Below are 262,500 nucleotides of genomic sequence, written 5' to 3' on the forward strand. Positions count from 1 at the left end.
TGGTATATGAAGAAATGAATGTTAACATATTCCCATCAGATCACATTTTATTGTTTTCTAAGCTGACACAAACTGCATGACATTATAATATTATGCTTTTTTTGCCAGAAAAAGAAATCACGCTTTGACTTGCCACATAAAATCCCTTCTGAGCCAAGGTCGTGCGGTTTATGTCCTGTTTCAATCAAGTATTACTGGAAGCCCTTCCATCTTACATTGCACTCCAATGTAATGAGAGGCCCTAGCCTGGGATTTCCGAGGGGAAAATCATATTTCGGGGAGCGTGGATTCATGCGTTAGCCTATCCGATCATTCAGAATCCAGTCACCTCCAAGATGCTATTTAGAGCGCTGCTGTTGAGAGTGTCACATATTCATTAGGCCACCCTTATCAGGGCCACAGCCAGACTTTACCTCCACAGACACACATTAGTCTGACTTACAGAGCGTCGCTCAGCTGGGCTGAATAAATTGCTTTCTACTATCTGATGTGGACAATTTGTTTTGTAATTTTTTTATTTATTTTTTAAGCAAAGCCACATTTTCCTATTCCTCTTCTTTCTCCCTCACCCTCAAGTCTTATTAGTTGAGGAATTGAAGAAGAGGGACTTTCAGAAGAGCAGTTCTCAATTTGCTTTACAGAAGCAAAGGCCATTGAGTGCTATGGTGAAAATAAAAGCTAAAAAAAAGTTTTAACTAGGAAAAAAACTACTTTAAATAATATGAAATGCCTGCAGTGAAATCTGTATTAGATGTAATCTGTAACAGAACAACTAAGCATGTCATTTCACTTACACATGTTTTGTCTTATTGTAGGGTACGTTTACATGACAATGATGACATTTATTATGTTTTTCTAGTTCTTCTCGTCCAGACGACAACATTGTCAAAACGATCCCCGTTCACACGTCACTTGGCGGTCACTTTTTTAAAGAAACACTATGCACCTACTGAACATGTAATACACATGGGCAAGACGTCACAGTTTTCAGAAATTTGCGTTTTTGTAGTTTACACAGAGACGATAATGGTATCGTTTTCGAAAACTTGCACTTTCAAAAGTTTGCGTTTTCAGGCCCTCAAAACGCTGCTGCCATGTAAATGAACGGCCTTTTTTTGTTAAAAACGATGTTGTGTAAACGGCTTTGTAATCAGCATTCAGGTGTTTTGTTCCATTTTATGTTTATTACATTATTTTGTTTTTTTACAGTAAATTTCTTAAAATTATTTTTTTTAATAGTGAGGGATTGAGGTAGGATCCTGTTTTATTCACAATAGCAAATTTACATTAGCCTGGCAAGCCAGACCTACATCAAGATGTTAGGTGTGGCAACTCCCCATAGACACGGCTCAATCCGAGGGGCGGGATAAACGGCTGTCTTTCAAATTCCCTCTGCACGCAATAGGACAGCGCTTCAACCAACCAGAGCGTTTTCCCAACAGCGGAGCTAGTTGATAGATTCAACTTTTGCCATATCTGGCCGGCAAAACTACGAACACATCTTCCTTTTTTTAAGAATGACTTAAGTGCCGTTCTTTACTCTTTTCTCAAAGAAAAACTTAACTCCAAGTCCTCCAGAGTCGCGGCCAAAGCCGATTCGAAAGACTGTTCTTCAGCAGCCGCCATTCTTTGTTTTCAAGTAGCAGGAACCGTCGCAACTCTGTCGTCATTATGTTAAGCCCGCCCCGCCTACTCTATACACGACGTGATTGGCCTGACCCAATTTAGGTTTTTGCAGCTCAAAAGTCAATGGAGAGTTGCTAGACTACCCTGGCTGCAAAATACATTTTGCTATCGCTAGGGTGCGTCTAGATTTCTAGGCTAAATTTACATGCTAAATTCTGACATTTAATGGCATGTGACCTTTCATGTGACCTATTTATAATGAGCAATCAAAAGCTTTTTCCACAAACTGATTACAAATAAATATTCAATGATTTTTTTATTCGAAAGAGTCAATGAGATCACATCTAAAAGGTTACAGCACTGCTGATTTTCTGATCAAAATTCTTAATTTTTGTTAATGATTACACAATCAGACAATCAGATTTTTCCTACTCTTAGACTCAAGCAGAGAAAATCGGCTCTGACTAGAGTTCATCTAACTTTATGAGACACCGTTAAGCTCCTGACTTTCCGACTAAAGATTTTAATTTCCATCCAGATTTGGCCTGAGATTTGCTTTAAATGATGAGTCTCAGATCATTACTGCCACTAAGAGCTGAAGGATGGGCAGCTATTAGGATTCAGCCGAGTCATCGTTTCAGGTTAGACATCAATACTGACTGATGAACAGACTAAATCAGCACTGACACCTCAATTGTAAAACAAAGCATTTCGTATTTTAACAGTTTGTACTATGCTCAGCAAAAAAAATTCTAGAAAAAGGGTAAATCAGAAGTAAGGACCAAAACAAACGTGTTTTTTTTAGTGTGAGGCTGAGGCAGGAAGAAGCTTCCAGAGTCTGGACACATTTCATCAGGTAATTTCATCAAGATAATCTGCTTCCTTGGTTTCATGAGATTCGAAATACAAAACAGGGCATTAGAGACATATGCACATGCTCAAAACACGGTCATGCACTTTGTTTATTGTCCTGAACCTCACTTGCACACAACCATAAGACACATAGACGCCTCATATTATAACAACGCTACCACAGACATATGCATATAAAATATCCACAGGCTTCTTACTATTCCTAATGCCTTCACCATTAGATTTATGGCCCTGAAAGACTGCAATAAAAGCATTGTAGGTCCTTACGCAGAGGAAGTGATGCATCTTTTATAAGATCTGCAGGAGAGAGATTAGGACATAATGGAAGATGAGAAGGATGAACAAGAAACGGGACAAGATGCTCTATAACCTTTTAAATTCAATATAATTCCGTATAAGGATAAGACTTCAGTTGCTGAAAGTGCATTTACCTGCCGTGATCACTGGACTTTTACACAGATGGGAAAAGAAAGCATATATACAGAGTGAATGACCATACATTGTGAAAAGGCCAAACTGTGACTGTAGGATTCACTTTATGTAGGGTATACCAGGGAGTAACACAATTTTGTTCATACTCTATAATTTCAATTTTAGAATATATATATATATATATATATATAAATATATATGAGATTCCAATTTCCCATGTTCTCAGATCTAAAGCCCTTAAGGACGATGACTATAATGATAAAGATAGTTTTAAATATCATTCTATATGTAAAAGAATAGCAGCATCCACACCACAACTATAAGAATAACAACACAGAGGAACGATATCTTTGGAATCGCTTTCACATTTTTAAAGCTGATAAATGATTAAAAAATGTTACAGCCAATCAGAATCCATCCTGCTTTAAAGAGGTCGAGCATTTAGAGCAGCAGGCGACAAACTGCAGCGTGTGCTTATAATAAGCAGAACAATATTGTGCGTTGGTGTGGACGATAATATAGTTATCGTCATTGATCATTCTTGGTGTAATCGGCAGAATGTGATTTCACCAAGTGCAACATGTTCCTAGATCAACATCTTTGTTGATCCTGGAACAACATTCCAATCAACCAATCAGATTTGAGGGACAATTTTACAATTTATGTCAAGTTAAGGCTTACACCCAGGGTTAGGTGCTTCTCCATCAGTGTTACTCACCTATCATTTCCCTCTGATTTTAGGGATAACTTATGGGTAGGGTTAGGTTTGAGGGTAGGGATATAGTTAGGATAAAATTTTCGGACAGGAAAATTTAGTATCAACAAAATATGTTGACTCAGGAACGCATCTAACTCACCAAAATCAGGACTTCCATGGAATTGGGCCTTTAATCAGCAAAATCAATCATTCTTATATATATATATATTTCCACATTAATCAACATTGTGACCTTTCAGTCCAAGCATTTGCAGTCTTTGTATGGCCACGTACAAATCACTTGAGTGAAAATGATTTCTATGTGTAGCTTCTTCTTTTCTTGCCAATTTCAGAAGCTTTTATTCCACTCCGTTGCAGTTGTCAGTCAGGTAGGTTTACTGAGGCCTGTCCCTGCTGATATCTGTACCTGTCGGTGTAAGGATGTGCGTGGGCTTCTTCGGTGAGCCATTAGCCAATGGAGCGGAAAAGCAGGACGAGGGCGACAGTGACCGCTTACGCAGAGCGTGCATGATGGACTGCTCTGCCTCTCGACTTACTCTCTCATGGTTCGATGGAAAAAGTAATCGGATCATGAAGTTTGATCGCAATTCTGGTTGCGCCTGTAGTTCTGATATTGAGCCTCACCCGTTCTGTCTCCTCTCGGCCCCTTGTGGGTCTCAACTTTCTCCTCTGAAAGCTTCACTCGGTGAAGTCATGCATCTTCCATCCCCACCTCTTTACCACAGTGCCTCAATGCCCCCATGCATAATTCAATGAAGTTTTCTCAGGTAAAGGGCAAGTTCACCTTGGTACAGTGAGGTGTTGGCTGGATGAGGCTCTTCGGGGAAAGAACATCTAGTCTGAGATCAAACGTTACTGAGCCTGTCACTCTGCAGACACAAACAGGAGTGGTTTCACATCAGAGCAAGCAAAAAGCATTGCAGATTCCCGAGGGGGTTGCTTAAAAGGTAAAGCAAAAAGCAATGAAAGTGGATAACAACATGGACATCACATAAGCGCTGTGAGTCAACAGGGCACTTTGCTAATGGGAAACATTCTATTTTCGCTCCAAAACGCTCAGGAAGTAGAAAAACAAAATCTTCAGTTTGCAAGGATGGACATCAAGAAATAGACACCCACTCTTTTGGCTCTTTCAATTTCTTTAATTTGCAGCAAATTGTTTCATTTGTTGGGGAATTACCGATGGCATGTGGGAAACTGAGTGGACAGACTCATTAATTGCTGACTGTGAATGAAGCGATTGATTTGCATTAATCTGTTGGGAGTGAAATTTAATGGAGCTCTGTTCTTTCATTTGGGAAATGGCAAACACGACAGTTTAACTAATGGGAAATATAATCTGTTGTTTGATCATATCAGCCTTTTTCCATTGTTCTTCGTCCTGCATCATGCACTTAATAGCCAAAATATCCTTTTCAGTTTTTATATACAAATAATGGATCCAGGTTGCTGTAACCGCATAAGCTGTTTGGGATGAGATACATGCATTATATCTCCTATTACACCTAAAACTTTTATGGACAATCCATTCTACTTTACTACAGTGCTGCAATATTGCAGACTGTGAAATTTTTGTGACAAGGTGTCTAGAAAAGTGTCGTTCATGGCAAACGTTCAAATATGTACATCTAGCATATTTATAGAAAAACAATTCACAATCAGCACAATGGAACGCAATAAAGAACATGTTCTGTGTGAACCGCCCTCTTGACGACTAATTAATACACAACGGCAAAAAGGTTCAAGCGTTTATGCATGAAACTTCTACCAATTTGTGTTTTCTATGGTGATTCTGAGCCAATTAAAAATTTGGGCTAAAATGGAAGTCCACACGTAATCCAAATGTATGACTTGCTTTCAGATCAACAAACCATCAACGCAGGAATACCACTTCAAGAGTTCAGTCATTGAATCACAAGTGTTTAATTAACAAAGGCTTTATGGGCCATGTGCCTCCTTCAGCATGTCAGTAGTGGAGAACGGTGAGGTCCATTTTCAGAGTTCATATGCAAATTTTCCATTTTAGTTGCCTCATACAAAGAACTTCATATCCAACCTGATCTACTGAGAAAACATATTTTATGAATTCTTACGATGTGATTTATTAGCATGATTTATTACCTTAAAGAGGATGTTTCAAGTGTTATTTTATTTGGCAACATTGCCAAAGCAATAGGAAAAGGCAATAATCAAGGGAATAAAAGTTTTTTACAAGGATACAGGTCCACGGGTCACAGAACGCCATGTGCTAAAACCATGATGCTGCTAGGACATCACAGACTTGTCAACAGCAATCCGGCTGCTGTCACTGTCCAATAAAACCTCCATGAGGCTGACGAACGAGCGTGTCAGTGCAGCAAATTAAAGTGCTCTGACCTCATAGGAAGAATCCTTACCTAAAAATACCACTGGACTGTAATTCAGAGGGATGGGTGAGGTATGTGTGTTATTGCTAAAGCAGACTGCGTATGGGACATTCATCATCGTCACATTTGATGAGCTCCAGTGCTTGGGCTGCATTTGATGGATGGGAGCATGTAATGCCAGCAGGGCGGTAACAGGAAGTAAGCTTAGGTGTGTCACTTTGAGCTGAGATTATATTACTGTCAGCTTTAAAATTACTAATTAATCACAGCCTCTGTTTTTTAAAAAGAAAAGCTCCAAATCATGCAGTAACCTAAATATATAAACAGTGTTGGGGAACTTTACTTTAAAAATGAATGCATTACAATATTGCGTTACTCCCTGAAAGGTAACTAATTGTGTTACTTAGTTACTTTTTATGGAAAGTAATCTGTTACATTACTTTTTCTCACCTGGGCTGGGCTTGTAAAGGGTTGGACTTTATTTTACACTTGCATAGGCTACTTACAGTGTACTTACCTAAGAAAGTAGTGGGCAATACAAGGTAACTACATGGGTTAAGGTTAGGTTTAGGGGTAAGTTCAGGGTTAGTACCTAGTTATTACTCAGTTATTATCATTACTATTATAAGCACATAGTATGTACATGCGAAACAGGACTGTAAAATAAAGTGCTACCAAAATAAGTTCTATTTCTGGCAAATGTAAAGGCACTTTCACACCAAAAGTGAAATGAATAACTTGTTTGAAAAAAATAACTCAGATATTTAAATTATGTTTAAAAGTAATGCTTTAGTTACTTAAAATAGTTACTTGAAAAAAGTAATCTGATTACATAACTCACGTTACTTGTAATGCGTTACCCCAACACTGTATATAAAATGAACATTTCAAAAAAGTCTGGACGTCAAATAACCCATATTCTTGGAGATTTAAAAATGCGAACCACAAACTCACTGTGCACTAATATACCTGACAGACTCATAACTGAGTCTAATGTCTGATTGATGCATGACTAGGAGGCTTTATGAAAACTCACTGCAAACCCTTCATCACTGTCAGGTCACGTTCTCTCTCCAGTCCCAGATATTTTTGTGCAAGGAAAATTGTAACTCTCGATTTATGTACAATTCATAATATGATGCGAAATGTACTCCATGTGGCCATATAGGCAAGTGCAGGGCCTTAATTAAAAACTATGCTTCTTTCCAAAATAATGTAATTAAGATATAAACATTTTAATTAAGTATCATTTCATTTAATTTACAAGAAACTTTTTTATCCATTTATTTATTTATTCATTAAGCATTTATGGCTCCTTCAAAAGTTATTTTTATTTTTTTAAATAATTTAAAATATTTATTAAAAGTAATAATTTATTCAGTTTCTTCATTTGGTAATGTACAGATGTGATTGACACTGACCTCCTTTAGGTGTGTTGTTTGTTTCTGTACGTTAAGATACCTCATATATAGGACGTAAATACCGCAGTGCATGAATATGGTAATTATTCAGTCCCATGGTAGGCCTATTCCATAGCAGCTCAATATTGCCATCTGATACGTCACTGTGCTTGGCACCAGCACAGTACCTTTTTTACAGGGCAAGTTTTCCTTAATCCATTTTTTCCAAAAGTTTTTGATAGTACGCTGAAGGAGTCTTTGTATTAAGGTAACAAGATTAAATTATAACGGTGAGATACACAGATCCTATCCATGCAGAAATATCATCTCTCATTCTAAATTTAAAACATCCCCAGGGCTTAAAACCACAATCAAAGTAAATCCAATCCCTCACAAACCCACCTGAGGCTCCATTGTGGGACCTGTGACTGCGCTCAGAGACAGAGAGGCTGAAAGGTTTGGGGTTTTTTAATGAGATGATAGGTACTAGTAAGAACTGGCAGGACCGACTGCTGCAGACACACACCTGTGCCCCGCACGGCTGGTCTCATCAGTTTCTATTGACCCAGTTTAATTGGCTCCAGTGGACAAGCAGGAGTTAGTGTGAGAGAGGGACTTCTGCGTGTATTGATCATGCAACTTCAAAATTCTCACACTAGCTTACAGCCCAATGGGTTTTAAGAAGGTCATGTGTAATGTCAGTGTCATGGGTTAATTTATTCAGACAACAACAACAACAACAACAGTGGCGAAGGATATATAGGGTATTAACTCCAGTAACAGCTGGTTTCATTAAACATCTGTTCATAAAAATTCTCACAACTCTGCAACTCAAATATTTTGAAGTTTTTGATTCATTCCATCTACTCAAATCCTCAAGTCCAAAAAGTATGAACATGGTTCAAAAATATGGCTTTGGGAATATTCAATTAAAATTTATGAGATTGAAACAAATTAGATTTATTGATGATAAATGTACATGGTTACTGCAATTAAAACACATTCAGTTCATAAATACTATAAAAGAAATGACCTGTTTCAGTTATGTATGACTGACAAATATGCATCACATCAAGTTTATTCGTTTGTTAAAACGGCGTAATCCAAACAAATGGAAATTTTGTGTAATGCAAATACATAAATCTTACATTTGTTCCCAAATATTTTTTTTAAAGGTCAGTGTCATTTTACTATTTATTTATTTATTGTTATAGTAGTTATTAGAATTAGCTGGCAAAAAGAGAACGAGACAGAGCTTATAATAATAGAGAATCAACATTGGCATGGCTTTTCGGAGATGGCAAGAACTGAGATGTTGTAAAAGCCACGATGAAATGGCGTTTTTATTGCTCAACAGGTGATTAAGGTATTTTATTGAGCAAATAAATTGTCATATGGTGCTCTACACTGTAAAGCATTATCTAATGTGTAGGGTCAAATTCATCCGCAGAGTCACGCAGAGCCAAAGCACAACCAAAACAATGTTCTTCCACAAAATACTAGAGGGTCAAAAGTTACATAGTGCACCTTCAACAATAACAACAGTGGTGTTTTTTAGCCATGTAGGGTCTTTTGAACATAGATTGAAAAATCCGGAAATGTTTGGGGATGTCTGGTCGTTCTATCAGTTGAACAACAGTTCATAACAACACATCCCTTGACAAATGAACAGTATTTGTTTAAAACATTGTTAATGTTTAAACATTGTTCATTGCATAATTTTTTAATTATTAATTTTTATAGTTTTTTATTATAACATTTTAATCTACACTTCATCATAGTTTTGTGAGTATGCATAGTTGCTAAAATACAAATATCCAATGCATTTCCACATTTCTTATTAACACTCAGTTAATTCTTTCTTTTACTGATAGATCAGTCTCCTTAGAAACTGTCAAAAATTGCCAGTGCCGACTATATTTCAAGTCGTCACGGCGGGGTATTGGGTAAAGTTTTCAATTAGCAATAATCGCGCCTCGGATAAACCTCATAGGCTACGATACTGCCGCTGCGCAAGGATAACTGGTCACAGGAGACATGTGAGTAGTTGTGCATCTGAGCCTCTGTTATCATGAATGGTAAAACCAGCAAAACTCACTGAACATTATCAAACTGGACAACACTACACACAAACTGTTAAGAAACAGCGGTATTAAAAGTGAAATATCAAGTTGTGCATTTTATAACAAAGTTTTGTTTAATTAAAAGGCAAAAACAAGAGGCATCCCAGATGCATGATGGGATACGATGGGGCAAAGACAAAGGAGGGGGGTCTATTGTTGTGTGGTTGAGGTCGGGGGTGGGTAACAAATTGTTGCCAAACAAGACTCACCTTCACTCCTTCTTTCTTCAGCATTTATTGCTCAACAGGTGATTAAGGCATTTTATTGAGTGCATATGGTGCTCTACACTGTAAAGCATTATCTAATGTGTAGGGTCAAATTCATCCGCAGAGTCACGCAGAGCCAAAGCACAACCAAAACAATGTTCTTCCACAAAATGCTAGAGGGTCAAAAGTTACATGCACCTTCAACCTTTTTTTTAGCTATGTAGGGTCTTTTGAACATAGATTGAAAAATCCGGAAATGTTTGGGGACGTCTGGTCGTTCTATCAGTTGAACAACAGTTCATAATGACACATCCCTTGACAAATGAACAATATTTGTTTAAAAACATTGATTCATTCTGTAACTAACTAAGCAAAGCTACACCAGTACATCCATTTCCTATAATCGGTTTCCCATTTTAGCCTTTGAAACCAACAGAACTGTCTGTAAGATTAACTCAAACAAGATCTAAGTGATAATGCGTTACTTTATCACAGAACCCAAGTTATGAATTAACATTTAATTTCCAGGGAAATATCTTATCTTCCCACTCTTTTTGGTTATATAAGTTGAGATAAGTTGACTTAGGGTGGCTAAACAGTATTATGCTGGCATTGCACTGAGGACAGAACGACAAGCGCACAATGATAATGTGCCAGAGGATGACGAGAGAGAGTTAATTGGGTTCGCCCTCTCTCTTAGGGTGCATAGATTAAGAGGAATCATAAATTAACAGACCCACTGAGTCTTAATTGTGGCTGGTGAGTGGAAATCTCACCCTCATTATGGCCTCTGTGCCTTTACCCTGGTGATCATCATTCAGGCTTCACACAGAGACGGCTAAAGGTCATGTATTTCTGCCAAACAATAAAGAAATTCATGAGGGCGAAGAAAATACCTATGCTTTAGTATGCAAAACTTGATGACAAATTGCTGTATTATTTATATCTGATCACTCTACTTTCCATTAATCAGTTAATGAAGGTGACTTGTGACTTTGGAACAGCATTTTCATATGCAAATATAATATTTAACTATCATCTGTTTAGTAGACATAAGAGTCACATATTAATGGACATATTCTTTTAAATTTTAGTAGCTCATCATAATGTTTAGTTGAATTTAAATGAGGTGTGTAACTGAGTAATTTGTTTGTACAAGGCTGCCCTCTGGTGTATATTTTAGAGCATGAAGTAGCTCCCAATATATACGATTTCAGCCTATGCTTATTTTTACATTAAGCATGCGCATAGAGCTAATGATAATCGATGTAAGGCAGAATGTTACTGTTTATTTTTATAAAGCAACATAAAAATGACAAGGAGGGAGGGATCACAGTTTTTATTGAATATACCAACATATACCAAGTATAATTTATAATAGAATATACCAACAAATGCCTTAAATTAACAAATGACAATTAGTTTTTCTCAATTGCTAAAACACAATTTCTGAAACCTTGCTCCATTTTCTGAAAACATTAAATACAAAACCTCTGACTCCTCTTGCAAAATGAAACTTTAGCCTCAAATCAGTTTTACCTGTTCAAAATCAAACACTGCTCTCAAATCATAAACAAAGTGATCAAAATGATACACACTATCAAGCAGTCAATACACAATACACCAAAAAATAGAAAACACATTGTTCAAAACATATTCTCGAAAGATATCTACGAACTGCTATTGTTTGTACTTAGCCATGTGACACCTTACTGTACCATCAAAAAGTTCATTTGTGACATACTGTATGACTGCACTTGATAAAAGGGAAAAAAAAGAAAAAAAGAAAGAAAAGAAAACAGTTCTCAGGGAGAAGTAAATTTTTTATCTCAAAACAAATTTCATATTTTTCCGTCATTGTCTTTTGATGAACGAAAACATGTTCTATCATAGTAGCTCAAAATTGATCAGAAATTACTACTCTGCTTTGCTCTTTTATTTTTTGTTCTTCCTCCTCCTTGTACCCCTATTTTTACAGTACTGTACCCTGCATCTCACAAACTTGTCCTTTGTCTCTGTGATACTGTAATTCTTGTTCTTTGTTGATATGAACCTGCAACCAGTCAAAATCTATTGAGCAGTCAGTACTGTTAACAAATGGAAAGCACAATGTTCAGGCCATACAATTTGTTCATTGTACAGTATACAGCCTACAATGCACTGTACTACAGTATACAATACTAAAAGGGACAAAACTCAAAGGAGTAAACGTGATCAATGTGCTGCTTCTTGTCTTTGGGCTGGGTCAGGCCAGGCCAGAGCACTTCGTCGACATCACAAGCAATATTGTCCCTCCTCCTTTCTTGCCCTCCTCCCCCTCTTCCTCTTTCTTGCCCTCCTCATCCTCATCGCCCACCTCGCATATGCACTTGTCCTCGTCCTCTCACATTGTTTCTTCTATCCATTCTCAGACTTTTTCCTTCCCACCTTCAACAACCTGTTTTCTCTCTGAACTGGCTTATATTGGTTGTGTCACATCTTTTGAAACAGGTTAAATCAATTTTGAGTGGTTGTGTTCAATCAATGACGTGTGTTCTCCGTTTGTATTTGATTGTTGCCATTTGTGTTTACCAGTATGGATGACATTATGAGTGCATTAGACAGTATGACAGTATGGTGCATTAGAGTGCAGAATGTGTTTTGAGAATGAGAATGTGTTTAGAGTTTTGCTGAAAAGTCTAAGTGAGATCTGCAAATTGTGTTTTACCATGTGAAATGGTTTAAGGTATTGACAACAGACTGCACAGTTAGCTAAATGAGTTCAGGCAACTGAGAACTTTGTTCAGCCAATGGGTTTTAGTGTTTTAGCAATTGAGAAAAACTGTAAAACTTAAAATTGAACGTAATCATGCCAGAACTACAAATACTGCATAAAAATAAACAGAAATTATAAGCAGCCTTGATTAAAACAGTTACATTTTAAGATTCAGAAAAACATTTGTAGTGATTTAGTTGAGAAAAATATAGCTGCTCATGCATGAATTACATGATTAAATGATTTCACAAACTTTTTTCTTCACCACCCCCACCGTCACAGCATTATTCTAAACATTCAATTTAAAATAAAGGACATTCTTAAAATACACTTGTACTTCATAGTCAAATTTTAATAATTAATCAGTGTTTCAGAATATTGCTATCTGAACAACTCTATGGCAAAACGTCACCTAGAATGTGTCTCTACCAATTCTGTCCTGCTCCATCTGAGACTTGGCCTTTTTTTTCAGCAGTAGGATGTGTTCGGCGAACTCTCGCACGGTCCCGCGACCCGCCGCGCAGTGGCAGGAGTATTTCGCAGCATTGAGCGCCACCACTGGGGCATCCAGAGGTACTGCACTCAGCCCTGCCAGGTTCAGGCACTTTACATCCGGCTCATCGTTCCCTGATACAAAGATGTTGGGACACAGATTTTGAGAAATATATTAATTTTCAGGGATATGTTGAAAGGGGCTATATGTAAGAATTTATCTATTAATAGCTATTGGTATTGCTGATGTGTGAACAGCTTGTAACGAAACTTAAAAAATTAGACCTTCCCTGACTTCCCAGGTTGTCTATGAAAGACTGATTTTTATGTGAAGGATGTTTTTGCCGGGAAAAAATATGCAGCACATATTTACATATTCATCTAAACGTCGCTCTCAGCAGCGTTGGATGTTCGTTAATAGTATATCGCTGCAAAGGTTTTTCCAACTTTTCACTTCTTACAGAGGAACGAAAAAGAACTTTGTCGTGAGTATATAGGGGCCTTGAATCATGTTCAGTCTCTTGTATGTTACTTATGTGTGCACGAGTGCGAGCATGAGCAATAAGTTGCTGGCTGCAGTTCTCTTAACGGCCACCGGTGTCGTTAATAACAAGAGTTTCTGAATTCTACATATAGCCCCTTTAAGTCATTCTAATCAACATTATCATAGTATTATGACATTATTACAAGATAAAAGGCTGAGAAAAGTAATAGCTTTCAGTATTCATAGTTAATATGAAGGTACAATCTTTTGATTCTGTATTACGCACACTGATTTTTCCAAGACACCAAGTTGTTACTGATTATGGGATTTAGCTGATGTAACTGGAAGAAACAGCTCTTGACTCACCCAAGTATGCCACCTCTTTCCACTCCAGCCCATCCTTCTCCATGAGTTTCTCCACCTCTTTCAGTTTGTCATCTACGTCCAGTAGGATAGGGCAGCCCATCCTCTGGGAGATTTTGTCAGCTAAGGTTTTTGTTATAGGGTTTTGTTCTATCAAAATAACCTAAAGGAGATGGGGGGGGGGAACACACACATAAACATTATTTATAAAACATAAATAATTGACAAATTAAATGGTTAATAATTGAATAATAACTGAGATTTAATAATAATTGAGATATACATGTATTCATTTCCTTTATTTAATATAACACTTTAATCTTCGTCACTGTTTTTTTGTACATGTACAGTATTGTGTATTGCAGCTAAAATAGAATCAGTGCATTAAATTGTGCATGTCTTTTTTATTTTTCAATTCACTTCAAATTATTGTTTTTTATTCATTTTTATTTATTATAGCATTTTAATCTTTCCTTCCTTAGTTTTTATTTTAATGTACCTGTACTGTTCCTAAAACAGAAACACTAATTATTTTTCAAATAATATATCAACCATTTAATAATTTTTCAATTATTAATTTTAAGTTTTTTATTATAACATTTTAATCTACCCTTCTTCATAGTTCTGTGAGTATGTATAGTTGCTAAAATACAAATACCCAATGCATTTCCACATTTCTTATTAACACTCAGTTAATTCTTTCTTTTACTAATAGATCAGTCTCCGTAGAAACTGTCAAAAATTGCCAGTGCCGACTATATTTCAAGTCGTCACGGCGGGGTATTGGGTAAAGTTTTCAATTAGCAATAATCGCGCCTCGGATAAACCTCATAGGCTACGATACTGCCGCTGCGCAAGGATAACTGGTCACAGGAGACATGTGAGTACTTGTGCATCTGAGCCTCTGTTATCATGAATGGTAAGACCAGCAAAACTCACTAAACATCATCAAACTGGACAACACTACACACAAACTGTTAAGAAACAGCGGTATTAAAAGTGAAATATCAAGTTGTGCATTTTATAACAAAGTTTTGTTTAATTAAAAGGCAAAAACAAGAGGCATCCCAGATGCATGATGGGATACGATGGGGCAAAGACAAAGGAGGGGGTCTACCCTTCTTCATAGTTTTGTGAGTATGTATAGTTGCTAAAATATAAATACCCAATGCATTTCCACATTTCTTAGTAAAGGGATACTCGACTTTTTGGGGAAATAGGCTCATTTTACAACTCCCCCAGAGTTAAACAGTTGAGTTTTACTGTTTTCGAATCCATTCAGCCGATCTCCGGGTCTGGCGGTACCACTTTTAGCATAGCTTAGCATAGATCATTGAATCGGACAGTACCATTAGCATCTCTCTCAAAAAAATGACCAAAGAGTTTCGATATTTTTCCTATTTAAAACTTGACTCTTCTGTAGTTACATCGTGAACTAAGACCGACGGAAAATGTAAAGTTGTGATTTTCTAGGCTTTTATGGCTAGGAACTATACTCTCATTCCTGCGTAATAATCAAGAAACTTTTCTGCTGTACCATGGGTGCAGCAGGCGTAATGATATGACGCAGCGCCTGAAAATAGGTCTAATAGGTTAGACAAACTTAGTCCCGGTCACGTTGGAAGTTACCGAGCTGGGGACTATTTTCAGGCGCTGCGTCATATCATTACGCCTGCTGCACCCATGGTACGGCAGCAAAGTTTCTTGATTATTACGCAGGAATGAGAGTATAGTTCCTAGCCATATCAGCCTAGAAAATCGCAACTTTTCATTTTCCGTCAGTCTTAGTACACGATGTAACTACAGAAGAGTCAAGTTTTAAATAGGAAAAATATCGAAACTCTTTGGTCATTTTTTTGAGAGAGATGCTAATGGTACTGTCCGATTCAATGATCTATGCTAAGCTATGCTAAAAGTGGTACCGCCAGACCCGGAGATCAGCTGAATGGATTCGAAAACGGTAAGACTCAACTGTTTAACTCTGGGGGAGTTGTAAAATGAACCTATTTGCAAAAAAATGGCGTATCCCTTTAACACTCAGAAAATTCTTTCTTTTACTAATAGATCAGTCTCCGTAGAAACTGTCAAAAATTGCCAGTGCCGACTATATTTCAAGTCGTCACGGCGGGGTATTGGGTAAAGTTTTCAATTAGCAATAATCGCGCCTCGGATAAACCTCATAGGCTACGATACTGCCGCTGCGCAAGGATAACTGCTCATTGGAGACATCTGAGTACTTGTGCATCTGAGCCTCTGTTATCATGAATGGTAAGACCAGCAAAACTCACTAAACATTATCAAACTGGACAACACTACACACAAACTGTTAAGAAACAGCGGTATTAAAAGTGAAATATCAAGTTGTGCATTTTATAACAAAGTTTTGTTTAATTAAAAGGCAAAAACAAGAGGCATCCCAGATGCATGATGGGATACGATGGGGCAAAGACAAAGGAGGGGATCTATTGTTGTGTGGGGGTTGGTTGAGGTCGGGGGTGGGTAACAAATTGTTGCCAAACAAGACTCACCTTCACTCCTTCTTTCTTCAGCATGTCGATGCCGGCCTGGTCTCTAATGTTGATGGACACCATCTCCTCTGCATTCGCTGAGATGTAGATCTGGCCGTCTGTCAAACATCCTGACACGTTACACACCAGGAGCTTCACAACTTCAGGTTTGTCCTTACCGAAGTAACCGAACCTTTGTCACACATACACACCCACACACAGTTTGCTTAAGTTCAGACTTTGCACTCTGTGCATTGTGGTTGTTTGCTAACATTAAGTTCCTTGGGAACTTGAAACACAAGCCTATTATTGGCAAGGCTTCACATTAGAGAGACAGCTACACATTACATGTTCAATGAATTACTTAATATAGTAATAATATGTAATTTATAGGCAGCTGCAGGCTATAAAGCATTGTTTTTTTTTTTGTTTCTTTACCTCAGCACTCTCTGTTCAGCTACGGGCCAGTCAATGTCAACATCAATATCCACACTGTACTCTGGGCGCATCTCAAAGTATCTCATTTTTCCACCCTGTGAAATGTAACACAACAAAATCACAACCTGATTGATTAAGGATACGGATAATATGCTTTCCTGCCTATGGATTTTTATGTCAAGCTTTTTTGCCCACATATTATGTTATTGATTTTAAAACCCCAAATTTTACCTGAAGAAGCTCTTTTGCTATGAGTTCTTTGGTTGCGAAGTAAAAGGAGCCATTTTCACACAGCTCTCCGTCCCAGTCCTGACGGCGAGGCCTGCAAGCTGGGTTCAGGTTCAGCGGTTTAGTACAGAGGTCCACTGAAAAGAAAGAATTGGTGGTCTTTAATTTAAATATGTGGTTAGAGTCCCCAACATGCAATAAATTCAACCTTAACTACAAGTACACTACCGTTCAAAAGTTGTAGGGTTTTAGTTAATGTTTTAGTCTCTTATGGTTTAAGTCTCTTATGTCAATAAATGTAGCGTATATTCAATTAAAATACAGTAAAACATTAATATTGTGAAATGTATTTGCAATTTAAAAGAACTGTTTTCTATTTATATACATTTTAAAATGTAATTCCTGTGATGGCAAACCTGAATTTCCAGCATCATTACTCCAGTCAGTGTCACATGATCCTCCAGGAGTATGATGATTTGCTGCTCAAGAAACATTTTATTATAATCAATGTTGAACATTTGCTTTCAGGATTATTTGATGAATAGAAAGAACAGCATTAATTTGAAATAGTAATCTTTTGTAACATTATACATGTCTTTTGATCAATGTCTTGAATCCTTGCTGAATAATAGTACATTATATCTGTGAACATTCACAGATTGCACTTCAACAAACCTCCTTTACTGATCTCTTCCCATCGAAAATGGTGTCGCCGGACCACAGAGAAGACAGAATCACAGCCTTGTTTGATCATGAGCTCCAGAGCCTCTTTGAGATGGTAAGGGTGCAGACATGGAGATGTGGCCTGGATGTTACAGATGACATCCACCTCTGTGCAAGAACATTCAATTTCACTTAACCACTCTCCCATTTATAGCCATTTAGTGGATTTTTTTTTAGATCCACCATTTACTTTTTACACACTCCAGAAAATCAGAGGTTAAAGGAGAATATTTCTCTAAGGTCGAACTGTGAGAATGTTCCCCATATCTCTATATTTTGGAAAACAGGCTGAATCTTTTGAAGCTTGCAACCTTGAGGAACAGTCTCGATACAGGCCTGGGAATAAATATATTGAATAAGACTCGTAACATGGTAAATATCACAAACAGGCGTTTTTATTAGAAACATTCTTCTGTATCAGCCGCAGAGTCTGTTTTTCTGGTTTCATTCACAATGCAAATAAAGACATGGTGGGTGAAACAGTCCTGGTAACGTACGCAACGAGAAGTATGATCAAAATTTAAACTGGTTTTCGTGGCGATTTTCCTGTTTCTATCTGTGTTGTTGGACGAGTGGACAAACTTGTTCTACAAGCTCTAATTACACACCTTATGCAAAACTAAGCCATGCAATGGGATTTGACTGCAACAAAGCCTGATTTCTAACCTGGGTATTTACTGCTGAACTCCTTAATGGTGTCCAGTGAGCTCGAAGAGTCTTTGGACACCTCTGGACTCCTCCTGTGCACTTTAGCACCCCAGGCCTTGGCCACTTTCTCAATTTCGACATGATCAGTGGACACCCAAACACTGCAAAAGTATGCATAGGACACAATATAGTACCACTGTCATACAGTACAGCCAATCACTGAGGGACGTGACACTCAATAACCTCACCTGTGAAAGACACCAGAGTCCCGCGCTGCTCTGATCACCCATCCGATCAGAGGAACGCCTGCCAACATCTTGATGTTCTTCAGAGGGATGCCTTTGCTTCCTCCACGGGCGAGAATAAGAGCAGCGATGTGTCTTGAATCGTCCTTGACTTCATCTTGAATCGAGTTGAATTTTCTTAGTTTGGCGCTGGAACTGTTCCCATGACTGTCTTCTTCGTGCCACGTTCGCTTACCGTTGTCCCTTTGTGTGGCCATTTGTGTTGAAAATCACTTAATATTTCCCAGTTGTACAGACAATCAAGCAGATAAAACCCTCACTTTAGTCCAAACAGGAGCTGCAGGGCGTTTGCTCCATTCCAATGCAATTATCTTCTCAAATAAACCATATAGCTAAAAGGCTGCTGTTGACGTTTTGGCAAATACCAAATGTCGTCAGTGATATTACCGTAATGAAAATGAAAAACGAGCACTTAATATATTAACTATTCGTTTATTGAAATATGTAATTGTGTGATCATTACATTATACAGTCCTGAACCGAGTAACTTGGAATAGCGAATAAACATTAAACAATTAACATGCCTTCATTGAAAAGGTTTTGATTCGGATAATATAAATTGCGCGAAATTACGATTATTTACGGTACTTTCGTTTACAACAAGGAAATGGTGTTCTAAAGCAAACATTTTTATTTCATTAGTTTATTAGCAATTTCTTGTTTTTCATTAAAAATAAAAAAATCAGTTTGTTTGGTCAAGTACTGGTCAAGTAGTTTAAGAAATGAAATCTATCTTTTACGCAATCCAGTGTTAAATTTGATTTATTTCACACAATTATTAAACACCTCAAAAAAATAACTGTCACTTGCTGTTAAAATAGTCAAGTAGCGATAATTATTTTGTAAAATTAATTTTAAATAATTTTAAACTAATTCGAAACCACAACAATACCGTAAATTAAAATGATAGTTCATCCAAAAATGAAGATGTTGTCATCATTTACTCTCTCTAATGTTGTTCCAAACCTGTATGCGTTTCTTTCTTCTGTTGAACACAAAATATAAAAAAGAAAAGAAAAGAAAAAAGTTGGTAATCAAGCAGTTTGATGGCACCTATTGACTTCCATAATAGGAAAATAATACTATGGAATTCATGGCTACCGTCAACTGTCTGGTTATCAACAATTTAAAATAATATTTTCTTTTGCGTTTAAAGGGATAGTTCACTTTAAAATTATGTCATCATATACTCACCCTCATGTTGTTTCAAACCTGTATGAATTTCTTTCTTCTGCTGAACAGAAAGGAAGATGTTTAGAAGAATGTCAGTAACCAGGCAGTTTTTGGGTCTCATTGACTTCCATAGTAGGAAAAAATATATACTATGGAAGTCAATAGGACCAGAAACTGTCTGGTTACTGATATTCTTCTAAATATTTTCTGTTCAGCAGAAGAAAGAAATTCATAAAGGATTGAAACAACATGAGGGTACGTATATGATGACAGAATTTTCATTTTAAAGTGAACTATCCCTTTAACAGAAGGAATCTCATATAGAAGTCAAGTTGAATAAAAGACAAGCTCGCTTATGGAAGAACTTTTTTTTCAGTTATTTGATTCTTTTGTTAACTAGTATTATCAGTCTCCGTAGAGACCGTCAAAAATTGCCAGTGCCGACTATATTTCAAGTCGTCACGGCGGGGTATTGGGTAAAGTTTTCAATTAGCAATAATCGCGCCTCGGATAAACCTCATAGGCTACGATACTGCCACTGCGCAAAGCTGACGTACTAATGGCCAGAGAGGGCAAGTCATCGAACAACACAGGAGTTTCATCAACGGTAAGTGTGTTTACTGTTCCCTATCGCGCGAACAGGGTCGCAGTGGACTGGGATATGTAATCGAAACGCTGCAGCAAAAGTTAGTCGTGAAAAATATGTGTTTTCATGTACGTTTTAAACAAAACTATAGACTATTGGTTACTCTCGCGCAGTGCATGCTGGGATATACAGCAGTTTTTAAGCATACGCGGAATAAAGTGCCTCGAATTCTTTACGAACATATTTTTTGACATACATGCACACACGTGCATAAAAGTCATTTTTCTCTGCAGTCAGTGGCAGTGCAATGCAGTTATCCCTCGTTTCTTTATCACATCTACAATGTGCAAACTATCCTTATTGCCAAAACTGCAAGTGACCACCAGAGGGCGGTATTTACTCTCTTAAAATAATTATTCCTCATTGACTACATTAAGTTGGCAAAGCTGTTTATAATTGAGCAAATGTTATAAACAATAGTTAAGCGAATTTAACATCTTATTCGCCGGTAAAGTGGGACAAATTATCTTATTATAAACAAATGATATTATAAAGTGGGAGTTGTTGCAGCTGATGATCCATTAGCTTGCAATTGGAGTTTCATTGGAAATTATTTATTTCAAATGTTGGATACAATATAAAACCTGGTTGTATGTATCTTAATATCGTGTGATTATTCTAACAATATTATACTGAACGGACGTAATAACTCGTATAAGCAATTCAGAGCGTTAACTTTTGGTCCATTTATCATCCTCACTAAACATTCGACTTAGCCAGTTCTTAATTATACACAACACAAACATCAAGCAAATGAACATCAGCAGTCGTATGATGTTTACCTGCCTTACTCTTAGATAATCGACGTTTGAGATGCTCTTGCTAAACGCAGTGAGGAAGTTTGAGGAAAGTCGTCTACCGTTTACGTCTGTAATTCCACAGCAGGCCGCCACACATGCAGTTTCACCAGTTCACCACCAGAGGTCGCCACATGCAGTTTCACCAGTTCACCACCAGAGGTCGCCACATGCAGTTTCACCAGTTCACCACCAGAGGTCGCCACATGCAGTTTCACCAGTTCACCACCAGAGGTCGCCACATGCAGTTTTACCAGTTCACCACCAGAGGTCGCCACACATGCAGTTTTATCAGTACACCACCAGAGGTCGCCACACATGCAGTTTTATCAGTACACCACCAGAGGTCGCCACACATGCAGTTTTATCAGTTCACCGCCAGAGGCCGCCACGAACACTTTAAAGCAGTGATCTCAAACTCAATTCCTGGAGGGCCACAGCTCTGCACAGTTTAGCTCCAACTCACACCTGCAAGGAAGTTTCTAGTAATCCTGAAGACCTTGATTAGCTGGATCAGGTGTGTTTGATTAGGGTTGGAGCAAAACTGTGCAGAGCTGTGGCCCTCCAGGAATTGAGTTTGAGATCACTGCTTTAAAGTTTCACCAGCAGGAATCAGCATCACAATCATTCTGCCATGCAAGTTTCACATGCAACTAATAGTGCAACTATATTCTGACATGCAACTATAGTCAGTTGGTCACAGTTTCAGTTACTGTACATGTTCACTGTTTTGCTCTTGATTATTTTCTTGTATCATTTCAGCTTTATTGATAAACTTAAATTCATGCATTAGGTTACATTCGAACTAATTGAAATAAAAATCCCAGAGAGGAAACCAGACGCTTTATTGAGCACATACCATTTATTACAGAACAAATGAAAAACTGTCAAGTTTAATTAAGTGCGAACCATATTGTCATTGTCCATAGTAGCCTACAATGCTGTGATCATTAGCCTACTTAATATAATTTGTGGAGCTCTTTAAAATTACACATTATTTGAAGATCAACAATTATAGAAAACCATCCATTATAATGTCATAAATGCCTCACGTTGCTCAATCATATATGATAAAGATAAAGAAACAGAAGAGAACATAGAAAAGAGCATGACAAGGACTTAAAGAAAGACAGATGAAAAGCGCTAACAAGGCCATTTGTCATGTGACAGCTAGATTTGGTCCACCCTCGGGGGTGAGGAACTGCACTTTGGGCACGGCGAGTGCCGAATTGTTGCGGCGCATGGAGTTGCCCTTGCGCATGGAGTTGTTCCGCCGCATGGAGTTCCTCTTGCGCAAGGAGTTCTGGTGCGAGAGCTCGCTCTTCTGGAGCGTCTGGATCAGGATGGAGGGCTTCTCGTCCAGCTCGCGGGCGCTGCACTGTGGCGTGGCCACTTTGACCGTGTTCCCGAACTTCGAGTAGTCCACCGAGTACACGCCCTCTTCCTCGGTCACTATAGGCAAGAAGCGGTGGCCCCACTGGATCTCCTCGGACACGTACGAGGTGCGAGCCTGAGTGGTGATGCCCGTGGTTTCCACAACACCTTCCAGGATTACGATGACCTCCAGGTCGCTGCACTGAAGCTCCATCGCTGAGAGATCGTACAGGGGACTGTCCTTATCGATGACGTGACAGATGATCAGAGGCGCTAACAGGAAGATGCTGTTGCTGGCCACCACGCTCTCGGTCTGGACGTCGATCTGGTGGATGGGTATGATCTCGCCCTCCGGCGTGGTGGTCTTCCGGACCACCTGGAGGCGCACGGCGGCATTGATGATCATGCTTTTGCGCAGGTCTCCCACCCGGATCATGAAGCACAGGCGGTTGTTGCGCACGGCGATGACGGCGTGCCGGCTGAAGATGAGGGTCTCGGCGCGCCGGTGGGACTGGGCCGTCTTCATGAAGATGCAGCCCAGCATGACGGCGTTTATTATCAGGCCGATGATGTTCTGTAATATGAGCATGGTGATGGCTGCCGTACACTGCTCCGTTATCATACGCCCCCCGAAACCTATCGTCACCTGCACCTCGATGGAGAAGAGGAAGGCAGAGGTGAAAGAGCTGGAAAAGATGAAGAGGAGTCACAGTTTTAGGCTCCTAAAATGATTGAAATTAGTTTCTATCTACATAGAACAAAACAACCTAGTCATTTTTTTCTCTATAATAACAATATCAGCACTTCTTTAATGACTTCTATATAATATAACACACATCAATTGTCAATTCAAAATTTTAATTATTATTTTTGAATGTGTTTTTTTTATAACTACATAATTTGAAAAAGGAAATAATAAAGAATGACTAGGTCTGTCTAAACTTTGCATAGATTTAATAAACAGATGTATCTCAGTTTGACATTTTTCAACTTGATTTTTAAAATAAATATTTATAATTTGAAATAATACCTGAAATAATCAAAAATATTTATTTACACTATTTAAAATAAATATTTATTTTAGATTATTTCAGTCATTATAAGGTTTGAATTATAAATTAATATTTATTCATAAAAAAATAATCTATAATAATATAATTATTTTATAAGTATTATTTTATTTGTATAAATTGTATAAATGTAATAATATTTATATGCAAGAATGAAGCATGATTTCTTCTAATACTTTATTCTTATATAATTACTATTTAAAAATGTATAAATGTAATAACATTTATGCAAGAATGAAGAACGATTTCTTATATAATTCTTTATTCTTTTCATATTTCCTTTTCAACAAGATCTGCTTTATGCTGTACCTTTAAACTTACTGCATTTACTAGAATTAACTTACAATACTGATTCCAGTCATTAATTTGCCATTATAAATCTGATAGAGTTTTGATACATAGACATGTTTGGAAAGTCTGAACATCATTATAGTCTCCATCTGCACAAACCTCAAATCAGACTCTTCTGATGTCTGTTACTTAACATAATTTTGCCATTGACCAAAATGACTTGAGCACACTTACTTGACATTAGTGACACATTGTTCTACGACAGTTGTGCTGTTTGTGTTCAGATCCCCGTGCGCAAACGCCACCAGCCACCAACCCATGGCGAACAGCAGCCAGCTGCACAGGAACGTCATGGTGAAAATAACCAGTGTGAAACGCCATTTGAGATCCACCAGAGTAGTGAAGACGTCCTGCAGGAATCTGCCCTGCTCGCGGATGTTCTTTTGGGCCAGGTTACACGCGCCGCTCTTGGCGATGAAGCGCGCTTTGTTCACCCGGTCCCTGAACACGGGTTTGCGGGGAATCCGAGACACGAGCGCCGGTAGCGCGAAATCCTCAGGAATGATGCTTTTACGCGGCAACATTATTTGGGCATGTCAGTGCAGACGCTCAGGAATAATGCCTCTCCAACGACTGTCAAACGCGCAGTTCCAGTTTAATAACCATCCTGCCCTCTAACTCTACTGAAGTAGCACAAACTAAAGCAAAGACCGTTTTTACATCTGTCAGATCTTAATCTGTGTTCTTGTGTGAGTTCATACAATAAACACTACATAAAGAGCAGAACACACATCATGTACCGCTAAAAGTCTTCAAAAAAAGTATCTTTATGATGATTGTGCAGCGCTCTTTACGCACATGGGCGGTACATGACTGTCCTGCTGCCTCTGAGAAACATTCACCCTGGAGAGGAGAGTCTTTTAAACCTTCTTTAAAAGATTGCATTATTTATGTCCGCCCTTATTTTATAGACTGGAAAAAAGAATATACTAAATTATACAAATCGAAGTCAAATGGAGTTCATACAGTATAACATAAAAAATAGGATAGGCCTATATGCCAGTCACAAAATAATTGCAGGTCAGGACATTTAAAAAATTTGTACAATTTGAATGTGTGTATCTACATAGTTCTGCAATGTGATGTAATGATATTGTAAGAATGCAAGGGGTTTCAAACTGGGGTCCGGAGACTCCTAGAGGGCCGCAAGAGGGCGCTAGAGAGTAAATATATTTGACTTCATAAAAAAAATATATATTTTACCTTAAACTTTTTTTTTTCTTTTAGGGTTAACTATTCGACGAAAATCATCAGATTAATCTTGAATGTTTTACACTGAAAGCCTTAGTAGAAAGCCCTTTTAACAGTAAGAAATAATAAAAATAATAATAAACAAATGCACATTGTTTGCAAAAATAATGATAATCTTTTCTTCTATGAGACGTGCATCTTTTTAAGAATAGTTTGAATCTGTCTATTTTCTATGGAGTATCCGAATAAGTTGGCAGAACTCAAAACATTTAAGGCAATCAATTGCCTCAAATTTTTTAAGTTCTGAAATTCAAAGTTTAAGTAAGCAGAACTAGCAGATTTTTATTTTGTACTTAAACATTTCAAGTTAAGAACAATTAAAATGTATGAGTACATTAATTCATACAATTAACTTAAAACTTTCATGTAATCTCAATGTGAACACTTTTATTAGTATAAACTGGGAAATAGACATCCCAGCTGTTTCAGTTAAACTTAAGTTTGTCTAAATTAAAATAAATCATTTCATAAAACTCAAAACAATGAAACAGTTCAGTTTACTTAAAATATATCAGTTCTGTGAACTTGAAAGAAAAAGAAAGTGCTAAATACTCATAAAAGTTAATTTGACCGAACTAATTTGTTTAATTTAAGTTTGTCCCACTCAAACCAATTAATTATTTTGAGTGTTAGGGTTTACAGAGGCTGCTCGCTGTAATATTCTCTGTAAAACGTATTTGTAGTGATATTTATTGTGAAAAGCGCTACATAAATCTGAATTAAAAATATTTCTCTTCAGGTTTAAACATCTAACATTATCCTATAAAATCCTATAAGAAAAGGATAAAAGATACACTGACAACTTAATACAAAGTAATCCAGTTTTCTTTGGCTTCAGTGCGTTTTCACAATTTAAAAGGCAGTTATTTAAATGTTATATTTAGCCTTAATATGTTTCTCACACATTATAAATGGGTTTCTGTATATAAGATATGCCTATATAATAGGAATGGGGCAAGATATCATATTTAGAAGGTTCAATGAAATAGCAAAAATGTGAACAGAAGGGGCGCTGTGTAGCAAACGATTTTCTCCACAAGGGACTGAAAGGTACAATATCTTCATATGTGTGAGGGATCTCATTAGTTTAATAATAAATCAATTTAATTATTTTAATGTTTTCAGTATGACCATCTATTGCTTGTTTGTAGAATTGAGCACCATAAATGTTAACTATTTTTGTAGGCCTATATGTCCCTTTTTTAAATTTTTTTGCTGAACAGTTTTCTGTTTAGTAATTGTTTTACATTTTGCTTAAAAGTATGCAATGACACTCAATAGAGATAAGTAAACACACAAAGCAAATTTTATTTTCATTTCATGTGTAAAAAAAAGAAGTTAGGCACACATTATAATGCAGTTAAATGCTTATGGTACAAAAGCCATTTTAATTACATATGTACATTTAAAACAGTCCATCATGACTAGCATGCAAGTACCTGAAATTAGCAGTAATTGCAATAAACTTAGAGTGTATTTGATATAAAAGACTGAAATGTGTTGCTGTTGGCTCGCAGTGAAATTTGACGTGGTGTTTACACATCACCGGAGTGTGTAAAGTGTGTCAGCTGCTGTTTTACGCACATGGTTGGATTCACAAGTTACTGGAATATCACTGCTGAAGTGTGACATCACAGCTCACTGCAAATATTCATCAAATCACTGGCAATGACAGTTAGTGTCCAATGAATGGAAAGATTTCCCACAGTGGTTACAGCAAAACACAGCAATGCATCATTTTACTGCTGGGACAAAGAGTCACTTGCAGGTCATTGTTTAGATCATCTTTGGCTGTGACTTCCAGAAAGTAGAGCGTTCAAATAAAGAAAGCTGAAGGTTAAAATGTAAAAGTGATGTGAGGGTAGAGACTGGCACTCCATTAAAGGGAGATGAGGGAAACAAACGACGGTGTGTGTGTACAATATATCGCTTGGCTGTACAGAGACTGCAGACTCATTTTGACACCCTCATAATAAAACGTTAGTAGAGAAAAATCACATGGTTGGAAATTATACTTTAACTTGTAGTGCACTTGAAAAAGTGTAGGCCTATCTTAGAAATTACAATGTACCTTTTATAGTGTGTGTTTTTAAACTGGGTTATAGGGTGAGCCTCATGAGAAAAATGGCCAAATCATAATTTCACCTCAATATATATTGCATAAAGTAAACTAAAAATTACATTTTAATTTTAAAATCATAAAAATCATATTTCAAATAAAAGTTATAATTTAAAATTGATTTAATTTAATTTAATTTAATTTAATTTAATTTAATTTAATTTAATTTAATTTAATTTAATTTAATTTAATTTAATTTAATTTAATTTAATTTAATTTAATTTAATTTAATTTAAAAGTGAAAAATGACCTGCGCATTTCTTGATATTTTTCGTGAAATTCACCCTATTTGTCTTTTTGTTGAGGAGCAAATGTTTAAAATGTTAAAACCCCTGAAAATAAGCTTTTGGTTAAGTAATTTGCATAAGAGGAATACAGTAGAAAATATAAAACATGATCAGTTTTGTATATAGGGTGTGAATAACACATTAGGGTTGATCTGGTGGACATTGCAGGACTCCCCAGAAAGTGAGGGCTCGCGATTCTCTCAAGAGTGCTTTTGGGGAGCCAGCAATATTTGTCCTCCCTCCCTTAAATCTGTATCAGCAATGCACTTCAGACAGACAGACAAGAGCGTCAGGCCTCACAGGACAGACATGCTCTGTACAGTGTTTGTACTAGTCAAAACACAGTAGATAAATACTTGTTGCTTAAACATTTCAGAGTACACATATCATTACTTAGAAAAAGACCGGTAAGGTAACAAAATGCTAAAAAAAGAGTCCAATATACTGTGATAGGGGTTCATATAAAAAGATAAAAGTTCAGAGTCCGTGTGAAGTTGAGTCCTTTCCGATGCCGGCGCGGCTGCGCCAATGCATTGGCAAAAAAATGGCTGCTATTTGTTAATAAGGCCAAAAGTGGTATAAACTGATGTGGTGATGGAGATGAGTGGCTCTACATGTCGGCTTTGACAAAGGATGCAAACAAGCTGTCCTCTTGTTCCATGAGAATCTCTGGTTTTCCGTACTCCATGATGCTTCCCCTTTTCATCACAATGACTAGATCAGCCGTCAGGATAGTGTGGACACGATGCTGTGGAAAACAGGCACACTCAAGCAGATGTGTGCAAATGCATTTTGATTAAAACAACACCTAAGCTGTTGAAATTACGTTTAACTTATCGCTTTTTCTGCTCAAGTCACTGCAGGTTTTCTGTAATCAGAGTAAAACATCAATCTAAAAAAACATCCTAACTTAATTTTTTGTTTGTTTTATTTACAGACCCTGCTGTTAAAAAGCCAGAGTGTTTTCTTAGGAGACCTATTTCATTGATATCTCTCAGGTAAGAGCATTTTATGTCATATTCCCAAAAAACAGGCTTACATCTTTATTGTGGCTATTTATACTTTTAAAAATTATTTTTCATACCACAAGACTGTGTAAGTGAACAGCAAAAAAGCTAAAAGGTTAATAACAATTGTGAAAAATAAATGGCGACCAAATATATTAAACCTAATATATTATTTAAAAAAATAATATACACAAGTTACACATTGTAACTTAAAATTAACCTTCATGTTAAAAAAATGCTAGTCTGTCACATCTGTTTTATCACATCATATTTTCATGTCTTTTATTTTGAAATTCATCATAGTTGTGTTTCTTGTCATGTGATTCCCTGTTCCCTCATGTGCTTCCTTTACCTCATGTGTCTTGTTCTCATTGGTTTATGGTCTTGTCATGTGGTAGTTGTGTCTTTCCATTGGTTCATTGTCTTGATTGCTTTCAGGTGTGTCTTGTTAGTCATTAGTCTATGTAGACCTTATGCCATCTTTAGAATTGTGTCTTTGAATTTCCGTTTTTGGGGTAACTCTGTATAATTCTATGGCATCGCTGTCGAAGAGTAATTGGCTGGTGAAGAGGATTTACTAGTAGAGTTAACTAAAGTCATGAGCATTGTAATGTTTGAAGTAGATGTCATAACAAATGTCAGTAGACTGGGAAGATTTTAAAACTTTAAAACTTAGCAGTTTATTCATAAATCCTTAAGATTTGACCTTCATGTTGTGGAAAATTGCTGTAACATTAAGTACCCAGCACTAGCATTGCTACGTCTACTTTAGGCTTGACGTTCCAGAAAGCTAGACAACAGAATATGGAAACAAGACACATGAGGTAAAGGGAACCAATCAGAACAAGACACATGAAGCAAAGGAAGCACATGAATATAATACATTTCAAAATAAAAGTCATGAAAGTTTGAACATTGTTGTGATGTGACAGTCATCCTGCTTTAGAATAGGGTTAGTGGCTGAGCTAAAATGTTCTAATAGGGCGCACACATAGGAAGCTCTTGGTTACCAACCAATGAACCAGTGCGTAGGTGCCAAGGGGGCGGAGCCTAATCACGGTTACTTGTGCGTCCGGACTAAGATGCTGAAGAGGCTGTCCTCCTGCGCCAAGAGGTTAGGAGCGCTGTCGCACTCTACCAGAATCCCAGAGGAAAACACCAGCACCTGCTCTGCCTCCAAGATGGAGGAAACCAGGTGCTGTGTCAGAGGAAGAGAGATGGGTGGACAAAGAAGGAGAAGAAAGAGAGGGAAAAGGGGATGAGGGTGAGGAGAAGAAAATATGAGGAAAGCGTAGCAAAAACAGCAGCAGAGAGAGATCATGCATTTATTCAAAGCTCAATGTCGTTCTGTGGCACTTTAAAAACACTTTTTGCATTTTTTTTTTACTGGATGCGTTTTAAGTTGTTGTTAACACAGAGGCAGAAATACTTTTTTGTGTATCTGTGGCTCTGAATGACAGTTTAAAGTACAAACGTCAGACTACAGTGGCTCCAGGCTTATACTTATGATGCAACATGTTAATAGCAAGAGATTGATAGTAAACTGATGGTCAGCTGTTAGAAGTAGAAGTCGAGAACAGAGAAAGGAGTTAAGATGTCAAAGCCTGGCAAGCATTAACAGTCCTTACCCCGTTAAAGGTGTATTTCTGTATTGTTTTGAATATTTCTGTGCCTGTATTTTCATACAGACCAGCAAAAAAAACAACAACAACAACAGGTTGATATAGGGTAACTTACCGCTATGGTGACAACTGTCCGATCAGCAAATGCAGTCATCACCACTTTCTGAAGAATATTTTCCTGTTGAATTTGCCACAAAATAATTTTTAGTACCAAAAATTTGTTTTTTTTAACGATATTCATGGATTCAAAATGTCTTCGAGTCAAGATGAAATCCAAATTGACCTTATTTACTTTGATACAATCCAATCAACTCACAATATTGTTTTCCTTAATTAATATGTTTCACTCTATAATACATCACATTATGGAAGTACTTGTGTTGAGATTAAAAAAAAAAAATATATAAATCCAAGTTAAACAAAACTCTATGGGGCGGTTTCCCGGATAGAGATTGAGCCTAGTCCTAAACTAAAATGGCCCTTTAAACCAGATTAACAGAAATCAGCTTTCTCTGTCATGGCTTTAAATAGTCCTAGATTTAGTTTATTCCAGAGTTTAATAAGATGATTTCCTGGAGGAAGACTAGAGCTACTCCAGGACTAAATTGAGGCTTAAATTAAACCTACCAGGAGGCAGGTTTAACTTCAGATTAACTTTGTGTTTCAAAGAAGACACATGCATTACTTGGACACACGCACGCACGCACATATTAATATGTAATTTAAACATTTAATTTTGTTTTAAACCCATTGTATCGGGTTTCTAGTTCAAATGTGATTGGTTCATGTTAAACTAACTCGAAATGGACGCTCTTTGACTTCTCTTGATGTTTTCATTTTAGTCTAGTAACTTGGGCTTGCATTCCAGCCCACTTTTAGTAAAATTTTTTTGATTGCAGTCTTTTTCTGATGCCATTGTTTCCCTTGGATTTGCTTCACAGTTCCATGCAATTTTAATCTTTTCTTGGTTCATTCCATGTTTTATGGGCAAGCTCTGTCATGCTAATTCAGATTAACCCAGTTGGTTTTAATTTAATCTGGTTTATTTTAGTTCAGGACTCCATAGTCCAGGTATAACTACTGTAATCTGTACTTAATCTGTGTTACAGAAAGCCATTTTTTAAGACACAATTAACTATTCTAGATTAAGGCCTACTACTGGCTTAATTTAAACCCTGTCTGGGAAACCGCCCCTATAAAATGTAATGGATGTACAGTATTTTTTAATGGAAGCCAATTTTTTACCACCTAAGAAAAAAATCATGCCATAATTACGTGGTAAAAAGTCAAAATTGACATAAAAATTATTAAGTACTTACTAATTATGATAGAAATTCAAAATTTCTCATAATTATGATCATCTCTAAACCATTTCATAACATGACATTTTATCTCTTAAAAGAAAAAAGACAAACATTTTTTGTCATGACTTAATGACCAGGATTAGGCCAAGATTAGTTCACTTAGGACATTTAAGTATACGATTTTATAAACATGCCTTAGAAAAGAACATTACTGGTGTGCATCTTGAGACAAAACAATAGCACTGACATATCTTAAAATATGTCAGTGCAAGTTGTTTCATTTAAAACGCCTCAAACATGCATTTTAGTCTGGGACTAGGCTTAACCCTTGTCTGTGAAACCAGGGGGAAATCTTATAATTATGATGTATAGTATATAATATAATAGTATAATAGAATTATGATTTATTAAAGCATGATTTTTTTCTTGTGTGGCAGAAACAGGCTTCCATGGATGTGGTTGTACCGTGGCCATGTCTATAGAAGCTGTTGCCTCGTCCATAATTAGGATGCTGCTTTTGCGAACAAAGGCCCGGGCAAGACAGAAAAGCTGTCTCTGTCCCACGCTGAAGTTCTCCCCTCCTTCTGTTACCACAGCATCTGGGAGAAGACATAGACAGAGCATGATGCTTTACAGCTGTTTAGATTTACAAAATATCACTTTTCACTGAATAAAACTAAATGAAAAGGTCAGAATACTCCAGCTTTTCAATTTAACTAATTTCCAGTCAGCGTCAAAATGACGAGGTGACTGACATTATGATGTCAACCAATCCTGATAAGCATTGAACAGTTGGAAAGTATCATTCTTACCCAATCCTCCTGGGAGTGCTTTCACCATATTCTTTAACTGGGCGATTTCAAGCGCTTCCCAAAGCCTGTCATCAGTGCAAGTGCACTCTGGGTCAAGATTTAACCTAAAAATGCACATACGCACACATTCACATTTAGTTCACTCAAAATGAAAAGTATCATCAAATATTCATCCTCAGTAGCGGCCTTCGCTATGATTCACCCATTTCACTTGAAACGGGCCTGGGCCATGCAACAGAAGGGGCCTCCACTTGCGCTTGAAAAAACCCCCCAGCTCCCCCGTCATCACGCAGCAAACAACAGGGGCATCAATTATCGGGGGCTTAGGGCAAAAATGCCACCAAAATTAATAACAATGCTTCCAAAAACCAATATATGGTGCAAAATGTCTCCGTATAAATTCTCGTTTTTATCATTTTTAAGCAATATCACACAAGCAAAAAAGTGCTGTGTATTTGCAGCAAATATTGCAGCATTTTTGCAAATTTTATACCACAATTCAATAAACAACATGTTGAAAGGCTATTAGGAGACTTACTGTACATTTTAGTCTGTTTTTCCTCTATTTTGCCAATGAAAATAGTTCCAAACAGTAGAGCCATTGCGTGTCTCTGAGTAGCAGTTTTAGTTTCGTTACTAAATGAACTCGCGTTTTTGAATCGTTCTAATGAATGATAACTCACTCACTTCTGCTGTCCATGAACGAATCGGCCGTTTTGAACTAATCTTCTGACTGAATGATTCAATGACTAACTGGTTAAGACAACGATTTGCCACCACCCCCTGGCGGGTTTAGTTGAGGGACTGAGGGACGAAGATTGAATGCTGTTTTTGTTTTCGCTCGTGAATGTAACAATATTTCTGGTTAAAGATAGAATGCGTTTATAAAAGAGTGAAATATGAGATAACATTGTAAATATAACAGAGATAAGGTAATTGCAGTGGCATATTTGCACACAGTCGCAATTGCAATGGTTATCAAGTGACTTGTCACCAATCATCACTGACTTGTTGACACATGCTGTCTGAATGTACATTACTATTCAGTTTTGGGATCAGTAAGATAAAAAAAAGAAGACATTTGTAGTTTTATTAAGCAAGCAAGCCAAGGATGCATTAAACTGATCAAAAGTGACAGTAAATACATTTATAATGTTTTTTGTTTTTTTTAAATTAATAAATAGTATAGAAATCTAATACATTCTGTTCTTTTGAAATTTCTATACATCAATGAGCCCTGGAAAATAATGTATTATGGTTTTCACAAAAATATTAAGCATCACAACTGTTTTGAACATTGATAATAATCAGAAATGTTTCCTGAGTACCAAATTAGCAGATTTCTGAAGGATCATGTGACTGGAGTAATGATGCTGAAAATTTAGCTTTGCCATCACAAATTACATTTTAAGAATGTTTAAAATAGAAAACAGTTACTTTAAATTGTAATAATATTTCACAATATTACTGATGTTTACTGTAATTTTCGGGTCAAATAAATGCAGCATTGGTGAGTATAAGAGACTGAGCACAAGTTTTGAACAGTAGTGTACATGAACATGAATGAGATTGGAGAGCTTTTTAGGCACTCAACAACCCCAGTCACCATTCACTTTCATTGTATGTAAAAACGCAGCTTGGACATTCTTCAAAATATCTCTTTTCTTGTTCCACGTAAGAAAGATGTGGGATTGGAGCATCATCAGGTTGACTACAATGTGACAGAATACATTTTTTTGGATGAACTATCCCTTTAAATCAAGAACAAACTCAAGGGACATTGTGTTAATGCTCCCAAATGACCATAAGAGGCAATACTAATGAACCCATGTTCACATCCGTTTTAACACACTGGGAAATGGCTTCCAACCACAGCTTCTTCCTTTATGGCCTGTCTGTGTTTTCCAAAATTAAAATCAAGAAAAGATTTGCTGTACCAATAACTCGTACGCTCTGTCTCCTGGGTCCAATGATCCATTAGGCCTGCTTCATATAAACATTGTCATGACAACAGCTTGCCCAAAACCATTCCCAGATGACTTGTGATGGTGGTTCAGTTTTATTTTCTTTCTTATCCCATGGCGGCCTTTTTAAACAAACCCCATATGCTCACTGTCTTCAGAAACAAACATGACACTTAGTATCCGTGAGAAGTTCAAACAAGCTTGGAGCTGAGGACTCACTGGTTGAATATCCAGTGAAAGAAATACTTAACAGTGTTTGAAAAGAAACAAAATACTAAATGTATAAGAATGCATAGCTTATTGTGAAAACAGCATTATGATGCAATGCCAATAAAGTGGAATGCCCCCTATGTCACATTCCAGGGTTCCCTGTGTTTTGTAAATGATTTGTGTTTATACAGAACTTCTGATTAAAAATGTCAGGCAGGAAGTGAGTGTTTATTGTCCCTGGTCTTGTCTGTTTGGGTCAGTTTGGCCTCAGTGAGTGTGTGAGGTGCATGCGTTACGCAGATACTAACGTATCTGTGTGTCTGTTTGTATGTTTGAGCGAGCATGTTTGCGTGTGTTTACCGGATGGAGCCGCTAAACAGCACTGGATCCTGTAGGATGATTGACAGACGGGATCTCAGGGTTTGTAGTGGAAGCTTGCAGATGTCAATGCCATCAATAACAATCTTTCCTAATGCAAAAAAAAAAAAGATGATATACACAGGTTTTGAATTAGCTTATTTATTTATTATTTATTATAATTTTAGTTTAGGTTTTAGTCATTTTTGTTACATGCTCGTATTTTTAAACTAACTTTCATTTATTTTTATTGCAGTTTTAATTTGAGTCATTTTTAGTTTATATTGTTTTATTTTATTGCAGCCTTATTTTAATTAACAGAAATGATTTCTAATAGTTTTAGTTAACCATAACCACACTGGTTTATATGAATTGAGATATATTGAACATTTGCAAAATAAATTTGTTAATTAAAATTGTAAAAAGAACTAGCGATCAGTTACAGCACATAAACTTTCAATTAAATATCAATATTAAGTGTTAGTCTATGTTATGCTTCAACAACCTAGATATTTAACACATCTAGCTTTATAAGATATAGCTATATTTAGCTCCTCACAAAATCTCAAACTAATCACTAACATTTTTTTCCTCTCCACCTAATAAAGGATTGTTATTTATTAGTTTTGGGTGTTCATGTCAGTTTACAGTAACTTGACTTTAATACATAGTGGTCTGTGAATATCCGAACAAGCCAAAAGACCAAACAAGCTATTAAGATTTTCATTTTAGCTTTATATGGACACGGTGAAGAGAGGGTCTGTGCTCTTCTGATTTATAACATCTCATTCAGCCGTGCTAATGTGCACAAAGCTGCAAGAACTGTTTGATTTGGTTAAAGATTTATTTTGGCCAAGAGAAATATGAAGTTAATGCTGTACGCTGGATAATATGATAAAACTCTTGGAGAAAATAACTGTGACTGTTATATCTTGTGTTTTTTCTTTATAATAAAAACAATACCCTAAAACTGATTCAATTTCTTACAAATAAAACTAACTTTTTTCATAGAAGTTTTAGTCCTTTATCATTTTTTAATGTAAAGGGAAAAACAATATTTTGCATATACAAATGCATTAGTGAAAATTGTACCAAATATACATAGCATGATTATATAAAGTATTTTTTAAACATTCTGTTTCATATTTTACTACAGATAAAGCAATCATCCAGGTTAGAAAAAAATATATCTGTCAATAAGACTCAACAGATCTCTATGGATAATGTCTAAATATGACATCACGGCTGCTTGTCAAAGTGACAGTAACCATATGGTAACAGAACAAACAACAAGGGCAAAGAAAGAAATGTTTCTCTCAGGACATTTTAAAATAGCTTTATCATAAAAGTACATGGCTTTTCTTTCATATTTTCCTAACTCCTTTTTTATTCTCTCTATTATTCTTTTTTAGTCTCCTCAGCAGCGAGCTGGACATACTGAGCGCTGTAATTCTCAGTGAACCATAATATTGTATTAAATGGAGACTTGGAAGAAGACCTACCTTCGAAAACATCCACCATGTTGAAGAAGGCCAGAGACAGCGAAGACTTTCCACTGCCCGTTCTGCCACAGATGCCCACCTGCGACAGTAAGAACAACATGTGAGAGCTTTACACAACTTGACATTTTCAGATTGCTTTTGTATAAACACATTCAGGGCTGCTTCTCTCCTAAATTACACAAACTAGTGAGGACAGTTACAGGTCCCATGTCACAATTAGAAGCCATATGTGCTGTCATACTCGTATATTGTGAGCCAGGGCAGCTCTAAAAATCAAGTTAGACTAATAAAGATAAAAGATGAGGAGGGAATGCTGAAAGATTCTGAATTCTGATGAGCTGAAAGATTTTGCTTCACCGTATAGTCGGTATTCAGGCAGAAAATAACTGTGGTTTGACAGCGCAATGAGAAAATTAACGCCACTGTGACACAACCACAACTGAGTGGTACAGTATGTGCTGCAACAGGTCGATCGGTATCAGGACCGCCGAATGCTCTTTGACAGCTTCGGTTGGAGGAATAATTTCACTGTGACTTATTGGACCATTTTAATGATACTTTGAGGTTAACGGACTGCTTGAGATCAATAATATTATTTATTTATTGCTGGGTTATTTTAGTATTATTTATATTCAATTTTAGTATTTTGAATTAGCTTTTAATTTTAGTTTAAGATGTAGTCAGTTTGTTCTGTGCTTTTGTCTTTTTTATTTATTCGTTTTTATATTACTATTTAGCTTTAATTTATTCATTTTTACATTTTAGTAATTTTAGTAGTATTTTTTAATAGCTTTTTAATAGCTTTAGTTTTAACAATAACAACACTGAATTATTGCTTGTTTCACCATCCTTGCCTATTCATTAAAGATGAATGACAAGATTAATAAAAATTAAAGAAACAATTGCACAAAGTAATAAAGAGTTGTAAGTTGGTGTGTACCTTCTGCCCAGGGTTGATATGGGCATTGACGTGTTTGAGGACAGGTTTTAACAAGCAGTCGTAACGGACACACAGATCATGGATCTTTATTTCGCCATGCTGTGGCCAGTCTTCCGGTACCTGTGAGACATCTGAAATCACATAAAAACCAGAAGGAGAATGATTGTGAGGTGGCCAACAAATTAAAGTGAATGAAAGGATTGGATCTGGATTTAGGTTACCACATATACTCAATACTGACACCAGTCTCCTCATGCTATAACCATTAGAAGATAAAATATAGAAAAACTGACATATCTGACTGGTCATGTGATCTTGACATGGTGGCCATCATAAACGATCCCCCTTTATTGACCCCAACATTATGTAAACTAAAATAGCTTCTCTGGGCCACCCAATGTGTCTAGAGGCATAACTTTATGTTCAAAAGTACTGGGCTATTTATGTCTTTTGGAGTAAAACCTTTTGAAGTGGGAAAAAAACCCTTTATTGTGTTAGCGCATGTTTTTGGATAGAATTCGGTTTACAGAAAGGTTAGTTACAGAATGTTCTTTCCTGCCCAGTCAGTGGATTAAGTGCCGCCACACATGACTTTATCTGAGGAGAGTGAAAGTAGACATAACACTGATACATCAATGGCAACAAAAAAAACAGAACACTGCAAGTGAGCACTTTAACAAGCTGCAATTAAACGCAGCTATATATGGTGTCCAAATGTCAAAGTTTTGTCACGTGATGACTACTATCCAACTCAGTTTTCCATTATTTCACTGACAAGGAGATGGAGAATGAGCTATTGCTTGCGGCTAACAGCGGCGCTAACAGGCTATTGCTAAAACTCATTTTTCTCAGGTCTTTCCTGCTTCGAGTGTTTTGATGTACTAAACATCCTTTCATGATGCTCTCAGTGGTTTGTGTCAGGTCGCTCTGTCCTAATACACTAATGTGAGGAAATGCACATGTAGCAGCGATCTGGACGCCAGGAAGCCGGAAATATGTGCTTTGATCTAGTAGGTCTTCATTTAGAGACTAAATAAAACTCTGGATTATCCTAAAAAGTATTTCTAGTACAAAACTACTAAATGAGTCAGAAAAGGATTAATTACCCATGGATCCCTCATAGTTTTCAGATTCTGTGCTCAGGAAGCTGTTGACCTTCTTTACTGCAGCCATCTGGACCTCCAGGTCTGCCAGATTCCTCACCACCCAGTTCAGGTAGTTTGTCACCTTAACAAAAAGCACGTTGAGGACATTAACAGTGTTTTTTTTTTTTTGTAATCACTGAGATAAACCTGATGACCACTGTTGCATGCTAGAAATTCAGTAAAGCTGTGTTTAAACTCACAGTGAGGGCATAGGTTAGACCCAGTCCAACCAGACCAGACTGAGATGAGGTCCAGATAGCTGCTACTGATGCAGTGAGGACAATCACAGCACCCAGATAATCCTGAGAGGAAAATACAAATTACAAATGGCATTATATAGGTTTTTAAGATACCACAGATTTACTAGTTGATAGCAATATACTGTTAATTAGGGCTGTCAAGCGATTTACATTTTTTATCTAAATAATTACACGATGTGGCAATTAATTCATCTAATTAATGGAAATTACCCCCAAAAGATCATTCAAAGTCATCATTGTGTTAAATGAGAAAATCATCAAATAGACATTAAAATAAGTAGCTTAAAAAAAAAAAATCTTATTCAACAAGAGTACTTCCAACCCGATCTCATGAGTGAACGTAACTGTTTTATAAGATGGTGATCTCGCGTGGAATTCATATGATAGAATTCGTAGCAAAAAAAAAAAAAAAAAAAAAAAGTATGCACGAAGCTCCGCCCCAAAACCTAACCCTCAGTGGGCGTAAGCAGATTGTACGAAAACCTAAGAATGGGATCATATGAATTCATTCGAATTATCTTGCCAGAATGTAAAATAGTTACGAATTGTCTTGATATTGTTAATATTTCTACATCACGTAAACACTGCTTAAAGTTTTTTCAAGTTATAATTATTTAAGTAAAGTCTTTTTGTGTTGTTGTTTTTGTGTTCCGTTTTGTAATTTACTTTCATTTAAGACATGTTGAATGTGATTTAATTCATATAATTAAAATTAATAAATTGACAAGATGGTGCAATATGACTGGTAATGTTTTATTATCAACTTGCTACTTTTGACATTCCTAATATTTCTATCTTCAGATCCACCACCTCTGAAATCTAAAAACTCAAGGCGATCATCAACATGTGGCACTTTACTTACAGTTCTGACCTCCAGCCACCGGTTGGCAGCAGAGAGAAACAGGTAGGCTGTGTTGTTGGTGTCAGTTAGCTCCAACATCCGCTGCTTAAAGCGAGCCTCATGCCTGGAAACAGAGACCTTTTACTATGTGAGTCAAAACCATTTGACCGACTACAGCTAAACAGCAACACAGCTGTGAAGGATGAGAGTGTTCAGTTCATTCATGTAAACACTCTGGAGACTTAACAGAGGAGATAAAAGCTTAATATTTTAATGTTTCTTTTCGGATTACTTTAAGTCAAGAATGGTTGAATGTTCACCATGTGTTTATAAGAAATGTCCTGGAGCCACTGAGACTGCATCAATTCTGCACGGCTGATATTGCACAAAAATGGTTTTGTATCATAAAGACACGTTTAATTCTATTGTCACTCATATGCAACTGCTTAGTTCTGCATACAGTCAGGGGAACAGAGAAAAAGAGAAAATGTGGGTTATTCAAACAGCCATGTGCTTTCAGAAAAGTCTAGATTCACTGACCTGAATGCTCGGATGGTGGTGAGGCCTTCTGCAGTCTCAGAGAAATGACAGAGAAGAGGCAGTTGAGTGGAGTCATCGAGATCTTGCAGATCTCTGAAGGAGAAAAAGAAAAAACAGCAGACAGAGAGATAGAGAGAGAGAGTCAATAGAGCTTAGTTGGGTTTTGGAAGTAAAAAATGTCTTTCAAAATCTTTCAATTCTTTGCAAAACTGATTTTAGCGATTACTGTATAAACATTGCAAGACAGAACTATCATGAGCTCCAAGTTTGCTAAACAATGGTATATGCTTTTGTAATACTGGGATTTCAACTTTTTAGATTTTTTAATAGTCAAATTTCAGGTGAAGTGTTACACTACAGACAATGTTGTTTTGTAACATTGGCTAAAGGTAGTAGTTACATGACATGCAGTGTTCTCTTCATGCAGTGCATATGTTAAAACACTTTAGTTGCATCATTTACAATGCTTCATGGGATTCATTTTAGCATTTTATTTATTATGTTTCCTTTAAATCTAATGTTATGTTGTGACTTGTCTTGGAGCTAGTTGGTTAAGTTCAATACCAATTTTTGTTAAAGTAGCATTGTAGAAACTGGGAAACAGCATTTCATACTTTGCACAGGACTGCATAGGGAGAGTATTGGTATTGTTGGTATATTTGTATTTAAAACAGTTTCTAATTTACTGGTGTTTTTAAGGGGGTTTCCATTGTGGTGAAGAGGATGTGCTTGCGTTGAGGGGACAGGCTAACAAGAACGCAAGTTGCTTTAAAGATGTGTAGCGAAAGATGTTTTTTCCATCTTGTGATGAACATCGGAGTGTAAAAAGGAACAATTTGGAGTTGGAGTTTCGATTGTAAGAAAAGGGCAGGGTTTAAATTAACTAAAGGATTGGAGAAGTCCATCATTCGTCACCAGAGATAAGTCTGTCATTTTTGCCAGACCAAGTTATGACATTTTGATTAATGAACTTTATGCAATCAAGTTATTTTGATATGTCTAAGTTGAGTTGGATTTACTCAATTCGAATATAATAAAGTTTATTCTATACAAAGTAGAGATAACATGTTTCCAACCTTTGGAACCACTGTCCATGACTAAATCAAAAGTATTCTTTTGAGTTCATTTATTGTTCAGTGAACTACTTACTTGGAAGCAACCCGAAAGTACTTCTGGATGAAGTAGAAGGCTACAGCGAGGGGCACCAGTGCGATGAGGAAAGCAGGGGTGACGAAAGCAATGACCCCAATTGCAGAGAGACAGAGTAGAGTGGACCGAGTGAGAGACTCTAGTGTCGGGGGAATGTGCTGTTGAGATAGAACGAAAAAGTCACACATTAGCACACATATGCTATATTCCTCATCTCATTAATACAATAATGTTGACTACAGTAGCACGGAGGTCACAAGTTTGTGTGGAAACCCACGGCTCCTCTCAATAGGCTTAAAAGGAAAAAGACGTACTTGACACTTCAAACAGATCTCTTTCTGTCCGTCTTTCTCTCACCTGATCGATGATGTTGGTGTCCGCTGAGAAACGGTTCAGGATTTGTCCAAGCGGGGTGACATCAAAGAATCTAACAATGATGTAAAAGAACAATTTATAATGACATTCCTGGTTGAGTCGATATCAGATATTGTGTTCCCCTCAAATAACAGTAGGATTCATAATATTGAGTTAGTACCTGATGGGAGCATGAATGATCTTGTTGAGGAGGTCATGATGGAGGTTTGTAGCTGCAGCTACTCCAAGAAACTCTACAGTTAAGGAAGTGATAAGGCAGAGTGCTATCGCAGCCCCGCACAGGATAATAAACACTGGCACGTAGGAACGATGCTGTAAAACATGCAAAGAACTCAACTTTAGTATAACTACAAAGTAGTATATAAAAGACAACATTTCAAAGAGGAAACAGCAGTTGTGCGTCACCTCTGCGATCTGTGTGGCATCATAGTTCTTTGTGTAATTGGTTGCGTTGACAAAAGAATCTGCACGAATTTGGTTACGCGAGTTTGGGGACGTCCAATCTGCTAACCAATAGTCAATGGCCACCATAACTGAGTGCTTGGCCAACTTGGACGACACCATCAGGAAGACCATGAGGAAGCCACCTGATGAAAGGTAACGGCAGCACATCTTCCATGGGATCTTAGAACGGCGGCTGGTGGTGGTGGACATGTTGTCGTCTTCATCCTCCTCCACCTCCTCCTCTATGGAATGGAAAAAGAAGGTGTCCAAGACATGTTTTTCCAAAAGAAAAAAGGTTGTGCTGAAATGTTGACAAACATTTACCTTCATCCTCATCATCTATCTGGTTCTTCGCCTCTCTGGAATAGAACGCTCTCCTCAGGGTCTTCCTCTCCAAAGTGGTCTGACTCTCCAGTTCGGGATCCTAAAACAATGCAACAGAAATGCAACTTTTTCAAAACCTTCTTCAAAACTGGTGTCTGTTCAGTATTCATATTTACAGAACCTTTTGCCCAGATTTTTGCCCCAATTTGCAGTTTGAACAAGTCAATGGTAGTGGCTGAAAGTCCTAGCCAATATTGCAGATTTTGGCAGTTGGAGTTGACATTTCACAGTAAACCGTGTCATGTATGACGGGCACAAACTCTAATCTAGTCAAAGGATATCAAGCATGTTTAAAATTTTGAACCAATTTTAGAACGCATAATGTTTTAATTCGTCATGCATCTTCTAGCAACGAGGTGCATGTTTGTTGTTTTGAGAATGACTCAAATGTTTGTTAGCATGTGATTCTCAGTTGCCAAATGATGCCCAGTTTTTCTCTGTAACCATTCACAAAGTCAGCAAGTTTATGATGCCTAATGTTTTAAAAACCAGTACAGATTAAAAAAATCGTGCAGTGTATTCCAGCCTTTAGTTTTTTTGTCTTTTGAGAAATATATCCGTTGTCATGTCATTTTTCTCATACTTTTTATCAACAGTATGCTGTTTAAAATTGTTTAATTGTCATCATAATATGTATTTTTTATTGCTATTTTATTGACACTGACAAAAAACCAACACATATTCATTAAGAATTTCATTGATGAAATTTATCCCAGACTCTGTTGCTATTATTCTACTGGTAGCAAAGCTGGGATTTAAAAGTGAAGGACCTTTTCAAGCTCTTGGTCATGTCTGTTCATCAGGGTCTTCCAGTGCTCGTAGAGTTCAACATCATGAGTCTGGATATCCTTTAATGTCCCCTCTCTCAGCACTGAACCGTCCTTCATGGCTATTATCTACCACACAGAGAACAGAGTTTTAAAGCCATTTGTTTTTGGTTATTGTCTTTACTCTGACAGAATGTAATTCATCTTTAATTAATCAAGACATCCCCCTTTTTCAGAGTATCGTGAAGAACCAGCCTCAAAATATTCAAGATCATCAGTCAGCAAAGTAGTTACCCAGTCAGCATGGATGAGGTACTGCAGCTTATGAGTGACCAAGACCAATGTCCGTTTGTCGTCCTGAAGGAACTTGAGTATCCCCTCCTGCATCAGATGATCACTGAGGTGGATGTCCAGAGCAGAGAACGGGTCATCCTATAGGTAAGCAAACCCAAAACTAGGTCAACTCAACTTCAATTCAATATGAGACTCCAGAAACAGATCTAGACATTTAGGAACCCTTATTTAATATAGGAAACCCGGGTTAATTCAGCTTTGCTTGATGTTTGTTTCAACTTGAGAGAACATTAAACTCTTAAAAATAAAAGTTCCAAAAGGGAATTTTCACAGCGATGTTATATATATATCCCCAAAGAACCTAAAGAGCTTTTTTTTCCATTATGAAGAACCTTTCCATAGTTCCATGGATGTTAAAGGTTCTTTATGGAACCATGGAGGCCAATAAAGAATCGTTTTTTAAGAGCGTAAACACAAAATTGGCATCTCTGAAAATTATCAGTAGAGCCATTCAAAAGTAGAGTAACTATTTCAATAGTAATTAAATGCGCTTTATATTTGCTTAAATCACTTCCCGATTGCCCCAAAATGACACTAAAATCAACCTCATTGACTTTCTAGGATGTGAGACATAACGTCATTCCAAGGAATGGTAATTGGAATGAGATGAATTCATGATCCTGTCCAGAAGGGTGTGTAGTTATGTACAGTTATCCAATAACAGCCCTTACACATAACTGTGTTTTCTGCTATTGTTGCCACAACGTACCCTGTGTTATCATGTGTCAGTTAAGAAATTTCTTCTGGGAGTACCTCTGAAATTGAATTAAAAGCTGCGGTCATTCACAACATCTTAGACGTGTGGCATATCACTTGTGGAGGGTGGAGGTTAGATACTATCGGGAAGTTATCTGTATTGGAAAAGTTGGTTCCTACCAAGAAAACTATGTTGGTGTTCTGGTACAGAGCTCTGGCCACACAGATCCGTTGCCTCTGACCACCACTGAGATTAATACCCTGTAGGATTACAACACACAAACACAAATTAAACACTTCTGATTCTGATGACATAGTGTAACATCATGGTAGTCTCAATAACAAGTTTTTATTTGATTAGTATCACAGCAGCTGAGGTCAGAGAGCTGGTCTCAAGCCCAGACACAGTTAGCTGTCCTTTCTTACCCGCTCTCCGATTTCAGTCTGGTCTCCAAAAGGAAGGAGGTCGATATCTGGTTGAAGCGAGCAGGCATCAATCACCGCTTTGTATCTGTCCGAAAGATTTAGAGTTTAAAAATATAAGAATGTTTCCTCAAAAACCAAAGGGTAGGAATCTTGAACATGAGATCTCGAGGGAGTGAAAATGAACAATGTCATGACCCGGAGTTTCCACAGAGAGCTTTATTATAGTTGAGGTCTAGCCCTGAACGCTGTAAAAAAATAAAATAAATCAACCCACTTAACTTGAAAACGTCAGTGTAAGTGCTGACTGATTTAAAATCAAAGTGCTGTTAAGCTGTCAAGCCACAATGGCAAGTTCACAACATTATTTCCGATCATTTTGACTTTAAAGTCAACGTTAATCTCCATTCACAACCACTTATATTTCCGTGACATATTTCAAGTGAAAAGGGATATTCAATAAGAAACTAATTTTATCTATCAAGGATGGTTTGGATGGTGAAAAGTGGGCATTCTTTGTCAGAATGCTTAACCATTTATGTATTGTTACAGCATGATTGCTGAAAGGTTAAGGGAATGTTAGAAGGATGTTGTGGGTTCTGCTGACACACAAAAACAACAAAACCTAATATCCCATACGGCCTAAGTGACATAATTTCAAATTATTATTTTGATTAAAGACATGATGCCTTTTTTTCAGGAAAAATTTGCACCAATGAATTGTTCACAATGCAGAAAAATGCTTTAAGGAAGAAAATAAGGTCAATTTTGAGATTATGTTGACTTTATGATAAAGACATTCAAGTTAAAACTTATAAGTTTCTACAGTAAAGCTTTGAAGTACTAGGCTTCCCTTGTATGTTTCTGATTGAAAAAGGATATTCGATGAGAAAAAAGAAAAGAAAAATAGGACTTGATTTGATCCATTGGAGGTTAATTGGATGGTGAAAAGGAGGCATGCTGTATCAGAATGCTAAAACAGTTATGTAATGTTAGAGCATGGTTGCAGAATGGTTAAGGGAACATAAGAGGAATGTTGTGTCGTGCAAAAACAAATGTTCTAGTGATGCAAACAATGAAACTAATATCCCACATGGCCTAAGTGATGTCATTTCAAAGGAAAAGCAAGCTATTATTTTGATTAAAGAATTTATGACAATTTGGGGTGAAATTTTGAGCCAAAATATGCACCAATGAATCATTCACAATAAGACCATGCATTGAGGAAGTAAACAGTGTCAATTTCGATTTTATGTTGACTTTAATTAGAATGTAAAAAACTGAGTTCTGATTAAATAGAGATGACAGAAATTATTGTAACAAGTTAAATAGATAACAAAGAAGTTGTTCAAACATAATGGCATTTTCTACAGTGACATTTCGAGATCTTTTGAGCTCACCTCTGTTTATTGAAAGGACTTCCAAACGTGATGTTTTCCTCTACGGTGGCGTTCAACAGCCATGACTTCTGCGTTGCGTAGGCCACGGAGTACCTGTTTTTACTGAGCCATGACAGGTCGAGAAAGAGAGGAAGAAGGAAAGAATTGATAAGCAGGAAATGTGGAAAAACACCCATCACAGCAAACACTAATGTTTCTGCTATGAAATGAAGGAAAAAACCTGGTTAATGATGAGATTAAAGCTTAAATGCAGGGAGACCTTCACTGTGAAAGCTGATGCGTGTTTTACAACATATTCTCCTGTCCTTTCTTATTCAGAGACTGCAGTTTTAATCGCTACAAAACCAAAAAGTAAACCACATGATCTCGAGATCAGCCTCTTGTTTGACAAAACAGATATGTTGTTCTTTCCATTGGAGGGGTCCAGCTTTAACTTATCCAAATATTGTCCGAAATCAATATCTGTACGAGAAACCCCCAGTGTGTCCAAGAGAGGTGAAGACTCCCGGCATTTTTAAACACTTTGCACTGCACATCTCACAAACAACATCACCCATTTTATCGAAGCCAGAGAAATGTAAAGGAAGGGATTTGTAAATTAATGCATGGGGGGGAGGTGGGGATGAGGGCACATCTGCTGAAAGAGTTCACAAACGGGTGTACCTCCGATCTTCTTGAGACAGCTCTGTATCGTGCCCGCTGCAAGTCGACATTATAGAACATCAGCACTGCTAGTTAGCAGTTGGCAAACCAAGAATCTTTAGACTAGGCCATTTGAATTTGACAAATTTTGGCCATTTTTATGTTTTGGTTTATAGAGGTCACTGTGTGGCTGTGTGGCATATAAGCATGTGAAGACCTCTGGTGAAATACCTTATGTTCCCATCGAAGAGTATCTCACAATCAGGCATCCTGATTTAGCGCACCATTGGGAAAGAGGACACAGAGAAACAAACACACACACACACGTGACCAGCGTTAGTTGTGCATCAGGACACATGCCGTTCTGTAAGAACACTGACAGACTCTCCTCATGAGGTGGATAGCGAAGAGTGATATTTTGAACTATAACTGGTCTCCACAAACTTTTAGTTTTAGTAATATATTAGTATTATATTTTAAATGGAGAGCAATGTCATTGTCATTAGAGAACCTGAAACTGGAAAACTCATTCATAGTACTGTTAGCAAAGACAGCAGTGCCTGACATACTGAGACTGAATTCACAACTTGTATCAAAACACAGTTTAATTCAATATTGCAAATTGTCTTAAAGTGCTCTTATTATACTTTTTCAGTTATTAACTTTTATGTAATGTGCTATATAGCTGTTCGTGAATGTAAAAGATCTGCAAAGTTAAAAGAAAGAACTGATTCTGAATTTCCTGAAACGAGTCGTCAGTAACTCCAGTCTTCCTACACGAACCTACGTAGGTTTGTAACAAATTTGCATAATGCCTGCAAATAGTCTTCATTGGCTGCCTACTTTGACCAGCCCTCAAACACTGTAGTTGTAGCTGAGGCCTGGAAGAGTTTGATTTGTGCTGTCGAGAAAATGCTGTTTTCTGCACTGCGAAATCAAAACCGCTTTCCATGCACTTCCAAAGGATGAGGAATATGGCTCGAATTGATACAGTAAAACCAACTCCATCATTACTGTTCGTATAACTGTGTATACAAATCTCTGGAAGCCTCAGAGCTGAAATTCAGATACGGTAATGGCCGTTCTAAGCGACAGACTGTTCAATCTGACCAATCAGAGCAGAGTATCTCTCTGAAAGGAGGGGTTTAGGGAGACTGGATCCTTTGAACCATACGAAAAGAGGTGATGCTGATGTAAATTATGAGAAAATTAGTGTTGTGTCTTTTTAATTATTATTTTTTTACCTTGGATACATATAAACCTATTGCAGAAGACCTCCAAAAACAAAATTAGGAACCTTTAAAATAGCATAATAGGGGCACTTTAACAAATTAGTTTTCCTCCATATTATTGTGAACTGAATGCAAATATAAACTATACAATTACAGTGGCCCCGAAAAAGAATTTTGTAATTGTCCATACAATAAAAATCACTGGGGTTCAAAACATGGGCCCCATTAATTTTCATTGTATGGACATTTTTCAAAATATCTTCTTTTGTGTTCCACAGAAGGAATTTAAAAATGTTTGGATTGGAATGACATGAGGGTGAGTAAATGCTGACCGAATTCTCATTATTATAGAGAATTGTCATAATTATTTTACTGTAAGCCACTCTTAAAATGTATGAATGCCATTGCATTAGATAAGAAGATACAAGGACTACAAACTTAGGAATTTAAACAACTAAGATTTCCTCTGGTATTTCTGCTGTAATTATGACAACGCCTATTGTTTTCAAAATTTGTATTAACAGAAACCAATAGTGCTGATATATTAAATTAAATTTATTAACCACAATTCATATTGTGACTGCCAAGATTCTGATTCTGTATTTCCTTCAATAAAAACAATAGTTATCGAGAGGGGAAAAAATAATCTGATTTCAGTTTGCATCCTGCTTTTTAGCATTTAAATTAAGTTGAGAACCACTGCACTAGTACCACCTATTTTATCCACTAAAAATAATATTTAGCATCATTTACCATCAATATTTGGACCATCTGGTTAAAACTTTGGTTAGTTATGAGAAAATGTTTTCAGATGCAAAAGCATTTAGATGGTTTAGCATTTAGTTTTTTAAAAGCATTTTAAAATGTGACTTGCGTTAATATAATTTCGGAGCCACTGTAAATGTATATAAATATTTAGCATGTGGATCTGCTTGGCTTTGCTTACAAATGCTAATCAGAGACCATCCCCAGGATGGAGATGGAGATATTCACAGAAACAAAAGCATTTCCCTTGTGCGCTGATAACGCAGAGGACAGAATGACACGTGTGAGAAAAAGACAGAAGAAAGATAGAAAAAATACACAGAGCAATGCATAGAGTAAGACACACATACACTAACACACAAGAGTAAGACGGTCCTCACACACATCTGTGTATGTACACCATGGTACATGCATCATAATAATAGCGGATGCGATTCACAGTGGGATATTTTTGTGCATGTGTGTTTGTACAGATGAAGACTTTGATTAGCATCTGATGAGTCTGGCATGCAGATGTACTCCCCTGTTTTCTGCTACGTAAACACAAACTTTCAACTGCTTTAGGGGGTCACAACAGGCAGGAATTTGGCCCCTTTGAGTTGTAATGCCAGTCCATAATGTTCATAAACACTTGTATAATACATGATAGCATTTGCAACAATTATGCAACTTTTTTAATTCTCACTTGCTCCAGAAGACTTTTCCACTGATCGTCTGCATCTCCCCCAGCATAGCCAATAGCAGGGAGGATTTCCCACAACCCACCTGGCCTACAATCATGGTCAGCTGACCTGAAGAGGGAAACGAGATGAAGGTTAATCGCAGTTTTATATGAACAGGTTTTGCCCTTACGGACAGGTTTTATTGATGTTCACTCTCAATGGTAGATGCCCATCTGTTTGGGCAGATGGGCATCTAGTTAGTGCTCAGCTCAATATAATGAGGCTATCAAACCACTAAACCTGAGCCAAGACATTACGTACTGAAAATTAGTATTCTCAATATTTTTGATTTATTTTTAGTTGGTGTATAGGGCTACCTTTTAAACAAAAACCTGCCAATATTAATGAGCCATTTTGGATCATTTTGGTTTATATTTCACATTTTTATCACATTGTGATCTTCATTAATAGATCTAGTTTCTGGTAGATAAATAAGCAAATGAATAAACTATGTTAAACTTTAAGTGAAAAATAAATAAATAAATAAGCATTTTGAAGCTTTTGATATCTATGGTATATATTTATGACATTGATATATTATTTGTTAAATAAATAAATAAATAACACAATTGAGATATTTAAGAGTATTTATTTATATATTTATTATATTTATAGGTTATTTATTATAAATAAATAAATAAATAAGCACTCTTGATATCTATGCTATTTATTTATGATATTTATATATTTTTTGTTTAATAAATGCATGCATAAATAAACGACAAGCACTTTAGATATTTAAGATTATTTAGTTATGTATTTATTATATTTACAGGTGATTTATTATAAATAAATAACAAGCGCTCTAGATATCTAAGAGTATTTAAATGTATTTATTTATTATATATATATATATATGATTCGTTATAATAACATAACATAACATAATATATCATAAAACATAATAAAAAAGCATTGATTGTAAATTAGCAGTAAATTAGTAGTAAATAGTGTGTACCTGTAGGGATTCGGATGTTGATATCCGACAACGTCGACAAGTTGCTTCCCCATGTGAAGAAACCATCATTCACCTGAATGAGACATGTGACAATAACAAATATAAACAGAGACCAAGGGGGTTAGCATGATGGAAAGAAACCAGCACAAAGCAGAACTCATGTGATATGATCTTTTCATTTCTGCGCGTACAAGCTACTTCTGCCTGAAGACATTTACATCTTCTGGATGTTTTCTGAATTCTATTTTCCAAATGTTTATTTATAATAACGATAACACTCCCATCCATCAGAGCAGCACAGTAGACCAGAACAGCATACTGGGAAATGGGAGAACGCTGAACAATCAAAAACATCTGTGAGAACAAGAGAGTGAGAGAGAGAAAGGGTAAAATGGGAGTAATGGTTGAGAATGACTGAAGTGAAGGAGTGTAAATGTCAGAGTAGATTAGGCCATATTCATAACAAAGTGAGTGGATGTGACAGTAGGTCACTGTGGGAGAATCCATGAGGATATGTGTATATGTGTGTTTACTAGACTCGTTAGATAAGAACCAGCGACATTAAAAAAATAAAAAATACTGGAACCAAACGATTCCATTACTTATTCATCCCAAAATCGGAACCGTTTAACACTTTTACAAAGCCCTCATTCTTACCTCATAAATATATGCATCAGAACTACTTTAAACTTAGAAGTCGTCATGGCATTCGCCGTCAGCCATGTATAAGAATCATCAATTAACTTTCAAATGTGATTTTATGTTATTTTATTTTTTAAGTGTAGTTGCTAAGTTTAGGGTTATAAGAACTCTTTCCAGTCATTGTCCATTAATTGTTCTTCAAAATTACAAAAAGAATCATTAAGTCCAATCAGAATCACAACCAGAATCATAAAATTTACGATTCCCACCGCTAGTCCAGAGGGATGGTGAAGGAAGTGGACCCTCCGGGGACCGAGAGACAGAGACGAAACCAAAAAAAATAAACACTTAAATTAATGTTCTTCTGATTTTTAGTCCTAGTTTTTCTTCTCGTGAGAATCCCAAACTGCACTCAGAGGGAAGCTGAACCCAAACCACCATGTCTGAGAAACTGTCACAAACCCCATATGGGGGGTTTTAAACCAGCTGAGAAAGGAAAGAAAATGCTCAGGAAAAAAACCCTGTGTGTATGTTAAAAAAAAAAGGGGTTTAAACACTTCCTCTAGCAGAGTAGGAGTAAAACAACCTATTGGCTGTGACTTAAAGGTTACTGGCATCTGGATGAGAACATGCAGACCCTGAGCTCTCTTAATGAACTTTCGCACGTGCTCTACGAGCGAGAAGTGCCTGAGAATCAGTGCTGATGGGGTCTTTGGCGAGGAGAGTGACGTCTGACCTGTACAGCGACATCTTCGGTCTCCGTGGGCCGCAGCTGCCTGCGCATGGGCTGCTCGTAGTTATCCATACGATAACGCCCCTTCCTGTTGACCGCCTTTGTCTATACCATGATAAAGAGAAAAACAGAGATTAAGGGAAAACTTAAGGAAAAACATTCACAAATATTTTTCATCTAAATTCCTTTTAGGAGTTTGCTAAATAGCTCATGGTCACTAGGAACTCATTCTGTATCATTTTGCATGCTGTATCATTTTGGATCAGAAAAAATAATTCTATTATAAAATTCAAACAATGAATGTCTTTTCAGAGCTCTTTAATGTGACAGATCGCCAGAAATGTATAGTACTATAATAAAACATATCACTAAAATTAAAAATATAACATTAAGTATGTGCACTATAATATAATGAATTATATAAATTATTGTCTCTTTTTGTAATATTCAATATATTCTCAACCTATTATTTATGTCTCATTTAATGTATATGTTTATATATGTTTGTAATATGTTTATATGTTAATATAATGTATATATTTAATTATATGATTGTAAAGCGATTTGGGTGTACAGTAGTACATATGAAAGCGCTTTCTAAATGCCTCATTCATTCATTCATTCATTCATTCAATGTATATTTAAATAAATGTCCTAATTCTGTATAAAAAAAAACAAATAAAAAAAAAAAAAACAGAATTGTTTGGAATCTTTTCCATTTTTTCCAAAATAAGATTTTATGACAGCATCCATTTCAATGATTATATCTTAAGAACGGTTTGGAGTAGAAACATAATAATTAAATAATTAAGGAAGCATAAAACTCAAATGTGTTTTCTGGGTCAAAATGACCCATTTCTACTTCTGTGTTCCAGTGAAAAACTAACAGAACACAGGTTTGCAAAAACATGAGGGTGGGTAAATAATGACAGAATTGTCATTTTGGGTCAGCAAACATCATATGACTCTCAAAAGCTGGTGTCATGACCTAAAGCTAGGAACATGAGTTCACGCTTGCATCTAGCCAAGTCATTTTCCCAGCTTAACACCATTTCCTCTCCTGGACCCCCTTCCTTCTTCCTCCTATCACAGTATATATTTCCATCCTCTCGTTCTCTCCCTTTCCTTCACCCCTTGCTCCAGCTCTCCTCCTCTCAGGGGACGGATAGTTATAGTTCTGTCTTATATTTGTCCTTCTGTCAGAGAACAGCTGAGGGCAACTGCAATGACCAAAAAGAGAAGCTTCTCTTCATTGCTTTTATGAGATCTTATGCTGGCTGAGGAATGACCAGCTCCCGTTTCAGCCCCCTAAACGTGGGAGAGTTGTCTCTTGAGACATGACCATGTGGAGTCTCATGTTTGCGGTTATTGGAGGTCATAGAGAGTGTAATTATCTCAGTTTGAATCACTGTTTTTATCTATACTTTACAGACACAAATACAAGAAAATATTTGATGCCACAGTTGCTCTATTTGGAAAACCACCCCTGGTTTGCGAGAAACTCAACTGTTGAAATTATGTAAATAAATGAGAAATTTACTATTATTTTTCTGAACTATCAAATTGAGGATTTTCAGCTGGCAGACAATAAAACGTGTAAAAAAATAAATGAAACCATTATTCAACCACACAGAAATGCCCTAGCAACTGCATTGCAACATGCTAAAACCACTGAAAACACCCCTGCATTTTCATCAGAAATTGTGAAAAAATGTAATTAAAGTATTTTACATTAAAATACATTGTAATTTAATTTAATTTAATTTAATTTAATTTAATTTAATTTAATTTAATTTAATTTAATTTAATTTAATTTAATTTAATTTAATTTAATTTAATTTAATTTAATTTAATTTAATTTAATTTAATTTTTTACTTTACTTTTAGCTCTTGCTAACCCAAATGGAGAACTTTGGCCACTTATCTTGTATGTTCTCAGTGTTTGGTGAAAAAAGTCCAGTGAGATAATAAGTTATAAACATTGATATTAATTTGTTTCTCTTGTTCAGTTACAGGGCAGGAAAAGTCCCAGTTAATCAACATATAATTTTTCTCCCCTAAAACTGATCCAAGAACATTCTATCCATTTTTAAACTTCAGAAAAAAATACTCTGATGCCAAATATGTTCCAAAACACTAAAGAATATAAAAATGAGAATATCACATTGCAACCCAGCTAGTTTAGGTGCTCCTTGTTCCTCATTAAGCTCTACTGAACGTTAAGTCTTGGAATTGTTTATGTGTATTGCAAAATGTGTTAAGGTGCAGTCACATTAGCGAAATGAATAGTCCATTGTCTATAGTCAATAGCGATGTATGAAGCACACCTCACACAGGAGGTTACTTTCAAACCAAGCAGCTTTCTGTTAGTCAACATGGCGAATCCGTGTGACCAACTGCAAAATCTGCATGGAAAATCTTTTGCTCTCACACGAAATTCCAGATCACGTGGATTCCTATTGAAATTACAGGATTTCGCTTGCGACAATTCGCAAACTGGTAGATTTCACAACTGGTTCAATGGGTTCAATTCACCATTCATTGACAAACTTGAACCCATTGCAATATCTACGTGGAGAAAACTTTCACCCTTACGTGAAATTCCCGATCGCATTGATTTCTACTTGAAATGACTGGATTTCGCCCATAAATGTTGACGAACAATGGTAAATGTGACCACACTTTTAAGGTGCAAATTTGCATGTGAACACTCACATCCCCTTGGTATTTGTATTTCTTTCCGACCTCTAGAGGCATGGACATATCTCCGTTTCTCCAGCTGTCATCTCCAATCTCGTCACTTTGCAGGAACTCGCTGAGCTTCTGTACACTGCAGATACAAATCAGATGATCATATCCTTACAGAGAAGCCAATATGAAGCAATGTTGGAGTTAGCGACATACCTAACAAGGGCCTTGACGGCAAACCTGACCACCGTGGACAACAGAAAGAGTGGTGTGACCAGAATGTGGAATAGAGCCAAAGAGGCAAACGCCTTAGCTGGACTGAGCCTGACCTCTTCAATATAGGCGTGTGTGACAAAGGTCTACAAAAACAAGATACAAGATAACATATGGTCTACATGTTGGATAAAATACAACTGATTGAAGCCTGTAATGATGAATATCTTACCGCCAAAACTGCAGCGATGGGGATGGCGGCATTCAAAAATACTGTGGAGATAAAGAGGGACAGAACTATTTTTTCAGTCGTGAACAACAAACCAAAGAACCAAATTAGAACCAAATAGTTAAACAAATGAGAATATGGGTTGGGGTGGGGTAAAAACAAGGGGAGGGGTTTCTGCATGTGGGCGGGGCATATGATGGAAGGAGGAGCTTGTCATACTGGACATTGATGTGTAGAGGGCGAAAGTCTTGAGACTGGTCAGCTCTTTTCCTCGGGTCTCTTCCACACGGTCACAGAAGATGTTCTCCCATGCATAGAGCTTCAGGAGCTTTATTCCTTTCAAGATCTCTGTCGTTTTTTTAAGACGGTCTGTCGAGTGGTCCTGAGGAAATATTTAGAAGTCACAAACGTGAGCTTGTTGGTGTGTTGACAACATGCACATGCACAAAGGTGTAGGTGAAGCTCACCAGCGTGCTCTTCTGTGTGTCTGCCAACTTGGTAGCGATGAGGTACTGAACCGGGGCCAGCAGCAAAATGACACCGGCCCCTATCAACGCGCTGTCACCCAACAAATAATATAGCAGGATCACTCCCATAATGATCTATGAACAGAAATAAGATGTTTTTTTTTTGTTTGGGGACACAGATGCTGTTGATTTATCTGCTTCAGAAGTGTTTTCGCTATGAAATACCTGAACTGGCATGGCCCACAGGTTGGGGCATAAGAAGAGAAACCACATGAGCTGATTGGTTTCTATGGCAACAAGATTGTTGATCTGGCCGAGCGTCATCTCTCCCATGGACATGTTTGATGTAGAGAGACGCAGTATTTTATTGTAGATCATCGCCTAGAGGATGAGATCCAACATGTGAATCACAAAAAACGTTAACGTTTAACTTTAACGTAATTTTTCTTGTTATTTTATCTTTATGTGAGCATTTTTGTTAGCTTTTGGTTTTTAAAAATATTTCTATTTAGCTTAATTTTTTTTGGAGTTTTAGTTTAAGTAATTTAAGTACTTCAACTTAAACTTACTTCAAATAGTTACCAATTTTTTATCAGTTTCAATTTATCATTTTTACCAATTTCAATTTATTTTATTTCAACTTCATTCCAATTAACAAAAACTTTTAGTAGTTTTAGTTTTAGTTAACAATAACAACACTGACAGTAATAGAATAAAATAGAATAGGACAAAGCAGAATAGAATAGAATAGAATAGAATAGAATAGAATAGAATAGAATAGAATAGAATAGAATAGAATAGAATAGGACAAAGCCTAATAGAATAGAACAGAATAGAATAATTGGAAATATAATTGAAATGAACAGAATGATGTAGAATAGAATAGCATAGAATAGAATTAACTGAATAAAATTCAATAGAAGTGAGTAGAAAGAATAAAACAGACAGAATATTAGACGAAGTTGAGTAGAAAAGAATAATGGGACAAAATAGAGTAAAATAGAAATGAACAGGAAAAAGCAGAAAAGAATAGATCAAGGCATAATAGAATAGAATAGAATAGAATAGAATAGAATAGAATAGAATAGAATAGAATAGAATAGAATAGATCAATTGGAAATATAATTGAAATGAACAGAATGATGCAGAATAGAATAGCATTAAATAGAATAAAATGAATAGAATTCAACTGAACCGAGTAGAAAGAATAAAAGAGACAAAATATTGGATGAAGTTGAGTAGAAAAGAATAATGGGACAAAGTAGAGTAGAAAAGATTTGAACAGGAAAAAGCAAAATAAAATAGAATATAATTCACTTTCCTAGTAAGGTAAGAATTTGTTTTATACAATATTTTTGTATTACACAATACAACTTGATGTGAGCAGTACAGGCTGATGAATATGAAATAAATATAAATCTCTGTGACAAATCTCTCCATGTTTGAATACCAGTAAACTCTACAAAACTTACAAGCAGTGCCCCGCGCAGGTTAATGCCGGTTTCTATTGTGACGTAGTAGGAGGCCTGCAGGAATGTTCTCTGCAGCACGAGTGCCAGGAACAGCAGAACAGCTAGAACCGACGTATTCTGCAGCAGCTCAGTGGAAGACATGAAGTAAACCCCGAAAGTCATGTTCCCTGTCTGACGGGACATAAACAGAGTATGAACACACACACATAATACATAACAACACTTTGGCATTTCAGCCCTCATGATGTCATACACAAGCACACACTAAAATAAAGAGAAGGAGTCACTTAAACAGTGTCGCTGGCAGTAACATGTGTGTGTGAGAGAGAGTGTGATGTGAGTGGGGAATTTTCCATGTCACACAGATATGCACGTCTGTTCTGGCTTCATTTTGTCACTCACACACATATACAGTGACTCCAAAAAGTGTCAAGTGTGACATTTAAGACACACTTGAAACTGCATAAATGTCACTGCATTGAAAACAAAATTTCAAAGCATCAGCATTTTTTTTCCAAGAAAGATAGCACAATTCTTTCTTTTTTATCACAAAAACAGGGTTGTTAGGGTTCAAATTATAATTATATATTATGTATTTTAATAACAAATTATAATTATACATTATAAAATAACACATACACGGCTGTTCAAAAGTTTGGGGCTGGTAAGATTATTAAATGTCTTTGAAGGAACTCTCTTATGCTTACCAAATCTGCATTTATTTGTGTACAGTAAAATGGCAATATTGTGAAATATTATTACAATTTAAAATAACTGTTTTCTATATTAATATATTTAAAGATTTCAAATATTCCAGTGATGGCAAAGCAGAATTTTTAGCAGGCTCCAGTTACATGATCCTTCAGAAATCATATATATATATATATATATATATATATATATATATATATATATATATATATATATATATATATATATATATATATATATATATATATATATGCTGATTTGGTGCTCAAGAAACATTTCTTATTATTATCAATGTTAAAATGGTTGTACTGCTTAATATTTTTATAAATAGAAAGTTCAATGGAACATAATTTTTTCAAATAGACTTTTTTGCAATTGTCTTTTTATCGGTTCAATTTTTTTTTTTTTTAACAGTAGTGTGTATATTGTTCAAAATTAAAACGTATCACCAAAAAAGTATCTGGACGTAATGCAGTGATGTCATCCTTATCTAAGACTGTATTTTCAGGCGCACATGACATCATGGTCATCTGAGCAGGGAGAACAATTGAGAATAATCTAATAATTGCTGTCATCTCAAGGCGATGACATACGGTTCTCTCATTAATAGCACTGACGCCTCTGTGACATCACACAGGAAGTGATAAATGGCAAGGCAAAACAGAAGACATCAGACTGTAGATCATTCTCTACAATACTGTCACGTTGCACTCATACATAGTCTAATTAGTAGCATAACCACTAGCCCAATATCTGCAGCAAATCATTTAATTGACAGTTATTTGAACAACATCCTAAATGATTTAACAAGGCACGTTACGAATGGGCTCCAAAGTAAGTGAGATAATATCAAAATGCTGTGAGACAGTGCCTGGATTATGATATATTTCCATTACATTAGTTGCGTAGTTGTCTTTTTCACTCCATTTCCCAGTTTTATCATCACTCCGGTATGTATTTGGGATTGACCATCGTTTTCACTCTCGAATTGCCCTGTTCGTATACAACAGATTAAATGGCTTGTATACTGTCTGTGTGAAAAAATAACCAAAGCAAAAAACATTTTCTTTCTTAGTATTTTTGTCTTGTTTTCCAGTGCAAATGAAGATTGAGAAGCAAAATGACTTCAGATATTAAGCCGTGTTTTCTTAATTTTTTGGTAACGCTTTTCTATGAAGCCCCATTAGTTTATAGATGAACTAACATTAACTGAGAAATACATTTATTCTAAATGTATTTATTCATTTTTGTTAATGACTGTTACTTAATAGAAATACTGCATTGTTGTTGTTTTGTTTTAACAGAAGAATATCTTATCTAGTTTTGATTCTCAGGTAAATGTACAGTATTTTGAAATGTATCTTAGAACGTTTAGAAATTTGTACTGGAAAACAAGACAAAAGTTTTTTGACAAGAGTTTTCTATTCTCACTATACCTTGAATAGCAACAGTAACCATGCTGATAAGATGGCGACACACATGAGACAAGCACTCCAGAATGGGACGAAACACACACCTTATTCGTCTTGTCAATATTTGTTGAGTTATTCAGGTGTTCCACAATCCCAGAGATGCAGAGTGGCCCGGCAAAACCCAGCAGGTCCGCCATGTACCGGAAGGTGCTGCTGAGGAGGATTGACCCCCCAAAGGCCCGGTACATTGATTTCCAGATGGATGGGGATTTTTCTGGGTCCTCTGTGTTCTGCTGTCAAAATTTGATAAGCAACGAGGTGCTGGTTAACCAAGACTTCATTACTTCTGTATGTCATCAGATTATAAATGATAATATTTGCTCTTAAACCTGTGATCGTCTGCACATACCCTCTGTTCCTCATAGGAATCCTTCAGACGCAGATAGTTGGTCAAGGCCCTCATTGCGATAGGAAGTTTGCCGATCTTCTTCAGCTCAATGGGTCTCTTATGGGCTCCAATGATGAGCGGGTTCATCCACCAATATGTTGCCTTGGAGAGGAGGTTGACGAATGGCTGGAGGAATCGGACGCCCAAGTCCTGCAAGTCTTCTGGGGGCTTCACCCTCTGGGGGTTTGCAAAGAACACGTACTTCTGCAGGTAAGACAAAAATGAAAACACGGGAGGCTTGTTAGTACAATTACTCACCTGTGTTTTGGATGTTGGATTTTGATTTCATGTTCACTTTAACTACTTGAACAGCTAGACTAACTTGGTCAACCAGAAAGGATGTTGGTCAAGCAGATTTGATTAGCTAGACCAGCACAAACCAACTTGGACCAGTATAGAAATCTGTGCCAGTCCAAGCTGTTTTTTCAGCAGGTTATCAACTCTTTTTACAATTATAAAACGGTCTACAATACAATTTTTTTGAACAATAATCTGTCTTAAATAAGTGGATAAAAAGAAAAGAAAAGAAAAGAAAAGAAAAGAAAAGAAAAGAAAAGAAAAGAAAAGAAAAGAAAAGAAAAGAAAAGAATCTGCCTTAAATTAGTGGATCAAATAAAAGGAATATAGAAAAAAGAATAGAATAAAATAAAATTAGTGGATCAAATTAGAGGCATATAGATATATAAATAAAATAAACTGAATTCTGCCTTAAGTTAGTGGATGAAAAATTAAATTAAATTAATTAAATTAAATTAAATTAAATTAAATTAAATTAAATTAAATTAAATTAAATTAAATTAAATTAAATTAAATTAAATTAAATTAAATTAAATTAGTGGATCAAATAAAAGGAATATAGAAAAAAATAATAGAATGAAAAGATTAAATATAAAATAAAATAAAATAAAATTAAATTCTGCCCAAATTAGTGGATCAAATAAAAAATAAAATGAAATAAAATAAAATAAATAAAAACAAAATAATGGATATGGAAATTAATAATAATGGAATAATGGAAATTAGTGGATAAAATAAAGGGAATATAGAAAAAACAATAGAAATAAAATAAAATTAGAAGATCAAATTAGAGGCATATAATTTTTTTTTAAACAAAATAAAAATAATACAATTAATAAAAAATAAGAAATAAAAATAAATAAATTTGCCATGTGACCCTAGATGAACTCACTCTGACTCTGATAACGTTGATCTCGACAGCCATGAGCAGGCCGTACAGGACCACGAGCAAAGCTGTGATACAGAAACGGAGATGTTGCACCCCCAAGCTCGCCTCTGCAAACTTCCATAACTTTATCATCTTGGTGATGAAAGCCAGAATCCAGTAAATAAATAAAGCTGTGAAAGTATTTCTGAGGTTAGGTTTCATTCTCATACAGAATCCCAAGGACAGAAACTAAATTTGATAATAGCTAAAAATATGGATCGACCATTACATGTTGCCAAGCAACAGACAGAATGAAAGTGTTTTATGTAAATTAGAGGACCCGGACCAACTGTTGTAAGTTATGTAAGTAATGAAACAACCACACTCAAAGAACAATTTAGTAACTGCCAGCATCACATTTGAATAGTGAAATGGCCATTGACTTACCAAGCAGCAGTTTGGGGAAATTGGCTGTTTCTATATTGTGATAATATACGACTGATGTCGTGGCCGCTATGAAGCCCATCAGCGCTGGCATGAAGAGGTGCAAGTGATTAGACTTCATCTGCCTGAAATAATCCATTTATACACAAAGACATAAACATAAATGCATAGCGGTCGGTCATAAACACACAAATAAACTGAAACCCACGTATTGGAGACGATTCCCTCTGCGATCTCGCACACGTGCACAAACAGCAGTGTGAAGGTGAGGATCCAGCGCAGGTTGTGGCCTGGGAAGTGCAGCCAGGTGTTATGGTGGATCTGCACCTTTGAACTCTGGCTACCCCAGCCTGGACACAAAAACATGCCCTCCATCACTTCAACATATCTTTATTTTCAAATGTATTATCTGAACCACGTGTTGAGAGGCTGGCAGGCATCAGAGACTTGTGATCATGTCTGGCAGCATGAAACTTGTTTTATAATGGTATCATTTTATTATTCCCTTGTGTATCTAATGTAACATACAGTTAACAATGACTTTTTCCTAGACGTTTGTTAATCAGTATTTTGTATCCGTCTCCGCCTGTCTCGTTCATACGTTGGTTTCCTTTCTTTGGCTAATAGTGTAATAATTCTTCTATAGGAACCATTTTTTTCATTATGAGATAGGGTATAATGCTTACAGACCGAATGAGGAATGGCACTGACACCATTACGGCGTCAGCGTAAAGGACTTTGCCAAGGTTTTAAGTAAAGGCTCTTAGGGGAACCGATACAGACAATGAATTGGCCCAAGTAGGTCTGATATCGTGTCTAGGTCCCACAGCTTCTGATGACATGACGGATGTCATAAACAACCAGGCCGGGGCGTCACAATTTAAGAATCGACTTCCTAGTAATTTGTGAGTTGGAATTGGAACTGAATTGGCTACACTCCTCAGGAAGTTGAATTGGAATGACAAGCACAGGATTTCTTATTACTGAACTGTAATACTAAGAAATTCACACAATCACACAACAGGTGCTCAGTTTAAGCTTAATGTTGTGTGGCTCCATTCACTCTGGTGAAATAATAAATAAATAGAAATTATATAACTTAAAATAATTTAAAAAAACAATAAAATAATATCTAATATCTATATATATATATAATAAAATAATAATTGTTAATTATAATACTGTATATATATATATATATATATATATATATATATATATATATATATATATACTCACACACACAATATTTTACACAATATTTTCCCCCCTGTTTAACCACACCTATTATCTTACAATCCTTTTTAACTTCTTTATGGATAATTCATTTGAAAAGACAGTCTGTATTAAATTCTGAATGGAGCCAAAAAATTCAGTTTCACAAACTGCAAAGCATGTGCATGGTTGTCGAACAGGGATAAAAGACAAGGGCATTCATACCAATGAAGAGGATAGGGAAGGTGATGAAGAGAAGAAATACATGAGGGACGAGGTTGAGGGCGTCCAAGAAGCAGCCATTGTTAAGGACTCCAGTGTCCACACTGTAGGCATCACTACCCCTGTCGTTCCCACAGAAAGACAAGGCCATGTCACCTGTGTTTAAAGGAGCCTGGGGGAAAAAAAGGAAAGGTTGAGTATAGATTTGAACATATAGCATTCAAAGACGTTAAATGTAACCCAAAAAATAAGACGTGACAAAAACGAATCAAGTGTGCATTTAACCTTACTTAGCTTTGAGCCCAAACTGACAGCACTGAAAGCAGTATTCCTGTAGTAATTATTGACTATGAGGTCTGGCATAGAATTTGACTACATTGATCCACTGCTGCCAATCAGTTTAAGAGCAAGATTAACAAACCCTGCAGTGCCTCTACCCATCAGCTATCTCATTTGCCAAGGAAAAGTTGAATTTCTCATTCAGGAGAGCTGCATTATACAACACCACAACCAGTAATGTTTGCTTATGAGGAATATACTCTGGTAGATTGAAGTATGTCCTCCGGTGACCCATCAGTGTGGGGGTTTTTTTGCGCAAAAGATTATTTTTGGCAAACCTATTTTAATTATTTTAACATTTTTAAATTATATTAAAATATCTATATTATTTTTACATTATATAATCATGATATCATATATATATATGACATATATATCACCACATTGGAAGAAAAATATATTTTTTATTTATGTATATATGTAGCTGAAATGATAGTTGTCTTTCATTTTAAATGGACACTTATCGGTGTGTACGTGATAATTTTTTTTTTTATAAATGACAACATTATTAGCATATAATGCTATATGCTGTGAAAGCATTCAATAATGCAAACAAATGGATCCTATAAAAGGGGCTACCAAGAAAGAGAGTAGCATTCAGAGGGTCACGTGATCACAACACCAAGAGGCGAACCTCCATGTAAAATAAAAACTGATTTTATTAAGCTACTGATATGTCAGGGCTCTTCACACCATAGTTTTATAACAATTACTTTTTTTAAGATATTCAAGATATTTAAGATACTCTAGGACTTAAAACTCATGTATGGTCTTCTTGATAATATTAACAAACAAGGTCTTGTTTGGGATGAAATGACGTGAATTACAAAGTAAATACCCATGGCAAGTGCATTAAATAGAATAGTCTCCTGTAACAAACTCATTCATACTCATCGCTTTACATCGCTTTCAAATCCTTCCACATGCTCATTGACAGCCTGATGTTGTCTTTTCTCAACTTTTAATTGGCATGAATATACATAAAATAGTAAAACCCACAGTTACAGTCATATATGATTATTAAAAAATCACTTACCGGAGTTATTGCTCTGCTTTAGCAGCTTTGTTGCCTGGTGTTAGAGGAGTATTTTTAGCTGCGGAGTATCAGCTGCTCATGGTCTCGCTCTCCCTCTTGCTCTTGGATCGTATTTCCAAACTTGAACAGGAATGTTGGCATGAATATGGACCGTCCTGAGAAAATAGAGATCGACTGTGACACTGTGGCTGCGTCTCAAAACCTTGCGAGATGCCTGCCTACACAGGGGTGATGCCCGAACGTGATGTCTAGGTAAGCAGATGGAGAGCAAAACACAAGAGTTGAGACAGATAGCAATGTTTCAATTAGTGGCCGACCGAAAAGCATAATTTATATTATATAAATGATAACAAATAAGATACAAAATTGATTGAATAAATACATTTTCAATATTTACTTAAAATTAAAATTATTCTATGCATCTGTAGATGTCTTGATGCAATTTAATAGGTATAATATATATTTATACCTAACAGGTATTTAACAGAATTATTATTATTTTTATATACAGGCTAATTTAAAAATGTAACAAAAAAACCATTAAAACAATTTATTCCATTTATTAAATTTAATTTCTGATTAATTCCTACTGAATATTTAATTAAGTGAGTCCAACATTATGTCAATAAACAGTTACATTTTACAACCACATCCTGTCCAAGTACACCTTTTGCTCACTCAGTTTCCGGAATAGTGCTTCAGTCCCAATTGTTTTCCCAGCATGCACAGGGGCATGAATGGTTATGGTAGCATCTTTGACAGTTTGCCAGTCTCTCATCATGTTTAGTATTTTATTTTCTTGTGGATGTCATTGCTCTATTCATTTGTTTTGTTTTTTTGGCCCCAGGAGTGTTTATGTGCACATGCATTTTCCTATCGGTGTACATTATAAAAAATAGAAATACTTATTAATAAACAGTCAAAACATAAACAATAGGATATAACTCTTTAAGATGATACAGTTTAATGTTTCTAGAGTTACTTTATTACAATTACAAATTGTTATTTAGTATTAGTTTTGCTTATTAGTAGACATGATTCACTTTTAAGGAACTCATGTGATGTTATAGGCTACTTACTCAATTATAAACATAGTAGCCTATGTGTAATGTCGTTCATAATTTGTTACCACGTTTCTGAGTAGGCTAAATAGCCTACTGTAGCCTACAGTGTCGTCTACTGTAGCTACACCGAAGTCACATGGCTATTGCCTCGGTAAAACAAGTTTACCTTACAAAAAAACGAAATTACATTTAATCTCGATTTAACCTTGTTCGGATGTTTTACAAAACGGCATATCTCTACATGAGCCCAGTGACAAATCCATGTTATTCAGTTTATGAAAATACGACCGAGCGTCAAAATGCAATTATAATGCAACGTAACAATAACATATCCATAGAAGGCCATTGCAAATAAGACAAAGCAGTGAGCGTTATTCATCAACCTTTGGGATTTTAATGAATTAATTTAAGATTTGGGTAATGCGCCAAGGTTGCGGACACACTCACCTAGATGCCTCCGATTGTAGTTTTTGTCATCGATACTTGCCGTAAACCCGCTCCGACATCAGATAGACACTGAACACGATGGTTGTTGTATCTCTGTGTCCTTTCGGTATTGAAGAAAGCGCGCATCAGTGCTTCGGCATAGCGTTGCTATGGCGTCAGATATAAAGGAGGGATGCCCGTGCACGAGCGTGTCTCCTCCTGATGTAGGTCACATTAAGAATAACGGGACCGTACCGAAGATTCAGTGGCAGGTGCATAATACTCAATAAACTAAAGAGGGTTTACTGGTGGCTTGGTAGCTAAAAGAAAGAGAGAATGTGGAATATGTGGTCCATTACGCCACATAAGCAACTCAAAATGATGCATAATGATTTCATTCACTAGGGGGGGGTGTAGATTTCGTTTATGGACCCAGGACCTATAGGCTAGTGGCAATACAATTTAAAAAATGTCGTTCCGCATTGTATTCTCAAGGCAGTTTATTATAGTTTGCTGCATGATTTTCTTTTAATGACCCTCCAAAATATTAACCATATCAGCTCATGCAGTTTCTATTCTTCAGGGAAGAACAGCCTTGTGGGAGTTGTAGTTTTTTATTCACGTTTGTAGTTTTGCTACAAATTCTATCTATCTATCTATCTATCTATCTATCTATCTATCTATCTATCTATCTATCTATCTATCTATCTATCTATCTATCTATCTATCTATCTATCTATCTATCTATCTATCTATCTATCTATCTATCTATCTGAACTCCCACAGCCCCAGCAATAAGGCTAAAGTACCCCATTATTAAAAACATAATATTAATAACCCCATTGTGTTAATTTTAGAAAAACATACGTGTGAAGTAGCACATATGTGACAAATGTCACACAGATTTATAAACACATTTGTTGGTTTACTTTCCTTATAAATGAACTGAACATATCATTAGATTAATCACAATAGTCTGTTAGTTTTTGTTTTATAGGCTTTAGAAAAGCAGAATGAAAATGTTGACCACTGGGATACATGTCCCCTTTGTTGGCGTGTGCAAAATGTTAAGGGTCTTCAAAGCCACTGACTGACTGATGCTGGGACTTCATGGGAAGCAGGACCTCCATTCCAGAGGGACAGAACTCAAAGGTCACAGATGGTTTGGAGACTGAAGTGTGATGAGAACTGCTGCAGGGTGAATGTGCATGTATATGACTGAGGGAAGTGAGGGTGTGTGAGAGGTTGAAGAAGCGCTGGGGTTTGTATGGGGATTATGGAAAGTGAGCGTGTGTGAGCGTGTGTGTGCAAACAGTCACTTCCCCTGTGTTTCCCTAGAGACCAGAAGGGATCAGTCCTAACCCAGCCTCTCCCCCACAGGGAGTAGTACAGGATGCAGCCCATGTGTGAGCCATCAAAGGCCCTGTGGTGACACCCAGAGCCTGGGACGAGGTGCTGTGACTGGGGACAGAGTGGTGCATTTGAGGCTGAAGGATTCTGGAGGCCAGGGGGTCAAACACAACTTCTTTGAGAAAGTTTCAGTTTCCCATAACTAAGCTGAGAATTGGCGGTTTCCACACGTATGCATGTGGTGTGCGTCATCAAATGAGACATTAAGCATAGAGACAATTAAGTTATTCTTATTTTTCCCCTTGAATCTGTGATTATTTCACTATAATTAGCCTATCTAAAAAAGTATGTAGCCTATCGCAATATTCAATTTGTGATATTTGTGTTGTAAGAGTAGTACTATGTCTTCTATTACAAATGTGTATTTTAATGCTAGTTGACCATCTTGGACCATGCATCAATTGACCATCTTGGACCCACTAATTACTTGCTTGAACCAGCTACAGTAATTACCAGCTTGGAATAAACTGAGGAGCAGCATGGATCGGCTAATGACCAGATTAAACCAGCTAATGACCAGCTTGAGCCAGCTTTAACCAGCTAATGACCAGCTTTAACCAGCTAATGACCAGCTTGAACCAGCTTTAACCAGCTAATGACCAGCTTTAACCAACTAATGACCAGCTTGGACAAGCTGAGGACTAGCTTTGACCAGCTAATTACCAGCGTGACTATAGCTAATAAAGCTTTAACCAACTAATAATAACTAGCTTGAACTAGCTAATGACGAGTTTCAACCAGCTAGAAACCAGCTTCTACGTTCTAAAACAGCCAGCATAAAATGGATTTTCCAACAGGCTTGACATTTAAAAAATTAGTTTCTGGGGGGAAACTTACAGCACATGGAGAAAATTATAACCTCCGTGCTGACATTAATTCTGGGACTGGGACATTGGGAGACCTTTATGAGAGGGACATCCACAGGAAATGAAGCTTATCTTTTATATAACTAAATAAATGGAAAATGATGATGTCTTTCCTTGAGTTGCTTGTGAAATCAAAGAAAGAAAGTGAGGGTTTATTTCAGCTGACTCAGTGTTGTCACTTGGCTCAGTGTGCTGGGTTCCTTGAAGTGGTTAGAAAAGGACAGGAAGTCTTTTACACGTCCCAAGCATCATGCGTATTTATCAACTCAATAATCAACATAAATACAGAGAGACAGATGAACGGGGAAGCTGAGAAAATGACAAGCGAAAGAGTGGGAACATGAAACTGCACACGTACCTCCATTAAATAAACAGTCTCTCTCCCTCGCTCTATGTGTAAACTGTCACGGTATAATCGTTAAGGTACTTTCACATAAACAGCCCTATACAATAAACAGACCCAGACTGCAATGTTAGTTTAAACTATGATTAAACACTTGCACTTGCTAACATAGATTCTACTTTCCTTTACTGTGTATGTTAGCATGGATGCTAAATGCTAGCATTTTCCTCAAACTGCACCTTTTGGACTTTTGTTTTATGTGGTAAATGTGTGCACAACAGGACATGTGAGACAGAATGGTGGAAAAGAGAATGGATAGTCTATAGAAATAGAAGAAGAAGAAAAGCAGTTTCAAAGAAAATACCAATTTGTTTGTTTGTATCTACAGTAGATGCCAGATGCTGGACCACTCAGGTGCACCTATGCCTAAATTAGTGCCTAAGTTAATGCCTAGTTAGCATAAATGCAGGTAGTTCAAGTGCTTCAAGTAATTTACTGGACGGTGGAACTAGCTTATTGTTTATAAAATTGTTGTTCAAAGACTTACAGAATGACATTAATGATTATAGGCTAGAACTCTTTGTTTCTTTGGCATTGATGACATTTTAAAATGACAATATACTGTCACCTAGTGGTTTGACACTCAAAGTACACTGTTGCAACCAACATATTTTAAGGCAAAAAACATTTTCTTACAATGTTCAAAGTAATATATATATATATATATATATATATATATATATATATATAATAAAAACTATAGTTACATAATTATAAGTAGTTGTAAAATAATTATAATTATTCAAATCTATGCAATCTGTTAGCAAAAACTATATTTTCCCCCATAGAATGTAACTAAATAAAGCCATGTATATTTTTAAGATGTAGATTTTGTAATTTTAGTACCTCAGCTTAAACTTATTTATTTCAGTTAGTCGTCAAGGAACAAATTTAACTGTATGTTTTTCATCTAATAATTATATTTGTATTTTATTTAAGCTTTATTTCAATGTTAAGTAATTTTAAGTGAATGACTTTAAATGATTTTGTTTCTAGTTTTAGTGAACAATAACAACACTAATTCCAAACCCTTCTCTGCTTACTCAGCTGTGTTCATGGACTCAAGCGCTTCTAGAGTGATGGATACACCAAGGTTGCTGTTAATTAGCAGTGAGACGAAAAGTGCATGTTTCAAAAAGTGCAATCATTTCCTCACAAAAAACAATGTTCTTGTTAGCTGGTTATTCAGTGTTCCACTGCCAAAGTAATTTGTTATCCTGGGGACAGCAGCACAACCCCATTATGATTTTTTTAAATTTATTTTCAACTTCTGAAGGTTATCTGGAAGAGCGTTGCCCCTATTACAATTTCAGAACTTCCTATTGAATTGTTCTGCTCTGTGAAGCCTATTATTTGATACCAACCAGCCATAAACCACAGAAATGAATTAATCTAATCACATACTGATGCGATAGATGATAGAATCAGGGTTTAATCCTTAGTACAAATAAATAGCTTCCGGTTATGTGTGTGTTTGTGTAAGCAACACTCCAGGCAATTAATCAATCAAAGCATAATTTTTGAAAGCCAAGAATGGATCTGGCTCCTGAAAGAGCTGCAAAGGAATTATTTAAATAATTGTCTTTTGATGATTTGTATTGTTTGCACTGGGAATAATCTGGGAATCTGATCAACAACACTGGACACTCTGGCACAGTGTCTTCCTTCAAAGAGCTGTTCTCAGTCTTCATTAGTGGCTTCATTAGCGTTCTCACATCTCTGAGCACTCGTAATCAGGTTGATGATGAGAACTGGGTATTTCACGGCTCAAGTTGCCAACTGAAAGAATTATCGATTGAGTTGTCTTTATTTCTATTAAAATATTGAAAAGATATAAACTATTTGCCTATGAAAGCTATATATATATATATATATATATATATATATATATATATATATATATATATATATATATATACCAGTATGTGTGTGTGTATTTAGCCTATATGTGTGTGGATGAGACAGATTATTGCAAATCTCAGATTTAGTGTAGGTGGGAGAGGAAAGGATCATTCTTTGATTCCAGCTCAGGCTTCACAGAGGGCCTGTGGGGGACCTCAAGGAAGTTTGAAGCAAGGTTGGAGCAAATAACTATTTCTGATTCCTACTTCCATTTGGAAAAGGCGTTTTTCAAGCACTTTTGTAGACTGAAACAGGAGGAATGGATCTACGATCTGATACGGGAAGAGAGACTTAAAACAGTCTGGGACCTAAACATTTGGAAGAATGTCTCATCACCATCAGATCCTTACCGAAATACAGACTCTGTGATTATAGCCACAGTTATTTAAGTATTAAAAGGCACAATCATTTGTAGTAAATGAACAGCCATTGAAGTTGGCTGCTGTATATTGCAATTTCTTAATGTATTAACTTTACTGAAACTAATATTTCTGGTACCATATTCTGTTTTATTTTATGACAGTTTTTTTGTAAATTGATCATTTAGCAACATTGCATGCCATAGGCTAAAGTTGAAATGAATATCAGTTATCTGTTATATTTAATTATTGTGTAGGCCTAAAATATATCTGAATGTATCTTATTTTATTATGTCATTGCAGGGACGTGCACAGGGGGGTTGCTCAGGTTGCCCGGGCAACTGCCCATATGCCCTTCTCGACTCACGTTGCCCTTCCAAGGGGGAAAAAAATAAATAAATAAAAAGTACAATGGATGCAGAATTTCACGTAGGCATAGATAATAAAAAAAAATCGCAAAGCCTCATTCAATTCCATTCGGGCACCGAAAGTGAAAGTCAGTAGGGGAAGGGCAAACTCTGTTTATGTGGCTGCAGCGCTGCACGCGACCGGCACCTGAGCTGAGCCTGCATTAGCGGCCCTAAGGAGATTATCGCGGTTGTCGGGTGAGACTCAACGTGTTCGGAAAAAGTGAGTTTGTGATGTATAACAAACGAACAATCATCATCAGGGTTCCAGACTGTGACCATTTTTTGAGAATGTGCGAGTTAAAAATTGTATGTGGTCGCATTTGTGCGAGTGCATGGTCATGTACTACTCAGTTTAATTCACGCATGAATTTTCCTGCATTGAACTTGTTTTAGCGCCCGCCAAAGTGAATTTTTGTCCCGCCAAAGTCTTATTTGATCGGTGAGTAATGTAGATGAACTGCTGCGCTTGTGACAGCGCATGTTTAACTGAAAGAACGAGCAGAGAGAGAGAGAGAGAGCGAGAGAGAGAGACCCGATTGCGCGCGCGCTCTCTCTTTCTTCGGAGCCAGGCGAAAGTGTAAACAAGACCGTCTCCAAACTAAGCGCTGTCTTGCTCTCTCTCTCCCTCGCACATATTAATCAAAATAAATCGACATGGTGGTAAAAGGTCGGGAGACCAAAAGTTTCATGTGGAGCATTCTGAGATTTTTTTTCTCTCCTGAATTACCGCTGGGTGTGAATTGTGCTAAATAAGTTGCCTTATCTTCTCTGAAAAGCGTTCCGGACATTCAGCTGACATAAAACAACACTTTAATCAAACGAAAAAAACTATCCAGTGATGAAATGTTTTCTGTGTTGACACAAATCTTGGATGTCCATGTCCTAACTGCTGGGATAATCACACAGCGCGCATGACACGTCCAATTCGCGAACTAATGACTCCTTTGAACCGATTCATTTTAATGAATGGTTAAAACAACTGCTCTTTCCAGCAGTGAACTCAGGAGACGTCTGAATCGGTGTATAACTAATCAGTAACACTTTACAATAAGGTTCTATTTATTACATAAATTACATAAAAAGTACAGTTTGCTTACTCAAGCTTAAGCTTTAAAATAAATAAAACCTCTTGTTTTTTTTAAAAAGCATATGACTGCATTTTTCCACACAGTGCTATCAAGAAGAATCGTTAAAGAATCGGATCGATAATCAGAATCGTCAGTGGTATTATTATTGATCAAATCTGTGTTATTAGTACTAGTTAAGGTGATTGAGTGCTGTATTTCAGTGTTTTACTTCTTTGCGTATATATACAGTATTTTAATAAAGACCCTGTAATTCTCAGTCCTTCATATAGCCCTTTTTTTTGGAGGTGGGGGGGGGGGGCTTTTTTCAGGTCAGAGCAACTGCCCCTCAAAATTCCTGTGCACGTCCCTGTGTCATTGTACTGAAACGTTGGCAATATTACATGCAAAATCATGCCATTGAAAACTTGAAATTTAATTTAAATTGATTAGGGACTGTTATTTTTTTTTTATTTAAGTGGCTACTGGAGGAGTTTTGAGACTTGACCCTCCCTTCGCCAGCAATACATTTTTCTATGACCCTCCAAACTGATTGTGAAAAAAGACATGACCCTCCCCGATAATTTATTGATTACTTAAATTGGCAAAGATGTCAGATAGATAGCCATTGTTTTTTTTTACAACCATGACAAACGACTTACGCCCGTTTCACACATACTCCGTTTGCAGTGCGTATGCGGTGCGTCTTTTTTTCTGTACCCATGTTAGAGCTTTCACATTGCACGCGGATGCGGTCCGGCAATGCGTTCCAGGTTACGGTGTACATTTTAGGACATCCCCAGAGCTATGAAGAAAAGGCATCATGCCTCAGACTAAAAGGCTTCAGTCATTGGACAAAACGGCATCGCGCCTCAGACTGAAAAGCTTCAGGTCTCAGGAAAAACAATGTCAGGTGTCAGGTCTCCTACAATTAGGCATCAGACGAAACAGCCTCAGACAAAAAGGCATCAGACATAAAGGCATCGGACGAAACGGACTCAGACTAAAAGGCATCAGACGAAACGGACTCAGTGCTGCTCCTGCTGCACATACGCACTCCACGCGGAGTAGGCTATGTGTGAAACAGGCGTTAACCTTTTACTCATCTTACACATCACACTCCACTGTTATGGTGGCCATTTCAGCAGATTTACTCACTAACATTGTTGTGGAAACATAATAAGCATGGAAACTATAATGGTGGTAGCGCACATTCTATCAGCTGCAGTTCTGGCGCCTCAGTCCCAATACAATAGGCTACTGTAAAACTCGACGTACATTCACATCACATGTTAATGCAGCGGTAGAGTTACACTCACAGGACACTGCACTTATTCACAATAACAAAAGTTCATTATTTGCTTGTGCTTTAAAGCTTTGCCGGGTAAACATTTCATTGGCGTTCTGTTCTGACATGATGCATTTTTTTCTGAGCGTGTACACCACGAAGCGCGCACACACTGTGAAACAGCGCCAAACTGGATTTGTGTTGGGTCAGACCCATCTACTAGCGATGGAATAATATGCACAAAACAAGCCACTTTGAAATTTTGCTTTTTTCATGAATACAAAAGTTGGGTGACCCTCGCCCTAGACTAAACAAAGTTGGATGACCCTCCCCTCAACAAAGAATAAAAATACATGACCCTCCACTATTTTCCTCCGGTGGTCCATTCCATAAATAGCCTACCGAACGGTCCCTAATGAGGTAGATAGATACCTATATAGAGAGAGAGAGAAAAGAACGCTTGTGGGTGCGGGTGTGTGAGCGCGCGCGTGTGCGTGTGCGGGTGGGTGAGAGAGCGCGCGAGTGTTCCCTCTAGCCAGTCGGACAGGTTCAGATGAGTCCTGTGCGTCCTCATCCATCAGCTGTGGGGACTTTTGCTCTACCGATTTTTTGGTCCACTTTTTGTAATACTGTTTTTTTCTATTAGCTTCAGTGATCTATTTTGGAGACGAATAATTTAAATCTTCCCTCGCGATCGGTCTCTGGCAGTTTACGAACAGAAATCTTGATCTGCCTTCGCGAGTTGTTTCTCCAGAAAGGTGAGTGTTGAACTTTCTGTTTGTTTCAACTGGTTAGGTTTACATTTTTCAGTCGCGCGTGTTTGTAAACTTTAAAAACAACGTCTGTTCGCTTTATTTCCCTGAGTCTCGCGCGTTACTTATGACTTTAACTGTTATTACGTTTGGGAAAATTTTGTTAATTTGGCTAAATCAGAAGATGTATGTGATTTAAGTGGATTCACAGTTACCGATTTTGAAACTTTATAACACTTACAACCCAAACATCAAGTCTCATTATTGACATTATTTAGCGATAAAGCACGCGCTGGGGTTGGTGAAAAAAAAAAAAAAAAAAAAAACTGCTCTCCTTTACTCATGTTGGCTTTTTGTAGCCGGATGTTTGTTCCTGTAACACTGTGCTGATGCTTGACATATGTTTTCTTAATCTGGCCCATTCCCACCTAAGATGCTCTTTAGTAATGTTAAACAAGGTTTAATGATGGGATATTTAGTTCTACATGTTGTGTTTGATTGGCTGTGAACCATTTGTCACAGCCCGAAGAAAGCACAGCTATCTCTGTTCCTGTCGTCATCATCTGAAGAGTTTCACTTACCTTCATTTCATTTTCTCTTGACTTGCTTATTCTCCCAATTACACCAATTACACCAAGCTCTCATATTATACAAGCTGTTGTGATAAAATCTCTGTAAACTCTTACATATTGTTTCAATGTCTGACAGTTTTGTAGGTTTCAAACCATTTTGGATACCGTTAGGCTAGGCTGAACCCACATCATTGCATTCTGCACATTTGAAATGCTAGGTGCACATATCTGAGGGTCATTTAAATCTGGATATAATGCAGGAGGCTGTGAAACACAGTTCATGTTTCATGAGTTGTAAGTGATGTGAGACAGACACAGAAGTGTAGGCTAGTTCACTCAAAGTCAGGTTTATTAAAGGGGTCATATAATGGTACATGCACTTTTACAAGTTGATTGTACTGAAATGTGTGTTGGCAGTGCCTGTACACAAACATCATAAAATGATAAAAATCCATCCAGTGTTTTTTTTTAAATCTCCTTATGTTTTCCCCCATCTCAAATCAAGCCGTTCGATTTTGTGACGTCACAAAATCGACGCCCCTCCCACAATTGTTGATTGACAGCAGTGTTTCAACACAGACCCGCCCTCGCTCGTGAGGGAGCTGTCAATCATAGTCCGCGCGGACCGGCGCGGTCATTGTTGATACGCTGGAGCACTGTCTATGAGCAGAATGGCGTCTAAGCAGAGGCGGACAGAGTACACAGCTTCATTACTTGAGTAAAAGTACAGATACCCCTTGCTAAATTTTACTCAAGTACAAGTAAAAGTACTACAGTCAGATGTCTACTTAAGTAAAAGTACTAAAGTACTTGTTTTTAAAAGTACTTGAGTATCAAGAGTACAAGAGTACATTTTCTTAATATTGCATTACTACTGCCACAGTGCTTACATTGGTAAACACAGCAAACACTTGAAGCGAAAACTATCATTAACTTGTTCAGAAAATTGAAATAATCTGGCGAGGTGGGGCCACGGGAGCGATATTTTTTTTCCTAGGGGAAGACTCATGAATATTTCCTAGGGGAAGACTCATGAATATTCATTAGGGAAGTCATCCCTGATTGGTCTGATGACCTACCCCTAACCCCGCCCCTAAACCTACCCGTCACTGGGGTTAAGACCAATCAGTGATGACTTCCCTAATGAATATTCATGAGTCTTCCCCTACCATCCTGGGGAAAAAAATACTCCCGGGATGGACCTGCTGCGTCTTCATCCATTGTTTCGTCCATGGTTTCGTCTCTTATCTAAATCTGACCATGGAGTTGACTTTGGCGGAAAGCTGAAGGTGATTGCTTGCTGATAGGCTGTCCCAATCAGTGGCGCCTGCACAATCCAATCACATTTGAGAGGGAAACAACAAATTGAGGGTTTCCGAGATGTTTTTTTTTTTTAGAAGAAGAAGTAATGGGTACTCACAGTTATGGATAGAAATGTAGTGGAGTAAAGAGTACAATATTTGCCTCTCAAATGTACTTGAGTAAAGTCATGAGTACTCCCCAAAAATGATACTCGAGTAAAGTACAGATCCCTCAAAATTGTACTTAAGTACTGTACTCAAGTAAATGTACTCCGTTACTGTCCGGCTCTGCGTCTAAGTGATTGTGGTGTTCTGTTCTTGGGTGTAATCATAGACTGTAAAAAAATATGGACGTAGTGTCCGTGACGTCACCCGTAGGTTTCTGAAGAGCATTTTTGAAGCCTAAAGTGGGCGGAGCCGGCCGTCGCCATCTTGGCCTTGCGTCACTCCCGGATAACAGAAAATAGACAAACAGGCGGGGCGTGAGTGGAGCTGAGGAGCCTGGCTATCTGAAATCACCTAGCTCGACGTGATCAGCTGATGATGTAAAGCCAATTAAACGTTCCTATTTTTGCCCTTCGAAATATTATAATAGTTAAAAGACATGGCTACAAGTGAGACTGTGTATTACTTCGAGAGTGTTTGTGTATGACAGTGATTTATGTGCATACATGTCCATCACTCTTTCGTGGTCCGTCAGCGCGGCATCGCTCAAGTTCGTAGAGAGCTTATTCAGTCCATTTTAAATTCTGATGTTGGCCGTCTCTCAAATGGGTTATGGTTTAACCGTTAAACCATAGATATATTGCCTTTGAAGTGCAAATAAATGCGCTAGAAAATCCGCGCTCATTCATGTGTATTTATTGCACGGACGGAGAAAGCGCCGACGCCTGCATGATTTCATCTGACGGTAACTTACATAAGCATATTATAATCCATCTGTTCCATGGGAGCAGAACGAACGAGCATTTATTGACGTTTTAAATTTGAAAACCCCAAAAAGCAACGAAATTGTCAGACATCCATTAGTGCATGTTCACAGAGGAAAACAACTGAAATACAGCGCTGGTTGTTCTCTCGAACGATAACGACGGAATCCAAAGACGTGGGCTTTGTAACGTTACCCAAGTATTAAATTGTATGAAATAATAATCCCGAAAAAAAGCACAAACACTGCAGAGATGGCAAGTTCAGCAGCTAACATTGCTGAGGTGAAGTGACGGCTAGTAACAGCAGACAAACGGCTAGCACTGACAGCGGCAATCCATCTGTCACTCAAGTGGCTTGGCCACACCCTTAAATTTAAATATTAATCAACTAAACGGACGAGTTATAAAATAATTCACCCCCCTCACAGTTGTTATGAAGGGCAAAATTAGCTGTATAGACCAAATCCACATACAGACACCAGGCTTTAAACACGTTTTTTTCTGCTGTAAAATTTGGCATTTTAACATGGGGGAGATACAGATTTGACTCACTTCTGACAACAGCCTCAAGCGGCCAGTCAACGAATTGCAGTTTAACTCACTTCCGTGTTGGTTTCAAGAGAGAGACGGGGAGGTTGCCGCTTGGGTGTAATAAGGAACACAGCAGTCATATTGATGTTCCTAAATCCGAACCGCTGAAGACGCAGTGGCTGAGTTTGTTTTTGAAGGGAATATTCCCCTCGATCAACGTCAATGCTTTCATGTTTGCGCGAATCATTTCACACACCAGACTGCTTTACAAACGAGGTCAGTATAAAGCTGGTTTTGCTAAGAAGCTGCTCCTGAAAAAAGGATCGGTACCAACTATTCGTGTTCCTGCTGCACCTCCAGAAGAAGAAGTGAGTGTACGTTTTATTAACCTTTATATTAATATTTATATTAATCTTTGCAAATCGCTTGCTGCACGCTTCACGATGAATGCGGCTAAGGTTTACACTCAGGGTACATTACGGCATGTTTTCTATGTACGACATTCATAATCCCACGTTTATAATGAACAATGCGTTATGGTTATTGTGTTATTACAAAGTGCAGAACGCACTATGTACGCACAGAACAGAACATTATCATTTAAAGACACATGCACTTAAACGGCGTGCTGAAAACAGAGCTGTTTTTGACCAGGTAAAATTAGTGTTTTCTTACAATACTAATGAGAATTTCTAATTAAAGTATATTACAGACTTTTAATTTAGACCCTAAAGAATCATATTAGCTTGTACAAAAATGGCATTATATGACCCCTTTAAAGGTGCTCTAAGCGTCACGCGTTTTTTAGGCCAAAACATTTTTTGTCACATACAGCAAACATCTACTCACTATCCGCTAGCTGCCTGTCCCCTGAACACACTGTAAAAAAACGCGGTCTCTGCAGACACCACAGGCTCCACAAACAGAAAGAAAAACAAATTGGGCTAACCCGCACCACGAAACATAATAAACTGTTCCAGCCAACAACGGACAAGAAGGATTTGGGGTGGGGTTTGGGGGGTTAGTGCGCAGATGAGGAGGAGGGAGGGTCTAGCTAGCCTCCGTTTTGTTTGAAACGGCACACAACAATGAAGTGCTGAGGCTGTAACCCTCTTTAAGTCAAGTCGCCTCTCTTGAATCCTAACACTCATTGTGAACAATTATCTCTCTGGCAGTGGAACTCGGTCGCTGTTGTCTCTCACTCTCGCTGTCAGACCACCAGAAGTTTTCACCGGAAGTACTGGCCCACACACTCCATAGATATATACACACACTCAAGGTCGTGGTCGCCATACTGTGCACGGAGCGAATACTAAACGTCAACAAGAAGTGACGTCACCCAACATCACTTAGAGCACCTTTAAGCTCATACTAGGGTATATATAGCAAGTCTAGTACTAACCAAAAACCTTAACAGGAAGAGTGTAGTAGATAAACGACTCCTTATATGGTAAGGAAATAATTATGGTGGCTTCTTATAGGAAATAACTAATACGTGCCTTAAGGGCTTCTGTGACTAAACAGTTTAAAAAAGAAATGAGTGATATGAGATGCAAACATTATCTCTTAACACTAAGCTATCAACATGATATTTGAAGTATTGTTGGGAATTATTTGAATTTTGAAAGATATTATGAACCTACAAATACACTTCCAGATACATACACGCACACACTTACACAGAGGCCCGAAGCACAGAAGACGGAAAGGACGGAAGAATGCCCATATATGGGGAACAATGTCGACACCAGAAGCCTCCTTGACTGAGGGAATAGAAGGTTGATGTAACATGATTTAGTTCCTCTTGAAAAAACCCAAGAAATTGCATAGGAACAATGTAACCCATTTTCGTAAATATGACTGCTTTTTGAATGTTAGTTGATTTTGATGTCGTGTGCATACCTGGGGAGAAATTAGTTCTCTTCAAGTTCAGTTTATTAACTGAAATTCTTTTTGCTTAAATTGCTCTGCTGTATTATCTTAACTTGAATAGCTCGGATGATGACAAGTTATTTTTTTTACATCTATTGCTTGAACTGCTTACAAGGTAAATAGCCTATGTCATTTTCCACTCATACAGGACTGCCCTGTTGATATTGGATATGCTGAAGTATTATAACCTGTAACCTTTTGATGATTTGCTACAAATATTAATCATTGTGTAACCAGTATTTTTATTTTTTGTTCAAATAATTTTTTATTTTATAAAGACAAACACTGTTCAGTTTTACTTCAGCTTACAAAGACAGTTCTATAAGTAATAGAAAGAGCATTATAGTATATCTTGCAAGACCAAGGACAACGAAGGATCCAGGAAAGATTCTGCTGGAGGGTAAGCATGAATTTGATCAATAGGCCTAGTTGTCAATGACTGTTATTGTTTCACGAAGGTGTAGGGACACACCTAGATTTACTGGTATAGGCTAAACAAGCTAGTGAGGATTTAATCCTATTCTGACCTGACAGCAAAAGACTACAGAGCTACTTCGATACTAGGGAGATGAGATAAATACCAGATCTCACCACAGTATAAAAGTGCATGGTGCACACAAATATTAGATACAATATTACATTTTTAATTATTCTATTATGTAACATTTTTTATCAGTATTTAGTAAGTCAGTGTTAATGAATACAAGCTTATTTATAATCAATATTTCTCTTGCCATCAGTAGTACACACAGGCTTGTATTTAGCAAGCATCTCCATTTTTATTGTTCCAACTTAGGGTTATGGACTTCAACACACCCAAAACCTTCAGTATTAAACTTCTGGATTTATCCTGGACTTTTTGTGCTACAGACACAAGTTATACTTCAAAAAATGTGGGATGTTTGCCATATTCAGGGAAAAGAATATCAAAGACACTTTTAACTAGAGACCACAAGAAGTTTTACGTTCACACCAAGTACGATGGCCCTTGTGAAATACTGCTGTGCCCCTGTAAAACATTACTGATAAATCATTGTCTGTCAATGGAGATTATCATATAAAAAGAATTGGAAAAAAATCCAGGTCCAGGCACTCAGTAGGATGCAAAAGTTAAAAAGCCTTTATTATTTTAAAGGGCTAAAGCATTAAAACACCAACGCGTATCGCCCCAATGGCCTTCATCAGGGTGTTGGTAACAAACAAACAGAATCAAGCCATACTTATAGTTGCATTGATTTCAGGTGTGCCACTCTGGCACTTGCAACACAATTTCTTTGCCACTAGAGGCAGTAGTTCAGGTCATGTCTAATACCAGAGGTTAAACCAAACAAGACCTAATGAGACATCTCCAAGTGGAAAAACAGGAGTGACACCACTGCAAACATCCAATGTACTCCCCACACAACATGCACCAAAAGTCAATAAACCAGTTACACATCATAATTCTTAATTCATAGTCAAGATGGTTCTAAAACAACATGAATAGTATACAAAAATGGCAGTTGGGTCTATTGCATTCAAAAATTATAATTTACAAACCGCAATATGCTGTCCCTATAGAGAGACAATAATTATAAAAAGGGTGAAAGGTCAAAATCTTCATTGAGACCTAACTAGTGGCCCTCAAGGAATAGATCCAATATGTTTCCCTCTGTTTAAGGCGTTTGATTATATCCCCACCCCTGGCATCAAGGCGAATAGCCTCAATGCCCACTACTCGTAAGGTCGAATCCCTCCCATGTTTTGCGTCTATATAATGTTTGGCCATTGGATAATTCATATTTCCAGTCCGGGTGGCATACCTATGCTCAGCTACCCTGTCTCTTAGTCTCCTTTTAGTGAGGCCTACGTAAAAGCAGCCACAAGTACACTCTAATCGATAGACAATATGGGTAGTATTGCAATTTATAAAACTGTTAATAGTATAAGTCTTATTACTGAAAACATCCATAAATGTAGCAGTTTTAGCCATATTCTCACAATAATTACAATTTACACAAGGAAAGTTTCCCTTGGGTTGACGAAGCCAAGTTTCACGTTTAGGAGCAGGGAGGTAACTTCTTACTAACTTGTCTTTAATTGTAGGGGCCCTCCTAAAGCTGATCCCAGGGGATTCTGTGAATATTTCCCGTAAAGTCGGGTCACATTCAATAATGTTCCAGTTTTTCTTAATGATGTATTTAATCTGGACAGCCTCCTTGCTATAATGAGTGACAAAGTAGGGTTTCTGAGTTGACACTCTTTTGGGTAAATATTTTTTTTCTAATTTTTAAAAATATTTCTTCAATTATTGCAGTATTTCAGATTAATATAGAGACTGGACCTAAATCAGTAATTTCAACTTAATGGCAATGAAAATTACCTATTAATTGTCATTAAAGTGAAATAACTGAACATAAACATACAAGCTTGATAAAAATGCTCATTTTAGAAGAATATTTCAGATGGCACTTAGAGGCTTTTGCATCTGAACTCTTCATATATATATATATATATATATATATATATATATATATATATATATATATATATACTTAAAAATAAATAAATAAATAAATAATAATAATATGATATATATGTATATATATACAGTATATATATATATATATATATATATATATATATATACTGTATATATCATATTATTATTATTTATTATTATTATTATTATTTTTATTTTTAAGTTGAACTTTTTAACTTTTTTTCATGTTTGTCTCTATGTTTCTTTTGTCTCCATGTTGCTTGCACCACATGACGTTTGGTGGAGAAAAGTTTTTCATATATTAATAATATTTTTAACAAAACTGCTCTTCTTTTTCCTCTAATAAAAAAAGATTATGCCAAACTCTTTATGATAGGACAGTTGTATCACCCTGACATTTTTTACTTTATGCCCCCCAAAATATATCAAAATACATTTTCATTCAGAAATTAAAAACATGCTCATCATAGGAGAGGTGTATTCAAGTCATTGTATGAATTGCTTGTATGTTTGAATAGATTAATAAATCCAGACACCCTAGTGGTTTGGTGATGACTTTTTCACAGGCCAAAAAATTGGTCGTGGACCTCTCATGTGACATAAATATTGTTTTCTTTCTCTCTCTTCAAGAGATGGCGTGGAGGTCCCTGGCAGTGCTGTCCCTGCTACTGTGTTTTGGCTCATCTTGCTGTGATGATACTCAAGAGCAGTTCTTGTCTGCAGCTGTCATCAACAATGTCGTTCAGGACCCTCAAACCGGACGAATCTACCTTGGTGCCATAAATAGGATCTATCAGCTGAACTCTAATCTAAAGCTGGAGAGCAGTGCTGTAACTGGCCCTAAGAATGACAACCCACATTGCCGTCCACCGATCACTGCACAGTGCACTGACGCAAAGGAAACAAACAACATCAACAAACTCCTGCTGGTTAACTCTGCCAATGGCACCCTAGTCGTTTGCGGAAGCCTTTTCAGGGGCATCTGCTCTTTGGTAAACCTTCACAGCGTGGACAAACTGGTGTACTACAGTGACACCAAAGGTGAGAAGACATACGTGGCCAGCAGCGAGGAGTCTGTTGCAGTGGTGGGGGTCATTTCTTATTATATAGATGGTAATTCTAATAAAAACCTCAGCGTATTTCTAGTAGGGAAGGGCTACGGTGGCTCTGATAGCTCAAAACTCATCAGCACTCGGTTGCTGCAGGAGCATTTGGAAATGGATGTTTTCGAGAACATGGTTGAAGCTTCCACTGTGCAAGCTAGCCCTTTTGTCCAGCGCTACCTCCACGACTTTCGCCATGCATTCAAGGATAATGGTTACATCTACTTCCTGTTCTCACGCACTTCGGGCACCAGTGACAGCAGGAAGATCACGTTTGTAGCACGCCTGTGCGAAAATGACCATCATTATTATTCTTACACTGAACTTCAGCTCAACTGCACCGTCAGTGTTGAACAACAGGAGAACACGTACAACAAGGTCCAAGCGGCATATCTGGCCAAACCTGGTGAAGTTTTGGCTAGGAATATCACCTCTTCGAATCTCAACGATAAGGTTCTATTTGTGGTGTTCAGTGCGGATGAGGATGGCGGTCGATCAGCCTTGTGCATGTACCCACTCAACAGCATTAACTCTAGGCTTGAGGAGGTGATTGAATCCTGCTACATAGGAGAAGTTCTGGAGGACGAGAAACCAAAGACCGTTTATTTACCCTACATACCCAGGACAGAGGCCATCTGCAGGACCAAAAGAGATGTGAGTTGTTGCGTTTCTTCAACTCTGCTTCCGTGTTGTGTGGTCGTTTACAACCTTTTTGAATGTGCTGTGTATTTTCGCCCAACAGAAGGATATGGTGAAGGAATATAAATGTGGTGCAGAGTTCCTGCCGTCTCCACTAGCCAGTAAACCTGAGTATGCTCTGTCTGTCAAACCCATCTACACCCGAAATGACATGCTGACAGCTGTAGCTGTAGCGGTGGAGAATGAGCACACAGTGGCATTCTTGGGAACCGGTGGAGCAGATGTCTTAAAGGTGAGTCCCATTCCAGGGTCTGGTTTCTATTCTCTTTAAAGACCCCCTGAAATCAAAATTGTAAGTTTTTTAGCTATCATGAATAAGCTGTTGTATTCCAAACCAATGAAAAACTTTGCATTTAGAAGATATAAGCATTCAAAAGTTACAGTCCCTCACTTCCATTAAAATGCATCATGGATTTTTGTCATCACCGCAGACTTCAGCTTCTCATCACATCTTCTGTCCAATCAAATGCTCTCTAGAATGTAAACCATCCCGCCCCCTATGCTATAAATACCACCTGGCCAAAGCGACCGTTGCGTTGACATGCCACGGAGCAATATGGGTTTTTACCAGGGTCGATATTATCCCCACCACTTTTTGAAACATCTCGCAGCATGGATGTACTTAATACAAATAAATACAACATCTCCATCTAACTAGCAGGGCATTAGTTTAGTTCCTTTGTCAAATAAGAGGTGTTCTAGCGCTGAAATGTGTTGTTTTTTAAATCAAGCTGCTGAGTGCTCGTTGCCGCTGCTATTAGTGGCATGGATACAGTGTTGTATCCATGCCACTCTTGTGGCTCGCGCACAGGCTCGGTTTTGATAAGAAAAAAAACTATACGAGTGTGGATTAGAACACAGAACCTCTGACACGCTGGGCAAAAGTTCTACCACTAGACCATGAAAGGTCACGCGAAAATTCTCGGCTAAATGTCCTAAATGTTTATTGTACACATATATTGTACATATATCTTAGCATTTTATAGCAGCCCCCCCCCCCCCCCACACACACCTGTCCCACCCACTTTTTAAAACAAAATTACGCCACTGGTTGGAGATGCGTTTTCGGATGATCAAGTTTTTTTCCCGGTTTCCAACTGTACGTTGGTTAAGAATGAAATGGCTAGAATTTATTCAGGTAAATTTCAGGTTTGACTGCTGTGGTGGTCTGGCTTTGTGCAATAATATGGGCTGGTAAAAAAAATAATTGTTGGTTCAAACCCAAGGATGGATGATTTATGAGCTACAACCACTTGAGAGCAATGCACTTAACCCCAGGACTTGCTGTAGCTGTACTACCCCGTAATATAGTGTTTACTTGTAAGTCGCTTTGGATAAAAGCATTTTCAAAATTAATAAATGAGTTCATTAACTTTTTGCTTGCAGGTGCATCTTGACTCCAGCCACAATGACTTTTATCACAGGATTCAAGGGGAACGCGCATATGGTGAGGTGAACAAAAACCTCTTTTTTGATTCAACTTTGGATCACTTGTACATCACCACTGGCAGAAAGGTTTGTCCATGTACACATTCACAACACTTATAACGTTAAGAAAACAGAAAAAATATATACAAATGTCACATGATATCACACATCTTGGCAACATCCCTAGAGTATGTTAACTGCCACAAAAAAGTTACAGCAGGCTGTATTCATATTCTTTTAGCCAATCAGAAGACTGCAAGGCGCTCTCTTCCCGTCAATCATTTTAAAAATTAACAAGACAGCCCATATTTTAGTGAATTAGAAGCAGGAAGCTGAGGTGTATCATTCAAGATAACAGGCATATTTCGCTTCATAAGCAGTTGTCAGTTTGTTGTGCATTTTTGTGTACACTGTTTTGCTACCAATGACCTGACTATAACCTTTGGGTCCTAAAGGTGCAGTCATATTAACCATTGCTCTTGCAAATTTTTTGAGAAACTCCTCAAAAACTTTGAGAAATATCAAACACCAATAATTTCAGTTGGAATCTGCCCTATTGGGAGTTTCTCTTGAGGAGAAAATTTGCCCCATTGACCAACAGAAAACTGCTTGGTTTGAAAGTGACAATTGACTTTTTTTATCCATTGTGACCACAGCTTAACATTCTTAATGGAGAAGCATAACCTTCAGTTACAGATGCATCAGCTATTAGGCATCTTAAACTAAATAAATAAACAAAATTTCTTGCTTCCTCTTTTGTGTAGATCACCAAAGTGCCAGTGCAGACCTGTGACCAGAATAATGACTGTCACTCATGTGTGTCCCAACTGGACCCATATTGTGGCTGGTGTGTGTTGGAGGGCCGGTAAGTCTGTTAGATTCATTTTATTACCAAACGCACAACATCATTTGGGCATTCTTGTCCAGTAAATGACAGGACAAGTAATAACACTGCCAAACTACAACAGAGTTTGATATTTCTACTGCCAAATAAAAGACTCATTGTTCCTTTGGGTCATGTGACTTCCATCTCTATTAAAGTATGTTTAGAGCAGGAAACTGTTTAGAAATCTCGTTTTAACCCTCTGGGGTTGAAAATAAACAGGTTGTGCTTTCTGCCTCTCCGTGAACTTTTTCTTAGAGCACGTCTTTAAACTTAAAACTCAGCAAATACTTGTCACACAGACATGAGCAATGTATCTTTATAAACATTTACGTGTCTACTTTTAAATTATTTAATTCAAAATGAAAACAAATATTCTCTGTTTATGTAATCTGTATGAAAAGAGAGAGATGTCAGTCGGAAGCTCATTATCTGCTAATGTGAACGCTTACGGAGAGTGCACGTTATTGAAATGCAAATGATCATCTGAGGCGACCCATGCAAACCTGTCAACTCCCACATCAATTTGATAAAACGCATCAAGTTTAATCAGATTCATGTACTTTACGTCGTCTTGGGACGCTGTGAGGAATAATAATAGCATAATAATAATAATTACAATCCTGGGAAAATTTACCTTAGAAGGGCTGGTTTCAGTTTTATTTCATGGAGCAATGGATCCAACTGAGGATTGTGAATAGCAAGTTCTATTAAACGACAGTAGTGTCTTTAAACGACAAAAAGACTGTTTAAATATGAATCCTGCGTGTTATGCATGTCTCTGTGTGAATGAATAGCACAGATGCACTCTTTTGTTTACTACACGCACTTACATTAGTAGACATGCTATTTTTACATGAACATGAACACATCGACTAGTTTGGCTTTTCCCAAACTATATTGCTATATGGAGATGAGTGAAATCGACTGAAATATGTTGAAATAAAATGTCTTTGTATAGGCAACGTACTAAACTGCAAATTAACATTTATATTCCCTATATTAATATATCATAAAAAGATAAAGATTATCATGCTGATTTCAAAGAAAGATTACAGTTGAAATAATGTTAAAATTGTAATTGTTGTTGATTTACCTGTAAAAACTTTTTAATAAAATAGCAAAAAATATATATTTGCAAGGTTGATGTAAACAAAATCTTAATAGGTTAATAAAAGACTTCTCATTAAATTATTTATTATTGTGTTTAGTTAGTGACAAATTTGGGGAGAGGAAAAAAACTTTCTGAAAATACAGTATGAGAATTAACTGCACAATTACTAGAAATTACTACCTTGGATATTATACAATTTGCATGCATACAACATCTAATTCAAGATGTTTCCAACTCTAACTTTGAACCAGTTCTATAGAATGGCCCATATAGCCTATTTGAACAGGATTTGTTTCCAGGTTTGACTGTGTACTCAAAATGTGCCTTTTGACTTTCATTCACATTTGGATTATATTGTTTACTATATTTTAAATAAACTACGCCCCTACGCATATTGCCTTTCTAAACAAAAAGTGTCAAAATTAGTCAAAAGTCTTGTGGACACATATTTAGTGTGTGTTTTGTGGCTTTTCTGTTTTTTCAATAACCATGCATAAATGTTATTCTCTCAAAAATACAAACATGTACATATACACTCACCTAAAGGATTATTAGGAACACCTGTTCAATTTCTCATTAATGCAATTATCTAATCTACCAATCACATGGCAGTTGCTTCAATGCATTTAGGGGTGTGGTCCTGGTCAAGACAATCTCCTGAACTCCAAACTGAATGTCAGAATGGGAAAGAAAGGTGATTTAAGCAATTTTGAGCGTGGCATGGTTGTTGGTGCCAGACAGGCCAGTCTGAGTCTTTCACAATCTGCTCAGTTACTGGGATTTTCACGCACAACCATTTCTAGGGTTTACAAAGAATGGTGTGAAAAGGGAAAAACATCCCGTATGTGGCAGTCCTGTGGGCGAAAATGCCTTGTTGATGCTAGAGGTCAGAGGAGAATGGGCCGACTGATTCAAGCTGATAGAAGAGCAACTTTGACTGAAATGACCACTCGTTACAACCGAGGTATGCAGCAAAGCATTTGTGAAGCCACAACACGCACAACCTTGAGGCGGATGGGCTACAACAGCAGAAGACCCCACCGGGTACCACTCATCTCCACTACAAATAGGAAAAAGAGGCTACAATTTGCACGAGCTCACCAAAATTAGACAGTTGAAGACTGGAAAAATGTTGCCTGGTCTGATGAGTCTTGATTTCTGTTGAGACATTCAGATGGTAGAGTCAGAATTTGGCGTAAACAGAATGAGAACATGGATCCATCATGCCTTGTTACCACTGTGCAGGCTGGTGGTGGTGGTGTAATGGTGTGGGGGATGTTTTCTTGGCACACTTTAGGCCCCTTAGTGCCAATTGGGCATTGTTTAAATGCCACGGCCTACCTGAGCATTGTTTCTGACCATGTCCATCCCTTTATGACCACCATGTACCCATCCTCTGATCCATCCCCCCACAGTCACCAGATCTCAACCCAATAGAGCATCTTTAGGATGTGGTGGAACGGGAGCTTCGTGTCCTGGATGTGCATCCCACAAATCTCCATCAACTGCAAGATGCTATCCTATCAATATGGGCCAACATTTCTAAAGAATGCTTTCAGCACCTTGTTGAATCAATGCCACGTAGAATTAAGGCAGTTCTGAAGGCGAAAGGGGGTCAAACACAGTATTAGTATGGTGTTCCTAATAATCCTTTAGGTGAGTGTATGTTGCTCACATATTATTGTAGCCCTGTTTGTGCTGAATGGAGAATAATGACAATTTTGCCATTTAATATGTTTAAGCAACTAAAAAAACACAAATGTCAGGGCATGTAAAAAAATCTCAAGGGCCCCAAAACCATGTTGGACCCCTAAAGGTTAAAAAAATAACCTCTTTAGTTCAGTTGTTAAATTTTAGCAAGTGCTACAGTATTACATACTTGTGTTCAGCCCAGTTAAAGGAAATGCAGTGTGGCTCATTACCCATGTTTGTCTGCTTTTCCTCCTGCAGTTGTACAAGGAAGAAGGATTGTCGCAACGGAGATGGAGAGAATGCCTGGTTGTGGAGTTCACAACAAACATGTGTAACCATTCAGTCCTCAGTCAGAATTCAGGAGGCATTCTGTATCAGAACGTAAGGCGGGTGTCAGCAAGTCTGGGCTACCCCTCGAGAAAACTAAAGGCTCTCATGAGAATTAACATTTGAACTCTCTCTTGCATATGTAACAGCAACATCCGAGATGCACCACAGAGTGCAGTCACACCTCACTTCTACAATCTCCCCCTGCCCCCCCCTTCTCCTCCTCACCTAAAACTTACTGAAAACCTATGCAATGTTAAAGGAACACGCCGACTTTTTGGGACTTTAGCTTATTGACAGTATCCCCCAGAGTTACGAAGCACTGCTACTTCTGCGGAGTGATTTACTCCAAATCGGAGCGAACTCTCTGCTCCTCACCACGGGGCTTCTCAGGTGCTGTGTGCAAATCACTCTGCCCAAGTAGCAATGCTTCGCCTTCTGAGAATATAATTCCCAGTATGTATATGGTTAGAAGATGGCTGTGTCTCATATGACCTTGTTATTTGTACATGCTGTGACTATACACATCACAACATGTAAATAGGAAAATGTTGGCGTTATTTTGTCACTTATTGGGAGCAGCATGCTAGCTGGAGCCGTTTACCTCCAGTCTTTGTGCTAAGCTAGGCTAGCGGTGGGTGCGTCAAGACAGAGTTATGGCACGCACGTAGATGAAAATGGTATGTATGGACTCTGGGGGATACCTTGAATAAGCTAAAGTCCCAAAAAGTCGGCGTGTTCCTTTAAATGTGTACAAAAAGTAACTAAACATGTTTGGTATCATTTAAAGTGTCTCAGTGCGCCTGGTAAAATGGTCTCATTCTCCCAGCCATAATGAAAAGCTAAAAAGAAGTTATAAAATATGAGAAATGTGATGTGCCCCTTAAAGGTGTGCCCTCCCCCAGATCCTCCATTCAAACTACCTCCTGTATGTAAATCAAGAACCCATTCAATTATAAATTCTGATCTCACAGTTGTGAACCCCTCAATAGGGGACCAAAATCTAATTATAATGACAGACACCACCATTTGGTAAGCATACTGAATTATCTGAGTTTATAAGAAAATGGGCACAAGTTTTGCGTCAGATTAGTGACAACTAATATTTGGCATCAATTCAAGTGTACTTGATCTGAAAGTAGTGAACTTCCATTTAGCAGCAGTTTGGGGAAATTGGCTGTTTCTATATTGTGATAATATACGACTGATGTCGTGGCCGCTATGAAGCCCATCAGCGCTGGCATGAAGAGGTGCAAGTGATTGGACTCCGTCTGCCTGAAATAATCCATTTATACACAAAGACATAAACATAAATGCATAGCGGTCGGTCGTAAAACTTTCATAAACTGAAACCCATTGGAGACGATTCCCTCTGCGATCTCGCACACATGCACAAACAGCAGTGTGAAGGTGAGGATCCAGTGCAGGTTGTGGCCTGGGAAGTGCAACATATCTTTATTTTCAAATGTATTATCTGATTCCCCTCTGTATCTAATATAACATACAGTTAACAATGACTTTTTCCTAGACATTTGTTAATCAGCACTTTGTATCTATCTCCGCCTGTCTCGTTCATACGTCGGTTTCCTTTCTTTGGCTAATAGTGTAATAATTATTCTATGGAAAACATTTTCTCATAATGAGATAGGGTGTAGGAGCCATATTTACCACCTTACTTAATTTTTATACATTTCTTAATTTAAATATCAGTATGTAACGACTGAGACAAGTCAGACACAACACTGTAAAAAATGAATCATGAGTCTTGTAATTTTCATCAAAAAAATTGAGGTGATCATTAAAAATATTATGTATATTTTATTAAGAAAATTGTGGTTCAGTGTTTTATTGAAAATATTGAGAACATTTCACTAATAACACCAAGAGATGCATTTTCCTATTTTTTTTTTTTAAGGAAACATACACAATTTTAAGGCTTGAATTGAAGAACTGATAAACCTCATAAAATTAAGGAAAAGGGGCTACCTATTTATTTTAAGAGAATTAGCTCATTTATGCGGTTTTATTTAGAGACACCATTGTTTGTTCCCAGGATGCTTTGCACATGTCTGGAAATGGAGAGTAAATCTTGAAATTAAATGTTATTTCATGTGTTTTTGAGTAAAGGGAAACATCTGTTAATTTGAAAGAGTTTTTATTATGTTAAAGTTTTGATCATTACCATTGTGCAGAAGAGTAGGGCTTGGTTAGGTTGTGAATAACTGCATTTATTGAATATTCTGAAGCATATTGTTTTATACATGTAGCAATAACTCTGCTAATGATAGTGCAGTAATGTTATGAATGCTCCGAGACACGAAGATTGATCATATCCATTCACTTGACTTCACACAATTTTGAGAATAAAAAATACTTCAAATAAAAAAGCACATTTCACTAAAAAATTGTAATTCATTATGTCATAGACTAAATAAATTAGGGCATTTTACATGATTTATTCAGGTATTCCATGAATGAAATCAAGCTTTAACTGCTCAAAAATATTATGTGTAATATTGTTACCATCATTTTTTTTAACAAATGTTTAACAAATGATATTTAAAACTCACTCTGGGATCTGTGGCCCCATCCCCCAAACAGGGCAAGAAGGTCTTAGTTACCATGACCACGATCAGATAAGTTGGTTTTATGACTCTTAGCAATGTGAACAGGGCCTCTGCCACAAGACCTACAGATATTAGAACAGACTCTCCTGCATTAATTTATCGATGAACTGATTAACATGAAATTAACATGCATCCCAGAACATTTTGTGAATGATTTACTGTCTTATGTTGTGTCTTTTAATACTATTATCTTTTGATACTATTATCTCTTTGATTCTATGTATTTTATTATAGAACCAACGGTCAGTGTAACCTCACCTATACCATGTTTGGTCTCTATAAATTGGTACTTCGAAGATCGAAATTATTGTGTACATGTTATGCCGATAGCTGCGCAACATATTATTATTACAAGAATCTTTTTTAGTTTCGTCATCAGAAACCAATCCAGCTTAGAACAAAGATTCATAAATCAACCACAGAGGAATCTTCCCGCTTGGAAATTCCACCCTTCTCATTGGTCAAGCACACCCAGAGAGGTGGGGCCTTTCTCAGGCTTTATTAGAGACAAATCCACAGTGACTCTCCTCTTCTCTTCTGGCCTCTACTCACTATGTTGTTATATTGTTAAATGTGTTTATTTCTCTGGGTGTGGGATTTGCACCCATCAGAATCATAGCATCAACATCTCCCACAGTGGACAGTGGATTAAAAATAGGAAACTTTGTTTTTTACCACTACAAAATGTCAAAAGACTTGCTTTGAAAATGGAATATGTTTGAGAAAAGGAGGATTATCTTAAACTTCAAAAACTCTGTTCAAGTTTAAGGATAATCCTCCTTTTCTCAAACATATTCAATTTTCAGAGCAAGTCTTTTCTGTTACATTCACATTCTTCTGTTAAAGTCTAGCCCTACATTTCCACCGGGATTGTTTCAAAGGTCAGATGTATACAACAGACGTCGGTGGAGGCAAGTACAATATTTTAGCAGACCCAAGAATACTTACCATTACTGCAGGAACGACAGAGATGGTTTACTGCAAGAGAACTGCAGAAAGGAGATATTCTGCTAGTCGTGGACAGCTCAGCACCTCATGGATCGTGGCCGTCTTTTGGAAGAGTAACAGAAGATCTACCTGATTCCAAAGGACTCATAAGAACTGTTAAACTTAAGACAAAGACTGGTTTCTTGGAAAGACCTATTACCAAACTCTGCCTGCTATTGGAAGATGCAGAAAATTAGATCTGAACCATAGAGGTGATGACTGAATAATGATGAGTATTCATTTTTCTTGTATAGACTAGTTTGGCTCCATTTACATTTATTGTATTGTAATTGATGCTTAAATGCTCAATTAGGGGCTGGGTGTAGGAGCCATACTTCCCACCTTATTTCATTTTTATTAATTTGTTCATTTAAATATCAGTATGTTGTTATATTGTTAATTGTGTTTATTTCTCTGAGTGTGAGCCCTCTATGGTGAGAGGGGAAAGGATGTTTAAAAAGGATAGGCCACCCCTGACAGGAGGGGGGCGCTGGTGCAAGAGCATACAGTCTTTTGACCGCGCGCCGCACATGGAGCTAGGGTGGCATGGTGCAACAAACCTGCTAGAGGCCTAAAAGTTGTTTGCTTTGTTTTATGTTACAATGCATCTTTATTTTTGATTTAATAAACTTCAGTTATTTTTTTGGAACATCAACACGCCTCTCTGGATCTATGTATGGTACTTTGCACGTGTCAGAATCATAGCATCAACATCTCCCACAGTGGACAAGAAACAAGGATTAAAAATATTAAACTTGTTTTTACCACTAATAATGCTTACAGACCGAATGAGGAATGGCACTGACACCATTACTGCGTCAGCATAAAGGATTTTGCCAAGGTTTTGAGTTAAGGCTCTTAGGGGAACCGATACAGATAATGAATTGGCCCAAGTAGGTCTGATATCGTGTCTAGGTCCCACAGCTTCTGATGACATGACAGATGTCATAAACAACCAGGGCGTCACAATTTAAGAATCGACTTCCTTGCAATTTGTGAGTTGGAATTGGAACTGAATTGGCTACACTCCACAGGATTTCTTATTACTGAACTGTAATACTAAGAAATTCACACATCACACAACAGGTGCTCAGTTTAAGCTTAATGTTGTGTGGCTCCATTCACTCTGGTGAAAGAATAAATAAATAGAAATGATATAACTTAAAATAAAAATAATTTATTATAAAATAATATTTAATTTAATATCTATTTATAATAAAATAATAATTGTTATTAATAAAACACGCACCTATTATCTTACAATCCTTCTTAACTTCTTTATGGATGATGGTGACACCCAGAGCCTGGGATGAGGTGCTGTGACTGGGGACAGAGTGGTGCATTTGAGGCTGAAGGATTCTGGAGGCCAGGGGGTCAAACACAACTTCTTTGAGGAAGTTTCTGTTTCCCATAACTAAGCTGAGAATCAGTGGTTTCCACACGTATGCATGTTGCGTGCGTCATCAAATGAGACATTAAGCATAGAGACAATTAAGTTATTCTTATTTTTCCCCTTGAATCTGTGATTATTTCACTATAATTAGCCTATCTAAAAAAGTATGTAGCCTATCGCAATGTTTAATTTGTGATGTTTGTGTTGTAAGAGTAGTAGTATGTCTTCTATTATTACAAATGTACTGTATTTAAATGTATTTTAATACTAGTTGACCATCTTGGACCATGCATCAATTGACCAGCTTTAACCAACTAATGACCAGCTTGGACAAGCTGAGGATCAGCTTGGACCAGCTAATTACCAGCGTGACTATAGCTAATAAAGCTTTGACCAAGTAATAATAACTAGCTTGAACTAGCTAATGACGAGTTTCAACCAGCTAGAAACCAGCTTCTATTTTTCAACAGGCTTGACATTTAAAAAATTAGTTTATGGGGGGAAACTTACAGCACATGGATAAAATTAGAACCCCGGTGCTGACATTAATTCTGGGACTGGGACATTGGGAGACCTTTATGAGAGGGACATCCACAGGAAATGAAGCTTATCTTTTATATAACTAAATAAATGGAAAATGATGATGTCTTTCCTTGAGTTGCTTGTGAAATCAAAGAAAGAAAGTGAGGGTTTATTTCAGCTGACTCAGTGTTGTCACTTGGCTCAGTGTGCTGGGTTCCTTGAAGTGGTTAGAAAAGGACAGGAAGTCTTTTACACGTCCCAAGCATCATGCGTATTTATCAACTCAATAATCAACATAAATACAGAGAGACAGATGAAGGGGGAAGCTGAGAAAATGAGAAGTGAAAGAGTGGGAACATGAAACTGCACACATACCTCCATTAAATAAACAGTCTCTCTCCCTCGCTTTATGTGTAAACTGTCACGGTATAATCGTTAAGGTACTTTCACATAAACAGCCCTATACAATAAACAGACCCAGACTGCAATGTTAGATTAAACTATGATTAAACACTTGCACTTGCTAACATAGACCATACTTTCCTTTACTGTGTATGTTAGCATGGATGCTAAATGCTAGCATTTTCCTCAAACTGCATTTTTTGGACTTTTGTTTTATGTGGTAAATGTGTGCACAATAGGACATGTGAGACAGAATGGTGGAAAAGAGAATGGATAGTCTATAGAAATAGAAGGGAAGTGAAAGTAGTTTCGAAAAGAACAATTTGTTTGTTTGTTTGTATCTAGAGTAGATGCCAGATGCTGGACCACTCAGTTGCACCTATGCTAACCTAAGTTACCCTAATTGTAGGCAGCTCAAGTGCTTCATGTAATTCATTGGATTTTGGAACTATCTTATTGTTTTTAAGATTTCTTACAGAATGACATTAATGATTATAGGCTAGATCTCTCTTTCCTAGGCATTGATGACAAACTTAAAATGACAATATACTGTCACCTAGTGGTTTGACACTCAAAGTACACTTTGTTGCAAACAACACATTTAAGGCAATAATCAAGTAAAAATATATAAATATAATAAAAACAAAAGTATAAGTAGTTATAAGTAATTATAATTATTAAAATCTATGCAATCTGTTACTAAAATATTGAATGACTTTAAATGATTTTGTTTCTAGTTTTAGTGAACAATAACAACACTAATTCCAAACCCTTCTCTGCTTACTCAGCTGTGTTCATGGACTCAAGCGCTTCTAGAGTGATGGATACACCAAGGTTGCTGTTAATTAGCAGTGAGACGAAAAGTGCATATGTTTCAAAAAGTGCAATCATTTCCTCACAAAAAACAATGTTCTTGTCAGTGTTCCACTGCCAAAGTAATTTGTTATCCTGGGGACAGCAGCACAACCCCATTATGATTTTTTTTATTTATATTTTCAACTTCTTAAGGTTATCTGGAAGAGTGTTGCCCCATTACAATTTCAGAACTTCCTATTGAATTGTTCTGCTCTGTGAAGCCTATTATTTGATACCAACCAGCCATAAACCACAGAAATGAATGAATCTAATCACATACTGATGCGATAGATTATAGAATCAAGTTTTAATCATTATACAAACAAAGAGATTCCTGTTATGTGTTGTGTGTGTGTGTGTGTGTGTGTGTGTGTGTGTGTGTGTGTGTGTGTGTGTGTGTGTTTGTGTGTGTGTGTGTGTGTGTGTGTGTGTGTGTGTGTGTGTGTGTGTGTGTGTGTGTGTGTGTGTGTGTGTTTGTGTAAGCAACACTCCAGGCAATTAATCAATCAAAGCATGATTTTTGAAAGCCAAGAATGGATCTGGCTCCTGAAAGAGCTGCAAAGGAATTATTTAAATAATTGTCTTTTGATGATTTGTATTGTTTGCACTGGGAATAATCTGGGAATCTGATCAACAACACTGGACACTCTGGCACAGTGTCTTCCTTCAAAGAGCTTTTCTCAGTCTTCATTAGTGGCTTCATTAGCGTTCTCACATCTCTGAGCACTCGTAATCAGGTTGATGATGAGAACTGGGTATTTCACGGCTCAAGTTGCCAACTGAAAGAATTATCGATTGAGTTGTCTTTATTTCTATTAAAATATTGAAAAGATATAAACTATTTGCCTATAATATATTTGCCTATATGTGTGTGGATGAGTCAGATTATTGCAAATCTCAGATTTAGTGTAGGTGGGAGAGGAAAGGATCATTCTTTGATTCGAGCTCAGGCTTCACAGAGGGCCTGTGGGGGACCTCAAGGATGTTTGAAGCAAGGTTGGAGCAAATAACTATTTCTGATTCCTACTTCCACTTTGGAAAAGGCGTTTTTCAAGCACTTTTGTAGACTGATACAGGCGGAATGGATCTACGATCTGATACGGGAAGAGAGACTTAAAACAGTCTGGGACCTAAACATTTGGAAGAATGTCTCATCACCATCAGATCCTTACCGAAATACAGACTCTGTGATTATAGCCACAGTTATTAAAGTATTAAAAGAGACAATCATGTAAAGGAACAGCCATTGATGTTGGCTGCTGTATATTGTATGTAAGTTAATGTATTAACTTTACTGAAACTAATATTTCTGGAACCATATTCTGTTTTATTTTATGACAGTTTTTTTTGTAAATGGATCCTTTAGCAACATTGCATGCCATAGATTAATATCAGTTATCTGTTATATTTAATTATTGTGTAGGCCTAAAATGTATCTGAATTTATCTTATTTTATTATGTCATTTTACTGAAACGTTGGCAATATTACATGCAAAATCATGCCATTGAAAACTTGAAATTGAATTTAAACTGATAAAGAGGTAAATGGATACCTATAGAGAGAGAACGCTAGTGGGTGCGGGTGGGTGAGAGAGCGCGCGAGTCTTAGTCGGGCAGGTTCAGGGTCCTGTGTGTCCAGTGTCCTCATCCATCAGCTGTGGGGACTTTTGCTCTATCGATTTTTATATCAGTCCACTTTTCGTAATACTGTTTTTTTTTTTTCCTACTAGCTTCAGTGATCTATTTGGGAGACGAATAATTTAATCTTTCCTCGCGATCGGTCTCTGGCAGTTTACGAACAGAAATCTTGATCTGCTTCGTGAGTTTTTTCTCCAGAAAGGTGAGTGTTGAACTTTCTGTTTGTTTCAACTGGTTTACATTTTTCAGTCGTGCGTGTTTGTAAACTTTAAAAACAACGTCTGTTCGCTTTATTTCCTTGAGTCTCGCGCGTTACTTATGACTTTAACTGTTATTACGTTTGGTAAAATTTTGTTAATTAGGCTAAATCAGAAGATGTATTTAAGTGGATTCACAGTTACCGCTTTTGAAGCTTTATAACACTTACAACCCAAACATCAAGTCTCATTATTGACATTATTATTTTATTTATTTAGTTCTACATGTTGTTTGATTGACCCTGAACCATTTGTCACAGCTATCTCTGTTCCTGTCGTCATCATCTGAAGAGTTTCACTTACCTTCATTTCATTTTCTCCTGGCTTGTTTATTCTCCCAATTACACCCAGCTCTCATATTATACAAGCTGTTGTGATAAAATCTCTGTAAACTCTTACATATTGTTTCAATGTCTGACAGTTTTGTAGGTTTCAAACCAATGTGGTTACCGTTAGGCTACTGTATGAACCCACATCATTGCATTCTGCACATTTGAAATGCTAGGTGCACATATTTGAGGATCATTTAAATCTGGATATGTAGGAGGCAGTGAAACACAGTTCATGTTTCATGAGTTTAAACAGCAGCAGACAGACACAGAATTGTAGTTCACTCAAAGTCAGGTTTATTAAGCTCGTACTAGGGTTTATATAGCAAGTCTAGGACTTTAACCAAACACCTTAACAGGAAGAGTGTAGTAGATAAAGATAAACGACTCCTTATATGGTAAGGAAATAATTATGGTGGCTTCTTATAGGAAATAACTAATACGTGCCTTAAGGGCTTCTGTGACTAAACAGTTTAAAAAAGAAATGAGTGATATGAGATGCAAACATTATCTCTTAACACTAAGCTATCCACATTATATTTGAAGTATACAAGTGCATGGTGCACACATATTAGGTACAATATAAATTTTTTTATTATTCTATTCTGTAACTTTTTTTTAATCAGTATTTAGTAAGTCAGTGTTAATGAAATACAAGCTTATTTATAATCAGTATTTCTCTTGCCATCAGTTGTACACATAGGCTTGTATTTAGCAAGCATCTCCATTTTTATTGTTCCAACTTAGGGTTATGGACTTCAACACATCCAAAACCTTCAGTATTAAACTTCTGGATTTATCCTGGACTTTTTGTGCTACAGACATAAGTTATACTTCAAAAAATGTGCGTTGTTTGCCATATTTAGGGAAAAGACCACTAGAGACCACTTTAACTAGACCACAAGAAGTTTTATGTTCACACCAAGGACGATAGCCCTTGTGAAATACTGCTGTGCCCCTGTAAAACATTACTGATAATAAATCATTGTCTGTCAATGGAGATTATCATATACTGACCTGAGAATCGCTGTCCCTGATAACATTTAAGCAGTCATGTTCTGTGTATTTTCCGTCAACTGTTTTAAATCAGAATGAATTCTGTGAGAATAGGGAAGTACACACCACAACAATAACAATAACGATGCAGAGAAATGATATTGTTTGAATCACTTTCAGAAGAAATTTTTCCAGCTGATGAACGAATAATAACATTGACTGCCAATCAGAATCCATTCGACTTTAACATGCAAATCAAGGAGTGTGTCATGAATCACACTGCATTCTTTTGTGATCACATGGCTTGCTTAGTCAGAGCCGTGTGGCACACTCAGCACAAATATCAAGTCTGTACTGAGAGACTGGCATTATTGTTTCTGTTAATAATTTGACCTTGTGTATGGGGGAGATGGAATCATCAGTACAGATAATTATAATGACACTTGTCAGTTTGCCAAAACTTCTCCTTCCTGTCACATTTTACTAAAGCTGTACAGTCCAGACAATTTGCCCATGTCATCCAAGATGTTTATGTCTTTCTTTCTTCAGTCGAAAAGAAATTAAGGTTTTTGAGGAAAACATTACATTTTTCTCCATATAGTGGACTTCAATGGCAACCAATGGGTTGAAGGTCCAAATTGCAGTTTCAATGCAGCTTCAAAGGGCTCTACGCGATCCCAGCCGAGGAATAAGGGTCTTATCTAAAAAAACAACCGGCCATTTTCTAAAAAATATAAAATTTTATATACTTTTTAACCACAAATGCTCATCTTGCCAGGGTTTTTCCTGGGTCAAAAATGGTCTTCGGTGGTGGCCGACCGACACTGTCATCCTGTCTTGCGTTCTTTAAAAAAAAAAAAAAGCTATGATTTTTCCACTGGATTTCATAGTTTTGTAAGATAAAACCCTTCTTTGCAATTATTTTGGTATATTATATATAATTTTACAATTATTTTGGTATATAATCATATCAATATTTAAAATTAGAATTAAAAGGTAGCATTAAAAAGTTTAGTCTAATTTTCTACCATATACAATTTCTTAAAATTAGCAGCTAGCTAACAACTTGATTTTTTTTTTTTTTTTCTGGTTTCTCCTCACTCTAAATGATTTTAAGTAATTTTTTCTTCACATTGCCATATAAATAATCTGAAAATACTGTAGTTTATTAAGGCTAAATCTCGCTAACCACATTGGAACTGCAATTTGGACCTTCAACCCATTGGTTGCCATTAAAGTCCACTATATGGAGAAAAATCCTGGAATGTTTTCCTCAAAAAACTTAATTTCTTTTTGAATGAAGAAAGAAAGACAAAAACTTCTTGGATGACATGGGGGTGAGTGAATTATCTGGGAATTTTAATTCTGAAGTGAACTAAGCCTTTAAGGCAAGTCTCTCTATTAGGTCAATGGCAAATAAGAGTGTCCAAGATAACAAAAACCCATCTAAACCTGGAAAATCTTTTATTAATCTAGTTTAAAACTGTTTCAAGTTCTTAGAAGTATAATTTGTTCATGCCAATGTTTTTACAATGCTTTAAATCATCAAAATAAGTTAACCAATTTTCAGTGTTTTTGAAGTTATACAAGAATCAGCAAAAAACAGAAAAGTCAGTTTAATGTAATTTAAGTTGAAATTACTTAAACATCTAACGTCTGACTTAAAAAAATAATAATCATTTTGGCCACCACTGTGTCAGTACATATACATATACTGATACAGTGGTGGCCAAAATGATTAGAATGGTAAGATTTTTTTAATGTTTTAAAATAAGTCTCTTCTGCTCACCAAGGTTTCATTTATTTGATCCAATATACAGCAAAAACAGTAATATTTGCTAAATATTTTTTAACTCTTTTTTATTTGAATATATTTTAAAATGCAATTTATTTCTGTGTTGGTAAACCTGAATTTTCAGCATCATTACACCTTCAGTGTCACATGATCCTTCAGAAATCATTCTAATATGATGATTTGATGCTCAAGAAACATTTATTATTATTATCAATGTTAAGTTGTACACACAGTTGTGTACAATTTTCTTTTTTCATGTTTGTCTCCATGTTTCTTTTGTCTCCATGTTGCTTGCACCACATGACTTAGATTTGGTGGAGAAAAGTTTTTCATATATTAATAATCTTTTGAACAAAACTGCTTTTCTTCTTTTTCCTCTAATAAAAAAAGATTATGCCAAACTCTTTATGATAGAAGAGTTGTATCAACCTGACAGTTTTTACTTTATGCCCCCCAAAATATATCAAAATAAATTTTCATTCAGAAATGAAAAACATGCTCATCATAAGAGAGGTGTATTTAAGTCATTGTATGTGTGAATTGCATGTATGTTTGAATAAATTAAAAAATCCAGACACCCTAGTGGTTTGGTGATGACTTTTTCACAGGCCATATAACTTGGTCGTGGACCTCTCATGTGACATAAATATTGTTTTCTTTCTCTCTCTTCAAGAGATGGCGTGGAGGGCCCTGGCAGTGCTGTCCCTGCTGCTGTGTTTTGGCTCATCTTGCTGTGATGATACTCAAGAGCAGTTCTTGTCTGCAGCTGTCATCAACAATGTCGTTCAGGACCCTCAAACTGGACGAATCTACCTTGGTGCCATAAATGGGATCTATCAGCTGAACTCTAATCTAAAGCTGGAGAGCAGTGCTGTAACTGGCCCTAAGAATGACAACCCACAGTGCACTCCACCGATCACTGCACAGTGCACTGACGCAAAGGAAACAAACAACATCAACAAACTCCTGCTGGTTAACTCTGCCAATGGCACCCTAGTCGTTTGCGGAAGCCTTTTCAGGGGCATCTGCTCTTTGGTAAACCTTCACAGTGTGGACAAACCGGTGTACTACAGTGACTCCAAAGGCGAGAAGACATACGTGGCCAGCACCGAGGAGTCTGTTGCAGTGGTGGGGGTCATTTCTTATTATATAGATGGTAATTCTAATAAAAACCTCAGCGTATTTCTAGTAGGGAAGGGCTATGGTGGCTCTGATAGCTCAAAACTCATCAGCACTCGGTTGCTGCAGGAGCATTTGGAAATGGATGTTTTCGAGAACATGGTTGAAGCTTCCACTGTGCAAGCTAGCCCTTTTGTCCAGCGCTACCTCCACGACTTTCGCCATGCATTCAAGGATAACGGTTACATCTACTTCCTGTTCTCACGCACTTCGGGCACCAGTGACAGCAGGAAGATCACATTTATAGCACGCCTGTGCGAAAATGACCATCATTATTATTCTTACACCGAACTTCAGCTCAAGTGCACCGTCGATGTTGAACAACAGGAGAACATGTACAACAAGGTCCAAGCGTCATATCTGGCCAAACCTGGTGAAGTTTTGGCTAGGAATATCACCTCTTTGAATCTCAACGATAAGGTTCTATTTGTGGTGTTCAGTGCGGATGAGGATGGCGGTCGATCAGCCTTGTGCATGTACCCACTCAACAGCATTAACTCTAGGCTTGAGGAGGTGATTGAATCCTGCTACATAGGAGAAGTTCTGGAGGACGAGAAACCAAAGACCGTTTATTCACCCTACATATCCAAGACAGAGGCCATCTGCAGGACCAAAAGAGATGTGAGTTGTTGCGTTTCTTCAACTCTGCTTCCGTGTTGTGTGGTCGTTTACAGCCTTTTTAATGTGCTGTATATTTTTGCCCAACAGAAGAATATGGTGAAGGAATATAAATGTGGTGCAGAGTTCCTGCCGTCTCCACTAGCCAGTAAACCTGAGTATGCTCTGTCTGTCAAACCCATCTACACCCGAAATGACATGCTGACAGCTGTAGCTGTAGCGGTGGAGAATGAGCACACGGTGGCATTCTTGGGAACCGGTGGAGCAGATGTCTTAAAGGTGTGTCCCATTCCAAGGTCTGGTTTCTATTCTTTTTAAATACCCCCCAAAATTATCAGTTTTTTATCTATCATAAATAAGCTGTTGTATTCCAAATCAATGAAAAACTTTGCATTTAGAAGATATAAAAATTCAAAAGTTACAGTCCCTCACTTCCATTAAAATGCATCATGGATTTTTGTCATCACCGCAGACTTCAGCTTCTCATCACATCTTCTGTCCAATCAAATGCTCTCTAGAATGTAAACCATCCCGCCCCCTATGCTATAAATACCACCTGGCCAAAGCGACCGTTGCGTTGAAACGCCGCTGAGCAATATGGGTTTTTGCCAGGGTCGATATTATCCCCACCACTTTTTGAAACATCTCGTGGCATGGATGTACTTAATATAAATAAATACAACATCTCCATCTAACTAGCAGGGCATTAATTTAGTTTCTTTGTCAAATAAGAGGCGTTCTAGCGCTGAACTGTGCTGTTTTTTAAATCAAGCTGCTGAGTGCTCGTTGCCGCTGCTATTAGTGGCATGGATACAGTGTTGTATCCATGCCAGTCTTGTGGCTCGTGCTCAGGCTCGGTTTTGATGAGAAAAAAAACTATACGAGTGTGGATTACAAAACAGAAACTCTGACACGCTGGGCAAAAGTTATTCCACTAGACAATGAAAGTACTCAAGCTACATTCTCGGATCTATAGATTTATTACGATTTATTCATGTGAAAATTCCCGGCTCTAACAATATATATTAGTAGATCTCATACATGACAAATCCAACGTACTATTGTAATTGATTTCTGGACATCATAATGTTATTTTTTCCTAAATGTTTATTGTACACATATATTGTACATATACCTTAGCATTTTATAGCAACCTCCTCCCCCACACACCTGTCCCACCCACTTTTTAAAACAAAATTACGCCGCTGGTTGGAGATGTGTGTTTGGATGCTCGAGTTTTTTTCCGGTTTCCAACTGTACGTTGGTTAAGAATGAAATGGCTAGAATTTATTCAGGTAAATTTCAGGTTTGACTGCTGTGGTGGTCTGGCTTTGTGCAATAATATGGGCTGGTAAAAATAAAAATAAAAATTGTTGGTTCAAACCCAAGGATGGATGATTTATGAGCTACAACCACTTGCGAGCAATGAACTTAACCCCAGGACTTGCTCTAGCTGTACTACCCCTGTAATATAGTGTTTACTTGTAAGTCGCTTTGGATAAAAGCATTTTCAAATGAATAAGTTGAGTTCATTAACTTTTCGCTTGCAGGTGCATCTTGACTCCAGCCACAATGACTTTTATCACAGAATTCAAGGGGAACGGGCAGATGGTGGGGTGAACAAAAACCTCTTTTTTGATTCAACTTTGGATCACTTGTACATCACCACTGGCAAAAAGGTTTGTCCATGTACACATTCACAACACTTATAACGTTAAGATAACAGAAAGGATTTTTGAATGGAATGACAGAAAATATATACAAATGTCACATGATATCACACATCTTGGCGACATCCCTAGAGTATGTTAACTGTCACAAAAAAGTGACAGCAGGCTGTATTCATATTCTTTTAGCCAATCAGAAGACTGCAAGGCGCTCTCTTCCCGTCAATCATTTTACAAATTAACAAGACAGCCCATATATTAGTAAATTAGAAGCAGGATGCTGAGGTGTATCATTCAAGATAACAGGCATATTTCGCTTCATAAGCAGTTGACAGTTTGTTGTGCATTTTTGTGTACACTGTTTTGCTACCAATGCTTCTTATACCTCTGAGATGACTGTCTAATTTAGACCTCAAATTCTTGGTTCCTGACTATAACCTTTGGGTCCTAAAGGTGCGGTCATATTAACCATTGCTCTTACAAATTTTTTGTGGGCAAACACCAATAATTTCAGTTGGAATCCGCCCTATCGGGAGTTTCTCTTGAGGAGAAAATTTGCCCCATTGACCAACAGAAAACTGCTTGGTTTGTTAGATTTTGGTGTATTTGGCCGAGCAGTGGTTTGGGTGGCTCGCCAATGTATTAGATTTCTCCAATACATAAAATAAGTAAGCTTTAAATATAAATAGTTCTTGTGTGGAGAAGAATTTATTGAAGGTTTGTAGTGTAGCAGTCCTTCAGCAGCGATGTTAACATGTCGCCCTTCAACAATCTTAACCCAAAGTTCTGTCTGTGAGACAACCAAGAGACAGAACTTTATACATGAAGACAAATGGGCTACAAACAATAAAAAACTGTTAGGGCCTCCCACAGGAGATCACATTCACACCAATCAGTTTCTTTGGGCCATACATCTGTATGGGCCATTTGGTTCACACTTTTACAGACACAGATAGAGTTGATTAAATCTAAGGCAGAGTTGATTAAATCTAATGCACAGTAACAATGTAAATGCATCTGACTAAAGGTAACTGAAAATACACATAATCTTTCAGTTTGAAAGTGACAATGGACTTTTTTTATCCATTGTGAGCACAGCTTAACATTCTTAATGGAGAAGCATAACCTTCAGTTACAGATGCATCAGCTATTAGGCATCTTAAACTAAATAAAAAAACAAAATGTCTTGCTTCTCTTTTGTGTAGATCACCAAAGTGCCAGTGCAGACCTGTGAGCAGAATAATGACTGTCACTCATGTGTGTCCCAACTGGACCCATATTGTGGCTGGTGTGTGTTGGAGGGCCGGTAAGTCTGTTAGATTCATTTTATTACCAAACGCACAACATCATTTGGGCATTCTTGTCCAGTAAATGACAGGACAAGTAATAACACTGCCACACTACAACAGAGTTTGATATTTCTACTGCCAAATAAAAGACTCATTGTTCCTTTGGGTCATGTGACTTCATCTCTATTAAAGTATGTTTTAGAGCAGGAAACTGTTCAGAAATAAACAGAGTGTGCTTTCTGCCTCTCCGTCTCCGTGAACTTTTTCTTTTAGAGCACGTCTTTAAACTTAAACAAAACTCAGCGAATACTTGAATACAATGTATCTTTATAAACATTTACGTGTCTACTTTTAAATGATTTAATTCAAAACGAAAACAAATATTCTCTGTTTATGTAATCTGTATGAAAAGAGAGAGATGTCAGTCTGAAGCTCATTATCTGCTAATGTGAATGCTTGCGGAGAGTGCACGTTATTGAAATGCAAATGATCTGAGGAGACCCATGCAAACCTGTCAACTCCCACATCAGTTTGATAAAACGCATCAAGTTTAATCAGATTCATGTACTTTACGTCATCTTGGGACGCTGTGAGGAATAATAATAACGTAATAATAATAATAATAATAATAATAATAGCCCTGTTATTAATAATGTAGCCCTGTTTGTGCTGAATGGAGTATAATGACAATTTTGCCATTTAATATGTTTATAAGCAACTGAAATAAGCACAAATGTCTGGGCATGTCAAAAAATCTCAAGGGCCCCAAAGACATGTTGGACCCCTAAATTTTAAAAAAATAACCTCTTTAGTTTAGTTAACCTCTAAAATATGGCGTAATCCAAGTCTTGGAGTTTACTGTTAAATTTTAGCAAGTGCTACAGTATTACATACTTGTGTTCATCTCAGTTAAAGGAAATGCAGTGTGGCTCATTACCCATGTTTGTCTGCTTTTCTCCTGCAGTTGTACAAGGAAGAAGGATTGTCGCAAGGGAGATGGAGAGAATGCCTGGTTGTGGAGTCCAAAACAAACATGTGTAACCATTTAGTTCTCAACCATTCAGTCCTCAGTCAGAATTCAGGAGGCATTCTGTATCAGAACGTAAGGCAGGTGTCAGCAAGTCTGGGCTACCACTCGAGAAAAATAAAGGCTCTCATGAGAATTAACATTTGAACTCTCTCTTTGCATATGTAACAGCAACATCTGAGACGCACCACAGAGTGCAGCTCACACCTCACTTTTACAATCTCCCCCTGTTCCCCCCTTAACATGTAACATACACATCACAACATTGGGCTTATTTTGTCACTTATTGGGAGCAGAATGCTAGCTGAAGCCATTTACCTCCAGTCTTTGTGCTAAGCTAGGCTAGCGGTGGGTGCGTCAAGACAGAGTTACGGCACGCATGGAGATGAAAAGGGTATGTATGGTATCTAACTCTGGGGGATTGTGAATAAGCTAAAGTCCCAAAAAGTCAGCGTGTTCCTTTAAATGTGTACAAAAAGTAACTATACATGTTTGGTATCATTTAAAGTCTCATTCTCCCAGCCATAATGAAAAGCTTAAAAGAAGTTATAAAATATGAGAAATGTGATGTGCCCCTTAAAGGTGTGTCCTCCCCCAGATCCTCCATTCAAACTACCTCCTGTATGTAAATCAAGAACCCATTCAATTACTTTTCTGATCTCACAGTTGTGAACCCTTCAATAGGGGACCAAAATCTAGTTATAATGACAGACACCACCATTTGGTAAGCATACTGAATTATCTGGGTTTATAAGAAAAATGGGCACAAGTTTTGCGTCAGATTAGTGACGACTAATATTTGGCATCAATTCAAGTGTACTTGATTTGCAAGTAGTGAATTTCCGTTTAGAACAGCAAATGCTGCTTGACCAATCTAAATTTGGGTGTGTCTTACCTCTGTTTTAATTGAATGTTACTTTAGATAAGTGTACGTGGAAACCACGGCATGGCCAATCCAAAGCTATTATAAAAGAAGTAATGTTGGTCAGCTTATGTCTGTAATAGTGGCCATACCTCTACTGAAGTAAATGTTAAGTTAAATTCAAGTGTATGCAATTCCATGGGGGCTATACCAAAGTATCTTTGATTGTGTAAACGTGAATGTGACCGATCTCAGGTATATAGCAATTACCTCTGTTTGATTATCAAAACTGATGAGCTGGTGAATGTGAGACCCGCGTTAAACAGAAGACGTGAGGACCTCTGAGCAACATAGTTTCCTAAAATATACTTAAAGAGTTAAAAAGAATAATCAAACATTCTCTCACTTTTAATGATGCTCAGATATCATTAAAACCTTTTTCATTTATGGAGTCAGATGAAATAACGAGGTAATACATATGAGAAAATGTAATTCATTTAATCTTGTTGCATTGCATAAAAGGAAAGACAGTAACACGCAGAAACCTCCCCCCGTATTATTGGAGACCACCATTGAACCGATAAACAGTCTTACAGAATGCTAAAGCTGTGAAAGAGTATTTCTGAGGTTAGGTCTCATTCTCATACAGAACCGCAAGGACATTGACTTACCAAGCAGCAGTTTGGGGAAATCGGCTGTTTCTACAGTATATTGTGATAATATACAACTGATGTTGTGGCCGCTTTGAAGCCCATCAGTGCTGGCATGAAGAGGTGCAAGTGATTGGACTCCATCTGCCTGAAATAATCCATTCATACACAAAGACATAAACATAAATGCATAGCGGTCGGTCGTAAAACTTTCATAAACTGAAACCCATTGGAGACGATTCCCTCTGCGATCTCGCACACATGCACAAACAGCAGTGTGAAGGTGAGGATCCAGTGCAGGTTGTGGCCTGGGAAGTGCAACATATCTTTATTTTCAAATGTATTATCTGATTCCCCTCTGTATCTAATATAACATACAGTTAACAATGACTTTTTTCTAGACATTTGTTAATCAGCACTTTGTATCTCCACCTGTCTCGTTCATACGTCGTTTTCCTTTCTTTGGCTAATAGTGTAATAATTATTTTATGGGAAACATTTTCTCATGAGATATGGTGTAGGAGCCATACTTACCACCTTATTTAATTTTTATACATTTCTTAATTTAAATATCAGTATGTAACGACTGAGACAAGTCAGACACAAGTATTTGTTATAGTTTAACAAATGATATTTAAAACTCACTCTGGGATCTGTGGCCCCATCCCCCCAAACAGGACAAGAAGGTCTTAGTTATGATGAACTGATTAACATGAAATTAACATGCATCCCAGAACATTTTGTTAATGATTTACTGTCTTGTGTTGTGTCTTTTAATACTATTATCTTTTGATACTATTATCTCTTTGATACTATGTATTTTATTATAGAACCAACGGTCAATGTAACCTCAGCTATACCATGTTTGGTCTCTATAAATTGGTACTTTGAAGATCGAAATGATTGTGTACATGTTATGCCGATAGCTGCGCAACATATTATTATTACAAGAATCTTTCTTAGTTTTGTCATCAGAAACCAATCCAGCTGCACATGCAAATGAGCACGCTTAGAACAAAGATTCATAAATCAACCACAGAGGAATCTTCCCGCTTGGAAATTCTACCCTTCTCATTGGTCAAGCAAACCCGGAGAGGTGGGGCCTTTCTCAGGCTTTATTAGAGACAAATCCACAGTGACTCGACTCTTCTCTTCTGGCCTCTCAGTATGTTATATGTGACCCTGGATCACAAAACCAAAAAAGTCGCACGGGTATATTTGTGGCAATAGCCAACAAAACATTGTATGGGTCAAAATTATCGATTTTTCTTTTATGCCAAAAATCATTAGGATATTAAGTAAAGATCATGTTCCATGAAGATATTTTGTAATTTTCCCACCTTAAATATATATATAAAAATATTTTTGTGAGTGGATGCAGCACAATCGGCAATAGAAATGGACAAATTTAAAGACGATTTTTTAAATATTTCGATTTTTCTGCACCCTCAGATTCCAGATTTTCAAATAGTTGTATCTCGGCCATATATTGTCCTATCCTAACAAACCATACATCAATGGAAATATTATGTATTCAGCTTTCAGATGATGTATAAATCTCAATTTTAAAAAAAATTACCCATAAGACTGGTTTTGTGGTCCAGGGTCACATATTGTTAAATGTGTTTATTTCTTCGGGTGTGGGATTTGCACCCTAGAAACAAGGATTAAAAATAGGAAACTTTGTTTTTTACCACTACAAAATGTCAAAAGACTTGCTTTGAAAATGGAATATGTTTGAGAAAAGGAGGATTATGCTTAAACTTCAAACAGTCCATCCACTCCGTTAAAGTTTAAGGATAATCCTCCTTTTCTCAAACATATTAAATTTTCAAAGCAAGTCTTTTCTGTTACATTCACATTCTTCAGTTAAAGTCTAGCCCTACATTTCCACCAGGATTGTTTCAAAGGTAAGATGTATACAACAGACGTCGGTGGGCTAGTACAATATTTAGCAGACCCAAGAATACTTACCATTACTGCAGGAACGACAGAGATGGTTTACTGCAAAAAGAGGACTACAGAAAGGAAATATTCTGCTAGTCGTGGACAGCTCAGCACCTCATGGATCGTGGCCTCTTGGAAGAGTAACAGAAGATCTACCAGATTCCAAAGGACTCATAAGAACTGTTAAACTTAAGACAAAGACTGGTTTCTTGGAAAGACCTATTACCAAACTTTGCCTGCTATTGGAAGATGCAGAAAATTAGATCTGAACCATAGAAGTGACGACTGAATAATGATGAGTATTCATTTTTATTGTATAGACTAGTTTGGCTCCATTTACATTTAGTGTATTATAATTGATGCTTAAATGCTCAATTAGGGGCTGGGTGTAGGAGCCATACTTACCACCTTATTTCATTTTTATGAATTTGTTCATTTAAATATCAGTATGTTGTTATATTGTTAATTGTGTTTATTTCTCTAGGTGAGAGCTGGAAAGGATGTTTAAAAAGGAGAGGCCACCCCTGACAGGAGGAGGGCGCTGGTGCAAGAGCATACAGTCTTTTGACTGTGCACATGGAGCTAGGGTGGCATGGTGCAACAAACCTGCTAGAGGCCTAAAATTTGTTTGCTTTGTTTTATGTTACAATGCATATTTATTTTTGATTTAATAAACTTCAGTTATTTGTAGGGCTGGGTATTGACACAAATTTCACAATTCGATTCGATTTCGATTCACAAGCTTGCAATTTGATTCGATTTCGATTACGATTCGATTCAATTCAATATCAATTATTTTGGATATCAGGTACAATACATTGCAAATTTTCTCAAGGAAAACAAATCTCTTAACTATTATTGTAAACTATGGGAGTCAGTTGTAGCCTATAGGCTTCATTAGCCTACTATAATAGTGAAGGTAAAAATTAACTGATTTGTATACAAACACTTAAAATACACTTATTTATTTTTATAATAATAAAGTTATATGAAATTATATACAAATTTAAATGGTGGCTGTCATAAAAAAACTTTCCAGATTTATTCAAACATGCATTAAATACTGAAGAACATTAAAAATGATAATGAATATGTAATATGGTGCATATATTTAACAAAATGCTCCTCTCTAGAGTTAAAGGAGAACTCCGGTCAATTTTAACATTGAGGTCATTTTTTTGTAAATTTGGAGTGCTGTCAGTACAGAGAACAACGACAAAAATCGGTGTTGCCTACACTGTGTTATCCTCTTTTTAAAATTTGCACCCTGTTGACTTAAATCGGGCAAGTTTTAAACCTGCTTTTAGCCTCTTAACATTCTTGATGTGTCATTACAAGTGCCCAGCCATGTTAGATGATTCCTTCAGAGTGAACACGGTGAATCTGACTGCAGTAGATGTGAAAGATATGAATAAAAATGATAATAATTCAGCCAGCGCACATATGAGGTCCAGTGACATGAACCTATGGATTAAACTATGATTAAACACTTGCACTTGCTAACATAGATTCTACTTTCCTTTACTGTGTATGTTAGCATGGATGCTAAATGCTAGCATTTTCCTCAAACTGCACCTTTTGGACTTTTGTTTTATGTGGTAAATGTGTGCACAATAGGACATGTGAGACAGAATGGTGGAAAAGAGAATGGATAGTCTATAGAAATAGAAGGGAAGTGAAAGCAGTTTCGAAAAGAACAATTTGTTTGTTTGTTTGTTTGTATCTACAGTAGATGCCAGATGCTGGACCACTCAGGTGCACCTATGCTAACCTAAGTTACCCTAATTGTACCCTAAATGTAATTCATTGGATTTTGGAACTATCTTATTGTTTTTAAGATTTCTTACAGAATGACATTAATGATTATAGGCTAGATCTCTCTTTCCTAGGCATTGATGACAAACTTAAAATGACAATATACTGTCACCTAGTGGTTTGACACTCAAAGTACACTTTGTTGCAGACAACACATTTAAGGCAATAATCAAGTAAAAATATATAAATATAATAAAAACAAAAGTATAAGTAGTTATAAGTAATTATAATTATTAAAATCTATGCAATCTGTTACTAAGATATTGAATGACTTTAAATGATTTTGTTTCTAGTTTTAGTGAACAATAACAACACTAATTCCAAACCCTTCTCTGCTTACTCAGCTGTGTTCATGGACTCAAGCGCTTCTAGAGTGATGGATACACCAAGGTTGCTGTTAATTAGCAGTGAGACGAAAAGTGCATATGTTTCAAAAAGTGCAATCATTTCCTCACAAAAAACAATGTTCTTGTTAGCTGGTTATTCAGTGTTCCACTGCCAAAGTAATTTGTTATCCTGGGGACAGCAGCACAACCCCATTATGATTTTTTTTATTTATATTTTCAACTTCTGAAGGTTATCTGGAAGAGCGTTGCCCCTATTACAATTTCAGAACTTCCTATTGAATTGTTCTGCTCTGTGAAGCCTATTATTTGATACCAACCAGCCATAAACCACAGAAATGAATGAATCTAATCACATACTGATGCGATAGATTATAGAATCAAGTTTTAATCATTATACAAACAAAGAGATTCCTGTTATGTGTGTGTTTGTGTGTCTGTGTGTGTGTGTGTGTGTGTGTGTGTAAGCAACACTCCAGGCAATTAATCAATCAAAGCATAATTTTTGAAAGCCAAGAATGGATCTGGCTCCTGAAAGAGCTGCAAAGGAATTATTTAAATAATTGTCTTTTGATGATTTGTATTGTTTGCACTGGGAATAATCTGGGAATCTGATCAACAACACTGGACACTCTGGCACAGTGTCTTCCTTCAAAGAGCTGTTCTCAGTCTTCATTAGTGGCTTCATTAGCGTTCTCACATCTCTGAGCACTCGTAATCAGGTTGATGATGAGAACTGGGTATTTCACGGCTCAAGTTGCCAACTGAAAGAATTATCGATTGAGTTATCTTTATTTTTTGTAAAAAAGAATATTATCCATTGTGTTGTCTTTATTTTTAGTAAAATAAATATATGCCTGTAAAAGCAAAATTTGTCCAAAATTGTACAATTTGTTTTAGTTATATATATATATATATATATATATATATATATACATACATACATACGTATATTTATTTACAGTATGTAGTGTGTGTGTGTGTTAAGCCTATACGTGTGTGCTCATATTTTAAATGAACACTTGTATTATTTTTTATCAAATCTATAAATATATGCTAACTAAAATATGATACGCTACACTAATTTTTAAAAAGGACTTATTTTTTTGTACTTCTGAATTGAACAAACTTTAAAATCTTGAGAAGCAAGTGTGTATTATCTAGGCTATTGTATATTGGTACTGTATGTTCTTTTTATTCATAAATAAATATATTAAATATATAGGCTATAAATTTAATATAAACAATATTTTTGTCTTAATAAATCTGTAGTATTTTATATTATACATAATATATTATACATATTATACATCTATTAATATGATCGAATCAGAGTTAAATATGATAAATATTTAAAATATTTTATTTATATATATTTTTATATGCAAATTTGCACAAACATTTTTCCATTGATCTTGTTCCCTACAGAGCCCTCGTCATTTGGCTGAACACAGGGGTGCAGAATTCTGGGTGATGGTCCCAGGACTTGTGGGATTGATGGTGAGAGCACCAGATGGCTCATTAGTGGCACTGCACCAAACTGGCACTGTAGGGAATACCGGATTCACCAAGCTAAACCAACATCTCCACACGCTATAAAATGAGTTCATGCAATTTAGGCCTAAACACAGACACACAAACACGCATATCATACATGCATGGACCACTCACTCATTTACACACACACTCGACAATGTCACTCATACAAAAGCACACACATTTTTGATTAGAGCGAGGTAGGCCTATATGCAATAACTCATATTGACAGCCGCCTGAGCAACTTGGCTCGGTGCAACAGGAAAGCAAATCTAATCATTGTACGGTCTAAAAATAACTCCTTTCTCGCTCTCTCTCACTTTTGTTCATGTTTATCTCCCCCTCCCTCTACACGGCTCCTTCTGTTTGCTGTCTCACAGCATATTGTCTTTCTCTGCCAACTGACAGGGTAACTGTTTCTGCTCATCTGTCTTTGCCGCCGTTCTGGATGTGCCAAGTTCAGCAGCACACGGGCGAATGCAAGTAACGTCTGTTTTTTGTTTCACGAACACGGTGAGAGTGTTATTGTCGTTAAATGGCACTTTCGGGTGTGGCAGTCTCGTGGTGGGTGTTATACAGCTCAAAAGTCGCCTTGAGATTTTTATTGACTATTTGAGCTGATATAACAAATTTAAACAGTAGAGGGCGCCACAAGAATATGATCAGGGTTTTTCAAGGTATTATTAAAGGAGAAGTTCACTTTTAAAATGAAAATTGTGTAATCATATAATCACCCTCATGTTGTTTCAAACCTGTATGAATTTCTTTCTTCTGCTGAACAGAAAGGAAGATATTTAGAAGAATGTCAGTAACCAGACAGTTTTTGGGTCCCATTGACTTCCATAGTATATTTTTTTCCTACTATGGAAGTCAATGGGACCCAAAAACTGCCTGGTTACTGATATTCTTCTAAATATCTTCCTTTCTGTTCAGCAGAAGAAAGAAATTCATACAGGTTTGAAACAACATGAGGGTGATTATATGATGACAGAATTTTCATTTTAAAAGTGAACTTCTCCTTTAAAGACGGTATTCGAAACCATTTCATTCTTTCCCATGATATTTATTTTTCTCTCTCAATGTCTAGATGTCAAACTCAACTTATTAAGAGTCAATACAAGAGTCAAAATATCTTAAAATGACTTGAATTTTCACTGGAATCTGATGAAACTTCATGTGAGCCAATCGATATCTGTCATAGAGCCACTCAAAACATGACCAGTGAAGTAAAAAATGACCTGTTCTGTCTGCTACTGTCTTGTTTTTGATTTGTCAGATGATTCAGTCATCTGTTTCTTATCATTTGCTGAAAGAGGTGTGACATTCTGAGCAACGGGGCTGTTTGAGAGAAAATAGAACAATGGTTGTAGATGACAGCCAGCTTTGTGTGTTCCACGCTCGGGCACAATGCCATCTCATTCTACCTGACAGCTATCATTATTCTCATTTTTTTCTCTGATTTTCTGTCTCGTTCCTTCGCTGCTCCTGTTATATTTCTTGTGTTTTGATCATCTTCAAATTTTCGCTGCATTTTACACTATAATATTTGAGAAAAAGGCATTTAGGAGGGTTGAGAGAGAGAGAGAGAGAGAGAGAGAGAGAGAGAGAGAGAGAGAGAGAGAGAGAGAGAGAGAGAGAAATAATAAATGGGGAAAAAAGCAAAGCATCTCTGTCCCTACAGGCCTTGGGGCAAAGACCGCACTCTTTTCCTTCAGACAGACTAATTTCCATAGTCATGAATTATTCAAATCATTCAGCCTTGACACTCCGGTCCAACTACAACATACACACACTTTTGCTGCAATAACACACGGGGGTCCAAAACAATATTTTTAAAGAGACACTGCATTAATGATGTTTCTCATGTTTCCCAGAGCGTCCTCTGAAGGCAAAGCTTTTCTTACTTCAAAGACCTCGGCTACCTGTGGATGACAGAAGAATTTGGTGGGTTTATGAAGGTCAATCGGTTAAATAACTCAAAGCCTGCCAAATTAAAGCATCAGGAAGGTTCAAAAGTCAAGAAGTGTTCTGAGTTGATCGTTTTATGCAATTTTTTTAATTTTTAATGTTATTAAAATTATGATTTTTATAATTAATATTTACAACACTGGCACCATTTTGTTTATTATTATTATTTTATGTTTTTTGTCACTGTTTTTGTGTATTCATGCTTTGGCAATATCACATGCAAAATAATCATGTCAATAAAATACCTTGAATTTAAAAATGTCATAATTATAGGCCTACTTTTAATTATTTTTTTTTTACTATTTTATTACAATTATTAAACCCTATTTGTTTTGTTTATTTATTTATTTTCTGTTTTGATGTATTGATTTTTTCTGTGGAAACATTGCTTGTCAAACTGTTAAACTGCATTATTCTCAATTCTCCTGCTCCTATTGGCTGAATATTAATCTTCAAAACAGCACCAAAAACATTGGACTAATGAAAGAGGTGAGCTTAAATATGTTGTCGCAACACAATTTTCTGGGTCCATCCTTAATATCTTTCCTTTGATTATGATTTACAATTGGTTTGGCCTTAATCTCAGTCTCAGCATGAGCCAGATTACCGCAAATCTCAGATTTAGTGTAGGTGGGAGAGGAAAGGATCATTCTTTGATTTGAGCTCAGGCTTCACAGAGGGCCTGTGGGGGACCTCAAGGATGTTTGAAGCAAGGTTGGAGCAAAGAACTATTTCTGATTCCTACTTCCACTTTGGAAAAGGCGTTTTTCAAGCACTTTTGTAGACTGATACAGGCGGAATGGATCTACGATCTGATACGGGAAGAGATACTTCAAACAGTCTGGGACCTAAACATTTGGAAGAATGTCTCATCACCATCAGAGATAAAAAGTAGATAAGTCCCTACCAAATGACTCAGTGATCACAAGTAGCCACAGTTATTAAAGTATTAAGAGACAATCATGTAGTAAAAGAACAACCATTGAAGTTGTCTGTTTTATATTGCAATTTCTTAATGTATTAACTTTACTGAGACTAATATTTCTGGTACCATGCATATTTTGTTTTATTTTGTGATTTTTTTTTTTGGAAAATTAATCCAACATTGCATGCCATAGGCTAAAGTTGAAATCTCAGTTATCTGTTATATTTTATTATTATTTTGGCCTACAATTTATTTGAATTTATCTTATTTTATTATGTCATTGGACCGAAACGTTGGCAATATTACATGCAAAATTATGCCATTGACAACTTGAAATTGATAAAGAGGTAGATAGAGACCAATAGAGAGAGAGAGGGAGAGAGGGAGAGAGCGCGCGCGCGCGCGCGGGTGGGTGAGAGAGCGCGCGAGTGCTCCCTCTGGTCAGTCGGGCAGGTCCAGATGAGTCCTGTATGTCCTCATCCATCAGCTGTGGGGACTTTTGCTCTACCGATTTTCCTTCAAAACTCACACAGGTATCCGTGAACATTCAGACTTCACGTGCACCTGGCGGTTGATCTGAAGCCCAGCCTACAGGGCGTGGAAGAATTGTTTTCGACACTGGATTCCCAACATCGCCCATAGTTCTTCGGATTTCCCTAACAAAGTGTACTGCCTCCCCGGCTTTTCTCCTAAGGAATACTGTTTTTTTTCTACTAGCTTCAGTGATCTATTTGGGAGACGAATAATGTAAATCTTTCCTTGCGGTCGGTCTCTGGCAGTTTACGAACAGAAATCTTGATCTGCCTTCGCGAGTTGTTTCTCCAGAAAGGTGAGTGTTGAACTTTCTGTTTGTTTCAACTGGTTTACATTTTTCAGTCGCGCGTGTTTGTAAACGTTTAAAACAACGTCTGTTCGCTTTATTTCCTTGAGTCTCGCGCGTTACTTACGGCTTAACTCTTACGTTTGCGAAATTCTTGTTAATTAAATCAGATGATTTATGTGATTTAAGTGGATTCACAGTTACCGATTTTGAAGCTTTGTAACACTTACAACTGAAACATCGTGTCTAATTGACATGCAACTTTGTAGCGTATTGTTTCAGTTTTACGTTGATTGTTTAAATATGTAAATAAGCGATAAAGCACGCTCTGGCGTCGCGAGAATCTGGAAAGATATGCAACGTCGATTAGCCTATGCTCCTTACAAAAAGTACCATGGTACTGGTAGCTGTTCTTTACCATAGTGTTTACATGTATTCCAGGGTACTTCCAAGAATTCCATGGTACTGTGTCCAAAACACCATAGCAGTACCATGGTATCCAGAAAAAAATCATGATAGGCTACAATGCTTATGCTTACATGTCAAAAAACATAGAAGTACCATGATACTTTTGTTAAGTGCCACAATTTGGCTTCTATTCACTCGTTTTTTTGCCTTCAAGTCTTTGAGGTCTTAAAGAAACAAGATTTTCGGGATTTTCACAAATTTGTATTTTGTTGATCGTCTAACACAAATGCTCTCCTTTACTCATCCTGTTGGCTTTTAGCCGGATGTTTGTTCCTGTAACACTGTGCTGATGCTTGACATATGTTTTCTTAATAGTGCATCTGGCCCACTCCCACCTAAGATGCTCTTTAGTAATGTGAAACAAGGTTTAATGATGGGATATTTAGTTCTACATGTTGTGTTTGATTGGCCGTGAACCATTTGTCACAGCCCGAAGAAAGCACAGCTATCTCTGTTCCTGTCGTCATCATCTGAAGAGTTTCACTTACCTTCATTTCATTTTCTCCTGGCTTGTTTATTCTCCCAATTACACCCAGCTCTCATATTATACAAGCTGTTGTGATAAAATCAACTGTAATGAGGTAATCAAATTTCCCTTTGCTCTGTAATTGGATGGCTGCGTTGCTGTTTGTATTGCAGTGAAGTTCATTGCTGACAATGTTACACAACTGATCACTTTGAATGTTTATTTATGAGTTAAAGGCATATTATGGTAAAGTTCAAGTATGGAATGTTCAAGTCCAAGTGTAGTGATGGTGTACAACTTGAAAAGCTCACCTGGATGGTTATTCTAGATTGACATTCAATCTCAACCTTTGACATTGACAGTAAACGACATCTAATATTAATACGCAATGTTTCTGGGAAATATCTGCATTCTGTGTGCTTAAAGGTGAACTAAGTAACTTTTTTATCTTAACCGAACAGCTTCGGAGTCTTTGGAATGGTTATATGACTGTTTTCGGGTTGAATGGTGGTCTTCACGCACCCCTCGAGCGCCTGTGAGACGAAAAACCACCCTTGCAACTTTGGGCCGGCGGGCCGCCGGCCGCAACATCAGGAAGTATCGCGTGATATCAGGTCTCGCGATGTAACAAACTGCTTTACGGCACTGCACACATAGGGTGTTTCTCAATATGCGTTCTTCAGCGATCTTGCGTCCTTGTGTTCTCGTTTTACGTCATCATTAACCGTCGAAGTTCAGACCCAATTCTCAAGAACGCAAGTACAGAGGACGCATGAAAGAACCCGGATGTGTTCTTGATACCGAGGATGCATCGAATGCAGACTTGAGCTAGTACTCGCCTGGTGTCCCAGAAGTCATTGCGGCCGGTTCCGAGTTCGTTCTTCCAAGGAAGCTTGGCAAGACCGGTCTCCACGAGAACACAAGTCCGTTCTCTGCGTTCTTGGAATTGAGAAACAGCCATATACTATCTAAACATTTATATGCTAGCCTTCTGTGTATTATACATACCTCAGTGGACATGGCTCCGTGCGTTCGCCGGGTTCTTTGCAAACAAATGCACATGACCAGCGGGAGAAGATGGGACGAGCCAACGAGTTTTAACGACAGTGTTGTCAAATATCTATTCCGAAGCTGTAGGGGGAGTTCTATAGAGAAACCCGCGAGCAAAAAGCGAGAAAACAGCGAAGAAGTCGGCAAAGCTGCATAATGCAGCTTTAATCCTTATAAAAACCCATCCTAACCACAATCCCAACTACCTCTTATAATATAAAGAGCAGTAGTGTTTTTGATTTCATTCATTTCAGTGGGATTGCATGAATGTGATGACTGTTATTAGTGGAATATTAGCTCCATTAAAGGCGGGTTTATTAACAATTAACATGCCATAAGACTTTTGTTCATCTTCAAAACATAAAAGAAGATATTTTTCATAATATCTGAGAGATTTTTGTCCCTCCATTGAAAGTCACCCAAAACTCTGACGGTTCAAAACATTCATCAGACGACTTTTATTAAACCGCTTGATTCATGTGGATTTCTTTTGCGATCTCTTTAGGAACGTTTTGAAGTGTCCGAATTTTGGGTGAATAGACTTGCAATCGGCTTGTTAAGTCTGACATCACGCTTCAATGTTTTAGATGCCAAAAGCAAACTACTAAAAAATCATAATCCAAACCTTTATCTCTATACTGAAATCCCAGATGGCCAGGCAGTGATTTATCTTTTATAAATCGTTAAAATATTGCTGTCCGTGAGACCAGAGACTCTAGCGTGCACTGTGAATTTATAAAAGCTTAGCTTAAATGTGCACTATGAATAAATATTGCTCATGGCTGTTGAGATGGTATTCTCACTTGAGTGGAGGCTTGGACCTGGAAACGGTATTCTGTTTCCTGGAATACAGCATTTACGACTTAACAAGTGGATGGAGGGACAAAAATCTTTGAGATTTCATTAAAAAATATTTCCATTTGTGTTCTGAAGATGAACAAAGTCTTATGGGTTTTGAACAACATGAAGGTGAATAAATAATAACAGATTTAAATAATATGTGGAAATATTCATAAACTTGAAACCCAATTTGCCCTAATTATTAGGCCTATATAAATAAGTTGTTAATTATTAAAGTCATTTGAATATGCATAAACAGGCGCAAAACTTTATTTGGATTCTTCCGTATGAGAAGGATCCTGTAGCTTGAGTGATTCAGAGCAGGAAGTCATTCGGCCCCCTCAAGGTCAAAGATCAATGGTCAAAAACAGAGAGCGTGGAGAGAGAGAGAGAGAGAGAGGGAGAGCGCTCTTTTTACCCCTCTTTCTTCCTCCATTCTTTTTCTCTTATGAGCAATGACTGTGTTTATTTGTGTTTCTTGTCGAGGAACAAGTACGCAGTACACAGTGGCCTCATTCATGCACTTCCTGAGGACTTTGTGTGTTTGTATTTGTTCATATTGGCCATGAAACATGGAGCTGGCTTCTGTGAGTCTTGATTAAAGAATCATGATAATCATGAGAAACCCTCATCTTCCTGTTTTGAGTCACTGACTTGTCTCTAAAGGTCCTTTGGACTGTGATATCAGTGTTGATGAGAGTGATCGTGCTGAATAATTGTCATTAAAGATAGGCGAAGCTGCTGACAGTGTGTACAGTATGTTGCTGGGTTTGTGGTTTCATTGTCTTTGTTTGTACTTCTTCGCGGGGCCTCCTGGATAAGCCCATCTGTGATCTGGATGTTCTCACTTCCTGAGCAACCCACTCATTTATGAGCTAATCATAAAGGCTTTTTTCTCTGGTGTTCTGTATTATGATTGTCAAGAACACATTTGGTGCTGGAATAGTAAAAGTAGAACTGTTTTTGCATGGTTAGGTACGTTTAATGTTGCTTATAATTATGTAACTCCAATTTATTAATTTCCTCCTTGCGCTGTGGACATGAGTTTTGCATAATATAAAATAAGTTTAGACATTATGCTGAAATGGATCTCAGAACAGGGAACTAAAAATATATATTTGTCATTTTATTCACCCTCATGTTGTTTTCAAACCTGTATGACTTACTTCCATGGAACTTTAGAAAAATTTGAAGGATGTAGCCTAGTTGTTGCTCAAAAGCACCATTAGTGTATCATAAAAGTGGTCCATATGACTTTTGTGATTTTATTTTAAATCTTCTGAAGCCATACTTTGGATTTTGAGTCAGTGTGTTGATCTTGAGAATCAATTAAGTCTGATTCAACAAGTCATTCAGGCTGGTTTATGAACTGGATCAACTAATACATTGAAAAGATTTGACTCAAAAGAATGATTCATTCATAAACTCTGATGTCAAGGTATTGTATGGCTTCAAAAGACTTGGAATATATTGTACAAATCATACAAACTGCTCTTATGGTGCTTTAATGTTCTTTTTGGTGTTAAAAAGCCCTAGTCCTCATTTATTTTCTTATATGAAACAAACTGAATTGGTCAGGTTGTTCTTTAAAAAAAAAAGACAATTTTCATTTTGGGGCGAACTATCCCTTTAAATTATTTTCATTTTTTTTTCTCATCTTAATCCCTAGTGGGCTGTTAACTGCTGTGATAGGATCATTAGCTCAGTTGAACTTGAGAAATGGATCAGTTTGATTCATGAATGTATCATTTAAGAACTGTCTGGATCAACCAATTCATTAAAAAGATTTGACTCAGAAGAGCGATTCATTCATAAACTCTCATGAAGGCTGATGTCAAGGCTTAAGAAGACATAGTATATGTTATATTCTAACCATTTTTTTCATACTTTTATGGTGACTCCAGGGTGTTTCGGTCAGAATATTCTATAAAATTCAGCTTTTGTGTTGCACAGAATAAAGAAAGTTAAAGAGCAAAAGGGGGTGAGTTAATAATTACAGTTTTCATTTGGAATTGAATTGATTCCCTATTATCGATTTTCATGGACATTTGTCTTTGGCCCATGTACATATATTATTTCAACATATAAAAACATAATATGTACGTAACACTAAGTTAATAAAAGTTTGGTGGTGAACTATGCCTTTAAGGTCAGCTAAACTTTGTTGGCCCGTATGCCCCTGATCATCTTTCTGTAGGTTGCCCTTCTCTGTCAGCTTTTGCAATTGAAGAAAACATCTTGTCAATTTGAGAAAATCACTTCAGCTCTGAGTCCTCATTTTCTGTGACGCTAATGGATTTCTATGGCCACTAATTTAGGCCTATGTCACACTAATGGATCTGCACTGGTAGATTGTGCTGAGAATAATGAAAAAGCTGCACAAAGGCTGATGCCTATCGAGAAGCCGCCACTTTGCCACAATGCCTGATACAACCTCGTTCCCCCCTCCAATCAGCTTTATTTAATACAGAATGTGGCTTTCGGCATCATATTTAATTATTGGGAATGAGGTGGAGAGGAAGTGTTAGATAAAGACATGCCAGGGCATGTCCTAGAGCACAGGTCTTCTGGGGCTGATGCAGGCAGATTCGTTTGCTCACATCACCCTTCTTGTGCATTATCAGGGGACAAAGGTTATGTTTATTTCAGACTTCCGCCTGGACTGCCTGGTGCATTAATGTTTGTGATGAGAGATATCGTTTTGTTGGATCATTGCTTTTTTGTGCCTATGCTTCTACTAAACTTTGTTTATATTCAGTCACATACTTCAACAGTCATTGATTTGTGTATGGATAACCTCATAGGCGCTGTTCCCTGCTGAGAAGGCATAGGCCTGCTTTTTTGAGAGTTATGATATAAGAGCTGTTTCGCTCCGAGTCAGTGCTCAGTCAATATGTTTTTTTCAACAGATGATACCTTGAGAGAGGTAGCTGGTATAATGCTAATGCTAATATACAGTAGCAATTGTAACTAGAAATGTAAGTGCAAAATCGATTATTTGCAGACATTCATGATTTTATTTAATTATTGGTCTTGGTCTTTTGGATATATCTCAGCTGATATTGGCATCTTACTAATATTTAAAAAACAATTTAATAATAATTAATGTTAACTATAATAGATTTGTGATGCTTAAATTAACATTTGCCATTTAAAATGATTGAGTTTGGTTTTTAGTGTTTTATTTATTTATATTTATTTAGACTGTATAGTATAGAATTTGTATTTTGGTAATTTATTGGTTAACGAAAAATGTCTGTAAATGTTAAATTATGGTGCATCCCTAGCTGCAATTTTTACACTAGTATTTACTTTTATTATTTATTATAAATATTAATTGACAAGGATGTTGGCAGGTTGACTAACTCATTTTTAGTGGTTTGTGTTTTATTTATTTTGACAATAGAATATAGAATTGTAATCACTTAATTGCAGGGAATTGTAGGGTATCTCAAAATGTTTGAACATATATTATCGTCTTGTTGAAATTTTACACTTTGCTCAATTTATTTTTATTATTAATTGACAAAGCTTTTGGTATAGATAGGCTGACTAGTTCTTAGTGTTTTTGAATTTTATTGGTCCTTTATCGGTTATCGAATTTTTTTCGAAAAAATATTATCAGTTGTGCTTCTATCCTAGCTTAAATTCAAAGCAATTTACTCTGTATTAAAAGGCTGTATTAGAAAAATAGCAGATTTTTTTTAAATTGATGCCCATATTGGCTGATAAACTGGCCTGGCAGATAAATCACTTTACAGCGCTGGTGAAAGAATGAAATAAAAGGTAATTCAAGGTCACTATAGCTGATGTCTTAAAGGAACTTCAGTTGGTTTACAGAAATCAGGACATTGTCTCATTCAACTTCATCCTAAAGTGAATTTTTAGACTAGAAAGAGTCCTGAATAGAAAAACTCATGATGTTTGGACTTTGTGTAAAGGTCAGTGTCATCAACACTTCTTCTGTTTTGTTTGTGCAAGTTTCTGACAAACTGGATCTGTATAGGCCTCCGTCCTCTGTACCATGACTCAGTGAATAGGTATGTCAGCTCTGTTTTTTGACCGTACTTGTCATGTCCGTGGGTGTGACTTTAGTGCATGTGCGAGGGTGAGCACTGTCTCTAAATATAGTTGATCGAATTAATTAGTAACTCTGTATCAGCATCTTGCAGAGCACGATTGAGTGATTTGTCACAATAATGTCTCTGGTGCATTTCGGGGTTCACGCGAGACAGGCCTCTCAGCTTTTAAACGGTTTGTTTAGAAACCTGTCACCAACCACAGATCCATTAGCTGCCCTTGTGGGGTGTTTTGGCAGGTGTGTACACTATCTGTCAGGCTGGGAAAAGTGTGTGTGTGTGTGGCCAAACACGTGGGTGGTGTCAAAGAGTGTATGAGGTGAGATCACACTTCTTCTCCTGCTTGTAAGTGACAGCTGTAAGTCTCCTGGGGACACACACATGATGCCACATCCCCCAATCTCCTACTGTGTCTCACAACACATATGGAGCCTCCCACAAACCCGCAACCTGTCGCCCTGTCTGGCTGTCTCTTTTTCCGTAGCTAGCGTCTGACAAAAGCTCATAATGAACTCAAGTGGTCATTAGGATGATTGATTCATTCATCTATTCACCAGGTTTATTATGCTAGAAATGGTATTTAGCATCACGACATGATGATCTGTACCTCAAAAGGCCGTTTTTAATGTAATCACGGTCGCCATTTGGGTTTATTGTTTGTTCGGGAATAAAATGACCTGCATCTTTTACTCTGAATTCAGTTTGCAAGCACTCTGGGGTCAGGTTACGCTTCCATGAACGCTAAATCTCTTTCAACTAGGAACATGAGGACTTTGACCCGGGTTTTACAACGTTACACAATCCTAACAAAAGTCCATTGACTGAGCAGTTATTGAACTAGGTGCTTGTCCTTACAGACGCGCTCTGTGTTCTGACTGTTTAAGGAGGCTTTCAAGATTGAAACTATTGCTGTTTTGAAGACCCTCCAACTGAGTTCTCCCTTCCAGCTTGCTTTTTATTCAGGGTCCTGAAAAAACAAAAACAAGAACATGGTCTACTCCCTGCTTGCCAGGAGACAGAGAGAGCGAGAGAGGTGGCAACATCTATTCATCTCTGCCCTAATGTCAGTCAAGTGCTTCTCATTTGCAGAACTTCAAAGCAGACGCTGCTTTTCTGCATTTAGCTCCATCTAATTTGGATGATGAATGCACTTGCGTAACGGTGCGACTTGATGAACCGCGCAGGAGCTCAACAGGAGCCGCAGCCGTGCAAAAATGGCAAGCACGGTTTATATAAACCCATCCCATTGAGTCATGTAGGTCTAAATGTTGAATACACAAAAACACTTGGAACCGTCCCATGGTCTTCAGCCCTGGCCAAAAGCAAGGCCCATGTGAAATGACATATGGCTGAATCATGCAGCCTTTGTATAAAATTTTTAACATTGTCAGATGAATTTGTGCTATTTCATGTGTTATGGCTTCTGAAAAGGTGATATTGTACAGTTTAATTTGACAATTGCAAGCCTTGTAGGTAGTGAACCTACAAGTGGTTCTTAGAGAATACTTTATCAGATGCTAATTATACAAATCTTCCTATCCATTTTCATAATTGTTTTCCCATGAAATTAGTGGTGTAGTTGTTACGGTTTCTCAAACGAGCGACCCCATGACCTCTTTTGAATACATTTATTTGTCCACCTATTGCTGTATTTTGTGTCTTTTTGCTTTTATTCAGGTTTATTTTTTTTCATGGAAAAGCTGCTTAAAAGACTTGCTAGTTGGCCTTTTGTGTCTGTGATATGTACCGGTGAATTGCTCCTTGATAACATTGACACAGCGGGAATTAATTCCTCCACGGGCATCAGCGGTGGTGCCGTTAATCCTCAAACAGTCCAATTTCCTCACACTGAGCTTTAATTTTAATTATCATCTTTAAAATACTGCTAATATTTTGTCCTGCTGCGCTGTGCCAGTAGCCCTGAGCTGTAGGATATTTCCTCTTCCCTTTTTTCCCGGGATCAGTAATATTAATTACGGAGACAGCCTGCTTCTGGGGCTTAAGGCATGATGATCTGTGTGTGTATTGAAAACATTTAATAAGTTTGCATTCTTTGTCCTGTTGACAATGAGAGACGCTAAGAACCACAAGCATTTTGCGGGCATGGAATGTGATTAGTGTTTCTTTAAATGTGTTCTTGCATGTGTTTATCCTTGGGAATGTGGAGGAAGGAGGGTACTTGAATAACAACTGGAGTCGAAGTTCATTTAAACATCGACTGTCAGATCTTGATGTATTGAGGAGGTGGAGTCACAGCAGGCCTGATTTTCATGGTCACAGATTATGCTATCACTGTATGCTGACAGAAGGGAAACTCCCACCTAGATACCTGACTGGAATGCCTCACTTCGGAAGTTCTGGAAGTTTAGGAATGGAAATTAGTCCCAGCAGTCACTGTTTAGTGAGTCATAGGCATAGTCATCTGCCTGATTGGGATCTCATAAACCTTAAAGGAGAATTCCGGTATTTAACACTTTGAGTCTATTTTGTAGTTTGTTTTGGATGAACTAGAGTGGTGGACAAATAAATTTTGACACTGGTTCCTGTCTCGACTTTTTGACTATTTTAGAATTGCCCTTGACCGCTTTAGAATGGGAGTCTATGGCCATGCACAAACATGTCCTTAAAACAACCCTTAAAGGGACACCAGGCAAGTCTGAGTGTCTGAACTGTTGTCCCTCCCCCCTCGCCACGAGCAACCCAGCTGAGCAGAGGAACTGGCTATTTCAAAGCCAGTTATGTCTACCGAGGCAAGTAAAGCAATATTTTCTTTCCAACTGATGGTGATTTTTTTTATTTTTTTATTGTGTTGTCATGCATACTAGTATTTTTACCGGTAACGAACGATATGAACGAGGCGAACTGCTTTCGTGTTTGTTTGTTTTTGGGAGAATGGGCATGAGCATAAAAAAAATATATATATATATATATATATATATATATATATATATATATATCAGAGGCTAATATTTGTCTAAAGTTATATTAGCAAGGTCTATAAGTTCATCTGGTAGAATGACGGTTTACCTTTGCTTGTCTAAGAAAACATCAGAACGTTTTTTCTAGCTCGATCATGATATATGCAACGTTTATTGCCTATTATCAGACGCTTTGACTTAGTGACATAAAATAAAAGTGTAAGTTACACAAATAAAACCGACAGAGGAACGGCTAAACAACTACAGAAATCAAACGTGTTTGCTAATGACAATGCTAACATCAAAGTTATAGTATCTAGCGTACTAGTAAGCCCGTAACAGACAGCGATCATAATAAAAACCTTTACGTTACAGACAATAGCAAACATCCTGAGGTCACAATTACTTGAAATTTAAATATTAAACACAGTTTATTCCAAAGATACTTACAAGTGCAACAGCAAGAAGGCCAGGTCAGCATCCGTTTTGCAGGCTTCTGTTTCTCTCAGTTCTCGCCATTCTGAAAAAGCCGGTCCCATATTTACTCGAGTCTGACTTCTTGCTCGGTCAGTCCGTTTCCTCTTTCGTTGGTCCTCCGACAAAGATTTCCTAGCTTTCTGCTTCTTTTTTACAGGCTCAGCCATAACTAAATCTATCGTTGCCCTTTGCTTATAGTAGACATTCTCTGCTTATAGCTAGCCGGTGCTTGAATGGGGGCGTGTACGTGTGCAGTGCCGTCAAGCAATTCGTTACATCGCGAGACTTGATATCACGCAATACTTCCTGACGGCGAGGCCGCCGACCCGCCGGCCCAAAGTTGCAAGTGAGTTTTTTCCGCTCTCGGGCACCAGGGGGGTGCGAAACCACCACCATTCAACCCAAAATAAGTAATATAACCATTCCACTTACTCCGAAGCTGTTCAGTTAAGGTAAAAAAGTTACCTAGAGCACCTTTAACGTTCGTTTTCAAAACTGTGCAACTCACCGAGTGGTTAGCGGTGTTCGTTGATGTTCCAAAACAAGTAGCGTAGCGAAATACAGTTTCTGTCGTGTTTTATTTGGCATTTTGTAAAATCCCATTGATTTCCGTTGGAGGACTCGTTGCTCGTTGATATTACTGCGCTACCGGAAACGGAAAGGGGGCTGTTTACATTTGGTTGTAGTCTTTTAGGTCTTTTCGCTCGGTTCTCTGTCTCTCAGAAGGCTAGCGTGAGCAGAGCAACGGAAGTTGCGGAAGAGCGGAAGTTTATACGCGGTTGTGAGGTATCTGCAAAAATAGTTCCACTACATTGCGCGGATATATTTGTTTTTAATCATCAACGAACACCACTAACCACTCGGTGAGTTGAACAGTTTTGAAAACGAACGTTAAGGGTTGTTTTAAGGACATGTTTGTGCATGGCCATAGACTCCCATTCTAAAGCGGTCATGGGCAATTCTAAAATAGTCAAAAAGTCGAGACAGGAACCATTGTCAAAATTTCTTTGTCCACCACTCATCACTTTCTTCATCCAAAACAAACTACAAAATAGACTCAAAGTGTTAAATACCGGAATGATCCTTTAAAAGTGCAGTCTTTAAGAATGACAGCTAGTGTTCGAAATAGGTACTGCAGCCCAAATTAAAAATATTGGAGATTGTTGTTTCCCCCGCCCCCTCCTCCTCAGACTCGACGCTCACGCAACAGGAACAAGCGCAATTGACAATGTAAGTCGAGGAGACTTACATACTTATGTAAGTTGATGAGTTGATTTATCCGTGGTTTAATACGCTCTCGTTCATAGAGATTTTTAGATGGATACCGAAGCTTTTTGCTTGCTGCAATATAGGCTTGGGCGGTATCCAAATTTTGATACCGTCAAACCTCCTCCCTATTTTACCGGGGTATATGGTATTATCGTGACTAATTAAAAATTATGACATAAGGCTCAGACAGCGTCACCAAACTGTTGGCTTGTGCTTACACCGTTCAGAAACTGAATACCAGATCGGGCAAAAAAAAAAAAAAAAAAAAACCAAGCCCAACCTGTGCACGTTGTGTCCGAGCTCGGCTGACGGCATTAAATGTAATTATGAGTGCGAGCCCGATTTAGACTTGACTATTTTTAATACGTGGGCCGTTATAATATGGCGGCGCCAAATAATTTTTTAACGCAGGTGCTGAGGGGGTGCTAGATAATATAAATACTATTAATAAATGATAAAAAATGGGACACTTAATATATAATATTGAATTATCTTAATTATCACAATTAAAGTATTAATTTTATTAAATTAAACAAGCACAACATTCAACATTCAATCAAATATTATTAAGGATTTATTATTATTAATACATTTTTTCAACCTAATATCTCATTATTTTGAAATGTGTGCGTGCAACAAGCAAGTAGTGCATTTGTAAATCCGGTGACACGCGTCCATTGATTTTTATTAATACAACTTTTCTGTCAGCGTCTGCTGCAAAGATTAAGTTGACGATCGCCATCTCTTAGTGAACACGCATAGGCTATATAGAGAGAAATGCAAATCATGGATTACATAATCAGAAGGTATAGGCTAGCCTTTTTCTTTTCGTTTTGAATTGTTTCGTTTAAAGAAATTGACGATCGGCATCTCTGTAGTGAACGCGCGCGCGCCTATAGAGAGAAATGCACATCATGGATTAATCAGAGTATGCTGCCTATATTTCTTTTCGTTTTGAATTGTTTCGTTTAAAGAAATTTACGATCGCCATCTCCATAGTGAACGATAGAGAGAAATGCACATCATGGATTACATAATCAGAGAGTAAACTAGCCTATTTCTTTTCATTTTGAATAGTTTCGTTTAATGAATTTGATGATCGCCATCTCCGTATGAACGCGCATAGAGAGAAATGCACATCATGGATTAAATAATCAGAGAGTAGGCTAGCCTATTTCTTTTCGTTTTGAATAGTTTCGTTTAGTGAATTTGATGATCGCCATCTCCGTATGAACGCGAATAGAGAGAAATGCACATCATGGATTAAATAATCAGCGAGTGGCCTATTTCTTTTCGTTTTGAATTGTATCGTTTCATGAAATTTCAAGCTTTATTTAGATATAGGCCTATCTGTCATGTCTGTGAGGCATACACTGAGTTTCGGTTAATTTGTGATGAGATTTCAATGCAAGTGACCGCGGCGCGCCAGCGCACGATCATGTCATGATATTCTCTGCTATATTTTATCCAGGCAATTGGTTGATGAAAATTTTATTAAAATTAAGATACAATTTATACAAAACGAAATTCACTTTAAAGAAAGGCCTTTTACAAAACGAAACTTAATTAAGTGGTCAAAATGTCTGACTCCCGATGCATCCCATCTTACTCGTGCTGTTCACTTTTTATTATCAACATAGATGAAAAAATAACATCATAATATTTTAACAAATATGAACTAATGCGCTTATTTAATGAACTCAGGGCAAAATGCATCCTTGCAGCAGTGAGTGGGTGGTTGTTTCGGAGATCCGACATTAGGTTAGAGGTGTTTCCATCTCTCGCGTTCACCATTTTATTGCACAATTTACAAATTGCCTAGTCAGTATTTACCGCCTCTCCCTTCTCTCTCTCTCTCTCTCTCTTTCTCCTCCACACTGTCACTTGATGACAACCACACATAAGCATTTTTAGGCATTAAATAAATTATATTTATATATAAGTGCCGGTAATGACGGTATTGAAACTGATACCGTTGCTATTTTAAGACCCCGCGGTATATGATATTACCGTTATACCGCCCAACCCTACTGCAATACGCTGTGTTTCCTGCCAACTGGCATTCCAGGGTGTCAAAATACTATTGGAGGAACTGGCAGTGGGTGAGATCGCACAGACCAAAACAAAAACAGACATTCCAGCACGGAACACACATTTCAAAGTAAAATAACTGGCTGTATAAGTGTTTTTCAGAGAAACAAGTATGTGAACTCAGCATGTTTCCTAAATATCTGCAAACATATTGTGGTATTTTTATGATTTAGTAGAGTGAAAAAGTTAGATACAGCACCATTAATGATAAGCATGGCTTCCTTAAGACCAACTAGTCATTGAAAAAGCTATCAACTAGCCAATATCGAAAATATGTTGTATTACATAAACCTTACTTTGAAGCTTCAATGATTTTCTATAAACTTTGTCGATTTCTAAAGGGACATAGGAAGAGAGAGAGACAGAGTGCTGCTAACTTGGGAAGTGAATGACCTGTTAACTGATTGACCTTTACTTGCCCCCAGGCCCAGTTGCATTTAATGGGCAGTAAATCACCTTGTTCTTTCTGCAGTGTGACCTAGCACCAGTTATGGGCTTCCCAGAGTGTGTGATAAGTATGTGCTGCAGTGTTCATTTTGACAGATCAATGCAGCACGCGCACATAGAGCGGTTATGCACAGGTCAGAGATGATAATGCATGAGACAAAGTTATATACAATATAGCGATGGTAGTGTTGAGTGGTTTCTTTCTGGCCAAGTCTTGATGGCTCTGTTCTCTCAGCACACAAATCCGGTTTGCTTTTCATACCCGATCTTTCGATTGACTGAATGCCCAGTAATTTTGCACGTGATGAAATCTTTTCATTGTTCGTGTAATTAATATCTGATGTGTTTTCATTTGTTGCTACACAGCAACTCAGGGCTTTTTGTTCGATGTTACATACTACTGGGAAAAACAATTCTTGAATTTTCTGGAATTATTCATTCCAAAAAATAAATTAATTAAAAAAGCTATTAATTGGATTTCAAACAACATATGAATGTAGTTTGCATCCAATTTCAAGGGTTTCTGTGCTCTTCAAAAAAAATGCAATGGTTTAGAAAAAAAAAATGCTGCCTGAACAAAATATGATATCCATGTTTTTAGATATGGTTAGTTAAACAAGTAATAGTACACCTTCTCAACAAGCCACGTGATTGTGTATTGTATAATTGTACAATGAGTACAATTGAGTTACGTTCTTAAGTTTAATACTTGGGTTTGATGTTCGTCCAATCCCTAACCCTAAGTATGAGTAATATTAGTAGTGATGCATTTATGTTTGAACTCTGAATCTAATCTGGCATTTCCAAGTTGAGCTGGGTGGGAAAATTCATTCTACACACACACACACACACACACACACACACACACACACACACACACACACACACACACACACACACACACACACACACACACACACACACACACACACACACACAGTGTTTTTTTTTCCAATGGCTTCAGTGATACAGTGAACAGATAATGTAGAGTGCCCACATATGTCTGTGTGAGAAAGAGAAATGAGTATACGTGCAAAATGGAGATTTAACCAATTTCACGTATAGATTCTCATACATAAACAGCCTAATTTTGTTCTGTGAATGTGTTCTGTGTATGTTTGTGTCGGAGTCTCTGTTTCAGCTCATGAGCTTAATTTCCTGTGCGCTGGCTTGCTGCCCGCCTGATGTTGGCTGCATGCCTGTCTATTTCCTTCTCTTCCTCTCCCTCTCTTCTGCTCTCTGTCATTCCCTTTCTCTTTCCCTTTCTCTTTCTCTTTGCTTAGTTCCAGCTCTGACCACAGCAGCTTTCCCAGAATTCCCTGACAGTGTCCCAGCGTTCATCAAAGTTGCCCACTGCATCAGTCTCTGTTAAACAGAAACAAATGTCACAGTGCTGCTCTCGGAGGCCTGACCTCATCTCTTCCTTCATGCACACGCACCAAAAGATGAGATTCTGTTTGACTGACTTATTCAGCAAAAGCACAGCAATGTTGTGGCCTGTAAAGTGTAAAGTTCTGTTTTACATACAAAGTACGTACCTCACGCCACTTGTGGGGTAAAACACTTTGCTAGTTTTGGCCTCTCTCTCTCTCTCTCTCTCTCTCTCTCTCTCTCTCTCTCTCTCTCTCTCTCTCTCTCTCTCTCTCTCTCTCTCTCTCTCTCTCTCTCTCTCTCTCTCTCTCTCTCATAACGCTTCATGTTTAAAGAAACAATACAGCAGGCATTAGCTTAAAATGTCGTCTTCCGTGGTTAGTTTTCTATTTTCTTTTTAATCATAAAAAGAGATGGAAGTTTGTTAAAGTTAGTTAGATTGTCAGTATGTTTATAACTAGTTTCCATATAAATCCAAGCTTTCTTTGTTTTCTGTAAAGATAATATGCATACACATGCACAGCAATTATCTATTTGAATGGGGAATGGCTAAAAATTACTAAAATTTAATAATGTATTTCAATCAGCAATAAGTTAATTAAATCATATTGTGTTTTGTTTGCTTAAGTTATGCTAAAAGGCTAGTTTTTCACACTGTTCTAATACGCTACTGCATTTAAGTGTAAACAAACCGCCGATGCCTCTATTTTCACATTAATTGTTATGGTTTCTACGAAATATTTTTGTGCAAGTTGTCCGCCTTGTTTATAGCCTGCTGTTTCCAATAATAGCATATCTGGTTTAATGGAACATTTTATGAATGCTCTATGAAGAATGAGATTGGTTACCATCACAGTAACACAAGAACGCATGTTAAACTTGTAAACAGGACCTGTTGTCTCTATTAGCATTACATTCACATCTTCACGCAAAGTGTTTCTGTCTTTAAAGTGTTCACTAGTTGGAATGTCCCATGGTTCCCAACCCCCTCTCTTGTTCTCGCTCTGCTGTCTTTCTTCTCAGCATGCTGTCTCACTAGTGAGCCATACAGAGCAGAGCTGAATTCCTCAGTTTAATATATGTAATTAGTCCTACTCAGTTGCAAAGTCTAAGTAATGGAAAGTACCTTACGGAGAAACATGCCCGAGTGTTCTTGTGTCAGGTTTTGCTTTCCTTTTTAGACATCATAACAGTTTGATTATGCATTTACTGTGACCTGGGATCAGGGCCAGAAGATCTAATGCATCTCTCATGTCCTGAGCTGCCTTTAGGAGAGACATCCCTCAGATGTCAAACAAACCTCAACAGCTACTCCTGGCGATACAACAAGCTACGCTATCGCCTGCGCACGCGCTTGAACAGGCAAACAAACCACGTAGTGTTTAGATAGTGAGCTGGTTTGCTTTGCAGCGCCATTCCTCTTTTCCACCCGGCTATTGCCTAAGCGTTTGAACGACCTCTGGAACATCGGCTCTTATCAGGCAGCGGCCGCTGTGCATTCCACCGAGATAAGAGCTCCAGCCGGCTTCTGTCAACATGAAGTGCAAGCGAGTGTGTCCGCGATCACTTCTTTTCGTTTGCAGCGTGGCCTAGTTAACCTTCCTGTGAAACAAATGCGCCGGCCACTGTGTTTCTCTCTTCGTCTCCAAGGAAAGGACTGATGGGAGATTATCATAAGGAGTGTTTCAGTGCAACTCGGGCACAGATCGGGAATTATGCATGAGGGTCGGCACACCAGTTGCCCTCTCAGCCAGTTTTAATCAATTATAGAGCCACACTCTGTGTGTGTGTGTTATGAATTGTCCGACAGAGCACCCCGTGCTCTCTCGGGACTCACAGATACTCTTGCTTCTCAGATTGGATACTGGCGTAGCCCCCATTGCTCTTTCATAACCTTTCTGTCTTGTGATCAATAATGTAATTCAGTGAGTTTGATATGAGTCTGAATCCAATCTTACCTGCTCCGCCCAGCTTAACATGATTCTTCTGTGGTGTCCTTGAGCCATGATGCGTGTGTGTGTGTGTGTGTGTGTGTGTGTGTGTGTGTGTGTGTGTGGTGTGGGGTGAGGGGGGGATTGGGAGAACGAGAGCAGGGCAGACTCTCATTAATACTTGAGTTGTAGGTGGTAATAGTCGCAGGCTTGTGAAATGGCAAACCATGTAAGGGAGGGACAATCACCCATAACATAAAGGCTTGGATATTCTTAATGCATTTTCCATTAGCTTGGGTGGTGTGCAGACACAGAACAGGTCTCTACATTACAGATGGTTGGAGGAGAGGGGTTGAATTGGTGCAAATTGTTTTGACTCAATAGCTCACTATATGCATTTTGTTTTCTTATTATTTTAAGAAATTTTGTTTAAAACACATGCCAAGTTCTTAGAAATGTATTTTGTATTCATATAAGTTTTATAAATGTATTTCTTATTTAACTTTCAAACCATTTTCAGGAGAAGTTCAAATGTAATGATTAAATGTAATGTTGTGTAACTATCAACTAAAAAGCAATAACATAATTATTACATAGTTATTACATCTAGAATACATGTTAGTGTTACACATCTTAATCATTATTTTAGGTTTAATTATTTAAGTGTTTATTTAATTATTTAAGTGTTTTTCAGGGTAAAAAGTATTTTCATAGATATCATGAATTATAAATAAATACAGGTTATAAATACAATAATTAAGCATTGTATGCAGTTTTTCTAATATAAATGAATATCTTTCTAAGACATTTCTAAGAAGGTTTTTGCCAAAATACATAATGACGTATTTTATTATATTAACAAGGCTTCAACAGAAATAAAAACACATGGTCATCATAGAAGAGGTTTTTCCAAGTCATTGTATGAATGAAGAAGTTACTAGATCTACAAAAAAAGTCTCAATTTTATTTAAAAAAAAAAAAAAATTGTAATAAATTTGTACCATGTATTTAGGAAGAATCACTCAGAGGGAACTTATTGTTTAATAGGAATGTTGTTCCAGGACTAACAAAAATGTTGATCCAGGAACACGTTCTACTTACCTATACTGTTTGGTTTTATTTTAACCTGGTGTGCAGTGCATTGTGGGTGGAGAAAAGACTATGCAGCCTTACCATCTCTGCTTCTTATGTTCTCACTCTGTGACATAAGTAATATGCAGTTAGTCTCAACTTTATTAGCTCAGAGTGTCTGAGCCAGAGTCTCCATCTCTAGAATTGCTGAGATAAGAGCATCTGCAGGTATGAGGTGGGTGGGTGTGTGTGTGTGTGTGTGTGTGTGTGTGTTTGGAGGATGAGAGTGCTGAAGTGATTAGAGGCTGATGTACCCTGTCTGTTCCATTATACACACTGACCTCAACACACACACACACACACACACACACACACACACACACACACACACACACACACACACACACACACACACACACACACACACACACACACACACACACACACACACAAATCAATTCTCCTCACACAAACTGGAGTCTTAACCGGATTTGTGATGATGGTGTCTGTCTCATCACACCACGGAGCAGCATTTTCTCCGCTCGAGTTCTTTCCCCATGCCTTTCAAAAGCTTTGTCATCATCATCATCATCCTCCTCCTCCGACCCATGCCAGCATTTTGGTCAGACCTCTAGTCTGCAGTAGCCGATGCTGTTTTAATAAGAAAGTTCTTGTTACCATTGATTTTTTTTTTTTTCCTCAATTTTTTTAAACTCGCTAGACCGTATTTTCTTCTTCTCCAGACGTATTTAAATGTCTCCTGCACTCAAGAAATTTTAATAAAATGTGTACCTGGAACCAGTGGGCAGTGAGATTAGACTCCAAACCTGTCAGAGCTGTCAGCTTTCAAATTTCTCCATTAGACCAGCAGTTATGGAACAAGCGCGCTTCCATCTCCATGACAACTGTCTATTCCGAAACTCTCAGCATGGTTCTGGCTCCGCCTCCCCCGGTACGACAGGCTTGACCCTTCACCTCTCTGTCTCTTTTTGTTGCTTTGATAGTGGTGTGTTTTGTGTTTTTCACAATTGTGGTGTGTTCCTCCTGTAATTGACCCTTCACAGGGAGTTTGATTGACAGGCCATCTGACCAATCACAATCCGCCATCCGCCGAATCCGCCATTTTTGTCCGACAAAGCAGTCAGGAGAATGTCAGATCATTCCCTCTTGCTATTGTGTATTATGGGCGTACCAGTCCAGTTATGAAGAGGTACACAGACCGAGGTGTGTTTAGAGGCAGTGAACCTCTGCTGAATGGCGTGTGTTCACTGGCTGCATTCCACAGTTCCACTTGTCATTTCCTGTAATTATGCTTCTTTACTGAGTGTCTGCATTTCACAGCTTTCAACTCTCCTCTCCGGTGTCATTGAAGCTTCATGTACTCAAACACGCACCTTCACAGACTCCATCTCTCTCATTAAAGCCAGCCCATTCCCTTTTATACATTCACACTCATGCACTTCAATCTTTTATGTTCAGTAATGAACTTGTTTTCCATTGTCTGACACTTATCACTTCCATTGTAAGTCACCTTATTACAATTCAAAAGTAATATTTTTTAAAGAAGTCTTTTATGCTCGCCAAGGCTGCATTTATTTGATCAAAAATACAGTAAAGACCGTAATATTGTGAGATAGTATCACAAGTTAAAAAATTACTTTTTTCTCCTTTAATATATTTTAAAATGTAATTTATTCCTGTGATTTATATATATATATATATATATATATATATATATATATATATATATATATATATATATATACATACATATATATATATATATATACATATACATATACATATACATACATACATACATGCATACATACATACACATACATACATACATACATACATATATGAAGACTTCAGATGCAAAAGCCTCTAAGTGCCATCTGAAATTTTCTTCTAGAAATTTTCATTGCCATTTAAGTGAAATTACTGAATTTTTGCATCTGAACTCTTCATATATATTAGTCAAATAAAATACCAAAATACCATCCCATAATGGCAAAAATATACCATATATTTCTACAGTGAATTTCTGGCAATCTTTCTTTTACAGCATGGGCCCACTATTATTTTCTGTCTGTCTGTCTTTGTTGAATTCAAACAGAAATCACAGTTTTGCACACTGGGTTCTGTGTCTAAAAATGAACAGAACCGGCTGAACGGCACGCCACAAAAGTTGCTTTTGTCTACTCGACACACTGCCAAATCCATCCGACATGCCTGACGCTGGATTCTCTGTTATATTTCTATTATAACACAGATTCTGTATAATACTTGTGCTTACATAGCAGATTATTGAAAGAAAAAAAAAACTGTTGAGGGACTTGATATCAAGTACATGGTGTTCAGTTCTGGCCTGGACAGGCTGAAACCACAGAGCGTCTTGCTTAATGTCTTTCTTCTCATACCACAAAAAGCAATTCAATTTCTTTCTTGTTTATCTTTCAAAGTTAACATAAAACATTATGGCTAGGAAAATAAATCTTTCACTCGGAGCACAATTCCATTTTATGAATTCAAAGTGTAACTTGGCACTGATTATCATGTTGAGAACGGACGAGCGCACGTAGACGAATCAACACGTGTGTGTTGGTGGTGGCAGACAGTGTGTGAGGTCTTAACCGTTCACCTGCAGAGCTAATCATGTATCACAATAACAAGATTCACAGCACACACACTCTTAAGAGGGGACGTGCTGAGCCCCGGCCCTCTGTCAGATATCACAGCTGATAAATACGGTTAGGTGTGCTGCTCTACTGTACATCTGATTGAGGTTGATGCATGTCAGTGTCATTAATAACCTTGTGAATCATGTTTCCCCCAGGCTATAATAACTCGCTTGATTGCACTCTAGTGTGTGCATATCTGCGTGTGTGTGTGTGTGTGTGTGTGTGTGTGTGTGTGTGTGTAGGGGCATGTGTGGGTGGAAGCCATTAGCAGGTGTGACTATGCCTTGCTGCTTTAATGGACCATTGAGGAATAAATGACAGCCTGTTTTCTTTGTGTGCATGTATTTATGGATGTTTTAACATTACCAGGTATCACTCGGAGCATCATCTAAATGGCCAATATATTTTCCTCATGATGTTTTTGTGACACCATCTTATTTATACTTTTTTTATTTAAAAAAAAAAATTGTTAAAATAAAAATGAAGCCTATTTTATGACTAGTACGATTTTTTTTTACATTGTGAATTTTTCAATACAGTTAAACGCACTTTAGCCAAAAATTGTTAACTGTAATGAATCAATGTTTTACATTTGAATGTATTTTTTGGTTTATTTATGCAATCCCCCATATTCATATTTATTTAGATTGTTATTGATACTGCATTTTTACTGTATTCCAAAAATACAGTATACAAATACAGTAATGCAATTTTATTTATAGGCAGTGTAATACAGTAATGCATATATATGCAGAAGCCAGGATTTTTTTTTGTTTTTGCATTTTGCAAATTGCTAATTATTTTAATGACATTTAAACACATTTTGCCCAAAATTCTCTTAACCCGGAATGAATTTGAATTCATTTACTTATTTATGTAATCACTATTATTCATTTCTTTAGAATTTCATCATTGTGATACTGTATTACATTAAAAATACTGCAATATGATTTTGTATTTAGCCTAAATTTTACTTGTATATACGAAGTCTGGACCATTTTTATATTTTGCTTAAAATAAGGATCTACTAAAAACAAACAAACAATGTACAGTAATAAAAACGCTTTCATCATGAGCAGAAAACAAAGTTAACTAGTAATAATTTGTTTTTTTTGTCTTTCTACAAATAATTTTCCCAATTATAACAATGTATATTATGAAATGAAATGCTCGACATATTGATTAATAATGAGCGTTTTTGGTGTGTACTGCTCACATTAAACTGTAGAACCGGTTAAATAGTGCTACTGTGTCATCATGTCTCGAGGTCGGAACCAAGCTACGGACCGCTATTTGAGGATCCGTCTGGAATTCAATATAATGGAGTGAAATATGACCTGGACTTTTTCTTGACCAATTTTGTGGGAGTCACCCTCATATTCTCTGCGCGGTGCAATTGTTAAAATGATATACACACGAGTGCATGTGGTCACATGTTGTTTTGACCTTAATTCACAGTAACCTCCTCTCACACAAAGACACAAGGCACGTTTCCCCGCTTTGTGCAACGATTTTTTGACATTCATGTCCCAGCATGCTGATGCTCCCCATGGCCATTAGTGTTATAGCAACAAAACTGAGCTTCACAAGAATCATATCTGCTTAACCGCCTCATTTTAATGCTTTACTCGGTTGCTACCACCATGTGTCTTACAGCCAGAGGCCAAAACAGTCTGTATTGTTATTTCAGAGAGGCTAAATGTTGTCTGCCAGCCATATTTAACCCTGAAGTGAGTGCACATGCTATAAAGTGTTTGTGTAGATAACAAAATATAGGTAAGGATTGAGAATGACCACAAAGTTAGTGCAGTTGTATATCAAAGAAATGCACAGCAAATGGAAATAAAAAGCACTGAGGATAACTAGATATGTTCTTGTGTGAGTCAATGTGTTCTTTTCTTTCCTCCAATGTCTCGGGCTTAATTAGTTAGTAGCCGGCTCACAGCCCAGGATGGAATGTGAGATATTTAATAAGAACCCAACAATGGAATGCCGCCTGTGGTAGGCAGCTGGCCAGGAGGCCAAATTATTAAACTGGCTTCGTGAACTTGATTATGTAAATTAACTCGGAGTGTTCGTGTCGTGAGTGAGAGACTTGGAGGAGGAGTGAGACTGGACGAGAGATGCATGACATTGCATTTCTGAATCCAATAAATTGAGTTTCCCTAGTGTGATGCACCACTGTAAGTCACTCTATAATTTGGTATTTATGCCATAAATGATCAGCTGGCCACCTTATGTCTGTACAGCACTTCATCTGTTATCATATACTGTAGTATTATTTGAATCGTACAGTGTCTGATGCAAGATTTAAGAATGGGTGCATCCCAAAACGCAGAAAACAGTAATATTGTGAATTCTTACAATTCGTATTCTTACGATTTAAAATAACTTTTCTATTTTTATATATTTGAGATGTCATTTATTCTTTTGAATGACAAAGCTGAATTTTCAGCATCATTACTCCAGTCTACATGTTTTTGTGGAGAAACTGATTTTTTTTTTTTTTTTCAGGATTATTTGATGAATAAAATATTCAAAAGACTTTTGTTACATTATAAATGTTTTTACTGTCACTTTTGATCAATTGAATGCATCATTGCTGAATAAAATGTATCGAGTGCACTAAAATCATGTACGATTGTTTAAGTATGTGAAGTGGAGCACACATATCTCTTTGCAGAATCAGAGCTGCTGTTTCAATCTCAGACTGATCATAGGCAGACAAGTAATATGCAGCTAAACTAATGGGCCTTTTTGACGAGGTCGCATATTGAGGTATGTAACTGAACACATGCAAATATTTGACTCTGCTCACCTGATTGCTGTTGAAGGTCAGGTAAATGATAAATGGTGTGTTGACACGTTGGCAAAGCAACCAAAGCTGTAGGAGATCACATGGCCACTGCTAGCTGGAGCAAATCAGGCACCTTCATCCGTGTCTAATGCTGAGCACCTGTTTAATCAACAGAAGCGTCAGCTCTCATGAGACCTTACTTCAGGAAAAAAAAAAACATATAGCCTATATAATAATGTAGAATTATATGATGATTATATATATTATAATCATCCTTTTTTTTTCTCTGCACCACTGTGATGGCAGACCCATTGTGACAATGTGGAGGAAACTGTTGAGTTAAATTCTTGCTTGATTTATTCCTGCATGAGCGTGCATGTCTGAGTATATTATGTTAGTGAATTAAGCTCATTGTGTCCGTGATGTGGTTTTGTTTATTAACAATAGCCTCTGAGTATATGAATCTCTTGAGCTAACGGATTCACTTGCCAAACAATGACTGTGATCTGAAAAGAGGTCGGAATAGAGCGGAAACAGAAGTAAACACTGAAACTATGGACTGTCCTGGCTTACAGTCAAATCCACAAGTTTTGATATCCTCTGGAAGAAATCTCCTGAATTCCTCTGTCTGGCCATGTAAATGTCTGGGAATTACCCTCTTCCTAATACCCAAATATTCCCAATGCAAAAGAATGTAGGCTAATATGTATCTTAGTGAGTGTTATTTATTGTTAATTTACCCTGTCAGTAATGATCATGTGTCTTGTTGCTATGAACCCAATTACACCTGGTATTGTTAACATCTGCCTGGGGTCCAATCACAAGTGGGCAGATAAATACAGGTGTAAACTAGGGATGTGCGCATGACTAATTTAATGACAACTATAAATAATCGAAGTGTATTCTGTTTGTTAGGATGTTTATATAGCAACTGTTCAATTGTCAAGTAAGTTTAATTCATAATGTTTCTCCTTTAATCCGATATAAAATTTCATCCGTATTGTTCCTCATAACCGGTTGTATAATAAGCAAGCTTAATTGTTATTTACTAGTTTGACATGAAATTAAAATAATTTTTTTGTGTAGGCTTTCAAAGTACTCCCTCACCTTGCTCATCTTCCGAGTAGACATTTCTCTAAACCCGCCGCGGGCGCCACAGAGAAAACGAACGCGTGCTATATCTGATGTAAAATAAAATGGTTTTGTTTTATGCTCCAGGCATGCACTTTTCAAAATAATATATTAATTTGAAAATTTAACATAAAAAGGTATTAAGTGTAGCCTTTGTAAAATTAAAGTGCTTATTATTAAAGTATTGCATTGTTACTGTTGCTTTGCCTGTATATAAATCAACTCTGTACTTTATGAATGCAGCATTATTTGTGTGATTTGTAGTTCCTGCCAATGTGCAGCATTCCAAAGCACTCCAAAGCACTCCAAATCAGTCAATTATGAGGCTCCATTTCAGTCATGATGCTCCCATAGAAGAAAGGGAGGCAGCTCAATATGTTTAGGAACAAAGCTTGAGTCTCCATGTTGAACCAATCCACTACTTTCCATGACCCTGCCTTAAGAATGACCTGCTGGATCAACAGCAGCTTTTAATTGGCTAGAGGACAGGAGTCCTGGAGTTTGAGTGACAGGGCTTTGAAGAGAGTTTTCCTGCTTAAGCGCAATGCTTAATGTGCAGAAAAGACAACACCTGGACCGTTCCTTGGTGCCATCTAAGGTCGAGACAGCAGGCATAATGGAAGAAAGAGAGGGATGGAGAGGGCAAAGTTAAGCCAGAGAAAGGTCAAATAAATGGATTGTGAGTATTGGGAGAAAGAGAAATTAAAGGGATATTGTGGGCAATACAGAAAGTGGAAGGAAATTAAATGGGGAGAGGTAGACGGGAGTGAGCAACCAAAAAAAAGAAAGAAAAAGAAGTGGTTCTTTTGGAAGTCCCCAGAGAATCCCAGTCAAGCAGGATTCGAAAGAGGGCTTCAGCCTCTGCAGAATTTGATTGACAGTTCCAGAATAGTGTCCACATATCTTTACCATGCCTGCAGACCGAATACCAGAATGTACTTCCTTTTGTGACATCACAGTGCACCACATGACCTGTTTGGATATTAATACATTCTATTACTTTCCTGGACAAAGAGCTCTCAAGCCAGGCACAAACTTTTAGGGTCTGAATTATTATTATTATTTTTTTATTTATTTATTTTTTCGTTTTGGACATTTGCATTTTATTAGCTGGCTTTATTGTCCTGTAACCCAAGACGCACTGATTCAGTGCCCTGACAAAAAGCCCTGAATGAATGCAAACTGCTCGCAACCACACACACAATAAAAAGTGGTTAAGGGTAAATCTCCTTTATACACAGCTAGTGTATTAAGTGCCCAATGATCTCGCATTTGAGCTCATTAAGTTTCTTTGGGCCAATTGGAAATCAATTTAGCCAGCCATAGCAGACAAACATTTCTTTTAAGTCCAATTTATGTCCTCCTTTATCAGTTTCACAGACGTGCCTCTCACTAGCCGGCTCCGTTTTATAATGGAGTGAAATGAGTGCGCTCAGGTGCAGAAACAGAATGAACAAAGAGTTTCCTCCCAGAACTGAAATGCACATGTACGTTCGCTCACTCTCTTGCTCTCATTAGCTCTCTGTGGCGCTTTTGTCTTTTAATCAATGCAGAGAACATAACTACAATTAGCAGCTTTCCCATATTGATCCCAGCTGAATTAACAAGAGAGAGGGAGGAGATGCACGATGAAGTGTTCCTCACGGGTGTTCTCCATCACGTGTGTGTTGTTTGTCAATTGAACGTCATACTGTAGTGCCAGCTTATGAGTGTGTGTTGTCATCGGTATGGCGCACACTTCATCAGGGAGTCGTGGCTTAACAGTGATGAATGTGTGTATGCCTCTGCTTTGGTTTGATTGAATGCCCTGCTCTAAAACAGGGGCACACACACTCACGCACTTTATGACAGCCAAGATGGAAAACTGCAGTTTGAGATGTATTGAGGAAATTCAGGCACAAACGCACAACCATACACCACAGACCATAGCAACACTATTAACTTAACCACATTTTCAATAGTGTGACAGTAGCTCTGATGTTTTCAAAGTGGTGTAACTTTTCCTATAACAAGCTACTTTTTCTAATGTTGCGTAACAATATTCTTGATAAATTGCACAGCCTCGCAACCGAGCAAGATGAGGCAATAATCAAACACGCTCCACTTGAGTGTCTTTTTTTAGCATTTCAGTCCAATGAATCATCACTCACTTTCCATTTTCTTTTTTGTAGCTAAAGCTAAATTCATTTAAGTACTGCTATTTAGATAACTACTTGACTGAACTATGTTATCAGTGAAAATAAGTCTGATAGTTTGTGCTAATTGATGTCCTTGGCTCTTAGTAATTGAATCATATAATCTGACAATGATATAATTCAGAAGCTTCTGTCTCCTTTCATAGTTTTATTTTAGATAGCTACTTTCTTGTTAGTAGTTAGTGGCTAATTGTTCTAAAAGTTAGCTTGAGTACTTGACTACTTTAAAAATCATTAGCTCTACTGTTTTCAAAGAGCTGTAGCTTTTTTCAGTAACAAGATACTTTTCCAACAAGTAGCAGTGTAGCGCGACATAATGTTCATGTTACATTGCGCAAGCAGTTTCGCAACCGAGCGAGATGAGGCTTAAACATTTTAGCGTCTCATTCAATCCATTTGAATCATCACTCATTTTCGTCATCATTGTTGTTGCAGAATAAAAATAGTTGAACACCGCTATTTAGCTAACGACTTGAATTCTATGACTGTTAACAGTGAAAATGTGGCTTTAGTTTGATGCTAGTTAAGCTAATTGATGAGCTCTGAAGCATATAACCTGACAAAGATGTAAAATCGATTGTATCGCTTCATGTTTGTTAGATACTATTTGTTGTTAGCTAGTAGCTAACTACTTGTTCTAAAAGTTAGCCTGATTTGTATTTGAACTAATTTCACTTTTTCAAACAAGTGGTGTAGCATGATATATAACGTTCTTTTATATTGCGCAAGCAGCCTCGCTCCGTTTCAGTGTTGTTAATAACAAAAATAAATAAGTTAAACACTACTATTTAACTAACTAATTAACTGCTATCACTATCTTAGCAGTGACAATGTTGCTTTAGTTTGATGCTAGTTTATGCTAATAAATCCTTGACCTTCTGGTAGCTCTTTTTTAATTTAAGCATATAATCTAACAATGGTTTAATTCAAAAGCTAATTAGCTTTTTTTGTTAATAGCTTGTAGCTAACTTTTTAAAAGGTAGTTTGAAATGCATTTTAACATAGCAAGCTACAGTTTCAAAGGAGCTTCCTTAGCACTGTACACAACTAGCCAAATATTCTCAGATGCAGATAGTGTAACACACAAGATACATAAATACGTGTTTATAACACACATCACACAAAACACACTCAATTTGCTTTCTGTACACGTATAACCGGCTCATGCATTACCCACTTGTGTCATTGTTTTTTGTTCTTCCCGAAACTCAAGTACATAAAACAGAATTTTTTTCTGAACAGAAAAAACAGAAGTAGTTTGCACTTAATGTTACACACGTCTGCACTGCTGTTTTTAATTAATAACCCCAGCCTTCCCAACGAAGTGGAACACAAATTACACTAACGCATGCAGAGAGAGATAGATGTACTCAAAAAATACAGGCAAAACACTTCCTGTGTGTATTGGGTTGTGTTTGAGGTTTTATCTATCTAAGAAGTCCCCATTTTTATCAGTCAGTTCAGTCAGAGTGACAGATAAATACAGAGAGAGACAGGAATAGAGATAACCAGTGCTTGCGGTGCAGTGTGTGAATGGGCTGTGCTCTAAAAATTGAGGTATATGATACAGCCTAAGCGATAAATGTGGTTTTGCTATTTTGTATTTGGTGAAGATGTTTTCCGTGAGTTACAGCATTTATGAACTTGCTGACTAATTTCTTCTCAACTTGTGAAGTAGAGATTCATTGATTACAATTCTGGATGATACTAGTTATTAGGTAATCCAATAATTAATTTCTTTTTATTTTCAAATCACTTTAATATGAAATGCAATCATAGATTATAGTATTAAATTTTGAATATTTTAGAGTTTTAAGTAAAATGCCTTACTGCAGTGCTCAGATGGATTATGCAAGTTTGTATCCAGCCTGCAACATATTCCAATTTCATTATCACTCAGTCTCGAGTAATTTTCACTCCCTGTGATGTCTATCCAAAAAAAGAGGCAAAAATTTCCTCCAGAAAATGATTACATCTTAAACTGTGATGCCTGTATGGAGAGCTGTTCAAGTCCATATGTATGTGTGTGTGTGTGTCCTCGAATACTTGAAAGCGAAAAGGATGTGTGTGTCGGAATCTCTCCCGGGCCTTTTTGACGCAACCTTTTGCCCCCGGTCCTCAGGCAGTGGGGTGAATCTCTCACTCTCACATTCTCTCTGTACTTCTCAAACGAAACTTGGCTCTCTGGGTGGTTAATTGGGCAAGTTTTGCTCAAGGCTACCTCATAGGTGGCTTTCCAAAATCTGCCTAGCACACACATTTGTTTTCTGTCATGGTGGGGACTTTCCATTGATTTCTGTTGATTTTCTACTGAGCTAATTATAATTTTCTAGATGCTAGCCCTCATAAAAAGCCTTTTGCATTTTCATGAAGTCTTTATTTAGTATGTTTATGAAGCTGTTTTCCTCCAGGGGACCATTGGTGATGTTGATAATTTAATTTTTTACAGTCCTTTTGGGGACATTTAGTCTTCTCATTGTGAGCTAATTTGACCTACACACACGTGCACACGTGCCCACACACACACTCATGTTGGGTTTCCATGTTTTTTGGAGACATCACATAGACGTTACGATTTTTATACTGTACAAACTGTATATTATATCCCACTACCCTAGCCATAAACGTATACCCTTCACTGAAACTTTCTACCATTTTAGATTTTCAAAAAAGATCCCCACAAGGTCAAATTTACTGGTATTACTATACATGTGGGGACACACACAGAAAATGAGTGTTTAAGGTGCTCTATTGTATCAGCAGTTTACTAGTGTTTTGCTTCCATCATCTCAGTGACGACAGTAATAACCACCTCATTCATTACAGGGTGCAATCAATAATTAAAAATCATTAATTAAAAAAAGAGCACTATTAAAGTGTGTGCTTGCTTTCTGTGGCATGTATGAATATGGTCATATAAGTCTCATGGTATGAGATGTTTTCTCAATGTTTTGTTGTTCTCTTTCTCGCTCTTTGTAGTCATTTGTTTTCCTCAGTCCTTATGCAGAATGTACATACATGAGATCCGAGGATGTGATTCCAGAGACTTCCAGCCATGGAGTCTATCCTGTTCTCTGTAATCAAACCCTCCTACTCAAACCTCGGCACAGACCAGTCACATTAAACCATCAGTCTTGAGTTCTGCTTTGTCCAAACCTGGAGTCATTTCTGAAGGAGTACATTTGCTTGTCATTTGATATGGATTGCATTCAAACTCAAAAAGCTCAAACCCACAAGCTTTGTATATGACCATGAGTGCACGTCCACTTCCTTCAGTGAGAAACACTTGAATACTACATTTCATTATCTTAATGCTAGTTTATGTGTCCAATACCATATTGTTTTTTTTTGCTGTTTTATGAAAATTAGTGTTGAGAATTGTGAAATTTTTTAAGCTTTGATATTGTGACAATCTGACATCACAGCCTTTTGATTCTCTTCAAATTAAATGTGGCATCTACTCTGAAATCTGAAACGCACCTTTTTTCAAGTTGGCTTGCCCTCTCCGAGGTCTTTTTTCTTACCATAATAGCAGAAATGTCAAAGCTGGTCTGAGATCAGTGTTAAAGGGCAGCATCTTGCTATAGCAGGCTGTCAGGCTTGTTGTTTTAGCCTGAGAGAAACATGATCAGTGGTTTGCTCAGTCTGCATTGACTGCCCCAAAAATTTGAAACTGACAGCTCGTTTTCACAAGCGTTTACACATGTGGCTGGTTAAGCGTGGGACTGGAGCATTTTTATAAGAAAAAGCTGTTAGTGTTGCCATAGCACATCTTCCTGATGCAAGCTCTGGGTAGCTGCTCTTTTCATGCTTATCCAGGTCTTTTAAGTCTAATTCTTGATGTTAAATCTCAGAGCAATAATGGCATCATTGCTTTCACTATAGTTTTAATACATGTGCCTGGTCTTATTCTGCGTGATTCATCAGCGCACATCAATCAATCCAAAACAATCCTCCTTTCTTTGAATTTATGATTTCACGGCAAAAACGTATGACTGCTGTGGAACATAAAAGGAGAAATTCTGATCACTCTTTTTTTGTTGTTGCATGCAAATATAATGGATGGGAAATGCATTTCCCCCCACTTCAAACACTCCATAAAATTTCAGTCAAGTGGTCCATACAACAGTCTCTACATCATCAGTCTTCTAACGTTATTGATTGTCAATGAATAATAATGTACTTAATAATGTACTATTTATATATATATATATATATATATATATATATATATATATATATATATATTTTTTTTTTAAAACTTAATACTAATACAAAAACATTAATCAGCACAACTGTTTTCAACATTGATAACAATAAATGTTTTTTTTTTTTAGCAGAAATCCAGTATTTTACAATGATTTCTGAATGATCATGTGACAGTGAAGACTGGAGTAATGGATGTTTCTACACCTTTTTTTCAGATTCTAGTGTTTCAGGCTCTTTATGTAGGTCGGGGAGAGTTAATATGTTATATTCCATTACAACTTTTACATCATCTTTTACATCTCTGAAGCAGCAGATTAAACGGACTAGACGTTACATCTGCTTCCTGCCTCCTGTTTACTAGAGATTTAATAAAGTGTAATGGAGTGTAAGATGAAAGAAATGCGGTTTCCAAAACGTTTCAATTTTTGTCTCTGCCGAGCAAACGAGCTGTTAATGGTGGATGGATGTCTAATTTCCACACCTAAATCCTGCGGTTCTACTGTTTTAAAGTATGTGTGTGTGGTGTATTGTTACAGTCTAATCCGAGGCATGGAAGTTTGATTAGACTCCTGAGTGCAGATGGTCTCTTCAGTGTGATTACAATGCTTTTCATTAGATTTCATCACATCTCTTCTTTTTGTCCTTTTTGTCCTTTATTTCATGTATATCCCCTCCCCACCTCCATACGTTTCTTGCACCCCCTCTTGATTAATCATGGGAGATTGAAGGAAGGTAGATGTGACTGAAGTGAAGGGGTAATTGCATCGCAGGTGTGTTGATATGGGGACTGTTATAGATTTGTTGATCTTGTCTTAACCGGTAGATTGTTTTGTGTTTCAGTTTGCTCAACAGCATTTTTCACTATAAAGATATATTAAACATATCTTAAAGGTGTATACTTCACCCAAAAATGAAAATGTCATAATTTACTCACTTTCTTCACACAAATGAATACACTTAGATGAATGTTGTTTGATGGATTGATGAACTGATGAACTGCTTATAAAATGATAGTCAATGGGGTCCAAAACAACACTGACTTTCATTGCAAGGACAAAAGCAGCCTTTGGACAAGGCCGTAGTGAGTTCCTGCTCACATACAATTGGATTATGGGCTGTTAACATGTAACGCTCATATTGAAGTGCAATTGAAGTGATCTTAGATGAAGAGAGAGACATTTTTCCTTGCTCCAGGCTAAATCATGCAACTTTGATCTGCTTCAACTCTTTATCACTCATTTACTCTGATCTAATCAACACACGGATGGGTGCACAGAAAAAAACATCTTCGAAAACAGTTGTTCACACATTGCTTGAAGGGCAAAGGTGGGTTGTTCATTCAAACATCGAAAAAAATAAAATAAAAGAGAGCTTAAAAAGGGCTTTCTTTTGTCATCTGTATTGCCTCTATAACAAACACTGACAGTCTATTTCCTATTTTATTTTATGTCATTACAAATGTTGCAGCTGAGAATGGCAGAACTATTTATGCTTTAATGCCATCGCCAAATAGAATTCAGATGTCTGTTTGTAAAGAAGCATTAGAGCATGTGTGAAAGCCTCGACTGACAGGAAATCCATAACGGCACCATTCACATTCATCCATGCACGAAACAATGAGAAAAAAGATCTTAATCTAATAGGAATCCGGCTTCAGATTTCTTGATCGGTTTTGTTACCGCAAGAAAATTATTCATCACAAATATCATATTCATTGAGGCTCGTGAGGGGTTCTTCATGGTGGTTGCATGTCAATATCGAGTATTGTGTTTCTTGGCGGGTGTTGTGGCGCTTTTTCTCGCTCTCTAAGCTGTATCATAGACCCGTGGTTGTAACGTTCCTGCTCTGCGAGACAATTTTTCTGGTACATAAATGTCACTGATTAAAACTGCTGTTGGAATTGTTTCATGGATCACTGGGTGCATGATGACTCTAATCAGCTTGTTCAGTTCATTAGAAGGTAGAAACATAATAGTTACAAATCTGGGCCATCGGTAGGAGTTTCAGTGGTTTAGAGACTCCGGCTGTGTGTTCTTGAGACCCCAATTCTGCTTCTTCACAGTTATAATTTGATTAAAATGTGTGTTAAGACAGTTGGGAAATGAAACCCAGCTCTTATTCAGAACCAGTTCAGTTTTATAAAAAAAATATTGGAAGCAGATGATTTTTCGTGACTTGTTTTCGTTAACATGCAGAAAGAACACATTACAAAAATACTGTTTTCTGCACCACTATTAGGCCGCTATTATATGCCACAAAAAAATAAGTATTTTATTTTATGTATTTCACTTAAATGTGAAAATATTAGAAAGACAGCTCATCTTTCTACTGAATGCAAAAACATGCATACTGTGCAAAACAATTGACTCCTCCTTATAATCAGTTATTTTTAGTGAATCACTCATGATTCATTCAGTTACTCAAATAATCTGACTCAATCATCAAAATGTAAGTTACTTAATGTAAGTTACAGTCTTGTATTTCCAAATATTTCCTCCTCAAAAGTATTTAAAAAATCCTTGGAATTGTTAATGAATCCTTATGATTCCCATCCTTTTTGTTAAATGACAAATATTAGTTTCACTGGCTGATCTAACCTAAAAATAGCTGTAAAGCTCTTGAGTTTGTATTGTGTTCAGGTCCTCTGAGGAAGCCCAAGGTGTCTCAGTCCATGCCCCTTCCTAGTCCTTACTGTCAAGTGTTCTTGAGTTAAAATGTCTTGCTGTGAACAAGGTCAGAAAGACTGCATTTGTTTGCACAGGATGGATGAGTTTCATGCATGCTTGTGAATGTGGTCAGGAAGTAAGAGTCATTACATATGTCTTGATGTTCGGCGCAGAAAGATATTGAGCTGTAAGGGTAAGTGAGGTCAGAGGCTTATAGATGGCCTTTATTTATTGTTGTGGAGCCAATCAGTAGAATCGGGATTCAAATTATGAAAATGATCTAATTATCGACTAGCTCTGTAATAAAAATGCTAACTCCTCAGCAGATCCCGTCCCGAAAGTGCCCTTAGCATAGTGGATGATGCTGATCTCAGCTGTCCTATTCACTTTTTTTTCTAGCCTATTTACACAGGACTGAATATATTGATAAAGTACATAACTGGTCTTCTTATTGACGTCCTCTTTTACAGGGCGTTTGTGTCATCATTTTAGTACGTTCTCCTTCTGAGCTCAGTAAAAAAATAAATCCAGAATGGCGACAAACTAGAGAAATGTTGTTTTATAAACACAGTTTTCCACTTCTAAATAGAAGTTTATCATTTTACCCAGTACTTCTATGTTATGTATTTTTATGCCGGTGGCCAAGTGATGTAATCCGTGTAACACTGATTATCGCAGCAAGCCTAGTGACAACCCTAGTTTGGATGCTGCCTTAGAAGGTGGCTGCCTATAGGCTGTAAGGCAATGTCTTTCAATCGGTGGTCAATGTCTTTCAACATGATTGAATATAGCCTAGCATTTCTTCCACAGACTCAGACTACAGTTTTTCTGACATAGAGATCGGAGCAAGATGTTGACTTAGCAAACCGGTTCTAGATCAGCACATCATAGGGCATCTTGCAGCCTGTACAAGCCACTTTTCACGCTCTGAGATGGTGGAAAATTGCTTCCAGTGATTTCACGCCCTCCTCCCGCTCATCTGTTGTTTTCCGTGACATTATCGGGGTGATGTTGTGTAATTACCAAGTTTGCAGCTAACACAACATCTGTCATATTCGTTAAGTAAATTTACATTTCTCCATTTGACACGTTACTTTTTTTTTTTTTTTTCATCTAATAGGGATGATAGGGTAGCCACAGGCATGACACAAGACTTTTAGATTAATGGGAAACAATTCTGTTACAGGGTGTTCAGGTCTCCAGGGTTCAGGAGGAGCTCTTTTTACAAGCCAGTTTAGTTAGTCCTACAGCTGCGGTACTCCATTGAGATGTGATTGACACACATAGACATTAGAGGAAGAGCTGGAGACGATATTAAAACCAGATGCACAATAGTTACACCTCCACATCCACATGCAGCTGTCTTTTGAGAACATATCATTTGGGACTGTTTAATCTTACGCACACCTACGTACAATCTCACACACCTACAGACCAACACACCTACTGCATACAAGCGCACGCACACACATACAATAGCTAACGCTCACTTACTGAAACAAATTGCTCTCCACCCATGTACACCTGGCTGTCAGGTGGAATGTCAGAGGCATTCACAGGAAGACATTTGTATTCATTTAGGCAATGAGAAAAGCTCTATTATGAGTGAGGTGAATGAGGGAGGCAGCGTTTGACAGCTCGGGGTAATGACTACCCTCAGCCCTCTTTTCTAGCGACAGCACCATAGACAGGTTCATTACATTACTCCATGTCTCAAATCATCATCTGATCTGCCACATTGTAATAAAGATGAATATCTCCCTATTTCAATTTTGTCTCATAATAAATTGTACATGGATAAAGCTGTAGGCTGTGATGGCAGCTGTTTTGGCTTTTTTTTCTTTAGCATCTTTTTTGACATTGTGGCCTCTTTTAGATCCAACAATGGCATTGAGCTCAGCTATCAAGAGCGTCAGTGCTGAGGTATGACTGTTAAAGTTGTTATGCATGTGCATTGAAGGCAATGAATAGTAATATGAATAGATCGACTTGTTTAAACAAGTACGTATTGAAATGGTGCATGTAGGAACCGGATGCTTTGGTTTCGGAACTAAAGACCGGTTGTTATTTTTGGTGATTTAAATTTTTGGCCTTTGAGGTAGAAATGTGTGTGTGTGTGTATGTGAGAGAGAGAGAGTCAGACGTTTGTATGAGTTCACTCCCTGTTGCAGCCTTCAAAAAAACACTTTCATAGCCAAGAAAGAGCTCCATTTGATGTTTATAAATGTAGTACTCGGTCACATCTCTACACACCAAGGAAAGTGGTCTTTTTTTGGTGGAAAAACACTGTTAAATCTGACCTTTGCACTCCCTGAGGTCCTTGTCTTTCTGTTGTAGACAAGCCAGACATGGCCTGTCAAATCTCTGCCCTTTTTAAAGTTTCTGAATTTTATAAGAATGTTCTGGGCTCAGCAGATTGAGCAGAAGCTAAGCTTTGTTGTCACAGAAAATAATTTCAGCTTCTCTAGGCTATTAGTTATTAAAAAATGAGTAAAATTGTTCTTGCAGTAAAGCACCGTGGAAAGGCAATGCATCAGAATGAACATTAAAACATGAACTCTTGTTAACATGAGACTAGTGTGATAGAATCACTATCATTGTTTTACACCGTCTGTATGCACATTAAATCACATATGTCCACAAATATGCTTGTTGTCATGATACTAGTACAGGTCGTAACCTGCTTCTAAACCTTTTGTAATGTCTTGCCCCGTAGACTTCCGTTGTACATTTATTACTGTAAACGTTTAAACCGGAATCTTAAGACATGTTTTGAATGAATGCTAAAACACACATATATACAAGATTTTAACATTATACTTTTAACATGAGACTAGTGTGATAGAATCACATGCTAACCTGCTTTTAAACCCTCCATAATGTTTTGCCTATAGACTTCTTATTGCATGTGTTTTACAGTAAACATTTTAACAGGGATTTCAAGACATGTTTGGAATGACCCTTACGCACATATCCACGAGACTTAAACTTTATACTTGTTAACATGAGACTTAGGGGTGGGTGAAATACCGGTAGACGTTAACCTGTAGAAATTTGTGTACCGGTAGAGATTTGGATTATCGTCTCTATCACGGTTACTCACAGGTGACGTTGCTGTGCTGCGCGGTCATGAAAGCTTATCATTTGCATATTTTTTTTAAGCACTGGGGATTAAAAACAAGTGATTTTAAATAGGGATGTCCAGATCCGATCACGTGATCGGAAATCGGGCCCGATCACGTGGTTTCAGACTCGATCAGAATCGGACGTTACCTCCCGATCAGGACTCGGATATATATGTATATATATTCTCATTATTTTTTAACACATCTATAGTTATGCGGTGGCACAGAGTTAGACCCTTTTGACTCCACACAGAAACAGCAACACGTGCGGCATGGCATCACTTTGTTGCAAAGACGTATGATGTGTAAAACCAAGTGAAAACCAAGTGAAAGCGCGGGCGCACCGCTGTCTCCTTCTTTCCACAAGCGCTTGCTCTCCCGTGGCGTCTGTCATTGCTATGCAACCATGAACTGCGCTCTCCATGATGACAAGGAAGTATCAGCAAAAGATTAATAGATTTCTAGCCCTTGCATTAGCTTTACTACTAGATATATTTATGGAGATGAAAAATAATAAGGCGCCCTGTACAGCTATGATCAGCTGTTCGGCCGAGCATTCAATGTTGTTACGCTGTAAGCTGATCAGTTGGTTCGTTGCTGCCGCGCTCTATCACTCGCACACCATAAAGACTAGAGCAACATGTTTTTTAATGTTTCAGTTTCTTGATTAAAATGGCATAATTTGGAAGCGGATAATTTCTTCACAAACAGCTCATTATGACTCAAAATGATAGAATGCTGCACCTACTACACTCGATAGTGTGAATAAGATCAGCGCAACGCAGACCACTGCAATGACAGCGTGAAACATATGATCTGTCTACAACCTGAAGACAGAGAAAGCCAGTCCAGCACTGATTGAGGAATTAAATTCGAATTAAAAGTAAATAAAAGACAGTTTGACATATTTTTTCTCGCATCTGTGATTTTTTTTATTTATCATTTGCTCTGAGATGAAGCAAATATATTTGTGCGGGAACTTCTCGCACTATAAAAGCTAACCTTGCGGGAAGGTTTAAATTATGCGCAACCCCCACATTCCCGCCCCGAAAATTCAAGCCCTGCAAAGGTGAAGAATTTATGTTATTTATTACATAAATGATTGTTCAAGCTACCTCTCAGAAGTGCTCTGTTTGTAAGAGTTGTTGAATGTTAAAATAAGGTGAATTAAATAAAAAAATAAGGAACATCCTGGATCTGTTTTTTTGCTGTTCTTTATTCTTTTTTATCGAAAAGTATCGGATCGGGACTCGGTATCGGTAGATACTCAAAATCAAATGACTCGGACTCGGACTCGAGGGCAAAAAAACCTGATCGGGACATCCCTAATTTTAAACCATTGAAGTGCAGTTAGCAGCGAAAGATAAGTCATTTCGCTAAATCACATGAAGCCGCTGTTCATTGAACACATTAGTACTGAACTGAGTGCTTTTTGCCACCTAACTGGGCTTGAATAGTTAAATACACATACTTATGTGTCAAGTGACCATGTCTTGGCAAGTAAACAGTCAATTATGTCTTAAGTGAACATGAACAGTTGAAAAAGAAAACGCACAGATATATTGGATCCGTGCAGTTGGTCTTAAAGTGACAGCAGCCTAAAGACATTTGCCTGCATTTGTATATCTATAGCAGTTAAACTATGCTGTCAGCATGCTAATTGAACTGCAGCAACTAAAAAATCTAAACTAAAAAAAATATGTTGAATGACTAGTCAACTACTCATCCAATCCCTAATGGTTGATGTCGATGTGTTTAAGAAAACAGACTGAGGGGTTGCTTTAATTCGAAGTGTTAAGGCTGAATAGACCCATCTCTCCACTCCTCCTCCCCTTGGCACAGAGACCCCAAACAGACCACAGAGGAATCTCAAACATCCTGAACACAACCAGATGTGTAACCTCAACCCCCAACCCTCGTCCTCTCTCTCTCTCTCTCTCTCTCTCTCTCTCTCTCTCTCTCTCTCTCTCTCTCTCTCTCTCTCTCTGCGCATGCGTGGGCGTTTGTGGAGCGTGTGTGAGAGCTCGAGCTTTGAGCGCGTGTATTTGTTTTTTCTTTTGTGTTTTCCTTATATATACTTTCTATTTTTTACTTCTAAGTTGTTTATTTGATTTAGTATTTATTTTGTGTGTTGTTTGTTTGTGCTGCCTGCTTTCTTAGAAAGCATGGCAGCTCAGGCTGGGACGGGGCTTGATGTCCTCACACGCCGTCATGGAGTCAAGATTGTATCCGTGGCGAGTGTGGAGGCTTGCTGTCTGGGTGTTGGAGAGATTGTTGGCCATCAAAATATTCTCTCCGCATCCAGAATGAATGGCGCGACCGTGATTTTTTTGAATTCGGTGGAAAAAGCAAACGAGGTGGTTGCGCGAGGTATAATCATTGATGAAATACTTACACCTGTGTTACCGCTGTTGTTACCATCAAAAAAAGTCACAATATCAAATATCCCTCCGTTTCTCAGTGATGATATTTTGAAACAAGCGCTTTCACGTTATGGAAAGTTGGTTTCGCCAATAAAAAAGATTACGATCGGGTGCGAATCTCCTTTATTGAAACATATTGTTTCATTTAGGAGATTTGCATTTATGATAATCAAAGATGACGCAGAATTGGATTTGGCACTAAATTTCCGTGTGGATGATTTTGAATATGTAGTGTTTGTTACTACTGATAAAATGAAGTGCTTTGGATGTGGTAAATCGGGCCATTTAATCCGTTCATGTCCCGACAAAAATGCAGCTGGAGATAGTAAGGATAGAGTTTCAACTGAAGATACTGCTGTTAAACCGTCGGGGGTCGGTCTGGCTGAAGCAGTGCCGACCGTAGATAAATCTGCTGGGGAAGGAACATCTGTTGAGGGGCCTGTGGAAGCTGGATCGACCTCGACGGAGTCAGTGAATGAAGGTAGGGATATTTCAGAGATTTCTGTAGCTGCAGAAACTGGGTTGTTGAACAGTGATGTAGAAAACATGAGGGATGATGATGTGTCTGACACCGAAGCAGAGAATAGGATGTTCAAAGTACCAAAAAAAAGGAAAAATGTGGAAAAGATCAGTAATGCAAAGTGTTTTAAAAAAGGAGAAGTGTTTGTAGATCAGAAAGAGTCAGAAAGTGAAAGTGAAAAGTCTGACTCAAGTACAGTGTTGTCACAGATTGAAGGCATAAGCAGAAGTTATGATGTTGATGATATAAAACGTTTTCTTAATACCACTAAAAACAAAAGAGGTGTGATTGTAAAGGAATATTTTCCTGATCTAATGCAGTTCCATGACAAAGCCAAAAGCCTAATAGCAGATGGGTGCCTTTCAAACAGGGAGGTTTATCGTTTGAAAAAGATTGTGAGGAAAGTTGGCACGGATTTAAATGAAAATGAAGACTAAGAACATTAGTAATCTGCTTTTGCTTGTGTTTTTTTGTTTGTTCATTTATTTCACTATGGCTGAAGTGAGGATTGCCTCCTTGAATGTTAATGGTGCTAGAGATTATAGAAAAAGAGCTGAGTTGTATGAAATTTTCAAACAGAAAAAAATAGATGTCGCTTTGATTCAGGAAACGCATAGTGACGTGAACAATGTTAATGATTGGATGAAAGAATGGGAAGGTTTATCTTTTTTCAGCCACAACACCACGTTATGTGGAGGAGTAGCAATATTATTTGCTAAAACCTTTAATCCAAGTTCATATCAAGTTAAAGAGTTTTTGAAGGGTAGACTTTTAAAAGTGACAGCACAAATGGAGAATTATAATTTTGTTTTTATTTGTGTGTATGTCCCCAACTCAACAATTGATAGGATGTTGTTTTTAGATACACTATGTTCTGTTTTACAAGATGTTTCTAATGATGATTATTTATTTCTGGGAGGAGATTTTAATTGTACAGTGAGTAATTGTGACAGAAATCATATTGAACCCCATATGCCTTCAAGAAAACGTCTCATTCAAATAATAAGCAAGCATGAGTTAAGTGATGTGTGGAAGTTTTATCATGAGGATAAAAGACAATATACTTGGGCACATGCACGTGATAATGTCTTATCTTTGGCAAGATTGGATAGATTCTATGTGTTTAAGCATCATGTTGGTATTTTTAAAAATTGTTGTATTTTTCCTGTTGGTTTTTCAGATCATTGCATGGTGCAATGTTCTTTTATTTTGAATTCTGTCAAGCCTAAGAGTGCTTACTGGCATTTTAATTTAACTTTGCTAGATAATAAGGATTTTATACACACTTTTAAATTGTTTTGGGCTGATTACAGAACAAAAAAAGAATCTTTTCAATCAATACAAAAATGGTGGGATTTTGGCAAAGTACAAATTAAACAGTATTGTCAGCAGTATGCTCACAACAGCACCAGAGTTTTAAATCAGTCAATGAAAGACTTAGAGAATGACATAATTAAGATACAGGAATTGGCAGAGTCAACAAAACAACAAAGTTATTTGAAAATTCTTTCTAAAAAAAAGAATCAATTGGCAGAATTATTAGGGGTTAAAACACAGGGGGCTTTGGTCCGGTCAAGATTTATAAGTCATGATCAGATGGATGCACCTTCAAAATATTTTTTTAACCTTGAAAGGAAAAATGGGCAAAAAAGAATCATTCACGCTTTGCGATCTGAGGAAGGAATTTTGTTGTCCGATCCTGTAGTTATTAGAAGGAGGGCAATTGGTTTTTATGAGAAACTGTACAGAAGTGAACTCGGATCAGACAATATCAATGAGAGTGTCTTCTTTGAGGATTTACCACAGGTGTCTGATGAAGCTAATGCAGAGATTTCAGGTGCGCTTAGCCTGGGAGAACTGCATAAGGCCGTTCAGAGCATGGAATCCGGAAGGGTGCCTGGAATTGATGGCATACCGATAGACCTCTATAAATGTCTTTGGGAAGTTTTAGGAGAAGATCTCCTAGAGGTACTCAATGGTAGTCTGAACGAAGGTCTGTTACCTTTGAGTTGCCGGAGAGCAGTCCTGACCCTCCTTCCCAAAAAAGGAGATCTCACAGAGATCAAAAACTGGAGACCTGTTTCACTTCTGTGTAGTGACTATAAACTTCTTTCAAAGATTTTAGCAAATAGATTGTCAATAATTATGAATAAGGTGATCCATCCGGACCAAACTTACTGTGTCCCAAAAAGGTCAATTTTTGATAATATTTCCCTTATTAGGGATTTGTATGATGTCTCTAAGTTATCAAATAGTGATATTGGATTGATTTCGCTCGATCAAGAAAAAGCTTTCGACAGGGTTGAACACACATACTTATGGGAAACGTTAAAAGCTTTTGGTTTTAGTAAAAGTTTTATAGATAAAATTAAAGTTTTGTACAGTGATGTTGAGAGCATACTCAAAATTAATGGTGGCTTATGCACTCCTTTTAAAGTGTTTAGAGGAGTGAGGCAGGGATGCCCACTCTCTGGAATGCTTTATTCGCTAGCAATAGAACCTCTGTTACAACAATTGAGAAAAAATGTACAAGGTTTTAATTTGCCCAATTTCGGAAAAAGTATAAAAGTCTCTGCATATGCTGATGATGTTTTAGTGTTTGTTAGTCAACAGAGTGATGTACAGTTTTTAATGAGTGTACTTGATGATTTTAAAAAACTGTCCTCTGCTAAAATTAATTTGGAAAAAAGTGAAGCAATACTAATAGGGGATTGGAAAAATGGTTCTTTTTCCCTTCCTCCTGGCTTATTATGGAAGAAAGGAGGCTTTAAATATTTGGGGGTTTTTTTAGGAGATGAAGCAATTGTGCAAAAAAATTGGGAAGGAACTCTTGAAAAAGTTAAAGGTCGACTCGAAAAATGGAAGTGGTTAATCCCAAATATGTCATACAGAGGTCGAACTTTAGTTATAAATAATTTAGTAGCTTCCTCTTTATGGCATAAGTTAACCTGCATTGATCCCCCTTTGCGTCTCTTAGCAGAGATTCAAGCGATTTTAGTTGATTTTTTCTGGGACAAGTTACATTGGGTTCCTCAGAGTGTTTTGTTTTTACCTAAAGAGGAAGGAGGACAAGGATTAGTACATCTTCAAAGTAGAGCAGCAGCTTTTCGTTTACAGTTTTTGCAAAGACTTCTTAATGGTTCAATAATTTCAAGCTGGAAAGTAGTTGCATGTAAAATACTACAAAATCTTGGAAATTTGAAAATGGACAGAAATCTTTTCTTTATGGACTTGTCAAAACTGAATCTCAATGAAATGCCTACTTTTTATCGGAATGTTTTTAAAGTGTGGAACATGTTCAAAGTACAAAGAGAAGGACATTTTGAATCTCTTCACTGGCTCCTTGAAGAACCGCTAATACATGGAGCACGTTTTGATTTAACTCACAATGACTCTACAATTCCTGGACTCACAGAAACACTTGTGGCTTCCAAAATATGTACAATGGGGAGTCTAGTTAACTTGACAGGGCCAGACTTTGGGAACGTGGAAGAAGTTGCTTTGAATCTGAAAATTAAGTCTAGACGATTTGTTTTTCGTATATTAGAAAAATGGAAACAAAGACTTACTTCTGATGAACTGAGACTTTTATCAGATTACTGTGGAAAAAAAAATGTTCCTAATGAAAAAGATGTATTATCCGAGTTTTTAATTTTTCCTATGTTAGATGATGTTTCAGGAATGTTTTTAAGCTCTGGAAAATCCCTATGTCTTAATTTTTTTTCAAGTACTGGTAAATTTTTTTATAAAGCTTGTGTTCTGGTTTTTAACAAAAAATTGCTTGACAAGAGGGTTGATACACCATGGCGTAATGTTTTAAATCTATGTGATGATGATAAACCAGAATGGAGATCACTGTATAAGCCACCCTTAAGTAAAAGAGTTGGGGACATACAATGGAGACTTTTACATGGTGCAATAGCAGTTAATGCTTTTATTTCAGTTTTAAACCCTGATGTCACTACAGAATGCCCTTTTTGTTTAAAGAGAGAAACTGTTTTTCATGCTTATATGGATTGTTTTAGACTAAAACGGTTGTTTAGTTTATTACATAATTTATTTTATAGTTTTAATGAATCTTTTTCTACAGACGTATTTATTATTGGTTTTAAATATGTTAGAAAAAATAGGTTTATTTGTCAGTGTTTAAATTTTCTTATAGGTCAAGCAAAGCTGGCAATCTATGTGAGTAGAAAAAATAAGATAGAAATGGGTGCAGATCAAGATATTAATATTCTGTTTTTAGCCACAGTTAAGTCCAGAATACTCATTGATTTTCGTTTTTTTAGTTCCATGGATGACTTTGTCACTTTTGAAATGAAATGGTGTAAAAATGAGGCTCTGTGCTCTGTTATTGATGGAAAAATAGTTTTTTCTCTTCTGCTAATGTAGAAAGTTTTTTTGTTTTTTGTTTTATTTTGATTTTCTTTGTGGTATAAAAGGTAAATGTAAAATTGTAAATGTTGTTTTGTTGAAAAAATGGTTCATGTGAAAAAATTGTAATAAAGTCTCTTTCAAAATTCAAAATTCTCTCTCTCTCTCTCTCTCTCTCTCTCTCTCTCTCTCTCTCTCTCTCTCTCTCTCTCTCTCTCTCTCTCTCTCTCTCTCTCTCTCTTTCTCTCTCTCTCTCTCTCTCCTTCCTCCAAGTCAGTCTGTTCCCCTTATTTGTGGCCTGACCTTACAATACTGGGCCTCTTATAAAACCAATCCATAGAATAGTAGTGATGCTTGCAGGTCACTGGTGCTTTAAGGCTTTGCAATGCATTGAGATCTGATGTGACCTCTGATCATACTCTTGCTCTGTTCAGTATGACCCCTACACGCTCTTTTTCTTGTCTCTTTCTTTTGGGTCCTCATTTCTCATTTCACTGATCTTTGACCGATAAGCAGGCCCCGACATTTAGGACATAGGTGGAAATCTGTAGAATGATTGGGAATAGATGTTGTTAAATGGAACTGAAAGAACTAGATTCTTATTGGAATGAAGACAATAAAATGTACTTTAAAATATTCCTTAATGTGAACATGCAGGGTTCAGGGAATATGAATGACCATTCCAGTTCTGTGGATCTTTCTGCAGAGTTCTGCATGCTCAGATTCTGTGCGGGCTAAAGATAAAGTCTTCGGCCTGAGCCTGGAGGTTTAAAACTGGCATAATACCCTGTCTATAATCACTCCTTTTGTTCTCTCCTTTTCTCTTTAATGTTTTTATTTAGGCATTTATTTTCAACGGTCCACTTCTTTCTTTATCCTTTTCTCATTCTCTCTCTCTCTCTAAAAAGTCAGCATGTGTCTTATCTCGATTACTTTGTAGGCTGTTGTAGGAGCCATGTGGTCATTGCTCTCTCTGGCAGAGTTCTCTCTCTCTCTCTCTCTCTCACTTACTCCTCACTGGGCCGTGAGGCATTATGCTGAGGATCATTTCTACACTTCCTGTCCTCTCAGGCATGACAGGCTTTTTCCTCTGAACATCCAGCTCACCAAAACCTTGACCTATTGATTTTAAGACCACTCCAAAAGGCCTCACACAAACTAGTTCTAAGTGCAGGAGAGAATTGTGGGTAGGAGAAGGGTGAATTTGGGTTGCTGCTGTTGATTTGATGTCGACATGGAGTCAGAAACTCACCTACCTGCCCAGCTGCCCAACACAGTCCTGCTAAGTTAACAGTTCAAGAACATCTGGTGAATAGAGAAAAGGAAAATGGGGAAATCTAATTTAAACTGGGAAATGTAGAGTTTTAGGATTTAAAAAATATGTAAATGTAAAAGCAACATGAATAATATACATACTGTAAACAAAACATATAGAAAAATATAAATAAAACTGATGTAAAATGAATAAAATACATTCATTATTATATTATGCAATGTTATATTATATACAATTCAAAACAAACATTATGATTTAAAATAAATATTTTTTTTATCATTATTATAATATAATGTATTTATATTAATTATAATAATATAATACATTTTTTATGTTATGTTCATTCAATTGTAATGCTTATGAAATGTGAATGAAAATAATGCATAAAATTTCTAAAATTGTAAAATTGAAGCATTTTCACTGACATCGAGACCTTACTATATATTGGCTCATAGTTCTCAGAAGTCTGTGTCATTGTCATACTCCTCAGAAATGTCAAAATATCTGTAATGGAGCTCTGTCGCTCTCTTTCCCTCTCTCTCACTTTCATTCAAGGTTCTTTCATGTTTGAAACATGAAAGTGAAGTCAAAATTAATTGGGTTAGGGTCTGACCGCCATGGCCGGTGTTGCGTGACAGGCCTGACTGACTGTCGCTGAACTGAGGCAATCTTCAACACCCTTTAAAATATGCGAATGCCTCTCATTTCATTGGTTTTTCCAATGTTATGTTATTGTTTAATGCCTTAGCTCTGCATTTACATTATATAAAAACTCAGAGTGTCAAATTAAATTTGTAAATCTATCGATATACACAGCTTTTTTTCTCTCTCAATGAAGTTATGATCTTTAATCTAAACCCCCAAGACCTCTTTGAACTCTTGTTTTAGATCTGAGCTTTTATTCTTGGAGTTGGGACCCACGTGACGGTGAAGTTTCTTTTCTCTTGCCTCTCTTTCTCTGTGAGAAGGCATGTGTGAACATTTCCGTGTGTCGATGACTCTGCTTGGCATAAGAGGCTGTGTCATGCCCAGCAGAGCGTAATGGCGTCTAGGCTTGTTAGTTACCAAGGTTAAGAGTGTTTGTAAGTGTGGGTGTAGATGTAAGGCATGTGTTTGTGTATGTAAAGTACTGTTTACACCTCTTCATTCACCCCCCACCCATGCACATTGACATTAGTTGCTAGTTAAAAAGGTCATTAGCAAGCTAAATGTTCATAATAAGGTGCTTTACTTGGTTTTTAATGACATTTTTGGACTCTTATGACTCAAAAGCTGTACCGAATTATGATCATTTTTAGCTATTTAAAGGCAGCATTGTATGTATCCTTGGCAGATTAGACAATCTCAGTATGCATTTCAACACACCCACTGCTTAGAAAATCATGTTTGATTGGCAACATGCTAACATCAAATGTGATTGGAGTCAGTTGTGAATCGAGTCTCTTGTGCACTTCATGAAAGGCTTTGTGTGGATTTGTAAGAGTTGCCGCCTATGTCAAGTGTTTGAAATCAGTCAAGTATGTGTAACATTTAATTTAGCTTGCTGTCGTACATGCTTGTGGCCTAAGCAGTAGACAGTGTGGCGGCTCATTAGATTGTACTTGTACACCAAGAAAAATTTGGTCATTTATAAAGTTTCAGTAATTATAATTATGCCTGCAATCAAGAGTTACACAACCTTCCCCTTAAGGAAACAAGCAGTCACACCCTTCATTAGAAAAGATTGTAATATCTAAAACACTTCTGACTTAACAATGTCATGGAAATCTTAAGGGCATTTTATGCGATATTCGTTTTCCCGCCTCTCTTGTGTATAGACCTTATTCACAGAAGCGGCTTCTTTGATTTTTATTGGGAATGAAAATGAGGCTGTGAGGGAGACGTGCATCTCTTCAGTGGGTTTTACCATTATTTAACGTGTTTTTGGATTGTTCTGCTGATGAAACACTGCAAAAATATCTTTCCAAGTAATTTCAGTAGACAAAACTCCCGACAACATGAGCTGTGGAAAATTATAAATGATGTAGCAGCTTTTTACAGCGGATGCCATTGAAAACACGGTAAGTCTATCCCTCACAGCCTCACTTTCATACCTGTCATAGCGCTGCTCTGAAAAAGTCCTAAAGTCATTTTCCAGACATGCAAGGGACGGTGTGGAACGCGCTAGCACAACGTTGCCGCTACTGCTTCAGTCCAGTGCTTGCGAGTGTAAACATGCTGCATCTCTAATGAGCCGGTTGCCGTATTGAATTGCTAGTTGCATATAAATTATAGCCCAAATTAAACGCATATAAACAAATATGGCATTCATTTCTCCATAAAATGTTTTTTTTTTTTTTTTTAAATTGCTCACTCTCCTTTACTGTTCCCTAGTGAATTCCATATATGCTATATGGTCAGCAGCTATTCTGAAGGGAACTAAATACATAAAAGCTAAATGTTAATGATAAAGCTTAATTTGGTTGTGAATAAAATCACTTCTGATTGGTCAGTGACGTGGCAAATGCAAAACTGTACATTTTAAGTCATGCCATGTTTTGCATTGATAGAAATAACTTTGGTATCTCCACAGTGGACTTTTAAAAAAAAAAAATTTTTTTTATTTTTTTTATTCAAAGACAACCTTCAGAATGATTTTAGATCAACTTCCCAGTCCAGGCAGGGAATGAAGACAAGGATCATTTCCTTTCTGTGACATAGCATACTGCACACAGGGAACAAACGAGGAGCCACATTTTTATTTCCGAGTGTGTCTGCTGAACTCATTTAAGGCCCCAGGCTGTTGGATTGTTTTCTGTCAGGTACCACATCTCCTCGCTGTGCCTCACTCAATTCAAATGTATTACATGCGTTTCGCCCTTGGGACAGGAAATATGACCAGGTAAGGAGCCTTTTAAAGGCCATAGCTTCCAATTCCAGACTCTCTTAAGTGTCTGGCCTAAAATAGGGTTAGGCCAAGCGTTATTATGTTGCAGTCTGGACCAATGAACCCCCAAAAAAGTCTCTAAGGAACATCAGACTTAGTTTTGACATCCATGCTCACAGAATCCAGGTCAGTTAATGTGGAGAGCAGAGGGCTGGCCTTCCTGGAAGCCTCTGTTCAGTTGCCTAAGGCTTTTCCTCCAGCTAGAGTTATTCAAGCATCAAGTACAGAGACCATGGGATACTCTAAGACACTGTGGATCTGTAGCAGAGCTAGTCTTCATGGTATGTTGGTGCAAATCAGAAGGCTTTTAATTATTTTATTTTATTTGGTGTATATTTATCTTATTTTTGCTTTTATTTAATTTTTACTTTGTGTATTTAATTTTATTCATTGCATGACAGTACAAAAATTCCTGTGGTTCATTAAAACTGGATATGAATATTGTGGCTGTGATAATGTAGATCTGATCTGAGTATTGTTACATATTTTAAAACATTTTTGGTAGGGATGCACCGATATGCAAATTCTGGCCAATACCGATAACCGATAATTTTTTATATTTGAAAGCTGATAACCGAGATATATTGGCCGATAAATCAAAATCAAAATTTGTATTTAATTTTTGAGAGCCTGATTACAAAAACAAAAGTCTCACCCTGTCCCAAGCACACAATTGCAATTATGTCTTTATTATAATTTTATGTAGCCATATGACGGATATATGCGATGCACATGTTGGACTTAACTGCATTTTCCTTTTCAAAGTGATTCCAATCATATTTCAAGCTAAAGTGTCTCAGCTGAAGGAAATAATCCATTATTTATTGACTAATATATCGGCCAAATTTTCTTTTTGGGCCGATAACGATAACATTAAAATTGAACACGGGCCAATGCCGATTTGGTTGCCGATATATCGTGCATCCCTAATTTTTGGGGTTGATTATGTTTATATGGCAAAAATAACTATTGTGATATAAAATTACTCGTATTGTGATTTTATACAAATATTTTATCTTAATAATATACTTACCTGCTAGGAATGGGTATCTGAGATGAATTCTCCTATGGTGCTTCTCAGCTAAAGGTGCTAATGATTACCAGTTTATATATTTAAGGTGGATTCTTCTGCATTTGCTTTGTTCTGTTTGTCAAATAAACAACAAAAAAGCAGCTAAAGTTGTTCTCTGCAAATATCAAATATTTATTGAGCTTCAGAGTAAACGGAGAGAGAGTTTCTATCTGTTCTTTTCAAATGATCATTATGCCCAAGGTTTGTTTCTGCACCATAGGAAAGCTCAGAGGGCATTACCACATGATCGTTCACCAAACATGATCTAAAATAGAGCTGGCAAGAAAATGGTGCCACCTGTAAACCTTATTTTTTGTGGCAGATGGAAGAGAACATAGTTTGTGGGAACGGGGTGCTGAGCCCTTCTGCTGCCTGTTGGCCCATCTGTGTGTGTGTGTGTTTCTAGAGCATATGGCCTTATGCAGTAGACGTGATTTCTGGAAAGTCATGCAGAGATTGGTGAAACGATTTTATAAGACGTTAAGAGTTCAATGTGAAATCCATTACGGGCCTGTTATTTTAGTTCATGTGGCAGTTCGGTATGTTTACTTTGAAAACGAAAAGGTCAAGAGTTTGTATAACTTAATGTTACATTTTTTCCCCAGATTGAGTTGTTTCTTTTCTTTCTTGACTTTGTACTGGCAGCCTATTTCATATTTAAAACTGAACAGTTAAAAAAAAAAAAAAAAATGACTGAAATGTTATCATGGCCACCCTAACTTGTTTACATATTCTGCTCAAACATAGATCAGATTTTCCAAGCAAAATTACTGGGTCAAGGGTCTCAAGGGCTGGAATGTATTACTATTTTTCATCCGTAGGCCTTTTTTGATGTTCAAGATCAGTTTAGAGAGCCAAGTAAAATGTATAATCAGAGTTTTGATCTCAAACTGATCTGCAAACAGCATTTCGGAGTTTAATTGCCAGAGGGATATTTCTCTCTCTCTCTCTCTCTCTCTCTCTCTCTCTCTCTCTCTCTCTCTCTCTGACATTGCTGATCACATTCATTTACAAACAGTTTCATTCACAAAAATTTGAATGCCTACATGAATATGTCACTGTTAGGAACTATTTTAATCACAAAGTAAAAATGTTCAAAACGAATCCTAACAGGCTAATGCTAACAGACTGGGTTTTTATTTTGGTAGAAATTACTGATTGATGAGCCCTAAAAACATGTCCGTTCTGTTAATGTACAAATAAACAATCTTAAAGATGGCTTCCGAATGCCGGTTTATTTTAGTTAGTAGTCTAAACATACCTATACTCTCAAATTTCACTCAATCAGTCCCACAAATGACTCTTTTTCCAGCTCATTTCAAAGATAAATTGAGTACCTGCAGATGGAATGGACTGTTGTTGGGTTTCCTCCTACTCTGCATACCTGTCAAGCAAAACCGAACGTGTGTATTGGATTCCGATCAGGATCTTGAAATAATTCTGTCCAATGAAAATAAAATAGAGGAAATGAAAACACATCTGCTTCATATTCCCACATCTACAAGTCTTAAAGGATCAGTTCACTCCCATAAAATGAAAATTCATTTATTATTTATTCACCCTTATGGCGTTCCAAACCCGTATGCCAATGGAACACAAAAGGAGATTTTTTTGAAGAATGTTTTAAGAGCTCTTTTCCATACAACAAAAGTTTTCTGTGGTCTGATAATCCCCGAAATCGTTTAAAATACATTCCATATAGTTTATATGACTCATTTGATATATATATTTTAGGTCTTCTCAAGCAATATGAATGCAAATAGTTTCGGTTAGTGTTCCACAGAAGAAAGATAGTCACACAGATTTGTAATGAAAAGAGGGTGAGTAATTTTTTTTTTCTACAAACAGGTTTTTCCTTTCTCTAATACAGCCCCTTTATGCCAGGGAAATATGCCAGTTGACATTTTTCTGTCTTTTACAATATATCTATATATATATAATATATATATATATATATATATATATATATATATATATATATATATATATATATATATATATTATTTTATTATTATTATTATTATTATTATTATATTATTATTATTATTATTAATTTTTTTTTTTTTTTTTTTTACAAGCGTTGTGAGGTGACCATGTGTTTAACAGATAATATGCGGTGTGCCGTTGCATGACAGCAGTGCAGGGATGGTGGTTAGTGTGTGCTATGAGCCATGGTTGGGTGTCACCGATTAAACAAAAGCAAAGACACCTCACCTAGTCAACCTGTGTGAAATCCTGTCAGCTGCCATTTCATGAGAAATGGATAGTGAAATGATTTTTTGTGGCCCTATAATTCATCTCTCTCTCTCTCTCTCACTCTCTCTCTCTCTCTCTCTCTCTCTCTCTCTCTCTCTCTCTCTCTCTCTCTCTCTCTCTCTCTCTCTCTCTCTCTCTCTCTCTCTCTCTCTCTCTCTCTCTCTCTCTCTCTCCTCTCTCTCTCTCTCTCTCTCTCTCTCTCTCAGCATGACTGTGTTTACAGTGTTGCCAAAGCATTAACATATATATATAGCATATGTATAGATCATGTAGCATAGTAAATAAATGATTAAAATCCATCTGAATAAATAAAGCAGGTCTCTCTAGAGAGTTAACCGTCTCTAACACTGTGAATGGCTAAAACATATTTTGCAGCTAGTGCAGCACTGCTATCATCTTCTCCAAATATGAAGGGCATTTTCTCAGTATCACTAAGTTCAATGATGGAATCAGTGGTTGTCTCTTTCTTACTAACTCTCTCAATTTTCAGTTTGTCTCTCTCCTATGAAATTCAATTGCTTTCTCTGCTGTGAAGCATTTCCATGGGTACCATCAAGTGTTTTATTTTCAGAATTGGTCTCTGAATGTCCTCCCAAAAAACGCACTATTCCTTATCCCCATCTTAACACAAGCCAATATTGAAAAGTGGAATTTGCAGTTAGACTGTTTGCTCTCTCCATACCGGTCCCAGGTCTCGCGCTCGTTGTCCTCTCGTGTTTAAACCGTGTCGTCTCGCTCAGGCGTTAGAGTCGCTGGGTTCTGGGTTGTTGTTGCCATGGGAGCAGGTTCCCGAGCGATGCTGCCAGCTCTTTCCTGCCTCAAGCTTTGCAGTGGGTGTGTGAGAAAGCGGGCATCATTGGAGCCTGGCCCAGTATGTCTCTCTCTCTCTCTCTCTCTCTCTCTCTCTCTCTCTCTCTCTCTCTCTCTCTCTCTCTCTCTCTCTCTCTCTCTCTCTCTCTCTCTCTCTCTCTCTCTCTCTCTCTCTCTCTCTCTCTCTCATCTCTCTCTCTCTCTCTCTCTCTCTCTCTCTCTCTCTCTCTCTCTCTCTCTCTCTCTCTCTCTCTCTCTCTCTCTCTTCTCTCTCTCTCTTCTCTCTCTCTCTCTCTCTCTCTCTCTCTCTCTCTCTCTCTCTCTCTCTCTCTCTCTCTCTCTTACTCTCTTACTCTCTCTTACTCTTTCAGTCTCTGATGGCATGTCTTGATATGAGTCTTTAATGCCCCAGTTCCCATATGTTTACTTTCCCCATTTTACCATGGGAATTGTGCCCTCACATATTTACATAGACAAACTGCACTCCATGGATCAACAGTGCTTATTATTGACATACATGTCGGGGGTTGATTAGTCAGTAGAATGTTGTTTTATGGTGTGTTTATTGCTGAGAATAAACATCAAAACCTTCCTTCCAGTAAAAGGCTCTGGTGTGTCATATACTGCAAGCATTTTTTTTATATATAAATATATAATGGACCCTTTTCACAGACTGTGAAGATGCATTTAACAGTCATCAGCATCGTAAATCCTGCAAGTTCTTTTTTATTTATTTAAATGTATGTATATTTATAACACTATACTTTGTATTATATTTCTTTTGCATCCAATTACAAAAAACTAGTTAACGCTGCTGTGAGGGTGTTTCTAATACAGTGGGTATTGGAGTGACGGTAAAATTGACGTCTTTCTTCTGTGATCTCTCTCCATTTCCTTTCCTCTTTTGAAAGTTGTGAAAACACTATTGTGGAGTTTTTCTTTTGCTATTTGAGCAAATGGGAACACAAAAAAAATATATTTAATGTAGTCTCTCGTTCACCGCTTTAGATTTTCATTAAAGATTTTTAGATTTTTACTTTAGAACTATGACGACTTCCACATCTGACAAACCCAGAAATGTGAAAAGGGTCTATATTTCAAAATAATTTTAAATATGTATACACACACTATACAAACTAGTGTGTTGACTACAAAACTGTTCAAAAGTTTAGGGTCGGTAACGTTTTAAGATAAAAAAGTTAAAAAAGAAATATTAATATTATTGCAATTTAAAATAGCTGTTTTCTATTTTAAGTTATTAAGTTATTCTTGTGATGGCAAAGCAAAATTTTCATTTTTCCAGTCTTCAGTGTCCCATGATCCTTCAGAAATCATTTTGAAATGCTGCTCAAGAAACATTTCTTATTAGGAAAACTTGAGCTGCTTAATATATTTCTTCACGATTCTTCGAAATGAACAGCATTTATTTTTCAAGATTAAATATTAATTAGTGTTTACTGTCACTTATGATCAATTGAATGCGTCCTTGCTGAATAAATAAGTAAATAAATCTTTAATACCCCTTTATCTTGTTTTACTGAGGTTTGGAATACTGATTAAAAAAAAGGACACCGAAAGTTTAGTGCATAATGTTACATTGCTAGCTGTCGGCTGTTACATGCTCAGTCGTGTCCTCGCAGGTCAACGGGGTCTGTGAAAGTGTGTGTGATTTGTGTGTGTGCACATGTATGCTCACTGTTATCACATTCTCACACACACACACCTGTAAAAACATAGTCTCGGAACCATGCGGTAGCTTCATGAAGTCTACTGTAGCTGCATTCAAGATCTCATTTATCACTTGTGTGTGTGTGTGTGTGTGTGTGCATGTTTACTGAGAGTTTTAGTGCCTGGGAGCCAAAAGCCCCATAGATGGAGAGGCTAGTCGAGACCGAAAACATGGAGCTCGATGATGGTATGTGAGGGGTTTTTTTGGTCCATGGACCTCTGCATTACTCTGCAGTCAGATGCACTGTTGTGAGAAAGACAGAGACTGCATTTTGAAGAAGGAATTGGTGTTAATCGGATCTTACATTTTCACGGACAGTGCTGATGCCAGAGCCAATGCCCAATCCATCCCATTCTGTGAATTTCCACAGAAGAAAATGCGTTTTTAAGCTGGAAAAATGGTCTCTGCACTGTTCCCTTAGACCTGCTGATCTTGACCCAGAAACTACTATTGATAATGTAGTTTTCAAAACAACAACTCAATGCAAAACCAAACTACATCATTATTTTATGATAACCATGTGGTACTAGAATAGCTCAATGTAATTTGAAATGAAACGAAAGCCATCTCTGAAAGATACAAAATTAAACCACTTTGGGTGAAAAACAAACAAACATGGAAATGTGGTAACGGTATACTCAAAAAAGGTCAGAGATCACTCAGTCTAGGTCAAAGTCCTGTTTGGAAGAATCTCTGGAATGCCCAGAATGTGAGAGTCTGAAGCTCAAGCACTCAGTAGTTTCGGCTCTGGTGGTATTGTGGCAATTGTGTTGGTGTCAGTTGTAACATTACCTTCTGCTGTCCTGCCCGTTTTGTCCTCACTCACACCCACCGCTCTGTCAAAGCATTCAGATCACAGATGGTGGTGGCTCCATCAGTGCTTCCAGAGTGAACCTAAGCTGTTTTTATACATATGTGTGTTTATAAAGAGCGTTTGGTGGGCTACAATTGTTTGCAGTCCAAGTCTGTGTGTGTTCTTGATCATAAGGGTCAGATTGTGGTTTGGTGGTTGCTTCCAGACAGTGTTTGAGTGCATTTTCCCTCTTTGTGTGTGTGTGTGTATGGGTTCTTCATTACTTCCAACCGTAACTTTCCCAGCCGAGTCTCTGAGCCCTCAAGATCTTTCCCAACATCACATCATACTCACCCGCATTCAGCACAATTCATCCTCCTCCCCTCTCTGGTTTTGGATGGATTGATGCTTGGATGAGGGAACGCCAGCAAAGGATCTGCATTTTTAACTTCCGACCCTGACGTTTCTTTCATCTGTCGATCAGCGCTGTGTGGTTGCGGTTTGTGTGTTTAATGAGTGGTAACTGCAGTTTTTGAAGTTTTTGCCAGTTCTTTCGGTGGGTTTTTCACTGTGTTGGAACAGCGTTGTGCGCCAGGAGCGGGACTCTAGCTGCGGGACAGATTACTGAAACAGCCCTCCGCTTTCTTCTGGAAATTATTTTTAGGAACATTTGGGTTCTGGCACGTCACGCTTCCAAAGTTTTGAACAAAATTCAGAATGTTTTGGACAACTTACACCTCAAAGCTCTGATTAAAGACAGCCTTTGTTGTTCACAGAGGCTTTTTTCTGGCTCGCTTGCTCCTAAATACCTCAACGCTGAGTTTATGGAAAACCCCATTTAGACTTTGTGCAGTTTATTTATAAAAGTTTTTGTGTGTATTTTGTCTGCATGCATGGATCAGATCATGCAGATTGGCTGGAGACAAAAAAGAATGACTTGCCTTTTGGCCATGAACCTGTAAGTGCATGTTCTCTATGCGGGTGTGATGGAGAAGGAAAGCGACAGAGAGAGATCAGAATTCAGAAACACAACTACACACATCTGCTTCTCATTGGTGAGTCTACAAAAGAGCCAAAAATTCTGGTGACTGGCAACATACACTCACTAAAATACTGAATGAGAACATACATTGGGACGGCAGTGAAATGAATCATGAATTTTCAAGCCCACCTCTCTACCCACACCCAAATCCCTTTGTCTGCTGACAATAATCCAACCATATGTGAAAAGACATCAGAAAAAATGGACACAAGCACATTGTGATGGGATGATGGTGGAAAAGATTCTGAATATATTCAGAATACCATACTAATGTTATTTGTCTGTATAGTATAAGTGGATGTAGTAGTACAATTACTTTTATTAATTAAATAATGTAGTGTATTAATGTAATGTATGTATGAATGCATACTTATAAGAATTGTTGTTTCTCATTGTGGAAATGCACTTTAAATTGTCAAGTTTTTTAAAATTATTAAATACTAAATACTTAGAGGAGGAGCAAAGTAATTTTTGATGATAATATGGTTACTGGATGGCATTCACATGCAACACGGTGGTCACATGATAACATTGTAGCATACATATAATTTAGAACATTTATCATGAAATAATGTCTGTTTCATTTGCTTATTTTAAAGAATATTAGGCAACATACAGTGTATACTGCACAGGATTCAGTACGCTAATATTTTATTGAGATCACTGTCACAGATTTAGGGGAGCTGCCTTATGTGAGCTCATCTTATTATCATAATGATCGCTCTGAGAGAAGAGAGACAGGTGTGCAAGTCCGCAGATACGATAAATGCTATTCCTGATGAATGGAGAGAGTGAGCATGAGTGTGTAATAGGCTTGGGCGGTATCCAAATTTTGATACCGTCAAACCCCCTCCCTATTTTACCGGGGTATACAGTATTACCGTGACTAATTAAAAATGATGACATAAGGCTCAGACAGCATCACCAAACTGTTGGCTTGTGCCTACACGTTCAGAAACTGAATACCAGATCGGGCAAAAATAAATAAAAAATCAAGCCCAACCTGTGCACGTTGTGTCCGAGCCCGGCTGACGGCATTAAATGTAATTATGAGCCCGAGCCCGATTTAGACTTGACGATTTTTAATACGTGGGCCCTTATAATATGGCGGCGCCAAATAATTTTTTAACGCAGGTGCTGAGGGGGTGCTAGATAAAAATACTATTAATAAATTAGCAAAAATGGGACACTTAATGTATAATATTTAATTATTTTAATTATCACAATTAAAGTATTAATTTTATTAAATTAAACAAGCACAACATTCAACATTCAGTCAAATATTATTAAAGATTTATTATTATTATTAATACATTTTTTCAACATAATATCTCATTATTTTGAAATGTGTGTGTGCAACAAGCAAGAAGTGCATTTGTAAATCCGGTGACACGCGTCCATTGATTTTTATTAATACAACTTTTCTGTCAGCGTCTGCTGCAAAGATTAAGTTGACGATCGCCATCTCCTAGTGAACGCGTATATATAGAGAGAAATGCAAATCATGGATTTTATTTAAAAATATAGGCTAGCCTTTTTCATTTCGTTTTGAATTGTTTCGTTTAAAGAAATTGACGATCGGCATCTCCGTAGTGAACGCGTGCGCGCCTATAGAGAGAAATGCACATCATGGATTAATCAGAGAGTATGCTGCCTATATTTCTTTTCGTTTTGTATTGTTTCGTTTAAAGAAATTTACGATCGCCATCTCCATAGTGAACGATAGAGAGAAATGCACATCATGGATTATATAATCAGAGAGTAGGCTAGCCTATTTCTTTTTGTTTTGAATAGTTTCGTTTAATGAATTTGATGATCGCCATCTCGGTATGAACGCGCATAGAGAGACATGCACATCATGGATTAAATAATCAGCGAGAGTGGCCTATTTCTTTTCGTTCTGAATTGTTTCGTTTAATGAAATTTCAAGCTTTATTTAGACATTGGCCTATCTGTCATGTCTGTGAGGCATACACTGAGTTTCGGTTAATTTATGATGAGATTTCAATGCAAGTGACCGCGGCGCGCCAGCGCACGATCATGTCATGATTATTGTCTGCTATATTTTATTAAATCCAAGCAATTGGTTGATGAAAAATGTATTAAAATTAAGATACAATTTATACAAAACGAAATTAAGTAGTCAAAATGTCTGACTCCCGATGCATCCCATCTTACTCGTGCTGTTCACTTTTCATTATCAACGTAAATGAAAAAAATAACATTATAATATTTTAACAAATATGAACTAATGCGCTTATTTAATGAACTCGGGGCAAAATGCATCCTCACAGCAGTGAGTGGGTGGTTGTTTCGGAGATGCGACATTAGGTTAGAGGTGTTTCCATCTCTCGCGGTCACCTTTTTATTGCACAATTTACAAATTGCCTCGTCAGTATTTACCTCTCTCCCTTCTCTCTCTCTCTCTCTCTCTCTCTCTCTCTCTCTCTTTCTCCTCCACACTGTCACTTGATGACAACCACACATAAGCATTTTTAGGCATTAAATAAATTATATTTATATATTATATATAAGTGCCGGTAATGACGGTATTGAAACTGATACCGTTGCTATTTTAAGATCCCGCGGTATACATATTACCCTAATACCGCCCAACCCTAGTGTGTAAGTATGTTTAAGGCACTTCAGGGGCTCTTCGTCTGATGTTAGCACTAATGAAACATGTCTGTCGTTTACCCTCATCATGTTGTTCATCTGTAAACCACTGTCTTTCTAGGTTAAGTCAAGCCATTCTGTTCTTGCTGTTGATTACTGTAATTTTCGTAGCAGCCCCACACCAATTTTATTCTCACAGATGGCTTGACGACAAAGAGTCTGGTACCAAATTGAGTCCGATAATTTTTTTGTTTAGTATTGACTTGGTTTCTGCGCTCACTTTGGTGTAGCCTAGATCCAGCCTGTGTCTGAAGGCTTCTCTGTTGTTCTTTGCTGTTTACAACACCCACTGTTACAGCCGTGTCCAATCAAAGTTCCTTGTGCATGTGATTCAACCCACATATACACACATTCACACTCACAGATTTCGAAAGTAACACAGATAAGCCGTCATCATTCCTTCAGCATTGCTCACTCATTGGAAAAAACACCCAGCACTTGACTGCGCTTGGTTTATTGTCAATATTCAGCTGTTTAAAGCAATAACGCACAGTCAATTGCGGTCCAAATTATGCTTTTTAATTATCTCATAGGTTTCATTGCAAATTTTTCATTTAAATAATTGAATCGGGTTGCAGAATGGGCTAAGCCGTGGCATAATTGACTTTAGCCTCATCTGAGTGCCTGGCACAGAATTGGGAATGTGCTCATTGGCGTTTTTTTGTGCACGCTTCTCCATCCATTTCATTGTAGTAATGCCCTTTGTTCATTCTTTCTTTCACTCTCTTCTTTCTTATAGTGTGTCTGCAGCAGCACTCAAGAGGATCAGAGAAAACAAAAGAGGAGGAGGAGGGCAGACAGAGGGGGAAAGTCAAAAGTAAGTGGCGAATAAGTAGATGTAGGGCTATGTTTGGCAGTGATGAGTAGGGATGGTATAGATTACCGGTATCTACATTTTGTTTCTAATTTCTGTTTTATAGGAAACTTTTCAGGAAGATTTTTGAAATCATTTCAGGAGAGATATAAGGGCTGTAACTATTTTGAGCAGAGTTAGTTAAATAAATAAAAAGTTGGTTTGCATACACATCCAGATGAATATATTTGGCTGTTGCCTCTCATCTCGTGCCTTTAGAATTGTGATATTGGATATATGTCATCTAATATTGGGTATTTAATTATGCATGTTAATTTTACCACTAATCATTTTATATTACTGTTAAATGTATCAAATCTCAAAATGAACATCCTTTTTTTCATGCTGTGCATTATAATGTTGTGATGCTTGCATAAGTTTGTACGTATCATTTTTATTTTACACTACGGTTTAAAAGTTTGGGGTTTGTAATATATATATATATATATATATATATATATATATATATATATATATATATATATATATATATATATATATATATATATATATATATATATATATATAGACCCCTTTAGCGATTTTTTTTTTCTTTTTTTTTCTTTTTTTTCCCTTTTTTTCTTCAAAAAAGCGGCCAAACCTTATTTAGTTTCTGAGAATCTACTGGTACCATGTCCGCCGGTACTGCTCTCCCAGCACGTGCGCGCACCCCTCTCTCTCTCTCTCTCTCTCTCTGCGTCTCGCGCTACAGAGAGGAGCAGCGCTTTAATTCAGTTAAACACAGATATTATGTTGCTTCTCTAATTTTACATGCAAGTATAGCCGAAATCACAGCACATATATTGTCTTTATCTTATGTGTATTTGATTTCATCAGACGACGGCTCGATTATCAGGATTTTTGTGCAGATTAACATCTTGGAAGGAGCTGGTTATGTCTTAATGGGTCGCGTTTCAGTCACCATTTCATATTCATTCCGTTGTTTGACAACAGAAACAGTAAAATATACCAATGAAAACAGTTTTATTGAGAATTTAGCTTCATCAAAATGGGCACAGAGAGAGACAAACTAATGTAGGCTAATAATAAATAATAAATGTACATTTAGCATTTTCAGAAGAGCTGCCCTGTCATGCAAAAATCTAAACATGTTTGTGTTAGTTAATTGCTCAGTGCAAAGAAAGAGAAGTAATGGGAACCTGGTATTTCTTTGTTCTTTCTACATGTGTCTAATAGACATGAACAAGTTCTTTGAAAAACATCTATGACCTTTGAAACATGTCTCGTCTTCATGCTCTATGTTGACTATGGTTTCAATAATAAACATACATTTGCATAAAGCATCCATATTTATCCATGCCCATGTTGATTAGAGTATTACAAACTTGAAAAGTATTAATTTAAGGTACATTTAGAACAAATAAAAAATGTGTGATTAAATGCGATTAATCGCGATTACATTTTTTAATCGATTGACAGCCCTAATATATATATATATATATATATATATATATATATATATATATATATATATATATATATATATATATATATATATATATATATGTGTATATATATGTGTGTATATATGTATATATATATATATATATATATATATATATATATATATATATATATATATATATATATATATATATATAATAAATTACATTGAAAATATATAATAAAATGGGAAATTTAATTTAAATTGTAATAATATTTTACAATATTACTGTTTTATACTGTATTTTTTAGCAAATAAATGAAGACTCAAAATTATCTAAAAAAATCGTACAAACCCCAAACTTTTAAACGGTAATGTAACTAGACAAACACGTGCTCTGTTTTTGAATGAAATGCATCCTATGCGCTTCCTTAAGCGATTAATTGTTCCAAAAACCCACCAACTTGAACTGAAAATATAATTTCCACATTCCTCTCAAGGTGTGGTGGAAGTAGTTTAGTTTAATAGGTTAATTGTTTTTCAGGTTGTTAGGGAGAGAAAGGAGAAGTAGAGCGTCAGCGCCTGAGAGCGTAAATTACTCACGGGAATCTTCTTGAACGTTCTCTGGCCACTCCCTGATCTCCTGCTGTTGACTCACGTCTGCTATTGGCAGCCTCCACCTATTGTTCTTCAGTAAAGGATTGGGTCCATGCTTTTTATACAAAAAAGGTCAATGAAACATGAAACCAGATCCTCCAACCAGGAGAAGAAAAAAAAAATGCTGGCGCTTTCAATACTCTAAACGCACTCTGTATTTCCACTCTTACCTAATTGCATTTATATTGGAGCCTGAGGCATTCTGCTCTTTTTCATGAGACTGCGAGGAAATTCTGATTGCGAGGCAGATTACTGCTCTTGATTTTGCTGTGAGATCCCTACCTACTTTTTTTTTTGTCAGTTGTTAAGCAGCAACGGTGGACACTGAGCTCCTATTACAGAAAGAAAACATTACCTTCACATACATAAAGAGGGCATGAGAACTTGGTATATGTTGTTCTGTTATCGTAAACCATTTTTCATAAAACCTCAATGCGGATTTTGCCTCAGTCACTGACAATGATTAATAGCTCTTGTCAGTCACATCACTATGATAATAAGTGTTTAAGCATTTATTTCTCACTAGGTGATGATTACACCCTGGAAGTGTGCGATATTGTGCCATTGGATAGTTTTAATAATGCGTTATCACCAGCGAAACTTTTACCATTGCCGACAGACAAACTCATTGCTTCAGGCTATTTCCTGAGGCATAAAATCGTCAACGCCTGTGGTATTGATGTGACTGGAAATGAATCAAAAGTATCTGAATCAGAAGTGCACTATCATTAGAAAGGTTGAGGTTGATAAGATTTTTTTAAATGTTTTTGAAAGAAGTCGCTCATGTGCACGGAGGCTGCATTTATTTGACCCAAAATACAGTAAAAACAGTACAATTTTGACATTTTATTACAATTTAAAATAGCTGTTTTCTATTTTAAATTCTTTTAAAATGTAATGTATTCATTTGATGTCAAAGCTGAGTTTTCAGCATCATTACTTTAGTCTTCATGGTCAGTCTAATATGCTGATTTGGGGCTCAAGAAATATTTCTTATTATCAGTGTTGAAAACAGTTATATTAGTTATATATTTTTGTGGAAACTGATGCATTTTTCTTCAGGAATTTTTGATGAGTAGGAAGTTCGAGAACAGCATTTATTTGAAATAGAACTTTTTGTAACATTAGAAATGTCTTTACTTTTAATTTAATGCATCCTTTTTGAACAAAAGTATTAATTTAATTCAGAAAAAAAAAATCGTACTGTCTCCAAACTATTGAACGGTTGTGTGCGGTTTTTTGGATCGGATCTATCTTTATGAAAAGACCAAGTTTAAATGCCCTTCAAGATGTATTCTTGATGTATAGCATCTCGATCTGAGATCCATAAAACGTGACTTAAGCATCTAGTTGTTCATCATTGTTGTGTGTATGTGGTGGGATTTTTTTTTATTCTTTTTTACCAATGGCAGGCAGGGAGAGTGCTCTGCTACCCTTATTAGGATGTTTCTGGAAATGCAACACTATCATAGTCAAATTCTGCCCTCTAATACACACACACACACACACACACACATACACACACACCAAAAAGTCTTCAGCAATTTATGTTCTTTGAAAAATTTGTTGTGTTTTATGAATCAGACTTGGTGTTTGTAAATCTAATTGTAAATGTAGTAGTTATAGACCTAGTCTATTAGCATATAATTATTTATATATGCGCACACACACGGGCCAAAAAGTCTTGAGCAATTTATGTTCTTTGAGAAATTTGTTCTGCTTGTGTTTTATGAATCAGACTCAGTGTTTGTAAATCTAATTGTAAATGTAGTATATAGACTAGTCTATTAGCCTATAATTATACACATATACACACACACACACACACACACACACACACACACACACACACACACACACACACACACACACTCACTCTTGTACATCTATGAGGACATTCATTCACACAATGCAATCTCTAGCCGCTTACCCTAACCTTACCCATCACAACTAAGTGCCTAACCCAAACCCTTACCCTAAACCTACCCTTAACCCTATTATAACCTTATCCCTAAAACCAAGTCTTGACCCTCAAACAGGCCTTTAAATGGCCTCCAATGGTCTAAAACTCAAACTGGTCCTCACAAAGATAGTTGTACAAGTACACACACACACACACACACACACATTTTGTTTAGTTTATTAGCCAGATCACATGACCCATGGAGCCCATACTGCAGGCTAAGGAGCTACAATCTGCCCCCTCTTGGTAAATGTTTAACAGAAATGTTTGAATATTAATACACACACTGATATATGAGAGAGAACAAGTGATTATATCAAACATGTCTCCATTTGCCTCTAGATTGAAGTGAAGATAGAAGTGCCTCTGGAGTCTCAAAGGTCTGTGTGGATTTTAGTTTGCACTCATTTTCATGTGCGTAAGTACAGAGACAATTTGAGTCTTCTCATGATTACTACTTGTATCCCACCGGGCCTCACAACATTTTACGGAGAGGTCAAACCACCGTCACCTCTTGTCGAACATGCTTATTTGCTGTAGATCTTGTAGTTATTAGTTTTAATGGTTTATTCAAACAGCTGTGTTAAACAAAAGGTCTTTAGGGTCCCTTTTGGAGTTTAAATGTCAGGGAACCCTGTTTGAGCAGAAGTCTGTTTTTTGGAGAGATGTTGGAGCCCAGAGGGCAAGTAAAGAAATTTGCATCAAGTTAACTTAAGTGGCTTGGGTGACTACCGCTCATTCACACCCCAGATTCTCTCTCTCTCACACACACACACACACACACACACACACACACACACACACACACACACACACACACACACACAGACACACAGACACACAGACACACACACAGACACACAGTGATGAGACCGTGACTGGTGTGTTGTGCTTGGAGCAGTGCCATACACTCCTGTGCTTTTGCATGTGTGTGAGCAGGATTCAAATTAACACTCAAGATGCGAGTCAAAATTGCTTTCTGGAGGGTAAATACAACTTGTTGGCTTGTATTTATTTGTTTATTTATGCTTGTTTAATTAGTTACATATTTATTTACTTTATTTATTCACTTTGTACTTATATATTCATTTATATAGTTAAATTATTTAAATAAAAATACTTTATATAATCATTTATATTAATTTATATGCATTATTTATTTCAGTTTATGAAATATTTTGGGACTGTAAATCTAATTTTCTATTGGTAGATGTGGCAAAAGGTTAATTTTGAACCTTACAGTATGTGCATGGATGCATTTCTGCCAGCGCGCTCTATTTGTTAGATGCTCTGTTGCGTTGTTGGAAGCCGTAGTTTAGCCAGGTGACTCTGATAGAGTGAAACTCTGCAGTCGTATACATCAAGAGCTGGGGAATTATGGCCCTTGTGTTATAATAAGCAATGGAGTCAGATATATAGCCCCTTCCTGAAATTATCGACCCTCTGCTGTGGAAGAATTATAGGCGGTCTCACCTGTCCTCCCCTCTAGTTCGTAATCTGTGAGAGAGGGAAGCCAGAGCGGAGGGGGAAGGAGAGAAAATGAGCAGTTTTCAGGAAATGGATCCAAAGTCTGGTCATAGATTCAAAGTAAGATGGTATCAGGAAAGACGCATGTTCCTCTCTTCGCTCTGATACAAAATGTAGTCAGCGGAGTTATTACCTTCCAAGACAGCATTCTAACTCAAATAGATCCTTATCCGTGACTAATTTGTAACACTTGACATGTGCAGCAACTTGTCTTGCTTGAGTTTGTTGTTAGCATATTGCTAAGCTAACAACATGAAATTTGAAACATAAAAACGCTCATTGCACACACATGAGGTACAATATTAAGTTTTTAAATTATTCTATTTTATAACTTTTTTTTTTAAATCAGTATTTAGTGAGTCAGTGTTAATGAAATACAAGCTTATTTATGATCAATATTTCTCTTGCCTCATCCACCATCATTTTCACAGTGAATTTTGGCATTGCCTTTTCTGCAAAGGATGCATACGATGCTACCTTGGATTTTGGCTAAAACAAGGTATCTTAGGAGGCATCTTAATGAACATTTCTATCTTTTGGAATACCCTTCAAGTCTTAAAATGGTGCCTTAGTAGGCAGCTCTTTAGGTTTTTGAACGTAGCAAGAGTTTCACTCTCAAGACTTAGTTTGATGGATATATATGTTCTCTCAGCATAGATGTGATATATCCCAGAAGTCTGCACTGCTGTAATCTATTCCACGATCCATGATCTAGCAGAGAGGCCATGACACAGCATGCCAGCAGAGGAGATGGAGCGCTTTATCGGTTCAGAGACTGCTAGATTGTGCGCGAGGGGGATGGGAACTTGTTTTTCTTCAGATCCTGACAGACAGTAATACTCCTTAGTTCAGCCTCCATGAAGTTTCTCAGACTTGTATTTGGCTCTTGAGTTGATCCTGCATCATAGTTCATTTTAAAGCTTTCAGGGCACCAAACAGAGGGAAAGCATCAAAATCTCGTCATGCCTGGCAGGGGTAATTTGACCCAGAGGAGCTGACAGAAAGATTGGAAGGAGAGCAAGTGAGAGTGAGGTGAATATGTGAAAGGGGATGAATGGGTAAATGAATTAGAGCTGGTTTCTGTCTGAGCATTTGCTCATTCACCGTGGCTAACCAAAGACAGACCATCTGCCTCAGTCAACTTTAATCCTAGTAAATTTACCAACACGCATATACCACCGTTTGTATTCTCTTATTTAAAATTTGACTATCATTTGTACTAGGTTTGGGCGATGACTAACAATTTGGGATCAGACGATGTCTACAGTGAAACATCGCGATGGACATCATCCGGGGTGGGTGGGGGGATTAACGTAACATTCTCATTTTCCACTAGATATTTTCCTCTACATCTCATCAGCAATTTCGATTTTGACACGCTCTGCAGCAGCTGACCACTAAGCTGACATAACTGCCAGATTCAAACTGTGCTTTTGCGCAATAACTGGCACTGAGCCAAAGACGGACGTGCTCAGCGCTCGTCATATATCACAACTATTCAGTGTTTTTAACCACATAATGTTTATTTTAGGTTTCATACATTTAAATACTTATAATTTATAGCAAAACAATACATTTATAGTTTGTAAAATACACAATGGTGTCTATGGAAGCAGCAATAACAATCCATTCAAATATATTTGCCGACGTGTTTTATTCATATCAGATACACAGTGTAAGTAACTATAAAGTTGACTCTATTCTTCTCCAAGTTCACTAGCCACTTACTTTCATGTATTTCGGGAGAAACTGATGAATTCACGTGCTTCAATCGCGATGCCGGCTCAACATCGTGATGTCTGTCAGCCATGGGTCTATCAACCCAACCCTAATTTGTACACATAGGCTTGTATTTAGCAAGCATCTCCATTTTTATTGTTACAACTATAGGGTTATGAACTTCAACACACCCAAAACCTTTAGTATTATTAAACTTCAGAATTTATCATGCACTTTTTGTGCTACAGACATAAGTTATACTCCAAAAATGTGGGTTGTTGGCCATATTTAGGGAAAAGAAAATCAAAGATACTTTTGACTGGAGGCCACAAGAAGTTTCACGTTCACACCAAGGACGATAGCCCTTGTGAAATACTGCTGTGCCCCTGTAAAACATTACTGATAAATCATTGTCTGTCAATGGAGATTATCATATACTGACCTGAGAATCATTGTCCCTGATACTATTTAAGCAATCATGTCCTGTTTTCCATCAGCTGCTTTAAATCAGAACGAATTCTGTGAGAATAGGGAAGTACACACCATAACTATAACAATAACGACACAGAGAAATGATGTTGTTTGGATCACCTTCAGAATAAATGTTTCCAGCTGATGAACGAATAACAGCCAATCAGAATCCATTCGACTTTAAAGAGCTCATGCATTCAAAGCGGCAGATGACATAACTGCAGTGCGAACTTCTAATAAACAAAATGTTATTGTGTTTGTGTCAATGCTAATACATGGGTATCTTTATAGTTATCGTTCTTTGTGTGAACAAAGTGTGAGCCTTTAGGTCGGTGAGAACCTCCCAGAACGTCCTAGCAATTGCATAACAATGTGCAAAAAAATATGTTTAATGTATGGCTGAACACCCTAGCATAACGATAGTGAGTTTTGCATCAGCGAGCACCATTTATTTTCCTCTAAAAATGTCTTATTTTGCTGTTTTAGCTCATGTATGATGTTCTGACAGGCCATATCCCTTCTCTAAGTAAACAGCCTCATGTCCGTCCACAACTTGGTCGATAAATGAAAGCACTGAGGTCAGAGGTCGTGAGAGCGATTTTCTGACAGGAAATCGCCAGTCTCTCGTTGGCTGTCTTGACACAGACTTTGGTCTCCAAATGAGGTTTTAATTGACTTGTAAAATTCTTCTGGTGTTTGTTGAGGTTTTTTTTCTCTTTTGACTTGAGGTCACATCAGGGCTTGGCGTTATGACAAGTGCTTCTCTGCAAGCCTCTTCACATCTCTTCTTTTTGTTTGTCTTTGGCACACAAAGACAGGTATGACACGAAACGATTCTGTTGACCTTTCAATGTGTCACTTGGTATTTTGATTGTGTTGTGTTCTTTCACTGTGACGATGTCTTTCTGGAAGCTCCTGAGAAACAATTAGCTGTCAGATGCGACCAGACTGGCCGTGTCCCAAGCCGCCTGCTGAGGAGCTTCAGCTCTGACAGAGTATCGATTGTCCTTCCTCTCCCATCCTCTTCCTCCTGCTATCTCAGACGTGCATCTTCCCTCTTCAGTTCTTTGCACTGGATGTGAAATTAAAACTGCAGAAGGGAGGACAAATCTCTCTGGTACACTCTTATTCTGTCTCACTTTCTCTGAAGTGATATATTGTTTCTTTAGAAATGATTTTCTTAGCCTGGGAAAGAGAGTGCGATTCAGGCACTTTGTCAGATATATTAAAAATAAAAAGTTATGAGAGCTGAAGCAGAGGAAGACGGATCCTTTCCGCTTACTCGACAGAAGTACAGTTATTCCGCTAGTCATCATTTCCGGGGCTTTGACAGATGTCTGAGTGCTCGACTCCAAGCTGTCATTAAGCAAAAGGGGAAACTGCAAATAATGTACAAAGGAATTCTGAAATTCTTCACTTAGGTTGTTCTATAATGTAATGTAATGTAATGTAATGTAATGTAATGTAATATAAATGTATCTACTCATAGCACAGAAATATTGAGTACCAGTGCATCAAAGTGGTTATATCCTTTTTGTGTGATGCATTACTCATTCTTTCCTCTCTTTTTTGCCTTTATCCCCATTGACACACACAGTAGTTTTTAAAAATACCAAATTGTGAAATCTCTCTCAGAAATAGCAGTAGAAAGAGTAAGCCAATATAACTTCCTCTTACTGCCTATTAAAAAATTATGCTGCTGTCTGAGTGCTGAAGCCTGGATGTGTTAAACAGTCCACCTACTTCCCGAGGTTCACTTAAAAGGTCTAGTGTGTTCGTGTTATGCTTTTTATTAAATTGAATCCATACTCAGTTTTCATTTCTATAATGTTCAATATATGGAGAATGGATCATAATGTTAGCCCACAGGTCAAAGCCAGATGGAGAGTCATTGCATGCATATATTCTCATTGCTGATGAGATCACAGGCCAGATTTCTCCACAATCGAAACCTGTGGACTTAGGCGGGGTGTGTGTGTGTGCGCGAGTGTGTGTTTGGAGGCGGACCAATCTGCACACATACTGATTACAATAATTGTGCACTAATGGATATCGCTGCCACCACCAGTCTGAACTTGACCTCAGTCATCACCCTTTAATCTCTGGTGCAACGAGTCACGCGTCTCTGTACCTCTCTCTGAGATGTTTCTCTTGCTTTTCCCTCTATTTCTGCTATGTTGTTTCTGCATTATTCCCTATAAGCTGAATTGGTTTCTCAGCCTATTAAGAAATTATCAGAGCATTGCAGCCAGAACAGAATCCCACGCAGCGGGTACAGAGCTCCAGGCAACTTGAAAATGCCCTGCTTTCTGTATCTGCTGTATGGATCAGTAGCAGGGGCTTTGGACTGCATCAGATGGAATGTAGGCAATTGTGACTCTCAAACTAGCTCTTTCTCATTATCTCTAGCTTATCTGGGTCAAAATTGCTAAAATATTTGAAATTTGAACCTTCAGTTTCAGTTTTTTTAACACAGTTGTTGTTCATACTTAGCCTGGATGCCAGCCGAACTTAGCCCCGCCCACAACATTTGAGGTCAGGGTGTTCGATCTGGGCTTGATCCGTTGTGGTGCAACTATGCTCGAACCAGAGCTGTTCGGACCAATCAAATTGTCAGGGCGGGCTTTATACGATGATGGACAGATGATCAACAATAACGTAATCATCCACGTCACCAAAGAGCGCTTGGGTTGAATTCGTTTACAACAAAGATGACTGCCGCTGGAGAATTGAGATGTGTAGATTCTGCCATCGCGTCTGTTATAGAAGATATCGACAGCGCATTAATTTTAAAAGAGGAACAGAGAACCGCTATCAAGGCATTTGTCGATCGGAAAGATGAATGAAGAACATACGTCACTTACTCCGTTGATCTGATTGGTTGTAGGTCTATCCAATTGAGTGCAGATGCATTTTCTTTCCTGGTTCGGTTGAAACACGCCCCATAATCACAGCCCAATGGAGCAGTTTCAGACTCATATTCTGACTAGAATCTGAGTATGACGACGTCAGGCTAGTTCATACTGGGTTCTATTCATATCACTATCAGAAAGTCACAATTTCCAGCTTCCAGATTGAAAATCTGTGATTGAATGAAATTAAGAATTTCATTATGGAAACTCGGTTGGAATATTCAAACTTGATTTAGATGTGGATACTATATGCCATTGAGCAAATGTAGCAGCACTCAGGGAGCTACTATTAAGAAAGGAAAAAACTTCAAGTAAAAGTTAATACATTTACTGTATATTCTATTTAGCAAATGTTTTCAAGACCGTTGTGTTAAAAGACTTTTAAATGAATCTTCTCTTTTTCAGAATTGTACACCTGCAGGGCATGTGCTAGCATTGCCATTTTGTTTCTTTACACATCTGTCATGCCTTGTACTAAAGAATGTTTTAGGAAGCCAGAGATATCAAATAGAAATATTGCATATCCGACTTTGAATTGAATGCAGCATTATTCCTCCCATTCGTTTGGGGAATTTGAATAGAATGTGTATTGTAATACAGATTAGAGATTTTCCACTTGCCTCATCACATGAGCTAGCATTAGCGATTAGCCTACTCACACCAGCTTAAGCAGCACAATGGCAAACTAAAATAACCACTTGCCTCTTTTATTTACAGTTACAGCAATTATTCCTGATTTCATATGGCGTGTGGGTTCTGGACAGTTCTTTGGAGATATACAGTATGTGGTTATGCTATTGAAGAGAAAGGGTAGCATGGGGAATTTTTCTTGGTTTTGCTATCTAAATCATGTTGACTCATAAATGTTGAGGAAGCCAAAGCTGATTTTCTTCCTTTCTGCATAGAAAAGTGTGTGAAAGGGAATTGCTGGAAAAACCAGGTCATACCAGCCTAAGGTGGTCAAGCTAGTCAAACAGTGAAAGCTGTGTTTTGGAATATGGTTAGATTTGGGTTGCATTTCATGAAACCTTTGTACTACAGACATAACCTTGGTTTCTTTTTAGAGTAGATATTTACATGTGATTTTTAGATTTTTCATATCGTAATTAAAGTCTATATACATCAAAAAACATGTTTTCGTGCAAATAAGAGCTATTTTGAGATTAGATATTTTGATCACACATAATGGAGCAGCTGTGAACTTCAATACATTTTTCATCAAAAATGCACAATAAATGTAAATAAACACAAAACAGCTCAGTAATTAACCCACTGCCATTGTTGACCATCTTAACCAGGACAGATATTGCCCATAAGCTGGTGGTTAATGTGTTTCCTTATTAACTAAGCAAGACTACCACACAACTCTCTGCACACACACACATACAAATACTTACAAAACAAACTGTAACTCTGCATTCCTGTACCAAACATGTCAGTTTCTCTGATTGTGTAATCCATCCTGCTGGCTGTACCGGTTCTTCACCAAACCATTCAGGCTCGTGAGCCATAAATTAAGAAATTGCATTTCATACAACCGCTTGCTTATCTTGCTCGAGTATAAAATGAAAGTGCTTTAGAAGCATATTTTTAATTCCTAAACTCCCTGGCCACTGAACCCCACAACGTTATAAAAAAAAAAAAAAAAAGTTCTGCCACTTCTAAGCAACACTCAATCATTTTTTTCCAGCTGATAACTTCAATAACTCTCCATCTAAATCAGCCATGCTATTCCAAATATTCACAAAAAAACCCAGCCATCACTGTGTACACAACCGCTTTTCCAGAAATCACTTTCTCTTGAGTAATCTGAAAAAAGCCCTTAAAAGCCACATGCATCGACCCTGCTGCCTGCTACCACAAAAACAATCTCCTGCTTGTGATTATGAGTATGATTGAATGAAATGCCCTTTAATACAGTAGTTTTAATTTCAGTTTTTGTTGTTCCTCTTACAGTCCAGAGGCACATTGGAGGGCATAAAACCGAGACACACACAACAGAAAAGATACAGGCATATAGCCTGGAAAAGTTAATGCAATACGGACAGATAGACAGAGAACAAGGACACATTGGGTGATTGAAAATAGCAATGTGCTCTCTGGATGATGAAACTTGCCTGTCATCCTGAAAGAGTGTGTATGTGTCGTGAAACAGTGGCATATGTCTTCAGGAGTCAGGAGAATGAATTCTGTTTGTCCGCATCTGGTTTTGTGTGCAGTGTACCAAATGTCCCCACTAGGACCTGAAATCTGTGGACATTTTTTGTGTTAAAATTAATGTTAGGATCGGCCCAAGATCGCCTGAGCGTGGAGGTCTCGGCCCACAGCGTTGTGGCGAGAAAGCTATCCGAACCAACGGACCAATGAACCAGACTGTTTCGCAGTGCATGATGGGTAATTACATACATTGCATGAAAAGCCGCAGTGTTTGTTTTGCTCATGCCTCTCAGAATGAATCGTGGATTAACCTGCAGCAAAGATGAAGTGAAATGTCTAATTGAAATTTGGTCAAGCTAACACATTTCAGAACACCACCACATACAAATACAAATGAATCCTTGATTCTTGTTCAAAATGATAAATTAATAATGACAGCTAGAAAGAAAGCCACAATAAAGCTGCAGAGCTGTTGTCTATCTTTCGCTGTGAGCGGAATTCTATAACATAAACAGGTGCCGGACAGTTACTCGCACTTGACTTGTATTAATAAATTTTTGGTCCATTTAGAATTGTTGTATTTAGAAAATGATCCATTTAGAAAGCGAACCGAACCAAAAAGGAATTGCGACATTGTAACAGTTCTAAGACCTGTTTCGGAACAAAGCAAATGATTTACAGGTGTGAAAATGTCCTTAAAGTCTTAATGAAAATGTTACAAAGCTGAAAGGTGCTTGAGGTTTAGGTTTAGGGTGTAGAAAATAGGTCAGTATAAAAGCAATATAAAGTTTCTGCAGTAAGACAGAAAAGTTCTGGTCTGTCTACTGTTTACTAGATAAAATATTGCCTTCATTGCAGCAGCACACACAAATTATATCTCTCAAAACACAGATGCCGGCATGTAAATGCTATAATTGGCATTGCATTCATAATGTAGCACGTTCACCTTTTAGAGGACCGTAAATCAGCAAACATCTTCCTAATACAGTTCGACATCAATCATCCACTGTTTGTTTTATACATGGGCACAAACACACTCTCGGTGAATGCTCATCGCTTGTTTTTAAAGGGCTTTGGAAAGGCTCTTCCGTAATGCCTTGGTGGATGTGCTCGTGGGTGGTTTTTGCTGGTCCAATTATGAACCACTTCAAAATCAGAATCAGAAAGAGTATGTTGAGCTGACTGATTAAGGTGTTTGAGGGTCAGCCTTTGCCTTCTTTGAGGGGAACAAATGTCCCCACAAGGATAGTAAAACCTGAAATCACCTCCAATGTGTGGTTCCCATGAGGAAAGCGGCTTTATAAATATAGCGAATGTTTTAATTAAAATGTTAAAATGCAACAAGGTTTCAGTATATATATATATATATATATATATATATATATATATATATATATATATATATATATATATATATATATATATATGTATATGTATGTGTGTGTGTGTGTGTGTGTGTGTATATATGTATGTGTATATATATATATATATATATGCACACACACGTTTGTTTTCTTTGCTGGTATAGTTTTTCCAGGTTTTTTTATGTTCTTATTGGCCCTGCAAGAAATATGATAAATAGCTGTTTTGTTATAGCAGCTTAATTTATGGGTCAGAACAAAGTGATATAATAAATTTATCTATAAAATATAACACATAACATAAAATATCATTATGTAAGTTATTTGTATACAACTTTATACAACATATTATTATACAACAATATGAAAATGAAATATTTATATACAATTAAAACTGATTATATATTACATATATAAATTGATTATCTTTCTTACTCTGTGATAAAAACGATAGCATATGCTGCATAACATTATTTGTTGACATTGATTTGTTTATAATTTTTCAACCCTTTCTAACTGATGCTCCCAAGACTATCACAAGTCATTCTTGCAATTTCAACAACTCCTCATTTATAATAGCCAGCCACATACATTAACTTGGTGACATTTAAATCAGCATAATTCCCAATGACACATTCAGTACATCATTGAAATCCAGATGTTTAAGCTTTCGAGTCATAAAAACACATGCACATGATCATTGTGCATAAGATGTCCATCCCGCTGTCTCAAACTCTTTTCACAATTGCCCAAGGCCATCAGGTCATCCTTATTATTGAGCCCTGTTGTTTAGGAAGTTTGTGTGTTTTGGCATATTTACAATGGATTCTCTATTGTTGCATGACACCATAGATTTATAAATGATCACTCCTCATTTAATAGGAAATACTTGCCTTGGGTATAGTATATTGCAGTCAATAGAAAGTAAATGTATTTTCCTGAAATAAAAATGTTCATGGTGTGCTGTCAGACCAGATCAGCCAAGTAGGAATAAGTTTAGTTGGGAATGGCGATGCGTGCCAGAAAATGAGAACTGACCACAATACTTCTTATTAGTAGGATTTCCTGTATAAAGCCCCTTTGGTATTAAGTGGGTCATATAGTGGGTTAGCCATTGAGGATTTGTGAAGTATTAATGCCTGCAGCTGTGGTTATTGCAATTTATTCATTATGGAAATTACGGAGGCTTTTTAAACCCATTGTAATGAGTGTAGTGGCATGAGGGTTTTGACTGCATGTTATACGGTTCAAGGACAAGAACTACAAATATGATGGCTAAAGTCCGTTCATGAGGGCTATGCTGAATAATTTGCCCCCTTAAAATGTTATCTAATCCCGTATAATCCAGAGTCAACCCAATCATCTGAAGAGGTGCAGTTCAGGGAAAAATAGGCCACAATATAGTCGGGGTCAGATTTCCAAAAGGATATTAAAACCTGAAATCACTTACATTATGAGGAGCAGCCAACGATCACCAGGAGGAATAAAAATACTAAATAATATCTCAAGTGAAACTCAAAAAGGTTTGCATGATATATTTTTTAAATATGTAGATTTTTTTTTATTAGTTTTACTTATTTGCAGTATTATTATTAATATTACATATTACATATTAATATTTGTTTTAGTATTCAGTAAATAATTGATTATTATTATGTATTCTACAGTATGTCAAATATAAATGTTCTTTTATTGCAGCAACGTAAAAAAAAAAAAGCGTATTTACTGCCCGATTATGCAACATCATATTGCCTTTTATTGTATATATCAGCCACCCTACTCTATATTGGCATTGGCCATTAAAAACCCTACATTGGTCAACCTCTAATGCTGATATAAATGCAAGTAATGATAGCAAATAAAATGCACTCAGAATTGCTGAATTAAAACATACTTTTCTTTTAACTTCAAATTGGCAATAAATACTTTCAAATTGAATTTAGTATCCATCGATAAGGCAGTTTTGTGACTGATACTGCCATTTCTTTTTAATCAAGACAATTAGCTAGTGTCGGTAATTTCAAAATATCCACTGGTTATTTGACCTGCCCGATATGTCGTCTATCACTAGTCAGCAGTTTTATGAATGAATTCAGTTCTGGGCAAATTGAATTGACCCCTATGTGATCTTTCTGACAGATTTCTATTGTATTTTTTTTTGCTCCCAAAAACCCTCTTTAGCAGTAATAATCACTTTCTCTTTCTTTCCATCTCCATCCCCATCTCTCTGAAGACTGCTGAATCTGTCAGCCTTGGTAAAGTTATTGACTTTTACCCACAATCCTGTGCTATAGGGAGATTTTTCTGTTGAAAGACTCTGGGAGTCACACCTAATAAGGTGTGTGTGTGTGCGTGTGTGTTGGCCTGCGGCATTGGGAGCCTTGGCTAATTAAACCCCAGTGTAATTTATTAATACAATGTGTTCTGGATGGAGCTGCCGGTTGTGTGTTTAAGTGAGTGCAATTAGGAAACCTATCAAGTTGAACAGATACGTTATCTCTGCAGTAAACTCCATAGCTGCAGGGAAAACAGGAAGAGAGATGGAGAAGGAGGGATAGATAATGCTTTAGGAAGCTTTTGCTTGTTTCATCGCCTCCGGGAAAACTTTTTGCCCCCTAAACTATTTAACAAACTATATTTTAACACAATTACACCTGAAATCCTTCTACTATTAATGTTACACTCTAAGAAAAGTTCCATAAAATAGGGCCATATGTTAATATGAAGGAATTATCCGTATTGATTATTTTCACAGGAGTTTTACCTGTATTTTCAATTATGCTTTGCATTGGGGTTTTCAACAGATTTTTTTTGTTTTACAAAGATTAAATGGCTGTAGTGAAAGTCTATGGGGACCAAAACAACATTTGGAACCTATTGACATTCACTGTATGGACAAAAATGAAAAAAAACTTTTTAAAAATATAATTTCCTGTGATATACAGTCAGTCAGTTATACAGGTTTGGAATGACATGAAGTTGAGTAAATCATTTTTGGCTGAACTATCCCTTTAATTAGAAAGGGGCGTCCATCCACATACTTCTGGCCATGTAGTAATTCATTTGTTTATTCATCCATCCATTCATTAATTTTGCTTCTCGTCCTCCATCTAAATGCTTGTTTTTGCTCTTCTAGCTGGCAAGCGAAGCAAAGTTTGCCGGTCGATAGTCTGGAATGTGGATCGCTGTGTTATTTTACACTCCCATCAGGGGCACGATCCCACCAGCGGACACGCACACAAAGGCGGTCTTGTTGTGGTGGTGCCGAGTCGTACTTGGCTTCCTCTGTCTCTAATTGTCTCCCTCTCTTCCTTTCCAGTGGTCTCTCTCTCTCAGTCTTTTGTTAACATGCTAGCACACGCGCACTATCGCTCACAGTTTGCGTTAAGTGGTTACCATCTACCCTAGCATTACTTGAAGGGCACTCTGAAGCGAACGGTTCTTTAGTATTCATTCTTGTTATGAACTATTTGTATTCACGTCAAGGTTTTGTTTGTGCGAACTCGAGGCACACGGAGGTGCGAAGACAATCCCTTAAGTTTGTGTGAGTGTGCATGTTTGAGGTAATGGCTCGGGGGATCCTCTCTGTATTCTTAGCTTGTTGAAGGCACTGAAGTGGAGAGAATTATAGATTCGGCACAATGAGCAGTCAAATTTAATCAACATGCCTGCTGTTCTCTATGAGCCACTGGGAGAGATGACACAGCTCCACGCCATTGCCTGTATGTGTCTGTGTGCATACGTGCGTGCCATGAGTTTATTTCTGAGGAGCAGAATGCAAAGGTGCCAAACTTGTCGACATTTGTTAGTGTTTTTTAGGTATTCTGCCATATTAGACCGTAGTAGTAATTGGTGCTATTTACTTGTTTAGGCACTTTTTTTTTTTTTTCGTTGATGCCAAGGAAGCCCAAATAATATTAATCCCATTGCAAGGGACCCCCGTCCTAAATATAATGGCAACTAATCCACCTTATTTTTAACATTAACAGCAGGCACAGCTGTTTTTACCTTGAATGTGCAAGGCTTCCAGCATCAGCCGCTTCCACTTATTTTAGCTGTACAAAAATGGTACATTATGCTGCTTGGTATTGCAAACTGGTATTTGTTATCATATTTTTTTCATTTATTATCAAAATCATAAACTTGCTGCTGTGTAGTGCAAATTGCTTTACTGTATACTTCAATTTATTAATGTAATGTGCTTCTCACAATTAATATTAAGTTTAAATTATTGCTTTAAACATAGTTAATAAACACAAAGCTAGCCTGTTATTTTTGACAGCCCTAAAAATAAATCTTCTATTTTCTATTTGTGTTTGCAGGTCTTTGGAGCTATACCCCTCAAAATCCACTTTTCTCAGGATATAATTTTTTGTCTAGTAATTTGAATGTTGTATTCGGAAGGAGATGCAAAGAAATTGCACATTGCTGGGTGTTTTAGAATTTTTTAGAGTCACTTATTTGCTTTAAAAAGTCTTTTAAAACGTCAATGACGTCATACACATTGTACGACCAGAGATACTGCTTTACGGCAATACTTCAGTCGCTTTGGTGCTTTCGCGCTCTGCACTTTCTTTTCTCTCGAGGCATCGACAACACAGCTGACACAGGTAAAAAAAAAAAACTTGGGCGAAAAAGTCCGCCTTAACATTCTGGTCCCACTTCGGATGCCACAATGCCATCAAGCGGTATCTCTGGTCGTAATCAGTCCTTCACTGACCAATCAGCGTTCATTAGCAGAATGCTAGCGTGTTATGGGCAACAACAACTCAACCTGTAAGAAATCGAAAGTACTCGCTGATTCAACTTTCGACCTATAACCCATGTTGAACTTGCAAAACCTACAATCAAATCCGAGATTTCTCAACGCCAATCGGTTGAAAGAGACAAATTTAGCCATCTAGCACCATAGACTCCCATTCATTTTGCATTCATGGGCGATCGCCCCCAGTGGAACTCTGGTGGAACTACAACCAAAATTCGGTACAATAGGAATTAATAGGGAGTGGCCAGGCTCTCCGTAGACGGGCTCTGGGTGCATCTTAAGTCAGATATGTGACCTCGAACACATTCCAGTGGTTATTTCAAGTAGTAAGAGATTTCCAAATTGTCTAGAGTGCAGCATGAATGCCTAAATATCACTCTCGTTTTTGGAGATTAATAAGGATGGGCTGATATATCAGGGCATTAATGAACTCTGTCCTTAACAAGAGTCGTTTAGATTACATTAGCATAACAGACTCTATCCTCACGACTCCATTGATCCTACGATCTTACAGCATGCATGTCACGCTCGTGCACACGCATGCCTCGCTTTGATCCCTGCCCGTGTAACAGCAGTTGATGTGTTGCTGACAAATTGCATCAAAATTGTTTTTGAAGAGATTTATGAAACTAAACTGCATTTGGGCATTCTGCGCTCGAACCTGGCTTATGAAAGCCTGGGCTGCGTGTTTCACTCACTTTCATCTCCCATTCACCCCCTCTCTCTGTGGCTGACAGCTGTAGAATGGAGTGATTATCTGCAGCACCAGTGATTGAGTACAAAAAAGCAGGAGCGCGAGAGGGAAAGACAGCAAGAGGCAGAGATTGTGATAGAGATGTTTCAGGAACGCTAATGAGGAAGAGGGTAAATTTGGAAGCTTCATAAAGGCACAAAAACACGCTGTCTGTCTACATTCTGTTTTCAGAGAGCTCTTTCTCTGTTTGTTTGTCCCCTTCGTCCTCCTGGCGACCATCAGAGCCCTGGACTAGTTCATTTCCAGCCAGAGTAATTACCTTAACCTTTGCACTTGTCTCTCACTTGATTGGGACCAGCTGGGTAGTGAACACACTCTCCTTCACTCTCTCTTCTACACACACACACACACACATGCACGTTAGACAAGGGCATTCTTGCAATTAACCTCAATCTGTAAGTGCCTCACTACAGATTTGCTCAATCGTAAACACTTTAATTGTCTGTCCTGCATCTATGTCCCTTCATTTTTCAGTCAAACACCCTAGCACGTTATAGGGATATGAGATGCATATTTAAACTCTTATATTTATAAAGACATGTCGTTTTAATTGAATGACTTGGTTTCTTTCGTAGAGCAAAAAAGGAGAAATGTTGCGGAATGTACTTGTCGAGACGTTCTTAAAATATGAAGACACACATTCTTTGACTTTTCAGACACAAAAAAGCCTAAACATAGTGTAGAAACTGTTTTATAACTATATTAAATGCATCATTGTATATCTTAATTATTGAATACATAGTATAAAAAGGCTCTGTATATTTAAAAAAAGATTTTAAGATGTTATCATTTATTGATTTAGTCTAATCATTTATATAAACACAATCTTAAAAAAATAAAATAAAATAAAATTTAAAATAAATAAAATTCTATAATAGAAATGTAATAAAATAATGAACAATAGCCAAGTTTTCTTTTTATTATTTCTTCATGTTAGGATGTTGATAAATACAAAGAACGGTATTTATCATGGTTATGATATGGTTATAAACTAAATTAAAGTGAATGGGGATCTCAGCTGCTGATCTCCAAAATAATGAAATCACCATAAATGTTTCAGAAAAATAGTCGTCTTCTTCGATTCCATGTTTTCTGAAGTCATATGATCGATTTCTCTGAAGAGCAAATTAAAATGCTAATTATTTGTTTAATTTTAATTGATGCACTGGCAAAATTCCGGTCATTGACAAAGTAAAGGATTGTATTTTGAATTTTTTGCCGTCGTCTGATATGTTTGGCTAAGATGATATGTTGGACCCTTTTGAACTTTAATTGTGACACCGTTCAGTCGTTTACTTCACAGAGAAATGCCAATGAAGGCCACGTAAGTCCACTTTGAATGTGCCGTTTGGGACAGAGCCAAAGTGAGAGGCAGGTCTTCCAGGAGACTGGGATAGTTTAAATATCTCCCTTTTACATATTCAAAGAGCTCTTTCAATACTGGCCCGCTTTTACCTGTGTGTGTCCATCCACACGTTTTCCCTCTGATCCCAGCCTTAATTAGTCTGCCGGCCTCACCCGTCAATCATTCCGAGCCGTCCGTGGAGACAGTCATTGAAAAGCAAAGGCAGAGGCGGCCATGACAGGAGGGCAGAACCTGGTATCCTACTCTGCATTAATAAACAGTAGGTTTTAAAGGTGAAGTGTGTGATTTATATGCCACTAGCATAGGCAAACGGAATCCCTAAATCAAACCAAGTAGGTCTACAATACCTGGAGAAATCTATACGTTAGCATTGGTGAGTATGTGCACTTTTAAGAGCTCTCCAAAAAAAATCGGCCAAAACATCTACTAGAGTATAGTATAGGGCTACATGATAGAGTATTTCATAAAAAATAATTCAAATAATTTTATTTCATAGTACACTGTAAAGTTACAGTACTGATATTTATGTCTTAATGTCAAATGTTAAACCATCAAGCTTTTATTTGGTGGTATTTGGACAAAAAAAATATACAGTATGAGCTGCTGATTTCAGAGGTATTATGTTCATTATGTTCATGTTCATCACGAGCAGCTCATGATACAGTGTTTCAGTGTCAGTGAAACTGACAGCGCATATATTTATTTAATTAAATCACAGTCTTTGACTATCGCATTAAGGCATATTGCAAAATCGCTTTTTTATTCCAATATATTGTACAGGCCTACTATAGTAAATTGTCATTTTATTTGCTTGCTTTTTGCTAGCAGAACAATGTAGTATCATCCATCTACCAGTAGGGGCTAAATGAATCGTATTAACCAACCAAACCTTGACCTTTTGATTCAAAAATCTTTCGCAAACAAACCCTGACCTGCCATTGGTTAGACAAACAGCCCTGCACCAAACTAACTCCATTGGTTGGGCTGATGTTGCTTTGTTGGATTGGTTTTAGTCCTCAAACAAACAGCAATGTTTTGATAGTGCTGCAGAGCGAGTGGAGTTTACACGTTTCAGGGAAATTAGCCCATGAATGGGTTACTTATAGGCGTCTCTACATATTAAGCTTGGATATGAGAAAATATTTGGTTTCACTTTATTTTGATGGTTCCTTTAACACGTTCTGTTGACTATAAGTAACGCTGCACCTACATGTCTACTAACTCTCATTAGAGTGTTAGTTAAGTATTAATAGTCTGGTAGGGTTAGGGTTATATTAAGTTGACATGTAGTTGCAAATTTACTTCTAGTCAGTAGAGTGTCTGTTGGAGGACCATCACAATAAAGTGTTTGCAGATATTAAGCAGACAGTCTACTTATACTCCAATGAAAGTTAGTTGACATATAGTTGCAAAGTTACTTATAGTCAACAGCACGTTCAAAAGGGACCATCAAAATAAAGTGTTACACAGTAGTCGACTGTCGAGTTCACGCGCGTGATCATAGGTACTAAACCTATGCGCGTGAACTCGACAGTCGACTACTGTGGACTTTGACCGAAAACAGGATGTAAATACAGGTATGTGTGCTGGCTGAATAAACATCATTTTTATTCATATCTTTCACATCTACTGCAGTCAGATTCACCGTGTTCACTCTGAAGGAATCACTCACATGACCTGTGCACTTGTAATGACACATCAAGGATGTTAAGAGGCTAAAAGCAGGTTTAAAACTTGCCCCATTGAAGTCAACAGGGTGCAAATTTTAAAAAGAGGATAACACGGTGTAGGCAACACCGATTTTTGTCGTTGTTCTCTGTACTGACAGCACTCCAAATGTACAAAAAAATTAGCTCAATGTTAAAATTGACCGGAGTTCTCCTTTAAGACAGTTTAATGAGGGAATATTGTAAATGATGCATGAGTTAGCTGATCTTGACTTGAGAGTCAGGAAACAAGGTGCTACGGTATGAAGGGTCAAAGAACGTTTGTATGCGAGAGGGGAAGTCTGCGAAGAAGTTTTAGAAAAGATATGGGGTTTACTATTAACTTGGCTGAGAAGTTTCACTGTACTACTCTGCGGTAAGGGTAGTGCTGGTTCAGCACTTGTCTGCTTGTGTACTGAGCTGCCCGTCATGTTGTTTCTTAATGCAGAGAGAAGGAATAACGCACTGGTGCTGCTTATGCGAACCGCAAGACACACTCCCACTCACAACATGAGCATCAAATGCAGGCCTCCTTCCCCCCCCTGTTCATACTTCTGCTGCATTACAAGTTAATTTACAGTAAGATCAGGTTGAGATACCTAGAGTAATACAGAGGAAATGTGTTTGGTTTGGCTCCGGATCAGAACAGAATCAAGAAATAAAGGAAGGGCCTTCTGAGCCATGCCCTCAGTTGTAAATCCGAGGAATGCAGTGATACAGACACACACAAACACACTTCCTACTCATTCTTGTGTAGACTGAGTGTTTTGAATGGCGAGTGGTGGTCACATGACTAGGTCTCAGTGGAGCCACAAGCGGGCAGGATGTTTTGGAAATATGTGCTTGTTTGTGTGTGAGGGTGTGAGGATAGATAAAACTAGATTTTCTGAAGAATGGGAATGTGTTTAGAGAACTTGTGGAAAAGTTTAAACTTAAAGGGATAGTTCACCCATAAATAAAACTTCTGTAATCAAGTATTCATGTCATTCCAAACAAGTATGATCTTCACTCTTAAACCATAAAGGTTTCAAATGGGGTTTTTCACAGCAATGTCATAGACGAACAATTTTGAGGTCCCAAAAAGAACCTTTCAGTAAAAACTTTTTGTTGCACTTTTTCCACTATAAAGAACCTTTTGTGCAATGGAAAGGTTCCATGGAGGTTATTCAGGAAAACATTGTTTCCAGTAAAGAACCTTAATTTCTGTGGAACTCGAGAAGACATTTTTTAAAATGTCATTGGTTTCTCTTTTTTTTCCATACAGTGAACCAACATTGCATCCCACTGACATTCAGTGTAATTTTTTATAATTTATAATTCTTCTTAGAAGGTTTTTAAACTTTAATACTTGAGACTGAGAATGAGCTAACAAAAGGTAAGCTTGCCTTACTAGTGACTGATGTGTGTGCGTGTTAACATGCAAATCAAGGAGTGTGTCATGAGGCACACTGCATTCTTTTGTGATCACATGGCTTGCTTAGTCAGAGCCGTGTGGCACACTCAGCACAAATATCAAGTCTGTACTGAGAGACTGACATTATTGTTTCTGTTAATAATTTGACCTTGTGTATGGGGGAGATGGGATCATCAGTACAGATAATTATAATGAAACTTGTCAGTTTGCCAAAACTCCATCCCGTCACATTCCTGTCTAAAGTTTTACAGTCCAGACAATTTTCCCATGCACTCTGAATTAGCAGCAAATACCGCCTCCCATTAACAGTTAACACCAGACGGTCACACACACATACACACGAGCACAATTTAACACACTCCCCCTACAGTAACGTCTAATCTCATTGCAAGCCCTGTGCACGCCTGAGCTCTGACAGACACTAAGTAAAGAGAAAAAGCCAGTCACTGCTGCCCTGCCTCATATTGTGTCTCTGGAGCCCTGTCATTAAAGCCAATAAGAGCTGTAATATCCGCTAAACTCTTAGCATGAATTCTTTATGAGCTCTGGGCGTAGGATCGTGGTGTCTGAGAGACTCCTTCTATTTGCACTTTTTGCTGTGAAAGTATGTGCTCTGGCAATCTAAACATCATAGTCAGTTTTATGTGGAAGTTCACTCAAGAGGATTGTCAGCATGTTTAGGCAAATAAGATTGAGTTCATGTGGAATTCTTGGCAGTATTAGTAATGGAATATGGGGAATATTTTGTTTCCCCAACTACTTTTACCACCTGAAACTCATAAACAGCTAAAATTAGCTCAAGAATGTTCAGACAAGGAACAACTGTGATTAAATCTTCCTGTCTAACACAATAACTTTGCATGCCATGCTGCTGGTTATCATAGGGGTTGTTTACAGGAAGGAGGTCTGGATTGTTTGGCCCACCTGCTGAGGGTGTACCCATAATTCATTGAGCTTCCTTCTGTTATCCTGGAATCAGGCCGCCTTGTGATTCTTTGATGAGCATTTGACTTCCGCCCCAGTGTTTTTTAGGACCTGATGAAATGGTAGGGGGATGGATGAAAAGGAGAATGAAAGGAGATCAGGGGTGGAAGACAAGCCTCTTTAGAAATTCTTCGCTTGTATTGCTGTGTCAAATCACGCAGCCATCTGCAACCCTTCTGAGGGAAGAGTTGAGAGGCCAGATCGATTTTTCTTTGAACTTAGTCTTTGTTGGTACCATGTCTGACTAGTGCTTACTTCACTATATTATAATGATGTATACCAATGCAATTCTCCAGCTTCCAAAAAGATGTCAGTTTTCAAGTTCTGAATTAAAATGTGTATATGTATATGTATATGTGTATGTGTATGTGTATGTATATGTATATGTATATGTATATGTATATGTGTATGTGTATGTGTATGTGTATGTGTATGTGTATGTGTATATGTATATGTATATGTATATGTATATGTGTATGTGTATGTATGTGTGTGTGTATATATATATATATATATATATATATATATATATATATATATATATATATATATATATATATATATACACATACATACATATACATGCATACGTACATACATACATATACATATACATTTTAATTCAGAAATAAAAAACAAGCTCATCATAAATCCAGACACTCTAGTGGTTTGGTGACAACTAAATGTGATATATATCTTGTTTTTTTTCTTTCTCTTCAAGAGATGGCGTGGAGGGCCCTGGCAGTGCTGTCCCTGCTACTGTGTTTTGGCTCATCTTGCTGTGATGATACTCAAGAGCAGTTCTTGTCTGTAACTGTCATCAACAATGTCGTTCAGGACCCTCAAACCGGACGAATCTACCTTGGTGCCATAAATGGGATCTATCAGCTGAACTCTAATCTAAAGCTGGAGAGCAGTGCTGTAACTGGCCCTAAGAATGACAACCCACAGTGCACTCCACCGATCACTGCACAGTGCACTGACGCAAAGGAAACAAACAACATCAACAAACTCCTGCTGGTTAACTCCGCCAATAATGGCACCCTAGTCGTTTGCGGAAGCCTTTTCAGGGGCATCTGCTCTTTGGTAAACCTTCACAGCGTGGACAAACCGGAGTACTACAGTGACACCAAAGGCGAGAAGACATACGTGGCCAGCAGCGAGGAGTCTGTTGCAGTGGTGGGGGTCATTTCTTATTATATAGATGGTAATTCTAATAAAAACCTCAGCGTATTTCTAGTAGGGAAGGGCTACGGTGGCTCTGATAGCTCAAAACTCATCAGCACTCGGTTGCTGCAGGAGCATTTGGAAATGGATGTTTTCGAGAACATGGTTGAAGCTTCCACTGTGCAAGCTAGCCCTTTTGTCCAGCGCTACCTCCACGACTTTCGCCATGCATTCAAGGATAACGGTTACATCTACTTCCTGTTCTCACGCACTTCGGGCACCAGTGACAGCAGGAAGATCACATTTATAGCACGCCTGTGCGAAAATGACCATCATTATTATTCTTACACCGAACTTCAGCTCAACTGCACCGTCAGTGTTGAACAACAGGAGAACACGTACAACAAGGTCCAAGCGGCATATCTGGCCAAACCTGGTGAAGTTTTGGCTAGGAATATCACCTCTTCGAATCTCAACGATAAGGTTCTATTTGTGGTGTTCAGTGCGGATGAGGACGGCGGTCGATCAGCCTTGTGCATGTACCCACTCAACAGCATTAACTCTAGGCTTGAGGAGGTGATTGAATCCTGCTACATAGGAGAAGTTCTGGAGGACGAGAAACCAAAGACCGTTTATTCACCCTACATATCCAAGACAGAGGCCATCTGCAGGACCAAAAGAGATGTGAGTTGTTGTATGTCTTCAACTCTGCTTCCGTGTTGTGTGGTCGTTTACAACCTTTTTGAATGTGCTGTGTATTTTCGCCCAACAGAAGGATATGGTGAAGGAATATAAATGTGGTGCAGAGTTCCTGCCGTCTCCACTAGCCAGTAAACCTGAGTATGCTCTGTCTGTCAAACCCATCTACACCCGAAATGACATGCTGACAGCTGTAGCTGTAGCGGTGGAGAATGAGCACACAGTGGCATTCTTGGGAACTGGTGGAGCAGATGTCTTACAGGTGAGTCCCATTCCAGGGTCTGGTTTCTATTCTCTTTGAATTTCACTTAAGCCCTTGTGGTTTGACTGCTGTGGTGGTCTGGCTTCGTGGTTCACGATATGGGCTGGTAACCAAAAGATTGTTGATTCAAACCCAAGGATGGATGATTTATGAGCTACAACCACTTGAGCAATGCACTTATCCCCAGGACTTGCCCTAGCTGTACTACCCCTGTAATATAGTTTACTTGAAAGTCGCTTTGGATAAAAGCATTTTCAAAATGAATTAAATCATTCATTAACTTTTCGCTTGCAGGTGCATCTTGACCCCAGCCGCACTGACTTTTATCACAGGATTCAAGGGGAACGCGCAGATGGTGGGGTGAACAAAAACCTCTTTTTTGATTCAACTTCGGATCACTTGTACATCACCACTGGCAGAAAGGTTTGTCCATGTACACATTCACAATGCTTAGATCACATTGAGTCAGCAGTGATCATCCACTGGTTAAAATCTGTTTGAATAAGGTTAGTTTGCCAACCTTAAAGAAATGGTTTTTGAATGGAATGATAGAAAATACTGTATTAACTGTGAATTTTTTGTGGGCAAACACCAATAGTTTCAGTTGGAATCCGCCCTATTGGGAGTTTCTCTTAAGGGTGGAAAAGTTCCCCATGTATTTTTATTTATTTTTATTTATCCTTTATTTTACCAGGATAGTCCCATTGAGGTATACAATCACTTCTTCCAGGGAGTCCTGGCCAAAATGGCAGCACAAAAAGTTTCACATAAACAACATACAAACATAAAACTCAGAATCTTACATACAATTTTATCCAGCACTCATAAAATAACAACAAAAGCTACTTAACAAAACATGCACACATTTCCTTTAAATTGGTCAGTAAGAGATGCAGAGATGTAGATTTCACTTTTGTTCAAGTTGGTCATGCAAATTTGCCGCGTTGACCAACAGAAAGCTGCTTGGTTTGAAAGTGGCTTCTGCGTGAGCAGTGCTTAATGTTTTGGTGCAGTATTGACAATGGACTTTTTTGTCCATTGTGAGCACAGCTTAACATTCTTAATGGAGAAGCAGAACCTTCAATTACAGATGCATCAGCTATTAGGCATCTTAAGCTAAATAAATAAACAAACAAATTTGCCTTTTAAATGTTGTCTTGCTTCTCTTTTGTGTAGATCTCCAAAGTGCCAGTGCAGACCTGTGAGCAGAAGCATGACTGTCACTCATGTGTGTCCCAACGGGACCCATATTGTGGCTGGTGTGTGTTGGAGGGGCGGTAAGTCTGTTAGATCATTTCATGATGGTCATTTCATTACCAAAAGCACAACAACATTTGGGCATTCTTGTCCAGTAAAAGACAGGACAAGTAATAACACTGCCAAACTACAACAGAGTTTGATATTTCTACTGCCAAATAAAATATAAATTGCTCCTTTGGGTCATGTGACTTCCATCTATGTTAACCTCTAAAATATGGTGTAATCCAAGTCTTGGAGTTGTCTGTTAAATTTTAGCTAGTGCTGTTACATACCTGTGTTCAGCCCAGTTAAAGCAAATGCAGTGTGGCTCATTACCCATGTTTGTCTGCTTTTCTCCTGCAGTTGTACAAGGAAGAAGGATTGTCAAAAGGGAGATGGAGAGAATGCCTGGTTGTGGAGTCCAAAACAAACATGTGTAACCATTCAGTCCTTTGAGCCCCCCAACATCAGCTGCAAGAAAACGCAAAGGACACCGGTACTGAAGCATAACACGTACACGCTGTGATACAGTCTGCCGTTATTTTAAACCCTAACCTCTTAAGGATTGACTCAGGATTGATATTTACTGGCTGTAACAGATCCAGTCTGTGAATCTAATCTTTTTTCATGAGCTGATGTGATAAAGTTAGTAAACAAGGCACCTGAAACTATTCATACCACATGAACGCACAGAGCACTCTTCATGCATTTCTAATATGGCTTAGAAGAAACTCAAATGGTAATGGTTGATCGATGAGGCTTCCTGTATTCCGTAATTAACTTCCTGGATCAGTTGTAATGAATAATGACAGTATACTCCTGATTTGCTGAAATCAATATTATTTCATCTTTCTTTTTCACATTGCATATTGTTGGATTCCCACAGTCATGCAAAACCTTAAAATGACAGAGAATTTTAAAATTGTGATTTTCAGAAGTTATGGAAATCAATAAAATCGTATTAAGTGATTGAAAAAAATCATTATAAATGTGTAATGTTTATAATAATATCAATTTTATTTGTATTATTATTATTATTATTATTATTAATAATAATAAATTAAATGTTTTTATTAATTATACTTAAATTATTAGTATTACCCTTTTATTTTAGGTATTTATATTTAGCCCTAAATATTTTATATTTACAAACTGTCATCCAATAACCATAAACAACTAGAAAACACACCAATTAAGATGTTCAAAATGTTTGAGAACTTGTATATTTAACATATTTGTATATATTTTATTATATGTTTACTCTTAAATCCATGTTTTCTGGTTGAAACTTGCAGGTGGAGATTAACATCCCCTCCCTCCCCAGTATCAAGAGTCCTGACAAACTTAAGTGTGTGTTTGGTGAGCACATAAGTGATGCTACTATGGAAGGCACACGGGTCATTTGTGATCTCCCGACCTATGAGTTAATCCCGCCCACACCTGAGACACAAGGTGAGAACTACATGTTTGCCTTTAACTTTAATAATCACCTACTGTGAAGCCTTCCTCTTACTGCCTCCTTTACTCCCTGAACAAACAGATGGTGTTTGTCAAGCAGAATGCCTAAAAATGCCGTCAGGCACGAATAGTTTTTCATTTCTTCATGTTTGTAATTTGCTAGTTTTGTGATTTTTAATTTGGAGACTGATCAGATGAAAAAAAATCACACTGAAGCTTAATCTATTACTTGTTGATTCTAAAGTTAAATAAGCTTTTATCAAGGCATGCTTTTCTTGGGAATCGAACCCATGACCTTGGCGTTGCTAGCACCTGTTGAGCTCTAAAAGTTCAGAATTGGTCTTATGAATTACTCATACCTAATAGCCCATTTGATTCCCATTTCCCATATGCATGTGTGTAGATTTTGTGGCAGTGCCAGTGAAAATCACAGTGAATAACGGCATTGAAGTGGCATCCAGTGCATTTGAGTTCTACAACTGTGCAGCCGTGGTGAAAAGATCGGAGAATACTCCGTGAGTATCAGGCAGCTTTTTAAAAATGTTTATTCCATTCAGAATTTCTTTCTGATTGGTCGGTTGTGTGTTCTGCAGGTGCATCGCATGTGTGACCAGTAAGTGGGGCTGCCAGTGGAACATTCGTGATCACACATGCAGTGATAGTGTTGAGTCTGTCGAGGGAGATCTTATCATCAAACACACTGAGGTGAGTCATGTTAGGATGATAGTTAATGAATGCATGCATATAAATGAATATGCCTGTTTGTGCAGTAATATATGGTGATCGATTATCTTCTGGTGACAAAACATGACTAATAATAGTTTTATTATTCCTTTGTTTATTTTTGCAGTATGACAGGTGTCCTCAGTTTGAGATCCCTGAACCTCTGCTTATTCCTGTTGGCATCAAAACTCCCATCGAATTTCAGGGCAAAAATCTAGAAAAATATTCGGTAAAGTACATGCATTGCTACAGTAGATGTTCTTGAAGAAAATACGTCTTACAAAAAAGTTTTTTTTGTTTTGCGATAATGACCTGGTGGCTGTGCATTATCCCACTGTTTAAATGGATGCTTTCTAAATACCGTTAATAAATGAAAATTATATAATGATTTAAATTTCATTCATTCATTTTACATAATTCTAATAATTTTGAGGTGTCGTTCAAAAGTTTGGGGTCGGTAAGATTTTTAAAGAAGTTTCTTCTGCTCTCCAAGGCTACTTTTTTGATCAAACAACAGTAAAATTGTAAAATATTATTACTGTGTAAAATAACTTTATTTTTATTTTTTTTCTGTGTTGGCAAAGCTGATGTTATTAATGTTGAAAACAATTGTGCTACTTATTATTTTTGGAAACCATGCTACATTTTTTTCAGGATTCTTTGCTGAATAGAAAGTTATTTGAAATAGATCACTCACTTTTTTTTTATTTCTTGCTGAATAAAGTAATACAAATCATACTGAGCCCAAACTTTTAAACAATAATGCATATACATAAATATGAAGTGATATAAGAGACATGAATCTATGCCCAACTATGTAGCTTTCTAGTGACTAGTGATGCGTTGATCAGCTCTAACGTCATCCGAATCCACGGATAAAAAAAGAAATCATCAGCCCAAGAAAAGGCTTGGGCTTTATAGGCATTATTAGTTTATTGTTATGTACATACAGCACTTCACAGACGTTACATATCACATACCCAGCACTTGATTCGTCCCGGATAACTACTTAACTTAAAACGCTCCCACACTTTTTAATTCTCCTTTTTGAAATTTTGCTCCAATGTTTTTTGCCTCCATTGCGGTTTAAACAAGTGGACCCCGCAAGTACGTAGCTTAATGAAGTCTGAAAATAAGTGCCTGATGAAAAATTAGGCTTTAAACACATTAATATATCCATCATTAATGATTTATCTCATCCACCTGCGACCCACCCGCAATTAGTCAGAATGTTATTTTTTATTACTTGGCCCGCCCGACCCTCATATTATCCACAGTGTCCGCGAATATAATCGCGTTCCACGCATCACTACCAAGGACAAAAGTAAAAAAATATAGTTTAGACTATTTTTATTTTATCACAGAACATTATGAATGTTTTTTATAGTAAAATGCCTTCTTAAAGAGTCTGCATAAACAGCATTACATTTTCTCCATCTCTCTCAGGGCAAAACCTTTCAGATTGGCACTGAGCTCATGAAACAGGTGGGCGAGGTGACTGTGGTGTCTGAGGGGTCAAAGTACAAATTTGAGGGATATGAGGTCAGTACTCTCCACTCGTATTCCTCCTCCTATTATGTATCCCTCACTTCCTCCCTTCTCCTCTGTTCACACATTGATTTGTTTCTGAAGTTTGAGCACCAGCCAATATGGCATTTACAGCTATTGAGCTGCATGTGTGTGTAAGACTTAGTCCTATGTGGGCGTAGCAAACACATGGTGATCAGGTTCTCAAAAACATCAGGGGAGAATTTGCTACGGCACGCAGTTGTTCCAGATACGGTGATGTGTTTGTCTGTATCTGTTTGCATGTTTAATGACAACATTCTGCTGTTTTTATGCCAGTTTGCGTATGACAAAGAGCCAGAGGTGAATGTGACGTTCTACATAAAGGATAAAGACACCGAGAGGATGATTGACAGCACCCTCAGAGGTATATTTAAATGAATTTGGTTCATAATAGTTGTTAAAGACAGGAAAACTTCTCTGAAACTGAATTCATCCAGTAAACATGTGGATCTTCAATATCTGGAAAGGTTGTGTAAACGCATCAGGGCCGGATTAAGAATTCAGAGGCCCCTGGGCACAATGTCTTGTCGAAGGACATTTTAATTAGGCATTAACAGTTTTACTGACTTAAAAGGAACTTTGTTGTACTATGCTGGAGTAAAGTTCATAAATGATCGTTCTTTCCCATAGGATTTTGTAAAACTATGTTGGGTGGACCTGTGTCCCTCTATGGGGGTTGGGGGGCATGCTCCCCCTTAAGAAAATGTTGTACATTTTAAGGTTAAATGCATCAATCTGGTGCTCTTTGAGAGCTCAAAATTAAGAGCTAACAAAGAAAAAGCATTGACTTGTACCTGGACATTAAAGAGGGCTCAAACTTCTTTTTAGTTATGATATATCTTCCAGGCCTCAACTACCGCTACAACTACAGTGTTTGAGGGCTGGTCAAAGTAGACGTTGTTCAACGGCAGCCAATAAAAACCATATGCGCAGCGGGCATTATGCAGATTTGTTACAAACCTAAGTAGGTTCGTGCAGGAAGTAAGACTGGGATTACTGCATACTCATTTCAGGCAGTTCAGAATTACTTCTTTTTTTTGGGCGACAATAACATTTATTGTGCGCTTTGATCTTTGAAACTTTTGCAGCCCTTTTACATTCACAAACAGCTATATAACACACTACAGTACATGACAGTTAATATCCGAAAAAGCATAATAGGTATAAGTAGCTTGTAGCAAGCACATGTACGTCATCCAGGTCGATTTGATGTGCATTTTTTAACTGAAAGATGCCATTTTCAATCCTCATCTGCTAAACATGTCTACACATGAACTATCCCTTTAAGCTACAGTCAAACTTTATGAAAATGTAGTAAGCTATGCTACAATGTATTAATCAAATGTAGCTAACTACAGTATATCGAAGCTAATATTTTTGAATACATATGTCTGTCAGCCTACCTATTCTGAGCATTATTTTTCAGCCATAAAAACAGTGGCTCAATCGGACAATTTGGTGACAGCATCAAACTTGAATACAAATTTGTGTGCTAAATCACCACATACAACAAAAAACAGCCTAATTTGCATAACTCATAATTTCTGAAAGCATACTGGTAAACAGCAGTGTTTAATGAAATGTTTATTCCTCTACAAAACAAAAAGACCAAGGACAATTTTGAGCCTTATTTTGTTGAAGATGATGAATTCAGTGTCAGTGTTGTTTGTTTCCTCTATTTTTCTTCCCAGTGGTGCTCTACAATTGTTCAGTAAGACGTGAGGACTGCAGTCTGTGTAAGAACGCTGACCCGAAGTATAACTGCGTGTGGTGCGACACCCCAAAATCCTGCATCTACAGAAGCCTGTGTAACACGGAGCTTCAGCAGTGTCCACCTCCAAAGATCACTGATGTGAGGACCGGTCTTCTTGTTTTCTCTTCCTATTTTAAACTTTGCTAACACTAGGAATGCACACAGTTTGTTAAAATTCATTGACACTTCAAACTAAACTCCAAAATGCATCAAAGAACATCTCATTGGCATGACGTCAGCGATTACAAATCGCCATTCCCGGTTCAAATGCAGTTCATAAATTTCCACTCATCATCTTCTCTCTCATCTTCTCTAGAAAACACCATTCCCTTTCATCGTTTTCTCAATTTTTCATGCCTAAATGATATATAGATGGCTGCTCTGGTAGTCACAATCTCAGTCTCTCACTTTAGTGTTTTGTTGAATCCATCTGAGACTCTAATGATCGCGCCGCCCGCGCCTGATGGTGTTTTATTATTTGTCATCTGGCAAACGATTTTCTCCGAAGCAGCTGTATCACTCAAGGGCTCAGTGGTTATGGGTAATCTTTGTGACTCTAGTTTACGGTTTTGAGTGTTATAGGTCTCTTTTAACTTTGCTGTTCTGCTTTCATTCCAGATTGTTCCCCGGTATGGGCCGGTGGAGGGACAGATCTCTGTTACAATAAAAGGCTCTAACTTGGGCATCAAGCAGGAGGACATTGAGAGTATCACTGTGGCTGGAGTGCCATGTACACATCAGCCGGAGAGATACTCAGTCTCTACCAGGTACTGCATGAACACCATATTAGATGAATATGCATTGATTATATAGAGCATTTAAAATGCATCCATCTTGTATATATGTAAGTTAGAAATAGCTGTTTAGCTTATAGTTCTGTTCTACCATTGTGTTTCAGTGTGGTATGTGAGATTGGGTCTTTCTCAACCTCAACCCTGCCGAATCCAGCCGGGCCAGTGAAAGTGAAAGTGAAAGGGGAGAGAGCAGGACAGTCGGAAGTGTCATTCACTTATAGGGTAACTGCTTTCTCTGTTATGAAGACTTTGTGGCCTCATCAGATTGTTTCTAATTTCTAAGATTGTAATCATTTCTAATTTGTTGCACCCCTGAAAAGACCAGTTTAGACTAGCAGGAATTCCCTTGCTGATCCAGTGAACCGGCATTGTCATGCTATTAACCAGCAAAATGGAGCTTGTGAAGATGGTTGACCAAAGAAATCTTGTAAATGAATTTAAAATGAAGAAATCAAAATGATTTAATTTGTTAATAAATGATCCAGTCCAAGGTCAAAATAGAGCAGAATATTCAGTTTCGCTCAGGAAATAAGTCACCAAGTAAAATAGGTTTTGATTTTGTTTTTTTATCTGTAAGATTTTATAATGTTTTTAAAAGATGTCTGTTACAGCAAAGTTGCATTTGTTTAATCAAAAATACAGTAAATAATATTGTAAAATAGTATTGCAATTGAAAGTAACTGTTTCTTATTTTTATATATATTAAAATGTAATTTATTTGCATCATGGCAAAGCTAAATTTTCTGCAGCCATTATTTCAGTCTTCAGTGTCACATGATCCTTCAGAAATATTTTTAATATGCTGATTTGGAACGTATCAAATCATGTATCAACAACATATCAATAAAATTAACCAAATTATTTAACATATATACATTTTTTGTAACATTATAATACAAAATGTATTTACTGTCACTTTTGATCAGTTCAGTGCATCCTTGATAAATAAATGTATTAATTTAAAAAGTCTTACTGACCCCAAAATGTAGTTTATGTATAGGTTGTTATATCTTTTCAGAGTTTCAATTGAAGTTATGTTTTATCCTAAACACTGACTGTGCATACATAGCATTATTAATATTTAATAAAGCTAGTCTGATGTAGAAAAATGAGCTCTCAGGGAGCTGTAAGTGAGCAAATGTTAACAGAAAGAGTTTTCCTCCCATATTCAAGGATCCTGTCCCCATGGCTGTGTCCCCCTCTAAAGGCCCAGCTGCTGGAGGAACCATCATCACTATCACAGGACAGTACCTAAACACGGCTAGTAAAGATGACATCAGCATCACAGTGGACAAAGAGCCTTGTGAAGTGTGAGTAACAAGCAAGCAGTAGATTTCTGGAAGATTTGGATCTTTGTCCAATGCTGATTGTGCCTCTGTTTTCAAACATGTAGTTTGACATTTGGCGAGGAGATCACCTGCAAAACAGGCCCATATAAAGGACCGAAAATTCCTTCAGATAAGTTGCCTGTTACTGTGAAGTATGGCAGGGACACTTTCAGAGATGTCAAAGAAGGCAGATTCGAATACTCAACAAATCCCAAAGTTACAGAGTACACCCCACAGGCTAGCTTTGTTTGGTAAGTCCATTCTTAATCTTTGCTCACACATACAGGTCGCTTTACTGTCGCTCGCTATTAGGCATTTCTAACATTGAATGCCATGGCTTCACAAATAAGACGTCAACAGGGGTGGGTCCAGGGGTGAGAATAAATGGCTGTGTATATAAGTGCTACATGTCTGTATGTTTGTTTGTGTGTTTTCAGTGGAGGCCGTAAGATCTTAGTTATGGGATCTGGATTTGATCAGGTGCAAAGAGCCACCATGCGAGTGCTGCCCTCTTCTGACGAGTTAAATCCCAACTCTGGCGACATGGAGGTGCGTCTCATGTTTGTCATGATGCTTTTGCACCGATCTGTGGTCGAGTTAGTGGTCACTTACAATAAGCAAGGCTGGAATTTGAAATGAAACGAATTCCTTAACGAAATAGTTCACCTAAAAATTCAAAGTTCAGATGTCACCGTTTACTTTTATGTCATTCCAAACCTGTTGGATGCAGCGTTGTTATTGTTAACTAAAACTAAAATGATTAAAAATAGCTTTCGTTAATTGAAAAGAGTTGGAAATAAATTTTTTAAAAAAAGAAAAAAATAAGTGTTTCCTTGGCAACTAAGTGAAATAAAATTAGTTTAAGTACTAAAATTACTCAAATTAAAACAATAAATTTAAGCAAAATAGAAATATATAAAAAATGACTAAAAATTAAAAATAAATCTAAATAAAAGCTAAATCAAAATATTAATAAATAATATAAAGATATATAAAAAGTAAACAGGTATTTTTGTTGTTCGTAGTGACCACAGGCTCTAAAAAGGATAAAAATCATTTTCGAAATCGTTTATCGAAAGCATTTTCATCTCTTTAATATTACGATAACTGAATAAGTTGCTTGTGCTTTCATTTTAAATCTTCTGGTTTCCTATTTTTGTTCTGTCAGATGTTATTGATTGGCTCGACTTAAGAAATGTCAGCATTTCATTTTCGTGCAATTTCCTTTTGATCAAATGTCTGGCTGTCATAACCCATTGCTTGGTTCCAAGCTGAAGAGTTCCCTTTCCTCTCTCACTCTCCTCTGTCTGCATCTTCCTAATATTTCCTTCCCTCTATCTCCCTTCTCTTAATGTTAATAAGCAACATTCATCACGCAGCTGACACCATGCTGTCTCATTTCTTTTTTAGTGCTCAGACATTTGTGAAATGTGTTTTATACAGAGATAAACCAACTTGTTTTCTTTCCTGCAGTTCGTTCAAGAAGTTAGCAGCAAGAACGACTCCGTACTGGAGTTCCTCTCTCCGGTTGTGAACAAGTCATATGCGAACCTTCCCTTAAGAATCATCATCCAGCTAGACAACTTGGTGGAGAACTTGACTAATTTTGTTTACCATCCAGACCCCTATTTTGACCCTTTGAAGGAAAAAGCCATCACGGAAAACAGCATCATCAATGTTAATGCAAGTATTTTTTCTAACGCTATTTTACAGTAAAGATGATATAAGAGGGTTTTGTTTCAGTAACTGGTGATTGTGCTTTCTAAAAAATCACTGCTTCATTGCTTCTGTGTTACAGGGTCGAGGTTTTTCCAAAGCCATGACTGCCAAAGAGGCCCAGGCGTTTGTGGGCGATGAGCAGTGCGTGGTGACAATCCTAGAGGACGATAAGTTGTTCCTCGTGGCCCCCTCCAGCCCTCCTAAATCCACCTCCAGACGCCATCGCAGAGACACCAGCTCAGAGGCCATGGAGCTGCTGGTTAGAGACTGTTCTCCTCAAGTTTTAATCACAGTTGTTCTGACCAATTTTACCCTGCGTTCAAAGTTTCTCGTCTTTTTCAGATCAAATTCGGAAAAGGCGAATGGAAAGTCGGCTTTGTACGCTTTGAGAGGAAATACGAGGTTCCTCTTTACATCATCATTCCTGCTGTCCTCATTCCCATGGTCCTCTTCATTGCAGCGTCGGTCTATTGCTACAGGTAACAAACCTCAGAGTGCACCAGACCGTAATAATGTGAACTTAATAACTTTGATTTCAAAGCTATGGTCTAGTGAGTTGCGCACACGCTCGGACATACGTTTTCTTCATATGGTCTCATTCCCTCCATTTCTCTCTATCATTTCCTTTCCTTTCTGTCTAATATAACAAATAAAGAAGTCAACAAATAATAAATAATGAGTAAATCAAATAAAAAAATCATCATAAAAAATGAAAATTCACTTTGATTGTTAACAGCAAATAAACACATTATCTGGATTCCCTGTCCTTATGCTCAAGTGTTATTAAAAAACAAAAAGGTATTGTATTTAAATTGATTAATAATAATTAAATTGGATTATTTAATAATAAATAATTATTATTAATAATTAAGTGGATAAAAAAAAATAATCAAACCATAAATTAAAATTCACTTTGAACAGCAAATAAACAGTATTAGAATTTCCTGCTCTCTCGCTCTCTCTACTATCAATAAAAAATTAAGTCATATGCATAAGTCATAATAAGCAGTAAATAAGATTAAAATGAATGTTTGTTTTTGCATGTGTACAGGAGGAAAAGCCAGCAGGCAGAACGAGAGTATGAGAAGATCAAAAATCAGCTGGCGAATTTAGAAGAGAGTGTCCGAGATCGCTGTAAAAAAGAGTTCACTGGTAAGATCTCAAGCCATTCATACTGGCGGACCTTTTCCTGCTTCTCAAATAGTTTATCATCTTGTATTCAAATTGAGTCTTTTTGTCTTGGGATGAACAAACTATGAATTACATGTGGTTTTCTGACTTCGTTTGCTTGTCACTTCAGCAAATATTTGTTTTTTAGCAGAACAAAGATGAGTTTTTGCTATTCTGAAAGTACCAACTCTCTGTTTCTCTTAGATCTTATGATAGAGATGGAGGACCACACTAGTGATCTGAGTGAAGCTCGAATCCCATTCCTGGACTACAAGAACTACACCAACCGCGTTTTCTTCCTGCCCTCCAAAGATGGAGCCAACGATGTCATGATCACTGGCAAGCTGGATATCCCAGAATCCCGCAGACCCATTGTAGACCAGGCGCTCAACCAGTTCTCCAATCTCCTGAACAGCAAAACCTTCCTCATCAACGTGAGACCTTAACTTTGTTTCCAGACTACACCCTGATGACATTCTGAAATGTGTTTTCTGCTCTACTATATCTGTGTACTACTGGATTTGATGTATTAGCTGACTTATGTACTAAATCTGTGTGTTGTAGTTCATTCGTACCCTGGAGGGCCGGCAGGAGTTCAATGCCAGGAATAAGGTTTACTTTGCCTCCCTGTTGACGGTGGCGCTACATGGCAAGCTGGAGTACTACACGGACATCATGAGAACCCTCTTGCTGGAGCTCATGGAGGAATATGTCCACAGCAAGAATCCCAAACTCATGCTCCGCAGGTCAGAACCGACGCCAAATCAAATTCATGTGTCAATATTGCAATTGATTAAACGCAATAATGAATGACTTTAGACTTTATATCATAGACTTGGCCCTTTTAATTTGTACGAGTAAACAACCTTAGTTGGGAGTCCCTGATTCAATTTGATTCCAATTCACAAGCTCGCCATTCAGTTTGATTCCTGTTTTGATTAAATTTGATTCAGATTTATTTAGGTATATTTTTGTTTTGTTGTTCATTTTGCTTATATATTCTTCCATATAATTCTGTAAATTATACAGGGCAGTGTTTTACACTGGCAACGTGTCTTTTTGAACCATTCATTAAATGAAACGGGTCATTTGTTTGTGAATCGTTCTACACTGGTTTCGTTGTATTTTGTTATTGTGTGCTGAGCTTGTGTTCTGTTGTTTAATGTATACACTGAATAGAGACACTGATAAAAGTACGTTCTTGTGATTTATAACCATCAATATCAGGATCTTTCAAATGAAGATCACAATTAATCCGAATGCAAGATAACAAAGCTTTTTTTTTTCGGTCTGTGTTTCCTGTTTAGATCTGAGACGGTTGTGGAGAGGATGTTGTGTAACTGGATGTCCATATGTCTCTACCAGTTCCTGAAGGTGAGCAATTTAGCTACAAATAGAAATTGCAGCAATTGTTTTCTGGTTATGGAGGCTGACTAATGTGTTCTTGCAGGACTCAGCCGGTGAGCCGCTCTATAAGCTCTTTAAAGCCATTAAACATCAGGTGGAAAAAGGTCCTGTTGATGCCAAGATGAAGAAAGCCAAGTACACTCTAAACGACACGGGACTTCTGGGGGATGATGTTGAGTACAGTATTTTGGTAAGTACTTGAAGTATTTTCTCATTTCCATTAGGACAGTTTAATGTCTGATGATGGAATTACCTTGAAAACATATTTTAGAAACCACACTTTGTTTCTGAAGTGTGTGGCATGTCTGTTTACTCCTAATATGTGTACAAAGTGGTTTCCTAGCAGAAACGGTCAGTAAGGGCCCCGCTCAACGGAAAGCTTGTTAGTACAGAATGGTAAGAGAGACTCAGGAAAGCAGAGACAGTGTTAGTGTGTCCATCATTGTTCTCCTAACACCATTTCATTGCCCAGCAGTGAGTCTGTAATCTCATTCTCGACCGTAAAACTGCTCCTCAGGGACTGAACAGCCATTATCCGCTGGAGGAAACTATTTGGCTGAGAACGATTCTTGCAATCTTGGAAAACAAACAAAACCGATACTCTTATTTTGTTAGTGGATTACAACCAAGATTTTAGCCTAAGTAATTGACTAGTGATTCTTATCTGTTTGTTTATTTGATGACCTTTGTACACTTGATGGTACCAGTATACTAAAGCCTATTTGATCTTTTTAGACCCTGCAGGTGCTGGTTCACGGTGAGGGTCCCGACGTGACCCCTGTCAAAGTCCTGAACTGTGACAGCATCTCCCAGGTGAAGGAGAAGATCATCGAGCAGGTGTACAGGAATCTGCCCTACTCCCAGAGACCCACGGTGGACAGCGTCGCACTCGGTTAGACCTCGCATACATTTGAATTTCCTTACCACCCAGCACTTATGATTCATTACAGCAGGAACATTTCCAAAAGCCTCTAAACTTTATGAAAGTAACACGCATAAATAGCTCCCTTTATTAACAACGTGCTGCATTTAAAGGAATTGGAGGAAGACACGCTTAATCCCGGCTCTGAACAGATAGCGGTTTGATTAATGGTGGGATTTTGTGCATGTCGGTCTGTACTCCTGCAGTTCTTAATGAGTTGTTCTTCCAAATGTGCTGAATTGTTAAAGCCGATGTCTCGCATCATCCATCAGACAGACGAATCTGGTTAAAAAGTAGTGTAGGGAAAAACCAGCCAGGGATTTTCTTTTTCTCAGGTTGTCAAGTGTAATTCGTGCCTAGTTTGTTGGGGTTTTTTTCCCTCCCTCATACCGTGTTGTGAGACATTACTTTCTCTTCTTGCCACAGAGTGGCGCCCTGGCTCTACAGGGCAGATCCTGTCTGATCTGGACTTGACATCACAGAAAGAGGGAAGGTGGAAACGAATCAACACACTGGCCCATTACAATGTGAGTATTTGCATAAGTGCTTCCTGTCTTTTATGGCTGTAAATTATGGCTCTCTTATGTTTCTCACTGATTAATGTTGTCTTGAAGAGCACGTCACTGTGCGATAACTGTCAGTCTATTCAAATTATTTGATTTGTGATTTAACTCAGTTTTTTTGTAGTTAATGCATTTTTTATGTTATTATTTGTTGTTTTATTTTATTTTATTTTATTACAAGCCTTTTATTTAATTGTTTTATTTTGTATTATATATTGATATTCTGTATTATTTTATTAAACAAAATACAATACCACTATATATTTACAATACTATTATAAAATATTGTATTTTATTATACAAATTATTATTTTCCACATATAAATATTCATACTAATTATTTTACTATTATTATTACTAATTTTTTTAATAAGAAATTCTCTCTGCTTGTCAATCTTTTTGTGATGTCTTATTTATTAAAGGCATAAAAAAACTACATATTTAAGTAATCAGATGTAAAAATAAGTTAATTTTGAAAATATGCTTCCATATTATTTCTTGTTAAATTAAAACTAATACCATTTTGTGTCTGAATTGATGGTTATATATTGTATTCTGTGTGTGTGTTTGTGTTAGGTGAGGGATTGTGCCACCCTTGTCTTGTCTAGAGTTCTGCACACCCAGCAGTCTTTCGACCAGAATCAAGACAACCACGAAGAAAGTTAGTGACTTTGAAGTGTATTGAAGTCTTAAACTCCTACCACCAATTGTGTTTTAATGACACCAGTGCATTGCTTCTTATTGATCCCCTTAATAGTCCAAAACTTATTGACAGAATGAATGAAATCTGCTGGTGCACTAAATGAACAGTAAAGTAGAACTGAATCCAAGCTAATGGACCGAATAAGTGTTTAAAATAACTGTTCTCCACACAGGAAGAGCAATCAGTCCTTCAATTGTGCTTGTTTTATGTTGAACAGGAAATGCTTTGCTGGAGGACGATAAAGTATTTCACCTGGTGAGACCAGCGGATGAGCTTGACGAAGTGAAATCAAAGAGGGGGAGTATGAAAGACAAGGCCACGACGAAAGCCATCACTGAGATTTACCTGACCAGACTGCTCTCTATGAAGGTATAGTAGACTGAATATTTGCTTGTACATTTGAACATTTCATTCACATTTAGACTTGTATTTAATTGTAAACGACTGAGATTAAATAGAAAGCAATGTGCTGTGTTTTTGTTACAGGGCACACTGCAGCAGTTTGTGGATGATTTCTTCCGCAGCGTGTTGTGTCCCGGGACTGTGGTTCCACCTGCAGTCAAGTATTTCTTTGACTTCTTGGATGAACAAGCTCTAAAACATGACAATGTTGATGAAGAGACCATTCACATTTGGAAGACCAACAGGTATGAAACACTGTTAAAACTGTTTAACACTCAACAGTTCGGAACATTCCCTGCTTAAAGGAATCATTCACTAAAAATGAAAAATTCTGTCATCATTTACTCTCTCAATGTCATGTCACTCCAACTCCACTGTTAACTTTCTTTCTTCAGGAGTTTCATTGACTTTCATTGTAAACAATGAGACATTTTTTCAAAATGTAGGCCCTATGTATTTTTAAATAATTCATGGTAAATTAACATATATTATATTATATTATATTATATTATATTATATTATATTATATTATATTATATTATATTATATTATATTGTATTATATCATATTATATTATATCATATTATATTATATTAAACATTTTATTCAATATATATATATGTATTAATATACAGTATAAATAATGTATTTTATAATAACAATTGTAAATTCCCTGTCTTATATTATATTATATTATATTATATTATATTATATTATATTATATTATATTATATTATATTATATATTTAAATGTATTTTTTATAATAACAATTGATTGTAAATTCAGTGAACATTATGCTGTGAGGTCTTGCGATTTAAAAATAACTTTCATATTTGTGACCCTGGACCACAAAACCAGTCACATGGGTCAATTTTTTGAAATTGAGATTTACACATTACATGAACGCTGAATACGTAAGCTTTCCATTGATGTGTGGTTTGTTAGGATATGACAATATTTGGCCGAGATACAACTATTTGAAAATCTGGAATCTGAGGGTGCAAACAAATCGAAACAGAGAGTAAATCGCCTTTAAAGTTGTCAATTTATCTTCGTGATTGTGCTGCGTTCAAAATGTTTTATATATTTACGGTAGGAAATTTACAGAATATGTTCATGGAACATGATCTTTACTTTACTTATCTTTACCCGTGCGACTTGTGACTGGTTTTGTGATCCAGGGTCACATTTAATTAAAAGCACACTGCCTAACATTTGGGGTAAATTACAGTACATATCCATTTATAGCTAGGCACTTGTTCACATACAACTAACCACGAAATTCCAGTTCTCACAATAACAAGAACAAACCATCCTAAAAGATTTGAAAACACTGGAGGGAAATGATCCTAACTCTTTTCAACTTGGCAGATTAAATTATCTGGGCTTTAAGCCTTGATAAAAAATTCAGTGTGTCTTGTTGAATGAGCAGAGAGATTGACAGGTTAGGTCTGTATCAGCGTGCTCTTTTCTCTGTTGCTCCCCTTCTCTCATCCATTGCCATCAGCAGCTCATTAAAATACCCTTCTCATTATTGTTTTGCAGAAGAACAGTGACTGCTGGGTAAGTCACGAACAAGGTTTTGATTTATTTTCAAGGGTTTGTTCTAAGTCAAGGCCAACGGGACTGGTATTGACTCAGTATGGATTGCCCAGTGCCTCTGGGACGCTGTTATAATAAAATCCCATTCCAAAAACTCTGAGATACAGTAACTATTTTCTAACAAATGATGGTCTTTAATTGAATGAGGAGGTGCGGATACAGGCACTAGATCAAGGGATTAAAAACAGCTCTGGAGGAATGAAGATAAAGCTATTACAATCCTTTAAACAAAAAAACAATGGCTTAGTTAAAATTAAAATGGCATTTCTATTCAGGAGAGGGTTTGTTGTGGTTGTCTTCATTAAGCTGGATTGATTGGTACTGCGAGCTTAATTTGACAGGTAGACTTTAGATGAATACCTAGGTTTGTGAGCTTGTTTTTTTTTGTTTTTTTTTTACGTTTTACTGGCAAATCTGGGCAATTTTTATATGAATATTTTACTTAATATATGCCATAAGTATCGAAAACAATGCACTTTAAAAAAATATTAGTGGTAGGCCCTCCTTCAAATGGTTTATTTTTTACTTAAATTATATATTATTTTATTTATATTTTAATTTTGTTGTTTTTATTTGTTTTTGTTACTTGTTTTTTAAAAAAATACATTTTTATTTAATTTTGTCCTTGCAAGTCATTTAATAAGAATTTATCTTCAAAGAAATTGATGTATCAGCTGTGTGTGTGCATTTCTGCAGTTTGCCTCTACGGTTCTGGGTGAACATTTTGAAGAACCCTCACTTTATGTTTGACGTTCATGTGACGGAAGTGGTGGACGCCTCTCTGTCTGTCATCGCCCAGACCTTCATGGATGCCTGCACTAAGAGTGAGCACAAACTTACCCGGGTGAGCAGCAACGTTTAAAGATGTACTTTATCAATCCTATAATGTCATCTTGGCTTTCTGTCTCATGTTCCCTTTCTTGATCTCTCTTTCATAGGAGTCCCCCAGCAACAAACTGCTTTATGCAAAGGAAATCTCCACTTACAAGAAGATGGTTGATGAGTAGGTTTCTATTCTGTTCAACAGTTTGTTCATATGTAATCACAGAAAAAGTAACCATGTTCTCTTTGCTCTTCAGTTATTACAAAGGCGTCCGGCAGATGGTTCCAGTCAGTGACCAAGACATGAACACGCACCTTGCAGAGATTTCACGTGTATGTTTATTTTATTTTGATATATATATATATATATATATATATATATATATATATATATATATATATATATATATATATATATATATATATATATATATATATATATATATTTTTTTTTTTTTTTTTTTTTTTTATTGTCATTTTTATTTAATGTAATTTCTATTTTATTTTGTTATATTTTGTCATTTTTATATATATTTTTTTGTTTTGTTTTATTTTTTTATATTATTTTCTGTTTTCATTTTTAGTTTATGTAATTTCTATTTTGTTTTATGTTGTATTTCGTCCATTTTATATTTCATTTAATTTTGTTTTATTTTTATTATATACTTTGTCATTTAAATTTTTTGTAATTGTTTTATTATAATATATTTTGTAATTTTATATTTTGTCATTTTAATTTATTTTCTTTTCTTTTATTCTTATTTCCTATTTTACTTTTTTATATTTTGTAATTTATATATATATATATATATATATATTTTTTTTTTTTTATATTGTCATTTTTATTTAATGTAATTTCTATTTTATTTTGTTATATTTTGTCATTTTTATATATATTTTTTTGTTTTGTTTTATTTTTTTATATTATTTTCTGTTTTCATTTTTAGTTTATGTAATTTCTATTTTGTTTTATGTTGTATTTCGTCCATTTTATATTTCATTTAATTTTGTTTTATTTTTATTATATACTTTGTCATTTAAATTTTTTGTAATTGTTTTATTATAATATATTTTGTAATTTTATATTTTGTAATTTATTTTCTTTTCTTTTATTCTTATTTCCTATTTTACTTTTTTATATTTTGTAATTTATATATATATATATATATATATATATATATATATATATATATATATATATATATATATATATATATATATTTCCCATTTTTTTATATTTATTTTTTATTTCTACATTTTTCAGTGTAATTTTACATTTCATTTAATTTGATCGCATGCATGTTATGGTAAATAACAGATTTGACATTTTATCTTTCTCCAGTCACACACAGATAAGTTAAACACCCAGGTTGCATTGCACCAACTTTACCAGTATGCCAGCAAGTACTACGACGGGGTAGGTGTTATTACACATCAGAGTATGTGAGCGAGGCGACTCGCATCCTCTGCTACACATATTTCTTGCTTGAGGTCAATGAGTAAAACAGCACAAATATCTGTCTCTTTCTTGCCTTGCCACCCGTAGATCATCTCGTCACTGGAGGATGACCCTGCCGCCCAGAGCAAACAGCTGACCCTCAGACTGCAGCAGATCGCCGCTGCGCTGGAGAATAAAGTGACCGATCTTTAGTGTCGGGAGCCCAGACTTGAGATAGGAGACGGAAGTGCCACTAAGTCCAAGACGCAGCTCAATTTAATGGGCTCAAAAATAAGAACATCCCTTCTGGAGGACTCTCTGGTTGATGGAGCCTCTGCTCCGGCGAGTGAAAGAAAAAGCGAGGTGGAACACAGACTATTAGCGGACCCTTCCTTTCCTCATGGCTTTCAGCTTTGCTCTTGATTCAGTGGGACCAATATAAACTCTGAGCTGAGGAAACATCACAAATGTTGCTGAAATTGAAAACTCACTATGGTACTTCTCAGATCAGCACCTGCACAATTAAAGTACAGCATTTTTTTTTTTTTTTTTTTGTTCTGCTATGCCAATAATCAGATGTTCGGTATATTCTACCTGTGTAGATGAAATAAAATAGTATTATATGTAAATATATTTTTACACTTAAGGCAGCGAGAGAGAGGCTTTAGACAGAACAAATTGATTATTGTTTCTGTGGAAGAGTACCGTTTTGTTTTCCTGTGTATTTTAAGTGCCACTTTCATTCCTGTGCAGTGATTGTCACATCCTGTGGATTCTTTGACGCCATTGGCTAACGGTTCCGTTTGTGGTAGCACTATCGATTTGTATTGGTGTCTGTGATGCTGATGTCCATGCCAGTGCTTCTTTTGTCCCTCCAAAAAACTTTTTATTGTGTTTTACCGGTGATTGCGTACAATAATGTCATTGAGTCACTTTCCAATTCAACCACTGTTCAAAAGAACAGAGGCCATTATTGCAGAGCGACTGTCCAAGTCTCAAAAACACAGCGAGCACATTTGATCCACGACATGCAGACACTCAGAACAAAGGCCAAGGAAGCTTTAATCTCCCGTTCCTTTGGTGTCTGATCCAGTTGCATTTTTATGTTTTGTACCATCTTTTCTTTTATATATGTGCACTTCGACACACAGCTTGCCTTATTTTATGACACAATTATGATTTTTGTATTTTAAATCAACAATACAAGACCGATTCAATCAAGGAAGTTTACATTGCTGGTTGCCTTTCTTAAAAAGAAGTGTAACACACGAATGGTAGAGAATTTTCCCTGAATGTGATAACGAAATGCGAACGAACGTGACTTTCTCAGCGTTTGCCTTAACAGCAATAGTTTGGACTGAGCGACTCATATGCCAATTAAATCATGATATCATAGAATGAATTGAATTCAGTTTATTGGTACTGTTTTATTTTGAAAAAAAAAAGTTTTATTTAGAGCTTACCAAAGTTTAAATATTTTTTTTCCGCAGCTGTCCGCAACCATCTAATGCATCTGTTGTTTTATATGTATCAAATTATTTAGTTTAAAGTGTGATTTAATTGATAAAATATATATATATATATAGAGAGAGAGAGAAAATGGTAAGGCAGCTGATGGTAATCTTAATCTGTCGTCAAACTGATTTTTTTGGGGGTAATTTGTGAATGGTACGATTTTCCTACCTGTATGTTCTGACTCAATTGTGCCAAACACCGCACACTCTTATAATGACAAAAGAATAATGTGGACTATATTGTTTAGTCATGAACTTTACTAGTGGGAGTGACTCATGTTGCCTTTAGGTAGGCGGTGACAAATTCACTCTGCAGCCAATCAGAGGCTGGCACCGCCCATTCTGAGCATGATGGACAGATCAGGAAATGCCTTTGAACTGTAAATATAGCCAACTGCCAAGATTTCATATTCTTTTCTCCTTTTTTCTTGCTGCTCCTGCCAGTTCTCCTGTGTTGTCTAGCTACCGTGTCAGTGGCTTATTGTAAAGCTTCTTGTTTGCCTTTCTTTACCAGGTAGTGCCTTACAAATACGAGTAATAATGATCAGTTGTGTGGTGATTGTGTCTGCATTAAAAATTGCAATAGGGATCTTAGTTATGTTTCTCTGTTTTTGTACAATAACTGTTCTATACCTTTTTAAATGTGTATGTTGGCCTGTTATATTATGTTATACACTTATATTTTCTAATATATCCCTGGTCTGAAATCTGAACGCCCTAGAACCAAACCAAGAGATACTTGCAAGCATCCTGATGAGGATCCTGCAACTCTAGATACTTCTTTATAGATGACGTCAGAGATGAGGTAAGAATCAGGTGATAATTTTTCTTAATTTGTTTTAATGATCAGTCAATTTAAACCGTTGTTTTATTGTTATGGTTGGTAAAGACCCATTAATACTAACTAGTAATGAATAGTCCTTATTGAATCAGCAGTTTTAGTGGTCCATACACTAATAAATGTTTGCTTTCAAGCAATATAGACAGCTGATGGGTCCTTTACAACAATCAAGACCAAATTTTAGAGGCATTAAGATCAATGAGTCAAGTCCAAAAGTGCATTTTAAACCGTCTTCTGTCTAGAGACCAATACTAAAGGGAATAGGATTGTGGAGGTAGCTCTGATGTATGTAGATTAGAAAGCAATCACATTAAACTTACTGCAGATGGGAGTGACTGTAAATGGTTTGTACTGTATTATGTCAAGCCATTACTGTCAGTGTTAATGTGTTGGATGTGCTTTCAAGGACATGAATGCACCCCAGTCTGAAATAAATTACAGCATGAATATTTATTTAATTACACACCGGTGTTGTTATTGGGAACTAAAACTGGTTAAAATGTTTTTGTTAATTCAAATAGAGCTGAAATAAAATGAAAAACTAATTAAAAAAATAAATAAAGCTAATTACAAACTATTTAGCCATATAAATTGTAATATTACGTGTCAAAAGTGCATAAACTACAAAAATGTCAAAAACACAAAGCTAAGAGACTAACATTACAATGAAAAGTGAAAATATGAAAAAAGCTACTTCAAAATATTAATAAGAACTATAATAATATAGAAATGATACTCAAATAACTCTGTTTAGCTGATGACTGCACTGATATTCAGTACAACAGCACTCTTGCTTGTGATCTTTTTTTCTTCTACCAACAAAAATAGTTTTTTTTTTTTTTTTTTTTTTTTTTTTTTTTACTTTTCTAAAAGTCATTCTGGAACGGAAGTATGTGAGTGGAGCGGAAAAGGGGAACAGTTTTAAATGTTTGTTTGTCCACTGGATACATGGGAAAACGGCAATTATAGTAAAAAAAAAAGAAGAGCTAAATATAGGATTGCATCTCTTTCTCTCTCTCTCTCTCTCTCATATTCTAGCTCCCTCCACACCGTTAACTTCACTGGTTTATTTTTAAGTAGACATTAATTGTTGTTTTCTCTGAATGGTCCTGCCTGAAGGCCTGAGAGCTTTCAGAGTAAACTAGGACACAGATCACTTCTGGTCCAAGGCGTGAGTGAAACATGAACGTGTGTCAGTAACTCCAACATAAAGACGAGGCTGTGACGCCATTTACGGGAGGACAACAAGCTGAAGGACATTGAATTAGATGTTGTGTGCCGAAGTTGTTTGTTCTCTTTTATCTCCGGCTATTTTCAGACACTTTCCTCCTCAGGTTCTGACACTTGAACCTTTTTTCTTCTTCATTTTGTTGGATTTATTTTGAATTTTGGTGTTCTGTTACAGGAATAGATGGCCAATTCCAAATTTGTTTACATAGATAGCTAGAAAGAAACACTTAACAACGTTAATATACTGCCCTCTGCTGCCCAAATGGATCCATATTACACCCATTATAGCTTGGACTAAAAAAGGAGAGAAAAATCTTAATTATGTTCCTGTGATCTCAATGTCATTAACTACTCCTGTGAAGAGTGTGCAAAAAAACTGCCTTCCTTTCTGTGACTAAGAATAACGCTGACTAGTCTAAGGTCTAAATGGAGTTGTGTACTGGCCTGATGACTGTAAACCATTAAGCATTCTCAGGAAGTTTTAATCTATCTAAGTGGAAGGCACATGGTGAAAGGAAATAACAGTTATGAAAAGGCCAAGTGTATGACTCATTACCGGCTGAATACAGAGAGAGAAAATAACTAAAGTTATAAGCCAGAATTTATCAGGATGAAGACAACGTTACTGATCTAATATTTTGCATATTTAACGAATAATCCCAAGTTTAAAAGCTTCCCGTTTCTGCTTTTAAACACTCCAGTGCATTCGCCACCTAGATTATAAGTGCATATGTAGGCCTACCTGTTTTTTTCTTGAAGTCTCAGGATGGATTTAATATAGTGTCTGTCCACACTATGTCGTTTTTAATATTTTCTGATGCTCTTGTATCGCTGGTCATACCTTTTTATCACCTAAGTGTCTTGTTTCTTCTCTTTGTTCTGTTGTACACGACTCAGAGACCCATTTCAACCAAAAGCAGCATGTGTAATTAGTCTATGTCCTCACTTGCCTGCTAAAAGGACTGGGAACATGGATACGGAGACATTTACGGTGTGCGGTTGTGGCGTATGCTGCTCCTAATAAGATACAATTCATATAAATGTAATTCTGTCATTTTCTCAGGCAGGATACTTCTGTAGTGACGTCACCTTTGATTGCTTTTAGTCTGTGTGTGTGTGTGTGTGTGTGTGTGTGTGTGTTGTAAACTATTTCAGTTTACATTTTGCACAGTATGTTGGTTTTAGCATTTTATTTTTTTGAATTTGAAACTATTCTGATTATTATTATATATTAATGTATTTTTATGTTAATATATTTATTAACAAAATATTTTTTTTATTTTAAAATAATTTAAAATTAATTATTAAATGCTATTATTGAATGAATGTTATGTATTATAAATGAACTTTAAAAAAAAAAAAATTCAGACAAATGTTACCCCAGTAAAAGTTTGCTATGGCCTCCTTGGCCCCCTGTATTAGAGCCACTGTTCTACAGAGAATGTGCAATTTGCACACATCGCATTTTTATTCTTTTAATTAGCTTTGCCTTTCCAACAGTGTTATCAGCCCTCTTCCCAACACATGCACACAATCTATGTTACCTGGGCAACCCTGCCAGGGTGGAGGAATACCTCTCACCAACCTCCTCCCTTCTTTCTCTCTCTCTCATTCCCTCTCTCCCCCCGTACAAGCGTCCTGCCTCTCTCTGAGACTCAAGGGAAGTATATCAGCTCAGACACATTCAGACTGCACTTCTCTCATCCTCACTCTCTCCTCATCCCTCCATTCATCCCTCTCCTGTCTAATTCCCATAATCTCTTTCTCTTTTCCCTTCTCATTCCCCTCTGGACTGCCCATCCCTTCTCTTTCCATCTCTTAGATTCACTTTGGTCAATTTTAAAGCATGGGCTGTGGGAATTCCACCGCTGGCAGCACAGCTGCAGGTAAGTGTGCTGCTTTTCTGACCTTATTTCTGTGTGTGCGAGTGTACACGAGTCTGTGTGTGTGTGTGTGTGTGTGTGTGTGTGTGTGTGTGAGAGAGAGCTCTGTAAACAAACCCATGTCTGCTCGAGTTTAGCCATCTAGTCGTATCTCTCTCTCTCTCTCTTTTCACAAACCATTGGCTGCTGGCCAGACACACTGTTGTGAATGGGAGATTTGAGAGTCTGTCAGGGCTGAAACATTCATCAAGATTCACTCAACCCAGTCCTTGCGGGTTTTAAATAGATCTAATTGTTAAACAACTAGTATGATATAGAAGTATATATTAGAAGTCCATTGAGACTAAATGAAATTCATGAATGGTGTTTGTTTACACTGCTGGAAAGGGATGTGAATCTCTCAGAGGATCTTATGAGACTGACGTATCTCTCTCAGCTGGACATGGACAAGTGTGTGTGTGTGTCGGTGAACGTTCTGTCCTCAGTCAATTTTCAAAAATCAAGAGAGTTAGACCACAATCTGAACACGCTTCAGTGTGAGTCATCTCACTTGAGCAAGCAAATAAACAGGAGCCTTGGCAGGAATGAGCATGAATCGATATCGACTGCTCTGTGAGGGTTTGAAGTGGAGTCGTCAAAAAATGAGTATAATTTTAAGCATTACAGTGGGATGAAAAGATGTAATTTGCATTGAAAAATCAGGTTTGTGTCTGCAGGAATTTGTGGGGATACAGGTAATCTTAACAGTGTGTAATTAAGACTGTCTATTATATCTGTGGGGATTCAGATAAAAAAAATGTTCCCCGTTTACCATTATGCTATCAATAGGTGCATAACTCCGTCAGTTAACTTTAAGAACTACACACACACTAGTGTTAGCTTGATGACTCATATCGTTTGATTGACAACCAGACATTGGACAGAGCTCTCATTATACCAGCAAATGTCAAATCTGCCCGACAACACCTTCACCACCTTCCAACTTCCTTCTATATTTGTGTCATAAATATATAAGGAAGGTGTTGTCAGGCAGATTTTCGTAATAATAACATAAGTTTATAATAACATTAATTACTTCGGACTTCGCAAATAATGAATTGTTTTTTTTTAATTAAGCACTTTTCTTTTAAATCAGGTCTGCACCTGTGGGAATGTGTATTTAATGGAGGTTATAAGCGGATGAAGCAGATTTAAGAGAGCAATACATATGTTCCTTTATTCAGTGTGTGTATATAATGATCAAAAGGAACACGTGGCATGATTAATGACTGTATGTTTGTTTATTTCCACAGGTCCATCTGAGTCAGCCAAAGATGTGTGAGTATTCCCAGTACAACAAAAAAATATATACTTTGGCAACTCATAGTTTTCACTAAAACACCAGTTATTATTCCCACACACACACACACACACACACACAAAAAGCAATAATAATAAAAAAAATATAATTTTTTTTATTTATTTTTTATTTGGTTTTTCAGTTGTCACAATGACTGAATTATCTTTGTTATTGTGGTGAAAACTATGGTTACCTGGTACATCCCAGTGTCCTTCGGTTTCTGGAACTGCTTGTCAATCAATTTCCCTTCAGAGAAAAAAAAAAACAGTGGGCCTGTCATTTTCCAAACAGTTTCTGGACTTATTCTCCCACGTGAACAGCAAGCACCAGCACTCCGCAGGAGAGAGTCTCGCTGCCACACACATTCACCGCAATAACACACCAGACCTGTAGAGATCTAATGCATCATACATATTCACAAGCCTCTTGTAAGATTTGCATTACTGTGTTCGGGGCTTCTAATCAAGGATCTCTATAGGATAGTCTCACCAAACTCATCATTTTATGCATGACCCCTCAAGACTTTGATCATATCTTAGTTCTGTTCTGGGCCCACAGGCAGCAAGACGATTCGTCTGTCGACGATGAGAAGAGGATGAACTATGGCGGAGTGTATGTGGGTTTACCTGCAGACCTCAGCAACGTGGCCATCGGCCAAACACCCTCCACACACAAAGGTGAGATGGTGACACAGTTTTACATGCACTTACCCTCTGTATTCGCTTATCATTAGTTGTAGTATTAGTGCAAGTGCTAGTAATAGTAGATAAAGTAAACAGTAGATGTGAAAACCAGTGATCAGACAATAAATCAGACAGTCTGATGATCAATGGAATAGATAGAGGCAACGAAGTATTTAAATAAACGATTAACCAATCACAATCCACTATGCATGTTTTATGCTGTAATTGCTGTGTAGTAATAAAGTAGTCAGAGCAATATCAATATAGAATATTCAAATCTTGAGACAAAAGTCTTTTATCATTTCAGTGTTAATTTGATTCCATCTTAAACACAGTGTTTGTAAAAAGTGCATGTGAACTTAGAAAGTGGCATAAGAAAAGACTTATGTACCTTTTTTCTCTCCTTACCTTGATAATCCACAGAGGTGTATATGTATATAAAAGAGAAAGAAGGAAATGTAAGTGTGAATGCAGTGGGAATGAAGTTTCATTCTCTGCCGTCTCTTCCAGAAACTCATTACTTACTCTATGGAAACCAATTTCCTCAATTCTCTCTGGTCTCATGTTGAGAATGAATAAAGATGTGGAGAATACCAAAAAAAAGGGGTGTGGAAAAAATCTTAAATTAAAGTAATGAATTATATTTAGTTGTGTGTGTGTGTGTGTGTGTGTGTGTTCTGGGAGAGTTGTTCTTGAAGGCTCTGGGATGTGTTAATTGGAGAAACATCTTTCCTCAGGGGAAGCGGAAACTGCTGAGTGCCAAAGAGAGTTAGTAAAGCTAAAGGTTTGTCTGTGAGGGGATGCACATAAGTGGTTTTAAAAAAATATAAAAAATATATATATTTGGTAATTGAAATAAAGCTAGAATAAAATAGAATATAAAATAAGTTGAAAAACTTAAACAAAAATGTTGTCTTGTTAAGTACTAAAAATACTAAATTCTAAAACTGAAATAAATTATAACAATATAGAAATATATATAAAAAAGACAAAAGCACAGAATTACTCAAATTAAAATGAAAAATGAAAATATAAAAGCCAGTTCAAAATAAGATTAAATATTATATAAATAGTATTATATTTTATATTTATATAGTATTATATAATAGTATATAAATAATACTAAAATAACACTGATCCACATGCATGTGTGAGAGAGTGGGATTATGCTTAACTATATCAACTAACGCATATTTCCATCAACAGAATAATGATATTCAGAGCTGAACGCACAGATATAAAGGTAAGCCCATTTTTGCTTTCTTATACAAACATCAAAGTATGCCACTTCTTACATAAAACCATTATTGATCAAATGGCGAACAACATAAATCGAAACGAGTTGCCTCACAGCCTACAGCTTTCTAAGGCGACCTTACCGTATTTGGAATTGGAACTCCATGAATAACACTCCTCAGTTTATTTTAATTCATTTCAATGGAGTTTCATGTTAGCATGTTGCTAAGCTAACAGCGCAAAACTCTTAATGAGCACAAATATTGAGTACTACAATTGGTTGTCTTATGCAGGGTTCACAGTGATGCCTTAGAATAACCATTGGGTTCTCCAAAGAACCTTTGAGTGAACAGTTCTCAATTTTTTTTTTTTTTGTGTGAAGTGTGATTATTTCAATAATCAAAAAATAACGTTTTTTTCCCCCCATTGTTCACTGCAAAGGTTCCATAGATGTTAAAAAAAGTTCTTCATGGAACCATCAATGCGAATAAAGAATCTTTATTTTTAAGAGCATGTTTTGTAGTCCACTCACTGTGTTTTAAAGCCAAGGTTTCTTAGAAAGATGAGCTATGTATTTGCACGTACACTGACTGCTCGCTCTCTTCTTTAACTCTTAGGGCTGTCCGGAGGGATTCTTGGCTGAAAAGTGCTGCGTAATAATCCCAACAGGACGCAATCTTCATCGTTGTTGATTGGCTCGTTGGGACACAACGGAATCCTCTGAGGGCCAATCATCTAATTGAACGCTCTGGAAACTGAACTAGAAATAGTTCTGCTGACAAGGTCAGAGGTCAGAGACAAATCTGAGTTTGTTTGCGTCACTCAGCGAATTTAAGGGCAACTGCTTGTTTCTCAGGACAACGACACACAAACGACAATCACAAAGCATTGGGGAATCTGTAAATGTGTCTCTGAACTCACCTTTTCCCTCACAATGTTGCTGTGTATGTCACGTTTACTAAGGGGGTTTCACAAGGGTCAAGTGGTTTCCAAGGGGGAAAAGAGGCACTTTTTATGCCCTTTCAACATGATCCACATCCTCTCAGACACACTTCTCTAATCATAACAGGAAATCATGTATAAGAAAGAATTGATTTAGTGAGTGTCATGTTTGCAAGACATGAAGTGCCTTAGAAGGAGCTTGTTTCTGTGCTGATGGTCTTATTGCTTCTTCAAGCCCTTTACTGTCGTCCTGAGGTGAAATCAAGGGTTATGTGTTTGTGATTGGTTTTAAGGTCCCTCCATTCCGGTAACCCAATTAGAGTGACCCAGTGAAAGCCTCTGAAGAACAAGTTTATCTGTGCTAGCAGCGCCTGACCTGAGAGAATTCTGAGGACCGTGAAAGTAGGCCAGCGATCGCACTCAGGTCAGCTGGAACACACACTCCTGTGACACAGGGCAAATGAGTTGAGGAGTGGAAGACAGAGAGTGAAAGAAAGTGAGAGCCGGACCGTCTCACATCGGGTGCTGAATAAAAGGCCAGTGACACGGGTTCTAGCTGAACTCCCGTGAACTCCCATTTTCTTACACCTAATGCCGGATACTCGCTACACCACTTTCAAAGTTGTTGGATCACTGTTAATCGCACACTACACAACTATCTGGGGTACCATTTAGTTAGTACATTACACAACATTTCAACAGAAGAATCACAGACAACACTGTCTGTTCTACAAACCTACGTTTTACAACCAAACAAGCAAGAATTGCTACAGGAAATAACGCAAGGTCACGCGTGAGACAGGATTTATTCTTGTTAAAATGATGCACGCAAGAAGCCTGTGAATCCAAGTTTGTTGGTGTGTTGATTTGCAGCACCAAAAAAAAAAAAAAATGAAGGAGAGAATGGATGCTAGCAGAAGCCATGCTTGCTGATGTTTTGTTGCAGCTCTATGACTCCTCCCCCTGAACTTTCCTTTCCCCTGTATCTTGCGCTCTCATTGGCTGTAGGTCGTCACTGATGTGACTTCCATTCAAAATATATTTCACACTACACACCACATTTCATACACATAGGCGCTCCTCTTGCTTCTTCGATATACACTACGCGATTGTCACTCACATGAACAAACACTGATTTGCCTCCGATTTCGGGAATTTGTCAGTGACTTCTGCAAAACTGTCGGCGAGTGAAAATCAGGGCTAAAATTGCTGTGTGTACCAGGGATTTAAAGGTAGAAAATGTTTTTTGTAATTTTGAAAAGTGTTACTTGCCGTAATGTTGTTCCAAACCTGTGTGACTTTTTTTCTTCTTCTGTGGAATCCAAAAGAAGTAATGTACTGATCATTAAGGTACATTGTGCAATGTACATTATTTCAAAGACCATAAAATGATCATAAAGCATCATAAATATGAGAAAATTAGGTATATATGTAAAAAAAAAAAAAAAAGAAGTCACGTATGCTCGCCAAGGCTGGATTTATTTAATCAAAAATACAGTAAAAGCTGTAATATTGTGAAAATGTTAAATATTTGTTTCTATTTTAATATATTTTGAAATGTCATTTATTCCTGTGATGGCAAAGCTGAATTTTCAGCATCATTACTCTTCAGTGACACATGATCCTTCAGAAATCATCCTAATACGCTGATTTGGTGATCAAGCCTTTTTTTTTTATGTTAAAAACCTTTATGCTGCTTGACATTTTTCATGGTTCAAAAGATCAGCATTTATTTAAAATATAAATCTTTTGTAACATTATAAACATCTTTATTGAGTTTTGGTTACTAATTTTGCTTAATTTAATCAGTTCCTTGCTGAATAATTTCTTTAAAAAAAATAAATAAATAATAATAAAAAAAAAATATATATATATATATATATTTAGAGAGAGAGAGAATATATAGAATATATTGTAAATGATAAGAGAATGTATTTGTGTCCTATTTTTAGAGCTTTACAGCATTGTTTTTTTAAAAAAAATCCCAAGTACATTTGCACCCTTTCTCTCTCACACTTCTAAACCGCGTGAAAGCTCTTTCACAGGTGCATCATAGATGAGAGATTCTAAAAATGAGTGTTTTTCTCAGGTGCAGCTCTCACCAGCAACTTCACAAGTAAAGCAGCAGTTTCCTGAAAATCCTGGAAAAAATGTACTCTGAATCCCTTTTTCTGATGATTGATTGACACCTATAGAGTGAACGTCCAAAAGCAAAATGTCAGGTTATTATTCCAGTGATTATTTATTCATTCAGTTATTTCAATTTGAATATATTTTATTTGAACAGACAGATTTCAGAGACCACTTTTCCCAGAAACCTGTATCGCAGTGGCTCTGTTAAAACAGCGTGGTGTGAGTTTTGAGCAGGATTGGCTCCTTGTCTGAAAACTGATAGATAGGAGGACTGCTTGGAAAACCTGTTTGAAACTGTAAATTGTTTTTTACATTTTTTTTATAGCTGCTTGTGGCTCAGAAATGGCGCACTTCACCTTTAAATAAAAAAGGAAAACTCGAACTCAAATTGCATTTCTTTAACTGCTTTAACCAACTCATGAGGGTATACCATGATGTTTAAAACTTATTTTGAAGGTTGTTAACATTTCCTTACAAAATAATACTTTAGGAGGATGAATGCGAAGAAAATGATTACAAATGGCATTTCAAATCTCAATTATACTCAGGAACTCTAAAATATGTTTTTTTTTCATTCATAGTTGTTATTCAGAGGAGCAGCATAAATTTAAAAAATACGTAATATTATTTTAAAAGCTCTTTCATTTCAACATGGTGTTAATAAAAGTGAAATGAATGCATATATGAGTGGAAATATTAAGTTATTGGCTTTCAGTACAGGTCATGTTAAACATTGATATCTCAATCTGTCACACAAGTGATGGAGTGTAGATTTGGGTGCAGTTTGACTCTCTCACATGTACTTGTTCTGTAATGATTAAAAGCTCTCACAATGGACTATTTCATTCTGCCAGAACCTGAATGGCACAATGAGCTCTCTTTCTCTCTCTCTTTCACAGTGCTTTATAATCTAACATTAGAAAAGGGATCGTGAACAAGCAGATTCCGGTGCTAAATTTCTTTACTGCTGCCAATGTATTTTTGTCCATTTTATATCAGTCCCTTTATTTTGGATTAAACAGACACTTGGCAATTATACTAGATAATACTTACTAAATGTTCATCTACTGTCTGAACACATAATTCAATATAGATAGATAGATAGATAGATAGATAGATAGATAGATAGATAGATAGATAGATAGATAGATAGATAGATAGATAGATAGATAGATAGATAGATAGATCTCACTTACTTACTTATACTTACTTATACTTACTTATATTTACTTACTTAGTTACTTACTTACTTACCTACCTACCTGAGTTAGTTTTACAGCAAGACCAGCATACAAAAAAGCCATGGTCATTTTCTTCAGCGCGGAGGAGGCTGACAAAAGCTCAATCCTGCAATCATCAGTGTATAAAATATATAGGAGTGAAGAAAGGACACAACCCTGAGGGTGAAGGCAATGCCTCTGACAAACACCCATTCACCATTACTCTCTGGATTCGATCAGTTCAAAAGTCAAGGATCCAACCATTAATACTAAAATCAAAACCAAAGCTCAAACGCTTCTCTACTAAAATGTGAGGTTATACCGTATTAAAAGCAGATGAGAAACCAACAAATAATTCAACAGAGTGGCATCCTCTACTGCTCCATCCTCTACTGGCCCTAAAAGCAAACTGCAGAGGGTCAAGGGATTCTTGTACCTTTGTAAGAAGCTCTTTTTTCAGCACAAGGGGACCTATTATGCCCCTTTTCACAAGATGTAAAATAAGTCTCTGATGTCCCCAGAGTGTGTATGTGAAGTTTTAGCTCAAAATACCCAACAGATAATTTTTTACAGCATGTTTAAATTGTCACTTTTTGGTGCTGGCTGGATGGCTGGATGGCTGGATGGCTGGATGGATGGATGGATGGATGGATCTATCAGTGATGTTATACATACATTAGATAGATACTGTAGATTATTTCCTTCCTTCCTTTCTTCCTTCCTTCCTTCCCTGAGTTAGTTTTACAGCAAGACCAGCATACAAAAAAGCAGTGGTCATTTTCTTCAGCGCGGAGGAGGCTGACAATAGCTCAATTGTCTGCAAAGTGTACAATAAATCTATTGGCATGACTGCTCCTGCAATCATCAGTGTATAAAATATACAGGAGTGAAGAAAGGACACAACCCTGAGGGTGAAGGCAATGCCACTGACAAACACCCATTCACCATTACTCTCTGGATTCGATCAGTTCAACTAAAATCAAAACAAAAGCTCAAAAGCTTCTCTACTAAAATGTGAGGTTATATCGCATTAAAAGCAGATGAGAAACCAACAAATACAATTCTAGCATGAGTCTTACTTCCTTCTAAATGCTTAAAGGGGTGGTTGATTATGATTTCACTTTTTTAACTTTAGTTAGTGTGTAATATTGCTTAATATAGCATAAACAACATCTGTAAAGTTACAATGCTCAAAGTTCAAAGCAAAGGAAGATATTTGCTTTTAAAGAAATCACTTTTTAAGGACTACAACAAACGCTGGTAGGGACTACACGACATTCCTCCAGGGTTAGTGACTTCACCAAACCTAAAATTTACATAAACCCGCCCCCGGAACACAATTTATAGATTATCAAGACAGAAAATGCTAATCAATGACAAGAAGATAACCTCACATAAGCTAGCCTACATAAATTCATCAACTAACCATTCAGAAACGTCCTGTTGCTTCTACATGTTGTCACTTCTTCTTGAGTCTCTCCATCTTTCTGAATCCGGTTTGAACATAAAAGGCAAAACGTTTTGGAAATTTTCAGTGCATGTCTGTGTGAATGCAAGCTGTTGAAGCTCCGCCCTCTATGCTGGGAGCAGCAGCTCATTTGCATTTAAAGGAACAGACACAAAATGGTGCGTTTTTGCTAACCCTCAAAAATTTGTCTCTGGGGACATAAAAATACTTATTTTACATCTTGTGAAAATGGCATTATACCACCCCTTTAAGAACCAAATTCAACAGAGTGGCATCCTCTACTGCACGCCTGGCCCTGAATGATTGTTTTTAGCCACTGGAATGACTGTAGAGGTCTTCCATAAACTCGCCACTTTCTGTTGAATGAGAGACATTTGAAAAATATTAGGTCCCAATTGCTCTGTACAGGAGATAAGCAGCCAACCCTCAATATTATCAGCTTTTCCTGGCTCTTGAGTACTTAAACACCTTAATTACACCCTGTTCTGCAAAAGGGATAAGACTATTATCCTAAAATCATAAGTATCAATCAAATAGTAATATTCACATAATTGTTACTAAGAGAGAACAATTATTTGCAGAAGGCAAAGATTAGAGGGTATATATTGTTTGTGCTGTATGTGACTACATAGATTTTTCAGCTGATTCTCTTTGTCATTGTCACTGCATCAGCATTGGTTATCACTAGTTTGATGTGAGGCAGGGGGTCTGCATGTGCTCTGCGGGGTCTCACTGGTGCTCCTGATGATTCACTGAAGCCCAGACCTCAACCAGCCTGACAGGGAATAAACCGCAGCCACAGGCACCGTAACCTTTCCCCACGGCTGTGTTTGACACTTTAAAGGCATTTTTCCATACATTATCTCTGACATTTTACATAGTCGCACATCCCTCTAGGTTTAGACAAACCTCCAACAGTGTGACTGACAGAAATAAAAATATCTCACACAAGTCTTACAAGATCAAGGAATTAACTGCATTTCAGCTATACGCTTTATTTATGTGTTTGTATAGCTTTAATAGGTTAAATGATATCCAGTCTATAATCCTAAATACATTTGATATAATTACACCATTCTACCATTAGGTGGTGCCATATTGCCATTTAAAATATGACATTTCTCCATTGACCTTGACTAAAATAATATAATATTGGGCTGCTGTGGGCATCTGTAAACCTCTCAGGAATAATCCTTTAATGATGGACAGTTGCCTTTTCAACGTTTAAACAGTTCCTTGGTTTTTGAAGGACATATTGTCGGCTTAATACTCCAATGAGCTAAGCTAAGTGCTTGGTGAGGAACAGGAAACATGTGTTATTATATGTTATAGTATTATATGTCAGATTTGGGCATTAATTGGCTATTCTCTGTGTCCTAAGTAGGCCCGGAGCGGTAATTTTCCGCCCCTCTAACCCACTTAGAAGTGCATCAGCGGCCCATGGGACAGTGAGAGCAATGCAGGCCTCAAAATAGACACGGAGAGTTACATTTGGTTTTCAGGTTATGTTCTCCCTGATTGAAATACGCTGCTGCAGACATGGATGGAGATGGTGAGGTTGAGCAGGGCCGTTCTGTTTACCCAGTTAAAGTGACGCCTTGTTTTTTCTCATTTAAAGTGCATTTACTGCACCTCTTTTTGCGCATTTTTATGTTCCATGTTGATTGGGACACTTTCCCATGTCATCTCAATTGAACATTTAATTGTATGTAATGCATAGGCTCAATAATACTAAGTAAATTTAATACGATTATTTGAAGTATTTTGCCATCTTAACTATCCACAATTATATAGCCTGCTGCATTTTATTATTTATTTTTAGCATATTTTTTTCCCCTGCTGACAGCAACCTTGTCATAACAGTGACCTATTTTTGTGTAGCATTTCTCAACCCATCAGTTCAGCACCACTATATCTGTCTGAGAATAAAATGAGCCGTCCAGCGTTGTCGAAAACGTGGGTTGCCGAGTTCATTTCGCATTATTGCTATTCTCAGGAAACCATTCATTATGGGCTATTAAGATGTTCGGAGCTCAAAACGGCCACTCTCACTAAACACACAAACACACACATGTCCCGTAAGCTGCCTATCTTGATTGACTAGCCTCAAACTCTCATAGTGCACATTTATTTTTGGAAAGCCTTATTTTCTCCTGAGGAAGCAGAGAGTGAAGTTCAACTAGCACATGTAACTGTACGTTCTTCAAACAGAATTATTACAATTGTGACGCTTGACCTGCTTAATGAAAAGGAGAAATGGAAAGAGGAAGAAAGAAAGGATGATAAATTTCCTCCTAAATAAAGTTGTTGCTTTGTCTGTGGGTTGGATGTGCAGGGGTTAATGGAGACTGTGTGTGATGGATACTGCCAAAAGCATGTGTATCATGTTTGAGCAGCATCATTTCATTTGGGTCTAGGCTGGTTGGTTGGTTTGATGCTGTTTTTCCATGTTGGACCATCCACTGTTGTTTTTGACAAGAAAACCCCCCCCAGAAAAATAAATCTGAAAATCCCTAAGAAGGAAATGATAGGTGAATAACACTGATGTAGAAGCACCTAAACCTGTTTGTAAGCCTGAACTTGACAAATTGTAAATTTGTCCATGAAAAAAGAGATTGATTGTAATGTTGTTCCAGGATCAACAAAGATGTTGATCCAGGAATATGTTGTACTTGGTTAAATCACGTTCACTGAGTCAGTCAGGGACACCAACACGTGAATATTTGAGCATAAGTTGTAAAAACAACGTATAGAACCTGAATCGCTATAATAAATAAAAAAAGAGTAAAAAAAAAAAAGAGCATAACACAGGATCTATGCATCCATAGCTAATCATAGACAGACCGGGAGCAGGCTATGGAAAATAAGAGCAGGTCAGATATATCTGATTCTGTGCTGTTGTGTCTGTCTGGGTCCCCACAAACTCATAACTCTGGAATCTGGTCTGTTTCCTGTGCCTAATGAGGCCGCTGTAAATCTCCCATGGGCCTCTGTGATTGTGTACAAAATGAGGATCGGACAGAAGATATAAACCTGCTGCAACAGGCACTAATGTAGAATTAATGGGTTCAGGTGCTATAAATAACATTAAATGCTCTGCTAATAATGTCCTTATTCTAAACCTGATGTTCATGCCAGTGACCATTTATTTAAAAAAGTCAATGTGAAATAAGAAGTGATCCCATTGACAGCAGGCTATTGGATAATGTTAACCAGTTGCCCAAGGGTCGGCAACCTTACGGCACGTGGAGGGATAATCGCATGGTTTTAACACAGGTTAAAATCTCACACTTAATAAAACTGTGGCTGTGTGATTATGAGGGAGGATTACCCCAAAATGTACGTCCGTATGCAAGTTTGAGGGACTTTATTGAAATTAAGTACATACACTTCTTTAGCGATTGTCACGTGTCAGTGATTATCCCTCTGTGTGCCGATTTTGGCGTGTGTTGTTTTAGTAAACCCGCATTAACGTCTTGCTCAATTCTGATATTTAACAGCCACCTTTTACGATTCATTGCATTTCCTAAAATTCTTCTGTTTTAATCGGAAATATGTCACATTACAGAAGCGAAATTGTTGTTATGGGTATTAGTTGACTTTAAAGTATCCATCATTTCTTATGAATCTGCTTTTAGGTTAATGTTATTTGCAATGACAGTATAAAGTGGAGGCGATGGATTTTTTTTTTTTTTTTTTAGCTAAAGATTTTTCAGTTTTTATTGCTGATTTGAAACATATTATTGAAATATACTCTTGACAAACATATAGATATTTCTTAATAGATCTTCACCTAGAAAATAGCAGCCTGAGGGTGCTGCCAAGACGACTGCAGAGTGAATTGGTTTGCCTTTAAGGGACTTTGGTATTGTGATAATCTGGTTTCCAGTTAAACAAATTAGGAAAAATGCAAACACTAACTGTAAGTGATGATGATAGAGTTTGGATCCAGACTTTGGCTGAAGGGCAAATGAGTGTGCATGGTCTCTCTCTCTCTCTGTGTGTGTGTGTGTGTTAAAACAAGAACAAAAACCTGCCAGTGGGGTCAGAAAATTAAACGTAATTAAAAGTGAATACAAGATTATTTTTCTGCCCCATTGGCAGATATTTTTTCTCGTTGTAATAAACTCTTCAGAATTTTTTTCAGAAAACACATCTTAATATCAAGTCATTTTGCTTCTCAGGTAAATGTACCTTGATTTAAAAAGGTTTAGATATCTGTACTGGAAAACAAGTATGAAAATCTTCCTGTTCTACTTTTTGCAGTGTGGTATGTCCCCATTAAGATAACTAAGTAAGCTTGTGTGCATGTATATGAAAGGGTCAGACTGTGTGTGAGCAGTTTTCAACACCAGGCTAGTGTGAGGTGTCGAGGGCTTTCCCCACGCGTGTCACAGGTCAATGGAGATTACAGCAGAAGATCTGGCCTCCCACATTCAGAGAGATTGTGAGTGTGTATGTGTGTGTGTAGGGTTGGGAATGCAGTGATGAGTGAATTTCCTATTAGTGATGCTTGTAAAAGTGAATGTGCTGTGTGAGTATGTTGGAGGTTATGCATACATATAGGGGTCATGACTTGTTGGAACCTGCTATAATTTTTCTCCTTCTCCTGTTTTTCTTCTTAGTCTCTCCTTTATTGCAAGAAGCGACCAAACTCAGTAATTCAGTCAGAAATGGTTTCATGTGAATATCAGGGCAGGGGTTGCAGGGTCACAGAGGTCAGGCTCTTCTGTCATGAACTTTACAGAATCTTTCCCAGATGAGCAACTAAAATTTGGCTCCTACATGTTTCATTTCATGAGCCAATGGCTCTCTGCCAATTCACAGCCAATAACGAGTCCAGAGGATTAAATCAGCTGAACGATTAGCCTAATAGTATTTGATTCATTGAACCGAAAAGTTTAAGGCTTTGTGTGAGATTATAGCTGTTAAAGAAACTGTTTCTCCGCCTTGTAATATTGTGTAATCTACATAAACTGTAAGCCTCTAAGGATTAGTTTAGGTATTGTTTCTGTATCTTACTCAGGCTATCAAGCTCTTTTTTCACAGTGTTGCACTCTAGGTTGCAGAGAGGGTGAGATGCACACAAGTGGAGTGTATCTGTGAAGTCATGAAATGGAATGAAGCTAAATCTAATGAAAAAGTGAAAATCAGAAAGATACTTATCATGTTACATCATTTATCTGTCTCCTCCTGGGTTAAGATATTATCATAACACACATTCCTCCCAGATCCCAGTTAATGCAAACCAGAAACCAGGTCTATCTGCAGGCCACTGTCTTAAGTGATTCTCAGGCTTTTAAAGCAAATCTGAAGGCAGTCTCTTATGTAACTCTGTGTTCACTGATTGGCATCTCAATTAAGTCCCCCTCAGTAATTCAAGAGTTTAAGACTGTTTAGTAATAATTGAGTTTGACCCTTACAGGCTCCGTTTGGCACCCAAAATCCTCTGCCAGCTGGCACAACTGCATCTTTACAGAAAGAAGCCAGAATGAGGGCACTTATGTAACCAGAGAGACTGGAACAGGGCAGCTATTAGGATGATAACAGCTCTGATGGGCCAGGTAATAATCTCTTTGACAGTATTATTACAAGCCATCAGTTCCACCCTCAGGTATGAGAGTTAAAAAGAGAGATACAGTCAGTATGCATGACTGATTTAAAAAAAAATTTTTTTTACAATCAATAGAATAGAAAATAGAAAATGCTATTTAAAATGCTACTGTAGCCTATATAAAATTATGTATTTGTTATACACTCACCTAAAGGATTATTAGGAACACCTGTTCAATTTCTCATTAATGCAATTATCTAATCAACCAATCACATGGCAGTTGCTTCAATGCATTTAGGGGTGTGGTCCTGGTCAAGACAATCTCCTGAACTCCAAACTGAATGTCAGAATGGGAAAGAAAGGTGATTTAAGCAATTTTGAGCGTGGCATGGTTGTTGGTGCCAGACGGGCTGGTCTGAGTATTTCACAATCTGCTCAGTTACTGGGATTTTCACGCACAACCATTTCTAGGGTTTACAAAGAATGGTGTGAAAAGGGAAAAACATCCAGTATGCGGCAGTCCTGTGGGCGAAAATGCCTTGTTGATGCTAGAGGTCAGAGGAGAATGGGCCGACTGATTCAAGCTGATAGAAGAGCAACTTTGACTGAAATAACCACTCGTTACAACCGAGGTATGCAGCAAAGCATTTGTGAAGCCACAACACGCACAACCTTGAGGCGGATGGGCTACAACAGCAGAAGACCCCACCGGGTACCACTCATCTCCACTACAAATAGGAAAAAGAGGCTACAATTTGCACGAGCTCACCAAAATTGGACAGTTGAAGACTGGAAAAATGTTGCCTGGTCTGATGAGTCTCGATTTCTGTTGAGACATTCAGATGGTAGAGTCAGAATTTGGCGTAAACAGAATGAGAACATGGATCCATCATGCCTTGTTACCACTGTGCAGGCTGGTGGTGGTGGTGTAATGGTGTGGGGGATGTTTTCTTGGCACACTTTAGGCCTCTTAGTGCCAATTGGGCATCGTTTAAATGACACGGCCTACCTGAGCATTGTTTCTGACCATGTCCATCCCTTTATGACCACCATGTACCCATCCTCTGATGGCTACTTCCAGCAGGATAATGCACCATGTCACAAAGCTCGAATCATTTCAAATTGGTTTCTTGAACATGACAATGAGTTCACTGTACTAAAATGGCCCCCACAGTCACCAGATCTCAACCCAATAGAGCATCTTTGGGATGTGGTGGAACGGGAACTTCGTGCCCTGGATGTGCATCCCACAAATCTCCATCAACTGCAAGATGCTATCCTATCAATATAGGCCAACATTTCTAAAGAATGCTTTCAGCACCTTGTTGAATCAATGCCACGTAGAATTAAGGCAGTTCTGAAGGCGAAAGGGGGTCAAACACCGTATTAGTATGGTGTTCCTAAAAATCCTTTAGGTGAGTGTATATTATATATTTAATTACATTTTGACTCGGTATCAGCCGACCAGTTGATCTTTATCATGAGTGAAAATATTTCCAAACAAAGTCCCAGCAGAATCCTTTGCAAGTGGTGCTTCATCAGTCCCTGCATGCGTTTGAATATGCCTAATTCCCTAATTTTATGCCTAATTATATTGTAGGTTAAAAAAAAAACAGTATGTGAAAAGTGTAGTATGTCCAAATTCATAGTATTCCTAAAACCGTACACAGATGACCTACTTCTGGCGGTATTCTAAAGTGTACATCTGATGTATCCTAAATGTACACATTAGTACCCCATGAGGCCACGTGAAGGGAGCTGTGAATAGCAGTGAAGTCACATGACAGTGACATCATGGCAGATGAAGTTTGTCTGGATTTCACTTTGCACACATTCATACTATGTAGAACATACTTTTTAATCGTCGCAAAGATCGTTCTTATTCAAATGTAGTATATACTCGGTTATACATATTGGTTGAGGGAATGTTTCAATGAATCACTCATAAAGACAGACACTTTATTCGTTCTCAAATGGGGTGTGGTTTTGTCAAAAGATTTAATGAATCACTCATAAAACAGTCACTTGGTTAATTCCTGAATGAATCAGTTTTGAAAAAATCAGTTGAATAAATTATACAAATACACTTATATGCAAAATAATGTGGTTTTGACAAATCTTTTGTGTGAGTGATTTAATGAATCACTCATAAAACAGTCACTTGGTTAATTCCTGAATGAATCAGTGTTTTTGAAAAAATCAGTTGAATAAATTATGCAAATACTCACTTATATACAAAATAATTTTCCGCAATCTACTGGTGTTACATTGTAAAGATTGGAATACACTACAAGACTTTCAAAAGAATTTTAAACACTAGGCATCATACTTTGTAAATGGTTACCGAAAAAACTGGGATATGACAAATGAAAACAATATGCATTTTAAAATTAGCTCAAAATATCATGTTTGATATCCTACAGCTGGATGGAACACTACACAATTTCCTGTGAAATCGGAAACTGTGATCAAAATCTCCAGACCGGCTCTGACTTTGGCAACAAGTATCAAAACAGTATACTAGTATAATACTAGAGTAATATTAGTGTAAATCGGGGCAGGTCATGTAGTGTATTCAGTCTTAACCTGCAGAAAGAGGAATATAGCCGTCACAAACACAAGCGAGCGGACTCGTACAAGTACAAGTACAAGTACAAGTACAAGTACAAGTACAAGTACAAGTACAAGTACAAGTACAAGTACAAGTACAAGTACAAGTACAAGTACAAGTACAAGTACAAGTACAAGTACAAGTACAAGTACAAGTGGAAAAGTCATCGATTTATCAGAGCTTTTGGAATGCCACCCGGACAATCAGATTTGAGAAACGAAACTAACTGTTGCATAGATAGTTTTGCATAATTCATCAATTTCATTTGTAAACAGTCCCAAAATGAAATCTGACCAAAAGTGAAGATATCCTTAATTACTTTAAATATTTAAAAAACTTGAAAATGCCTAAAACTCTCTCCTTTCATCATCTGGTGATGCATTTAGTGTTGCCAGGAAAAGGCTGAGTAGAATGTACTTTTAAAAAGGTTTTGATCTCAAAAAGATTTATTGCCACCTCCATTTCCCTTTGGTTATGTAAACGTCAAATCTTTACCTTTTCACTCTGTTATTACTGTTGTTACAGGGCCCTATGGCATCACACCTGGTCTTTACACTGCCCACTCCCCAGTGATTGACCCACATGTGTGCAGCTGGCCTTGTAGAACACCTTGTTTCAGCAGATATTATGTAATACTATTTGGTCTGAACATATGCACCTGTACATATAGCTCTGTGAACATGTCTTAGCTTGCCAGCTCACTTCACACAACGTGTTTGACTTAAATGACATACTTACAACACAAAGCCTTTTAATGAGAGCTGATTAGGAAAGCTGTTTAGCTAATCTGTAAGACTAATGTCGTTTGATAAAGATCAGCTTAAAATTATCCTTCATGCCATAAACAGATGATCCAAAGATATTTGAGTTGAGATGGAAACCAGAGCCTAGTTTGCACAGTTTGACAGGTTATTTTAGGGGGCTACAAAGTTTTTAGGGGAACCTCTTTTTTGGATGCTTATTGTGTTCACAGTTATTTGGCTCATTCGCAAATCAATACACACGTAGCAATTCGGTTTATTGGCAGGCTAAATGCTGTAAAGGCCAGTCAACTGCAACTGCAAGATCAGCCAGCTTTGGGTCCAAGAAAGAGAGGCTACAAGAGTAACTTCTCGCAGTAGTAGCCCTTTAACCATGCAGTTTACCACAATTTGACCCTTAACTTGATTTTGCGTCACATGGTGATGTCGTCTGGGTGGGACACTGGCCTCTTGTTCGCTTTGCCCATTCAATTTGACCTTGAAGTGGCAGTATACACATTCTTCAATCACACTGCACTGAGATGTGTGTGTGCGCAATCGCTCTGACGTAATACTGTTCATGTGCAAGCTTAGGGTGTGGTTATAGCAGAGGATGAGCTGGCTGGAGATTGTCTCTGAAAGGCCAAACTTCATTTCCTTCCCCCTTACGACAGCACTACAGGATTTCCTTCTCACTTCTGTGGGAAATTGAAAGCGTTGGTGGCTGCCCTTTCCCATTGCTCTTAAACCTGGTTTCCTATATCTCTCATCTGTTAAATTAGGTGGGAATCCAGTCCTAGACCTGTGTGAAAGTACATCTACCTAAAGTGGTGTGGATGAACAGGATCTCCAGTTTTTTTTCCCCCCATCCTCTCATTTTTCAGTCAATGGCCTTATAAAGGCACTTAAGTTCCACTTGTCTAACTAGTTCCATTGTGTTCTTGCAAGGTAAATCTGTATTTAACAAATATTCCATATCAGTCTCAGTGCCGGGTCGGTTTCTTCTCATATAAATAATATAAACTTAAATCAATCATATTATTTATTTATTTGGTAAGTACACTCCAAAAAATTAACTTTCACTGTTGTTAGTTCACTCAAACCATCCTTGTTCACATTACTTAAAAACTCTTGTAACTTCATGAACTTAATTTGAATGAGTTGTTTCTATTAAAAATGAGTATTGTCAGCTTTACTTAATAAGTGTTTGTTCAGTCAACTTAACATTGCTGAGTGAAACGCACAAATTAATAAAACAATAGTGTACCGTAGCTGTGTACGCCGAACTCTCAAAAAACTTATATTTTATCACAACTTAATTTAATTTGACACTGCTTTAAGTAAATCCAACAACAATTTTTTAGTGTAATAAGAGGCATATTATAGAACCCCCTTTCAGTTGCAGTGTAAAACAAAAATGTAATTGTGACTCTTTATCTCACAATGTGACTTTATATATTACAGTGTGACTTTATTTGTTTATCTTAAGTTCAATCTCACAATTACCTTTTTATTTTAGACTTTAAGTCATTATAGCAAAATAAACCCCTTCTAAATGATGCAACATGATCCTGATTTTGCCATGATTACTTATCCCTTACCTAATCATTTATACGGTAATAACATATTGTTTTCACTTTCACACATTCTTTATCAACATTTTTTTAATGTAATTTAATAAATGTGCCCTATTTGAATCCACAGGGACAAAACTTTCATGGGTGGGCTTTTCCCTGTATACTTGGCAGTGTAAAGACGTGTTTAGTTGGCTCCCTTGTTACAGGGCGTGAAATTGTGATACTTTAGCCAGTACCGTAATGTAGTGATTAAAGTATCATGACAACCCTATTGCGTACTTTATCTTAAGATGAAGAAATCCTGCAAAAAAACTTTTGTCTCAGCTGTGTGTGAGTGAGCTTGTGTGTCTGTGTGTGGCCCCTGAGTTGTAAAATGTTTTGCATTCCATGGATTAAACGGATTAAACTATGGTGTTAGTCAATGGAGACCTCCATCACACTTTCTCACTCATACTTGCACTCTCAGATCAAGTCTCATTCATAACCACAGGGCTCCAAAGAAGGGAGAGACACTGATCTAGAGAGCATTTGATTGGACAAAAATCTGTGTAGTGCAGGATGTGAGTCATCAAAAGTTTTGCTACATTTTGCAAAAGAAAGGACATTTGAAAATTATTTCATTCTGCTAAGTGAATTTAGGAGTATGCTAGCATAAAAATAGCACCAACTCAAAAGATGCAATCTCATTTGTGAAACTGGAAAAAATGTCCATAGTTTATTGTCAACAGTGTAGTGATGTATGAAGCACAGTTAAAACCAAAGTCGCTTTCAAACCTAGCAGCTTTCTTTTGGTCAACGTGAATCTGTGTGACCAACTTGAACCTATTGCAAAAATGTAGGATTCCTCAGTGTAAAACAGCATTCAGCAGCTCACCTTTCTCAAGTGTGGCCATCAGACAGTGGAATAAGTTGCCAACAGAGCTGACCACATGTGTAAATTTTAACACTTTTTCACATCGGGCCAAAAAATGGCTTCTTTTAAAACAAACACGTTCACATAATGTATTGTAATTGATGTGTATGTGTAAATGAATGCTGAGGAATGAATGAAGTGTGTGATAATTTTTAATGCTGTTTTGGGATAAATGTATTATTAATGTGCATTTTTTTTATTTTATTTTTTATTATAAGACTTTATCTGTTGACATCAGCCTGCCCAAGGACTACAGGTGGAAATTAGCACAAGTGCTACAACCTGGTATAATGCATCTCTCCTTTTTAAGGTTAATGTATATTTTACATTGTCCCAGTTCAAATAAATAAATAAATGAAATGAAAATGAAATAATTCGACCCCCACGTGAAATTCCCGATTGCGTGGAATGCAATTTAAATGACTGGATTTTGCCCACAGAAATCCGCAGATCAACGGTAAATGTGACCAGTGACCATACCTTAACACATTGACTAAAAGTCACAGAACTTACTTAACTTTGAACAGTTTTTAACATATATGGCATCTTTAAAATGGTGCCTATGTTGTGTGATGCTGAAAAAAAAAGCTCTGTAACAGTCAAACACATCTGCCTACATAGAAAACCTTTTTTTTTCTTTTTTTAAAGGACAAATTGTATAAATGGCCCATAGTCTCTTTGTTAATATAACCGAGATTAGCTTAATGCAATAAAATGTCCATGATTAGAAGTTGCAACCAAGTGTTTGTCTCAGTCTTCCTGCACAAATTATATTAACCAGTCACGTGCTAACATTCCTAGCATCACTGTATTACATTCACACAAACCTCTGCTTACCCTCTGTCAATGTCAAATACAAATGGGACAAAATAATAAGTAATGGATTAAAGTGGAAAAGCCATGTTCTGGGTTTGCTCCGGTGGACAGGATTCTGAGTCCGGTAGTTTTGCTTCTCTGTGGGAGTCTGTGGCCCGCAGGCTCGCTGTTGCTTATTTGGCTTCCTGGGAGGTCCGCCTTCACTGCCTTGAGTTCTAGATGGTCACGGGTGGATGGAGGCTTTACTCACTGCAGATTTAGGTTCATGAGGCTAATGTGAGCTAATGGAAGGAAGCAAGAAGAAAGTTTTTATTTTTAGAGTGTGTGTGTGATACGCAAATATGCAGAGGAACAATGTTGAAGTCAAAGAGGTTTGTAATACCTTAAAGAAGCTATCCACTAGCATCTCAGTGGCATTTATTGTACATTTTATTACATACTTTTATTCACAGTGACTTTGCATTCAAGGTATGCATTAGGCATATGTTATCGGCGCTATCCTCTGCTGTTTAAAATCTGCCATCTTTTCTCATGCAATGCATTTTTAGTACCAATCATCTGAGCCGTTGTCAGTTCAGTTCACCATTGAATCAAGTCCACCTAGGACCCCAAAGTGATTCCATTGGCTGAAAGAACTTTTAATGGGTACTTAGTTCAGTGCCTGATTAGATATCCTTTTAATCACATTTTAAGAAAATTGTTTTAGGTTTCACTTTATTTTAATGGTCCCTTTAACACATTCTGTTGACTATAATTAACTTTGCACCTACAGTACATGTCTACTAACTCTCATTAGAGTGTTAGTTGAGTATTAGTAGATTGGTAGAGTTAGGGTTAGAATAAGTTGACATGTAGTTTCATAGTTACTCATAGTCAGTAAAATGTCTTTTGGAGGACCATCACAATTACGAATTAGCAGATATTAAGCAGACAGTGAGTGTACTAATACTCTAAAAAGAGTTAGTTGACATGTAGTTGCAAAGTTACTTATAGTCAACAGAATGTTCAAAAGGGACCATCAAAATAAAGTGTAATCATTTTTTTTTTAGTTACTATACATTTCTGAAACCGCTCATCATGCTAGTTCAGCATACCAGTAGCCAGTTAGCCTGCTAGCTAAGCTTATATCTTACACAATGCGTTTTATTTTTTATATGTTTTATGTAATCAGGCATTACAAACGGATAATAACATGATTCTTAGATGGACTGGATTGGGTTGTTTGATACCGTAAATGTGATTAATCACCCTGAAGCTACTGGAAAATACTCCACAAGAGTCCCAAGACGTTCACTATAGCGACTATCCTGATTCCATGTACTACTTGGATAGGATCTGAAAAATGGAAGGTTTCAGGACAGAACTCTAAACCTGCTCAGCATCATTGTCAGGGCACGTTGGCTTGAGTCCTTTGTCCATGTGAAAAGGCCTAAATTTGGTTCCATGGGCCTGATCTTTCCGGCCCAAATAAAGGCGCTAAACCCCGAACAAACAGAGGTATATCTGCGACCCTTCAGGCTAGTGGAGTTCCGTTTTCTCTGGGTGGCCATTGTCAGAGATCGGTTTACACACACGGTCTCTCACGCCTGCAGGGAAGAAAATGTCAGTTGCACCTCATTCTTTGTCTAAGCTTATTCAATAGTTTTCAGTGATTTTTGACAAGCCTTTTTCATAAATGTCAAGAGCATTTTCTTCTCTTAGATTCTGATTAGTTCAAGGGTAAGCTGATTAAAACCTCCTACAATCGTTAAAACCATCAGCCGAAATTGTAGTTAGATTTTCATTTGGCTTCACGCTATATGAAACTCTATCTCTATTTCTATCTCTATCTACAGGTATCTCTAAACTCTATTTCTCTGAGATAAGCTTTAGTATATACACTGTATACTTTATATAACTGACTCACGGGACGCATCATTGCTTTATTTAAAATCTACCTGAATGAGGCTTGAGATTCCAGAGAACTGAAATTAGATCCATGTTACGTAAAATCTAATTAGCCTTTAGCCTTTATTACTTTCATGCATTTCGAGGTTCCCACATGAACAACTGTTTGCTTCATTCAAGACTTTTCCGGCCTGACCCACTTTATGAGAAACCGAGCATCTCCCATCAAACTTTGCTGTCCCCACACACACTCTCTGGACTCAGATGTTAGTTTGACCTCGAGGATGAGCAAAGTTGCTCTGATCTTCTTTGATGTGCCTCTCTGCAGTGACTTCTAAACTCACACTGACATCGAAACCTCATTGTCAGAGCTTCTGCACTTTTGAACTGAATGTGTCTTGTGTAATAAGTGGGTCAGGGCTTTAAAGGTATTGTTTTAATGGTTTTGGGAGCTGACAGCTGCTGTGTCCTCCGATGCCAGAGTGTGTGTGCGGCACAGGGATTTTGTTTTTTTCAATTTTTTAATCACTTTGGAAAATGTTCTTAAAGTATGCCTAAGCTGATTCTAATTCTGTTTTCTTCTTCTTTCTAAACTGGCCCATGCACATTTATTTTACCTCGCTGAGAGGCTTTTTATTCGCTTTCCTTTTCAGTATCAATGGGCATCAAAATATTTTTTTTTCCTGGTATTAGGGGGACAGCAGAATTTCCAGATATCATAGTATTCCCTGACTTCATTTCTTCAAAATTCTGTCATCATTTATTCACACTTACGTTGCTCCAAACCTGTATGAATTTCTTTCTTCTGCTGAACACAAAAGAATATATTTTGAAGTATGTTGGTAACAAAACAGTTGAAGTCAACTGGAAGTAAATGGGGAAATTCATACAGGTTTGGAAAAATTGAGGGTGAGTAATTGATGACAGAATTTTCAGTTTTGGGTTCCATCCATCCATCCATCCATCCATACATCCATACATCCATACATCCATCCATCCATACATCCATACATACATACATAGCTGGTAACAAAGATACATCATATCAGAACGTTTGCCCATTTAATGTAAAGATTACAATGCAATGGCACTGAAAACCAAAGTGACATTTCAGAGGGGGAAAAAATGTGGTATGAAAAAATACATGGTATGTGGCTGTATTCAGAACTAATCAAACTCTTGTGAAAAGTCAGTCTGTCTATCTATTTTCATTATAGTGTTATAGTTTATATAACCCATTAAAAGCTTTTAGGTGTGCGTTGTACTTTTACCATTGTTAAGGGGTGATGTTAGGCACAACATCATTTTGACAGGAACTTTTCTCAGGCATACTGGTGCATACTAGTAATTTCCAGTTTAGTTTCTCTGTCTGATCAGCCCTGAATTGTGTAACTGATGACTGTTAATGCGTACGCTCCCAGAGCAGGGCTGAGTTATTGTTCTATATCTGACCTCCCGTGCTTTTTAGCGTTTTAGCCTGGTAACAGGCGATTTTTCACTTAGAGCAGTCTGAGATTTAAGCCACCTGAACAAACTGGACCCATTCAATTAGTGTGTGAGTGCATGTGTGAGCATTTGTGACCGTGAGGTGTTTATCTTTGTATGGCTAGTGTACACGGTTGTTGTATTAGTCTCTGTCTGCAAATGTTCTCTGAGTATAGGGTGGATTCTTCCCGACAATGCTCATCATTAACTGCACTTCTCTCTTTTCTGATCGCCACCCATGAAGAGAAACTCACCTCACTGTTCTCCTCAAACAAACACACACACACACACACACACACACACACACACACACACACACACACACACACACACACACACACACACTCACACAATCGCAGAGAGTTCAGACAGTCTGTCTCTCTGACACACACATCAGTCATAGTCCTACTTGTGCTTGTGTGTCACAGTTCTCAGCTGCTGGCCTGAACTTTTTGTACATTTTTCAATCATTCATCAAAACACAAAGAATGATTTTCTTTAGTTAAATCACAGAAACAATGCAATGTTCATGATTTATTGTTGTGGTAACCTTCTGTGGCTTCACTTACAATAACGATGAATGAGGACTCTTCTGGGAAGTCTTTTGTTCTCCAACAGTTTAGCGTTACTTCAATAGCATATTGTTTGACCTCGCAAGCTATTAATTATGTTTTTCCTTAAGTACTCTTACATATTGTCTTTAAGTACTCTTACATATTGTCTTAACCAGACAAGATGTGAGAAGTTTTGAGTGTTGTTTATCTATTCACAATGAAAGTGAAAGTGTTAAAGTGGTTCAGAATGTATTTGATGTTTAATATGCAAACATCACATTTTATTCAGAAAATGTTAAGATGTAGTGGTACATAATTGTTTGGTACACAAGTGAAACTTATGTGTTGCTTGAGATTCTAGGCACAAAGAAAGAGGATGTCAGCGATGTACTAGTTGCTCATTGCTGCTCCTTAGTGACTATGGAATCAAACCATCAGCATTTTAATAAGCAGCACAGATATTTAATTGCATGGTTACCACCTCTCATTATTTTTGGGTTCATCAAATGTTTTTATTGATGCTTGTTAAGGCAGGCGTCTCTATTGCTGGCTTATACTTAGGGTTAAAGATCCTTGAATAAATAATAATGATCTACACTTTTTTTACCGTTCTGAAGTTTGGGTCAGTAAGATTTTTAAAATCATATTTATATTTGTATTCAGCAAATATGCATTAAATTAATCAAAAGTGACAGTAAAGACATTTAAGGCTGCATTCAAAGGCCTAATGATTCACAGCGGTGCAAAGAAGGCTGTCCCAATTTTAAGACTCCTTTGACTGTGACCTACAAAAAATCCTTCTTTCTCTTAGCATACCCCAAAATTAACGATTGGATTTTTTTTTAGAGAGAGAGAGAGGGAGAAAATTCCGAATGACTTTTCTGAATGTAAGTATTGTTGTGTTTCAACTTGCTTGAATATCTAATGATACAAATATTTTTTTCAAAGTATTTTAAAACTATTCAGATGTTGACACGTCTCACCAATATGCGATTTTATAGATAGTTTATATATATATATATATATATATATATATATATATATATATATATATATATATATATATTTTTTTTTTTTTTTTTTATTTTTATTTTTTTTTTATGTGCATAAATGGATAGGTGAACATATTTAGACAGGTTGTGAACCCAGTTTTGTTTTTTTTAGACAGTTGAATATAACTTTCAAAGAAAAGTCCAGTACAAACGTTACCGCCACTGTCACAGTTCTGAGGCTACAAGAACAATCCTCCATAGGCTAGACAGTCCCATTTAACAATGCTCGGTCTGGCCTTCGAAGGATGCAGCCTCTGAATTGGGACAAAGCTAATAACATATTCCTACCAAAACACAACTGCAGAGCAACGACCTGGATACTACCTGGTGAAACTTTATTTCAAAGTAAAGTTATTCATCATTTGGCCTTATCTTGTTTGCTGGCCTGAGACATTGGTATTGCATGGCCGATTGTGGCAGTAACGTGAGCTCTTTCACACTGTATAGATGAGCGTTTGGAAACCAAGCAGCAGGTGTAGGACCAGTGACACTTTTCATATGGCTCCAAATGCAGTTTCAGGTTTACCCGTTCAGCCCGAAGACTTCTGCTCTCTGGCTGCCTAGACAGATGCTCTCTTTCACATGGCCATTTACACGCATTATTCTAGCTGTCTCTGTCTCAGTAACACGCGGTCTCACACACACACATACACACACATACATGCTATTCATTTCGTTCAGCTGATACCTGAGCAGTTGCGACCTCCAACAGTCACTGAGACCTGCAGTTTGGCTGTCCTGAAATCAACCTCCTACTTCCTCCGTCCTCGTTGCACTCATGGGAATTTTCCCAGTCCAACTCCAGCCAGATGTAAGACGGGGGGTGGGGGAGAAAGCGAGAAACAGACACCACGGCCTCTCACGCACTGGAGATAAAGCTTCACCTGCTTGCCCTGGCTTGTGCCTTTCTCTGGTCTCTAGGTGTGGTGGGTGTGCCACAGAGAGACATACCTGACATTCCAATGGGCCTGTAAAAAAACAATTGAGGCAAAGATGAGATGGGGGTGTTTGGGCTCAGAGCTGTTTAGTGATTCCCGGATGGTTTACTCACTGGGGGTGAGTAGCAGAGGACTCTTAATGGCTTTTAGCACTAAGCTTAACCCTACGTAAACGGGTTAAACCCCTGGGTTAAGTAACGTTTCACACTCCAGAGCAGGGTTAGGCTCATTTTTGTCACACTAAACCATTGCAAAGGTTTACAATGTGAAACAATGCAATGCTAAATTGTTATAGCAAAATGTTTCATAACACCAATCATAAAGGCTGCGTGAAGAATAATACAGTAATATTATTATAATTTAAAATAACTGTTTTCAATTACTTTTCAATTACAGCAGCCATTAAATAAACAGCATTTATAACAAAATAAACAGCATTTATAACATTTGCAACATTATAAAATTAGATATAACAGATATAAAATTATGTATATAATTAAATTTGTTAATGTCAGTTTTACACTAAATAATTTAAAGTTATATAAAATGGATATAATTATAAATTATATATATAATTATACATGTATAAGTAATCATTTATGCATTAGATTTTTACATTTTATATTTATTCATTTAGCAGCGAAATGATGAATACAACAAGCAATTCATCTTAAAGGGATAGTTCACCAAAAAAATAATAATTGTTACTCACCCTCAAGTTGTTCCAAAACTGTGTGAATTTCTTTCTTCTGCTGAAAAAAGAAGATATCTTAAAGCATGTCAGTAACCAAACAGTTGACGGGCCCCATTGACTTCCACCCATATGGAAGTCAATGGGGCCCATCAACTGTTTGGTTAGTGACATTCCCTTTAATTTACATGGTGTGGATCCCTTCATCAACGTAAGTTTTATAAAGGATTTTCTTCAGATGTTTTATTGTTTGCCAGCTGAAAATTGTTTTTCTGATCGCTTAGAGAAGGTGCGTACTGCTGTTTTGAACAATATGACTCAGATTTTACATTCTAAACTATTTTTCTCATATTTTGCAAAAGCTTCAGCCAAGAAGACATGATCTTTCCCAGCACGTGCAACAAGCCCCATCTCGACTGAATCAGGCTGGCCTTTGACGCAAGTCTGACCATGAATTGTGTGTGTGGGAGGGCCAGAAGCTCATAGGTCATTAAACCCATACACAGACCCAATTAAAGTCAAGCCGGGCTCAGGCTCAGCACGACACGGACACTTTGAATGAAGCCCTTCACTGGCTGAAAATGAGGGAAAACCCTGAATGTGACCTTGAGTTCTGCTCTCAGACACGAGATGGAGATCGTATCTGTCCCTCGCGTGAGGCTTTGGGAACGATGTTGCTGAAGTTCACTTGAAAATGAAAAGGAAGAGCTGTTTGTACAATCCTGGTTGTTTTGGAAGCCTGTTGGAGTTCAAGTGTGCAACTTTGGCAAAGCTTTTCGTGATTGCAAGTATGCATGCGTGTGTTTGGATACCTGGAAGTGATTACAGCTATGTAAAATACCGTGTGGTAGTAGTTGCATTTGTTGAGTGTGATGCAATGTTATTGAGGATGGAAAGGGAAGATAGGCCAAAATTCTCACACCCATGAATGCACGGTTGATACTAAAATAGAACAAGTCTAGCAGTTATTTGCATACTGAGCGAATGGCCTGCGTTTCATGCCAACTATTAAAGGGATAGTTCACCTAAAAATAAACCTAATTCACAATATCAATAAATGCTGTAGTGTATATAAATAATACTAAAATAGCACAGTTTTGGAATGACATAGGGGGGAGTAAATTATGATTTTAGGTGAACCATCTCTTTAACCTACTGTACCAACAAACAGACAAAGTCCAAACTCACGTCTCTCAGAAACCGGCCAAAATGTGTCTAACAACCACAAGAAGTTTGTATATATTAATAAGGAAATGCATGTGGAACAGGAATTCCATATTCCTTCATATTCAGACATTCTGTACACATACATTCTCTCTCTCTCTCTCTCTCTCTCTCTCTCTCTCTCTCTCTCTCTCTCTCTCTCTCTCTCTCTCTCTCTCTCCCCCCCCCACACACACACAATCATTCTTTATTACTGAAGACCAGGTGGCAAACTGCTCTAGGTCCAAAAACATTTCAGCTCATTACTAACAAAAACAAACACACCCCTCACTGTACCCTTCCCTTAAAACTTCTGTTTTTATAATCATTTATTTTGTTAGAAATGGGACCTCGTGGGTTCTGCGTTTCATCAAATGTCCCTTGACTATCCTGCATAAACATCAAGCTGCCAATAGAGGGCACCTGTGTATATTTCATCACCTAATTGTGCAAACTTTCCTGAAAAAACTCTGAAGTGCATCTAAGACTCCTGTGTTTTACTATAATGTAGAATCCAGTGTTTTTATGTCTGATTATGTTTGTGCACTAATAGCCTTCACATAGTTTCTGAATGCCGACACATTCGTCTGTAACTTTTCTTGTTTACTGTGAGCGAACGTAATTTGCAGGCCTCTCTCAACGTTGACGGCATTTCTTTTCAGAGAAAACACAGTTTTGATTTGCTGGTTTCCATTTTCCTCTCAATTAAATGTTATTTCATAAACCTCTCAGCATGACCCAACTATGTCTGTCTTCACATGACAAATCACATGACATCATTGGGTAAACTGCTCGCTGTCTTGAATGGCATGTGTTGCCTTTCATTGCAATAACCCATTATTAGCAGTGAAACAATGTAAATGGACTCTTAACATGTGGAAATACAGCATGATGCTTGTCCAAATGTTAACCCAGACGAATGCACATAACTGTAATCTGACTGAATTTTTCAACAGTTTGTCACTGACAGTAGACTTTCCATGCCCCATTAGCCATATGGAGACACTGTAACTTAATTCATACAGTCTTCCTTAAAGGGACAGTAGCCTACACACACAAATGCAAATTCTGTCATCATTTACTCACCCTCATGTCCTTCCAAACCTGTTTGCACATGACATTCTGAAAAATGTTTCTGTGTGGTGGTGGTTATTGTTTTTCTTATGTCCATACAATGAAAGTCAATGGGGTCCCGTGCTGTTTTGGACCCCATTGACTTTAACTTTGAGTTAAAAACAGCTCAAAATATCTTCTTTTATGTTCATGCAGGTTTGAATGGGGATTTTTGGGTGAACTATCAACTTAATTTCAACATACTAATACATTATTCAAATCAGAAGGTGTAGCTATCTAATGTTATTTAATGGTCCTGAGCTAACAAGGATAAACAACGAACCAACGTTAACAAAAGTTAATAAATACTGTAAGAAATGTATTGCTGATTGTTAGTTAATGCATTAAATTATGTTAACTAATGGGACCTTATTGTAAAGTGTTACCGGGTAAGTAAATTGAGGTATCAGTTTAACGAAGTTTAAGACATGGGATTAGAGATTTTTCAAATCCATAACTATAAATTTGATTATTAATAATAGTGATGTTAGCCTTAGCAAACACCATTAACAATAAATAATTAACTAAATGGAATTCAAAATGAGTTAATACATTTTTTTTATGGCTCATCACGTTTCAACGTACATTCTTTGCTGTTTTCTTTACCAAAAAGTTTTTTTCTTGCCCTGAAACTTCATTCAAGCCGTGCAATAACAAATTATGCAAATGTTCATACTGTTTCCAATATTCTGCCATTCTGAACCTATTATCAATGCAGTGCTGCATTTGTTAAATAATTATCCAATATGCCAAACAAAAAGTATGCTTTGGTAGTGAAAAAACTCTATTTTTGCTAACATGAAATGGTATGCGCCCATTTGGCCAAATTTTATGTGATGTTTGGGCAGAGTTGGCAGGCATTGGTGGACTTTGACCTGCCTGTGACTTTGTGTGCAAAACAGCTATTTGGCTTTTCCTTTAATGGACAAGTCAGTGGGCACAGACTGTTGGAAGTGTTAGCATAACAGCCGAATAAAAATAGCACATGAAGAACAACCACATTCCAATGTTTTGACTTTTGCCCTGTTAGTGGAATTACGGTTATGCAGGCATGATGGTCAGGAGATAAAGTGATAAAGAAATACCGATAAAGAAACCGGATATGAATGTGCAGACATGAAAACATCAGGGATTATTTGTTTTCCATTTCATGCCAGCATAACATAATCAGTCAAGTTCTCATGGTTGCACTCATATCCTTCCTGATTGGTGGAAAGTAGAAAAGTTGGATTCTGATTGATGGTGTTTGAACCAGTAATCAGTTGCTTAATTCAAATCACCCGATGGCCTTTTACTTTTGATTAACATTGTAGTTCATTAATTGTACTCTTAGTTTTTAGTTGTTTTAATACTGTTTGCATACTTTCTAGATTCATAAAAAACTGCACTGGTGTCACTAGACCTTCATGTACTGTAAGTGTTTCTGACTAATACTAAAGGTAATATTTTTAAAAAAGTTGAATCAAAAACAGAAACATGACTATTTTGTTTCAAAGATGTGAACTGGAAACATAGCTAAATTGCCAAACATAATGAGATCATGTGACAACAATGTAGCACACTGCTGTTTTAAACGGTTTAAGTTAGTTATAATGTTAACAGAATGTGTATAAAATTACACAAAGAGGTACACATTCCTAGGGCAATGTGCCAAAACCTGGATTAAATCTGCATTGAAGATCAGAAAACAAGCACATAATTTCCATATCTTGTATAATTTTGCAAACAGCAATTCTGGGGCTCAGATCTCTTTACCCGTTTAGCTGCTTTGGATGCACTGAAAAAAAAAAAAAAAAACGTAATTATGAGTAATAAGTAGTCTCTTTTACTTTTTTTTTTTTTTTAGTTTAGTTTAGTTTATTTATTAAGATTTTATTCTTATTATTTTAAACACTGTTTACATTAAACAGTCTGCCAGTGCAAAGTACACTGGCATTAAAGATAAATTATCTTATAAGTATTCTTAATATTTTAACTGGAAAATTAGGCAAAATTAGTTGTTATATTCCAGAGTTTGAGATTTATTTTCAAAAATGTTTTTGAAAGAAGTCTCTCTAACACTTTACAATAAGGTTTCTTGTGTTGACATAGTTAACTACATTAGTTAACATGAAATAAATGCACAATACTTCTACATCATTTATTAATCTTAGTTAATGTTAATCTCAACATTTACTAATACATTTTTAAGATCAAAAGTTTTTATTTGCTAACATTAGTAAATGCAATGTGAACTAACACGATGAACATGAACATTTATATTATCTAACATTAACAAAGGTTAATAAATGCTGTAAGAATGCATCGCACATTGTTAGTTCATATTAGTTAATGCATTAACTAATGTTAACACATGAGACCTCATTGTCTTTTATGCTACACCAAAATTATATTATTGTGAAGTAGTATTACAAAAAAAGAATCTTTGTAATGTATTTAAAAAAAAAAAAAGCTTAACAATATACATGTCTTCACTGTTACTTTTGATCAATTGAATGCATCCTTCCACAATAAAAGAATGAATTTCTCTTTAGAAACCACACCACAGT

General features: G+C 37.2%; 7 protein-coding genes and 1 long non-coding RNA gene across 22 annotated transcripts; 5 read left to right on the forward strand and 3 right to left on the reverse strand.

Annotated features, from left to right (window-relative positions):
* Window positions 1–11,068: 11,068 nt before the first annotated feature.
* Window positions 11,069–19,081, reverse strand: cmasa (cytidine monophosphate N-acetylneuraminic acid synthetase a). The gene is made up of 9 exons (XM_084111076.1): window positions 18,631–19,081; window positions 18,401–18,543; window positions 17,687–17,842; window positions 17,428–17,490; window positions 17,015–17,148; window positions 16,784–16,878; window positions 16,367–16,538; window positions 13,842–14,001; window positions 11,069–13,126 (listed from the first exon to the last, which is right to left on the reverse strand). The coding sequence occupies exons 1-9, from the start codon at window positions 18,882–18,884 to the stop codon at window positions 12,912–12,914; spliced, it is 1,392 nt and encodes a 463-aa protein (XP_083967202.1). The 5' UTR covers window positions 18,885–19,081; the 3' UTR covers window positions 11,069–12,911.
* Window positions 19,082–20,256: 1,175 nt separating this feature from the next.
* LOC311080596 lies at window positions 20,257–43,811 on the forward strand. The gene is made up of 5 exons (XR_014605650.1): window positions 20,257–20,467; window positions 28,693–28,753; window positions 36,444–36,633; window positions 39,680–39,782; window positions 43,615–43,811. It is a non-coding gene; the product is annotated as an uncharacterized lncRNA (long non-coding RNA).
* Window positions 22,124–24,946, reverse strand: kcnj8 (potassium inwardly rectifying channel subfamily J member 8). The gene is made up of 2 exons (XM_084111103.1): window positions 24,273–24,946; window positions 22,124–23,363 (listed from the first exon to the last, which is right to left on the reverse strand). The coding sequence occupies exons 1-2, from the start codon at window positions 24,620–24,622 to the stop codon at window positions 22,463–22,465; spliced, it is 1,251 nt and encodes a 416-aa protein (XP_083967229.1). The 5' UTR covers window positions 24,623–24,946; the 3' UTR covers window positions 22,124–22,462.
* abcc9 (ATP-binding cassette, sub-family C (CFTR/MRP), member 9) lies at window positions 26,634–65,880 on the reverse strand. 11 transcript variants are annotated; one of them, XM_084110619.1, is made up of 42 exons: window positions 65,518–65,875; window positions 64,007–64,161; window positions 62,635–62,803; window positions 61,403–61,544; window positions 61,198–61,319; window positions 60,775–60,941; window positions 59,547–59,789; window positions 59,242–59,427; window positions 57,015–57,185; window positions 55,768–55,923; window positions 55,543–55,677; window positions 55,295–55,457; window positions 55,079–55,119; window positions 54,850–54,992; window positions 54,661–54,775; window positions 51,949–52,050; window positions 50,571–50,643; window positions 49,576–49,681; window positions 47,125–47,163; window positions 46,915–46,950; window positions 46,252–46,353; window positions 44,855–44,939; window positions 44,609–44,689; window positions 43,673–43,810; window positions 43,382–43,507; window positions 42,552–42,651; window positions 42,189–42,469; window positions 41,944–42,095; window positions 41,766–41,835; window positions 41,409–41,566; window positions 40,260–40,352; window positions 39,741–39,843; window positions 38,819–38,920; window positions 38,580–38,700; window positions 37,474–37,604; window positions 36,534–36,612; window positions 35,035–35,143; window positions 32,501–32,604; window positions 32,154–32,287; window positions 30,500–30,562; window positions 29,777–29,960; window positions 28,364–28,503 (listed from the first exon to the last, which is right to left on the reverse strand). In XM_084110619.1, exons 3-41 carry the CDS (start codon window positions 62,780–62,782, stop codon window positions 29,823–29,825), a joined length of 4,758 nt encoding a protein of 1,585 aa, XP_083966745.1. In that variant the 5' UTR covers window positions 62,783–62,803; window positions 64,007–64,161; window positions 65,518–65,875; the 3' UTR covers window positions 28,364–28,503; window positions 29,777–29,822. The 11 variants fall into 11 exon arrangements, with proteins under 11 accessions (XP_083966750.1, XP_083966752.1, XP_083966744.1 ...); XM_084110625.1 differs by having other exon boundaries at window positions 59,242–59,430; window positions 64,007–64,254; XM_084110624.1 differs by lacking the exon at window positions 29,777–29,960 and having other exon boundaries at window positions 26,634–28,503; window positions 59,242–59,430; window positions 64,007–64,254; window positions 65,518–65,870.
* A 7,858-nt stretch (window positions 65,881–73,738) lies between these two features.
* On the forward strand, window positions 73,739–91,349 carry LOC311080674 (plexin-B2-like). 4 transcript variants are annotated; one of them, XM_084110761.1, is made up of 7 exons: window positions 78,920–79,330; window positions 79,494–79,615; window positions 82,328–83,454; window positions 83,543–83,731; window positions 84,886–85,014; window positions 85,692–85,792; window positions 88,875–91,349. In XM_084110761.1, exons 3-7 carry the CDS (start codon window positions 82,330–82,332, stop codon window positions 88,999–89,001), a joined length of 1,671 nt encoding a protein of 556 aa, XP_083966887.1. In that variant the 5' UTR covers window positions 78,920–79,330; window positions 79,494–79,615; window positions 82,328–82,329; the 3' UTR covers window positions 89,002–91,349. The 4 variants fall into 4 exon arrangements, with proteins under 4 accessions (XP_083966885.1, XP_083966887.1, XP_083966886.1 ...); XM_084110759.1 differs by lacking the exons at window positions 78,920–79,330; window positions 79,494–79,615 and adding an exon at window positions 73,739–73,956; XM_084110760.1 differs by having other exon boundaries at window positions 78,920–79,615.
* Window positions 91,350–97,313: 5,964 nt separating this feature from the next.
* LOC311081473 (plexin-B2-like) lies at window positions 97,314–106,672 on the forward strand. Its single transcript, XM_084112009.1, has 6 exons — window positions 97,314–97,569; window positions 101,418–102,544; window positions 102,632–102,820; window positions 104,092–104,220; window positions 105,414–105,514; window positions 106,462–106,672. The coding sequence occupies exons 2-6, from the start codon at window positions 101,420–101,422 to the stop codon at window positions 106,544–106,546; spliced, it is 1,629 nt and encodes a 542-aa protein (XP_083968135.1). The 5' UTR covers window positions 97,314–97,569; window positions 101,418–101,419; the 3' UTR covers window positions 106,547–106,672.
* Window positions 106,673–116,987: 10,315 nt separating this feature from the next.
* Window positions 116,988–226,436, forward strand: plxnb2a.1 (plexin b2a, tandem duplicate 1). Of its 2 annotated transcripts, XM_084112007.1 has the most exons (37): window positions 116,988–117,400; window positions 177,313–177,390; window positions 203,309–204,438; window positions 204,527–204,715; window positions 205,010–205,138; window positions 205,892–205,992; window positions 206,318–206,450; window positions 207,250–207,406; window positions 207,816–207,927; window positions 208,006–208,117; window positions 208,263–208,364; window positions 209,582–209,677; window positions 209,981–210,068; window positions 211,396–211,556; window positions 212,076–212,224; window positions 212,356–212,473; window positions 213,425–213,561; window positions 213,645–213,830; window positions 214,017–214,128; window positions 215,053–215,262; window positions 215,378–215,557; window positions 215,641–215,777; window positions 216,350–216,450; window positions 216,673–216,902; window positions 217,033–217,214; window positions 217,776–217,842; window positions 217,919–218,065; window positions 218,611–218,767; window positions 219,224–219,324; window positions 219,937–220,021; window positions 220,281–220,432; window positions 220,550–220,710; window positions 222,765–222,912; window positions 223,007–223,071; window positions 223,148–223,223; window positions 224,233–224,307; window positions 224,437–226,436. In XM_084112007.1, exons 3-37 carry the CDS (start codon window positions 203,311–203,313, stop codon window positions 224,539–224,541), a joined length of 5,589 nt encoding a protein of 1,862 aa, XP_083968133.1. In that variant the 5' UTR covers window positions 116,988–117,400; window positions 177,313–177,390; window positions 203,309–203,310; the 3' UTR covers window positions 224,542–226,436. The 2 variants fall into 2 exon arrangements, with proteins under 2 accessions (XP_083968133.1, XP_083968134.1); XM_084112008.1 differs by lacking the exon at window positions 177,313–177,390 and having other exon boundaries at window positions 117,287–117,400.
* Window positions 226,437–229,578: 3,142 nt separating this feature from the next.
* Window positions 229,579–232,027, forward strand: LOC311081833 (overexpressed in colon carcinoma 1 protein homolog). Its single transcript, XM_084112537.1, has 3 exons — window positions 229,579–229,799; window positions 231,089–231,113; window positions 231,694–232,027. The coding sequence occupies exons 1-3, from the start codon at window positions 229,760–229,762 to the stop codon at window positions 231,866–231,868; spliced, it is 240 nt and encodes a 79-aa protein (XP_083968663.1). The 5' UTR covers window positions 229,579–229,759; the 3' UTR covers window positions 231,869–232,027.
* Window positions 232,028–262,500: the final 30,473 nt, after the last annotated feature.

The sequence above is a fragment of the Abramis brama genome (assembly GCF_963993115.1).
Source record: "Abramis brama genome assembly, chromosome: 4".
Taxonomy (NCBI): Eukaryota; Metazoa; Chordata; class Actinopteri; order Cypriniformes; family Leuciscidae; genus Abramis; species Abramis brama.

Coding starts and splice junctions, on each gene's coding strand:
- kcnj8 (XM_084111103.1), bottom strand. CDS start 24,622: ATGTTGCCGCGTAAAAGCATCATTCCTGAGGATTTCGCGCTACCGGCG. Junction 23,364..24,272: donor CAATGTGTCACTAATGTCAA/GTAAGTGTGCTC, acceptor CATCTTTTCCAG/CTCTTTCACCTCTGCCTTCC.
- plxnb2a.1 (XM_084112007.1), top strand. CDS start 203,311: ATGGCGTGGAGGGCCCTGGCAGTGCTGTCCCTGCTACTGTGTTTTGGC. Junction 207,928..208,005: donor AAAAGATCGGAGAATACTCC/GTGAGTATCAGG, acceptor TGTGTTCTGCAG/GTGCATCGCATGTGTGACCA. Junction 214,129..215,052: donor CCAACTCTGGCGACATGGAG/GTGCGTCTCATG, acceptor TCTTTCCTGCAG/TTCGTTCAAGAAGTTAGCAG.
- LOC311081473 (XM_084112009.1), top strand. CDS start 101,420: ATGGCGTGGAGGGCCCTGGCAGTGCTGTCCCTGCTGCTGTGTTTTGGC. Junction 104,221..105,413: donor ACATCACCACTGGCAAAAAG/GTTTGTCCATGT, acceptor TCTTTTGTGTAG/ATCACCAAAGTGCCAGTGCA. Junction 105,515..106,461: donor TGGTGTGTGTTGGAGGGCCG/GTAAGTCTGTTA, acceptor TTTCTCCTGCAG/TTGTACAAGGAAGAAGGATT.
- abcc9 (XM_084110620.1), bottom strand. CDS start 62,782: ATGGCCTTGTCTTTCTGTGGGAACGACAGGGGTAGTGATGCCTACAGT. Junction 46,951..47,124: donor CTCTTCGATGGGAACATAAG/GTATTTCACCAG, acceptor GTCGACTTGCAG/CGGGCACGATACAGAGCTGT. Junction 40,353..41,408: donor TACTTTCGGGTTGCTTCCAA/GTAAGTAGTTCA, acceptor TTTCTCCTTCAG/AGATCTGCAAGATCTCGATG.
- LOC311080674 (XM_084110758.1), top strand. CDS start 82,249: ATGACTTTTTCACAGGCCAAAAAATTGGTCGTGGACCTCTCATGTGAC. Junction 83,455..83,542: donor TCTGCAGGACCAAAAGAGAT/GTGAGTTGTTGC, acceptor TTCGCCCAACAG/AAGGATATGGTGAAGGAATA. Junction 85,015..85,691: donor ACATCACCACTGGCAGAAAG/GTTTGTCCATGT, acceptor TCTTTTGTGTAG/ATCACCAAAGTGCCAGTGCA.
- LOC311081833 (XM_084112537.1), top strand. CDS start 229,760: ATGGGCTGTGGGAATTCCACCGCTGGCAGCACAGCTGCAG. Junction 229,800..231,088: donor CGCTGGCAGCACAGCTGCAG/GTAAGTGTGCTG, acceptor TTATTTCCACAG/GTCCATCTGAGTCAGCCAAA. Junction 231,114..231,693: donor TCTGAGTCAGCCAAAGATGT/GTGAGTATTCCC, acceptor CTGGGCCCACAG/GCAGCAAGACGATTCGTCTG.
- cmasa (XM_084111076.1), bottom strand. CDS start 18,884: ATGGCCACACAAAGGGACAACGGTAAGCGAACGTGGCACGAAGAAGAC. Junction 17,149..17,427: donor TAATGATGCTGGAAATTCAG/GTTTGCCATCAC, acceptor CTTTCTTTTCAG/TGGACCTCTGTACTAAACCG. Junction 14,002..16,366: donor TGAAGAAAGAAGGAGTGAAG/GTGAGTCTTGTT, acceptor CATCTCCTTTAG/GTTATTTTGATAGAACAAAA.